Raw genomic sequence first — 287,133 nt, 5'->3', positions numbered from 1 at the left:
GGAGTTTATTCAGGGGACTGATGTACATACTCCAGCATGTGGTCATGAGCAGTGGTAGCAGCCCTCAAAAACTGATTCTGGTACTTCTTTTGTGCTTGTTATTTTTTCACAGCAGGAGCTGAGTGCCAGCTCATGGCTCTAAATTAAAAAGAGAGAGAGAAAGCAAAAAAGAGCTCTTTAAATGCTCCACTTTCCCCAAGAGCCCATTTGTAAAGGAATATTTCCACCATCAGTGCAACCTGATGGCTTTCCCAGCACAGGGAGTTGTTTGCTACAATTTCATGAAACGCTGAATTTTTCACTTGGAAACCATTTCAGCACTACTGTGGAGCCCAGAAGCCAGAGAAATCATGGAATGGTAAATAGTTTGGGTTGGAAGGGACCTTCCAAGCTCACCCAGTCCAACCCCTACCATGAGCAGGGACATCTTCACCCAGCCCAGGTTGCTCAGAGCCTCATCCAGCCTGGCCTGGGATGTCTCTTCTTCGAAAAGCACAAGTCTCACAGGGCACCCTAGGAGGAACTCAGCCAGAAAGCTCTTGGGAACTACTTATGTCTGTTTCCACATTGGCAGCTGTTGTAAGGCCTAAGATGAACTCCAAAGTGCTGGTCTGGATTCTAGTACTATATGTTTTTCAGGATAAAACCAGGGAATTTGGGGATCTGGACCAATAAATATGTGTGAAAACTTATGGTGGCTGTTAAATGTTACGGTGGAGGCTCCGACCAAGCCATAAATTCCCCTCGTGTTGATTTGTTTTGGTGTGTTTATGCAAAAAAATGGTCAGCAGGAAGGATTGCATGAGCTGCTGATGGGGTCAGCCCATTATGCGAAAAGGACATCTTCAGATCTACCATTCCAGACACCCAACTGGGTATTCAGTCACTTTGGCTTCAAAGCCCAAGAGAGTGAGGACAGAGTCAAACCTGCTGTCACCTGGCTGGTTTGTCTACAGCCACATGTGGTGACCCTCAAGCTACCTGAAGGTAGCTGGGCTGAATGCAGGACATTGTACTCTGGAGGTATCAGTGAGTTTGATGTAGAGTTGTAGGTGCAGCTCTTTGGGCAGCAGCCTGACCAGTGCACCTGAAGAGCTTTGGCCTTGCTGCCTACACACTTGCTAGGGTCCTGGAAAGCCAGGCACACTACTACCATCCAAACATTTCCATCATCACCAACTATTTTCTCAACAGCCTTTGCTGCTGAGAGAAGAACAGGAGGCTACAGCTCCTCTGCAGACCTCTGGGAGATAAGGAGACAGCAGCATTACTCATGTCCTCTGGCTCATAAGTCTAGGTTTCTCTCACCACTATCCCCCAAGCTCTTTGTCTTTTCCCTTCTTTCTCCAATGGCAGGAGCAGCAGTGATGTTCATATCTGCTAAAAGGTCTGGAGTCAACCAAATTGTGCCCTTTCCACAAGAAAACCTTTGCCAAGTGCCTGAAGCTCAACACAATTCAGATCAGGTGAGGATCTCCTAGGGCAACGTGCTGGGGACCTCAAGGGATCACCAGCTGTTCAAGTATATCCTTCTCCCATCATGCCAACATCAAAGGATATTTTAAAGTGAGGTATTTAATATCAGTGAAGCAGAAAGACAATGAATTAAAAAGATTGAACGAAAGGTGTTCTCACTGGGACAAAGCCATCTCTGCTCAACAAAGATAACTTCACAGGTGCAATCTACCCTCTTCCTCCCCACTTCTCATATGCAAGACAAATATTTCCTTATGGAATAAAACAGGAAATGGAGAAATTACCCACTTGTACAAAATTCAGACCAATTGCTTCCTGCTCTGTGTTCGACCAAGAGGTCCAAACACAGCAGCTCTTCAGCACTTATGGCTGCAGCTTCTTACAGACCATTCTGCAAAGCCCAAGTGATGTTCTAACTGATGGAAAAGCCATTTCCAGACCATTAATTGCTTCCATTTGCTGTCCAACTGTAGCTGTGAGCCACAGATCTTCCTACTGTTTTCCCAGAAGAAAAACCTCACTGGCAAATTAGAGTCACAGAATTGCCCCAGTGGAAAGGTTAAACCAAGTGATAGGTCCAAGACAGAAAAACCACAGAGCCTCTCTACAAGTCTGCCTTTTCTCCCAAGACCTGAGATCAGAGATGCTCATGAGCTAACTGCCAGAACAAGGCACTTTCTGACCCTTAGGATGGGTACTGAAATCAGAAATCTGAACACAGACAAAAAAATTGCAGAGTAAAAAAAAAATAAATAAAATAAAATTAAAAAAAATAAAAGAAACCCTAAACCAAACATCTTGGACTGAGACTGTTGGATGAAGCAGCCCTTTGATTTCATGGTGGGAGGAATCAAAATCTACCAGTAGTGGGTTTTTTTGGTTAGAACTGAAGATGAACATATGAGTGAAGTAGCTGGAGAGGTCAAACCAAAAAGCAGCTGGTACATGGCTTGCCAAGGATGACACAAGGAGTCAACAATGGAGCTTGGAGAGCCCAGACTCCTGGCTGCCATGTATGTTATATGTGATATATGTTCCTATAGCAGTGACCTTGGACAACCAGGCTATATCACAAACAAAGAAGCCTTTCACCAGTACAGTTGGCATTCATGAAATTCCTTAAATGTTTTGAAATGCCTTGGATACTTGCACATTGCTCCCTGGCCTTGTTTAAACGCCCGGTAAACAGGAAGATGGGCTCCTGTTGATATCTGGACTTGATCTGGAAGGATATTGCAACTATTTTGGGCACTGGCCCAAAAGATTATGCTGAGCCAAGCAAATTGGGACTTTTCCCATTCTGCGGCCATTCAGGCTGAATCAGCCCAACATTTCCCTGACTGTAGTGTTTTACCACATGCTGTGTGGGGATAGTTGTGCCAACATTGCTGATCTGGAGGAACTCTTCCCTGCATCCCCGCTTTCCCCTTCCCCAGGCTGGATATAAAAGCAATCCAAGTCAAAGAGCTCTGGCCCTTTGGAATAAATAGGAAATGTTTTCTAAATATGGGAGATAGATCTGTCAAAAGGAGATTGGCTGGGTTAAATGTTGTGCATGGTGTGACAGTACAAGTGAGGCTGAGGAAAGGGAAGGGAAATAAGAGCCATTCATATGGAAGGAAAGTGCTCGCTGCCAGCAAGCATATGTCAAAGGAACTTTCTGTTTAAAGGCACAAAGAGGCTGTGCTATTATAAGACCTCTGTTCCTAAAGAAGAGAATTTGTTTTAACCAACACTGATAAAATGGGGAGGGATTTTAGTGTGAATGTCTCCTTCTCTGGAGACATTCAAACCCACCTGGACACATTCCTGTGTGATCTGCTCTGGTGACCCTGCTTTAACAGGTGGGTTGGACTGGATGATCTCCGGAGGTCCCTTCCAACCCCAACCATTCTGTGATTCTGTTATTTTCTCCTGCTTTTCCAACACCTCTCTGGAGCTGGGCCATGCTTTGTTGTGCTCAAGTTCCTCTCTGCAGGAATATGGAACTTCCTGATCTCCCGCTGTTCCCACAGTGTTCTCACAGTCACGTTCTTCTTTCCATGTTTTTAGTACAGGATTATGAAATCACTCGCTCAGAGGCTAGCAATGAATGACAGGGAGGGTCACATATTTGTAGGCTTGAGTCCAAGTTTCCAGCTAATGACCTGAACAGAGGTAGAGAAGTTCAGGAACGTCCCTTGGAGACCCATGGTGGAAGCTCAACAGCATTTTGCTGAGAAACCAAAGGCGTGAGACTCACAGAATCACACAGAATCACAGAATGTTAGGGATTGGAAGGGACCTCAAAAGATTGCCTGGTCCAATCCCCCCGCCGGAGCAGGAACACCCAGATGAGGTTACACAGGAAGGTGTCCAGGCGAGTTTGAATGTCTGCAGAGAAGGAGACTCCACAACCTCCCTGGGCAGCCTGGTCCATTGTTCTGTCACTCTCACTGTGAAGAAGTCTCTTCTCAAATTTAAGTGGAACCTCCTGTGTTCCAGTGTGTACTCACTGACTCAAGTTGAAATCCACCCTGGTCAACCCCAGTGAGCAGGCACTTAGTGATGAAACAAAAGAGACGAAGGTGTTATATTGCCTATCCAGCACCTCCATCTGCTCTTGGCTACTTTTTTACCTTAAGGACATATCCTTGGAAATGGTATTTGGAAAGAACACTTGATTGCACGTAAAAGGTCTGCTGATCTAATAGGAAAGGGTTCACTGACCTGAAGGTAGAGACAGAAATAAGAGAGAGGTGATTAATTGTTGGAACATAAGACCTTTTTCTTTTGGAAGTTAAAAGTTTATACTTTCTCTGTAAATCTGCTTCGGCTAATTACAATTTTCTGGGTTCGGTTCAGAAGGAAATGCAGGCTAAACCATTGCCTAATGACTCCCTCTGAGATGAACATGCAGAAAATCAGGGCCTGATTCCCCTTCTTATTTAGCTAATGTTTCATGTTAAAGAACCAGAGAAGTGTCCAATAATGCTCTTTCAAAGGATGGGAATTACCAGAGGATGAGGATGAATCTAGATGGTGATGAGTGAAGGACAAGAGGAAACAGCCTCAAGTTGCGCCAGGGGAGGTTGAGGTTGGATCTTGGGAAAAATTTCTTCCCAGAAAGGGCTGTCGGTCATTGGAACAGGTTGCCCAGGGCAGTGGTGGAGTCACCATCCCTGGAGGGGTCGAAGAGATGTGGAGCTGAGGTTTTTGCGGACATCGTTTAGTGACAGTGTTTGGTTAATGGTTGGATTCGATAATCCTGAGGGTCTTTTGCAAGGAAAATTATTCTATGATTCTATGAAGATGGTCATGAATGAAGATGGTCATGAGGAGAAAAGGAGCACCACCATCAGTTCCTTCTCACAGGTAGCACAGGACACAGATTGACTTTTTTTTGGAGAGAAAAGGGCAGGTCAAAGTAAGTTCTGAGTCCTTTAACATAAATTTTATCTGACCATCCCCCATAGTCATCATGGGTTAAAAAGCAACACGGCTCCAAGTTCTTCCCACCGCATCTGCAACAAGTGGAACTCTCACATCCCAGGGACATGGCTCCCCTGGGCCTGCACAATTAGCAGTCAGCGAGGGTTTGATTTTGCATATCCTCCTCTAACCAGAGCTTTCTCACACAATGAATCCTTTGACCTCACTGAGCTAGATGACGTGCGTCTCGGCAATTTTTGAGGCCTCAGCCCCTGACCTGCCAAAATCATGGGAAAGCAAATGCTCCCCTCAAGGGCATTTCTACGTAGGAAGAGCAACAGACCTTGAATGCTACAAGAAGGCCACAATTTTAATGCCGTGAATAAAGTCTCTGTCAACAGTCAGCAAAGAGCACTCTGACACCTCAGGGCTTTGCTGTCGTCAGTGTAAAATTAACCACTTAGTCAGGACAGATAGTATACATCTGTCGCTTTTTATTTCTTTTTTTTCCCCACCAAGTCCCCACTGGGGAGATTTCATTAAAGCAATGTTAGACCATGGGTGTTAACTGCATTTGCAGCATATAATTAGCTGGCAAGGCTGAAATAAGGTATCTGCTGTAACCTTGGCTGCTGGGCTGCAAGACACTGTGAGCAAATTCTAAAGGAGATGCTGCATGGGCTGCAGAAATAATGATTTTTCCCCTGAGAGCCTATGGAAGATGTCCTTTGCTTGCACGAGGGCTTCTGGAAATTACAGGTCTTTAATGAGCAGATCCCAGGTAATAAACCAGATTGAGATCTCCCCATTTCTTTGCACCATGGGCAGCCTTTCTGTTGTATGACTGATGCTTGGGTAAAGGGAAAACAAGGGGCTGCCCCTGGGGACATTCTCACTGACCCCATGGGGAGGACAGGATCTCTACCTGGAAGCTGAGAAGATTTAAGGCCTAAGGGCATGAGTGCCTCTGGATCGTATTCAGGGCACACAATTTGGAAGATTCATGTTCTTGACAGCCAGGGGTGATTCAGACCAGAATCTCTCAGTCTGCCAGCTGGCATGAAGCTAATTCCAGCCATGAATGCTTCAAAGGGTGTTTAAACTGTATATCCACAGCCTTGTATCCATCCCTGTTTGAAGTAGCAGGTTGGATTGGTACCTCCTGAGGTCCCTTCCATTCCAAGTTATCCTATGATGCTATGAAAGGTGGGCTCTTCAAGCTGAATTTCTCCTCTTTGTGCAGACGGTTGGTGGGACCTGGGCATGTCCCAAAGACACAAGGAATGGAGGTGGATTGGTGTCACCCAGTGTCAGCCCTTGAAGGGAGTTTGGGTCCTCTCCTGCACATCTGTGTTGTACAGCCCAGACAGCAAATCCCTCTTGTGCTCCTCAGCCTGCTGACTCTCCAGATGTGGGCTCCTGTGGGATTGGGTCTTGTGTGGACATCTTCTGATATTTCATTTGGATCCCATTTTAGGTGCATCTTCACAGAATTATTGAATCATAGAATCATACAATGGTTTGGGCTGGAAGGGACTTTTAAAGGTCTTCTAGTCCTTGAATATTGTATTCAGTTCTGGTCCTTCATGACACGAAAGCCCTTGAAGTGCTGGAGTGAGTTGAGAGAAGGGAACGGAGCTGGGGAAGGGGCTGGAGCACAAGTGTGATGGGAGCGGCTGAGGGACCTGGGGGTTCAGCTGGAGAACAGGAGCTGAGGGGAGACCTTCTGATCTCTGACCTGCCTGAAAGGAGCTTGGAGCTGGGGGGGTCGGGCTCTGCTCCCCAGGAACAAGCGCCAGGACCAGAGAAAACGGTCTCAAGTTGCACCAGGGGAGGTTGAGGTTGGATCTGGGGAACAATTTCTTCCTGGAAAGGGCTGTGGGGCACTGGAACAGGCTGCCCAGGGCAGTGGTGGAGTCACCATCCCTGGAGGGGTTTAAAAGATGTGGAGATCAGGTCCCTAGGGACATGGGTTAGTGCCAGGGTTAGGTAATGTTTGGACTCAATGATCTTGAGGGTCCCTTTCAACTGAAATGATTCTATGATTCTATGTTTCCAACTAAAATGATTTTTTTATTCTAGTCCAACCTCCCTGCAATAGGCAGTGTTTAAAGACCTTTGTTTAAAGTTCTTCAAAATAGAACACATTTACTTTGCAAAACGTTCCCTCTAATGTGCCTTATTTTCCCTTCTCCAAACAGCAGCATTTTACACCAAAAAACTCTTTGTAGGTTCAAAAGTTCGTTGCTGGTGGTTAAAGAGCTCTTGGTGTATTGGCATCACTAATTGCAAATGCACTATTCATCTTCAAATTGAAGCTTGGTCTCAATTTTCCCTTTGGTTTCCAAAGGAGAGGAAGACAATTTGAGTTCTGGTGATACGCTTTCGGTGTACTCTCCTGACACAGCAGCTGATGGTTAAACAAACAGGGCTTCCCAGAATGAACTTTGCAAAGGAAAAACTCCCTGTCCCATCATTTAATCAGCAGAGCTATCTAGCACAAAACACCCAGCATGCTCAGACCACATGGAGTTCTGCAGCCTTGAGCAAAATGCTGTATTTATTACTGATATCTTGTCACCCTAGCCTTTGCAATATGATCATTTGATACTCAGATATGTGTGACTGGCCTGACAATTCATTAGCTTGTAGTCAGTAGAAAGTGATGGGTGCTTCTCAGCAAAGGCAAACAATTGCTGTTTGTGCCAAGCAGCCAATAAAATTGACTTTTGCTCTTAGATTGGATATGGCTCCTTTTGTTATCAAACAAGCTCTTCTTCTGTACCTCTTCTCAGGTAAGGAGGGAGGTGTTGCTCAGTGTGACTAATACGAAATAACCTTTAGCGTGCTCAGATGCCATCAAGACAAAATGTGCTCAGAGGTCACACAAACTCTCGATCAGGATGGTGCTTTTCAAGTAAAGCTTTGATATGATTAGTTTCATGAACAAATTGAATGGGCATGTTCGCTGAGAGCGTGTGTGCCCCAAGCCAGGTTGTCTGAACACAGTTTAGGGAAATAAAGGTCATGAAACACCAGATTAACCAAGACAAAATATGTTTGCAATAGAATCATAGAATAGTTTGGGTTGGAAGGGACCTTCAAAGCTCATCCAGTCCAAGCCCTGCCATGAGCAGGGACATCTTAACCCAGCTCAGGTTGCTCAGAGCCCCGTCCAGCCTGGCCTGGGATGTCTCCAGGGATGGGGCATCCACCACCTCTCTGGCCAACCTGGAACAGTATTTTATACCAGCCTCATTGTAAAAAATTTCTTCCTCATGCCTATCCCAAGTCTCCCCTCTTTTAGTTTAAAATCATCACCCATAGAAGCAATGTCTTATTACCTACCTGATATAACTAGAGAAAGTAAGGAGTATGTTTGGTGCACCATCTTCTCTACGGCTAAAGTGAGAGCAGCAGACTTTGAGAACAAGCATCTTGTATTTAATTAGACTCGTCAGAGTTGGACCACCTTGTACCTGTAGGGTAGAGGTGATGCTAATGAAGGGGAAAATTGTTTATTTCCAAGAGACAGGGAGAGAAAATGAAATGTGGAGAGGAAGGTTGAGATCATGTTTATATCCCAGTTTAAAAATGCCTATTGGACTGGTAGAGTAGCTGCTGTTGTGTGAAGTAGCGTGACTGAACAAGATATATTTTTATTGGAAATCTCAAGACTAAAACTTTCTTACTCATTACTTTATTTCCTTCATAAAAAACTTGTTCATCCAAGATCCAAGGGTGTGACATCAGCTTTTTCTTATCATATGGCTTCCTAAACTAGTCAAAATGTTCTGTACATATCCACACCTACTTTTTCTTCCCTCTCTCATGACTATTCAGGTACTTACATGACCTTTATTCTTCTATTACATAAGTATTTTGCAAGCATTTACAAACTTTAAGTAAACTTTTACCTTGGCAAAGGGAGCGCAGCAGTGATTCTGCATTCTGCTTTTATCAGCTGACTTCAGCCTAGAAACTTCGCAGCCTGGAGTTAATCTTGCATCTCGTGAACTTTGTAATCTACAGGCAATGGGTCAGGAAAGTCCACAATCATTTTTATGCATGTGGGTAGTAACGCACCGTTCACCACCAGAAGAAAACAGCACTTGAATAGAGTGAATAAAAAAAAAGGACTCCTGAAAAGGGCTTACTTGGAATTGGCTGCATAGGGGATGCATTGGAAAGGATAGGCAGCATTTTCACACCAGCAATTCTGATTTTACATCATGTCTGATGAGCCTAGAGGATTCACTGCCACAGGAATCACCCAGGAATAACTACTACATAGGGAAGAGAACATGAGGAAGAAATTTGTTACAATGAGTGTAGTGAAACACTGGCTCGGGTTGCCCAGAGAGGTGGTGGATGCCCCATCCCTGGAGACATCCCAGGCCAGGCTGGACGGGGCTCTGAGCAACCTGAGCTGGTGCAGATGTCCCTGCTCATGGCAGGGGGGGCACTGGATGAGCTTTGAAGGTCCCTTCAACCCAAAGTATTCTAGGATTCTGTGATTCTAAGACTAACAAGGTTCAAAGCAGGATTAGGAATTTCTAAGGGGAATGAGAACTGACAGAACAACAGGTCCATGATATCGATGATAAGGACAAGTGATCTTCATGACTGCAGCAGACCAGCCGTCCTCTTTAGGAGATGGGGCCTCTACCACAAGCAGCATCTCACCCAGGGGCATCTCATTTGCAACAGGAGCCTCCAGACATTTTCCATGCTACAAATAATAGCACGGCTTCCTCCCTGCAGATCAAATGCTGTCTAACTAGACCAAGTGATCTGTGTATTCCCAGTGCATCTGCAAAGATGTGTAATTACCCTTGAGTAATTTTTCCTGAGGGCATTTGGGGAGGTAAAGCATGGTCCCACCTAAAGCATCCCTCCTTTGGGCAAATTCCCACATATTTCAAAGGGAGGAAAAAGAAACCAAAAAAAGAGAGATTATTATTTGTTTAATGAACCTGCAGAAGTGCGTTTCTTTCTGGGAATCTTATTAAAAGTCCTTTCCTCATGGAAATGTGGCTGGTGAGTAGGTACTTTGTCAAGTCAAAGAGAAAAAAAAAAAACAGATCGGAAGTCTAATCACATTGAAACCATATGTGCAGCATATGTCAGCAGTTACAGAGAGCTTTAGAAAAAACAACTACAAAACCTCGGCCTCTGACTTCGAAGGGGTTTTAAAAGGGCCGAAATTTTCATCTCTAAATTTCTGCCCTTTAGGGAAAAGTCATGGAGATTATTTTCGTGTTTGTGTCTGTCTGTTTTTGTTAATAGTTTTGCTACAGAAAACTAACCAGAGGTCTCTACCATATGAAAAAAACCCCACCTATCAGAGCTGGCTTCCTCCCTGGGACCGTGCAGATCCCAGCACACATTGAGTCAGTCTTTTCACAAGCCATGGCTCTGTTTTAAAGCCCAGTCCTGCCTTTGAAGAATGGCTTTATTCAAGAACAGCATGATGGGGCTCTGTGTTTCCTGCCTCACCTGGTTTCAATATGACATGTGTGTTGTTTGCTCTTGTAAAGGAAAATGGTCTTTAAATCAGCAGTCGAGATCAAAAATTCATTGTGGGTTGGAGGTGTTAACGTGGGCACTATCCCTTTTCATGTACAACAATCTCTTACAACGCTTCAGCATACGGATTGGTCGTAACAGACTTTTTCATGGGCTTGACCCTCTTCTTTATTGATATGGAGTATCTTTATCGCAGGAAAGCAAGAGTTATCAGCACAAACTGAAGTTCTTGTATTACGTCCTGCACAAACATGGGTCAAATCCCCCAGCCAAATGGTTTGAGACCTAAAGGCGATCTGTAAAGCAAGGTGGAGGAAAACTCTCCTTAGCTCCTGGCTTGGTGGTCAGCGCATGCCAGCTGTGTCTGCACGCAGTCCTTGGTGATAAGTGTTAAGTGCTCTGTGAAAGCCTTTGAATTGCTAAAGCAAACATATGACCTGCGATGGCTCAAGACATGGACCTGTTGGAGAGGGGCCAGAGGAGGCCAAAGAATGACCAGAGTGACGGAACACCTCTGCTATGAAGACAGGCTGAGAGAGTTGGGGTGTTCAGCCTGGAGAAGACTCCAAGGAGACCTTATTTTGGCCTTTCAGTGCTTAGGAGGGGCCTGTAAGAAAGATGGGGAGAGACTTTTGAGCAGGGCCTGTTGTGACAGGACAAGGGGTGATGGTTTTAAACTAAAAGAGGAGAGATTCAAGCTAGACATGAGGAAGAAATTGTTGCCGCTGAGGGTGGTGAGAGCCTGTCCCAGGTTGGCCAGAGAGGTGGTGGATGAACCATCCCTGGAGACATCGCAGGCCAGGCTGGACGGGGCTCTGAGCAACCTGAGCTGGTGCAGATGTCCCTGCTCATGGCAGGGGGGGCACTGGGGGAGCTGGGAAGGTCCCTCTCAACCCAAACTATTCTATGATGCTTTGATAAGCAGGAGGAGATGCATGGGGAGATCCCAGTTCTCCCATCAGTGACAAGCTTTCTCAGGGGTAAGACAAACCCCCTTCCCAGCAGGGTTTGGGGACACCACAGACATGAGAGACATGGCAATGTGCCAACATGGAGGTGTTACAAGCCCAGCAGGATGTGACTCATTGGGGAAACTGGTTCTGCCAGGGTGGTGCAATCGTCTGAGCTCAAACACAACCCATTTTCCTCCCACTCGTTCCCACCATGAGGTTCTTCTGGGCCGCTTGCTCCCACCATTAGGCTTTCCTGGGCCAGTCACATGTGTCTGTGAGCTGGGAAAGAGTAATTAGAAACCTCTTGGAAAGGAGCTGGTGGAGAAACCAATGTGGTGAAGGTAAGGCAGCTATGCGGAGTTTTTAGGAAGCAGGCTGCCTGCATACAAATATATGTGTGCATATGTCCATGTGCAGGTATGTGAACTCTGCATCATGGAGCAAAGGACACATTTGGGAGCACACATTGGAGTAGACAGGATGGGCCAGCAACAGAAACTGGCTTCTCAGCCAGCCCCAAGCCCACTGAGACTCTTGGCTGAGCCCATATCCTGACCTTGCTCTGTTGAGTAGATGGACACACAACTCAAGACAGGCTTCCTAAAGATGAGTAGTGTTGTAGGACATGACAGGTTGAGAAGCAAAGTTGAAGCGCAGAACTGGGGAGCAACCTGAACGTGTGGTCCCTGTACAGACACGGTGTACCCAGGACCTGGTCATGGCCAAGGTTTACAGTGCAAAGGCTGAAGGGGCCTGACTGAGGGCAGGTTTCTTTCAGACATTGTGAAAAACAGTTGCATTTCTTGCAGTCCTCCTTAGTGACAGAGGGGTGCGGGGAAAAGTCTCTCTCTCAGGGGACAGGGGCTGTGAGCAAAGCTTTTGCCCTTTCTCCTGGGGCAGTTTTCCAGCAAGCCCCATGCACCTTCTTGCTTCATTTGATGACTGTCAAATATGAATTCATTCTGATATCCCAGATAACTTCCCCCAGCACAAACTTACCTATCGAATTCCTACACAGCACACACCATAGGGGAACCCCATCTGATCCTTGCTTCACTTAGCCCTCAGCTTTGCTCCTCTCTAGTACCAAGCTCCAGCAGATACACCTAAAAGTCCTGACCTTCTACAGCCCAAAATACAGACTTAGTATTTTTTTATTTCCTCTGCTGCTGTTTTAAAGGCTTGTGGCTTGTGACAACCTATATGGAAATGTCCCTGACATCTACTGACTCTTTGAGGCAAGATAGCCCACCAAAATTATTTGTAAATTCAAGCTGATGGGAGGTCAGAAGGGGACAAGGACTACCCTTTTGATTTGTATTATGACTTGTCACTACTGTTCCGTGCTTCAGCTTGCTCTGTTCCAGCAGTGCCAACTCATACAGTAAAATACACGACATTTTATTCAAAGATCCAGCTTCTTGATCATCTGCAAACATTTACCTTCCATTTAGAAAAGGCAGGACATATCAATCATTAAAAGCCACTGAAAAAAATTGAAGAGAAAACTCTCAAGGTTCAAGATCTAGGTGAAGTTTTAAAATACTCTCTCTTCTTTTTACATTCCAGTTTTTTTTAAAGAAAAGTTGTTTTGTGGTAGCCTGATTCATGAGTTCATTGCACCTGGGAGCTGATCACACTTGAGTTTTGGACATGGTCTGCAAGAAAAAAGTTCAAACAAGCCCAAAGAAAATGAGTCAAGGATGATGGTTGTGACTCACAGGAGTACTAGAAAGTCATTTTGCATGTTTTACCTATAAGAGCAGGTAAGGCCATATAATCACTTCACATATAGAACTGTAAGCAGAGGGAGAAGGGCTGTGCAGGTTTGCCACAGCAGATAGAACAAGGAAGGGGAGATTAAATTTAGCTGGCTATTAGGAACAATTTCCTGAGAGTGAAGACAATTAGGCAGTGGAACTGTTTTGCCTAGTGAGGTAATTACTGCACAAACACTAGATGGACGCAAGCCAAGATTAGATAAGTATAGTGGAAAATGTAGTACAAGGTCTCTTCTGATGAGCCCAGAGGGGCTGGCTTTGCTGGCACCATGCCCAGCCGAGCAGTTGGAGCAAACTTTCCCTGAAAAGTTCTAGGGACAACAAGACTGCAGGACCGGAGCTGGCTGTCTCGCCAGGGTGGAGAGCAATGCATCAAACCCCCCCTGCCACAAAAGCCCGCAAAAGATCTGAGGCAGCCAGGAAATGAAAGTAGATGCAAAAAAAACCCAAAGAAATAGTTGAGTTTTTGGGGGAACAACTCTTATTTAGGTTCCTTAAAAGCCCTTTTTGTTCCGTATGGGGCTCAGGGCTGCAGTTGTTGATTCTTGCTTTTTTTTTTTTTTTTTTTGTCTCTGCTCACCGACACACATGGAGTGTTTGCAGAGTCTGGAGCCAGGAAAGCTCCCAGAGCAAGGGGACAGATTTTTTGGAAGAGGTCGCATCTGACAGCTGAGCATTTGAAAATCAGGACTGCCGCAATATCTCACAGAAGGAAGAACTACGGCTAATCCACATTACGGCTATTGCAGTTCTTTTCCCCACAGCGATGCAAGCACTAACATGTAAGGGACAGAGACCTTAAAATAATATTCACACCCACCAGGAATTCTGCCTACCTATACAACACCAGATCACTCCATCCTCCCAACCGATATACTGAAGCAAAACTTACAGATGTCCACATTTGGCCATGCAATGGACATACTCTCTCTGTTTTCTATGTGAAAATGAAAATATCCAGAGGAACATGCTATTAGAGGGGTTTCCTGGCAAGGCAGAGTTGCCCTTAATATCTTCATGCCCATGTTTTCCAGAAACTCATGGGATGGGGCAACTCCATTGTGTGAGGAACTTTATCTGCTGGAGGAGTATCACTGACATTGATTCCTACCCTGAATCATTAGGTTTAAAGTCCTCTCCAAAATATGTTTTTCTCAGCTATGACAATACACAGTCATAGAATCATAGAATCATAGAATCATAGAATCATTTTGGTTGGAAAAGACCCTCAAGATCATCAAGTCCAACCGTTAACCCAACACTGTCACTAAATCATGACCATAAGAACTGGATCTACACATCTTTTAAACACCTTCAGGGATGGTGACACCACCACTGCCCTGGGCAGCTTGTTCCAATGCCCAATGACCCTTTCTGGGAAGAAATTGTTCCCAAGATCCAATCTAAACCACCCAGGCACAACTTGAGGCCTACTCCTGTAAGTAGGATAAGGGGGTGAGAGAAGGACCTGGTCCCACTGACAGACAAGGCTCCGTCTCAGCAGAAAATCCCAACCATGACCCTGTACCATGATTGAAGTCTGGAAGAAAAAGGCAGCCTGGAGAAAGGAGTAAGTGAACCATTTTGGGCTGGAAGTGGAACATCATGGAGGCACAGAGCAATTCTTTTGGGGTACCCAGGGAACCCATCTGGGTACCACACAGAGTCACCTATCCTTGGGCCCGAGCTCACTCTCAGGTGTCCCCAGGAAGTTCTAGAAAGGCAGCAGTGACTCCTCTTGTTCAGCAGCTATTCTGTTACTGGGGCATCCTTGACCCAGAGGCTGGAGGTTGTCCCAGCCCTAAAAAATGTGGCTGTAAGAGGGTATGAAAGACAGAGGAGACTGTGCAAGTGTAGGAACCCTGCCAGTCTTTGTACAGCAAGGATGGGAGTAGAACAATGCCTTGTCTCAACACTGGGTTTAATCTGCCAGGCACTATGGTTAATGCAATATGGGTGTTAGGTGCTTTACGCTGGAAATTAGGCTACTTAATCAAACTGCTGTGTTGTTCAATGGTTTTATAGCAGTGTATTTACCTACTGTATGGGTAGGAAAACCCCTGTATTTATTTACCTGCCTTTTTAATAGGTACAGCCTTATCAGAGACGGGACAGAAGGCAACGATTCCCCACCACCACAACCACCATTTTTAGGGAAACTCCTCCGAAGTGGAAAAAGCCACAGCTGAGCAAACACAGCAAAGGATGCTGAGCACCCCAGGAGGTGGGCAGCCTAGCACTACCCTGCCTTTATCCCTCCACGTTTGGTGTGAAGGCAGGAAGCGGAGTAGCTAGAGCCCAGAAGATGTGGCTGCAGTTATAATTATGTGTGGGAGGCTGCAGCACAGTTGCCCCATTGGGTTTTCCCCCAGAAGAACAAGGTGAGGACCATACCTGCCCAAGGAGCAACTTCTCTTCTCCCCACTGCAGCACCACACTGTGCTGGGGCTCTTCCTCCTGCTCCCCAGTTCCCCCAGTCTGCTTTGCACTGCAGATGGGTCATAGAGGATAAAGGAAGCAGCAGCACACAGACTCTCAATGCTGCCATACAGGTCGGGCTTTGCAGGCAGACTAAGAAGTAATGGAGGTGGCATTGTCCATGCCAGTCTCTGGTGGTCATCAGGAACCTCACTTGTACCAGCTGGTCCTGCTTTCCACCAGTTTCTAGCAGGAACCAAGGAAGATAGGGTAAAAATCCTCCAGGAAGCACCAACATATGTCCTGAAGCCACATGAGTGACAAGAGTGGTTTGGCTCCTTGTCTCGGTGGGGCGTCCACATCTGCAGGACCTTCCTTGGCTTCTAGCTCTACCAGAAGGACAGAGACCATACTTGCCCCATTCTGCTATGGTGTAAACCAGAAAGATCCTCTACTTGTTTCATTGTCATGTTTTGACACATTTTTGCATTAATTTATTTGAAGAAGTGCCAACTGCAGAACCAGTCTCAGACTGAGACAATACACTGCTATATTTTTGTGTGGTAGCATCCAAAGTTTTGCAAAATGGTACTATCCAGCAATCATACCAATCATTCCTGGGATGTCAAATGGCTCCTCCAAGCAGGATCTAATCAGCATTCTCTAGAGCAGCTTGCACCAAGTATTTAATGTACACTGTGTTGCCCTGGGAATGCAATCCAATCTCATCTCCGCCGTCTCTTCTGCTCCTAATGAAGGTCTGCCCAGACATTTCAGGGATATTTTTACCATGATCCCAAATTCCTTTCCTGGCTAGTAGCCTGCTTTTGACATTTTTCCTATAAAGCACAAGTTTCCATCTCAAGTGCATTAGTCCCAGCTCTTTCAGGGGATGGATTCATTCAGTTTGTCTGCACTGGCTTTCTGCTAGTGTGCTTCCCTTGAAACCAGGGATGTTGCTCCTCTGTAACCTGTTCAAACAAGTAAGGATTATGTGACTCGTGCGGAGTTAAACCAGGTTGAACACCCCAGTATAAGGTGCCAGAAAAATGGGAGCTCAGCTTACAGACCCTCAAAATCCACACTGAACATCAGCCATGGGGTACTGGTTTCAACCTAAAGGAGGGGAGATTCAAGCCAGACATGAGGAACAAATTTTTTACACTGAGGGTGGTGAAACACTGGCTCGGGTTGCCCAGAGAGGTGGTGGATGCCCCATCCCTGGAGACATCCCAGGCCAGGCTGGACGGGGCTCTGAGCAACCTGATCTGGGTGAAGATGTCCCTGCTCATGGCAGGGGGGGCACTGGATGAGCTTTGAAGGTCCCTTCCAACCCAAACTATTTTATGATTCTATGATTCTATGTTCTGAGCAGCCCTGGTGTGTCCCTCCTGCCCATGACCCTGCCATCCCCTGCCTCGGGTCCCCAGGAGGGGTTGCATGAAAGGTCCAAAGAGCCTTCCCAGTTACACCCTTTTTATGGCTCCTCCATTTCTCCTGTGCCTCAGCTCACCAAGCAACCCATCATCCTACATCAAGAAAGGGACCTGCAAGACCTGAGGTGGTTCTTTAAAAATTACTCCATAAACTCCTGTTTGATTGAGCTTCTATGATACCCATAACATAAGTCTAACACTAATGTACTCCTCTGGGATGCGGTGATGCCTTGGCCAGGCACCGTTGAAGGAAAAACAAGAAGCAAAGATCATGTGTGTTTTGAAACAATGCAAAGTCATCCTGAAACTGCTTACAGAAGGAATCAAGAAATGCCTGCTCATCGTGGCCACCGTTCAACGGCCTTGCCTCGACCCTTGCTAATTTACAACCCAGGAAGGCTGGATCAGGCAGGTTAGGGGAGTTCATGTTGTGAACTCCTACCTGAGCAAATATAGGCTGTGATGAATAATTAACAGGAGCTGTAATATCGAATCGTCCTATGAAGGGTGGGAAGGAGCAGGAAGAATAAAGAGAGAATATCAGGCTTATAAAACCGTATTATTTTCTGACCTTGGCTCTAAGCCTGGTCTCTACCTGTTCTGCTCACCTCTGATCCAAGCAGAAGCCAAAACTCTCCTCCCAAGGATATCATATGAGGAGACAGGCAGAGTGTTCTTTTGCTACATGCTTTGCAGGGCATCCAGTGTGGTCTGCATGTAGGCAGGTTTGCTTGTGCAGATAGACACAAAAAGGGTATGGAAGGATCCTCAAACTTGAATTAGGAACCCAAGTTCCCATTTATCAACTGCTGGTGGGGTTGAATGTCCCCTTCATTCCTCTAGAGACCTTTTTCCCAGAGCTGTTCCTGTCAGGAACAGTTGTATTGTGAGGACAGGCTGAGAGAGTTGGGGTGTTTGTCTGGAGAAGAGAAGGTCCGGGGAGACCTGACTGTGGCCTTTCTGGACTTAAAAGGGGCCCATAAGAAAGAGGGGGACAGACTTTTGAGCAGGGCCTGTTGCCATAGGACAAGGGGTGCTGGTTTTAAACTAAAAGAGGGGAGATTCAAGCCAGACGTGAGGAAGAAATTTTTTACACTGAATGTGGTGAGATACTGGCCTAGGTTGGCCAGAGACGTGGTGGATGCCCCATCCCTGGAGACATCCCAGGCCAGGCTGGACGGGGCTCTGAGCAACCTGAGCTGGTGCAGATGTCCCTGCTCATGGCAGGGGGGGCACTGGATGAGCTTTGAAGGTCCCTTGCAACCCAAACTATTCTGTGATTCCATGATTCCAAGATACAGGCAGTTGGTGCTTGCTAAAGTCAGCTCTAAAAGGCTATTGGCATGAGAGAAATGCTCTCTGCTCCAGCCAAAACCACTGAGTTGAACATTTTCCCATTGCGTGCATTGTGCCCGTACTCTGTTGGCTCAAAGCCATGTTTCCAACCCCAGCAGCAGGAGCAGTGTCCATCTACCATTTCAGAGCAGCCTCTGCACCCCTAATGAGGTGCCTGCTGCAGTTCGGAGAGCCCCAACGCTTCCTGAGGTGCTCACATCAAGAGATCCATGTGGCTGAAGGAAGCACCTACCCACCCAGCAGACCAGCCTAGCACTCTCGGTGCTGAACAGGAGCTCACACACTTACCCACCCTCACCCAATCTGCCCAAGGGTGAGTGTGCTTCCTACTGGTGGCTTCAAATGGTGTGTCCTGGGGGACTGAAGAACAGACAGGCTTTGCAACTCTAGTCACCAGGGACCCCAGCCTGCAGCTTGCTTTGCCTTTTTCATACAATCTGCTTCTCCTCCAGCTTATTGCAGGCACCTTCTGCAGGTGGTCAAGGCCATTTTTAACTCTTGATGCTCCTTCTTTTGCCCAGAGTAATGTGTTAAAAGTGAATCCAAAGGCTCCAGCAGCAGCATCATGAGCAGCAGCTCATTTTCCGTGCCTAGAAATTGCTGCTGATGTTACGTGGCTTAACCCTTCTCAGTTCCATGGTAGCCACACACACAGCCAGAGCCCCTGTGGGATGAAAGGTGGTTTCCATGTTCCTTTGATGCTTTAAAATCTGTGTATCAGCAAAGCTGAGCAGCATGGTTCTTAGCTCACGCCTACCCTAACACACCAGGTAGGCGTTTTCCTACCATCTGTGCCAGATTCAGTCTGTTCCAGGGCATGTTCTCCAGGGCTGGTCTGCATGAGGTATACCCCGAGATGGGTTTTAGGGGGACCATGCTCACGGTAACTCTGTAGTTTATTGGTTTTGGCTAATCATTGCTGCATCAATTAGTATTTGCTAGTGAAAATTACAAAGCCTCCGAAACACAGGAGGCAAGGGAGAACTCTAAACTCTCTTTGCAATGTTTTACCAAATATTTTACCAAATATTTAACCTATTTATCTCCTTATTTCATTCGTATGTTATTTCATTACTTCAGGCTAAAAATCCTACAGCTGCTGCAGCATTTGGTGGTGCATATTTTCAGCTTATGTACTTGAGTCTCTTCCACTGCCTAAACAAGACAGCTTTCCTTTTGGGCTGGAAGGACCAGCCATGGCTTTTCTTGGATTTAAGAATTTAATATTTTCCTTTGTTTCCTAGAAAGAAAAACAAGACCCTAGTGTAAGAACTTTCCAGTCTTTCTCATAACACTTCTACACCTGTGGAGTTGTATTACATTTGATCTTATATTACTCAGTTTCTGGTTTATGCAATCTAATACAAATTAAATCATGATTGCTTATGCTCTCTCTCACCTCCTCCTGTCCTCCTTTCCTCCATCCATCCACCCATCCATCCATCTATCTCTGTATCTGCCTATCATCTGTGCCATCTTCACAATAACTGAATACCTTCCCCATAAATTCAGTGGCAATTGAGAGGTTCCCAATGAGCTTCTTAGAGCCTGTGGAAGGGCTGATAGGGTTAAAATGCTTTCTGTGGTCAGGTTCAGGGCTTGGATTTGGATGTTTAATTTTCTTCACTTCCTGATAGGTTTTTATTGGGTAAAATCAACCTGCAGAATATGGGAGAACTTTACAGAGAGTATGTGTCGGTCCTCAGCATCATATAGATGCCTGGGGGGATTTTATCTGAGATCCTAGACGAAAATCAGTGGTGTTGGTTGGATGAAGCTGTGTCTGGTGGGAAGTCCTCCAGTCCTGTGCTTGAGGACTTCCCACACCTCTCTGCGATCCTGTACCCTGGGGAATTTCCACTGCTGTTCCTATTTCTTTCTGGTTTGAATTTCTCAAATTTCAGTTTGGCAAACTAAACTCCTTAAGCAAGAGAGACAGCTTGCTGGGATTAGTATCAGTTTACATCGAGGTGCCGGGGTAAAAGACACACGTTGTTTGGAGTATTGGAAACAACAAGGACTGGTGCATGAGAGGGGTCAAGGCAGGGTCCAGGGAGGAAAGATGAGCGTTGGCTTATTTTTCTTTCTCTCCCTGAGCAATAGCACTTGAAGGAATCAGTGATGGAAGATGTGACCTGATATGTGTTTGCAGAAAGCTGCACCAAACTTGGGAACAGAGCTGAGGAGGCTCTGAGGTGCCTGATCTCAGGGGCCTGGGCTCTGGCTGGGCTTTGTCTGTAATCGTGGCTTGGTTCTGGAGCCCAGTTTTGGAGTGGGATCCAGTTGCCACTGAGCCACCACTTAGTGATGTATGGAGGGACAGGAACCACCAGAAAGACCTTCTAGCAACTATTAGGGCAGATTGAGAGAGTTGGGGTGTTCAGCCTGGAGAAGAGAAGCTCCGGGGAGACCTGACTGTGGCCTTTCCACACTTAAAAAGGGCCCATAAGAAAGATGGGGACAGATCTTTGAGCAGGACTTTTTGCCATAGGATGAGGGGTGCTGGTTTTAAACTAAAGAAGGGGAGATTCAGGCCAGACATGAGGAAGAATTTTTTTCCAATGAGGGTGGTGAGAGCCTGTCCCAGGTTGGCCAGAGAGGTGGTGGATGAACCATCCCTGGAGACATCCCAGGCCAGGCTGGACGGGGCTCTGAGCAACCTGATCTGGGTGGAGATGTCCCTGCTCATGGCAGGGGTGGCACTGGATGAGCTGTGAAGGTCCCTTCCAACCCAAACTACTCTATGATTCTATGGACTACCCTCCCACCGCAGGTAATCTTCCTCTCCTCTCTTCTGCTGTCCGGTTGGCATTACGGCTCTTCCCATCTCAGATCTTCCCATCTCTTCCTAAATCCAGAGCAAAGGATGGAGAAGGCAGAGGAGGACAATGGTGGGAATGGTGTCAGTACGGGGATGCAGCTGAGAGGGAGGGGAGTTGAAGAGCTGAAGCTCTTTTTGCCTTTTCTAGAGAACAGTGCTTTAAGAGATGCTTTACACTGCTGATAGTTCTAGACCCAAGAGAGGAGGGGTCCAGATTTGAATAACATATAACGCTTGTCCATCTGGGCTTTTGTCCACGAATGTCCCCAAAAAGCCAATGTACACATTTAGCTTGCCAAAAGATGCTGGGGCTTTGTTTGGGACATGTTTTGCTCTTGCATTTTGTCTCTAGGGCACAATGAGGGAAGGTCAGTAGGACAGAGTGCAGCACACAATGAGCTGGGAGGGGGTAAGAAGAGAAGAGGACAGGGAGTGTTAGGGGACGTGCAAGGAATTCTTTGTAAACCGCAGAATTTTGTGGTTTCAAAAGCAAAACATCTTTGTTTGCATTTGTCTTGCAAACAAAACACGTGTGACTGTTCCTTCTTTACTCCTGATTCGGTGCCTAAAGTGGCAGCTCTGGCTCTGTGAAAAGCCGGGAGCAGCGTTACTGCTCCTGGTATGTGAAGATGAACATCTTGTGGTCAAGGACCAGGCCAAGGAATGTGGCTTCTCTGCCAAGCCCTGCAGCGGGCTGGCTGCCTCGGACACTCAGCACAGCAGCGAGCATCCCTGCAGCTCGAAACCGTTAACTATCCTGCAGTCTCCGAGGGCATCTGGCTCCAAGGAGAGTGGGAAGAGGGAAGGGACAACTTGTCCCTGCCAGTTTGGAAAATGTTGAGGACAGGCTCTATAAAAAAAGGCATTTTCCTGGTGAGTTGGACACCTTTACATGATGAGGATTCACAGCAGCTTTGGATCAAAAATATTAACCAGAATATCTGCTGAGACTTTGGGCATCATTAAATTTAACGAAGAACCTCTCTCTGCTCTCTTTGTAAAAGTCAGAGAATAACTGCAGTCAGATACATCAGATACCTAATTCCCTCAGGCTCACCCATCCTTTCCTAAACCCCAGCCAGGGTCTCCTGGCTGCATCCTGGTGCTCAAGAGCTGAATAACATCTCCTGAGACCCCACCTAGAGTGCTGTTTCCAGCTCTGGGTCCTCAGCACAGACACACATGGACCTGCTGGAGAGGGGCCAGAGGAGCCCCAGAAATGATGCGAGGCTGGAACAGCTCTGCTGGGAGGACAGGCTGAGAGAGTTGGGGTGTTCAGCTGGAGAAGAGAAGCTCTGGGGAGACCTTAGTGTGGCCTTTCAGTGCTTAAAAGAGGCCGATAAGAAAGATGGGGACAGACTTTTTAGCAGGGCCTGTTGCGACAGGACAAGAGGTGATGGTTTTAAACTAAAGGAGGGGAGATTCAGGCCAGACATGAGGAAGAAATTTTTGACCTTGAGGGTGGTGAGACATTGGCCCAGGTTGGCCAGAGAGGTGGTGGATGCCCCATCCCTGGAGACATCCCAGGCCAGGCTGGACGTGGCTCTGAGCAACCTGAGCTGGTGCAGATGTCCCTGCTCATGGCAGGGGGGGCACTGGATGAGATTTAAAGGTTCCTTCCAACCCAGACTATTCTGTGATTCTATGATTCTTCCATGTGGTTCATGAGCTCTCACCGTCATCATCTTTGGAGACAACAGCACACCACAGGATCACAGGCCATTAGTGTATTTTAGCTGATGGGTTCTGTATTGTACTTTATGTATATGTTGACCTGTCATGTTTTTTCACATTAATGCTTGCAAAGCCCTTAGGACCCTTAGGAGTAAAAAGGATTCAAGGATCAAGAGATTGCACACAGTGCATATATTGATTTGCTGAGCAGGGAATGCACTTAAGCCTATGCTTAAGAGAATTTTAGGCTTAAACACATCCTTAAGTCATCCCAGTTTGTTGTTTTTATGCAGCTCTGCTATTACAGCATCTTCTTTAGTATTATTCACTGCATTATTCACTCTCAAACTTAGGAGATCCCCATATCTGCAGAGTAATAGAGGATGGTATTTTCTTTCTGGTTTCTGTTTCAGTTCCTCCCTCCTTACACAAGCTGTTAGATGTGGGCTGTGAGCTGCAGGCTGCATACTTTCACCTCTCGCTGAAGGTATCACTGCTATTTCAGGTAGAGTTTTCCTTCCACGCTCTCTCTTTTTATTCCACATGAGCAGCTGGGTTAATTTTGAAGGGTTTGATCTGCAGGAGGGTGAAAGCGAGCAGCCACACAGACAGGGAGATTTCTGAGCCTGGCAAGCCAAAGCTATCTCTTCTTTCTCTACGCCTTCCCATGGTTTTATTGTCTGCATCAGCCAGGCTCTTGGTTCCAGCTGCAAGTTTTTATTATTCCAAGAATAATCGTTTGGCTAGCAGAGACCTCTCCCTGCAGACACAGGGAAGGAACAACCCAAATTGATATTGCAGATGTAGGTTTGCTTGGATCTGCTCACAATACCAAAGTAAAACAAAGAAAGCAAAGGGATTTTAACAGAAGCATCTACCTTTTTATTTTTTTCCCCTGGTTGGCTTTTCTTTCTCTCTCAAAAAAAAAAAAGATAACTGGAAGAAAAGAAACATGACTGGATAACTGCAGAACTGGAAGAGAAGAAGCAGAGAGGCAGACCTTCAGGTCCCCAAAAAGGGCAAATCCAAATCCAGTGGTTTATAGCATATTTGGGTGAGGTCCTTTGGAAGAAATGGAAAAGATGTCCAAGTGAGGCACCTATAGTATCCAGTTACCATGGGTTGTTGTGAGCCCTGAAATGGCTGAACGACTCATCTCTCCTTGAAAAGAGGCATCAGAGAAGGGGGTCTGAAAATGGCCCTTTTGCCCCAATTCCTCACCCATCAGATGGAAGCCACCACCAACACAGCAATGAGCACAGGAGATAGGAAGGACACCAGTTACCCTGGTAGGCAGGCGATATGGGTGCCCAGGGCTGACAATGAGAGCTGTCCTGGATACAGAAACAGTATTTGGTCTTATTTCTCTCCAGTTAAATGCTTGCTTTTGCTGACCATGTTCATTCCCTTGTCTGTACAAGGTTAGCATTAATCCAGAGCAATAGTTCTTCCCTCCACGGTGCACGGACAGACTCCTGCCATTGTACCGAGGAGCACAATACATGCCCCAAGTGCAACATCTGTCCATCCCAAACGGCTACTCTGCCTGCAAAAACACCCAAGACTTCACTTTTCCCAGAGCACTCTACAGTGCTGAGGTCCCCAGTGCTCGACCTTGAGTTATTATTGCAAATATGAACTCTGCACTTAACCCACAGACCCCAGTTGCTCTCCACAAGGGATCCAGATGTATTCCCGGGCTCCACAGACTTCACTTTTCCATAGTCGCAGCTGCATGACTCAGTGCTGCGCAGTAGTTTTCATTTCCAAAGCGTTTTGCAAACATGAGCTGACTAAGCCTTGCCAGATCTCCATCCTTTGCCAATTGGACTGAAGGGGCCTCTGAGGAGCACGGCTGCAGCTCAGCCTAGAGCTGCAATTTCAATTTTCAATTGTATAAGCATTTGGGGAGAGGTTGAGAGACAAAGGAAGTTGTTGTTCAGTTCCTGCTGAGATTTTATGCCTGTTTCTAAAATGCATTCATCGTGTCAAAGAATTGTTTGGGTTGGAAAAGACCTTCAAGATCATCGATTCCAACCATTAACCTCACACTGCCAAGTCCAGCTTTAAACCATGTCCCTAAGAACCTCATCTACACTTTTTTTAAACACCTCTAGGGATGATCTACTTGTTCAGAAAGGCAGCAGCATCCTAGGTGCTGGTAACCAGCTCCCCTCAAAGCATGGGAACTTCTGGGCCCCAGGGGAAGACAAGAAAGGTGATATTTAATGCTTCTCCAGTTTTAAAACCTGTGACAACCTGAAGGGTGATATTCTGTTTCTAAATCTGCAATCTATCTCCCTCATTCTACCTCTACCCCTAAGGCTGGAGGGAATTAGGGCAGGGGTTGCAGATTGCGTAGATTAACAATTCTGGCTGCAATAGATCAAATGGAAAAGCAAGTCCTAGTCTCCTAAATTTCTCATGCCATAGCCTCCTCCTCCTCTCAACTTATACCACCTGGAGACCCTCCTCATGTTGCACTGGTGGTGGCATGGCATAGACAGATGGGTGATATCCTAGGAAGAGCATAGCATGCTGAGAGCACCTCCATTATGTGCCTTCAGAATTATTTAATAATTTCAGTCTTCTAACAACTAGCAGGATCCCAAGTTGGAATAGGCTGAATTTGCTGCTGGGACAAGCCTTGGCCCCATAGTTTAATGCATAAAAGTGTGGGCCAGTTTTAGGGGCTGGAAGAGTTAGGAGAGTTAAGTGCTCAAATCCCAGATAAAGAAATTCTCTATATGACTTCAGACCACTCACTTGGCATCTCAAAAGAGCTGTGATTTTCCAAATGGTTTTTGTATTTAGAGGTCTGCTTTAATATGAAACATGCATCCATATGCCCACAGGCAGCTTGGAAAACCTCTCCCGCGAGTGCTAAGCTCTATCACTTTTAATGTTTTGATGGAAAAAGGAAGCAAAATCACTGAAGTCACTTCCCATGGAAACCATGAACCTTCCTTTATTCACTGTCACAGACATCACAGCATGGCATGAAGTAACAGTGAGCAATGCTTCAGCTCTCAATAACACTTGCTGTGATTTAACTAGGCATCCTCTGGGTACTGAAGTCTGTGAGCCAGTGCTTTGAATATGGAAGGCCCAATGGTCTAGATGCCATCATTAGTTTCAGGTCTCTCCTGCATCTGCCGAAATGGTTCAATTTTAGGGTCTTCTGAAAGAAAAGTCTCTGCTCAAAACACTATCACAAGATGAGAATCTATCTGGAAGAAAAACTCAGTTTCATCAGAGAAGACTTGGCCTGGGGAATAGTGAGTCTACGCAAACCATGGTCTGGTCTGTACCATCTTGCAGTCTAAGCATCTATACCTCGGTTTTGTGAGGTGTCATTCAGAAGCTCAGGCCAACCCTGAAGTCATAAGCAGAAAACAACAATCAAGAAAATCACCAGGAGAGGAAACCATGTGTTGGCAGCTCTCTGGTCTGACCATGGTTTTACTGATCATTTTGTCCTGTAGAGTAGCTTTGGCAATTTGATATATTTCATTGATTTGCCTAAATGCAGACTATGAGTTATGTATTTTTGAGATCTGTCTATCGCTTTCTCTCGTAACTACGTGTATATTTCTATTTAAGTATTGACTTTTCCTGTAAGAGGTTGTGAGTCAGGAATGGAGGTCTCCTGAGAAGATGTGCTCTGGCATACTCAATCCCATATCAGTGGACTTCATAATGAGTGAATTTTAGTTGCTTTAATGATGCATCAGGTCAACTTAGATGATCATACTGGTTCCTTCCAGACAGGGGATTTCTGAATCATTGTTGGGACTTTCACTATGGCTTGTTAAGAAAAAATATCAGTTACAGATGGTTTTGTCCTCCATTGTCCTGTTCCAGCCTTGGTTAGGCCCAACTGTGCTGTATATTTTAGGTGTTAAGGAGGGAAGGTGATATGCAATCATTATACACATTGGCATTAACTTTTCACAGGAGAGAATGAACTCTGTGATCACAGAAAGATCACAGCTGATCTACATTTGCGCTGCTCACCTTAGATGTATTTCTCTGGAGAAATACCAGTTGGATGTTGCTTTTTCTCCACTGAACATGATGAAACCAAGCTGCTCTGCTTATCACATTCCGGTCCTTCCCTCCAAGCCCATACAGTGTTTTCAGGTATGCTCTAGTTGTTCAGAAATGCCACTAATGATCATTCCTCCATCTATTTTCTTGTGCATTTTGAGCCCTAGAGTCTGCGATCCACAGAGTGTCTGTCTGCAGGGTATTAGTAGTGGCCAGTACAAAATTCCCAGTGAGAATCTGGGAATCTCCCTGGACTTATTCATTGGCACTCCACAAAATGAGCATCAAGGATCACCATTCTGACTTCATCTCATACTATTTTGCAATGGGTTAAGTGACAAAACTGGGAGCAATGTTGGTTCAGGCTTGGCTGTTTCTTGGAGGATTCTACCATGAACTACTAAAGAATTGCATTGAATGTCCACTCTTAATGCAAACTCTGGATGTGTTGAGGTAGTCAGTTTTAAGCTGATCGCATCATTCCTTGAGGTAGCTGACTTGCCTGATGCCCTTTGGTGAGACACATAAGTGTAAGTGTCTCCGTTGACATCTGAGACGGCACCACAATCAAGCAGAGATTTGGTTGATGGGGTTGCAAAGGGATTCAGTTGTCTCTTAAACCCAAGACCTGTGTTTACTTAGCTGACTCTGGACTACATTGATTGTGTTGACCAGAGGCTCAGCTAGCGCAAACAAAAACACCGACTGCCTTTTGAGATGGCATCGGGTGTCTGACACGTCCACATGGGGCTGGATGATGTGACACAAGACCTGTTGTCTCCTGTGCCCTAAGGGAATGACAGCTGTAGGCCAGCAGGAAAGCCCAGCCAGCATCTCACGTAGCACTGGATGGTTGTATTTAGGCAGCAACTGCATTTCCATCCACTGCTGTGGGAGCTTAGATACATATCTCACATGCAGACATCCAATGCTGAGACGTAAATGTAGGTATAATACCTTAAATTCAAACCAAATCCCATTCTTTTATGTCCTCTCTGTTCACTGTGTTTTCTACTTTAGAATATTTTAATAAACTTTTTACCACGTATCGTAAAAATTAAAGGAAGTCAGATTGCTCCCGTGGTGGGAAACCGACTTTTTGCAGCTTCGTACTCAGGTGATGGATGGGAATGTCCCAGAACTGTCACAATAAATATTATTGAATAAAATGTCATAGAATGGTAGAATAGTTTGGGTTGAAAGGGACCTTCACAGCTCACCCAGTGCCCCCCCTGCCATGAGCAGGGACATCTGCACCAGCTCAGGTTGCTCAGAGCCCCGTCCAGCCTGGCCTGGGATGTCTCCAGGGATGGGGCATCCACCACCTCTCTGGACAACCTGGGACAGAGTCTCACCAATGTTAATTTAAAAAATTTCTTCCTCATGTCTGTCCTGAATCTCCGCTCCTTTACTTTAAAGCCATGGGCTCCTGGACCTGCCTCTCACCCCAGGCCACTGAGCAGCACAGCTGAGCTCTGCATCCACAGCTGCCAAACTAGAGACATCCCAGAGGCACAGGTAATCAGCAGAGCTGATATTTGGATATTCTTCTTTTTCTTTTTTTTTTTTTCCCCAGATGAACGATGTTGCCTCCATGTGCAAAAAGAATAAGAACTTCTGTGAGCAACAGGAAACTAATGCCTGAGATCATCATGGCAATATTTACTGCAGCCTGCAGTAATCTCTGCCTAGCTGTGATTTGCTTTTACGCACCAGAACAAGAGGCAGGAAAAGGAAAATATAAATTTTATCAATGCAGTGTCTGAAACGAGGCCTCAGCTTATGAGGCAGTTGTAAAGGTGAAAGCTGGGAACATAAAGGATGAAAGCAGAAATAACAAGTGAAAGAATATACTGGCCCATATGGGACTGGGAGGAGTTGAACTGGTGAGAAGTTGAGAAGTTGCTGTGAGATGCATAGTCTGAACACTGGTGGCATTTGGCTCCCTCATGGATTTACAAGGGGTCACCAGATGGTCACACGCAAAAAACAGATGGACCACATGATTATCTGCAAAAAAGGCACAACAGAGTCACTGCTGGATGTGAAAGTCTATAGCGATGCTGAAGGGCAGCAGCAATCATGAATTACTTATTGAAAAGATGACGAATGCATTAAAGCCCAAGGGAAGGATGGGTGACACTGGAGCTAAATTTGATCCTGCAAAGTTAAAAGGCAAGTCTTTGAGAGAGACAGAGAAGGTAATGCTTGGAGAGCGCTTCAGGCCATTAATCTGGAATGATAAAGAAATCTCAGTAGAGGCCAGATGGGAAATATTTAAGGAAGCAATAGAGAACACAGTAGGGAACTTATTGGGAGGCCTAAGCAAACAAGGAGGAGCTGGACAAACATCAAAACAAGAGCATTAGAGGGAAAATGCAAACAGAGCCAAGGATTATGGGAGCGTGGAAATAAAAGCACAAAACAAAGCAGAGGAAAATTTCCAAAGGCAAATAAACCTTTCAGGGCATAAAGAAGCACCAAGAAAACAAAGTGTGAAATTGAGATGGAAGAAGATTGTGTTTGATGGGAACACCAGTGTGCCAGCGACAAGAGCACCAAGAGGAGTCCCGGTGGCCTGAGAGCAAACGTGAATGAGAAGGTGGAGCCATGGAAAGAGTATTTTGCCGACCACTCTCATCTATCTGGATACAACCACACCAGACCAAGATCAAGACCATCGCTTGCAAGACAAAAAAGCCATTGAGCCAATTTCTGATGATTAAATAGAAAGGACTATATAGCAGCAGCGTTCCCTTCCGTCCTTTTAGCAATATATGTCCCAGGACTGTTAGAGTTCACCCCATGCCTGAGGAAAAAGATGAGATATCAAATGATTAGTCACAAATAATGCAAATGTTTCTGCCACCAGTGAAACTATAAAGACATACATTACAGAGCAGCAGGAAAAAATCACAATGGAAGTAATTGTCGACTGATTAAACCACATAGGAAGCAATGGGTGAAAAATGTCGAAGCGTGGGAGAAGGTTACATCAAATGTCCGTGTTCTGATTATGAGTAGAAAAAGAGTGAGGGTGGCAATTAAAGGTGTTTTTGAGGATTTGGGGTTTTTTTTGTAGAGAAGCACCATAGAAAGTAAGAAAATCAGATAAGTTCCAGCTAAAAGTATTGTAACTACAGTTGCTCTGTGGAGCAGTAAGAGCAGCAGAAAGTTAAGTAACAGCTTCAAGTCAGAAGCTGCACAAACTTACTGTTAAAGTTTCATCATCTTCCCATACAATGTAGTAACAACCTAAGCTGAAACGGATCTCATGACAACGGGTGTTATAGCATTAAGATCCTATCTTATGCATGTTTGAACCAGGAAATTGATAGACACATCAGGTTTGGTGATGATGGTCTTCACACGTAGTAAAAATACTTTTGTTAACACAAAATTCCACTAAACACTGAAGTGGATCATGCAGGAGAAGGGATGGTAACTGGTGAGGAAAAAAAGCAGGAAAACAACAAAAGGATTCATTTGTATTTCTCAGGCTGGCTAAGCATACCTAAGGACTTCCTTCTAAAGGAGTTTTTAAAGACATATTCCTTCAGTAATGCTGTTGCATACAAAGTCACAGCCTCAGAGACTAAGGGTGTCTTCATGGAGCTGTATCAGTTTGAGATACCTACAGCATTGCCCTGGGCAACAGGTTCACCTGCCTTTGGTGGAGTAGGTACCCAACAGAAGGAACCATGGATGTCTTTTGGCCAAAGCAGATGCAAAGCAGAGCAATTTTAAGATTTAAGAAGCAAAGAGAAAGGACTCAGGTCAAGAGGAGAATCAAGGAGCAAACTGGAACAGCTGAAAAATGGGGGAGGTAAGACAGAAAGCAAAGAGATGGAAGAAGACCAAAGAAATACATTCAAGCTTGATCAGCGTGGCTTAGTAAAGAGGTCATCAACCACTAGAAATTGTGTTCTCCAGCTCCTATGAGTGACCTGGGTTATTGGGTGGGACTGGACAGAGAAAAGGGACTAAATCCCAGGGTGTGTAAAGACACAGAGAAGTCTCTGTCTGCTCCACCCATCCTTTGGCACTTTCTTACCTGTGTTGTCTACAAGGGCAACATTAATACTTTTCCTGACATTCAAGGAAATCCACCTGTCTGAGTTTAAAAAATAATTATTCATGCATCATTCTGATCAGACACTATCTGTGTGAATCCTGAGGACATAACCAATATTCACATCAGTTTACAATTCAGGAATGACCAGAAAATGGGCCTCCAGGAAGCTGCAGTCCATCTGAGGCTTTTGAACTTCATCGCAATGTTCAACAAACAAAAAGAGCAGAGAAACCAAGAAACTTCTAGGGATACCTCTCCTACTGAGGTGGTCTCACCACATAATTCAGAGCTTTTCTTTGTTCCTAAGAAATCTGTGTGTTTAGCCTCTTTTTCTATGAAATTAGGTTTTTGCATCAGTTCTGCTCTCTGCCTTCTCCCTTCCATGTACTGTTGGCCAACAATACATCACTGTTGGCCAAAACAGAGAGGCTCGAGGGTAATTATATTTCCTTGGGCTTGGAAAAAGCAAGCTGCCCCTGGGAAGCCCAGGTCTCAGCTCTTCACTCATTCACCCGCAATAGTGTGTAAAACTGTAAACAATTTGGAGAATAGAGTCCATCAGCCTCACCAAAACACTCATGGGAGGAAGTTACAGGCAGAGATAGAAGAAAATCTGTGTATTATTCAAGGGAAAAGATAATCTGCGGAAAGAGTCATTTCTGTTGGAAATACAACGTCATTACAGCTGGTACACACAAATATGTTTTTACCTTAGCAGGAATAATATACACAAGCCCCACCAGCCCAGCAAAGATATACTTCAGGTGTTTATACGTGGGAGCACAATGCTGATTCCCACAAACGTACCTCCCAATAAAACAGTCCTGCCTTATCTTCCTCACTTTTTTATCTCAGGATAACTTGGGCACCCTCATTATTCCATAAGAAAAATGCAGTTTATGTCTCCCATGGAGCCCACTCTTTGCTGCATAGCTCCATCAATGTGCTTCAGAGGAAACCATGGGGTCATGGTTTGGGATTTGGGTGGGAAGTGAGCCCTGGGGAGCTTTGCTGCAGGCTGGAGGGCAGAGTAAGAGTAAAAGGGAGCAAAGGAGGGAGATGAAAACCATCAAATAGATATGGTTTTGCCCACAGATATGAAATATGATACCACTAAAAGAATTAGCAAAAACTTCTGGGCCATTATATCTATGCCTTGCTAGCTCTGTCTCACAACTTGAGGCACAAAACATCACATTTCCAGCTATAATACATTTCTGCACCATCACATCCACTTATCCATGCTCCAGAGGCAGCTTTCAGCTTAACTCGCTCTTTTCCATCTCCAGTGCTTACATTCCCATGCATTTAGGTAGACCAACTGTATAACAAACATGGGGACAGACTTTTGAGCAGGCCCTGTTGCAATAGGACAAGGGGTAATGGTTTTAAATTCAAAAAAGAGATTCAAGCCAGACAGGAGGAAAAAAATTTTTACACTGAGGGTGGTGAGACCCTGTTCCAGGTTGGCCAGAGAGGTGGTAGATGCCCCATCCCTGGAGACATCCCAGGCCAGGCTGGACGGGGCTCTGCGCAACCTGATCTGGGTGAAGATGTCCCTGCTCATGGCAGGGGGGTTGGACTAGATGAGCTTTGAAGGTCCCTTCCCACACGAACTATTCTGTGATTCTATGATCCTATGATTCTGTGACTCTATCTTCATTCAGCTTATGTTTGGCAAGGCAAGGCCAAGCAAGGCTTGCTCCTCCAACCTTCATGCTCACTTCTTGAGGGGCAGAGGATGAACAAAAGGAAGCCAACACACCAAGCTTGATGCTCGGGAAAGGAAACGAGAGGACCTTTATTTGCTACACAACATTATGGAACAAGGATCTTATTGCTGGACTTCTTCAGGTCATCCTGGCCAAGGCTGGTGTAAAGTCAGGTTGACGCCATAGAGTTCAGCAAGTCCCTTTCCCTCCTCCCATCTAAAGCTGTGTGTGCCTGTCCCTGGTGAGATGTCAGCTCTTTGCAGAAGGAACTGTCTCTTACTAATCCAGATATTGTCCCAGGGAGGGCTCCTGGTGGTCTTCTCTCTTGCAGTAGAAACAAAGTTGACTTGCTGCTGAGGGACTCCAAGGGTGGACGCGGGCTGTGTTAGCAGCTGGTACCACCCCACACACCCTTCTGGGATGGAGAAGATTGGCTTCTGGCTTTACCATTAAATCCTGAGCTTTCTCTGCAGCTAACTCTTCGTAAGATTATATATATCTTCTAAGCATTGCTGATAACTGTCTGCTTATTTCATTATGGCCCTCATCCTTGGATTCACAAGGCTTCTGTGTATTGATGGGTATGTATTTGGGAACATGAACAAACAGCCAATGGATCAATGTTTGCTGGTGCACACTTGCTGAGATAAAATATTGGCTTCATTCGTTAAACTTTAATGACTGACCTGCCTGACAAGGATGCAATAACTCTCATTTCTCTAGGTATGTTTAACTATTGGGTAATTACACTTTAAGCTCAATGAACACTACTTCTTTCAAAATATTTTCTCAGCACTAAGTCAAAAATATATGTAATTAAACCTCAGAGGAACACATCACAAATTTATGGTCCGTGCAAAGCTGGTTTGAATGACAACCCACCAGGCTTCATGGCGCCAGTGGTTCAGCTGCCCAGAAGGAGATACAAACCCGTGAAGTCAGTGTCTGTCTGTCCTTCGGGGAACTTTACAATGAGGGAAGACTGCAGCCTAAAGAGAGGAGGTATTAAAGCAGGAAAAGATGCATATATCATCTTCTCTGGGATACGTACCATGCTCGGTTACCATAGCAATGGACATTATAGGTAGCTTCAGAGGAGGGAGAGAGTGATTAGCAGACAGATAAGGGAGAAGACTGTGCCGTACCTTCTTCAGAGTGTTTTCATTAAGATTACAAGAAACAGAATCCAGATATTAGACAGTAGGTGTTTCCATTTTTGTCCTAACTTAATTTTAAAAGTATCAGCAACAAGGGCATCCCTTGCTTCCCTCAGCAGGCAATTCCGCCAGATGAAAGATTTTCCCAGGATTTGGCCTCCTGTTGTCTTTATTTTCCACTATATGGTGCTTAATATTCTCAAGTGACAAGCAAAAGCTCCCGAAGTCAATATTTTCCTTTGAAACTTGGCCGCTCAAAGGCTAACTCCATCGAGTAATGATTTTGTGCTTTGGGCTAAAATCTTGCTTCCAAAGCTTCAGTGCACAGGTGAATTTTATCTTTTAAATTAAAAGAAGGAGAAAGCTTTCAGAACCATTTTATCTTAGACTGATAAAAGCAGAAGAATGGGAAAAAATGATGCCTTTTATTTAGCCTGGAGTTATTTTGCTCTCCTAGTCTGGATCCTGAACAAAATGATGCCCGTGTGATCATTTTGCCCAGCCAGTAAGCATCAACACTTAAGACTGTTGGCTGGTACCACCTCACTTTCAGAAAAGGGTCTTGGCCATTCTGTAGGGGTATGAAGTTCCTACAAGTTTCTTTAATATCACCAACCAGGGAGAGGAGAAATAAAGGCAAAAAAAGGGAGAATTAAATACAAATTAATCTATGTTAATGGGGCTGGTAATGGAAAGGCAATTCTTTATTCATCCTGCAAGGCAGCATCCAACTCATCAGTCAGCAAATGCCTCCTGGTCCATCAGATGGCACCTCCAGGACCCATCAGCAATACCACAGGTTGCCCTTTTCTGACCACAATGGTAGGGGACACTGGGAGGAACTGGGAGTACCACAGGACGCAAACATGCAGGAGACTAGGAAACCAGGTTTCATTGCTGAGGGAGCAAGAAAAGTGTGTCAACAGCTTTCTCCAACAATAGCATTTAAAAAATAGCTAAATATCATCTATTGTTTCCTTTTTTTCCACAACACATGTCGCTGCAGGGCTTGTTTCAGCAATGTACTTGTACCCACACATTTAACAAGGGCCACGGGTGTTTCATGAAGCTCAGAGTCCTCTGCAGAAGTGAAGCCAATGGAGCTTTAGCAAATGCAAATGTTAAGTGAGTGTTGAAGAGTTTTCCGGGATGAAAGTTGGATGTAACTTTGGAGTTTTGGACCAAAGAAGTCCAGAGGTCCCGTCCAACATAAGTTATTCTTTGAGTTTGCATCTTGAAAGCTGTCTCTGTAGCCCATACGCATGGTACACAGCTCTTACCTCACTCTTCCTTAGTTCTCACGTTGGCAATGTAAATGAGCCTTATTTTCCAGACTGTCCTCCAAGAGGATTTTCAGGTCTCTGATTGTCTGGATAAAGAGCTTCATCTCATGCTTCAATATCCTTTTTGGGGATGAGATGAGCAAAGTAGCTTGCAGCATCCAAGTAGGGTGCTGGGTCCCTGAATACACCACACAGACTCTTTCAGTATGGATCAAGGGGGTAAATATGGGCCACACAGTCTGGCTTTGATTTTCAAAGATTTCCACCTTCTCAAAGGGATTCTGATTCAATCCAAGTTATATGGGAAATAGAGATGAAGAAACCTCTAAGGATTTGAGGATCTAAAGGCATGGAACTGGGTGGAAAACCCAGCGTGGCATTAGAAAGATGCCAGTACCCCTTCAATCTACAGATTGATCTGCTGGTGCCAAAGCAAAGCTGTTCAAACAAAAGTGAGAAAAAAAAAATAAAATCCCTATGCTTCACTCCCTTCCTTCTGTGACCTTATGAACGATCATGACTCCAGGTAGCATTCAACACAGCTGAGGGTGTGACCTTTCATGAAGTGAATGAACTCAAACAACATTGCAGAAACAGGTCTTGAAAGCATGACAGGGTTTTCCCACCCATTGGCCCTAGGGAAATCAGTATCTGCAATGAGAGACTCAATCTGTAGAGAAAGGTATCGAAGTCCAGTGAGCACCTTGCTGGGAAACAACCAGCTACTTCCCAGGAGCAGCAAATACAGCCAGGTGGACAAAAGCCCACACTTCCCTTGGTTCCATAATACCTGAAAAGTAGATGTTTGGCCCCAACATACTGATAAAACTGTCATAAGTCCCCTGGCTTCCTCTTCTGTCCATGGAGAGAAGGAATTTAGGGGTGATTCAGTGAATCTGAATGAGACCCTTCTTTTCATGATTGTATCACAGAATAGTTTGGGTTGGAAGGGACTTTCATAGTTCATTCAGTGCCCCCCCTGCCATGAGCAGGGACATCTGCACCAGCTCAGGTTGCTCAGAGCCCCGTCCAGCCTGGCCTGGGATGTCTCCAGGGATGGGGCATCCACCACCTCTCTGGCCAACCTGGGACACGGTCTCACCACCCTCAATGTAAAGAATGTCTTCCCCATGTCTGTCACTCCATGGATAGGACCTAGGTGATCCCATAAGAAACCCAATGCTCCTGCATGATATTCAGAGAGTCAGGCTACTGAATAGCAAGGGAGGAAGCTGCCTTCCCTTACTGATGCTGAATTTCGGTCAAAATGCAGGAAAAAAGGGCCTCTTCAGCCCAAGGGAGCCATAATCTATAGATCCCACTAGCCAAAACAGCGCCAAATCCACCACGCTACAGGGCATCTGGGGTGAGGGAACATCAGGGACAGGGATAAACAGTGAGGAAGGGGGTCTCTTCTGTCCCTCTTGCTCAAGCTGGGTCACCAGGCACTAAGGAGATCAAAATTAATGCGGCAAGGCAGGAAGAATGAGCAAGAGCAACCTTGACCCTTGCCAATAGCCATGGGGCTTCCACCAGGAGGAGCTGGATTCTGCGTCCTTTCCCAAGTATTCTTTGTTTATTTTTCCTACTGGCCCTCAATCAAGAAAGATATAATCAACATGGGGAGCAAAGAGTTGACCACGTTCTCCATACAAGTCCATTGGCCAACACAGACCAAGTGAGATGACTGCAGTCAGTCACTGATGAGAAAACTTCCATCCATAAGACATGGTTCAGTGACAAAGGGTGAGGATGGACCTACAGAACAACCTGTATTTTTGACCAAGGCTCTATACAGTAGAGTGCAACATGTTTCCAAGATCACCAAGGTCCCCTGAATGCCATGGACATAGCTGCAGGTGGGGTTTTTTTAAGTCTTGTTTGTTATAGGAGATTAAAAAAATCTCTACTTCTAGTTCGGACTTACTACAGGACTCCCACAAGGATGGAAAACATGCCCAGAGCAGACAGGCAGACGTACCTCTTTCACAATTTTCCCAGTGTGAACCAGTGGCGGTGGTTTGTTATTATTGTGGGCATCTTTTTTGCGAACTTCTTGTAATAATTAAACTCTTCCACAGTGCTGCCTGCTGCTGTGGGTGCTTCCTTCTGAAACATCCCATCAAACGCAATCGAGCTTGGACAACTTCCTAAGACATCTGCTCTATCTCAACCACAGAGGGGAGAGTTCATGAGCAATCCCTTGCACAGCAGAAAGGGGAATACCCAGGCACGGGGACACATCGAGGAGAAGAACAGAGTTGGGGATTACAAGGCACCCATCTGGCTTTGTGGCTTTTTCTATGCATGAGAAATGTCCTTTCCTGGGATTGCATAAGAAAAGGAAGGGAAGTAAGGGAAATGAGATCTCAGGGAGGGACTCGAATATCATGGGGCAAAACGCCGATGCTAGCTCTTCTTACTAATCCAGCTTATGTCATTCTCATTCACTCTTTAAATCCTGTTGCCTGATATGTGTTTATTAGAATTTATTCAGGAGAAACTCAGAGTGACTCAGCTATCTTTCCTTTGGCTTAAGAGTTGCCTGTATTTTAACAAGCCAAACCAGGCATAATGTTATCAGATGTTGAGAAATAAGGAACTGAGCTGGTGTCTTCTGGGAACAGAAGGTCAGAGGAAGGCTCAGGATGGAAGAACTGAGCTGGGAGAAGATGTCTTATGGTCCTCAGACCTGTCAAGGTCTCTGTAGCGGCAGGATATGAGGGTTATTTGGAGTGATGCTGTTCAGGGCCACAGGGCCAGAAAGAAACCCGAAGATCTACCTGTGCTGGTTCAGAGCTGAGCTGCAGAAATGGGCCATAAATTCAGACCAAACCCTCACACCTGGAGAGAGCAAGAGAGGAAAGAATCTGGGCTAAGGAATAACACAGAGATCGGGCTTTCAGCTTTCTGCTGTTTCAACATGGTAGTGGCAAAATTATGTAGTATCTAGACCTCAAAATGGAGTAATTTTAGCAGAGCTGCCCTCATTTACTTTTCCAAGGTGAGAAAGAAGGGTAACCCATGTCTACAGTAGTGCCAAAAACCCCAGGTGATGCCTTAGCATCATTTGGTGCTGCGTGACCTCAAGCAAATCCCTTTCTATTTCCATCTTTCATCCTACCTTGTGTTATTTAAGCAGTGAACCATCTGAAACAGGTGGGGAAATCTGGCTGAACACAGCTTGGCTGGCTTTGCATGTGAGGGTTTGGCTCATGGGACCACATAGCTCTGGGAAAACCTTGTTTTGTCTTTAAGAAAACGTGCTCCCATGTGGCAAAGAAATAGAAATAGTAAAGGTGGAAAACATGACCTTAAGACTAAATGTCCTCTAAAAATGACCCTGGTGTTATCATGATAATAAACTGGGTTTGATCTGCTGGAAGGAGGATCCATCTATGGACTGTCCAGCCAAGGCTCTTCGCAATGAAAGGTTTCATGGTAGAGATGTGGCCCATGGGCAGCGTGAGGCATCACTTTGTCATCCACCTCTGCAGGGCATGGACTGAGGACCAGGAGGACACCCCACTTTCAGGAGAAATGCAGATCTCAGTGGGAGATGGTTGAAGGAGCTAAATAGCAGAGACGGACACACACCAGCAATATTTTTGTGTTAGCATCACACCAGGGCTAATCCCCACTCCCAGATCACTCAGAATTAAATTGTCAGCCCTTTCCCTGGCATGATTTGGGCCAACTCCATCAAACTGGTGAAATGTTATTGAAATGTCTCTTAGTGTTAGAAGTTCAAGCCAGAACACCTCTCTGTTGATCATCTTTTAATCTAAGCAACAAAATATCTGAGTACACAATTCTCCTACATCCCTCTACAAGCGACTATTGCAAAGCATGCTCTTTTTAGGCTTCAAATACAGAAAACAAAATTTAAAGATCTTTGTTTACCAAAATTCAGAGGTTTCAAGCCGGTTCTTCCTTTCAAATCTCCAGACCTGGCAGTGTTGACTGTTGGACTTTATCTCAGCTACAAAGTTTAATTCCCAATTCCTCCAGCTTCAAACTGGTGTTTTGCTTTTCTGAGGCAAACTTTGACATGGCAAAGGCCTAGCATGAGTGATGGAAAAATGAACAAAATGGAAAATTAAACAAAAGCTTCCAATTTAGCAACTTCCCCTACCCAGAACTATAAAAACAGACCTAGGGTGAATGGATCCTTACAGCAGGCTGTTCATGTCCGAAGATATCACTGCCACCTTTACATGGAAAATCACAACCCAGATTAAGGGGTTTTCCTCTGGGTTTTCCCCAAAAAAGCACTCAGCTCAGCTGAGTCCTGCAAATCTTCAGGCAGGTCATGGAGTGACATGCTCAGAGGAAGCAGCTGACTGGGGCAAAAATCTCCTTTTTCATCACCTTTTCACCACAAAGACATATTAAATGCAAATCTCAGCAACATTCTTGTGTGAGGGTCATGGTCTGAGCAAACTTTGACCACTGGTTTTGGGGATGTGGCGTATTTCAAAGCACCAGCGATAACAAAAATATACACGAGGAGACTGGTTGTGCCATCTTAACCTAAACTTTTTAAGAAACAGGCAAACGTACAGCTTGGGACCTGTCATGGCCAGCACATGGTGCAGGAAGCTGCATCCAGCTGCAGGATGGGTCACCTGTGACCCATGGACCCTTGAGGTCCCTTTTCCCTTGTCCAAACAGTGTCAAAGCACCATGACACTAGATTAGGCTTCTGATTCTTTTTCCAGTATCAGCATCGCGACTTGAGCCACTGTTGGGTCATTACTCCTAATAGTCAAGAAATTCTCCTCTTTGTCCTCTTTGGAGGAGCCCCAGAGACTGCTCATCCTTCAGTGATAGGGCCCAGACTCTCTGTTCCCCAAATTGTGGATTGCTACCTGCCTTTTTTTGTTTGTTTTACTCTATTTCAAAGGGTTGCGCCACACAATTGATCAGCGCCAGTCTCCTGCAGCAGCTGGTGGGGAGTCTGGATGCCAAACCAGGGGCAGCACAATCCAAGCCAACATCCTCAGTCCAAATCCCCCCCAAACTTGGAACCTGAGGCTCCAGCATTGCTCAGACCTCGGTGCTGCCTTGTCCTTACTCAGCACCCCGGGGTGCCAGAGCTGACCACGACCCCATCGGCTTGGAAAACTGGGTGCAGGCAGTTTTCAGGAACAGGACCCTCTCCCGCAAATACAGCCCAGGGCTGTGCTGTGAGGGTAACCCTGGAGTGATCACAGAATGCCAGGCTGGTTGGGGTTGGAAGGGACCTCTGGAGATCATCCAGTCCAACCCACCTGCTAAAGCAGGTTCACCAGAGCAGGTCACACAGGAATGTGTCCAGGTGGGTTTGAATGTCTCCAGAGAAGGAGACTCCACAACCTCTCTGGGCAGCCTGGTCCAGGCTCTGGCACCTCAAAGAAAAGAAGTTTCTCCTCATGTTCAGATGGAACCTCTGGCGTTTCAGTCTCTGCCTATTGCCCATCATCATTTGGTACCACTGAACAAAGTCTGGTCCATCCTCTTGACACCCGCCCTGGAGATATTTATAAACATTGATGAGATCCCCCCTCAGCTTCTCTTCTCCAGGCTGAACAGCCCCAGTTCTCTCAGTCTCTCCTCATAAGATGCTCCAGACCCCTCAGCATCTTCGTAGCCGCTGGACTCCCTCCAGTAATTCCTTGTCCTGAAACTGGGGAGCCCAGAACTGATCCCCAAGAAAGCAAAGGGACGACAAGGAATTTTACCCAGGGGGGAGATGCAAAGCAGCAGGGAGGGCGAGTGTGTGTGTGTGTGTGTATGTGTGTGCAAAGGCGGCTTGACACCCACTCCCCTTTTTTCCCCCGTGAGGGGGGAGTCTGCCAGCTCGGGAGCGGCACAGCCGAGCGCAAGTCCTGCCTCCTTCTTCCTCCTCCTCCCAGATGTTCCCTTGTGTGCAGCCATCTGTTGAGCTCCCTCCTCCCTCCTCCTGCGGGGAAGGGGGCAGCCCGCTTGCCCGGCCAGCTGCACGCCTTGAACGAGGAGAAGGACGAGGAGGAGGAGGAGGAGGAGGAGAGAGAAGGAGGAGGGAAGAAGGGGACACCCGGCCCCCAAGTCTCGCTGCTGCCGGCTCCCGCTCCGCGCCGTGAGAACCAACCCCAGTCCCGGTGAGTTCCCCCCCATCCCCTCCCCAGGGCTGGGTGTGCAGAGCCGCGGGGTGTTGGAACCCCAACTTCACCCCCAATTTTGGGGGAGGGGGGAAAGCTCGCTATATAGGGGTGGGCTGTGCCCTCCCTGTCGCCTCCGCGGGGAGCTGGGGATGCTCAGGGCCAGCTCTGGGGGTGTGTGTTGGGGAGCACACCCCCCAAGCCTCCGAGTGCGGAAACTTTTTCGGTGTGATGAGTTTGCCCGGCGTGCGGACTCAGCGGTGCGGGGGCAAAACATCTGGGGTGCGGAGTGAGGGGAGGACAGGGGTCTCGGGTGGGGGTAAACTACTTTTTCCCCACCTCTGGCTTTCTCAAAGGGGGGCAATTTTGGGGTGCAGCGGGGGTGAGTTCGAACCCCCAGCCCGGCTCCCTCTCCCCGTTGGGCTGCAGCCGTGGGAGGTGTTGGAGGGGAATGAGGCGTCTCCAACCGGGATCTCTCCCCTTCTTCGCCCCCCCAGCCGGTGCAATGGTGGTTTAGCAGAGCGCTCGGGATTGCCACGGCTGCAAAGTAATCCGAGCAGCAGCTGGAGGCTCCGCACCGCCTCCCCTGCCCGGTTTCAGGGCTTTGATTTCACACAGGGCTCCCTGTCTCCCCTCCTCTCTCCCCCCCCCCCCCCCGCCCCCTTTTCCCCGGCCCTCCCCTCCCAGCACTGAGGTCGGGGCTAGAAAAGAGATTTTTTTGCTCGGGTTCTGGTGCCGGGAGGCTCGTAGGGGTTTGCAGCTCATCCAAGGTAAGGGGAGAAAGGAGAAGGGGTGGGGGGGCAAAGCTTGGGGGGGGTGTCCTGGACGGGGTGAAGAGGCTGGAAGGTGCAGAGGGGGCTCGTCACCCCCTGGGTTGCAGAGATAAGGGCAGGACAAAGCTCCCTGCCTGGGAATTTCCCATGCCTCTAAGTGGATTAAGCTGGAGGGGAAGGTGTGTTTGGGGTTGGGGGGAAGGAGGGAAAGGAAGCAGACCAGGATTTATTTGTTCTCTTATTGCAAAAAAAAAAAGAAAAAAAAAATAATAGAAAAAAGCTGCTGGTTGTGACTTTTGAATCAGAAGGTCAGAAAGCACGGGGTTCCCCTGATAACGCACACACCCTGTAAACTTTTAAGCAGCTCCATGGAAACTTGTTATTAATGCTGCAGTCATTAAAAGGCGCAGACCACGGGCAGATTTATTAGCCCAGTAAACCACAACACGTGCCAGCTCGCTCTCTCTGGAAACAAAAGGGTCCTCCGTCAACTTTACGCCTCTGCTTGGGGTTTGGGAAGGCTGGGGAGGACGAGAGCGGCGAGGATGGAGCTGGTGGCTCGTGTCGTGGGGAAGCAGCATCGCCTCCGTTAACCGACGCTCTCCATCGCGGTCAGCTCACGTAATTCGGCGGCAGCGACGGAATTCGAGCGCGGGGGTAACGAGAGCACCGAGCCGAGCTCACGGCGTTTCATCGCAGGAGCCTCCGCTCTCCCGAGCCAAAAAGATTTTTATTTTTTTTTTTCACCCGAGTGTCTGCCATGATAAATCAGCTGCCGTTAGCCTGAATAACTGCATTCACTGAAGTTACAGTAGGAAACTTGTCTGGGGTGGACACTGTGCCATTGCTCTGCAGACAGCAGCCAGTGCCGGTCGCTGGCGTTGCACTGAAATATTGCATTGACCGCTGCTCCGAAGCTCGTCTGGCAGCGCACAGAGCTTTATCGCAGCGGGAGAGAGCGAAGAGAATACGGGGAGAAGAGGCACTGTGGAAAGGCAAGGCTTAGACTGATCTCTCCAGGAATAATGAGCACGCTGGATGTGTTAGATGCTGAAAGAACTGGAGGGAAGCTGGGAGAATTTGCAGCCTAAACTTGGCTGGCTGCTCGCTGCAAAGTGGGTTAGCGTCTGCCACCATCCTGGCATGGGGCACAGCTCATGTCCCTTCACGACCCACAGGCGCCAGTCCCCGTCTCGGAGAGGTGTTTGCTCGCATGTGGGTTAGAAATGACCCGGCGAGGCCCTGACCTTAGTCCATCTCTGCTCCAATGTGGGGTCCCGGAGGTGGTGGGTACGTGGGGTGAGCGATGCTGGGGGCCGGCGTAGGCAGGAGGGCGGGTGGCAGCACCCAGACATGGTTTTTTCCCCCTGTGGCATCCTGCTGCAGGGAGAGGCTGCTGGTTTGTGAATGAATTGGAGCAGCTGTTGGCAGAGGCAGCGGGGAGCAATCGCAAAAATGCCCGGAGGGAACCAGGACGTGACGGACATCCCAGGGGACATTAATTACTAACAGTGAGGTGGGCTGGTAGGGAAAGCTGCAGGGTCAGTGTGAGGGGTCTCCCGCACCCCTGTTCTTTAAGATTGAGTGCAAGGCATAAAACAGCATGAATGAGTGGGAGGAAATTGGGAGAAAAGAACTGTAAAACAAACAAAAAAAAAGCAAAAATATATATATATTCTTTCTTAAATATATAGGAAAAAGCATCCTGTGCTCCCCCAGCCCAGCAGTGAACAACAGCGTGTGCCACCCCGGTGAGAGACAGAGCTGGGGAAAAAAAAAGGTGAGCCACTGTCTTCTGAAGGTTTAGAGTTTTCCCTCCATCCCTAACTGCTTTTCTTTTTTTATTTTTTTCCTCCTCTTTCAGTCTCTTCTCCCTCCTCCTCCCTGCTTGTCAGCTGGTTGGTGGGGAGAAGCAGAGGCTGGAGGGTGGGATAAGACAAGGCATCCTTGTCCGGAGCCCTCCTGACCCCCCGGCACCCCCAAGCCGTGCAGTAGCCACAGCACTGACCTGCTGGCAGGTTATCAAAAGAAACTTCCGAATGCCGAGATATTGAGGGGAGAGATAAAGGCTGGCTTGAGCAAGCCATTTCTTGTCTTAAAACTTGGCACCTGGACCTATCAAGGGGAATGTATGAATGGTTCAGCCATTCAGTACAAAGAATCCTTGAGATTTTCATTTGTATTGCAATTTTTATATATATATTTATTTTTAATTTCCTGGGAGTCTCCAACATTTTCTCCTGGAGTGTTTAAGATGTGCAGGAGGGAGGAAGGAAATACTTGCTCGGAGAATCACCCCGGCCTCCCCCCCTGCAAGAGATTAAACCAACCTGGCTGCCTTAGCACGGGACATTCCTGAGTTGCATTAACCAGGCTGGAAATCTGCCTGTTGGAGCAGCAGCAAACTGGGGGAAAAAAAAAAAAAAAAAAAAAAAGCCCTTTATCTTTGCTGTAGCTGAGCAGAGGGCCATGTGCTATGTGTAATATCAGAGGGCCATGTGCTGTGTGTAATATCCGAGTGCCAGTATCTGCGGGTTTTCTTTTCCTTCCCTTTTTCTCCCCTTCTGCTTCTGTTTTGCTGTCCATGTGTCTGTGATGTTGATTCCTCTCTTTTCCTCTGGTCCGCGCTCAAACCCAGGGGTGAGGAGAGAAATAAGGGCTTTTTTTTTTTTTTTTCTTGAGTTTGAATAAGATACCTCTTGTCGGGAAAAACTGAGACTTACAGGCAAAGCCCTGCTGTGGCAAATGGGTCAAACCAGATTGGATTCCTCATCCCCATCATAACTGAAGTGAAAAACTTGCACAGAGCTCTCCAAGTGGGGCAGGACAACAACCCTGACTCCAAAATCACCTATTTTCCTCCTATCCTTGAGAATTCTGCTGCGGGGTGCACAGTAAGGGCAAGTTTCACACAGCAGGACAGAGGAGACTCTTTCTCCAAAGCCCTTTAATCCCAGCGCAAAGGCTCAGTTCCCATCCAAGGAACAGGCTGCCCAGGGCAGTGGTGGAGTCACCATCCTTGGAGGGGTTTAAAAGACACGTAGATGAGGTTCTCAGGGACATGGGGTAGTGACAGTGTTGGGTTAATGGTTGGACTCGATCTTGAGGGTCTCTTCCAACCAAAATGACTCTATGATTCTATAACATGCACCTCCTGTATCTACCAAGGACTAGAGCATTGCAACCTCTTGTAAGAGATCTCCAGCTCAAAGGATTACAGGATCAGAGGGTAACACTGAACCTGGCCAGTCTCACACACGGGAGGGAGCATTGCTCTTCTGGAATGTCCCCAAATGTCGCATGGTGATGCCCTTATCTCCTGGGTTCACAACACGGTGCATGGTGGCCCCCCCTGGCTTTGAGAAGGAACAGGGTGCAAGGGGCCAGCACCATGTAGGGGACAGGTATGAGGATGCTGTAATTTGGGAAGTCTTAGCCAGCCAGTGATTTCAGGTCAAACTGTGTTAGGAGGTCATTTAATACAGGGTTCAATGGTAAAGGCAGATGCTTGTGAGCATCCCGGGTGACGTGTGGCATCTCCACGTCATGGCAGAAGTGCCACAGAGCTGCGTCAACAACAAGGGGACAGGGATGGGGACAGGATGGAGTTGAGCAGCATGGGTGGGTAGAGGTCCCTGGAGAGGCAGGTCTGATGTTGGCAGCCACCGAGACTGCAGCCACCCTTCAGAGCCTGTGAGCACTGATTCGAGAGGTGCTTAGATACCCCTTCACGACAACCACCTCCACAGATGTCCCCTTCCCTGTCCCCCAGCCTGGCTGCCCATTTTGCAGAGGGAAAAGCAGAGCTGGTATCCCCAGTGTTTCCTGGCAAGGCAAGAGCTGGACGTGGTACATGAGGACAGTGGTGGCATTTGGCTGGACCAGTTGTGGTGGAGTTGGCAGGGGGCTTCTCCATGGGGTGAGACCAGGGCATCTTGGCTTGTGCTCCATTCCCAGTTAAACTGGTGGGATTTGAACCTGAGGATGGTTGCCCCATCCGCACACAGGAATGAACACCTCTTGACGCTGGGGTTAGTCAACCTTATGGTGTCAGGAGGGAAACTGAGGCACGCAAATACAGACTCACGGCAAACTCAGTGGTGAGAAATGAGTCCTGCTGGGGACTACTTTTGACGATCCTTCTCTCCAAGACCCTGCACCAGCCAAGAGGGACTGGAGGAACCTGATCTGGGTGAAGATGTACCTGTTCATTGCAGGGGGGTTGAACTAGATGAGCTTTGAAGGTCCCTTCCAACCCAATGTCTTCTATGATCCTGGGCCAGGGAGAGGAGGTAAAGAGCTAAGGAGAAACCACAACACTGGAGCAATGAAGCATCGTCTGGGCTGGGGATGATGCCCAGTGGCTAAACCCTTTGTCAGCTTTACCCAGACCCCTTTCCCCTCTCCAAATCCCCGCTTCCCGAATCTTCTAGGAGATCCGCTGGGCGTAGCGAATGTCTCATGCGCTTCGCCAGGGTGGGGGCAGCTCCTGAAGCCCCAGCTGATGCTCTCCCAAGCGGTTTCATTGGCGTTCATTGTTCGCAGTGTCACATTGCAAGAATTATTGGTGACGGGGGGAAGAAGGGCCGTGAGGGGAATGAGACAGGAGCCTCCAGCTGTGCTGTTTGCAACAATAGCGGCCAGGATTGTATTTATTATCTGCTCGGCGGAGGGTCTGCAGCTGCACGCTGAGAGCCACAGGCGGCAAAGAGGCCAGGAGATTATTGTGCATGAAAAAAACAATACAAAAACCAACCACAAAAATAAATAAAAAGCCCACAAAGCCGCCCTGGGCCAGTGGGGGCAGCACCAAGGGGCACCCAGCTTGGTGTTGCTTCCTTGCTTTGCCCTCCTGTTGAAGCCTGCAGGGCTGTGAGGAGAAGGGAGGTTGGGAGCTGCTGCCTTTCAGAGGGATAAAGCTGCACAGGGTCCTCTTAAAATCCTCCTGCCAGGGCTGGAGGTGTGGCCCAGTTGGAGTGAATTTCTTTTCCCTTTGCTTTTCGTGTGATTTCGGTCTGTGTTGTCTGCCTCTGCTTGCTGGAGTTGGGCAGAGCACCGTGACCAAGGCACATGGTCAGAGGTAGCGTTTGGACACCTGATTTGCAGCCACCTCTGTTTCAAGGAGAGAGAGCTGGAAAGCCCTTAAAGATCATAGAATCACAGAATAGTTTGGGTTGGAAGGGACCTTTAAATCTCATCCAGTGCCCCCCCTGCCATGAGCAGGGACATCTGCACCAGCTCAGGTTGCTCAGAGCCCCGTCCAGCCTGGCCTGGGATGTCTCCAGGGATGGTTCATCCACCACCTCTCTGGGCAGCCTGGGACAGGCTCTCACCACCCTCAAGGTCAAAAATTCTTTCCTCATGTTTAACCTGAATCTCCCATCCTTTATTTTAAAACCATCACCCCTCGTCCTGTTGCAACAGCCCCTGCTCAAAAGTCTGTCCCCATCTTTCCTCTCGGCCCCTTTTAAGTCCAGAAAGGCCACACTAAGGTGTCCCCAGAGCTTCTGTTCTCCAGCTGAACACCCCAGCTCTCTCAGCCTGTCCTCCCAGCAGAGCTGTTCCAGCCTCGCATCATTTCTGGGGCTCCTCTGGCCCCTCTCCAGCAGGTCCGTGTCTTTCTCACAATGAGGTTATGGCCGAGCAGCTATCTTAAAACCAAGAAGTGTCCAGCGTGGATAGGAGGTTTCCTCTCCCTGTGCTGCACCTCTTAATATTTCTCGCTGTCCTGGCAGATGGTGTTCGTCCCAGCATGCATTCCTCTTGAATTATATCACGTCTCTGGGAGCTGGAGTGCTATGAAAAAATATCGTCATTGCAGGAGCCGGCACAAGAACTGGCTGGGGTTGGGGGTCAGATGTGGGAGAGCATTATCAAAGGCTGAGCCTACAGGAAAAGCTTGCTAGGATCACTTTTAGCTGTCAATAATTGACGAACTAAGAAATAAGGCCCTATCTTAGGTGTTTTATGCTTTAATAATTTATATCAACTTGCTGGATTTCTTAGTCTGACACCAGGAATGGTCAGAGAGGAGGGGGTAGCATGTACAACCCTGATGTTGCAGAACAAGCTGTGATCCCTCATTGTTAAATTGATCTTTTGCAAAGGGGGATGCAGTCCTGAAGAACGAGGGTTAATTCTCCCTGTGATTTGGGTAGAGCCTGAGTACTCCAAGCCTTCCTCCGTGCATCACAATGAGTTCCTGGGCATCAGAGATGATGGATGGGGCAGGAAGGTCTGCTGGGAGCTCTACCGAGTCCCTCTACAGCAAAACGTATTAGAGTTGGTGTAAAACTAGGTGTAAACCTCTCTCTTTGCTATGCTGAAGGGCTGTTTTGTAAACCTATTTGTGCCAAAATAACCCCTCTGCAACGGAGACTTCCCATTCTGAGTTGCGTCGCTGAGTTTACGATAAAGATCCCGTTCAGGCTGAGTTGGAGGCAGTTAAGAAAATATTTGTGTTCCTGGCTGAGATGATGTCTGTGTTAACGCGCAGCAAGTGCCAGGACAGCAAGACCTCCTGTTCCTGGAAACGCTCACTATTAAAAAGCAGAGGGGGAGGATGGGAAGCAGGGAGGTCAAAGGATTCGGAGTGGTCACCCCTGGGGTGACGCTGGAGGAGGAGAAAGCCCCGAGTTTCTGCATCCCTCACGGGCATCTTGTTTGATCCCAGCATCCCAGGCTGCTGGGAACTGGTGTGTGGCTGATGATGCTCCCAGTTTGAGTGGTCCTGCAGCTGGCATAGCCAGGAGGCAATGGTGGGGACAGGATGCTCATAAAATCATAGAATAGTTTGGGTTGGAAGGGACCTTCAAAGCTCATCCAGTGCCCCCCTGCCATGAGCAGGGACATCTGCACCAGCTCAGGTTGCTCAGAGCCCCGTCCAGCCTGGCCTGGGATGTCTCCAGGGATGGTTCATCCACCACCTCTCTGGCCAACCTGGGACAGGCTCTCACCACCCTCATCGTAAAAAATTTCTTCCTCACGTTTACCCTGAATCTCCCCTCTTTTAATTTAAAACCATCACCCCTTGTCCTATCATAACAGGCCCTGCTAAAAAGTCTGTCCCCATCTTTCTTATCGGCCCCTTTTAAGTACAGAAAGGCCGCAATAAGGTCTCCCCAGAGTTTTCTCTTCTCCAGGCTGAACAACCCCAAAAAGCAGCCGTTAGTTTCCCACATCCCTGTACAGCTTTAGGGTTAAGCTGTGGCAGAAACATAGAATCACGTCCCCTCTGCTCCCAGGGAGCCCCGTGAACCCCGCTCAGAGCTGCCGGGAGGTGACACGCTGCACCGACACCTCCAGAGCTCCAGAGACTGCGCAAATTTAATTTCCTTTCAGGAACGCCTCCTCTGGGCACAAGCACGTCTCGGTGTGAGATTGGTGAGCAAAATTGCTTTCAAAAGCCATGGGAGACTATTTCCCCCACCCTAAATATAACCACTGTTAACCTGGCAGCATCCTGGGCTGAGTAGAGAAGGGGGATTTTTGTGCAAAACCCTGGTGCTGCTGTGATTTAATTCCTAATTTGTCTGTGCTAGACGTGGCACTGACTTTTTCCCACTCCAGGTGAAATCCCTGGGAGCTGGGCTGCTGTTTGCTCCCAAGATGTGGCTTTTCGAGGCATGCAGCTCTTGGGGCAGCAGCAATCATCCATATTTCACCCACAGATGTAAATCAGCTGGAACTCACCCTATGGGCTGGCAGACCTGCCCACACAGGTTTCCTTTTGTCAGAGCCCAAAATACACTGCACCGCACCTTGACTTCCTCCTTGGGAGGGATGAGGGATGCTGAGGGAGACATTGCACAAGTGGAACAAACAATTCACTGTTTAAACACTAGGATGATAAATTACCCATGGCCTCTTGCAAGGCAGATGGGATTTGTAACATTAACAGCTGGAGCAAAGATTATTTTAATAGATCTCTCCATTTATTTTATAAAGAAAGGATAATTTATTTTTTTTTTTACTTTAAAGGAAAAATACAGCAGAGGTTATTTCAGCTGAGTAAGGGATGTCACATGTTTGAAAACTAACCCACAGTGCAAAGCTGTAGGGTTTGGAGGTGCTGGGTTCTCTTTTGATCTATCCCATATGTCCTCTCTGCAGCCCATATGGTAGATTGGGAGACTGCTTGGGTTTTGGCTTTGGGGTTATGAAATGTGCCTGATGCTTTACAATTTGGCTTTGCTCTTGCTCATCTTATCTATCCCATCCCCTGTAACGTTTATGAAAATTTCCCTGAAGGATGGAGAGCATCGGTGGGATGCTGGCTAATCATTGTGGTTTTGGTTCAGTAGTTTCTCTATGTCTGGAGCTGAGAAAAGCAAATGGAGATAACTGAGATATGGGGAAAATGAAGAATGGTGTCTTGGTTTTTTTCTGCCTTGGCCCTTCTGGCTCTCCACACCCCAAATTGCATGGGGTTTTTTTGTGAAATTCAAGTCTCGCAAAGACAGACTTGATGCAGAGCAATGGGGTTCTTGTGCAGATCTGGGAGCAGCAGCTCGTCTCTGTTTATGGCAGTTTTGTCCCCTCTTGAAATCACCTGAACAGGGACAAAATTCCCAGCAGAGCAAACAAACCATTGGCTTGAGATCTGCTGATCTTGGCCACCTCTTGTGAGCCCTGGGGACCCACAGGTCAGAGAGGAGAAATTCCATCCTGAGCCCACCCGTCCCGTCACGCCGTCCACCCTGGTCTGCCAAAAATACAACCACATCGCTGCATTGAGGGAGGAGAAAAGACTTTTTCTTTCCATCCCCCATTTGATGCCTATTGTATATTATTCTTCCATAGCCTAGTAAGGTATATTCTTGACACCGCTGGGTTAATTACTTGCTAACGACAATTCCTTTGGTGGGGGGGGGCTCTTGACAGAATGCAGAGGAGGTGCTTTTACATCCATTATTAGACAGCTTTAAAGGAGAAAGGAATTCACAGAGGTTTGGGTTGGGTTTTTTTCCCTCATTCCCTGCATTTAAGTCTGATTTCCCTCAGGGAGCAGGGAGATGGAGCAAAAAGTGTTCAGGCACCTGCAGGGTGATTTTAGCTCCTGTTCAGGCCCTTTGGTGTCCCTTTACATTGAGCCATAAGGGCTAGCACCACCATTCCAGTGGCTGCATTTCCCCCCATCCCAGTGCTTGTATACACTGGTGGGGAAAATAAAGCAAGGAGAAGGAGAAGATTGGGTTGCACATCCTCTTCTTTATATCCTGATGGGTAACTGGGGATGGCTCTGCTGTCTAAGCAGCTTTGCATTTCACACTGATAAAGGGGCCGATAAGAAAGATGAGGACAGACTTTTTAGCAGGACCTGTTGTGATGGGACAAGGGCTGATGCTTTTAAACTAAAGGAGGGGAGATTCAGGCCAGACATGAGGAAGAAATATTTGAATCTGAGGGTGGCAAGAGCCTGGCCCAGGTTGGCCAGAGAGGTGGTGGATGCCCCATCCCTGGAGACATCCCAGGCCAGGCTGGACGGGGCTCTGAGCAACCTGAGCTGGTGCAGATGTCCCTGCTCATGGCAGGGGGGGCACTGGATGAGCTTTGAATGTCCCTTCCAACCCAAGGTATTTTCATGATCACCTAAAAGTGGCTTGTTCAATGTCTCCTGGTGGAAGGCTACATGAAATCAAGGTGAATTTAGAAGAGCCAAGAGACAGATTCTCCTCCTGCTATCACTGACACCTGGAGTAATTCCACTCAAATCCTCCAAAGCCACCTAAGCAAATGCAGGACCAAACCTATGTAGCCAATACTTGGATTTTCATTAGCCCTCCTCTCCCTAAATCCAAGAAGTCACAACCACCGAGTATAAAACCAGGATCAGTATTTGCAAAGCATACCCCAAAACAGCTGACAACAACAAAAAAAGCAAATTGATCAGAAAGCCCTGTTCCCATTTGCACCAAAACTCCTTTGTGAGGAAGCACTAATTGGTTTAATAAGCTTTACAGAGGGAGTAAACACGGCTCTTTGCTGCATGTGTGTCGGGATCTCTTCCGCAGGGAAAAACTGGTCTGAAGCCGGCAGAGCAAAAGCCTCGATAAATGTTACTTTTGATGGATTCACATAAAAAATCCCCAGTAACTTTGTCAGTAGCAGTTTCTTTATCATGTGAGGGGTGTGTGCCTACAAATTAAGGGATTCATAGTCTCTGGCCGGGGGCTGGTTTGAGCCAGTTTTGCTTTCTGCACACATTGGCATGTGGGATCTGGAGACCAGGCTGCAGTTGCATCTGTGGCGTCATTTGGGCTCAGCCTGGGAGAGTCCACACTGGAAAAGTGTAGCTGTTGTTAGTGCTGCACTTCAGTTGATAATGATTCTTATTTTGCAGGTTAATTAATGGGAGGAGGAAACCAATCTAAAAAAAAAAAATCTCTGAAGCACTTTCGTTGTTGGAGAAGCAACTAAGGAGAATCCTGGTGCTCCAGAGCCTCTCAAGTATTTAAAGAGAAAAAGAGACAATTTTTTTTTTTTCAGTCTGGAGGATATATGGTATCTATCATATCCTATGCAGCTTGCTCTGCTTTCCAGTAATGTTCCCTTTCCCCTGCCCCCAGTTAGTGATTGCAGCCAAGTGGGCCATGTGGGCCTTGCTATAAAGATTTTGCTTTTGTCCAGTTGGCTGATGCAAGATCCAGAAGACGATCCCCAATTTTTCCTCCTGTTGAAATATAGTTGCTAATCCAACTCCTCCATCCTTTGTTAGAACAGCAACTTTCATTCGGGATAGGTGGACTCCAGCCCTTCTTTTTTTGCTTCTTTCCTTTAAAGGTTTCTCTATTTGCTGTTAATCCAGAATTAATCCAGCAGCACATTGCTGAAAAAAAAATGGAAATTACCAGGATCTGTTTACCATGCCTTAGACATTCAGGGATTCATGTCATACTTGATCTGCTCAAATTGTGAGCTGCTATTGAAAAGATCGGTCCTGTTTTCCCCATTCCTGTGTCAGAGCTGCTAACCCTGCAGCTGGGCAGCCCGATTTGCTGGAAAACTGACCCACCAAAAGGGAAAAAGGAAGATTAGGGGGTTTTTTTGTTGTTGAATGAGTAATCTGAATTGATTGATCCTGGGTGCACCTGTTTGCTGGGTGGGACTCGAGTTTGGAGGATGCAGCCAGGGATGGGGTGGGAAGCAGCAGCCCAAGGAGAGTGGACAACTGGCTAAACCATGGTCAAGGGAGAGATGGAGCATCTCCAAGATTTGGTCTGGTCTTAGGTGGGTTTCATCCCCTTTTGGTACAATTTCTTTCTCTTCACACCACCCTAGAGACAACCTGGGGTTTCTGCACTTCTTATTTACGTACCTTAAGCTTCATCGGGTGACTTCGGGTCTCCAGCCCTGACCCAAGCTGCATTTCAGCTGATGCTTTGCCAAATGACACGTCTGGGGAGGCCGAGGGGAGCAGCATAAACAAGGGGGCTATTTCCTGACTCCATCAAACAACGAACTTTCAAACATCTCCCCCTTTTATTATTTTGTAATTAGTCCTTGAGTTTTGACTATAGGGATTTCCAGCTTGGTGGTTGCCAGGGCAACCAGAGGTGGCCTAAGTAGCATCCTCTTCATCTCTGCCTTCCCAAGAGGGGGACCAGTCCCTAAGCAATGGGCTTCCATCCAGGGCGGGATGTGTTAGCTCATCTTCCTTGGGTTGGAACGAGGTCGAAAAGTCTCAGCTGTAGATCGGGCAGGACTAGTAGGAAAAGTCTTTCAGGAAGAGGAGAAGGGGGAAATCAAGTGCAGTGAGAAGCGTGAATTTGCAACAGCATCGTAACAGAGCTTTCTTCTCTCCCACCCCACTCCCCGACCATCAGCTGAGACCTGGGTTTCCTCTGCAGTCTGGTTTTAAAATAAGATTTTAATGGGGTTTTTTGGCAGGGAAATCTCAGTACGAGGTTTCTGTCCGGGTCCTGTCACATGACGGTGCAGGAGATGAGCAGAGCAGGGAGGAGACATCGGGGCATCTGCGGGCTCAGGGAGAGGTGTGGGATTTGGGGAGCTTGGTCCAACTTTGGCTCTGTTGCCCATCACTGGGTCTCCTTGGGATTGTCTCAGGATATCTGTCATGCAGAAAGGATGAGGAACATATAAAGACCAGAGCCCTGCAGCCACTCTGGACACCTAAAACATGGGGGATGATGCTAGGCATGAGGAAGAAATTTTTGACACTGAGGGTGGTGAGAGCCTGTCCCAGGTTGGCCAGAGAGGTGGTGGATGAACCATCCCTGGAGACATCCCAGGCCAGGCTGGACGGGGCTCTGAGCAACCTGAGCTGGTGCAGATGTCCCTGCTCATGGCAGGGGGGCACTGGATGAGATTTAAAGGTCCTTTCCAACCCAAACTGTTCTACGACTCTACAATGCTGCAGCCCCAACAGCTCCTGTTGAAATCAGTGGGTACAACAAGCCCCCCAGAGCTGTCAGATGGCCAAAATCTATCCCCGTGATCTCTCTACACCACAACAGCCATAGAAATTAGAAGGCCATGGCTGAACCAGCCTGAGAACAGACTGTTTTCTCACAGTGGCTTTCCCCCCGCTATCCCAGGTGATGGGTCTCGCGGTTTCTGGCCTCTGGTGTTTCCTCCAGATGACTCTCCCCAGTGCTGCAGGAGGATAACTCATCTTCCTTTTACGAGGGGATACCTTGGCTTCCTGCCTTTGTCAACAGAGCAGCTCGTAGGCAGCAATCCAAAGGCAATTTGATGCGGTTTCAAACGCACGCTGTAGACAGATGAACTGTAAATGCCTGCGGCATGTTCCTTTCCCCATTTCAAAGAGTGCTATCGATTGCTCGGTGCAATGATGGAGCATGCCTGTACCTGACTAAGCTTTTCGTCGATTATCTGGCAGTGCAGGAGTCTCTTTCTTGGACTGGAATCTGACCTGTACCTTTATTTCTCCTACCTTTTATCAGAGCTATTGGCCAAGTGGCTTGTTAGCCTATGAATGCTTCATGCTGCTCCATAAAGGAGTTTTTAACTGGCAGTAACGGATTGCATCTCATCTGCAAAGCAATTGCAAATCAAGTAAGGGTGAATTTGGGGCAGCACTGCAAGGAGGGAAGAGGCAAGAGATGCTGTACAAATACTTAAACTAAGCTTTGTGTAATGCCATTTCAGCTGCATAATTTTTCAGGCTTGCTGCTGGCTGGAGCCATGGACATTGCAGCGGGACCTGCTGTATCTGCCCATTTCTGACGATCATTTTTGAGGCTGATCTGGAAGGGAATTCCCACGTCAAAAGGAGTTTGAGCAGCCTCATAATCAAAGCCTGGTGTTGGCTTTGATTGTTCTCTCAGTTAAACTAGGACTTGGGAGGTTGCCCTCTTGCCTGTCTTCAGCAGGAGCCCACCAAGGTCTCAGCGCTCAGAAAGCCAGGTCTCATACCGATGGGTCTTTGGACCTGCTGGGGTCTGGTCCAGCTCTCACCAGAGCCAACAGGATGCCATGAGGAACTGAGCTGGGCTTTCAAAGGGGAAGTTAGGAGGTGTTTCCCCTGTTGAGACATCAAGTGGGAATAACCATTGGGTGGGATTTGGGAGAAGAAATACCAGTTGACTGAGTTGACACTAACTCAGGTACTTCCCTATACATGAGGCATTTAACATCTGGGTTTTTGCTTTTTGAGTTTCCAAAGTGGTCCCCACTGCTGTAATTTCCACTGGCGATAAAACATTTCAGTGTGTTCCAAATGCAGCTTCATGAAAAAAAAATAGTATTTAGTTTAGGAGGGACTGCAGAAAGCTATGGTCTGTTTGCACAGAACCAGAGGGGATCAGCCTTGAGGCCATTAAGAAAGCGATACCTGGAAATGTGTCTGCAGAAAGGAGCTCTACCCCTGCATCCCCTCTGCACGTGTATGTGTTTTCTCAAGAAACAGTCAAGATAGGCTGGGACTACGGCTCATCTTACTGATTTTCTGTTGTTTCTATAGAGTAATGGACTCCAGAGGACTGCGTGTTGGCCTTTAGCAGTGCCTTGGTTGCAGGCTTTTTGGCCAGAGTCCCAATTTCTGCTATTTGCAGGAGGTTTGGGAGTTACTGCCAGACAAGTATCAGCGATCAGGACGATATTTTTGCAACGCTTTCCTCCCCTTTGCACTTCTTTTGCACATTGACAAGTAGTCCCTGGTGGGTCTCCTGGGAAGGAGAGCAGGGCCAAGAAGACCATGCTGGAAAGGGAGAGAAAGTGATGCCAAGGGGTGGGTGAGGGAAGACAAAGTGTGAACTTCTAGGAAATGGTCTTGGGAAGGTGCAAGGGCTGTGGGGAAGGCGCCTCAGCCAGATCAAAGGGTGTGTGAGAAAGACGATCCTGCAAGGAAGTTAATAAAGTGCTTTTAAACAGCAGTGGGAAAGGTGAGAACAGAGACCAGGGGGGCTGAGATGGGGATGGGAACTTGCATTTAAAGGGGATTTTGTTGTTGTTGTTGTCGGGTTTTTTTGGCTAAATGAGTGCTTGGCACGTGAGTCTTGTTTATCACCAGCAGCTAATGGATCTGCTTGCCTGGTTTGGTGGGGGCTTTTGTTGCCGACCTCCTGGAGACCTTGTTTGTAAGGCAGGAGTGACCCATGACTGTAATTGGAACCAACAAGGACAGCCCTTGCTGCCTCTGCTGACCTGCAGGATGCTGTGACGCTCCAGTTCAGGCTCTCCAGAGATGCGGAGCTAAAGATTTTTTGGCTGGTTGCTGAAATCACGCAGCTGCTGTTGCCCACAGTTGTGCAGAGGAGCTGTTAGGATGTGATCTGAAGAGGTCCAGCACAGCTGCTGAGGTGCAGATCCACTCTCTTCCTCTCTCAGCTGTGATGATGGAGGGACAGAAACATCTTTGATGGAGAAGGGTCAAACCCAGAGGGCTGAAGAGAGCTCCTTGCTTGCTGCCATTATTAATCAGAGAGAATACTTAACGTAATTAGCAAAGACTCCGCAGAGGCTCTATATGAAATAAATTGGCTCTCGCCACTCAATGCCTGTGCAGGCCCATCACAGCAGAGTCTGGGTTAGACAGAGCAGCCCTTGGTTCTTCTTCACTGACAAGTGAGGAGCCAACTGGCTGTTGTTCGTCTTGCCAGCCACAAGTCCGAGGAGGGTTGGTTTTAGCCACCTGATATAAAGCAACAATCCTACCTACCTAAATGCGTCTAAATTTGCATCTGAAGTCTAAGCAAAGGAGACATGTTGTCTATTTGGGCAGCAGGCATCTGGCCTTTCATTGAATCATAGAATTGGGTTGGAAGGGACCTTCAAAGCTCCTCCAGTGCCCCCCCTGCCATGAGCAGGGACATCTGCACCAGCTCAGGTTGCTCAGAGCCCCGTCCAGCCTGGCCTGGGATGTCTCCAGGGATGGTTCATCCACCACCTCTCTGGCCAACCTGGGACAGGCTCTCACCACCCTAAGTATAAAAATTTCTTCCTCGTGTCAGGCCTGAATCTCCCTCCTTTAGTTTAAAACCATCACCCCTTGTCCTATCACAACAGGCCCTGCTGTTCTAGCTGTTCATCCTGGATGATGTTCTGATGACGCTGTTACCTCTGTCATCTATAAGAAATTTGAACAGATCTCTGGTTTTTCCTTCCCTGGTAAGGGTTTTGGACACCTAAGGCTCCCACTAACAGCCTACATTATTGCCCCAACCTGTCAATGCAGGGTCTTGAACTCAGCGCTCTCAAAGGTCACAGGGATGCCTTGACATGAAGACCTCTGTGTGCTGAAGTTTGCCAGGCTGTAAAATGACCCAGGGTTTGAGCTGTCATTTAGCTTTTTCCAGGGCCCAGTCAAAAGTTGGTTAGTTAGATCGTGCTTTAAGGCGGCCTACTGTTCTTACAGCTAATTTCCAGTTATGTCTTAATGTGGTGATATCTGCAAAGACACTTAACCCAATATTTTTTCTCCACTAAGTTCCCAGTGGAGGTCATAATATGAGAGACAAAGTGTTTGGGACATCCATGCTATTTAAGGGTATATTTAATCTATCCTTTTGGAAAGACAGAGGAGAAGACTGCATGACTCAAACTGTTACACATCTCCAGTAAAGTAATTTCTATGGCAATTAAATCTATTTTCTTATCGCCTTGTTTTCCAGGTCAACAACAATGCAGCTCCTAGCCTGGTTCAATTTGATGCTTCTCCTCCCTTGTTTTGGTACCACCAAAACCTGCTTCCCTGGCTGCCACTGTGAAGTGGAAAGCTTCGGTCTCTTCGACAGCTTTAGCTTGACCAAGGTGGACTGCAGTGGAATAGGCTCACACATTGTTCCCGTCCCAATCCCTCTGGATACCTCCTACTTGGATCTGTCATCAAACAAACTGGAAACAATCAATGAATCAATGCTCACTGGCCCTGGATACACCACCTTGGTGAGCCTCGACCTGAGCTACAACAAAATTGCCAAGATTTCCTCCACAACCTTCTCCAGGCTTCGGTACCTGGAGTCCTTGGATCTGAGTCATAACTCTCTGGAAGTCCTTCCAGAGGACTGTTTCTCCAGTTCTCCTCTGGGTGACATAGATTTGAGCAATAACAAGCTTTTGGATATATCTATAGATGTTTTTGCTTCAAAAGGTCAAGGAAAACCCCTCAATGTGGATCTATCTTACAATATGCTCAGCACCATCACGAGGCACCGTGAAAAGAGCATCCCTAACATCCAGAACTTAAACCTTTCTGGAAACAGGCTAACATCTGTGCCAAACCTCCAAGGCATTCCTCTCCGATACTTAAATCTTGATGGGAACCCTCTACTCAGAACTGAGAAAGGAGACTTCATGGGGCTGAAAGATTTGATTCATTTATCCCTCAGTGGCTTGCATGGATTTGGAGAATTATCTCCTTATTGCTTCAAGGAACTACAAGCCCTCCAAGTTCTGGATTTATCCAGCAATCCCGACCTGAAGTCACTGACTGCTGAAGTTATCTTTGGTCTGAATTCCCTACAAGAGCTCAACCTCTCTGGGACAGGTGTGTCATCCTTGCCAAAGACTGTGCTGAAATACCTGCCTTCCATCAAAAGCATCACCCTGGGGAAAAACATACAGTGTCTTAAGACCATCAAAGAAGGACAGTACCACCGACAAATTGGACTGACCAAAAAAGAGGTCCTCAGTTGCCACAACAGCCATGGGTCCGTAGCAGCAGCATCTTATGTTTCATGATGAAACCTGGGGAGAAGGGGCAGGAAAGGGAGGGCAGGGGGGGCGTGGGATTTGTACAGGTGTCGGACTGAGATGGTTTGCAGTGTGCCTTTTGTAAAACTGTCAATAATTTATATATTTGTATACGCCAACATTGATTGTGGATTTTTATAAACTCTCAAATCCTGGCCCACATCATCTGCAGGCTCCAGATTTTGCCCAGTGCGTTGAGGTCCCACAGTAGCTCAGGAGCATTGATGCTGGACAACGGAGACCAAGCTGCTCTGCAGGTCCCAGGGCAGAACAGCTGGTCTGGAGCAAACCTTCATTCCCCAGACACGTTTGCAGGAGTAAAGCTATGTCTGTCCAGAGCACACACCAAAACGTACTGACTCTGTAGCTGCTTGCTTACAAGACCGTGCATCATCCTTTTTTTTTAATTATTACTCCCCAAGAAGTGCCTTCTGGATGTTGCCTTCATTAGCAGCACCCTGTTCCCTGTCATGCACTTTTCAGTCTAGAAGAAACATTTCCAGGCAAACCTGAACACAGGGTGCTCCTAATGTGCTGCTTTTTACATGTTATTTGCATAGGTGTGCAATGAATATTGAGTAAGTCGAGAACTTTTCCCACAGTTTTTTTCCTATTTTCCCATCTTGATCCTTTTTTTGCATCAAATTACTTCAGGTCCAACCTTGTCAACCTCCCATCTCTCTAACCTTGGTGAGATATTGCTCAGAGACGATGTGCAGCAGAGCAAGGCAAGCAGAGGGCTCTGCCAACAGCCGCATCTCACCCAGGAACCAGCCTCTGATGAAGTAAACTAACTGAGCTGCCAAGTGAAGAGATCACGTAGCCCAGCTTAAATGAAAAAAAAAAAAAAAAATCCTTCCTCCCTTTCTGGAGAAGCTTGGAGGAAAACCTTGGCAGGGATTGTCATCTTGATGACCTTATCAAACTAAGACGCAGACCCAAAGGACATGAGATTAAGCTGTTTCCATGCTGATGTTCCCCATCTGAACATAACATCTGCAACTCAGCTGGGCTCCTGGAGCAATTTCCAGCATCAAAACGCTCTCCAGAACATGCCAGGAGAAGAATTAACACTGACGCCTGCAAACCTGGAGTGCTTTGCCTATCGGGGGAAAGATCTTGTTTGGTTTTTTTCTTTTTTTTTTTTTTTTCCAGAGTTGTGGCTTTTCTTTCTCTTACACAGCTCCTTGGCTGCCAACCCAAATCTGATAAAAAACCTGGTCCTCAGAGATTTATTCATTTTTTCCTCCATTGCTGAAATGCTGCCATAGCAAAGGGGAGCATCTCTCATCCGTCTTCTTCTCCAAGCCAGGAGGCAGTGGAGGAAGGCAGCACAGCACGACCCAATGCTGTGTGTGAAGCCCTCATCTTGCTTATAGGAGCTCCTGCAATGGAGGTATCTGCTGAGGTCTGGTCTGCATCTGGCATAAAATGTCCTGGGCATGGGAAGAGGTTGTAGATGGGGGTCCTGCTCGGGTTGGTCTGCAGCTTGTTCTCTAAACACAGCCTTGCATCAGGGCAACCTTCAACGTGTAAGCTGGTTTAGAGAGGTCCAGGCAAAGGTGATGCAGGTATGAACCCATCCTACAACCCTCCTTGGGAGTGTTGGGAGGAGCTCAAGCTTCATCCTCACATTCCCAAAGGTCTTTGCAAACAGAAACCCTGTTGCCCCAAGGAGCTGTCTCCAGGGATAACTGAAACCCACTGAGCCCATAAAAGCCAGAGTCAACACCTCACTTTGGATACTGAAATCGCTCTCACATTTTCATCTATCACCTTTTCAATCATGGATTTTAAGGTGGGATTTTAAGCCTTTCTTTCAGTTCTGGGGGTTTCCCCCCCTCTACTGAACATTTGCAACGCTCAACCAGCCTTCATAATCATAAGAAACATTGTTTTTCTTAAAAAGGCAACGGAACTGCCTACAGGCAGGGATCTGGAAGGGAACAGCAACCAACTGCAGTGCAAGATGGGGGCAATTTGGGAGGGAGGAGATGTTTTTTAGTGGATCTTGCCTTTTTAAGAGAATTGTTTTCTGCTGGCAGGAAATGTAATTTTTAAATAGTTGTTTAATTTTATATGTCTGTATGAAGATGAAATGTTTCCAGGATCGCATACTGTCAAAGTTACTGTCTTTGCTCCACTGTGGTAAGTTTAAAAAACAATGTGACAATCCAACTGAAGACTGCAAGATTTCCTTCTGTAATCTCATGCTAGCTGCTAGCTGAACAAGTGCTAGAAAAAGCTGGCAAATACTGTTGCCGTGTTAGTTTGGTTTGTTTTTTTTTTTTAAGAACCTCTGCAGCATTGTAAGGCTTTGTGATTATTCACAATATAATAAAGTGATTTGGAGGAGAATAAACCCAGATGCACCGGATTTATTGGCTTAGTGCTGGGAGGGCGGCAGCTGTTGCTGGGTCCAAAGTGCAACACGGCTTCTCTCCTCGCTCTGCTCAGACCCGTCACCCTCATGGGTGTTACATCTCCAAACTGGGGACAGGATTTGTCCTGCTGTGTCTGTCCTGCTGGGCTCCTCTACGGGCAGAAAGTCTTGAGAGCTTCACTGGCTGACTCAAACCAAATTCATAGAATCATAGAATGGTTTGGGTGGGAAGGGATCTTCAAAGCTCCCCCAGTGCCCCCCCTGCCATGAGCAGGGACATCTGCACCAGCTCAGGTTGCTCAGAGCCCCGTCCAGCCTGGCCTGGGATGTCTCCAGGGATGGGACATCCACCACCTCTCTGGCCAACCGGGGACAGGCTCTCACCACCCTCAGTGGAAAACATTTCTTCCTTATATGTAATCTAAATGTCCCCTCTTTTAATTTAAAACCACCACCCCTTGTCCTATCACAACAGAGCCTACTGAAAAGTCTGTCCCCATCTTTCTTCTCCACCGCTCTTAAGTCTGAAAAGGCCGCACTAAGGTCTCCCCGGAGCTTCTCTTCTCCAGCTGAACACCCCAACTCTCTCAGCCTGTCCTCCCAGCAGAGCTGTTCCAGCCTCACATCATTTCTGGGGCTCCTCTGGCCCCTCTCCAGCAGGTCCATGTGTGTCCTGTGCTGAGGACCCAGAGCTGGCCCAGCACTGCAGGGGGGTCTCCCCAGAGCGGAGCAGAGGGGCAGAATCCCCTTATTATTATGGGGATTATAAATTATGGCAGTGAAGCAGCACAAGAGTATCTCAAGCAAATCCCCTGCTCCAGGATCTGCTCCAAAGCTTGTCAGAGATGGTGGGGAATCTCTTCATGGATTCAGGATGCAGTCTGTCAGGGTTGAAAGGCTGAGCTTTGCAGAGCGGGTGATGCAGTGAGAGCCCATGAGCTGTTTCACCAGTCTCTGGGAGTGGGAGGAAGCGAACGGGTGGAGGAGCGATGCCACGGCACGGAAAGCCACAGGTTGCCAGACCACAGAGCTTTCGGTGGTGAGATACACGTTGTCCAACCTCAGCACCACCCCCTGAGGAGCGGGGGCTGCTGCGGGGAGGGTTAAGAGCACGCAGAGCCATTGCAAGTGAAGAATAGATAGAAATGTCTCAGGAGGGCTTTGCCCGCTCTTAAATAGCAAATTTAATTTTAAGCACTTCTTGGTGCTGTGTATAAAGTGATGCAAGCAGAGCCCCAGTGAGGAAACCGCCCCCGAGAAGCTGCAGCATTCCCGGTCCTCCCAAGCCTGAAGGAACAACTGCATCTTCCACGCAGGCAGGCAGAGCTGCAGGATGCCTGCAAGAGGCTGTTGGTTCTCCAACCGCCTCTCCAAGCTGCCCTGTCCTCCAGGAGAGCACGCAAGTTACAAGCAGACTGTAACCTGTGGGCTGACGTCTCCAGGAGAGGCCAGATCTTGCTCCCAGCACTGTTATGGACTGTAGGGGCAAAGATATCACCAACCTTTAGAGATGACAAACGGTACAAACCGGAACACAGGAGGTTCCACTTAAATATGAGAAGAAACTTCTTCTCAGTGAGGGTGCCGGAGCCTGGCCCAGGCTGCCCAGGGAGGTTGTGGAGTCTCCTTCTCTGCAGACATTCCAACCCGCCTGGACACCTTCCTGTGTAACCTCATCTGGGTGTTCCTGCTCCGGCGGGGGGATTGGACTGGATGAGCTTTCGAGGTCCCTTCCAACCCCTGACATTCTGTGATTCTGTGATGACTGCTCCTCTGGTGTCCACCATTGTGGACAATTAGGCCATGTCACCATGCTCCTTCTGGACGGGATCTCTCCAGCCCTGGGATGCGGGTTCACTTGGAACGATGGAGAGTGTCCTGCTGTCCTGGGGAAGGGCAGTATTCCAGGAGTGATGGGTCTGAAGCTGGATTATTGCACTTTATGAATGCCTCACTTACATGACGCTCCAGCTCTATGCTGGACCTTGTCCCTCTCAGTACTCCTTTGCTCCCTTGCCTTAACATCTTCTTATTTTGCTAGTGAGTTTTATTATTTAAATTGAATTTCCGAAGCCTTCTAGAAGAAGCATGCAAGCCTACATCAGCAGCATGAGCCACTACATTGCCCGTGCATGAGGTCCCTCTCCACCACAGGACATGGGCACCTGAAACACAGCACTAATGTCCCCATGAAGGAGGAAAAGGCACATGGTGGCTTCGGGCTTGGAAAAGTGAGACCTCATCACAGTCTACAGCTTCCTCACAAGGAAAGGGGGAGAGGCAGGCACTGAGCTCTTCTCTCTGGTGACCAGTGACAGAACCCGAGGGAATGGCAGGAAGATGTGCCAGGGGAGGGTCAGGTTGAACATTAGGAAAAGGTTCTTCACCCAGGGAGGTGTCCCGGCCCCAGGCCTGACAGTGTTCAAGAAAAGACTGGACAACGTCCTCAGACACACGGTGTGACCTGTGGGGTTGTCCTGTGCAGGGACAGGAGTTGGACTCGATGGTCCTTGTGGGTCCCTTCCAACTCAGGACATTCTATGATTCTGTAAAGTTGAGGAGACCCTCCTGCCAATTTCCTGAAGCTGTTGTCAGCTTGATAACACGGCATGATGGACTAAACCCTGGTGTCAGACATCACCCCAGCCACCCTTCCATGCCAGGAGAGCTGGCCAAGCTGGTTAGCTGCAAGCTCTGGCTGTCTCCAGGACCAGCTCAGCTCTGTGGCTGGATACATTTGCCCTGGCAAGTGCGATGGGCGTTTTAATTAGAGGCTGAATATTTTTAGAAGGAGGAAAACCTCAGTGGAGGCTGGGCAATACGGATAGGCTGGGTTAGGGAGGGGGAAGAAGTGGCTGAGCTGGCATTTGCTTGCAGCACTCTGTCTCCTGGAGGGTTATCAGTATCTCACCCCCCTTTTCCAGCGTGTTGGGAAAAACGCCGAGGATTGCTTCCTCCCATCCAGCTCATGCCCATAGGTCAATCTTATTCTCTTTGTTTGAAAAGATGCATCTCCTGGTGCCCAAAAGCTCCCATTTCCTTCTCGCCAGCCTGCTGGAGCTGTTTCTCCTGGCTGTCAGCTGTCAGCCTACAGAAGTCCCTCGTTGACTGATTATGTGACTGACTTCATAGCAGCAGCAGGTGCCGACCCTTTTAAAAATAGCTGCTCCTCTGTACATTTTCCATTTTGCAGGAGGTTTGGTTTTTTTTTATTTCCAGCACTTTTGTTCCACACACCCTGGCTTGGTCAGGCTGGAAAATGCAGATGCACTCTTGCCATTTCAGAAGATAATGCTGCATGGCTGGGCATAATCCTTCTGGCTGCCCTAGGATCTGCCTCCTGGAAAACCTTTGGGGCAGTGAAACCCTTTGCCCCATGCACATTTCTATAGGCAGCACCATAGCATTATTCCTGCCTCACCACCCCGAGACATCCATCCCCTTCCTTCCCTTCCTGAGTGGATAAGTGGACCGGGGAACCTGATTAAAAGATGGAAAATTGGAGCTGAAACTAGGCCATCCAATAAATCCTTTCCTGTAATAAGCAGGGAGTCGCAGCACCGGCCCTTAATCACAGTCTTTGTCTCCCAGCATTTGTATGCCTGTGTGCACGCGTCCCTCCGTGCCAGAACAAAACCAACCCCCCTCCTGCCCCATCCCCACCCCTGTGCTGCCTTTCACTAATGGCGTTAAAATAAAAGTAGTTCATTTTATCACGGAGGAGCGCCCCGGAGAAAGCAGCAGCCCACGGTGCCAGGCGCTGAGCATCCTTTGAAAACCCCTGCCAGCTTCAAGGGGGTTTGGGCAGGGGGATGTGCTGTTGCCCTGCCCAGCTCCATCCCCTCCAGTGGTCCAGCCTTCACTCCAGCTGCATCCCAGGGGGATGAATCAGCCTGAAAAAGAAAAATAAAGAAGCAAAACAAAACCATAACCACAAAGTTTCCCCCCTGGAAACTTTCCCACCACCTTGGTGATGTCCTTTAATTCCCAGCACTGCCTGCCTGGAATTCTGTGCCATGTGTCCCCCATCTCTTCCTCGTTAGTGGTGGATGTGTGTCACGGTGCTTGCTGGTAATTGACTGGGGCTGTGCTGGGAATTTGAACCTACATTTCAAAGAGATCGCTCACCTCCTGTTCCTTCGCTTTGATCTGTCTCACTTTATTGTAAGTTAAAGGCAACAGGCGGCTTTTTCCTGCCGGAACTCCTTTTGACAGGAGCCCAGCACATTAGAGACGGTGGTTTCATACCAGCGGTGTTGGTGGTGGTGGCACGCTGCTAAGTGGCGTGTGTTTATGCATTTTGGTGGGATTGAGCTGCCTCTTGATTTTGGAGGAGACTGCAGGTAAAGGAATAGAATCATAGAATCATAGAATATTTTGGGTTGGAAGGGACCTTCAAACCTCATCCATGAGCAAGGACATCTTCACCCAGATCAGGTTGCTCAGAGCCCCGTCCAGCCTGGCCTGGGATGTCTCCAGGGATGGGGCATCCACCACCTCTCTGGCCAACCTGGGCTGGAATAGTCTAGAGATGCCCAAGGCACTGGCAGGGGCACATAACGTCACTGTCCTGGCAGCATGTGGTGGGGTCTCAGCCCACAGAGGACCAAGGAAAGGCCGCAGGTTATGGGTTCCTCACCCAGAAACTAGGTTCAAGCCCCTCTTCCATGCTGGACCTTTTGGGTGGGCTTAGGCACATGAATGACAACTTTCCCAAAGTGTGTTTTCATGGGTGTTTTAAGTCACCTCTGTGACTGCAGGGCAGCAGAGAGGTTGTCTTGATCTTCCTTTCCGTTACATCAAAGCCAGCATCTATACAGCCCTTTACTGTATCAAAAAAAAGGAAAAAAAGGCCAGTGTTCAGACAGATCTGTGAGCTGAAGCAACCCATCAGGTGGCCATGCAGCCGCTAGCAGAAATGTACGGTGAGAACACAGTGCCCTGCACAATGAGCGCTCCGAGTCCCTCTTTCCAATAATATCTGGACTCTTAAAAGCGATGTCTGCACCCATTTCAGGTTCAAAACAAGTGGTTTGAAGGCTCCCAAGTACCTCTGATCATCTTGCCTGCTTATAACCTATAACTTGGCCCTGCTTGGGCTGCTATGAAGATAAACGTATGTAGCACTGTGAGGTGTTGGATTATTAGATTAGAAAATGTCCTGAAAGACAAGCTCTGCATCACCAGAGCTGATATCTGCATTGGTAGGTCTCCATTGACAACTGGGGTCCTCCTTGGACCTATGGTCCTAAAGTCATTGTATTGTTAATGATGCTTTCTTGGCTCAAATTAGCCATCCTCTTTGTCCCCATGGTAGATGCTCAAGCATCTCCAACGGGCTGGAGTATGTTCAATACCCGTTTTGCTCAGTAAGTCTTTGAGAGGAACTATCTCAACACCTTCTTCTCACCACCTGGGACAGGACCAGGTGTGTTGGGAAGGAACAGGGTCAAGGATGGAGCAGAGCTCTGGCATGACCCCAAAACTGAATTTGGGGTCCTTCATGGGCACAAACCTCTATGGCTCTGATGAAAACTATAAAGCCTGAAACTCTTTTCAATCAGTGCTGGCTTTCAGCTCATTTTGACTTCATTTCAACTGCCCTTCAATCTGGAGAGCAAGTCTTCCATGTTCTCATGGCTCTACTGCTGTCCCTAATTCAACCACACCAGGCTGTTAAGTCCTTTTCTGCCAATGACTGTCCTTACCTTGTTGTAGAACTCCATATGATAATTTTCACAGCTCAGAAAATCCCCAGAGCCCTGGCCACTGACCAGATCTAAGCTCTTAGCTTCAGCTATTGTGATGGTATAAACCTCAGCCAAGCATTTATACTAATATGTCCTACCTCATGGTTGCAATGAACCAAGTGCATATAGTTACCACAGGTCAGATAAAACTCATAAAACCTCACTGCATTGATCAAACATCTGAGAACTCATATTAAAGCATAAATCAATCTATACTGCTTCACAACCTTTAGGATATTTCTGAAAAACAATAATCTACAATCTTTTTTTTTGCTTTACCCGTGTACTCACTGCCATCATTTATTTTATTGCTTCAGTGATTACAAAACCTGTAATAATGGATAGATTTACTTGCTGGAAGAACAGGGCATCTCTGGAAGTAATTCTCAGACCTGCTAAGCTGCTGTCTCTGTCGAAGGTAAGAAATCTGTGAAGAGGGAGTAGCTTTCCCTGTAGATATGATGAGGGAAAAAGGATTCCTGTTCGGTCCTTACCTGCAGTCTTTTTTGCAGAAACACAAGGGCAAACATTTTTCCCTATTTTGCTACTAATGCTAATCGTAAGCATCAAAATTCTCCATTTCCCCCAGAAGTATTAGTCCATAGAATTTTTCTCATTTAATTTATTTTTATAAAGGGATTTCTTGGCTTCAAAAAAAAAAACCCACTACCCAACAGCTGTCTGTTTGTCATAGTGTCATCTGGGACCTGCATCCTAGAGACCGCAGAGGTGAAAATACCCTTGAATAAACAGGAAAGGAGAAGGGCACAGAACATAACCCTGCATTATCCCATGAGAAATACCCGGGTAATCCATTGTGGCAGTTGTGCCACAATGTTATTTTTACCACTGTTTCTTAAATGTCCTGTGGCAGCACCATCAATGTCCCAAGACCAACGCTTCTCAAATTCGGAAGGATCCTGCCCCAGAGATTTTTTAACCAGAGAAGATCTCCAAAGAGGAAATTATCACAGAAATATGGGAAGATTAGGGCTGTGTTTTTTCCTTGGTCACTTTAGGATCCCACACTGGCTCCATCTTACCTATATTTTCTTGCTGTAAGATTGTGTGTCAAACCTTTTGGCAAGTCCCGTGGGTTTCTCCCTTTGGAAGCTATTTCACAGCTGGGTTTGAATTCACCAGTGAGGCATTTTTTTACCCAAAAATACTCCCCGTAAGCATAATCTTGTCTGCCTCTGCTTGACAGCTATATCCATGTTCACACACAAGCAGCCCAGCCTCTGCTTCACAGGAGGAGGGTAGACACTTGGTGATGCCAGGGGAAGAGTTATTGTTCTGGAAAAGAGCACTGCGAGATTCACAGTGGGGTTTAATTTCATTGTTTTGGGGGGAAAATAGCGCTTTTCTGCAGTGGCTCTGCAAACACCATTTGCTGGGTTTCAGTATCCCCAGAAAAGTAGTGGTAGGTCCTCTACGCTTGGAGAACATCCCGCAGTCACAGACTGCAGTCCATAGGCAACCGATTTATGCAGGCAAAAGCTCTATCTGGAATTTCTACAGCTTTCCCCCTTCCCAAAGCTAAAATCAGAGCTATAGCGCATTGTGCTGGTGTCCCAACACAGAGCAGAAGCCCCACAGCAGGGACCCCATCCTAGAGTCACCAAGGGGATATCAAAGTTACAGTAACATCCCCAGCAGCCTGATGGAAATGAGGTGATAATTCCTTCATTTTCACTCTTCAAGCAGCAGAAGAGAAAGGCCCCAGGACAACCCTTGTGCCAGGACAGGTCCTCATGTCAGCGCCACGGATCCCTGCTGCAGAAGAGAAGATGCTTGCCCTGTCTGAAGCAGCAGTTTCACACAGCAGAGCAGAGCTGTGCGGTTTCCAGCAGAGCTCTGGAGCCAGCCAAGCACCATTAGTCTAGTTTTTCATCCAAGCAAGGAAGTCTTGGCTCCTGGCAGGCTTATTAGCTTTGGCATCGAGCTCAGTTGACACCTGGCCAAGGCATTCTGGCTGCAGCTGGACCTGCCTGGCTTGCGTCCCATCAGTCTGGGTCTCTCCCCATCACACTTCCCTACCCTTTTAGTTTAGCATGAACGGAGCAAGTGTGGGCCTGCCCAGCTGAGCAATGGAGATAGCTTCAAACTTAGGAGCTAGAGGGGATGTTCAGACTCCAAACTCCTTCTTCGTATATCCAAAGACCCCTGAGATTCCAGCACTTGCTTGCAAAGTACTTGATTGTCCAAGAACAGAGATTGTCCAAAAATAGAGAACAGAGAAGGCTGTGCTGCCATCCAGCGAGACCTATACAGGCTGGAGAGTTGGGTGGGGAAAAATTTAATGAAATATAACAAGGACAAGTGTAGAGTCTTGCATCTGGGCAGGAACAACCCCAGGTTCCAGTATAGGTTGGGGAATGACCTGTTGGAGAGCAGTGTAGGGGAAAGGGACCTGGGGGTCCTGGGGACAGCAGGATGACCATGAGCCAGCACTGGGCCCTTGTGGCCAAGAAGGCAAATGGGACCTGGGGGGGATTAGAAGGCAGATGGTCAGTAGGTCAGAGAGGTTCTCCTGCCCCTCTACTCTGCCCTGGTGAGACCTCATCTGGAATATTGTGTCCAGTTCTGGGCCCCTCAGTTCCAGAAGGACAGGGAACTGCTGGAGAGAGTCCAGCGCAGGGCAACAAAGATGATGAAGGGAGTGGAGCATCTCCCATGTGAGGAAAGGCTGAGGAGCTGGGGCTCTGGAGCTTGGAGAAGAGGAGACTGAGGGGTGACCTCATTCGTGGTGATCAATATGGAAAGGGTGGGTGTCACGAGGATGGAGCCAGGCTCTTCTCGGTGACAACCAATGATAAGACACAGAGCACTGGATACAAACTGGAACACAGGAGGTTCCACTTAAATATGAGAAGAAACTTCTTCTCAGTGAGGGTGCCAGAGCCTGGACCAGGCTGCCCAGGGAGGTTGTGGAGTCTCCTTCTCTGCAGACATTCCAACCCGCCTGGACACCTTCCTGTGTAACCTCATCTGGGTGTTCCTGCTCCGGCGGGGGGATTGCACTGGATGAGCTTTTGAGGTCCCTTCCAATCCCTGACATTCTGTGATTCTGTGATTTCTCCATTGTCTGCCAAAGGTGGTACTGGGTGGCTGAGCGCAAGCAGGGATGAGCAATTTGTTGTATTTGCTTTAATTGTTTGTCTTACCCCCTTCAAACTCAAGATATGTTTGAAAGCCTGGAAGAAAGCTGTATGGCTCTTCCCAGGGACTGAACTAATCTCATACTTAGTTGGAAGAGAGGGCAAATTTTGCAGCCCAGAAGACAAATTGCATCTTCGGCTGCATCCTCAGCAGCATGAGCATCAGGTGGAGGGAGGGGATTCTGCCCCTCTGCTCCGCTCTGGGGAGACCCCCCTGCAGTGCTGGGCCAGCTCTGGGTCCTCAGCACAGGACACACATGGACCTGCTGGAGAGGGGCCAGAGGAGCCCCAGAAATGATGCGAGGCTGGAACAGCTCTGCTGGGAGGACAGGCTGAGAGAGCTGGGGTGTTCAGCTGGAGAAGAGAAGGTCTGGGGAGACCTTAGTGCGGCCTTTCAGTGCTTAAAAGGGGCCATAAGAAAGATGGGGACAGACTTTTGAGCAGGGCCTGTTGTGATAGGACAAGGGGTGATGGTTTTAAACTAAAAGAGGGGAGATTCAGGCCAGACATGAGGAAGAAATTGTTGCCCCTGAGGGTGGCGAGAGCCTGTCCCGGGTTGCCCAGAGAGGTGGTGGATGAACCATAGTGGTGGCACTAGATGAGCTTTGAAGGTCCCTTCCCACCCAAACTATTCTATGATTCCATGAAATTCCCAGAGGCTGACAGGCTCTGGAGATACAGTACATGGTAGATCTTCCTTAACGGTTGCAAAAATCTACGCTCTATTTCTCAACCCCCATTGGGATTGCTAGGCAGAGAGGATGGCAGCCTGTGCCCATGGCAGTCCTGCTGCGTGGCCACATATCTCCTGGGCTCTTCCACCAGAGCAGTCCTGGACAGAAGTACCCTCGGGGTGGCCGAAGGGATTGTCTCTGCTCTAGGAGCCCAAAACAAAGTATTACATTGCTGTCCCTATCACAGTGCCTGCCCCATTGCTGCCCCCATCAGAGTCAGCAGCTCACCGGGCAGAGAATCTTTGCAGGGCTGGTTCTCCCCCATACAGCAAAGACACTGAGAATATCGCCTGTCCCTCACACCCTCAACTCTGTTCACACACATACAATTTGTGAAGGCCATAGAAACATTCCCATACATGAGAATGTTTGCTTTCAGCAGGGGAGCTCTGGGCAGCAGGGATGTTGGGGACTAATGGCATACCTGGAGCTGTTTTCTGCATCTGCTCCATTATAGATAAAGTCCAGCATCTTGACTTGTATCCTAGAAGGGCCTCAAAAGCCAACTCACCCATGGCATCAACTTAGCATCAGACAGATCTGCCCTTTCCGACAGGAATTTGCCTCAGTTGGTCTTGCAGACCTGCAGTAATGGAGACACCATATCCTCTCTAAAGAAGCAAATTTCAGCCTTTGTTTTGCCCTTCCCATCACAGAATCATAAAGGGACCTTTAAAGATCATCTAGTCCAACTCCCCTGCCATGGACAGTGACATCTTAGACTAGAGCAGGTTGCTCAAAGCCTCAACCTGACCTTGAGCACTCCCGATCCACAACTTCTCTGGGCAACCTGTTCCAGTGTCTCAGCATTCATCATAAAAAGTCACTTCTTTATGTCTAATCTAAATCTACTCCCCAGTCTCTAACCTGAACCTTCCCTAGCTGAAATCTGAGAAGATGACTCCTTGCCCTTACTTCTGCAGATGCGGTGACAAGGTCATGAAATTAATGAGTATCAGGCAACAATGCTGCATATCAGCTATGTCTGAACTGCTGAGCCCCTGCTGAAGGCTGGTTCCCTCATTAACCACCAGGCACAGCCTGGGACACAGCAGATATAGCATTTTTATCAGCTTTGCAAGACATTAACTGTGAGACCTGCTCTTCTCCCAGGCACCTGCTACGTGCCGCAGGTTGAACAGGGAGCAGACAGCAAGCACAGAAAGCCAAGGGGATGCTCTGTTGGGAGGAGATAAGTACAGAAATTGCCCTGTGACAGTTAAGTACAGATATGTGCAAATAGTGAACTTTTCAGATGTATTTGGCTTTTTTTTGCATATTACCATTGTGTTCCTCTTGAACTATATTGCCTTTCCTGACAGGGCTATAAAACTTTAGTGCCAGTTTAGGTGAACAGTTGGGCTCGATGATCTTGAGGGTCTCTTCCAACCAAAATGGTTCTATGATTCTATGATGCTGACCTTGGGCACAAATTGCCCCACGGCTAGAGAAATAGTGCTGGCAAGAAGAAGAGCTTCTCCCAGTCCCAGTGAGGATCTCTTTGGACTAGGACAGGCAGAAGTGAGGCTCAGAGGGGATGCAGATGGATCCCCTTCACACTGCAGCGAGGTGGTACTGCCAAAGGGGACGTCAGGGCAGCATGGGTTATTGCTATCTGATCAGAAGTTGCATGCATTCACAGGGAAAAAGAGGTGATTAGATACCACTAATTTCTGTAAATATTGATACTTCTTCTGGCCTTGAGATAACTTAGTCAGGAAGAAGTGCCACTGCATGTCTTCATGGTGATGGGTACCGACTCTGTTGCTAGGAGGAGGGTTCAGTGTTAGCATCATCAGGGATGCAAGTCATTGCAAAATACAAAATAAAGCAAGTCTCTGGGTGTTCCCGAAGCAAAAATCCAGATATCTAGAGTGTGTGTCTGCAGATCGCTTTGTCAGGCCCTGCCTGTGATACTTAAATTGACAGGAGTCAGCTGGCTCTCCAGAGAAGCATCATAGCCATCAAATTCATCCATGCAAAGAAATGGGACTTTACCAGAGAAGAAGAGAGCATCCATCATGGCTAAAGGCAATGGCACTGGGAAATTAAGGGGACCACACAATGCTCTTTCTGCCCTGATGTCAAGCAAAAGCCCTTTCCTCCTGGTGTATCTTGTCCAGGAGGACTGATTTTGCTGGGAAGAGAGAATCAGCTGCAATTAATATTCAAACCCTGGCTCAGGTTAGCCCCTTTCTGGCAGAAAAATGTAGGTAAGCACAGGAGTGAATTCCTCTAAAACCATGTTAGATGCTCAGTTCACTCAATAGATCTTTGATGGGACATGACTGTCTGGCTCGGGCTCTGAAGGATCCAAGCCCAAGGTTCAGAGGCATCTTTTAAAAAAATTTATACATACTAAAAGAGCACAAGGCCAGGACTAGGCTGGTCACTGGATGCGTTCAGCAGGATCATGGCCAGAGACTTGGAAATTCCTGATAGACCTCTCTAGTCCCTGTTTGGAAGAAGACACTATGACAAGGTGGATGGGGCAGAAAGCCACCCATTTGTAGCAAGGCAGAATTATCGGCTGCAATGACATCTTTCAAATCAGTAGGCCTGGATAACTCACCACCAGGAGCCATAGAGAAATGACCCAAAGAGTCATTAACATTAAATCTAACAAGTCTTGGGCAACCTCAGGGAAGAGGAATGGGCTGGCACAGGTCCTGAGTCTTGGCAACATTGGCAGGGGAGAAGGGGACAACCAGAAGGGTGAGCAAAACAACAGAGCATTTAATATGAGATTTCAGCAGTGAGTTCGTAATCTGGACAAATGCACATATATCTACAAACACAGTCCGCTGGCAGAGCAGAAATCCTTCATCAGCATTCATCACGTTTCAGCCTCTGAGCCTGTGCTGATAAAGGTAGCTACAGAGGCTTAATACATCGCAGTTGCTTCAAGACATTCAGCTTTTTTTCCTTCTAAACAGTGTTAGATGAGATTAACAAAACTTGCATTAAACGGTGTCAGAACTGGCCCCCTGAGAGACCTTGACAGATGGCTGTAAAGGGATGGGGGTATAACCCTTTCCTTACCAGAGGCAGTTTAACACAAACAGCAGCGGAGAAGCAGAGGAAAGCAGGTCCAGGCATGGAGGATTAATGGTCTCAAAGCCCACAGGCAGGTTCAGGGGGATGGGCTGGGGAGGAGGCACTGGAAGGAGGTGCAGAAGGACATTAAGGAGACTGAGAAATGGGCAGGGTTTGTGGGAGCAGTTCAAAGGTCTGTGGAATGGAAAACATAGTGGGCTGATACATAGGTGCATCTACAGAAGGACAAAGAGTCAAAGGGTTGTCAACCTGGAGGGCAAATACCCCACCAGAGTCCACCTACATGGTGAAAGACTGCCTTGATCTCCACTGAGTTGGTGATGGGTGGGAGCCAGCCAAGCTGATGTGCCAAAAGAGGCCCACAAAGGTCTCGAGTATCCAAAATGAAGAAGAGTCCTGAGGAATAAATTGTTTACCCTGAGGGTGGTGAGAGCCTGTCCCAGGTTGGCCAGAGAGGTGGTGGATGCCCCATCCCTGGAGACATCCCAGGCCAGGCTGGACGGGGCTCTGAGCAACCTGATCTGGGTGAAGATGTCCCTGCTCATGGCAGGAGTTGGGCTGGATGCGCTTGGAAGGTCCCTTCCAACTCAAACTGTTCTATGGTTCTATAAGGGACACCTTCTTGTCATAGTAGACAGTAGGGTAGGGCTGCTGAGAGGTGACAGAACAGTTCTGCTGGACGTGTACCAGAGACTGGGAACAAGTAGAGAGACAGAGATCAGATGCACAACCTGTCAACACAAAGATTTAGGAAAGCGACCTTATTCATCAAAGAGAAGACTGAGACAGATCATTTACATCTGGGTATTTACATAGGGGAAGGCTGGCTGATAGCGAGGAAGAGAAGGGGAGGTTCTTCATTCATGCTGATAAGGGGAATAAGAAAGTACGATAAGTGGAAGATAGCACTCAATTAATTCAGCCTTTGAAGTGGACACCAGTTCACTGCTATGAAGGCAATTAAATATTGGAACAGCTTATCAGGGAGGCTGCCAAGTCACCAGTGCTTCTTATGTTGAAATAAAGATTAGGTATCTATGAAAGGAGGTGCTCTAATCCAATTTCTGGGAAAAATCTATTTTCTGTATACAGAGGTCAGATAAGATGATCCTCATGGTGCCTTTTGACTGCGCAGTCTGTGAATTTAGGAAGCGTGAATTCCCCTGTGTAAGGACCCATCTTCATCTGGTACATGACATGTCAGGCAAATGAAGGGAAAACACATAAAATAGGCTCAGATCCCATCTCAAGAGCATGTGGCCAATGCTGGGAAAGGATCTCAGAAATTCCTGGCTCTTATCCCATTAACCTACTGGAAGACAGACAGATGAGCCTCCACATTTCTTCAAACCTCAGATGAATCACAGAACTACTTAGAGGTTTTTGGTTTTGCCTGGTATTTAAATTGCCACAGCAATCAAGACACATGGTCTGACTGTGCTAAATTGATAGGGGATAGAAAGGTGTCCTGTGCCCCAATAGGGTTTAAAATCTTGCTGAGGACACAAGACAAGCAAAAAAGGACTCATGTGCCACACAGACCTCCAAGAAATCAATGAGATCATGCAACCCATCCCTCTGTGCCAGAAACAGGAGGAAGAAAAGCAGGCAAGCCTTAGAAGAGCAGATAAATAGAGTGGTTGTGAAGGAGAAAGGGGTGCAAGCCCCAATGGGACATGGTCAAAGACAAGATCTAACCAAACAAGGCAAATTTCTGTTTCTGCCAAGTGTCATCTCCAGGGAAGAGAATGGCGAAGAACCACCAAGAATAAGGGCTGGGAGTAATTTGACCACATGGAGAAGTGGCAAAATATGACAGATGAAGCAACTCTTGGAAGCGCCTGTTTCTCCCCACTGACTTTAAAAGGAGCCGTGGTGATTGGCCCAGATGGAAACATTAACACTTGAGACATCAAAAGTCAGGTGAGATGAACTCCAAAGAGCTAGAGGAGTCCCGGATGGAAACGGTCACAGCAGCAAGATATTTCTCTAAGGTAAAGGGCTCTCTCTGACTCAGTTTCTCAGTTGTGAAAAACGACTTTCAATATAATCTGGCCAGAATAATCTACAGCTCATCTAATGAGAAAAGGGAATTTCAGAGGGCCAGAAACTGCTTGTGAAACCAGGTTGCTGTGTGGCCTCCTATGCTGGCTGGCTCCAGAAGATGCTCAAAAATCCCATTGCAGTGGTGTCAGAAATGAAGTGTGGTAGACAAAAGTCCAGACTGGTGTCTTCCCTTTTTTTTTTTTTTTATTTTCCTTAATGATATATCTCTAAGAGGGTAAAAAAAAATAGAGAGAGAAAAGAAGAAAGGTAAAGCTAAGACATGCTAAATAATCCAGAATAAAAATAAAATGTTTCAATAAGGATGGAAAGGGAACACCAAACATTAAGCCACAACGAAGCCACTTTAGGTGACTTTTATTATTTTCTGGGGTTTTTTAATCATTTTTCTGAAACCCCCCTGGAATACCCCTTTTGCTTCGAATAGACCTGATTTTTTTTTGTCTTCCTGATTTCAGTCACGGAACCGCAAAATCCAATTTCAGCTCAGGTCTCTCGAAGAGCCCAGGGTATTGGTGATATGGAGGCCCCTGTTCTCTATACATCCATGTGCAGGCAGGAGCAGAGAGAAGATGGAGCTGTCCTAGTATTTTACCAGTCATCCAGTATTTTACCACCCAATACCATTAGTATTGGGTGGTAAAATACTGTCCCAGGTTGGCCAGAGAGGTGGTGGATGCCCCATCCCTGGAGACATCCCAGGCCAGGCTGGATCAGGCTCTGAGCAACCTGAGCTGGGTGGAGACCCCTGCTCATGGCAGGGGTTGGACTGGATGAGCTTTGAACATTCCTTCCAACCCAAACTGTTCTATGTTTCTAGTGAACACACATGGGAATATGTGTGCAAGGATCAGGGCATGTGGGGTTTCCATATCTCCTTCTTCCAATGAGAACAGGATCTTTTTAACCCTTTGCAGTGGGATGCTGCATGGATCCCGCCTCCCATGGGCTGAACCCATTGCAAGGTGACCCTACTGCTGCCTATGGGGCCTGACCCAGCTCTGCAGTAACGGGGCAAAAGGGATCCTGAAAATTGGGTGACCATGCCACAACATTGTTTCCCACAGCAATTTCCTCAATTCCAGCCACATCCCAGGATCCTTAAGAAGCTCCTCAGCTGGGGATGGTTTCTAGCAGGCCTCAGTGGATTTCTTTTCATGAACCTGGCCAGTGTCACTTCAAACCCATGTGACTTTCTCACATGGCCATGGTTCTGCAGTAAGGAATCACTCCTTGCATGAAGAATCACAAAATCGCATTTCTATTAGAGAGAGAGAAAGAAAGAGAATGGAAGGAGAAGGAGAGGAGAAGGAGAAGGAGAGGAGAAGGAGAGGAGAAGGAGAAGGAGAGGAGAGGAGAGGAGAGGAGAGGAGAGGAGAGGAGAGGAGAGGAGAGGAGAGGAGAAAAGAAAAGAAAAGAAAAGAAAAGAAAAGAAAAGAAAAGAAAAGAAAAGAAAAGAAAAGAAAAGAAAAGAAAAGAAAAGAAAAGAAAAGAAAAGAAAGAAGAAAAGGAAAAGGAAAGGGAAAGGGAAAGGGAAGGAAAGGAAAGGAAAGGAAAGGAAAGGAAAGGAAAGGAAAGGAAAGGAAAGGAAAGAAAAGAAAAGAAAAGAAAAGAAAAGAAAAGAAAAGAAAAGAAAAGAAAAGAAAAGAAAAGAAAAGAAAAGAAAAGAAAAGAAAAGAAAAGAAAATACTACCTTAAAGCACTGCTTTTGTAACTGTCTCTCTGTCCAGGGCTTTCTGCCACAGCAGAGATGGAATTACAGCGCTAGAGGAAACTCAATGAAATAATGATTACCCTTTGGATTTAATTAGCACAGACCTGAGGCAGTGTTGAACAAGCACATCTGTGCATCCAACATTCCTCGTGGCGCCAGGGAGCTCAGACCCAAACCACACCAGTCTGCCAGGCACAAACCAGGCATGGTGGGCAGAGACTGGGTCACTGCCCATGGGGCAAGTCAGGCTGGGGCAGACACGTGCCCTGGCAAAGATATGAGGTTGGGGACGGTCATTCAACCCTCAGGTAGGTCTGTGGCTGGAGGACCATGGTTGATCCTCCAGGAGAACTTTGTTGTGCTGTGTGCTGCACAAACCCACCCCATCCCAAATGACCAGGTGGTGGTGGAGGGAAGATCACCCCATCATGGGGCTTCACATCCTCTGCCTTACATGGCACAGCTCTCTCTCCCCAGGGAGAGAGAAATTTCCTCCCCGAGCCAAAAAGCCACCCGTTATTGATACTTCACAGTCAACTGGTATGAACATGTTGCCCAGAGAGGTGGCAGATGCCCCATCCCTGGAAACATTCAAGGTTCAGGTTGGATGGAGCTCTGAGCAACCTGATCTGGTTGAAGATGTCCCTGCTTATGGCAGGGGGGTTGGACTAGATGACCTTTAAAGATCCCTTCCAACCCAAACCATTCTATGATTCTATGAAGCAGGGAGCTATTTCCACACTTGAGACATGGGAAAAACAGTCATGAGACATCCAAACTTCTCCAGGCAGCATGTGGGAAAAGGGCAAAAGGACTGGGAGAAGGTCCCAGACATGGAGCACGGTTGTGATGGAGGCTCAGGAGGCAATTACAAACTCCACTTTGTGTCCAAGGGTCCCTCTGAGTTTGAAGAAAAACACTACTAGGAAAGCTGATTTCCTCCTTCTTTTGGCAACAAGCACTTTGTTTCTGGTGCAGGACAAGACCTCAAGTGAAGAGTGCTCAAGGAGATGTTGAAGCCCAGCATGCCCAAGGACTCCACATAAGTGGTTATCCCTAGGTGCTTGTCTCCCAATGTTCTCCAAAGCCAGTGTCATAATCTTCCTTTTACTGAGGGGGAAACCGAGGCAGAAAGCACAGAACTAGGATCCTAATGTGCCCATAACACCTTCTACCACACAAGGTAGCAGCAGGAATAAGTTCCTTCCTACTCATTCCCAATGGACACCATGCAAGATCAATCCTGTAATTATAAGGGTCAGTAATGGAAAGTATGTTGGAGGTGAGTAAATTAAGGCAGGTTTAATTTACAGACAGAAAAAAGACACTCAGAGGAAATGGAAGGTCTTGGGTTTCTAAGCCAGGCTGCCAAGACCAAGAAGAGAGACACAACTCTTTTAATTTTAATTAACTCTTTTAATTTTAAAATATTTCATGCTAATGGCTATACGTACACCAAGAGCTTCTGCTTAGCTGCAGTCAGGGAGCTTTCAGAAATTGCTCCCTTCACACCCATGGAACAGGAGCTCAAAATTGATATGAGACCAGAATTTGAACACTTCCATCCTGATTTTCTGTCCAATCCCTTTATGCTCCTTTTCTTGATCACAGTTATGTTTTTGCTGCATGTGTTCAACATTTATCCTGCATGTGTTTGCAATGACCTGGGGGATGGCAGCGGTGTGCAGGCACCATCCCCTAAATTATGAAGCTCCCCTCTCATCCTTCCATCATCTGGACACATTTGTTAACAGCTTGGTAGGGAAATTGCTGTAAAAATTACGGTGCTTATCTGTGTGTGCAGCTCTTAAGATCCTCATACCATGATCACAACATCAGACAAAATCCACAGGACCCAGAAGCTGCTGCTTCATCCCTCTCTCTGCAAAGATTTTCCTGGGATTACCCCCAAAAGGAACAAGTTGGTTCCTACAGCTGGTTAACAGAGGGCTTGCAGTAACAAGATGCACAATATATTAGGTTTAAATGAGTAACATTGTTGGCTACAGGGTCTGCTGAGTGCTGGCAGATCTCAGATGCCGTATAGCTGTGGTCTTAGGAAAGAGCATTAAAACTGTTTGAAAAAATTACAGCTAATTGCATTGTCATGGCATTGGCACCGTAGTTTCTAAACATTTGCAACAAAAGGCTATTGTCACTTCTGGCAGCTCCCGGCATCATCACACAGGGCTGAAATTTTCAAATTCTCTCATTTAATGGGGAGCTAAGGAGTGTTTTTCATAGCCTGGCCAAGCATGACTGTTCTGCTGGCTCGGAATAGCCAGTGTCCAAGTGTGATTCGCTGTTTTGTGTTGCTAGGAAGGCATGCAAGTGGGAAGTCAGCCACACAGCTCCAACCACCTTAAATGTGCCAAAATTACTGCTTTTTTGGTGGGTGGGAAATTAGGAGATTAAGGAATTCACTCCACTGTCCTCTCGTCTGGATGGCCAAGAGTTGAACCGTTATCTGTTGAACCCTTCTCTATACAGCTGATTTTTGCTCTGTCTCACAGTCTACGAGCAGAGAACTTGAGGTTGGAGCTGTTTCTCCAATATCAGCCATGAGACGGATTTTATTCTTTGAAACAAATAAATGCTGCTTTATTTTCCAGCTTGCCATGCTGCCCACTTTGCAATAAATAGGATTCCACCCCAGAGAATGGGGGATCTCGATGTGCCACTCCTAATTAGAAGGGTGTTCAGGAGAAAAGAGGAGGGAATAAATAACCTCCTCATAAATCATTTGCAACGAAAGGGGCGGGAGGGCTAATGATTTTAAATGGATACTTTGGCAATTCCTTTAATGAGAAGGAGCAGGTAATTACATTGACCTTGGAGATCACATTATTCTCCTCGGGCCAGAGGAGAGAAATGATGAAGGATTGCCTGGCGCTAGCTAAGCAAGGGGTGATGTTATAGAAGACTGACACAGTCAATAGCTAACCAGGGAACAGGCATTTGTTATGTTGTCTCACTCCTTTCCTACCTCCTTCCTCTTGTGCCTGGTTTTCCTTGTCTTTTATTCTCTGGATAGGTTAGGGCCCTTGGGTTTGATTATTTGCTCCTTCTTGTGGAGGCAAATGCAATGGAGTGGAGGTTGGGTTCTGAGTTGTCTCTGCATCCAGAATTATAGCCAGAAGCCAATGGGCTTCAGCGAGACCTGGACAACCCAGAGCAACAGAACATACACCACCAAACCAAGCTGCTCCTAGAAAGCAGACTTCCACCACCCCAAAAAAGGGAGGAAAACTGCATTTTCCCAAAGGACCAGAGTAGAGAAGTCTTCAAGGTTCACCTCTGAGGCTGTTTAAATGCCATCATGTAATCTCAGAGCTGTGTTACACTGAGCAGGGGTCTTCTGAGCAAAGCCACCAAAGGACGAGTCCTTTACTATGCAACTCTGACTTATTTGAGAAGACACCCCACAATGATTACTGAGGGTCTCTATACCATGAGAGAGATGAGCACATTGGGTCAAAATTAGAGACAGTCCAGGAGCCAGGACAAGATGCAAGGGCAGGAGGTGTGGATTTGTTTCATCCCAAGTAGACATCTCCATTCAGGTTGGCAGCCCAGACTCAACAGAGGGGAGTGGGTACTGCTCTGTATTAATTAGCTTGTCCAGGGGTGAAGATCTGAAGCAGGCCAGACAAATCACACTAAGTGGCTGGAAAGCTGCCTGGCAGAAAAGGGCCTGGAGGTGTTGGTTGACAGCGGCTGAACATGAGCCAGAGTGTGCCCAGGTGGCCAAGAGGCCACCAGCATCCTGGCTGGGACCAGCACTGGTGTGGCCAGCAGGCCCAGGGCAGTGACCGTCCTGTGCTGGGCACTGGGGAGGCCAAACCGCGAATCCTGGGGGCAGTTTTGGGCCCCTCACACCAAGAAAGTCCTTAAAGTGCTAGAGTGAGTTGAGAGAAGGGAACGGAGCTGGGGAAGGGGCTGGAGCACAAGTGTGATGGGAGCGGCTGAGGGAGCTGGGGGTTCAGCTGGAGAACAGGAGCTGAGGGGAGACCTTCTGATCTCTGAACTGCCTGAAAGGAGCTTGGAGCCAGGGGGGGTCGGGCTCTGCTCCCCAGGAACAAGCGCCAGGACCAGAGGAAACGGCCTCAAGTTGCACCAGGGGAGGTTGAGGTTGAATCTTGGGAACAATTTCTTCCCCAAAGGGCTGTGGGGCATTGGAACAGGCTGCCCAGGGCAGTGGTGGAGTCACCATCCCTGGAGGGGTTGGACAGACACAGAGATGAGGTTCTTAGGGACATGGGGTAGTTCCAGGGTTGGGTTAATCATTGGACTTGATGATCTTGAGGGTCTCCTCCAACCAAAATGATTCTATGATAGAAGCACTTATTTCCCTCTGTTGACTATTAAGGAAGCCCATGGTGATCAACTCCATGATGATACAGAGAGGTGAAACAAATCCTGCTGTGGGGTTTTTCAGAGAAACAATTTCGTCTGTCTCTGCCTGCAGCACTCAAAATTTCAGAGCAAGCGCAAGAAGAAATTACTCTCATTTTCCCTTCTGATTCCACTTAATTTCTGGACCTTTCACAGTTGTACTTGGTTTTCCTCAGTGGAAAAAAGGTGCAGACAAAGACAGGAATGGAAATAAAGCTATCGACCAATAGCCACCAGAGGTGTGAGGCCAAAGAAAGAATAATTTAGGAGCTGAAGTGAAGCTGTGCAGAGTCTCACTCTATGATTGCCTCTTCCAATGATGCTTTGGGCAGATGCCATCAGCCACGTGTTTTAATGGTTAGGATTGAAATTCTCCTCCAGAAGAGCCATTCGACAGCTTGTCACACTGAAGTCTTGCTCTTTCACATATCACCTGGCAAAGGAGACAGACTTCAGCATCATCTGTCCCCCTTGTTCTTTTAAATATCATCCAGACAAACGAGTTGTAATAGTTGGGCAGCAGTAAGGTGTCACAGTAATAGGCTTAGGCTCTGATGGAAGCAACACGTGCTGCAAGAAAATAGGGCAGGGTAACATATGAGATTGAATGCCAGATACACTTGAGATATAAGAAAGTCTGCTGTTAAATGTATGTGAGAACAGGTAGATCCTTGTGCTTCTGCCATTTATTTTTCTCCAGGTTGCCCCATTTGTGTCACAGAGACTTTCTAAAGAAAAATTCAGTCCAAGCCATCAGAGTGAGATGCTATGACCATTCAGTCCAACATTCGAGCTTTGTCTAAATTTGCCATGCTGACCCCCCTTATCTCCTTCAAACAATGTAATTCCTTCCCTGGCAAACATCCCAGTGGGAACTGTTGTTGGCTCTAAATAAATCCCAAAGTAAATTTGTTAATAACTGGAAAGGTTAAACAGAACTAAGCCATTGGGGTTAACAGGATGAGGAGCTGCTGTTCTGCAGCATGAGTGGAGGAGAGGACTTGGCCTGGTGGGAACATGAGCGTGCCAGCTTTCTCCTTCCATTCACACCATTTCTCCTTTTGTTCACACCAACCAAAGCTCAGAGGTCTTGCTCAAAGATTCCTGTTGACAGATGAGAAAGTACTGAACTGATCGGTGAAGACCCAGGAAGACCATGCCTAAAGCTTTATTCAACATATGATCTCTGCCAGGTCTGGGGAAGAAAGTGGGGGGCAGAAGAAGTGTGATTAGCTGAAGTCTAGGAGCCTGGAGGGGAAAGAGCTGTAAACCTACGACCAGTTCATTCATATTGTACGGTTTCCTTCCTGCTTTGGGTTGGACCTACTCTAAAGAATGGCCTTGCTGAACCTGGGCCACAGTCCAAAGTAACTTAGTTTACTGTTAACACAATCGCAACTGATAGCAGAATGTGCTTCTTGGTCTCCACTGAAGATCTCTGCACGCATCTTCTCCATCTACCTACTGCTGTACCAGGGTGGTCCCACCAGCCTCCCTCTCCATCGGTCTCCTGCAGCAGAGTGTTGCGTGACGGGAATTTTCACCATAAACCCACTCGTCTGTGAGCATTTCTGCCACCAGGCTTCATCTTGAGAGAGACAAAAAGAGCTCAAATGTGATGGAGATGAAATTTGGGGGGGCGGGGGTGCTGTGAGCAAGAGAATGGAGAAAGATGGAAGAGAATATGGTGATGAGAGACCAGCAGAAACAGGGCATGCAAAGTGCAATTGCACATCTGTGGGAGGAAAAAGTGAGAGCAAATACACAATTGTGGGATAAAACAGCACAAAAGCATGTGTTTGAAGGAAATCAACCCCAAAATCCCATCCCGATTCAATTCACACAAATTTCTCCCCACTTCTGTGAGCAGAAAGCACTCAGGAGCTGCCCCCAGCACACAGCGACAACCAGCCACTTACATTGCTTGTGTTGAGCAAGTCACCAAACATCTCTCCCAGGGCAGGCAATCATTGCAGATCTAATTAAAGTTTGTCACGCAACTCTGCTCGACTGACCAGCCTCCGAGTGCATGAGATGATCTCCATTAATTTTATCTGACAACGATCGTTACATCAGGACCAAATCTCTACATGGGACACGACACCCGCCAAGAGATGGACACAGCGGCAGGAGCTCTGAAGGTGCGGGAGACAAGGAGGACCTGGAAACCCCGGTTGTGCACACGGATGGGTCTGGTTGTCTTTGGTCCCAACAGGCTGAGGATGCTGCTCGCTGCCATGTGTGTCAATTGGTGATACCACTGGCTGGCGGAGCAGAGCAGACAGAAATGGCTGGAAAACTGGGTCTCCTCTATGCAAAAGCATCATCAACCCTCTTCTACAAGCATGGGACCACCTCGCACTGTCATTCGACTCCACCAGTGCAGCCTTTCAGAGAGCAGGTGGTTATTTTTAAATGATAAATCTACTTAGATGTGGAATAAAATATAAAGTTATGAGCTACGCTTTGTTAATAATCACTATGCATATGTCTCGGTCTCTCGGAAAAGATCTTGAGGCAGATGTCTCCTCTCCATCCATGCTCCAGGGCTGCAAGCAGTGTGGCCGTGTTCCTGTACCTGTCACTGCACAGAGTTGTGTCAGGGCTCAGCACTGTGCTAAACATGTCCTGGTGGCCCCAGACTTGGAGGACCAGGGGAAAGAGCAAAAGACTGGTCTAAGAGAAGCTGTCCAGCATGGTAGAGATACATAATAAATGTCTGCAACGTGGTGATACAGCCCCTGCATCTCTGCCTGTCATCCCTGATGGTCAGCAGATGGGGGGATGAAGATTCACTGACCTCAGCTACCTGTTGGGAATGGTTTCTGCCCCACGTTATCCCTTGAAACCTGCTCAGAAATTCAGCAGAGGTGTGAGCCAAACCACAAACCAGCCTGGCAACATCGTAAGAGATAATCGAATGGACACTCCAGGGCCCAGAGCATGCCCTGGCACTAATGAATTGATTAATCCTGAAAAACAGGAGCAGATTTTTGATCAAATTGTCCTTCACAAGATCCCTGAGGGAATAAGGCTTGCAGGAACGGCAGAGGAATCTTGTTAACCAATGTCGCTTATTAGTAGCATTTAAATAATCTCTTTGAAGGCATTTGTACCCCTTAGGAACAACAAAGGACCAGGAAACCGCTGTGCATCTGGTGGCAAACACAGGCCCCGATGACCTCTGGGAATTTGACAGATCTGAGGTTGAATCAGTGTGACAGACTTAAAACTGCTGTAAATTCCCAGGTAAATAACAGGGAACACAAAAAAAGTATTACTCTCTGTGGCAGCAAGAGCAGAACTGAAAACCTCAGAGAGCACCTGACAACATGAGTTCTCAGCTTGTTATTCTCTTGTTAGAATGTAATTGCCTTTTTTAATATAAAAGCTTTTAAAATAATTTTATTGGATTATGTTGTCTCATCCTCCACACAAGCATCCACAATTCTCTCTGATCAAAAAAGTAACCGCATTGCCAAAATCCAATGTTCTCATTAGAATGATCAGTTAATTAGGGCTCCTCTCCCTGTGATTAATTTAACAGGTGTCTGTTGCATGGCAAACACTTCAGCTGCTCTATTTCCTCTCTGCTTGTAACTGAAGGTTACAACTGAGTGAAGGGGCTCAGCATCTGGACCACAAGCTGCTCTCCTGGCTCACATGTTGTGTGCGAGAAGGAGATGTATCTCCAAGTCATCCTACCAGGTGGGCACTTGGATGGTTTGTGTGACACCCATGGTTTGGCGTTTTATGGCGCAGCCTTGAGTATGGGAAACTGCAGCTGAAATTTGATTTAATCTGGTACTTTCCTGTGTCCACCTCTGTTCTCATTGATGTTATTGCATAGGAGGTCACTACAGACGATCCAGTCTTGGAATCCAAAATCCATGGAGACCATTTTGGAGGCTTCTCCTTTTGTTTGGAGTAGACACCCAGAGCAATCTGGTCTTGGAATCCAGGTTGCATCTGGTGAGCAACAACTGATCTCCTCAAGACACAGCCATCAAACTGTGGGGTCTTCTCCATCTAGGTTGATTCCTTGAGCTTATTTAAGCTGGTACAGGAAGATGAGACCTTTGGGAATCCCTCAGGAATGCAAGAAGACCAGAACTAGATGAATGACATGAAGACCTTGGAAAAACATGAAGACTGTGAGGTGTGGAGCAATGTTCAGTTGCTTAGCTCAGTCAAAGTCACTTGATTATGGCAACATTTTTCTGGCTCCTGACTTTCTACCTGAGTAAAATAATTAAATATTTTAAAGTCAACCAGTCTGAGAGGATCCTGTGCATCCACGCAGATTCAGGTATTTGCGAGGCAGATTACAGCAATTAGTGGGCACTTTGATGCTTCTGAAAGGGATTTTAAGAAGACATGTAAAACCTGTTACTGAAGAAGGTTTCCTGACAAGTCAGCTTCCAAGAAGGTTGATTTGAAGCTCATTCCTTGGTGATGATGGCAGCCAAGATGGAAGACACCCAAGCTGAGTCTTTGATATGAAAATAGGTAAACAAACAATCAAAGGAAAGAATTTGGGAGGGAGGCAGGGGGTGGCTTTGTCTCCTTCAGGCTGCTCACTAGGAATTGGTCTCAGCCAGGAGGTTCGAGGTCTCTACATTTTCAGTGCAAAGACTCTCTCTGTTCAACACCACCTTTTCTAGTAAGCACAGTGACTTTCTGTTTGTCCCCCTGAACCTCTGCACCTGAGGAATCTGCTTCATTTTCCTTGGGTTGCTCTTTCTTTCCAGCACCTTTGCACTGTTTATTGCACTAATTGTCTCGCCGTGTCCTGCATCCCCAGCGCTGGGCAACTTGATCCTAACACTGATACTCTGCAGCATCACCTCAAGGTAACTTTACCTGAAACAATGGGCTAAATTCTTTGTTTAATCAGAGCAATAGACTTACACCAATAGTTAAATCAATATCTTTAGCTTTTACCTTTACTGGCAAACCAACCAGGTGACACCATCGGAAGATCTGGCTCTATGATGCAACTCGGGCACAATACTACAATGGAAAAAAAATCAAGGCCACTTAACACTATTAGGTTTTATTACAGCAAAAATGTTCCTTTGAGTTGGAATTACAACAAAGACATTCATGTTCTGATTTGACTCCTTGAGCTCACTGTATTATCTCTGGAAGATAAAATGATATTAATTCTATGTGTAAAGAATGCCTGGTAAACTGCCATGTTTTGGGTTTTTTTTTTCTTTTAATTACTGAACAGGAAGATGGGGAACTGGCTTCCTACCTAAGATCTGGAGCTAAAAGCATTTCACAATGAGAAATAACTTGAGCAAACATCTATCCTCTTATCTCTCACAGTTCCTTTAGGCTCATTTCGATTTATTTTTTCTTAAGAGCAAATCCTGTGTAGTTAATAAGCAGAGTGATAAAAGAAATCAATGCTTCATATCCAAACTGATGTACTGCTGCTCTAAGCACAATTTTGCCAGCATGCTTCTTAATGTCTCGATCGTCTTTCTCTCTTTTGTCTTTTCTTCGGTGGCTACATATCAAATAAAAAGGGGAAAAAGAAAAATCAGGCTGAAAAGTGGCAGGTAAGATGCAGAGATGTAGAGAAGGAAAGGTACAGGGCATGGTCTCCACAGACAGGCTGAGGGAGAGGCAGTAATGGTCTGTAATAGGCATTGGTTTGCAAGTGTGAGAACTTCACAGTCACTGTACTTACCATTTATCCCAGCCCTGTCCTGGTGTTGAATGTCTCAACCGGCCACAATGCTGCCCTTGGGGTGAACAGGTGTTTTATATCATGATTGATGCCATTGATTAAGCTCTATGCATTTCAGCTTTGAGTTCCTCTGTCTTTTCAGTGCTTGCATGAATTATATTGCCCCCAGGAAGAGAAGGAGACTCCAGGTTATATAGGGATGAACTCCTACATGGTGTGGAGGGCTCACCCCCAGTTTACTGCTGGCTTTGGGCTTGCATCTGTCTTCCTTGAAAGCACCCCACAAAGTGGGTTTTGGTCTCGGAGCACATGGGCAAGGAGCCTCTACATGAGGCCTTAAATTTCTACTTTGCTTTTGTTTTCGACTCCCAAATAAACAAGTAGCCACTGATGTTGCAACAGGACAAGGGGTGACGGTTTTAAACTAAAGGAGGGGAGATTCAGGCCAGACATGAGGAAGAAATTTTTTACAATTAGGATGGTAAAATACTGTCCCAGGTTGGCCAGAGAGGTGGTGGATGCCCCATCCCTGGAGGCATGACCATGAGCCAGCACCGGGCCCTTGTGGCCAAGAAGGCCAATGGCATCCTGGGGTGTATTAGAAGGGGGATGGTTGGTAGGTCGAGAGAGGTTCTCCTTCCCCTCTACTCTGCCCTGGTGAGACCTCATCTGGAATATTGTGTCCAGTTCTGGGCCCCTCAGTTCCAGAAGGACAGGGAACTGCTGGAGAGAGTCCAGCGCAGGGCAACAAAGATGCTGAAGGGAGTGGAGCATCTCCCGTGTGAGGAAAGGCTGAGGAGCTGGGGCTCTTGAGCTTGGAGAAGAGGAGACTGAGGGGTGACCTCATCAATGTTTATAAATATGTAAAGGGTGAGTGTCAGGAGGATGGAGCCAGGCTCTTCTCAGTGACAATCAATGACAAGGGGTAATGGGTTCAAGCTGGAACACAAGAGGTTCCACTTAAATTTGAGAAGAAAATTCTTCTCAGTGAGGGTGCCAGAGCCTGGCCCAGGCTGCCCAGGGAGGTTGTGGAGTCTCCTTCTCTGCAGACATTCCAACCCGCCTGGACACCTTCCTGTGTAACCTCATCTGGGTGCTCATGCTCCGGCGGGGGGATTGGACTGGATGAGCTTTTGAGGTCCCTTCCATTCCCTAACATTCTGTGATCCCAGGCCAGGCTGGACGGGGCTCTGAGCAACCTGAGCTGGTGCAGATGTCCCTGCTCATGGCAGGGGTGGCACTGGATGAGCTTTGAAGGTCCCCTCCAACCCAAACTATTCTATGACTCTATGATTCTGTGTCATGTTCCTACTGCCTGAAGACATGAGCACAAGGTCACGTTTCTTTGTCTTGAGAAACTGCTCATCAGCTGCCTGCTTGCACCTTTCATCCCACAGATAATAAAAGGTAATCTAGTTTAGGCTGATCCTCTCTGCTCAGGAGCTGAACTCAGACCAACAACAGTGCTTTTGCCCAGTGATGACTTTACACCCAAGAAATTGCTGTGGCTCAGCTCATTTGTTGTAATCTGCTCATGCAACAAGCACCAACCACTTCCAAAGCCGCTGTAACAGCTTGCTCCAAGGACAGCAGTTACAGTCTGACAGTGAGACCATTGAGCTTTAAAGCACAGGCTCCTCCAGGCTCCTCGAAGAGCTTGGCTGACTTTAAGGCTGGTAGTAATAGGCTCTTGACCTCTATTTGGTTCAACAGCTATCACTGAGAAGCAGGACTCCAGTGCGGTGCAATGGCTCAGAGATGCCGCATTCAGACGGTCCCTTTGCAGCAGGGATGTTTACAAAGTAGAGGGCAATACATGGAAACTTCACCCCTTGTTTAATTCAGATCGTAAAAAGAGAGCAGTTTCCTGCCTGCATTTTCATGAGCAGGCGTTCTTGACTCGAGCGAATTAATGAGTTTCATCTTGTTCTCCCGCACATTTGATATCACATTGTCCTAGGGCATTTAAAGGAATTAGGTTGGGTGGTTGTTTTCTTTTTCTCTGAGAGAAAGAGATGTGTTGCCTCTTTCTTTATCTTTGATTTCACCAAAGGTTTCCATTTGTTCAGCCTATTAAAATCCAGCAAAGGGAGGCGTTTGAAAACTCTGTTGTGCCTTGCAGAGCTCGGCTGCAATGGATTTCACAGGACTCACTGTCCCTATAAAAGAGGAACAGGGTTTAGTCCCGCAAGACCTTGCTGAAATCCGTCAGTTTAATTGGAGACTGTTTTGCAAGGGTGGAAAATAATTATTGTGCATACAGAGTGGAAATGACCAAAAATTGCCTCATTAACGTTGATTCATTGTAGCCGGCACATAATGAGTAGAGACCGGAGCCCCTTGATGAATGGTGCGCCCTCCACGCCAACACGCTTTGCATCTGTAATAGCTGAACGGCTCATTTTATGGGAGTAACGGTGCAGAGAGGAGGCAGGGCCATGGGCAGGCACCCTGCACATGGACCAACACGGTGGTACCATCTGGCTCCTACATAGAAGCCCAGAGGTTGGAGCTTGGGGCATCTCTGAGGGGATGGTTCTTCCTGCTCACAGACCCCTCCCCCAGTCTAGGGTCTGAAGGGAAAAATTGGGGATTAAAATTGGGAATTGCCTCCAGTGAGGTCTTGGCTGCCCGTTTATTACCACTGTTCTCAGACACACATTACCCCTGGGCCAGGACTCACGCTGTGAGTCTTGGCCCGTGGGTCAGGGATGGCACATGGTCCACAGCGCCTTTCAGCATCAGGTCACACAGGGGAAGACACAACACAGAATCATAGACTCATAGAACCATAGAACCACAGAATCATTTTGGTTGGAAGAGACCCTCAGGATCATCAAGTCCAACCATAACCTAACTCCAGCACTAAACCATGTCCCTAAGGACCTCATCTAAACACCTTTTAAACCCCTCCAGAGATGGTGACTCCACCACTGCCCTGGGCAGCCTGTTCCAATGCCTGACAGCCCTTTCCAGGAAGAATTCTTTCCAAATATCCAATCTAAATCTTCTCTGGCGCAACCTGAGGCCATTTCCTCTTGTCCTAAACCTCTTGTCCTAACACCATCCCATGCGTTCTTCTCCCAGACGGACAGATCAACATGCAGCTGCAACGGCAGCAAGAAGTGACACCCGGAGTCTGAGTCAGGATGGAGGGCAGGGTTTTGCCGTCATCGGCTGACTTTAACACAGACGTCAGGATGACCCAGAAGAGGACATGTCCTCTGCCAGTGGCTTTCAAGCTGGACTGCACAAATTGCCCCCTGGAGCTATAGGTTCCTGTACAACATCTGGCATGGCTAACCCTGTCGTTTCTTCTTTCTACTGGCCCTTTGCGGGGGGGTCTCATGGACTCAGAAGCATCTGCAGACCAGAGGATTAAACCACTGTGCTGGTACAGTGCATGGGAGCATGACCTTCAGAGAAAACCAAAGCACTGCCCAATGTATCTGGGGTTAATAGTTGTGTTAAACTAATCCTTATCTACATGCTTAAATGCTTGAGGAAAAGTCCTTTTGCTGATTAAGCACACGAGGCTCGATTAAGTTTTAGTGGGGCTGTATCTCAATCCTTTACAACTGACACAGGCAACACAAGCGAGTGAGGATTTGTCTCATTTTATTTTAGAGGCACGATACATCACCTAACTTATCCTAAGGCAGGCACCCAAAATGGGTCAGGGAATTGCTTTAGCAGTGGCTGTTTCTCTTCTGTGACTTAAAAAGGGAGCTGAGGGTGACTCAATCAACTTGAGATATTTGCATTTAGATGTGTGAACGAAAATGAGGTTAATCCCACCCTGAGGTGGACATGGCTTGTGTTTAGCAACATAAGGGTGCTGGGTAGGGTCAGGAAAAGACCAACTGCATGAAACACAGTGCTCAAACTGCAGAGCTGCTGGTCTGTCCAAGGGCTCAGAAACACTCCCCAAAAAAGTACAAAATCACACTCAGACCTCTCCTCCCTGCTCGCTAGACCACAGCTGACTCCTAAGGCTGAGGCTGCAAAACCTGATCAGATATCTGTGCTTGGGTCTGCTGGCACTCGCTGGCTGGATTTTTCCCTGCTGATTAACGCCTGGTGTTTTAACGACTCCTGCAAACAGGAATAATAATAAAGATTTTTGTATTGCCTGTATGGATCACAGAAGAGGATGAATCAAGGAAGCAGAATGCAAAGCAAGAAAAGTGATGGGAGCAAGGCAGCCTACAGATGATGCTCATGGTGACCCAATGAGCGAGCTGATTGCATTTGGAGCCCTTTGCCATTCAAATCACTGCAATTTGGTCTTAATAACAACCAGCACATCTTTATGGCCCTTAATAGGTGGTTGCCCATTTATTCTATGAAATAATGTCACATTCTGCTGCAGCACAGCAAGGGAAATGTCTCTATTGCAAGGGGTTTGCTGGGTACCAGTTTTTCTCCCTTCTTTCTCCTGAAGTTAATTCAGCAAAAGAGACATCCTGGATGAAGACCAGCACAAGCCTTGAGAATAGCTGAAATAAGCAGTGAGCTGCACTCTCCTCCCAGGACCCAAGTTCATCCATAAGCAGAAAAAGCAGAACGGGAGGGGCATTTTTCCCAGGGACTGAGTGTGATCTGAAGTTCCAGAACCCTCAAAATCACAAAGGTTAGAAAACACCACTCCAGCCTAATAAAAGATTTAATTTAGTGGAGAAAAAAACAAATCCTCCTGTCCTTCCCTGAGCAAAATGTTTCCTTACCCAAAGAGAAAATCACTGATTTTCAAGCTAGTGATACTTTTTTATTTTGGGTTGTGAGTAAGGAATAATAAAAATAAGGAGTCGGCAGTTTCTGATCAGCATTCTGTCTGATCTCCTTCTGCCCCATTGGGAACAGGGTGGTGCTGCCAGGACAGCAAGACCCCTTTCATCTCAAACATCTCCGTTTCCATCTCTTTGCACATGTAATTTTGCACCTCATTGCTCCTAATTGAGTGGTTTTGAAAACCCATCCTGTAGAGCTATCCATTACTCTGGCATGGCCACAGTGGCAAAGAAAATAAGTACTCAGACACTTCTGTCTATAAATAATTCTGCTGTCATGAGGTTATCTGCAGGGAGTGTTGACAGCTATCTTATTACTGGTGTATTTCTCCATTTTCTACCAAACTGTTTGCTTCTTCCCCCAGCATTTCCCCAAAAGCAAAGGTGCAGGAGGATCACAGTGCTTCCTAAGCAGCATTTCCAGCACCCTCCTCCTGCCATGACAGATGCCACAGCCACCGCAGGACCTGCCATCTCCAGGATGGGAGTGAGGAATGGGAGTTAGAATGCTTGTGTTTGCAGCAATTTTCTGGAGTGAAACAATGGTTGCTCTAGCCGAACTCCAGCTTGGGTAATTATATACTGCTATCCCAAATTCCCCCTTGCAGTTTCAGCAGGACATGCAAGTCTTCTTGCTAAGCGGTTGCACAGTGTTAAACCCCTGCTGTGGTTTATCTCAGAGACAGCTGCATTTTGGTGGCGGAAAAATTATTTCCGTAGATTTGGCCATGAACCATAGAATCACAGAATCATAGAATAGTTTGGGTTGGAGGGGACCTTCCAAGCTCCCCCAGTGCCCCCCCTGCCATGAGCAGGGACATCTGCACCAGCTCAGGTTGCTCAGAGCCCCGTCCAGCCTGGCCTGGGATGTCTCCAGGGATGGTTCATCCACCACCTCTCTGGGCAACCTGGGACAGGCTCTCACCACCCTCAGTGGAAAAAATTTCTTCCTTATCTGAATCTCCCCTCATTCCTGAATCTCCCCTCCTTTAGTTTAAAACCATCACCCCTTGTCCTATCGCAACAGGGCCTGCTCAGAAGTCTGTCCCCATCTTTCTTATCGGCCCCTTTTAAATACAGAAAGGCCACAATAAGGTCTCCCCGGAGCTTCTCTTCTCCAGGCTGAACACCCCAACTCTCTCAGCCTTAAAAGAAATGCAGTTATGAGTTTTGGAGCTAATATCATAGCATTGACTTTTCTTGGATGAGCAACAGCAGCTTGGTTTCCAGCAAGGAAGACTTGTTACTGAAATGGGAGCTTGAAAGATCCCCCACAAAATAATAAATTTATTCATAGCAGCAATTGAACAGAAAGATCCAGAAGCTGCAAGGGCACAAAACGCACTGTCTGACCTCCCAGCACAAATACACAAGCAAGCCTGTCCCAGGTGATGCAGGCAAACCTTCACATCTTGCTATTGCTTTCCCACAAATCACCACCTTCAAGCAAACAGTAATGCAGCACAAATTTAAAGTTTCTACACTGCTTTTGTGCCAAGGCATCAAGTACTTGCACCCTCTCGTCTCTACCACAGTTATATTTAGTCCACAATTAAACAAGCAAGCAATATAAATAGCTGACAGCTTAAAAGCCCTTTCTTATACTCTTCTTCTTGCTTTGTAAACACAGACCTTACTTCTCACATAAACTACAGAGCAGAGCTATAACTCACTCTCACCAGCACTGCCTGCCTTTGCCTTTTTTTGCTTGAGTCCAGGGTATATTGTCATCAGCTGAACTTATTTTTTTGCCTTGAAATTTGTCATTTTATCAGAAAATGGCTTTGTCCATCCCCAAGCATCGCTGGGAATATCTCTGAGCTGGGCAGCCTCATCCAAGTGCTCTCCTTAAGTCTATGCAGTATGAGGATATCCTGATAAGATGTGGGACGCAGTTCTTTTACGAGAGAGTTAGAGGAAAGAATTAGTTGAGCTTCTCCAGCATAGATCAACTCTGATTAAAGAAGTTAGTATCATTAGTACCATCCCCTTTGCCAGAGAAAAATGCTACTAGCACAAAAGGCTTTGGGAGGTAGATGGAGCTGGAAGATGTTATAACGTACATAACTTGGACACATTGTCTTGAGCATTTGACCCTACAGAAACTTCTAAGTGTTGTTTCCAGGGTGGGAAAGAACTGAGCAGAGGGGGTGCTGTGGGGTGCTTGTGCCAAAGTGTCCAGGGATGTGGGGCAGAAGAGCTAAATTTGGGGTCTTACAGCACCATCTGCTGGCACCTTCCCCCACCAGGAGCCAGGGTGGGCTCAGAGCCAGCGATCACTGTAGAATCCCAGAATCATTTTGGTTGGAAAAGACCTTTAAGAACACTGAGTCCAACCGTTAACCCAACACTGTCACTAAACCATGTCCCTAAGAACCTCATCTACGCATGGCCAGGACTGCAGAGGAGGCATAGCTGAAAGCCTCCATGGAGGAATGGAACAAAGGAAAACAGACAAAACGCACTCTTTTTAACGTAATCAGAACAAGCACTGAGGTGGGGATGGTGTCAGCTATCTGGCAGAGAAGGTTAGGGCTGGAGACCCCATCTGGAGTACTGTGTCCAGTTCTGGAGCCCCAGCACAAGAAAGACATGGACCTATTGGAGAGGGGCTGGAGGAGCCCCAGAAATGATGCGAGGCTGGACCAGCTCTGCTGGGAGGACAGGCTGAGAGAGCTGGGGTGTTCAGCTGGAGAAGAGAAGCTCCGGGGAGACCTTAGTGCGGCCCTTCTGTGCTTAAAAGGGACCAATAGGAAAGATGGGGACAGACTTTTGAGCAGGCCCTGTTGCGATAGGACAAGGGGTGATGGTTTTAAACTAAAGGATTCCAAACTAAAGGGAGATTCAGGAATGAGGGGAGATTCAGATAAGGAAGAAATTGTTGCCGCTGAGGGTGGTGAGAGCCTGTCCCAGGTTGGCCAGAGAGGTGGTGGATGAACCATCCCTGGAGACATCCCAGGCCAGGTTGGACGGGGCTCTGAGCAACCTGAGCTGGTGCAGATGTCCCTGCTCATGGCAGGGGGGGCACTGGATGAGCTTTGAAGGTCCCTTCCAACCCAAACTACTCTATGATTCTATGACAAGGTGATGGCAGCTCCTGCGACATGGCAGGGAGGGCCAGACCAGGCTTGTTTGGGTGAGCCCACCACCCCAGCAAGGATTTTGGATCGTTTTAATACAGTGTCTTTGCTGTTGACTTGTTGGGCATCACTGGGAGGAGGGTAGTCTGCTTCCACCCCATCCTGGGAACCAGCAGGCTGTTGGTAGGCAGATCTCCCATGTCTGGGTAGAAATCCTTGCTGGAAGGGGAAGGATTTGAACCTCTGGCTTTCCAAGGTGTTTCTAACTGATGGGGCAGCACATAAAGGGTGGGAAGAAAGCAACCACCTCCCTGCCTGCTCCACCTTGGAAGAGGACCCAGGCTCCACTTGCCATGTGAGGGAGACCTCAGTGTGGCACATCTATCCCAGACATCAGAGGATTTGGCCCTGTGCAATGTGCTGCCTGGCTTGGCATTTCCCATTTTCTACTGCCTGCCTGCCCTCCCACTGCATGGGCACTTGGGTTTCCCCACTCTGCCAAGGAGATCTAACACTCCAGCCCTCTTATTTGTCTCTTAGCATCTGTGTTGGCTTTCCTCTTCAAGATTTTCCCGTTCCAAGATGTAGATGCCTAAATTAGGTGTCTACAACTGCTGTTTCGGCCATAAGGTGATTCAAAGCAGCTCATTCTCCACAGGGCATTCTCAATCATTTCCTCAACCATCTTCACAGAATCACAGGCTGGTTGGGGTTGGAAGGGACCTCTGGAGATCATCCAGTCCAACCCACCTGCTAAAGCAGGGTCACCAGAGCAGGTCACACAGGAATGTGTCCAGGCGGGTTTGAATGTGTCCAGAGAAGGAGACTCCACAACCTCTCTGGGCAGCCTGGTCCAGGCTCTGGCACCTCAAAGAAAAGAAGTTTCTCCTCATGTTCAGATGGAACCTCCTGTGCTTCAGTCTGTGCCCACTGCCCCTCATCCTGTCATTGGCCAACCTCTTTTCTCTCCTTTGCTCCCTTTGCACGCACCTCTACCCTCTATCCTATTTTTAAGATCACAATCCCACAGGCCATAGTGGCTTTCAACAACAGCTTGCCTCTTCAGTCCAAACTAGTCTTCTGTGGGGCAGATCAGATAGGACAGGTCTAGATAAGGGTTTCTTGGCTGCTGGATCTTACCTTGTCTTCACCTGTTCCACCACACCTCCAAGACAAAGGTCTACAAATACCTTACATTTGAGGTGTACAGTCAAAATCTGGTTCTCAGTAAAAGCTCAGGGCTGTGGAAATAAAAAGGATATCCTTGTTCATGGGGAACAGTACTCTGTTTTCAGAAGCCATCCGTCCTGTAATATCTTTCATAAATCCTTTTCTTGCACCTATAATTTAGACAGGGCCATAATGCTGGAGCATTTTGCACATTCATGCAGAAAATAGACCGCGTTCTGCTCGAAGGAGGTAAACTTTCTGCATGTAATAGCAGAGAAGTGTCTGGGATGACAGTCAGAGAGGATATGTAAGTGGCATATTGATTTTTTACGTGCTGAAAATCGCAAAAGGCTGTTGTCTCTTGATACACTTGAATTAACAAAGCACAACATTTGGCACTAGAAACGTTGCTGCCACAAAGCAGAAGAAGGGACCGTAGTCTCTCTGCCTTAGACACAAAGGAAGCTGGAGCAGTTAAACTACAGCAGCCCCATGCAAAGCTGGTTGTGAGGTATTCATCACATATGAGTCACCAAATCTTCATTTATTGAGCCTTTCACTGTTTTCATCTTTCTCTGTGCTACTGTGCATCCTACATTGCGGGAAGGCGAGGAGGCAGGGCTGGAAGCGGGGTGAGGCCCAGCTCTTGGGATTATGTGAATACAGGGCATTCTCAGTCTGATTTTTTTAAGTACATTTCTCACTCTCTTGGCTGAAAACAAAAGCAAACGGAAAATGAGAACCTGCTGCACCTCTTATGGGGAAAAAAATGAAAGGAAGAAAAGTCCTACAGAACTTACCGGTGTTTTAATCTCATAACTGGTGAGGCGGAGCATGGTTTATGTTGAGGACCACTGAGGTGCTTCAACCACCTCTGTTGAGCTATGGTGAGAAGCAAAACCCCAGTTCATCCAGCTCTTCTGCAACGTGGGACACTGGTGCCAAATCCTCTAATATTAAGGTGGCGAGCGAGAAGAACTGTCCCAGGACAGGGGGCCCATATGGTGGCCACCAACAGACCATTCTGAAAGTACATCTGAAGCAACAGAATAGGAAACGTGGAGAAGAACGTGTGCCATCGGTTGGATGAGACCGGCCATCAGAAACAAAAGCTCTGGTCTTTTGGTAACTTGACTTGCCATGTAGCGTAGGGGTGGATAACCCTATCTCCACGGTTGTCCTGTCCCCCTCACCTCTGTCTTTTCTGTGAAACCATACACTTTTGGCAGGAGGTACATTGACCAGCTCAGTGAGACTCTGAGCTTAGCTGCAAATGTTGGGCATCAGTGCAAACAAAAAACAGTTCTAAGAAACGTTTATGCAATTGTAGATGAATAAGTGTCTGTGCAGGAATCCTCGCCAGCCTTTAGAATTCAAAGAGTGATGTCCAATAATCGGTAAACACTGCAGCAACATCACATCATTAATGTGACCACCTTCACAAGTGATCCTGTCCCAATACAAGGTATTCATTGCTGAAAAATTCTTAGTGGCAGCACTTGTACTTACTGCTAACTAATTTTAAACTTGATGCAGGCAAAAATACATTCACAGTTAGCACAAAGGAACTTTTGTTTGAAGCAAATATGGACTAAATAAACATCCCTGAATCAGTAGGGTAGAGATAAATTAATCCTTAGTGGATCTAAACCACAAACCAACCTGATTCAGTGTGGTTTATCTTCACTATCCTATGGGAGAGCTTTTAGGTAACTATCTTCTATCTACCTGCACACAGAATATTTCAAACAGTTGCAGGGTTAAAGCATTTTCACAATATCTCTTTTTATCGGTGCAGCAACCACAGTTCACAATTCAGCCCCCAAGGGAAGGTACTATGTAAAGTTACCATCTCGAAGACTTATATATTGTGTAGGTGAGGGATATGTAAAGACTCAAGACCGCAAACATGCCCAAGGTCAAACAGAAGGTTTTTGAGCTGAATTGGCAACAAAATTGAGAGCTCCTGAATGCCAGTGTTTACTACAATCATATGCAATCCAAATTTCCCTGTGCTTCTGTCCCTGCCCTAATTCACTCCATTTGCCTGTTTAATTAAAAATGGTATGTGGGACAATTGATTAGCACAGGCTGCACTGTGAAACGGCTGCTCTTCACTGCAGATTTCCATTTCAAATTAAAAAGAAAAGGAAAAGTTATAGGTTTTCCTGTTTCAGTGAACGGTTGCCTTCTCATGCAAATAAACTCTTGGCAGGGAGGCCTTTTGGTCCCCCCTGACCTGATTGCATTGCTAAAAGATGTTCAGCAGGGTTATTTTCAGTCGCTAGCCTTGCTATCAGCTGCAGTGCGCTGGGACCCATCCTCCATCCACAGGGTAATGCATATGGAAGATGTAAACCATCCCAAGAGCTCCTGCTTGATGCTAGCCCTAAACCAGGGAGGGATGATGAACGGCAGGAGGAATGCAGGATAGAAACTGCAACCTCAGGGAGCAATGAAGGCTCCAGGGACATGGAAGATGTCTTGGGATGTGGAAAATGTCTTGGGATGTGAACATGCCCTGAGATGCAGAGGACACCAGGATTCAAAGCCTGATCTCTGAGCCGAACTATCTCTACTCCACCTGCTGCAGGGGCACCCTGCAAGACGGTGCTTTCTTCTGACAAGGCACTGCAAGTCCCAGCATGAAAGATGAGCCCTTTATAATAGCAACCCATTTTCCTAGGTAACAAGTTATAGGATGAGAGGAAACGGCCTCAAGTTGCACTAGGGAAGATTTAGATTGGATATTAGATATTAGATTGGATATTGGACATCCATAAATCCATGGGTCCAGATAGGATGCACCCGCGGGTGCTGAGGGAGCTGGCTGAAGTCATTGCTGGACCGCTCTCCATCATCTTTGCCAAGTCTTGGGAAACGGGAGAGGTGCCTGAGGACTGGAGGAAAGCAAATGTCACTCCGGTCTTCAAAAAGGGCAAGAAGGAGGACCCGGGCAACTCTAGACCGGTCAGCCTCACCTCCATCCCTGGGAAAGTGATGGAACACCTTATCCTTGGTGCCATCTTAAGACATATCAAGGATAAGAGGGTCATCAGGGACAGTCAACATGGCTTCACCAAGGGGAAGTCGTGTTTGACCAACCTCATAGCCTTTTATGAAGACGTAACAAGGTGGATTGACGATGGCAGAGCAGTGGATGTGGTCTACCTTGACTTCAGCAAAGCATTTGACACCGTCTCCCACAGCATCCTCACGGCAAAACTGAGGAAGTGTGGACTGGATGATCGGGTAGTGAGGTGGACTGCAAACTGGCTGAAGGAGAGAAGCCAGAGAGTCGTGATCAATGGGGCAGAGTCTGGTTGGAGGCCTGTATCTAGTGGAGTGCCTCAAGGGTCAGTTCTGGGACCAATACTGTTCAATATATTCATCAATGACTTGGATGAGGGAATTGAGTGCACTATCAGCAAGTTTGCTGATGACACGCCAGAGGGCTGTGCTGCCATCCAGCGAGATCTGGACAGGCTGGAGAGTTGGGCGGGGAAAAATTCAATGAAATATAACAAGGGAAAATGTAGAGTCTTGCATCTGGGCAGGAACAACCCCAGGTTCCAGTACAGGTTGGGGAATGACCTATTAGAGAGCAGTGTAGGGGAAAGGGACCTGGGGGTCCTGGTGGACAGCAGGATGACCATGAGCCAGTACTGGGCCCTTGTGGCCAAGAAGGCCAATGGCATCCTGGGGTGTATTAGAAGGGGGGTGGTTAGTAGGTCGAGAGAGGTTCTCCTGCCCCTCTACTCTGCCCTGGTGAGACCTCATCTGGAATATTGTGTCCAGTTCTGGGCCCCTCAGTTCAAGAAGGACAGGGAACTGCTGGAGAGAGTCCAGCGCAGGGCCACAAAGATGATGAAGGGAGTGGAGCATCTCCCTTATGAGGAAAGGCTGAGGGAGCTGGGTCTCTTTAGCTTGGAGAAGAGGAGACTGAGAGGTGACCTCATCAATGTTTATAAATATATAAAGGGTGGGTGTCACGAGGATGGAGCCAGGCTCTTCTCAGTGACAACCAACAGTAAGACAAGGGGTAATGGGTTCAAACTGGAACACAAGAGGTTCCACTTAAATTTGAGAAGAAAATTCTTCTCAGTGAGGGTGACGGAACACTGGAACAGGCTGCCCAGGGGGGTTGTGGATTCTCCTTCTCTGGAGACATTCAAAACCCGCCTGGACGCCTTCCTGTGTAACCTCACCTAGGTGTTCCTGCTCCGGCAGGGGGATTGGACTAGATGATCTTTCGAGGTCCCTTCCAATCCCTAACATTCTGTGATTCTGTGATTCTGTGATTAGGAAAAATTCTTTCACCGAAAGGGTTATCAAGCATTGGAACAGGCTTCCCAGGAAAGCGGTGGAATCACCATCCCTGGTGGTGTTTAAAAGACGTGTAGATGAGGTTCTTAGGGACATGGTTTAGTGGTGGACTTGGCAGTGTCAGGTTAACAGTTGGACTCAATGATCTTGAGGTCTTTTCCAACCTAAATGATTAGATGGTTGTATGATACATCAGGGCCCACCAGGGGCCCTGGAGAAGGGCCAGGGCAGGAGGCCTTACCAGCCAGCAAGGGGAGCCCTCTGGTAAATACACCCGATAAATGAATAGCGAGGGACTGATATGTTCAGTGAGAGATGCTTCAGCCTGGTAGGAAATGATTTGCAAAGCCTGAGCTCCAGCCTAGACACACTCATATGCATGTTCATCCCTGGAATTATTAATACATCCATTAGCACAGACAAGCTGGTTTGTTGACATGGCAGCTCTCTGTAATATCAGTATCTCAACGGTCTTGAAAAGGAATAGTGATTTTTGAGCATCAGATAACTGTAATAGCTGAAAAGTCATGCTAACAAATTCAGCCTGATATTAGGAAACGGAGTGCAAGCGTAGTTGTCACTGTCATTCACCAGCACAGCTATGCCGATGTTGCTCGGGTGTCAGCTGCAGCCTGCATTCGCATCCAAATTCATTTATTTAAATACAAGACCATGCTCTGGTGTTGGCTTGAGGAAACCTTGAAGAAAGACTCGTTTCCCAAATGGGACCTGAGCCCACTTGTCAGCTGCCTGGCCAGCTGCTTCTGTGTACCCCTTCCACCCTTGCAGCAACACTACGTGATCAATGGATCCTTCTCAGGAAGGTTTCTAGGATCACCTGTCTGAAGGACATCTTGGGTCTGCAGACAAAATTGTGTGAAGTCAGAAGAGCATGCATATCTGGGGTGGTTTCACGTCATTTCAAGACATCTGAAGTCAAACCATCTAAGCTGGTCAGCCTGGGTCCTGTGTAGAATTAACAAAAAAAAAATAAAAAGGAGATAGTCTTACAGCATGATTAATCAGACCCCTTTTTAGAATTCTACTTTAAGATTAAATTATAGCCTTCACTGACAATAATGGGCATCTGTGGTAACCAGCTTGGATGGAAACACCTACTCTGTAGATACTTGCATTTCAATCTCTTAAGTGTTATAATCCAAATGTTGTGCAGGGGCAAAGAGGAAGCACACCATATACATACATAAAGCAAAGAAATTATTGTTAGCATAACTGAAAACTTAACTCTTTAATTCAAGAATCATTATTAGTCTCAATCTAATTATTAGATATGAAGAATAATTCTATATGCATTAATTCTATACATAAAAGTTTTCAATAACAGTAATAATACAATTCTAATCACATTAGTTTAGTTTCTATCCCTTTTTCTGGTGTTATGCTCACTCTTCTGTTGCTCCTTTGGGTCTTAAAATCATTAACTTTGGATTGCTGGAGAGGGTAATACCGTAAGTCATCAGCCTCTGCTGTATTTCATTGGGAACAATTTGCTGTTTGTGTTACTGGTTTATCCTTCCTCGCTCTAAAATCCACTTTGGGTCACTTTTCCATGATTTTGAAAATGCTTTTACACCTTTCTGTTTCTTCATGAGTCTACAGATCCAGGTTACATCTGAATTTACTATATGGATGTTATGTATCTTAGATACTCTTTCTTTGTTTCCTTTCTTACCCCCAAAACTAGTCCTGTCCAGCTCCAGATTTGCATTTCTTTAACTACTCATGGGTCAGTTTTTTATAGACATGAGGTCTCCAGTGACAGCCCATGCCCCATCTTCTCTCGTACTGTGCCTGCACTCCTTAGTGTCTCTGCTTCTCAAGGTCTCTACCCCGTATTTCATAGAATCATAGAACAATCCGGGTTGGAAGGGACCTTCAAAGCTCATCCAGTGCCACCCCTGCCATGAGCAGGGACATCTGCACCAGCTCAGGTTGCTCAGAGCCCCGTCCAGCCTGGCCTGGGATGTCTCCAGGGATGGTTCATCCACCACCTCTCTGGGCAACCTGGGACAGGCTCTCACCACCCTCATTGTAATAAATTGCTTCCTCATGTCTAACCTGAATCACAGAATCACAGGCTGGTTGGGGTTGGAAGGGACCTCTGGAGATCATCCAGTCCAACCCACCTGCTAAAGCAGGGTCACCAGAGCAGGTCACACAGGAATGTGTGCAGGTGGGTTTGAATGTCTCCACAGAAGGAGACTCCACAACCTCTCTGGGCAGCCTGGTCCAGGGCTCTGGCACCTCAAAGAAAAGAAGTTTCTCCTCATATTCAGATGGAACCTCCTGTGCTTCAGTTTGTGCCTGTCGCCCCTCATTATTGGGCACTACTGAAAAGAGACTCTCCCCACCTTTACATTAAAACTGTTACCCCTTGTCCTATCCTATATTTCTCTATAATACATTACCATGTTAGAACTGTGTCCTGTTCTTCATAGAATAACTGCTTTTTACTGCTGCTCATTTAAACTATGGTTATACAAAAGTATAGCAAATTAGTTGTTGACACCTGGTCAATCGGAGAAATCACTGTCACAGCTGAGCCAAGTAAAACAAAGCTTGGGCAGCCAAAAAAACGTTCAGAGAGAAAAGCTGGCAAGGTTCAGTCCTGAGGCCTTGGAAACTCAGTGCAAAGCTGATGGTCTGTTGCTGCCAACAGCAATCCTGGATCACAGTGCATCTTGACAGAAGACAAGAAACCCGAGTGGTGCTGCGATGCCCAGAGTCCAGGACCCATGGAATAAGGACTGCTGGTCCTGGGACTGGCTTTGCTCTAGGACCATCGCCAAACAAGGCTGAGAGTCTACACTACTCTAGGACTGAATTGTCTGCATCGCTTCTGCTACCCAAACCATGTGCCCTGGTCACAAATAGGTATGACTGACATAGGTTAGGAGACTGCTGATACTCAATGGAAAGGGGAGTAAAATTCAGTAAGAGTCCAGTGCAGATTGGCTGCTCTGTCGTGCCAGTCTTCCCTTTAAAGAAAGCTGTGAAGCAGTCAGGAGTCGGTGCTGCACATCAACCTATTTGATCGAAGGCTAAGCAGTGTTCGTGGGTTAATTAATCTTTTTTAAATGTCATCAGAGCAAAGATGCTATGTACTACTCAGTGCTCCTGATGTACCAGAGCCAACCAGAAAGATTAATCATAGAATCACAGAATAGTTTGGGTTGGAGGGGACCTTCAAAGCTCATCCAGTGCCACCCCTGCCATGAGCAGGGACATCTGCACCAGCTCAGGTTGCTCAGAGCCCCATCCAGTCTGGACTGGGATGTCTCCAGGGATGGTTCATCCACCACCTCTCTGAGCAACCTGGGACAGGCTCTCACCACCCTCAGTGGAAAAAAATTCTTCCTCAAGTCTGGCCTGAGTCTCCCCTCCTTTAGTTTAAAACCATCACCCCTTGTCCTGTCACAACAGGCCCTGCTCAAAAGTCTGTCCCTATCTTTCTTATCGGCCCCTTTTAGGTATAGAAAGGCCGCACTAAGGTCTCCCCAGAGCTTCTCTTCTCCAGCTGAATACCCCAACTCTCTCAGCCTGTCCTCCCAGCAGAGCTGTTCCAGCCTCGCATCATTTCTGGGGCTCCTCTGGCCCCTCTCCAGCAGCTCCATGTGTGTCCTGTGCTGAGGACCCAGAGCTGGCCCAGCACTGCAGGGGGGTCTCACAGAGCGGAGCAGAGGGGCAGAATCCCCTCCCTCCACCTGCTGCTCACGCTGCTGGGGATGCAGCCCAGGACACGGGTGGATTTCTGGGCTGCAAGCGCACGTTGCCTTCTTTCTTACATTCCCCTTTTAAAAGCAGCATTTCTACCCACTTCTTCCATTACCAGAGACTCTGCACTGTTCACATGACCATCTCCATTTTTTAAGCCAACGCTCTCTGAAGACTTTGGAGGCCAGACTGCTAATCCCTTGACAAGCGAGTGTATGTCTTGACAGGGTGATTGGTGTTGGCCCATCGCCCTTAATGGCTTGGCCCTCTGACAGCTGGCAGTGATTTTCTGACGGCTGGAGCCCCAGTCACATGCCCCCTGACAGCAGCAGAATAATATTCTCATGCCTGCGATAATGGCAAATGCATTTGGAAAGCTCATGAATAAGATTCCCTTCTCTGTCTCTTTTTATAACTCTGACATGCTTTTCTGTTGCCCAGTTTCTCCTCCTTTTTTTTTTTTTTTTTTTACCCACCCTCCACAGTTATTTCTCCCACTCTATTATTATTCCTCATGTTATCGGAGTGGCTGAGACAGACACTTCTAATTTCTTCCCTGCTCGAGGCTCAATGCTCTTTCTTTCAGTCTTTGAGCAATATTCCCTGGTATTGTCAGCAGGAGGCTGCGTCCTGTGTGAAACTGCCATGCAGAGCCCCTCGTATTTTCCTCCTACCAGCTTCTAACAATGCCAGTTCCGTCTTCCATCGCCCTTGCTTGCCAGCCTTGGTATTTATTTTCAAAACGTGCCTTTGACTCTTGTGTTTTCTCAGGAAAGTTTGGGCTTGGTTCCACAAGCCTGACATACCTCCTAATTCAAAGCACAGGGAGGAACGTTGGGTACAGGGAGGCAGGCGAAAGGAGGAGCCATGGTTTAAAAAGTGATTTGGGTTTTTTTTACCTTAGTTCATAGAAAGTATGGTTTGCTCTTTGTTGAGCAGCAGAAGGTGGCTGGGACTTATAGCTCAGCTATGTGTTGGGGCAGGACTCAAGAAAGAGAGTCTGGGGATTTTCTCAGTGGGACTTATTTATTATCCCAGAGAAACTGGTCATAGGATGGGACTGCTGCCAGCATGAGGGAAACCTGTTTCAGCAATCTGGGCTGAAAGATTGATGTCTAATTCTCTAGGCGTTCCAGTAAGATAGGAAAATAGGTTATCTTGCTGTCTGCAATACCCTCCTCAAAATGAACATGCGTCACTAAACAAGCAGCCCTACTTATTTCTCACCGGTTGACGGTTTGACACCGCCACACAAACTGAACAGGTACAATTGTGTATAACAACACCCCACCCCATTCCATGATATGTGTTTTATGACGGCATTAATTTAACAGTGGCCAGTGATGCTCAATGGGTCAGGTTCCAAGGCTGGAGCAGTTCCTGAGCAGAGGACTCAAACTCCTCAGTCTTGCAGTGTGGGCACTTTGCTGGCTCTGAGCCTGCCTGCAGCAGGAGGTCAAAACCGCTACGCCATGTTTAGGAATAGTTAAGCCGAGAAAACTGATCCCCTGCCAGTTCCAGTGTCCTCCTCTGGGAAATGTGAATAAGAATCATAGAATCATAGAATAATTTTGGTTGGAAGAGAACCTCAAGATCATTGAGTCCAACCATTGCCCCAACCCTGGCACTAACCCATGTCCCTAAAAACCTCATCTCCGTGTCTGTTCAACCCCTCCAGGGATGGTGACTCCACCACTGCCCTGGGCAGCCTGTTCCAATGCCCGACAGCCCTTTCAGCAAAGAAATTGTTCCCAAGATCCAATTTAAACCTCCCCTGGTGCAACTTGAGGCCGTTCCCTCTGGTCCTGGCGCTTGTTCCTGGGGAGCAGAGCCCGACCCCCCCTGGCTCCAAGCTCCTTTCAGGCAGGTCAGAGATCAGAAGGTCTCCCCTCAGCTCCTGTTCTCCAGCTGAAACCCCAGCTCCCTCAGCCGCTCCCACCACACTTGTGCTCCAGCCCCTTCCCCAGCTCCATTCCCTTCTCTCAACTCGCTCCAGCACCTCAAGGCCTTTCTTGGTGTGAGAGGCTCAAAACTGCCCCCAGGATTCGCGGTTCGGCCTCCCCAGTGCCCAGCACAGGACGGTCACTGCCCTGGGCCTGCTGGCCACACCAGTGCTGGTCCCAGCCAGGATGCTGGTGGCCTCTTGGCCACCTGGGCACACACTGGCTCATGCTCAGCCCCTGTCACCAACACTCCCAGGTCCTTTTCCACAGGGCACTTTCCAGCCACTCTTCCCCCAGTCCGTTTCTTGTTTCTTGACTAAATTTTGCCTTCAAAATTTACCTTCAGTCACCCTTACACCATTGGGACTTCCATTCCTGGAGTAGGTGGTCACTGATCAGTCTTTGCTCAGTCTCCATCTGATGATACCCCTAAAATACTGTGAGTGGGAAAGATGTACATGCACCAAGACTTGGCACTGGAAATCTGTGGTGCCAGAAACCTTAGCGGCATGAACGTAGATGAGAGGAGGCCACAGCTTGAGGAGCCTTAGCTGGGCAGGTTAGAAAACTGATGCCAACACCCAAAACCTTGCTGGTTATAGCCACAAGTAGCTGCTATAACTGGGAGAGTCCTGCCTAATTCACCCTATGTCTTCAGACATTGTCAAGTCACGGAAAACAGAGAGACTTCACAAAACTTCCTGTAAGTTTGAAAATATGAGTTTGTTGTACAACTGCCTTTCCTCTGTGCCACAGCAATATAGTGATACCATGTACAGATTCTTGTTTTAACTGCAAGCCCTCCCTTCTCTTCCCCAAAAGGAGGTGGTTGCAGGAGAGAACCAGTGATGTGCTCTCCTCCAAACTCTTTCTCATTTCTATTAATGGGGATAGAGCCAGGATAGAAACAAAAAGAGAGGAGCACTGCTCCTGTTCTCACTGTGTGAAACGGGCTACTGCCATATTTGAGTCCCAAATGGACCCAGTGCTGCCTGTTCAAGCATTGGAGAGAACCAATATTTTGTGGTTCTCATCTTCCAGTGTATCTCTCCTACCACGTTTCATATAGGGAGCTTATAATTTGTCCTAAGGACAAGTAACTCCAGTGAGTGGTATAATATCCAGAAGTAGGGCTGCTTCCCATAAATGCCCCAATTCTGGTCAACTAAGATCATAGCAAGTCCAAAAGCTGATTAGGTACGTACCTTCCATGGACCTTGGGAATACACAAAGAAGCTTCATTGACCTCAAACCAGAGTGGAGTGCATTGCAGAATAAAGAGTTGGGATTCATGACCTCACCCAGCTTCATTCAGCCAAAAAGAACAAGACACCTAAGGTCAATTAAGTTACCAAAATATAGACATTTAGTGCTCTGGGACACAAAGCAGCTGAAAGCCACATGGGGTATGACACCAGATCTAGGGAAGACCCAGTGACCCCAGCGCATCCTGCCTGGCCTTCAGCTGATGCTCCGAAAGAACCTCAAATGATACAAGATGTCAGAATTCAAGGACATGAACTGAGCCTTTAAGGCAGGATCCAAACTGAGATTAACACATTTGAATATTGTGACGAAGTACATGCAAGTCTCTGCACACTAAGCTCTGTGTATGTAAATTAGCAGGCAGAAAAAGACAGCTTGCTACATTTTTCCTAAGGAGAAAGCTGTTTGCAAGTGTAAACAACGAGTCCTTACAGCATTTGCTTTTGCTTTTTTAAGCATGAGAAGGATTCGAAAGCACAAAGGCAGACCTATTCCCAGATTCCTTTGGAAGTCAAGGAGACTGAGGCACATGCCGTTTGTGCTTTTGGAAAGCCTCCCTCTCTTGATAGAATTTCATCTGATATTCCAGCTTAAGCTGGTGCACATTTACCATAGACATTTTGCACCTAATAAGGGCTCTGATTCACATATAATCAAGCTCGGATGACTGAAAAAGTTACTAAGATGAGCTTTACTTCATACTTTTCCCAATGTTAACTGCTTCTCCCTCGGGAATGGCTGAACAGCAGGTTTATCTCCTCCCGTACCAATCTCAGCCCTGCAAATTACTGCAAACTGACATCAATTTTATGTCATGTTAATGCAATGGGTTGGAAGCTGCAGGTGCTTGGAGACACCTCCACGTGCTGTCTGTTTTAGGGTAGTAACGATTGCGTGCAGATAAGCTTCAGCTAAACCCACTGCTACAAGAAAGCAAACATCCTGATTTTGGCAAAATGGGACCTGCTGTGGATGGTATAACCTGCCTCAACTTCTGATCTGAAAGGTTTTGGGAATACATCTGTGATAGATGTGATCAGATACGCTTGTGCTAGGAAAAGGATGGAGAAGAAAAATCAGAATCATAGAACGGTTTGAGTTGGAAGGGACCTTAAAGATCATCTAGTTCCAACCCCTCTTCCACTAGACTGGGTTGCTCAGAGCCCCGTCCAGCCTGGACTGGGATGTCTCCAAGGATGGGGCATCCACCACCTCTCTGGTCAACCTGGGACAGGCTCTCACCACCCTCAGTGGAAAAAAATTCTTCCTCATGTCTGACCTGAATCTCTCTCCTTTAGTTTAAAACCATCAGCCCTTGTCCTATCACAACAGGGCCTGCTCAAAAGTCTGTCCCTATCTTTCTTATCGGCCCCTTTTAGGTATAGAAAGGCCGCACTAAGGTCTCCCCGGAGCTTCTCTTCTCCAGCTGAACAGCCCAACTCTCTCAGCCTGTCCTCCCAGCAGAGCTGTTCCAGCCTCGCATCATTTCTGGGGCTCCTCTGGCCCCTCTCCAGCAGCTCCATGTGTGTCCTGTGCTGAGGACCCAGAGCTGGCCCAGCACTGCAGGGGGGTCTCCCCAGAGCGGAGCAGAGGGGCAGAATCCCCTCCCTCCACCTGCTGCTCACGCTGCTGGGGATGCAGCCCAGGACGTGGGTGGATTTCTGGGCTGCAAGCGCACGTTGCCAGCTTCTCATCAACCAACACCCCCAAGTCCTTCTCCTCAGGGCTGCTCTCAATCCATTCTCCCATTCTCCACCCAGCCTGTATTTGTGCTTTGGGATTGCCCTGACCCATGTTCAGGACCTTGCACTTGGTGTCGTTCAACAACATGAAGTTCATACGGGCCCACCTCTCCAGCCTGTCAAGGATCCTTTCCCTCCAGCGTGTCGACCGTACTACACAGCTTGGTGCCATCAGCAAACCTGCTGAGAGTGCACTTGATCCCACTGTCTATGTCTCCAACAAAGATGTTCAACAGCGCCAGTCCCAATATCGATCCCCAAAATGTGCTTTGAGGACTGGATACAGGACCATCCTCTGAATGAGGGAATGTCCTCTCCTCGGCAGACGGCACCTCCCCCCCGACATACCTGTGCTCAGTAGCCCCTGTTTTCACCAACCCTTTATAACACCGTTCAGGTGTCGTGTTCATATCTATGCTGGATGTTCACTGCATCCACAGAGCTGAAATCCTTCACTGACACAGCCATCTGCCAAATTGCATACAATAGCCTTGAAAATACGACTAAGAACAGTCATATTACACTGACAAGTTTATGAATATTTATATGGCTCTAGGCCTTGAGTCCCTTTCACGATGCTTTACAATCGCATTACTCCACTTAACTTCAGCATGGACATTTCTGCTTTACAGAGCTACGAACGGGGAATCTGTTCTGCTAAATTCTGCTGAAGTTTTTGGGTTAGATCCTTCTTCATGTTAGGAAACAACTTATTTTTTTCACTGATTCAGGTGCCAATACATTTTTGTGATATTACTTCAGGCATAACTATCATCATCCCCACAACAGTGCTCATAAAGAGTTCTTAAACCTCAAGGCACTTTACGAAGAGTCTGATTCAGCCTCTTAAAATCCTACTTTTAGCATCTTACTCACGCTATCTGCATATAAATCAATGAGATAAATTACATGTTACACAGGATCAGGCTTGCAGGATCTAGAAGTGTTAATGAGCTTTTTCTGTAACCGGTACGGACCAGCCAATTCAGAAAGTTGCCAATAATGACATTTTAAGCTGCAGTATTTGGAAGTCAACATTATCACGGGATGTGAGAGTTTAGAGCCAAGAGCCCTGAGTCAGGATTCCACGCCTAAGATATAAAATAAGATCCCAGAAGAGGGACGGGTTCATAATTAACATAAAATTTGAACAGGCAATTTGTAGAACAAAATTCAGCTTTAGGTGACTGATTTCTTTATTTTAACATTATTAGAAGTGAGCAGTGAAAACATCTTCAAGATTCTGTGTCAATTTTATCTTCCTTTTTGCATGTATATACTGATGAGCGGGAATATGTACAATCTTCTCCAGCATACATAGCCATAATGAGTTCTAATCAATCTGTTTGTTAGGTCTCTTTTTATGCAGAAATTAAACAACCAGCAGCACAAGCCGTGATAAAGTGTTTGCATAGAGTAGGGATAGAGAAAAATGCTCTTCTTCAGGTATCATTCCTCGAATTTCATACAGAGAAACAGCTGAACACATGCGATTTTTGAACAGCAGCCCTTTCCAATTCCCAAGTAAAAAACTACTGGATCCACAGACTAAATTTACAGGACTCTAGTGTGTAAACTGACATGATTCAATTAACGTAACTGACCAATTGAGCTGTGAGGTTTCAGGGCAAAATAACACTATGGAAAAAGGATCCTTTGCCACAGGCAACCAGAGGCCACAGGAAATTACTCACATTGGCACGTCACACACATTTTTAGTAGTACTGAAAATAAGCATTTCAGGAGCTGTATGTTTGTTTCTCTACTTGTTATTTCAGAAACAAGACATTCCTTCCATAGGTCTTACAGGACAGACAGAGAAAATCCAACACCTGGACAACACCTTTGACCATCTAGTCAGATAGACCATGGTTAGATGCAAATAACTTCAGGATGTCACATTAAATCCAGTGCAGTTATGTCCACCACAAAGCGTAGCTCAAGGTTACAGAGGAAAAGTATTGCTTTTAATATATATTATTGTAACAGCTGAAATGGTCAAAGTTGTTTTTATGGAAGATGAATTTACATTTACAAAACAGTTGTAGGAAAAAAAACCAAAACCAAACCATGTATTATATACTTATACATGTATATATACTTATACCCAGCAGGGTATAAGTACTCCGTACAGTCCTCATGGCGTGCACAAAGTTTCCCATCAAATCTTCGGACCTTATTCTGAAACATAGAACACACATGATATTATTAGGCTTTTACTTGTGCGGTTTATTATTTTGCCATCTGTTTCGATCCTTTCCCTTTTTCGACTCTACTTTGCATATGAACTCCTCTTGAGAACCACTTGCATATTCTGGGTGTAAGTATAGTATGCGTAGTAAGCACTGAGGGAACTAAATAAGGCATCAGAGGAGAGAAAACCCCCGTGTAGTAGGCAGTGCTATAAAAAACCTCCTTCCTCCTGCCAGCCCACGAGTACGAGGAACACACTTGCCTCTTCATTTAAAAACCTGAAGCCAGTGCGCCGCCTCAGTCGAGTTACAAACCATCCCCGCAGTCTGTAAGGAAAATCATAGAATCACTTTGGTTGGAAGAGACCCTCATGATCATCGAGTCCAACCATAACCTAACCTCACTCCAGGACTAAGCCATGTCCCTAAGAACCTCGTTTAAACGCCTTTTAAACCCCTCCAGGGATGGTGACTCCACCACTGCCCTGGGCAGCCTGTTCCAATGCCCGACAACCCTTTCCATGAAGAATTTTCCCCTAATATCCAACCTCAACCTCCCCTGGCGCAACTTGAGGCCATTTCCTCTCGTCCTGTCGCTTGTTCCTTGGGAGAACAGGCCAACCCCCTCCATGCTCCAACCTCCTTTCATGTGGTTGCAGAGGGGAAACCACCTCAGCGCCACCAAAGCGACTTTGGGGAGTGTGTTTTTTGCCCGAAAAGGCCGTGAGGTGAAGGCAGACACCGGCACCCGTAGTCTCCACACGGGTGTCATACGTGCCCTTTAAGCGAAACGTTCCCCCAGCCACCTTTCCCCCCACGGGGATTTATCCCTAAATCTGCCTTTTCCACCTCAGCATTTTCCTCCTCTCTGAGTTTTTCCCCTCAGACGGACCGCGACGCCGCCCGGCCCAGCCCGGCCTGCGCAGGCCGCAGCCCGTCGCCATGGCAACCCGCGGGCCCCGCTCTGCCGCGGCGGCGGCGGCGGCGGCTCCTCCCCCGGCCGGGCGGGCCCAGCGCTTGGCCCCCGCCCGCTGCGCTCCGGGCCCGGCGTCCTTCTCCCGCCTCCCCTCCTCCTTCCCCTTCTCTCCGCTCTGGTCTGAAGCGGGTGCCGGGATGGCTCCGGCCGCCGACCGGGAGGGTTACTGGGGCCCGCCGACCTCCACCTTGGAGTGGTGCGAGGAGAACTACGCCGTCTCCTACCACATCGCCGAGTTCTGTGAGTGGCCGCCCCGTCCCGGCTCAGTCACCCCCTCGCTCCCCCACCCCACGGACCAGGCCCCGCAGCAGGGGGATCCCCCCTCTCCCGTGGCCGCTCTTTGCTGAGGGGGATGGGGGGAAATGGCGGGTTAACGGGGCCGCTGCCCCTCAGCCACCCCCGGCGGCTGGAAATGGATGTTTTCCCGTCGCCTTTCCCCTCAAATCCGCGTCTTAAGGAGGGGTTGGGACTGTTCTGTCTCTTCCCGTGCCCCAGCGTGTTGTTTGGGCCTCCCCCTTGTCCCAGGTCTGGCCCTTTGGCCTGTGTCCCAGGCCGTGGTGGGTCAGGGGGGTGTCTGGAGGCACCAGGGGGGTCGCTGAGGTGGGCTGGTCGGGTGAGGTGGGTCTCTGGAGCAGAAGTGATTGTGTGGCACTATGTGGATGGCCAAAAAGGGCTTTTTTTTTTTTTTTTTTTCCCTGAAATCATGTTCAGGGTATCATGCTGTAAAGGCACACGGGTCTGCAGCTCTGCTCCCCTTGAGTTGGCAGCATCTGCCCAGCCGCGGCCGGTCAAACCAAGCAAAACTGTTCAGGGAGAGAGAAGGGATCTTTATATGGAAGGGACATCTTCATCCAGGACAGACACCTTCACTTGACTGGTCTTTGGTGATGATCTCCAGAGGTCCCTTCTAACCCTAAACATTCTGTGATGGGGCTTGGCCATCATCAGGTTGATCTGTTGCAGGTGGTGGGAGCTGGAATATCTCAAAGAGTTGCCTTGTTGCAGGTGCTGGTCTTTTAGGATAGCTCGGAGTAGTGGCAAGAGAGCAGGCTTTTTGACTTCAAAACTCCGTTATTCAGAGGCAGTCAGGAATTTAGATATATTCAAGCATGTTTTAAGGAAAGAAGAAAGTGCTTTGGCTACATGGTCATCCAGGAGGTGCTTGAGAAGGGATAATGTTCATAGAATCATAGAATCCTTTCAGTTGGAAGAGATCCTCAGGATCATTGAGTCCAACCATAACCTAACCTAACTCTAGCACTAAACCATGTCCCTAAGAACCTCGTCTAAACGCCTTTTAAACCCCTACAGAGATGGTGACTCCACCACTGCCCAGGGCAGCCTGTTCCAATGCCTGACAACCCTTTCTGGGAAGAATTTTTCCCAATATCCAATCTAAACCTCCCTGGCACAACTGGAGGCCGTTTCCTCTTGTTCTATCACTTGCTACTTGGGAGAAGAGACCAACCCCCTCCATGCTGCAACCTCCTTTCAGGTAGTTGTAGACAGCGACAGGATCTCCCCTCAGCCTCCTGTTCTCCAGGCCGAACAGCCCCAGTTCCCTCAACCGGTCCTGTTGTGGTAGCAGGTAAAGGATCAAGCCCTCTGTCACCAATGTTTTGCTTAAAAATTAAATATTTTTGTGTCCTGGGTGGTGACTTTCAAGTGTATAATATAGTTACGTGTCGTCACCTGACACATGCCCTGTCCTACAAAAAGCTTTCACACGTATGAGACAGGCGGCTGCTTTTGAAGTGTTAAGACTCTAGGAAGATAGCACTGAAGGCAACAGGCTCCCCTTCCCTGAATTTCTTGGAGCGGGCGATCTGAGGAGTCCTTTCGCATAGCTGGGATGCTTCGGCAGCGCTTTGGAAGAGCTTGGCACGCAGGAGACGGAAGGTTCTGGGCGTCCACGCCGGGCTGTGACTCCCGGTTACAAACAAATGGGCGAAGGACCAAAATGAATAGTTGTGAAAGAGGCTTCAGAGTGTGGGAATGGGAAGGGCTGCAGGATCCGAGTAACAGTAGCAGAGAAACTCGGAAGAAAAAGGAAGTTGGTGTGTAGATTTATGGCTGAGAAGAGGCAGGCTGGGTGAAGAGGGAACAAAATTAAATACTCTTAAAGCGGGACAAACTTAAAAGTTTTTAAATAGAATGAGACTTTTGCAGGGTGGGTATTTTTGTGTTTTCCTCGTGGTAAGAAGTAATTTGAGAGAGAATCCTCACAGGGAAGAGGAAGCTCTGTTGCTTCACCCATATGAAAATAAATTTGACTAGCATGTAAATTTTTGAAATAATCCCCACATTGTTGGCTTGTGAACTGATACTTTTCATCTGCTTCTAGATTATGCAGAAGAAAGATGAGGTTGAGATTAACGGTGGGAGGTGGAAAGGTGTGTGTTCTGAAGAAAAATGCACTAAATATAGACGGTCTGGTCCCTTCTTACAGTTTTAGTGTTTGGGACCACAGTTTGGTGTTCTGTCAGTTGCGCTGAAAAAAATGTGTATAAGGACTTTGCTGTAAATTAGAGCATTTAAATGGTCCCAGTAAGCTCACTTTATTTTAGAGTTAGGTTAACAACAGATAATTTCAGTAGAGATGTCAAGATTTTCTTTAGCAATGATTCTGTAAATGCACTTTCAGGGTAAGAGGATTTTTTTTTTCTTTTTTGATATTATGAACCTGCATTTAAATTTTAGCCAGCAAAACTTGTTTGACAGCATGTTGTTCATAAAACAACTAAGGGGTCTTTCTCAGCTTTCTCTAAAATACTTAATGTGAAGCTAAATACTTTGGAAGATCAGCTGTTACGCTGAAATCTAGTTGCTTTAACAGAAGATCTGGGAGTGTATTCAGGGTCTGTGTGGCTCAGCAGTCAGTTGCTGTGCCTTTATGGCCTTCTTAGTTTATCAAAGATTCAAATTCAGAGAGCAAACAAGCCAGAAAGTACAAACCCACTTTCCTCATCTCTCTCCGAGTTCTCATTGTGGCAATTTTTGACGTTGCTGATACTGTTTTCAAAACTTGCGTACAGCCTGTAGTATTTTAAGTGTTACCTTATAGAAGAGTGAAAATCGGTTTCTGACTTGTCTCTGAGTTGGTACCACTCAGTTCTGCTGATGGTATTTAAAAATTGTGCATTAAATGTTTGTTGTAAATAATTTATAAGAAACTATTGGAGGCCCAAAGCTTGAAGGATCCTGGCATGTCCAAATCAAATATTATGTTTTCCTTAGGTTGCAGTCTGAAAAGCCAAATGGAAAGCTTGTTGTGCAAATTACGTCTTTGTGCCATTTAGCAATTTGTTTTTAATATGCTAATTTTAGTACAAATTGCTACATTGTGTTCCAGAAGCCTACATGCAGTTCTTTGCCATTCACTCTTTAAAGAACCAGTGGAAATGATGACAGCTAATCAGTTGTAGTTATTCAGAGATGTGAAGGTGAGGTAAGGTGTTTTTGTAGCACTTTGTATTTCCATTCTCTTGATGTACCCCAGACACAATGACCTGTATTCAGAGATTTTTTTTTTTAAATAATGAAAAATTATTTTTCTTGCCATTCTCAGTCTGCACCTAGCCAGTTTTCCTCCCTTGTGGAGGTGGATGACTAACTGCTCTGTGTCCTTTGTAGAATAATAAACCAACTGAAATGGAAAACCAGTTGCAAAGAATTATTTTGCAAGCTTAACTATGCTAAGCCTTTAAAGGACTCTTACATCCCTCGCTGATCAAATCTATTGTATGGTTTAGTAATTCCTTCTTCAGGGTTTCTCAGGAGCTTCAGATTGACTCCTGTGTGCTAGAAGGCAAGCAGTAGAGATGTCTTTTTTTTTTTTTTTTTTTTCTTTTAACTAATCTTTTCCAGCTCCCAGAGGGAGCTCGTATGCTGAATTGCCCAAGCTTTTGTACACCAAGTCAAGCAAAATAGTAATAATAACGGAAAAACCCAGCATCCTCCCACCCAAGCAAAAAAGAACAAGGTCATATGTAAGTGCTATTGTTTAACACTAAGTGCTTAAATGTTACAGTTTACTCATTATTTTAGCAGGGTTGATGTTTCAGGCCAGTTTAGCCCGTATAGTGTTCAGTTTTGAGGTCTGGTTTAATGTGAATGTCTATATGATTAGTGCTTTACCCTTCTTGTATTCACTGTTATCCCTGTAAGAAGGGTTTGTCTTTTAGAATGTAAGGAGTGGATATAAGTCACCATCATAGATTTCCTTTGTTGAAAACATGGAGAGTAGTAATAATTTAAACAAATACTTTAAATTCAAAGGAGCCCTTCGTGGTGCCTGAGGGTTTATATTAATACTTCTCAGTCAGCAGAATCTTTGGGGTGAATTTGTTGTCGCTACCAACTCGGTGCTGTGTTTCAGTTTGGATCAAACTTGGGTGATGTTTCCAGGTATGTGAAATATTGCCTTGAGCTGTCATTGTCCATGAGTAATATGTATTATCTACCACATGACTGCTTTTGAGATAGTATATCCTTATGTTGGCATGTAGAGCAACAAGCATATGAAATACAGCTTCAGGCTGCTCAAGGAACTGGTGAAATAGTTTCTTTCTTGGCTTCTGGTCCTGTCTCACTACATTCTGCTACCTTCATATAAGAAATTTTTTTTGTTATTGTTAACAGAATTAACTCTATTGCTTTTTGTTTTCATTAGAGATCTGGTAAATAAATATTTGTAACTGTGCTTTCCTTATGGGACCCTTATTTAGAGATTAAAAATATATATATATGTAATCCACCCATGTTTCTAACCACTTTTGAGCCTTCCTATTTTTGCTTCAGACAGAAGATAAGAGATTGAGATGACTGTTACCTGTGTTGTTAGATGTGAGATATCTTATTTATGCATAGACTGCCTTCCAAGAATTCTCTACATCGTGAACAGTGACACGGAACTACTGTTTGTTTGTGGGGTTTTTTTAACCTTTGCACAAAAAAGACAACTGTCAAAGATGCACAGATTTGTCTTGCATGGGAATCATTACTTTGGAACTTAACTTGTAAAATTTACTTATAATAGTGTTATTAATATTGAATTTTGACTGTCACATCTGTACTGTCACCTGTTCTCTTGGGTGTCCTGCTGGATTTTTGCGTCATTTGCCAGAGGCTTTGGAAAGCAGCCAGAGACTGTTGAGCTTGGTACTCTCCATGTGAGTTAAAAAAAAAAAAATAAAGCCAACTCTGTCTGGCTTCTAGAGTTCTGTACTTTCAATAACCAAGTGGGATTAATTGGATGTGATCACCCCAACTGCCTGGCCGTGGCTGAATTATTTAAAGACATCGGGACACAGATGAGTTGTAAAGTGTGATTTAAGAGAAGCCAATGTCACAGCCTCATGGACTTTAAGACTGAAAGGGATGTGAGTGTTTAATGACCTAATCGTAGGAAGCCACATCACAGGTTTCCTTTTTAAATTTACCAGGATCCTTGAGGGAGCAGTTGATGCTTTTTAAGATGAACACTTTTAGCTTGCTTTTTGTGCTGTGGACAAATAGAAGTTGAAAGAGGGGTTATTTCCTTCAAAGAATAAATAGCAGAAGTTAACTCAAACAGACAGATGTTCTCTGCTGTCATGCTTTCTTATTTCTTTAGTAATTTTAAGTGATTTTGAGCCAGTGGCAAATACTGTTGCATTAATTTATTTCCATTCCCAGACTGTAAATCTATATACTTGACTTAAGCCTGAAGATAATCTTGTGGCACTACTCTGATTCATTTTGTCACAATTAATGATTTTTTTTTTCTTGTTTCCCTGCCACTTTCTAATCCATGATGCAACTCTGCCTTTCATCTCGTGACAGCTTAATTTTCTGTTTTCCCAAGAGCTTTCATTGAAAGACGGGGTCAAAGGCTTTTGGAAAGTCTACATGTGTCCAATCAACAGTTCTCATTTATCCATCACATTATGGATATGCTTAAAACTTGACAAAGGCCATGGTAATGGACGACATGTGTGTTCATCTACTAATACTTGTGTGACTAAGTGACAATAAAATTCTTAAATATGGTTTAACAAAGCGTTTGATTACTGTATAATTAGTACTGCATATTCAGTACTTGTACAGCTGGCAATTGGACATCTGCCACTCCAAATGGTAACAGAGCAGTGACATTTGTACAATTTAATTTTGCTTATATGCAAACTAAAGCAGAGAGGCTTATGAACTGCATGGTATGAATTTGCAGAATATATATTTGTAGCTAGGAATATGAAGATTAATGTAAAATAAGTTATAGTAAAGGAATGCTGCTGACTTTTAAATTCCTTTAAATGAGATTTTAGTCACAGATGAAAACAACTTGTCATAGTTGAAAGACAAAAATATTTTTAGTCTAGGGTTTGTTGTGTCTCTTTTTGTGTGTGTGAAACTGCTATTTAGGTAAAGCATTTTCCGTATTTGCTGGAGCCTTTCACAGATCAGTGGGGAAGATGTTTTCTAAACAAAAGAAAAATTTAATAATCACTGCAAAAATGTTCAAAGGAACTTTGGGAATTGTCTCCAGTCCCAACAGTGTTCTGTGGCCGTTTCATCTTGCAGTGCATGCAAGTGCAGACACACTCGGCTGTTCTCTGACTTTCTCAAAAGCCTAGAGGAGGTTTGTGGATCATGAAAGGTTAAGAAAATGGCGAGAGTTCTATTAATTCAAAATATGTATCAAAAATGAAATTTATCATTCTAGAAGGGAACTCACAAGTGGTCATTAGGGAAAAGCTATTTAGCTTTGATTGCTTTGAGTTTTCTAGGTGTGTGGCTCTTTACACCTACCTCATCAATTACAGACATTTTTCAGTCCATCAGCAGGGAAACTGAGCTGCTGTGTGAATTAAAGGTGCTTGGTTATTCTGTGGTTGTGGAAGTGCTACAAGGAAGGAAGGTGTCAGGAAGAGAGAAGATTCTAGAGTATGTTACAACTCAAAACAACACAGAGCAGCACTGCTTTAGTAAGTAATTAATCTCAACATCCCCATATAGGCAAGTTCTGGGTAGAGTCCCAGTGATTTTGCTGGTCACTATTTGGATTTAAGATTTTGGGCACAGACTCTTTTGTGCAATTAAAAATGCAACTGTAAACTACTTGGGGGTTTTGTGCTAGCTCAAAAACCAGGATATATTTTTTCTATCTGTTTTAAAAAATTAATTTTCTTGAAGAAATATGCTGCATATGCACAGTGATCAGTGACTGAAAAACTGAGATTTTTGAAGTGATCGGTGCAGTCAGCATCTGCAGGATCATTATCTCCTCTACAGTAAGGTCCATCTGACAGGGTACGTACTCCAGTGTGTCTGGAGCCTGGGAGCCAGAAGTTATTCTCTCTGTCAGTCCTGGCGGGGAGACGTATCCTTTGTGCTCCCCCCCGCAGCCTTACAAGGTTCCTTTCAAGTTCTTTGCCTTTCCAGCAACTGGTGACTCAATGTGCCCTCCACATTGCAGAGGTTTCCTGAGGGAAATTCCAAACTTTATTTCAAAATTGAGATTAGTGCCCAGCAGCGTATCTGTTTCCCAGCTGTTTCCTGGGGATTTATTTTATTTGGTTTTGCTGGGGAGACGTTATTTCTTGGTTCCTTTGGACTTGTTTTCAGAATCTGGTGTCCTTGGAGTGACCCAGGAGTGATGTGTGCAGGCTGGTGTCTCTTAAAGGATCTCCAGATGGCTTTGTGAACAAGAGGCTATTTTTCCTTGCAGCCTAGTCTGTGTGACAATTCCCTGATTCTCCTCCTTAACCAGAGGAGCCAGAGAAGGTAACAGAAGTGTGAGCTGGTTCAGCTGGACAAGGTTGAGGATGTTAGTTTGAGATGTGACTCTTAGGTTTGAGGAGAAGGCAAGGCTCAGTCTTCTTTAGGCAGGAAAGCAGACAACCAGAATGTTGTGATTTAACCTGAGCCAGCAATACAACCACGATAGCTGCTCGCTCATCCCCCTCCTCACCCTCCCCCAAATAGGGGAGAGAATCAAAAGGGAAGGGAGAAACTTGGATTGAGCTAAACACAGTTTAATAAAATAACAAAATACTAATATGCTACTGGTAAATATCTATATAAAATAGAAATAAAAGATACTCAAGGCAATTCCTCATGAACTCTGTCCATACCGAGAAGCCAGTCCCAGGAGGCAGCACCTGGTCCCGAGCAGCCGATCCCAGAGAGACAAAAGAGGAGATAAGACAGAAAGGTGCAGAGGTCTCTGCAAAACGCCAAAAGACCGAACTAAACGTCCCGAACCAAACTCCCCCGGCTCCGACAAAAAGAACGAAGAAGAATGTACGCAAGAGAGAGAGCAAGTGCCCAAGAGCGAGATCAAGAAAGACCGGAAGATCCCAACTCCCCTTAAATATGAAGCATGATGTTAATGGGATGGAATACTCTTATTGATCAGTCTGGGTGTCAGTCAAGCTCTGCCCCAGCACTGCCCCCCTTCCTCACTGCCTCACACCTGTGGGCAGAGGGCTCAGAGTGTCCTTGGCTCTCAGACCAGAGCAATTGAAAACATTAACTCTGTGCTGGCGTGTAGTCTCTAGTTCTCAAACTAAGTCCAAATAATGACCATGCTAGCCATGAAAATAAAAGGTTTTTAACTGCATGGAGAAAATTAACTCATTTTCAGTCAAACCAGCACACAGAATTAGAAGATGATGTGGTGTCGGTGGTGAGCTGAGCATCTGCCTCTACCTAACAGCACCAGGCGAGTGAAGCCAGGACAGTGAACATAACTCGTACCAGCTGTGCCTGTCCCTCCGTTTCTTCCTTCATATCTGCTTTTCTGCGAGTCTTGGGTGTACAGCACAGAACACTAAAATGTGTTTTTTTATTAATTCCAACTAGTAGGATTTCAAGGTATTGACTTCATGGTCATAAAACATGACCCTGGAAGCATTCTGATTTATACAGTGCTTTAATGAGCTCATTATTTACAGCGGAAGCTCAAGATGCTACTACCCATAGGCTGAATTTTCAGTTATTGCTAATTCCAGTTGGATAAGGATTTTCATTTGGACATCATCCAGCATCTAGGAATCCAAGGCAGTATCAGATGAAAGTTCTGTACAACTGTGTAGCATAGTTGAGCATTAAAAGTAGTCTGCACACTGACAATCTTGGGACAGAGTATTTCTGTCTGCTGTGTTAGATCTGCTATTTGTTTATCAGGGGTTTTTTTTTGGTTTTCCTGGTCATCACCCTTTGTTTTTGCAGGCAGGGCCCTGCTTCCCAACCGGAAAGCATGCTACTGTGATATCTTCTAATGGGTGTTTTGAGCTTACAATGAGCAAACTCAGGCATACCTGAAAAACTATTTACGCATCTTTGAGAAACAGGACCTCCAGATCTGGCTTTCTCTGAAATCGAATGCATCACCTACAGCAGGGAACTAAAATGACCCAAAGAACTGATATTTTTTTTTTTTTTAATTGTCGCAAGGTGGAATTCACATTTCTTCTGCATTTTTTTTCTTCTACAGCTACTTAACAAGGTTTGCTGTGTAAGAAAGGGGATGCTTGTGTGATTCTCATTACAGACTTGATTGCTCTTGGAAGGATTTTCCATTTTCTCCTCCTGCAGGATGCTGCCAGGGCCCTGCTGGCCCTGGACTGTGCCAGGGAAGCTGCAGGGCCTGCTCAGTGGGTTATTACATACAGGAGGAGAGCTGCAGGATGGATTTCTACAGATATTCGTTGCTTTCTTCCCACAGGATACAGATTTTTTTCAGATTTTAAATATTGCAGACCTAAGGAAAAAAAAAATATGTATATATAAACTCAGAGTTGCTTCAGGTGATATTTTGCTCATGAGTGAAAACTGATGCCTTTATCTTCTGTTCTCCCCCTTTGGATTTGTTTTTCTTGTGCGTTGTGTTTGGTTTTTGTTTGTTTGTTTTGTTGTTATTTTTTCCCCAAATCCTTTTCACAGTTTTGGAAATGACCCATATAAGCAGAGAGAACCAACTGTATACTACACGCTGACCAGTACATGAGTAAACAGCCTGGAAAACTGGAGAAGCAAAATGTTTTTATTTTTTCAATGTAGCGATAGATATTTAGAAAGAAAGTTGGCAGTGCACTTTTGTTGATAGCACCCTGTACCCCCAGATCTGGATTCTGCAAATGGGTAACAGTTTAATGCCACCTCCACAAAGCTGCAGTGTGGAAATTCATGGCTTTCTTTAGAAGCAACAAAGTGAAAACCAGATGGGTGTTGCCTGTTCATGTCGCTTGTCCCCCTTTTGAGCTGGTAAGTGGAGTTTCTAATGAGAATCGGCTCGATTGATTCATGTAGATGCCTTGGAAAGCAGTGGAGAAGTGTACCGTGGTAGTGAAATCATACAGCAGATGTTGTTTTCGTTCACTTAAACAAACTGCTATGGCTTTGTGATCTGCAATACCACAGTTGCTTTTCACTCAGAGATTTGGGGTTTGACGGCTGTTAAATCTTTCAGGGTCCAAGTTTTATCTTCCTGTGACACCCCTCAGAATATGGTCTTCAGCACAGCGTATAACATCAGCACAATACCCAGAAATCTTGAGTCGATCCCAATTTAACTTTTCTTGCCTTTTTCTTCTTTCTCTCTTCTATCAGCTGCAGAGAAATATTGTAAAGGTGTTTCCTTTTCTTACATGTATTCCCTTCCCAGCCCCTTGATTTTTTTTTCCCCCCCGCCTTTAAACTCTACTGTGTTCATTTCCACATGTTTTTGTATTAACTTTTTTTTTTTTTACGCTTTATGCTATTTTTTCTGCATTTATCTCAAATCTGTCCTGTGAAGGTTTCCTCTGTCAGTCTTTGAGCCACCATTTGTGCTCGGAACTTGGTTGATTTTGTGTTCAGTTTTTGACTGTTTCATACAGTTATTCAGCAAAATTGACTTCTGCCCAAATGCTTGACACCAACATTTTGAACTGTTATTGTGTAGGTACTGCATTAAGTTATATTTATAACAAAAAGCCAGTGTTTAAAGTTCAGACCTTCAATGTGTTGTATACCTCTTCCTGCATTTGGTTTATTTTGTGAGATACTTAAGATTTGTACTTCGATCTTACTGTCTTTATGGAGAAGCAGCTTCGTTTTCCCTCTAGATAAATAGCTTTGCCAAGGTTTTTAGGCTGATAGACAAAGCCAATTTCTTTCTTTTCATTTTTCAAGCAAGATCAAGAAAGCATCTCGAAATGACAACTGGATAGTAGCTAAAGAATAGAGTTGGAGTTAGAAGCTGCAGACAAGGAGCGACAACCTTCGAGTCTTGGATTAGTCAATTAATTGGGTACTGTTGAAAGTTCTTGCCTGAGGTTGTCATATTAACTGGAAAAGTACATGAAGACTTCAGAGAAAAGAGATAAAGTTGAGTGTTTAGGAGTGAAGAAGAATCCAAATAATTTCAGAGATCAGGTGCCTTACTTCTGTCGTATTCCAGGTAGCCTTAGGGTTTTTCACTTAATGCAGTCCTGCAAAAGTTACAGATGGGATTTTCTATTAGTACTACTGGTAAGAGAGGGACTGTCACCAATCAGCATTTGAGTGGTTGCTGTATATCTCAATCAGGCTGTGTTTGCTGACTAGTTTCATTATCCCTACCTGCTCTGTTTTGCATTTGTCGCACAGCATCTCTTACCTTTAATTTCCTGCCATCCAATTAGGGCAAAATACAAAAGAATGGCACGAGTAATTAGTAGGAGAGACTTCAATCATTCTGGACACCCATGGGAAATCCACACCGATAGCAAGAAAGGGAGGAAAAGATGGAGGTTTCGGATTTTGAAGAAAGGCTACTCTAAAGCTACAAATACCTGGAAAAGAGGATTAACACATATTATTCTGTGCCATCCCCCTTCCAGTGAGCAGATTGGGCTCCTTGAACGCTCAGCTCTCCTATGTCACTGCACAGCGGCTGGAAGAGTCATAAAATCATAGAATGTCCTGGGTTGGAAGGGACCCACAAGGATCATTGAGTCCAACTCCTGTCCCTGCACAGGACAACCCCACAGGTCACACCGTGTGTCTGAGGACGTTGTCCAGTCTCTTCTTGAACACTGTCATGTTGGGGCTGTGACACCTCCCTGGGGAGCCTGTTCCAGTGTCCAGCACCCTCTGGATGAAGAACCTTTTCCTAATGTCCAGCCTAAACCTCCCCTGGCACCTCTTCCTGCCATTCCCGTGAGTCCTACCAGAGCCTCTGAGATAATACTCACAGCTCACTGTGCCTCAAGTAGATATCTCTGTTTGTGGTGAGGACTAACAAAAGCGGTGCTTTCTGCTCCAGGCGTGGAGTCGTTGGTGCAGACACTGGATGTGAAGCCAAGATGCTGACGCTGGCACAGAAGAAGAAAGGTGAACTGGAAGGAGTTAATATAATGGAAATTAAACGGATGATCACTGTAACATCATATTGGTTACTGTTTAGTTTTAGCAGTGGCTGAAGAGCCCCGTCTTGGTTGTTTCCTTCCAATCTGACATTATTATTAACCTGTCTTAAAATAACATGTAAGATATGTTTTATTTTGTTTTCCAGTAAAGGCTATAATAGCAGCAAATCTGCCCTTCACCAACAAGCTTGTTGCATGTAATATGCTAACTTTACATCATCTCAGCCTAATCTTTTTAGACTTTGATTGCATTTTCCAGCCGTAAGCACTTGCTTTCAGTGAGCTTTCCAGATTGATATTTCAAACGATCTGCCTGTGTCAACTGTTTTTACTTTAAATTTGCTTGCAAAATCTTTCCAGGTGTACTCCAAAGTAATTCATCCGCTTGCTATCATCTTAGGTGCACGCTTACCAGGGGAATTTTGCTTTCTTTTCCATAAGGCTTCCCATACTCCAGGAAAACAACATTAAAATGTGACAGGACAGCCTATCAGCTAATTGTGATGCAACTTTATTCCTTGTAGGCTGATTAATTTTGAATATCTTGGACTGGGAATAAAATGTCCTATAAAGGAGCTGTGTGTGATTATATTTGTCCAGGCTTCAATCTCATAAAATGGCCAAGGATAGATTGTAGCACTTTTATTACATCCTTAAATACTGTTATTTTTCATGTAATGGTGCCTTCAAAACCCCAAAACCCATTAATTACTGCTTCAGAGTGCCCTGCACTTGTGACTGGGATAGGTGTGATAGACGTAACTAGAGCCACAGTAAGATAATTAGCAAAACTGGCTTTAGGCATGAGGAACGTGGCTTTTTGGTGTAGCTGTTGCTGCTGTCTTTATTCTGGCCTGTCACCTCAGAATATTTTTCTTGCAATTGCTTTCATAATTATCTGATAAACTTCACAGCTGGTCTTCCACATTTTATAATCTCCCTTATTAACCCTCTTCTGAGGAACAGCATCTCTTGCAGATCTTGGACTTCACTCATGAAAGGCTTCAAGACATCCCTCTGAAAAATGATCAGTCATCCTTCCTCAAAAAAAACCCCCATAAATCCAAGTTCTGGGTCTTTAGATGATTTTTCTGTCTTTGTGATAGCCTTTTAGAATTCCAATGGGAGGAAGAGGGCTCCGTTATGCTAAACGTAAGAACTGGTAACAAAAATGTTGTTTCTTGAAGGTATCCTCTTCTTATTCTGAAGTACTTTCTGCTTCAAGGCTTTATTTATGAGAGGTGCTGTGGTGAATTAATTCATTGTAATTGTGGCAGGTAAGGATGGTGTAATAGCTGGAGAAACACTTCGGTGTTTGGAGGTCCTGGCTTGAGTTTTATGCAAGTTTCTTTGTGACTCAGGCACCTTTTTCTAGCCTGTCCTCTTCTTGCAAGGATCCTGATAAGTACACAAAAGACTGGGGTTGCTCAGACACTGCAGTAGTGAAAACTAAATAGGTAACCAATATGTTTTAGATTTGAGGGGGAAAAGCAAAATCTTTGTAGCCCAGCAGTGAATGTTTCACCATCCAATTTTAAATCTGCATGATGTTGTATTTTTGGATCGCAAGGGTATCAGTTTCTTCTGAAGAAACATCTGGAGCTTTAAAATTTGGATTTGTGTGGTATTAGCTTTCACTCATTTATTTTTAGTATAATGTACATAAGAAGCAAGGTCAGTGTTAGTACAGTCTCCTGTTAGGTTCTAATTTTCTAGTGTCTTTACTACACAAAAAGCAAAAGCACCATACAGAGAGGTGAGAGTGAAGAAAAGGAAAGCTTAATTGTAACCTAGGGCAATTCAGAAGCAGTTTAATAATCAGTGCTTTTGTAAGACGTGCATAGCAAAGAGAGGCTTGTGCATTAGAAAATACACCCACACTTTACAGGTTCGAACTGAGCTTTCTTGTGTGTGCTTTGTTAGTTGTGTCGAGAGCTTTTCCTTCTAATTACCTTTTGGATTGTTTTGAAGAACACAAATGTAAGAGGAGATACTGTAATCAGAGTAAAAAAATCTACAAAAATATTAACCGAACTAGTATGATGAATGCCAAGGGAATGAATTCCACAGCTGGAATATAAAGTGTGCAAAGCCATAAATCAGAACACATCACTTGACACAGCATGTTGGAACCGCTCATAAATGAGCACTGGCTATAAAAACCAATTGTATTGTTAATAATTAATCTTCTTTTTCCTCCTAAAATTACCTCATTACCCCTCCCCAACCCAGTAAATCACTGAAACGGTTTACCTGGGCAATTTTTGTTCGAAAGGATGTCATTGTACATTTACACATCCCAGAGAAACGGAGGCCCAGGAAGGGACAAGCACCCTCGAAGATCTAGAACCGCTGCCCTACACGTTGACTTTCGACACAAAAACCTCCCAACTGGCCACCAGCTCCGGAGCAGCAATTCTGCCTTGAGATTTTTTTGGCTTTATCCCAGCACTTAGACTTACTGGAAGCCGAGCTCCGTTGCGGCTGGAACGCGGTGTGCTCACACCAGTGGTATGTCTCTGTGTTGGTGCTGGCATTGAGGAGGAGGAGGCTGGTGTTCCTGCCTCCTGTGCTTCCTCGCTTTGCTCACGGTGGATTATTTTCTTCATCTGTCTTAAGCCATGTTGTCCAGTCTTGTTTGAAGCTGTTCCAGGGTTCGTGGCTTCTTTTGGGACATGTTGCTGCTGCAACTCGATTTCTAGATGTTCTGTCTAAACTTCCTGTTTCCTTGTTTCGGTCTGTTAGTGCCGATCAGAGTGATCATCTTTAGCAATAAAAATGATTTTTTTCAATCCTTCCCCTGTCTAAATCTGGCTTCCACATTGTTTTATTGTAGCTGCTAACTGGCTGACGTTTAGATAGCTTTTTTATTTTATTTTATTTTTTTTTTTAAAGATTTTTCCTTTTCCTTTGTAGTACTCCTGGTTGCTTCATCTGATCCCCCCATTTGTCCCTTACAGTTTTACTCATAATAGTATGCCAGCATCTATACAAAGCTAGATTAATGAAACATTTGTTTGCAATGTACTCACTTTGTAATATTTTTCTGCCTACTCCTCCAGTTCAAATCTGATTTCCAAACACCTTTTTTGGCTTTCATGTTTTACCTTCTCTGGTATTGCTGGGTCACAGGACAACCCTTTTTACGCTTCCTTTCATTGTTATTCTCTGTGCATCTTCCATTTCATATCCCTAGAGATCTTCCAAGAGAAACCCTCACTTTTAAATAAGGATTTATCCCCATTTTTACTTTTTATTTTATGATCCCTATGGTCTATATCAACTTGCTCTTTAGTTTTCTGATTTTATTTTAAATACCTAGGGGAGATCTAATAGTCCCTCTAGTAACCCATTAGCTTGAATTGTTATTTATTTGTGTCCGTTTTTATAGTTCTTCAGAAAGTTTTCGTACATAGCTTATACAGTTCAATAATGGTTTCACTATTTGTTTCCTTGAGTGTTTTCCCCATTTTGTTATTAGAAACGTGGTGGCTAATCCCAGTCGCAGCTGAATTGATGAAGTAGCAACTTCAGTTAATGGCCAGGTAAACAAAATCAAGGCTTGCTTAGTATTTGGAAAGGAAAATTACAGGAGGTAAGAAACAGATCTTCAAACTTAAAAATAAACACTCTAAACACCACCCACCCCCATTTTTAATTTTTTTTTCTGTAAGTCATGGTTTGTCTTGTGCTCCAGCCTGGTCAGCTGTTGTGTTTCTCTGACTAACAGGAAGTTTATATTGATCCTTCGTGCACATTAGCAAGTAGGGAGTTTAGTAATTACATATTGGCAAAATTCCCGTCGGGATGACTTGGTTTTCTCCCCTTGAGGTCCTTCTGAAATATCAAATGGAGACAGGAATTTTCATTTCCTGATGCTCTCAAGTGCGGTTATTGTAGACTTTGAAGTGGAAGATATTAAAAATGGTTGGAGGAGGTGAAAATCTAATTGCTATACTGCTCTCCTGGTGATAAGCTGTAAGCGAAAACAGCTCAAGATTGAAGCTCGTGGCCAAAGCGGCTGATTCTGTGTAGTTGGGTCTTCTGAACAATTGTGAAATGTCTGTATTTTGAAAGGTCAGCGATACAAACCTCCTCTGGGCTCTGGTTTAGTTATTATCAACTGATAATACATAGCATATACGGTATAGGAACTTGTTGGATTTTATTGAGATTAATTCCTCTGTGGATACTTAAAATGCTGTCACAGGTGAGCTACAAGTTTCTTGTATCTTAGCAAGAACCCCCATGTTAGATTTGAATGCATTTCTTATTCTTATAAGGGAATATTCTGTATTCCTCCTCACTCTTTAAGCTGTTGGCTACCTACTCCTCCAGTTCCAATCTAATTTTCCAAACACCTTTTTGTCTTTCATTTTTTACCTTCTCTGGTGTTGCTGGGTCACAGGACAACCTTTTTTACAGCTTCTTTTCGCTGTTATTCTCTGTGTGTCTTCATCTTTGATTTCATATCTCTAGAGATTCTTCCAAGAGAAACCCTCTCTTTTAAAGAAAGATTTATCCCCCTGTTAGCCGGTTATGCTCAGAAACACACCTGAATCCATGCGTTGCTTTGTGTTTTCTTTAAATTGGTTAAACACTCTAATACCGAGCTGTATTTTGCACCACAGCTGCTTGAGATTATTCCAGAAACAAAAGCTGTGAGAGAGAATTCCTTGTATCTGAAAGCAGCTAGAAGAATGATTCAAGTTCTGCCTGTGTCATGATGTCACCTGACAGGGTTTGTTTTCTGTAATTATTTTTATTTTCTTCGTGCGATGATGGAAGAAGGAAAAGCTACATGAGCAAAGAAGAGCACTGGAATGGACTGTGCAGTGCGCCACGGTATCCAGACAATGGAATGGATGTTTTCAGCCTCAAAATCTTGCTTGTTTGTTTGTTTTATTTGAAGGGACACTCCCCTTATTGCATCTTAGGTATCTACTTTAGAAAATAGCAGCAACTTGCCTTTCTCATGTTTCACAGTGAGGTGCAATTATCCTTAAGGGGAGCTTGAAATGAATGTAATGTTTGTTAGTCCTGATTTTATATTGGCTTTTTATGTAAAATCAACTTTTTTAGTCGCAAAACTTTTCTTCTTTGCTCTCTGAGGGTTATATTTATTTCTCTTGGTTTTGAGTCTTGTAGTCACTGTAGCAGAGTGAAAAGTCTTCATTCATCTGACAGAGGGAAAGAGCATTTTAACACTGAAAAAATCCTTGCAGTTGGTAAATCTTGCAGTCATCTGGGTACAAACATAGGATCTCTTAACACTGTGTAAATTGCATTGGTCACCTTGTTAAAAGCCAAATATGATAATTTTTCCTTTTTTCTTTAATAATAACACTCTTCCTCCTGCACTGAAAACATTTCTTATATTCTTCCAGTGTTGTATTCCTGATGTTTTTAAACTCTCCACAGTATTTCTTTATGACCGTGTTCTGTTACAACTTGATTGTTTAAAGCTTTCTTTTATCCTTTTCATGTCTCATCCAAATTTATTGTAGAAATGACTTTCTAATGTAGAATTACCTACATATTTGGGGAAATGGGAACTTTATGGAAGCAGGATCCTTCGAATTTGTGTACTCTATAACTGTACCATGCTGTCTATAGAACAGGAAACAGTTGCATTGTGCCAATGTTTGCCTGTAAATATTATTTCCTCTTGAAGTTTTTATTTTTCGTCTTTGAGGTGGTTTCAGTCTTTGTACAGATCTTTGTGCCTTTATGATAATATGCATTTTTTTAGCACCTGAAGCTCTGAATGTACCTGCATCGTAAAAAAGCCTCGTCAGGTTTTGCTGTTGTGTTTGTAGAACAGGGTGCAGATGTGGTTTAACACTCGTACAACGGTCCTTCCCATAGACAGAGGCCCATTGAAATGATGCTTTGCATAAATTTGATTTTGTTCTGCTGCAGTGTGGCGTTCTCCCAATGAATAAACCAGTAGTTTGAAACTGGTTTGTGTTAAAACAGTCTTGAAAAACTTCTGTGATATTTCTAAGGTGAGTCGCGCAGTCTGCGTTTGCCATGCTTAGACATTAAATAGGCGCTTTACCTAGTGCTGTGTTTAATCTTTGTGGGTATAGTCTGATTTACTACTGCAATAGGCCACCACATCATATAATCTGGCTTTTGAGTTTACTAATCTTCACCCTGAAAGCAGGTTTGGGCATCGTGCTGCCCTTTTCTGTTGGAAAACACTTGTAAATGTCTCCTCTTCAGCGGGGAACTTTCTTCTAACTGCTAGCCTGCATTTATTCAGAGTTAGTTTATACCTGTTTATTCTTTTGTCAGTATTATCCTTTAGTTCAAATAGCTCCCTCTTGTCCTTGGACTTGACTCGTGTTGGATTTACAGGGCGCGGTTTTATTCCACCCAGCCGTTGTTTTGTTCGATCAGGTGAGCCAGGCAACTTTTGTCCCTTCTGATGTTGTGAGCTCCTATTCATCACTCCCATCTGAGTGATGCTTCTCTGCACCTGATGTGCTTTCTTTTTTTCTTTTATCGACAACTAGAGAACAGTGGATTCTATTATATTATACCGTTGGCTTGCATGAAGGTATTACTGTTTCCCTGCCTCTACTGGAAATAAATTTGGGGGGTTTGGTGCCTGCCTTCCAGTGATGGCTTATGGTCAGTCACCATGCGATCTTAATTCACTTTTCTGCCTCCTCATATAGATTAATCCTGCATCTGGAATAAGGGTTCATATTCACATTGAACAGCATGTTCTTGGTGGTCATGTTTAAAATCCCGCTCCTGTCATTTCAGTCTATGAGTTCATTCATTTCATCCTCTGATAATCCAGTCCTCCTTTCGGTTTGCAGACATGCTGAAGATATAATAAAATCCTGAGAAACGGTTTTTGGTCACTGAAGAATAATTCGGTCACCCCCTGGACCAGTATTCAAGGAAACCAGTACTGAAATACAGGAATGCTGTACAGACTCAAGACCAGGTTCATCCACATGCATTCATCTAATTTCAGATAAATAAAATTTCTTACAGGCATAATCAAAAATCTCTTCTTTAATTATTTCACATACCTTCTGCTTTGTTCCTTAGTTGCATATTCTCCAATCTCTCGTTTTCCCAAGGAGGTCTGCTGCATTATTTTCTTCTTTCAATTATTTTTTAAAGAAAATCAGATAAAAAAAGATTGTTTCTTGACAGTTAAACTTCTTTCCCATTTTCAGTGTCCATATCTGTTTCCTTCAAAACTTGTTTCACTTCCTTGTTTGTTAATTTACGTTAGAGTTATGGGTATGTAGCTGTGTCACCTTTTTTGTCTTTCTTGGTGTTGTTTGCTAATCTACATATATATCCCACTGCTTTTTTTTTTAAATGGAATTAGTAAAAATCCCTTTTAATGAATTTATAACCTATTCTATGTGAGGATAATCACGTAAAGACTAGTTAGACTTTTATGAAATACGTACTCTGAGGGACCTTGGGTTTGAAAGAGGCCTTGTAGTTTTTATTGTTGAAATAAGTCATTTTGCTAGCAGCATGCCAGAGGACTTGATTGTTCCCCTGCCTCCATTTCCTTTTTTTTAAAAAACATGCACAATTTTCAATAAGCATGTTTTGCAAATAAGCTTCCCTAATCTGTGCTATAAATGTTCTGAATAATATGGGCCAAAAAGTGCAGAGGAGTGGCAGGAATTTACAGCTAGATTAAGTCTGCAGTATTTGCTCTCTCTGCAAGCTGGTCCTAGATTAAACGTTCATAAATTTTCAGTAATTTAACATAATTATTGCTCTACGGGAAGTGTTGAAACCTTCGCTTTCCTGCACAAGAATCCCTTTTTTGCATTGTTACATCCACCTGAAATGTGTTGTCCTACTGCACATCTCTTCTAAACTCACTTGCCTTCCCAGTTGCGGATAAACATGGTATTTCCTTTGTTTGGCATCTTCATATTTGATTTTTTTGCCGGGTTTTTGGCAACCAAGTTTGGTAACCAAGTGACCTTAAACAGTGATATTTATGTAACGTCTGATTAACTTCTCTTGAAAATGGGCATAGTTGAGAACTCCTTTAGAGAGCAGAAGGTTCGCCCTCCAGCCCATGTAGCCTTTGCTCTGCTTTGCGAGGGTGGATGATGTCTTTGCATGATTTGTGGGAGGTTTTGGTCTCCACTGAAAGTGAATCACTCACCCTTGTAGCACTGTGGGAATGAGGTAAAAGGTTAATGATTCCCCAAAGAATTTAAGCATGAAAAAGCCTTTTTTATTGGTGTAAATTTGTAGAGCTGTTTTGATTTCAGGGCTTATTTTACATGGAGGAACTTACTACGGAGCTGACTAGAAGACTAAGATCTCTGGCACCTCTCGATTTTGCTTGTTATAACTTGGTGAAGTTCATGGTTGTCCAGGAGATTATGTTAAATCAATAGGAAGTGACTTAAAGAAGATCTGATAAAAATCAGACGCTATTTTTATCTGGTCAAGAAGACTCTCGAATGGAGATTTGAATCTACTTTGTGAGAGTTTAAAATAACTTACTGAAGTTACTTAGGTACACTTCTGCTTCATGTGCTCTGAAATAACCTTTTTTCCATTTGGATTTGAATTTTTATAAACCTGTGAAATATGCATTTTTGTTCCCAGAGGTGCTGTAGTACCTTGGGGTTGAATGATCATAGTTTGGTCGTTTTCACTTTTCTTCGGGATGGGTCTTGGGAAGCAGAGCTGAAAAACAGGTGCTTGAATGAGAACAGTGGTTCAGACATGACCTGCTCATTCTTGTTTTATTGTTTCAGAAAGTGAGACTCTTCTGAGATTTTCTGCTGAATAAAAAAGCTAGAAATATGGGTTTGGTGGGTTTTTTATCCTCTCCGTAGCGTCATGTATTGTACTTTTCATGGAGGTATTTTGAAAATAGATTTTCAATTTTAAATGTATTTATGTATATATATATATTTAACTGACGGTGCATGAAAGTGTGCAGTTTAATCTCTGTAAGCAATGTTCTGCTTTTTTAAACAGATTTGCACTTTCCCCCAAATCGCATGTTGTTTTATTCCCATTTCATAACCTTTATTCTCAAAATTATGATTTGTGGTTAGGCTAAAAAGCTGAATCTGCATCCCTTCTGCTGAGAAATGTACCATTTCCTTATGTGTCACTTAAACTTCTCACTCTTTCGTTGTCCCTTTGCATAGGTCAGGACAGTTTGGTAAAAAAAAGCTCTTGATCAGACTGGGAGAGTAGTATTAAAAAAAAAAAAAGGTTATTTCATCTTCTCCAGGGCTGGAAAAGTCATCTTGGTCTTGTCCCCTGGTATGAGAACTGGGCGCTTGTCTTGTTCTTGTTTTCTCTGATCTCTGCAACAAAATCAGACTGGTTGGAGATGGAAGGGACCTCTGGAGATCATCCAGTCCAACCCACCTGCTAAAGCAGGGTCACCAGAGCAGGTCACACAGGAATGTGTCCAGGCGGGTTTGAATGTCTCCAGAGAAGGAGACTCCACAACCTCTCTGGGCAGCCTGGTCCAGGGCTCTGGCACCTCACAGTAAAGAAGTTTCTCCTCATGTTCAGATGGAACCTCCTGTGCTTCAGTCTGTGCCCGTTGCCCCTCATCCTGTCATTGGGCACCACTGAACAGAATCTGGTCCATCCTCTCGACACCCACCCTGGAGATATTGATCAGCATAAATAAGGTCCCCTCTCAGCTTCTTTTCTCCAGGCTGAACAGCCCCAGCTTTCTCAGTCTCTCCTCATAAGAAAGATGCTCCAGACCCCTCAGCATTTTCGTAGCCGCTGGACTCCCTCCAGTAATTCCGTGTCCTTCTTAAACTGGGGAGTCCAGAACTGGACACAGATACTCCAGATGCAGCTTCACCAGGGCAGAGCAGAGGGGCAGGACAACCTACAGTTTCCCTAACCTTCCTTTTGCTGCTGCCATACTTGAAGAAGCCCTTCTCGTTGTCTTTGACACCCCTGGCCAGATGTAGTTCCAAGTGGCACTTGGCCTTCCTCACCACATCTCTGCACACTCTAAACAGCCACCTTATATTCCTCCCAGGTGTTCTGTCCCTTTCTTCACGTTGCATCCCAGCTTCAGCAGGAGGGATGGAGAGCAGCAATGTCCTCCTGAAGCTCAGGCTCTTGATAAGCTTTGGCAGTTGCCAATCATGTTGATCAGTAGCAGCTTCTGACTTTTTTGCTATTCCTTATTTTACCGTCTTACAGTCATCGTGATCTGCAACATCATATCTGGCTTGTTCTGTGTGAGCGCAGTGACCGACACACTAATAGTAAAGATTGAACTGGTTTCGTGTGGGAACAAGTCACTCGATGACCTTAAAGTATCTGAAGGGAGTGTGGAGGAGAGAGTTCCAAGAATAGCTTTGAGAAAAGGAAAAAACAAACAGCTCCTTTAAAATACCGGGCTTGACCTCTTTGGGTCCTCTGTCTCCTTAAGGAATTGGGTTTTAATTCATGAGCTGTGCAATCAAGGTAACCCTGTTTTTCTACCTCCTGCCAAGAAAGCAAGCAAAGTCTAAGCCAGTCTTTTCCATTAAATTAGTATTTTATTACTACCCATATATGTGGAAAAAAAAGTGTCTTGAAGTATTATTAGCCTTTAAGTAGTTAACTGTGTTGTACCAAAATTTAACTTTGTATGATGTATGAAAAGAGAAGACAACTTCCAAAAAGGTGTAGCTTTCTGGATGAAACTATTGAAACTGTCATTAATGTGTGAATGCCGCTTTGTTTGTTTAAAGTGCGTAGTACCCAATTCTAAATCTCTGCTTTTGGTTTCTGTCCTACAGGGAACACAGTGAGTAACCTGATTTTCATTCTACCTCCAATCTATGGTGCGATTCAGACCTATAAAGATGGCCTTGAAAAACGGTATTTAGCTGCATATTTGTGTCTTACAGGTATGTGGAAAACTTAATTTGCTCTTTCATTATAAAAGGGAGCTCAGATGTGCAATGAACAATATCCGAATATTAATAATCCAAGTAGTAAAATTAAAATACTATGTGTGTGAAACATAAACGTCAGTTTGTTGTACTTGTTAATGTTTACAGCTATTTGTTGGAAGGGCATGAAATTAGAATTCGTTAAATAACTTCGAGGTTTTGAAGTGATCCTTCTCTGGCTCTAAGTCCTGCTCAGTGCATCTTAGCTCGCTGTGTCCTTTTATGATGATTTACAGAAGATTTCTCGTGTGTCCTACTTCCAAACAGCTTCACGCTATATTAGTATTTTTGTGACATTGGTATGGAACAGAAATACAAAAAAGGGCCAAGATCCTGAAGGAACTGGAAAAGCATTCTTTCATGAGTTTGAATTTGGTGTATATCACCCAACAACCTAACTGCCATCGTATTTGGGAAGTTTTGCAGGGATGGAGGAACAATGTGACACAAGTGCATCAGTGAATTTAAGGGCAGTCTGTCTTTTCTAAAATAGCAAAATCCAGAAAAGAACCAACTTCCTTTAAAACTTCAGTTATGCGACCAGAAGTCATGTTCATTGTGAGAAAAGATGGTGTTTGAAGATGACTCAGATTTGGCAGTCGGGTCTCTAGGAGTAGATTTCACAGAATTTTTGTGTTTCGCAGGATTTCTGTGTTTGCTATAGCTCCTGTCTCTGGGGGGGCTGTCTTTCCCAGTCTTCTCAGTGATAAGAGGCTGGTTTATTGTAAATGTTACTTTTAAGATTGGTATACTTAGGTATTTAGACAACATTGCTAAAAACCGCATATCCATATGCTAAATGTATTCTTGGTGCCAATTAAACTGTAACATGTACTAGGTACAACTTCATGGTTTTTCAGTTACTTCAGCTTTGCTGATACGAGTGAAAGATAAGCCGCAATATACAGTGTTGGATGTTGTCTGAACACTGTCCAAATAGCCATTTATAGGCTTTTAATGGGTTTGAGTAATTATTTATGTCTCAGTATAAAACAGTTTGATAGGAGGAATTACTGAAGTTCAGGGTTTCCTTTTAAAATGATGGGGAAAGAAACTCTGTGTTTGCTGAAGGTGACTCTTTGCATGCTCTTGAATCAAAGTATCCTATACTGCCATTCTTTCTAAACTAAATTTAAAAAAAAGAAGGTAAAACTGTTTGAGAGTGTCTTCACTGTAAGTTGTGGCTACCTCTGTCTGTGACACTTCATGATGGACAAAATGTGCTACTATCTGACCAGAATGTCACGCTGTCACACCAAGACTGCTCGGAGTAGGTATTTCTCATATACTGTTTAATGTGAATATTAAAAAAAAAAAAAAAATCTAACTTTGATCATGATAAATACCATGGTCATCACCTTTATCGTGTTCTTGGCGTTGATGGGGGGGAGCTCAGGCTGCGTATTTGCCAGCAGTGCCGGAGGGCAGCCCCGAGTTCCAGCTGGGCTCTGCTCGATGCCTTTGACTCCTGTCTGAAGAGATAAATGCTTGCGTGGCTTGATTTTAATCTCATCTGTTGGAACCTAACGTTAAAGGTCACTCCCAAAAACGTTTCTCTTCTGCTTTGTCTCTGTTTCAGTATTCGTAACGCTGGGCTGTTTTACAGCAGTTGAGAAATGTGAAGGAAAATAAAAGGCTTTATAGTTTCACAATGCAATCGGGAACAGAATGGTTTGGAATCACAAACCTCTTAAGATTTTTTTTCTACTGCAGAATAAAAGCGGCGAATGAGAAGATAAACGGAATTTTAAATATGGTTGCAATGTGCCAGGAATGTTGGCGTTTTTTCTGTGCATGTGACTGAATGAGAAGCATGCTGAAGTGGAGACAGAACAAGTGTACAGAATTTCTTCTTGTTAGATAGCACCAGAGAGAATTCTTTCCCTTACAGTAATTTTATTTATTAACAGATTTCACTCTACTCACTTAATTTGTAACAAACAAGTATAGCCTAAATCTCTAAAGAGATAGTGAATTGAACACAAACTGCTGATTTCACTTTAGGCACCCTGCTTCATTACAGACCATATAGCAGAGCTTCTAATGAACCAACAGTGTCTAAGGGTTGTTTTGTTGAAGTAGAAATTCTTTAACAAATCTGCTGTGAAGGTGGGAGTGGAAAGGAGGTCACTTTAGTTAGGTTGTAACAACTTTAAATCATTACTGAGATTTTACAAGATGTTAAAAACCAGCTGTCAAAGTGGGCATTAAAATCTGCTAGCATTTAAGAACATAAGATGTGTTCTTTCTAGATGTTGTTTTGATCCAAATCAGCTGTTTCTTTTGGTCGCTTCCAGACATTTAGCTGATTGTCAGTTCTTTTGTGTTTTACCACGCTGTGTTCAGTGCTTCACTTTACACCCCACAATTTCTGTTGTTGACATTGATTTCCTCTGTGAACAAAATGCATTTTGAATTAGGGAAGCACTGTTCATTTCACATATGTGCTAAGATCCAAAGTTGGCAGGACAAGAAGGGGGATTTCTAAATAGCTGTTTAAATAAATTCCTTGTTCGTACTGGAGCCAAGACTGAGTTGCACTTTTCCTCAAATTCTTTGAGGTACAGCACACTGTTCTCAGCCCTTATATCTGCTCCCTTTCAGCTCAAAGGGTGTGGTGTTGATGAACTCAGTAGGAACTGGATACAATTACTAAGCTTAAGAGAACTATTGAATCAACCTGCAAATTATGAAGAATCATCTTAAGCCAATTACTTTAGCACGTTGCATCTCACCGAGTAGGTGGAACAAATCATCAGGCTGTCATTAGCTCGAAGAATAAGCAGTTGGATGGTTCCTTTTGATGCTGTGGTGTTGTGTCAGGTTCTACCATATGTCATTTCCTCATGAGTCCTGGGGAACTATGATTCCCAAATCGTTCCTATTCTAGAATTTAAAAAAAAAAATATATATATATATATATTAAAAAAAAAAGAGAGTGTAACTGTTTTGGATCCAAGAAGTTAAGAAAAAGCGGAGTCAATGGAGTTATGTACTTTATTAGATGCTTTACATTTGGACGAATTGTTCTGTTTTGTATTACTTTGTCCTGTTTAATAGGGCTCAGTCATTCAAGCTGTCCAAAGTGGAGGAAAAAAGGATGGAAAAAGTTTTCTGTGTTAGACATAGCCATAGGAGCTCATAAACAACTTACTAAACTTCATTTCCAGTGAAACGCTATCTGTAAAAATAGTTTTTAGAAGCCCTTCAGTCAAAGTTAATTCCCTTATTCTTACCTAACAGCCATAGAGAAGGTACTTAGACCATGTCAATGTGTGTAAATCAAATGTGCTCAGGAACATTCCTAAGTGCTGAAGCCAAGTACGTTGAACAGCCTGTGTCTGTTTGTCTTACCCTCCAAAATGAGGTGAGGACACACAAATTCCCTGCTGGGCACAGGTCCTGGACTCTGCTGGGCTGTGCCCGGGAGATGCTCGGAGAAAGTGCTGTTTGGAACAGGCCAGATTCACACACAGGCTGTTCTAATAGCCGCACAGATAGTTTCATTACAGCATCTGGGAATAGTCCCGGCAATGCTGGAGTTCATTTGTAGAGATTGTACCCTTGTGGTAAGCAAGGTCTCTCCTGTCTCTTACACTGTGGAGGGAAACCATTAGAAGACAAAATAATTCAATAAAAAATGTTCATTTAATTCCGCTCTTTCATCTCGTTTCATTCTTTGACTGTTTATAATTGTTTGCTGGAGCGAGTTGAGAGAAGGGAATGGAGCTGGGGAAGGGGCTGGAGCACAAGTGTGATGGGAGCGGCTGAGGGAGCTGGGGGTTCAGCTGGAGAACAGGAGCTGAGGGGAGACCTTCTGATCTCTGACCTGCCTGAAAGGAGCTTGGAGCCAGGGGGGGTCGGGCTCTGCTCCCCAGGAACAAGCGCCAGGACCAGAGGAAACGGCCTCAAGTTGCACCAGGGGAGGTTGAGGTTGAATCTTGGGAACAATTTCTTCCTCAAAGGGCTGTGGGGCATTGGAACAGGCTGCCCAGGGCAGTGGTGGAGTCACCGTCCCTGGAGGAGTTGAACAGATGAGGTTCTTAGGGACATGTTTTAGTGCCAGGCTGGTTTAATGGTTGGACTTGATGATCTTGAGGGTCTTTTCCAACCAAAATGATTCTACAATGCAGTATGTTGTTTATCTTTTAGTTCCATTCTGTGATTGTAAGAAACCATAGGTGTAATTCAGCTCCAGATTCAAACACCTAAACAGAGGGGTCTGTCTTCCATTGCAGTCAGTAAAGCCTAGAGAATCATTTGGCTTATCCTAAAATATCCCTGAATTTCTCCTTATAATGCCAGTCTCTTTAGTGGAAGCTTTGACACCTAGTTCATGTGCACAAACCTCAATAAAGGTGTTTGCACCTGGAGCATCCTTCCTCCAGAATGTTTTCAAAAGTGCCTACATAGTTTAAATTCAAACCACATCTATAAAATCATGATAAACTGTTTTTCTATAAAGGCTTTAGGTTTATGATAAGAATTTTGAATGCTGATGGTTAATCTTTTCTATCAAAATGACTTATCACTGATTATGTGATACTTCTGCTTCTTCCTAAAACTACTGAAAAATTCGTAGGGGATGTTCATGTTCCCCTGAGTTCAAATCCTGAGAGTTTATATGGTTCATATATGGAGCTAGATCTCGTGTATAATGCCAGATTATTTCTAGCATGGATATTACCTTGAAGTCTTTGATGGTGTTGAAGGACAGTGTATGAGGTAGAGTTTGCAGATACGTTGCTTTTACATCACTAACACAACTATTGGGTCAACTGACAGGAACCACATATTCACTGCAGGACAAAAAAGACCATGTTAGCCTACATTTAGCAGCTAACCTGACTTTACACTTAGTCTTTTTAAGTGCTGTTCTGATCTCATAATATTGTGACTTAATGCGTATTCATTTTCTATGTATATCCCCTGTAACAAGAAAGGTCCATTGATGTAAAAATGCTGACTGACTTGTAGTATCTCTGAAAAAGTGAGTTACGTAGTTAGAGGGGAAACAGTATCGCTTTTGATGATGTTAAAATGTCACAACCGATATGCAGCTTTTAGCGAGTTAAGCTTCTTTGCAAAAGGAAACACCTAAAATGAAAACCGTAACCCCTGCTTACAAGATAAGGAGCAAATCTATTGCTTGGTTGGTGAATTGCTGTATGGGAACGTTGCTTTCATTGAAAATGGATGTAATTGCAGTGGTTGTGTTCGCTCATATTTTGAAAAGTACAGAGCTGGTAGAACGTCTCATTGCAGCAATGGTTTTTGTGAAGTAAATCATTCCCTAGAAATGTCTTCATCTTGAAGTTACATGATGAGAAGTATATCTAAAGATAGCCGCGTTCCAGTAGATCTGCAGGCGGAGCCTACATATGAAAACACTTGAGCTTAAGTATTAAACCGCGATTTATTGGGGACAAATACATGTCAAGCCGCATGTAAATGTATGTGTTATGCATTAACATGACTAAAAGGCGGCAAGCTCTGGGCCTAGCAGAGGAAATAAAGTTTCCTTGCTATCCTTGACATGTAATATGTGTTTTCTCCTTACTTTGCAATGTTTTCAGCACCAAGCACTAACACTAACCCTGCATTGAGCCACAAAACAACAACTCTGACTTGCACAGCTCTTGGCTCAGTGAGTGTAGCATTAGATATTAGTTCCCCGCTGAAGTTTACCAGTTATATAGTGATTTTAGTGGAGCAGAGTATGACTGTGCTTCAGTTCGGTCTGTCGTCTCTTCATGCACTTCCCTTCTTCTTCCCTTTTGAACAGATTCATGAAGCTTTTTGCACAGATCTGTGTTACACCATAACATATGCCAAAGGTGGCAAATCAGAAACTTGATTCTTAGTTCATTCTGTGTCTAGGTGTAAAACATTTTTGTTACCCCCCTGCAACGTAAAACATACCTTTTTAAGTTATGCCTCTGCAATAAGTAGGTATAAAGGGGATACGTAAAGAATCACAGTTTTATTCTTTAGTCTGCATTTAAACTATCTCTTTAAAAAGGTGCTATTGTGCACAGTTACCACAGGAGTGTTTGAGGAAATGTTGTCTGTGCAGTCTTGAGAGGGACACTGTCATTTGCTGAGTAATCTAGTTGTATAATTTCTATAGTCCTGTAGTATCCTGGGTTTTCCGTTGAATGCTCTTGGAACACCAAACAAACTCGAAAGAAGATGGTAACTCCCTTTTTACAAGGAGTCACATGGAAAAGATGAGGGGTAATAGGTGCAAATTACTCCTGGGGAGAGGGAAATTTTTAATTATGAGAACAATCAGCCACTGGAATAATCTCCCCAGGGAAGTGGTGGATTCCCCAACATTGGACACTTTTAAGATTCAGGTGGACATGGTGCTGGGCCTTCTTGTCTAGATGGTGTTTTTTCCAAGAAAGGTTGGACCAGATGATCCTTGAGGTCCCTTCCAACCTGAGATTTGATGATTCTATGTTCATGAGCTCCATCAAGATTACAGCAAGCTGTGTTGCAGCCATTTCCAGTAGAAGTTTTGATTTGAAGAAGGACCATATGATGGTTCCCTGTAAATTCTCCTTGTTTCCAATAACCATTTTATTGCTCCACCATATAGCTACAGCATTGTTCTCCAAAGCATACTAAACTTTCATAATCAAAGAAACTCCAAGTATGATCATTACACAGAAGCAAAAGATTTAAAAAATATTTTTAGAAATTAACTGTAGTCATGGTATTAATGACCTGAAACACTAATATCTGCAGCGTTCTTGATTTTTTGCAAAGACCGAAAGGAAAAATAATATAGAAATAACTGCTGCTTGTCTGAAGGGGAGGAGTTTAGTAGCTGTTTGTTGAGATTTACAAACCAAATAACATCAGAAAAACCCAACCAACAAAACCCCAAAAACAAGCAAACAAAAAAACCCCATAATAACAAAAAACCCCACCAAAAGTCTCTGACAACATATTTTGTTAATTTAAAATCAGTCTAAATGTCTCATGCAATGATTTTACCCATATTTGAAAATTACACTTGTTATAAACTGTCAGGGATTGCATCATGAAATACTGAAATTGCAGTGACAGCCAAGATAATGGATGGTACTGTTTTAATGATGATCTCAATGTTGTTGGGTTTTTTGTGGTTAGTTGGTTTGTTTTGTGTTTTGGTTTAGTTTGGTTGTGTGGTTTTTTTTTTCCTTCAGAATGAACAGTAGTTATAATATATTCTGTATACGTAGAAAAATGACTATGAGAATTTCTCATCAAAATCTCAATGAAGATGAAAAGCAGTTGTTGCTTGTTGTTCAGAAAAAATTTTCAGAAGCAAACAAATCTAATCAGAATTTACAGAAGTGCATATGGTGGTTTATGTTCTGGTAGAGCCATGCTTCGTTTTCCCAGAGAATTAATGACATTGAAGTATTTGGCAATACGTTTTTAATTGTCGGTTTATTACAGTTCTATGTTTCAGTAGAGTTACGTGCGAAGTTATTTGAGTTTGCGTAATAATCCCTGTTCTAGTCTAATGGCATCTGAAGAAACATCTCCAGACATGTCTATCAACTGGGAATCCTTTACAAAATGCACAATTTGTTGGGTTGAGGTCTGTTGGTGCATCAGTGTGTGGAAAAGGTTTATGCTCTTGCAGCAAAACACAGCAGCACTACCCAGTGATCAAGGCTGGAGTGCAAATTACTTGGCTTTCTCTGAAACTGGAGTCTGAGGTAAAACATAATTTCTTGAAGGGAGATAAGACGTCGCTTCTTGCAAAATAAAAATGAGCTGGTGCTTAATGCGAGTGTTTAACTGGTAACGTTTCAAAGTCATGAATGATACATTAAATACTCTACCAGCTTTGCTCTGAACGGTGAAATCGAACTTCCAAGAAATATTGTCCTTGTCTATCTGAAAAAGCTGTGTATAGGCAAAGTGTAGATCTCATAAATTAATTTCGGAACTAAATTCAGTTTAAAGATAAAATATTTCAAATAAAAATCATTAAATAGAAGGATGAGCTTCCGAGGAGAAGGCTTGGAAATGGTAATCTCATTTCACAAAATGAATCCATAATGCATGGGGTTTGTTTGTTTACCCTGAATTTTTAGTTCTGAGTTCTGGTAGCAATTCATTTCTACTTCTAGAGCTGACGAAAAGCTCCTTGTAAAATTTACCATTTAAAACTGGACAATAAACAGAAATATCACAGGCTTTCAGGAATACTAGCAGTTCAATGATGCTTTGTGTTATAGAAGGATTAAGACAGATAAATCTTAATGTACTTAAAATTAAAAATGCAAAAGAGAGGAGAAATAGAATGATAATGTTCCATTCATTCTGGGTTCCCTCTGCTCCTATCCCCATGGAGATTACACCAATTCATAAGAGACAGTATTGAGAGGAGGGAAAGAGGACACCCACTCCTCCAAAAAAAACAAATTCAAGGACATCACTGGTGACTGAAGTGTAAAGTAGGAGGCTGTGGAAAATTGAAGTTTTGTTCCTGGAATGTGATGCTGATGTTCTAATTTTTTTTCCCCGGTAAAGTTCATGCATTTAAGTTAATACACCTGAAAGCTTTATGTGTGGACTTCTGTGCTAACCATAGATTTGATTTGTTTTCAGCTGTGGGATTGGGATCTTGGTGCTTCCACATGACCCTGAAGTATGAAATGCAGGTGAGAATTGATAAGTAGCTGTAATTCTTTTTATATGCATATATCCCTATATATTCATGTTGCTGTTTCTTGATTAAATGAAATATATAACATATGTTATATAATACATAACATAACTTCATCTACCTCAAGTATCGTTGTACGTGTCTCCTGCTCTCAACAAAAGAGTAGCACAGGTCTTGTTTCATTAGGTATTTTCCACCAATAGATAATACGGGAATATATAGTTGCGCCTAAAATAAGAGCTATAATCAATTGCTTGTGTTGGTAGAAGATACTTTATCCTTTGGGAAATTATACTATCTTTTTATGTGAGGTGTTATTTTAAAATTCCTACAGCTTTGGCTTAATAGAAAGCAGTATAGACTAGAGTTATTGTTACTTATTTTATCCTTTTTTCATCTTAAAGTTTTCTATTATGTTTTCTATTTATCTAGATGTACCTGTAGCATTAATACTGAATGCAGTATCTTCCGAGTAGCAATACCTGAGTCTGTCTTTCTCTCTTATTCTCAAATAGAAGGTATTCAGTAGTAAGTTCAAGTCTTAACTTGGATAATACTCATTTGTATGAGTATAGGTGTTTAGTGTCATTTTAGACCCTGTGAGTGTTCTCTCCGGCCTCCAGCTGCTGTCCCACAAAGGTGGCCTCCGTCACATCTGCCAGTCTTGAGTTGGGTGTATTGGAGATGACAAAGCATCTCAGGTGGCTTTAGGCACCTACCTCTTGGCAACTGAATTGAGTCCTGGCTTTCTACTGATTGTAAAGGGACCCGAGACACTAAGTATGTGGACACCAGAAGTTCGATGTCTTAAACTTGAACTGAGTTATAAACTGTGTAGATGTTTGCCTCCATAATGCTCTGGTTTCTGTCTCTCGCATGTGCTGGAGACCGTCAGCCTCCGTGGAGAATGCTCTTGCCACCATGTAAGACTATTTGGTGCTTTTCCTGGCATGAAAAAGATGTTTTCTAGATCTATCTCACCATTCCTTCCTCAACTGAGATGTAATTTACCTACCATTTCTTGAAACTGCCTTGAATTTCCACCTTTTCATCTCTCTTCCCTCAGCAGCTTCTTCCCAATTCTGCCAGAGTTTCAAATCCTCTTTCTTACACGGATACAGAGGTGAGCAAGGCCACCCTGAAACCCAGATCATTAAAATGATCCAGGCTTAAAACAGTCTTATGTGGGTGTTGGGTTTGTGTGTGTGTGTGTACGTAGAGGTTATTTTAATCCAAATCACTTCGATGATACTTACCATGTAGTTCTGGTGTCACATCAGAACAAGGGGCCTACAAATGGTAGTAAGTAAAGGGTGGGCAGAAGCAGAGGAGAGTGAAACAAAGAAATAAATTTAACAGCAGAGTTAATGATACTGTTAAGCAGGCATTCTTTATTTTATCAGCATTGGGGAACACTGGAGATCATCCTCCATAAGTGTTCCAACGACTGGATTCTCTCGCGTTGCTTATATTCACGCAGTTATCACATATTCATGACAATTTTGGAAATTTTTAACATGCAGTACATCTATACTAAGAAATAATGGATAAAGTTAGTTATAATTGATTAGTTTCTTACATCTATTAACTATTAGTCAAATATAAGCTAAGCACTCTGCTTCTAAACCATATATTACTCAATCTTCTGTCTCCCTCTTGTCATGCAGAAGGATCTAAAACTTGAAAAATATCCCCTCATTTTGCAGGTGGTTACAAAGCATTTATCATGTCAATTGGTTAACGATGGGTATGTCTTTTGTAACTTAATCATAGTATACATTAATTTAGCAGCTTCTCTTCAAGAGGGGAGCAGGAATGTCTTGCATCATCTTTCCCATGAGAGTTAAAAGACTTTGTGTGAAGCTGAGAAAATGCACTTACTAATTTGGCAGCCAAGCAAAATCCGCGAGCGGCTCATAATTACTCTGATAGCAAGCTCATCGGAATCATCGGAGAGGAAACATTTCAAACAGTAAATAATCTTTTCTCATTCCCTTTATCTCGTGTTTAGATTAAAAGTCAATGTTGACAGCTGTTTGAAGAGATTTATTTTTTTACTTTGGCTGGTCAATTCAGATTGCTTAATTAGGAGAAATGTGAAAGATTCTGTTAGTGCAAGCAGTTTTTTTAGAATACTTCTGAAGCGATCACCTCTCTTTTTCTCTTATTTTTCTGAGAATCTGCTCTATTGTGCATTTCTCAAGAATCCAAAATGCTTATTTAACCAGTGAAATCAGCTCACTGAGGTTCCTTCTCTCCATGTTTCTTCATCGTTCAGATATGTCCAGACATGCTGTTGACAGGATTTCTGGAAGCATTAATTCCTTTTGTTACAGAAGCCATTGTCTTCTGCAAGCAAATTCCAACTAGGGTCTTTTGGGAGGCTCTTTGAGGTTACAGTTACATCCCCGAGAAGCTGCCAGCAAATGAACTTAAGAGTGGAATCAACTGTCCAAATTTGAAAAAAAAATCCTATATTGTATTTCTTAGTCTTTTTTTTTCTCTCTCTTTCTTTTATGAGGCCTTAAGTGACTCATGCTCTTAAAGTGCTGCATGAATGAATCCTGCAGCTAATTCCTATCAGACTTGGTAAGGAATATCACTGAACTTAGAAATAGTAACTATTAGTACGTGTCCCATCCCAACAGACGGGATGAGGGATGAGTTAACTCTGAACGCGACACGCGCCCTCACTCAACAGATGACATCAGGTGTGAGTTAACTCTGGGTATTAACTCTGGGTATTCCTGTGCGATTATGCAAAGTGAATAACAGAAAATCACTCCAGGGGTCCAATTCAGTTATGAATTTACTAAAAGCATGTGGTGCAATACATATTACAGCGATCAGTGACTTGGCAAAAGTATGTTATAATATCACAAAACTTTATCAATACATTGACAGCAAAAGTCCTTCTAAAAATGGTGGATTGGCAACAATTAGTAACTATAATGCAAAATTTAACAAGATTTCAGTAGCAGAACTTAAAATGATATTACTTTTATATGTTCGAGTAAAAGGAAAAATAGAAGAGAGAGAAGGAAAACTAAGATGTAAGAGAGAGAGAAAGAGGAAGATATCACCACTCCACAGGTTATCACACACAATCACACAGAATCACAGAATGTCAGGGGTTGGAAGGGACCTCACAAGCTCATCCAGTGCAATCCCCCCGCCGGAGCAGGAACACCCAGATGAGGTTACACAGGAAGGTGTCCAGGCGGGTTGGAATGTCTGCAGAGAAGGAGACTCCACAACCTCCCTGTGCAGCCTGGGCCAGGCTCTGGCACCCTCACTGAGAAGAAGTTTCTTCTCATATTTAAGTGGAACCGCCGGTGTTCCAGTTTGCATCCCTTACCCCTTGTCCTATCATTGGTTGTCACTGAGAAGAGCCTGGCTCCATCCTCCTGACACTCACCCTTTATATATTTATAAACGTTAATGAGGTCACTCCTCAGTCTTCTCCAAGCTCAAGAGCCCCAGCTCCTCAGCCTTTCCTCACACGGGAGATGCTCCGCTCCCTTCAGCATCTTCGTTTCCCTGCGCTGGACTCTCTCCAGCAGTTCCCTGTCCTTCTGGAACTGAGGGGCCCAGAACTGGACACAATATTCCAGATGCGATGCAGCGATGTCCGGTGGAGGGAGGGTGGTCGCGCTGAAGACTTCGGTCGCGCTGCGCGGCATATACGTGCCACACCTCATGCCACACGTGAGGTCCTTTTATACCCCAGTTCATTTACATGTGGGCACTTCATCTCCTCCCTCTGTTCACTCTTCAAGCTAATTAGGACAATTCTTCTGGAAATGGGTCTGGGCTCTTCAAACTAGGGGAAAGTTCACGATACTGAGCAGAAGTGAGTTGTTTCGCCCATCAGGGGTAGCTGTTGGTTCGTGGTTTCTCCTGATAACTGGTTGTCTGACAGAAGGTTCATCTCATTCCAATTAGGCCATGAGGCCTTCACAGTGATTGACAAGGTGCCTGGCACCATAACCATCTATCTCTTCCGCCAAACACATCACCTTGGGAAAGATAAGGGGGATGCCTGCCTACACAGCCTTCTATCTTATCCTCCCAAAGTAACAAAAAACAGACGTTTAAGACATAACATAGCACTTTGTTCTGCTAAGGATGAAGGGAGCGCTTCAAGGTTGTCACAGGATGAAGCTGAATTCAGCTGTCGCTTCTGTTTTTCCCTCTCCAAGGCATCACAGCAAAGGTAAACTAATGTGATGGCAAAGTGCTACCTAATACTCCTGTTAACTTCAGCTGCCATCTCTGTTCCTGATACTTACTTTGTGCTACCTGTTGTGGTCCCCGACCCTATAATTTATGGATTCGGGGATTTAAACCTTTTTCTGCAAAGTTACTTGTGTACTGGATCAGCTGTTGGGCCTGGCTCACCATGGGAGTGTGGGCAAAGAAGCAAGAGATGCGTTTAGCAGTATCCTGAAACATTTCCTCAAGTTTCTGTGGCCAAAACCACAACAAGCTAATAGTTCACACTCGAGATAACACATTTCTCTCCTTCTGTAAAGAACTAAATTGCCTCTTTTTCCCCGCCCCAATATGAAATTTCAAAACTGAAAGTTTTTACCTATGCAATTCAAGTTCTCCCGAAGCAAGCAGAATCAGGTTGGCTTTATAAAAGAGTTTGCATAAGCTGGTGTTGCTCTTAATGAGTCTCATTATTCAGAAAAACATAATCGTGAACTTGTTGAATACCCTGTGCCAGTAGTAGGAAGGTAATTTGTGTACAGGCACAGCCATCAACAACTTTCAGTGTGATAAGGGGAAAAGGTCAAAATCTCATTTGCATCCAGTTCTTATTTTTCTTAGAAAAGAGTCAAACCTGGTGTTACAATTCTAAGTTGCCTCACTAGTAAGGTTTGCTTAATGTACTGGAAATCAAGAGGCTGTGGGTCTTCACTGATCCACTTGTGTGCTTTTGCATTTTCATAATTTTCAGTCCTTCATAAGGAGGTAAGATTAACTATATATTCTATGATGTATTTATAAGCAGAAATTTTTTAATGTTCTTTGAGAAAAATTTAGAAGAAAATGATGCTATGATTTTTTTTTTCTTTGTAATGATAAATAAATGGCAATTTTGAGCATACCAGTTCTTGAGAAATCACCTCTCTTGTGATCACTATTTTAATTCCATCTCCATTTAGGTGGCGAGTTCCTGGAGAAGTAACTGAGCTGTAACCCACCAATCTTCTCCCAAAGTGTAAAAAGTATTTAAGCCAAGAAAACATTAAATGGCAGGAAAACAAACAAACTCACAAACCAAAAATGCCATTAAAACAATGTAAGAAATTTCCAAAATTAGGAAGTAACCATGCAAGTACATCACAAGGTACTTCCTAATGGGCTAAAGTTCTATTTTGTGTTACGGAAAAAAATTTATTTCAGTTTTGTTGCGAGGCTTGTAAGAAACTGCTACTGGCTGTATTGAGCCAGCTCTAAATGGTGTGGTCTTATTCAGTCAGACTTCACAAAACTAATTCTTATAAATGTTTCAAGAAGTATAAACAGCAAGAAAGACATGATCCTTTGAAGGTGTTGGCTTTTTATGAAACGTCATATTCAAAAGGTATTCAGAATATTAATGCAGCGAACTTTCAGTAGTTGAATAGCATTTGACACTGCTAAATACTGAAGTACAGTCAAGAAGCTGGATATCCAAACGACTTAAAAACTCATGTTTTCTTAAGACTTGCTTCTCCTTAATTAACTTAGACAAGCGTATGAGATAAAAGTAGTTTTCATGTTTTGATGTCTCTGCTTTTTGTAGCTGTTGGATGAACTGCCAATGATATACAGTTGTTGTGTGTTTGTCTACTGCCTGTAAGTATTTGTTAAATGGGGGTTTTTTTCTGAATATTTATGAAATGTTGACTTTTGAAATGTAGAATCTGTGAAGCCAAATCCAGTGTATAATGAGGTCAACACTGAAACTTCCACTAATTTCAGTGAGATCTCAATTTTGGTAGCACTGCAGCATTATAACTTGGCCATTAGAGCACCAGGCTGGCTTTAATCCTAATTTTTGCTAATTTAGAAATATTTTACCAGTGTTTGTTTAGCAGGAAAAGAAAACAACTCTTGTTGAAGACTGTTGTATAAAACCAGAGCTGAGTGTTGCTTGATATGTAAACAGCAGACATAATAAAATCAATTTCAGTAACGCCTACAAAATTATCAACATTGTAATTTATTTGAGCTGTATTTCTCTGATATAGTCTGACTCCAAATGCAAATTTCTGATTTCTGGTTAAACCTGCTTTCCACTCATCTGGAAAATTAAAGAAAAAAGATTTTATGAAGAGTTAATCGCCTATTTTGCGGACTGTTTTGGAACATGCATAACAGCTTAATGCTGTGCCAGGATGTTTTCTCCCATTTAATTTTGGGAGGAATGTAGCATTTGGTGACTGTAAAGATATTGTAAGTTGGATTTTTCTTGCCGGTTGCTGCAAGGTCTGGATTTAACATGATTTGTCCTATCACTTGGAAAATCCAAATTATAAATCAACTTGTTGCAGACAAAAAGATTTAAAAAATCATCTTTTTGCTTTCGAATATATCAAATATTCAGCTCTTGAAAACTGGAATATCTTTGGTGAAGATTACGGGTAGCTTGCAATGGAGCTGGGATGCTGTAGGACTAAACCCACGTGTGTGGAAATTACCATCAATTTGTGATTCATACATTAGTATGATTTGTGCAAACTCAGGACCAGAATCATAATGCCCCTGTTAGTGGAAATATTTAAATTGTAGCTCCCCATCTCCTTGAAATTGCCTTTGCATTTATTTTATCTGATTTTAGTGTGATTGGGGAAGAGGATGAGAAATGGCTATAAAAATCTGTTCGAAAAAATAATCATGCTTATTTTGTGCAATGGTTACTCTATTATTTTTCGAAAACACTGATGTCTCTTGCTGCGTTTATAGCTCTAATAAAATTCCGTGTATGTATGTTTGGTAGTAATTAAAATATTCTGAAGAACGAAATAATGTTTCGTTTAGGAGGCCTTTAATAATAGTTTGTTTTATTTGAAGGTAGCTGGTGGGCTGGTTCTGCACAAGACATTCCTTTGTACATCATTTAGTCCTCCTGACTCTCAAGCTGTATAATTACTTTTGCTATGCTTGTACATTTTTATTTTTCCAGATATTCCTACGTGGTTTTTTTACTTTGTTCCCTTTTATTCATCCATGATGGTGTCTAGTTCCCAAAGTTAATAAACAAACTAGGCAGCTGTAACGTTGAGTTATATAGACAACTTTCTCCAGCCCTCATGACTTTTGTTTCTCCAAGTTCATTTTTTGTCAGGTTTTTTGGACCTTTTTTTTTTTTTTGTGATGGAGACATGATCTGAGATGTGGGTCTATAATTCTGTCACAACTGTGACTGAAGCGTAGCGTAGAGATTATGAAGCTCATTTTAATTAGTTAGTTTGCATACTGGGAGCAATTAGCTGGTTTTTTTGACCTACCCAATCTAGCAAATTTACTGCACTGTGACTGTAGTAAAGTCATAAACAATCTGCATTTTAGCAGATCTCTGGAGTTCACTGTTTGGTGAGTTAGTCCCTTTCCCACGCTGCCCTCAGCTCACAGATATAATGTTTTTTGGCAGCCGTATTGCATTTTAAACTCATTTCTAATTTGCCATCCATTATCACCCCTTAAGCACCTTCTGAAAACGCTGCTGCTTCCCAAACTCTTTCCACTGACTGGGTTATTTTTTTGTATATGTGTAACCTTATTATGGGGTTTTTTTACACTATATTTAAAAAAAAAAAAAAAAAAAAACCACCAAACTTAGTAAAATTGTGAATTTTTATATTAAACCAACACATTTTTATTGGAGGAGCTACGATTTCTTGGAGGGTGTAAGACTCATTTGGATCAATTTTCTCACAAGTTTTGCGATCATATACCTTGAAAAAATGCTTCCTGTGTATGGTAAGTGATGGATGATATCACTCTCCTTTATTTTCTGTTCCAGGTATGAATGTTTCAAGTACAAGAACACAGTCAATTATCCGCTGCTTTTCTTGTTAATAACATACAGCTTCATAGTCAGCATTGTAAGTAACTTTTTCTAATACGGCATTTTCACCTTTAGATTGAGTTTTCCTGCCAGTAAAGGAACTTACACAGGCACTAGTGGATTTGTCTCGCTTCTAGTCAAGAAGGAAAAATTACTCTTTTGTTGGGAAAATTATGGGCTGGCCAGAGAAACCCGAAATCTTTCTATCTAAACCACTGTGTGGAATAAATGAAAAAGAAAAGCAGTAACCCAGTTGTTACAATGGGAGTGTGAGAAAAACAGTCACTGTTGACTTGTTTCGAGACCTTGGACAAGCTCATTCCCCATCTTCTCTCACTTTAATTCACCTACAGAAATGAGAAAAACCCTCTTCAGCAGGCTGCAAGAAGTGAACTGTGCTGTGCAGTCCAGTGTATTAACTCGTGTTTTAAAACAAAAGCCAGAATGAGAAAGGAACTTAACTGTTAAAAAAAATAGAATTTTAATTGCGTCGTGGCGAACTCGATTCCATTTCTCAGCGCAGTTTGCTCCCTTTATGAATAAAATAAATTTTAAGCTGGCTGTCAACCATAGATGGAATCTTCTTCATTATTTTTATTGATAACACTTTTTTTTTAAGAAATGGTTATAAGTCACTTTCTGCCTTCAAAGTACTTGCCTGTTCTCTTCGGTGCCTCCTAAAATTTTTTACACTTGTGCCCTTCTCTCTTCAAAAGCAGAAATTGAATGAACCGAATTAACAATAGGAAGAACTCCTAGATTTTTTGTGAAATTAACTGAAATGTTAAAGCATTGTCAAAAGCATTAATGACAGCAAATCAAAGTAGAGTGCATTTTCTTCTTGTTACACATATCAATAAAGTGCCTGATAATTTCTGCGTCATAACTGGTTTTGCATGTGTTGCAACTTCGTTAAATGAGGAGATTTTTAGATGTTAATGTCTCTATTTGTGCTTCTTAATTTAAATTAATTCCACAGTTAAAACTTCAAGTTTTACCAGAAGAAATTCAAATGTTTAATCAACTTTAATGGTGCATGGATAGGCTCTCATGTCTTGATTCTAAAAGAACAAGTCTTGCCAATATTTACATGAATAATGTTACGATTGTTCTCTGTTGCAAATTATTTTTTTTTTTAATCTTTCCAGGTTTACTTAAATTTGAAAGAGCCTGTATTCCATCAGGTAAATCTTGCTCTGTTGGAGAAGCTAATCTTGTTTTAAATTATGCTTCTTTAGTGGGATGTTTTACAGGATTTTATAGCTGGAAGGAAAACAGAAGGCAAGCGTGATTTGCCTCTTGCTTCTTCTTTCAGCAGTATCGCTGCCCGTCGTGTTGCCATCCTCGGTGACCTGAAAAAAGCAGAATAGTTTAATGTGTGTTGTGTTTTAGCATTTGTTCCTAATATTTCAGGTGGTTTTCATGAGTGGCAGGTGTAACGAGGTGACCCCCGCTATGGGCTGAGGTGTGTGTGAGGGGAGGGTTCATGAGTCCTTGTCCCCTTCTTGCCATTGGCAGCTGCTGTGAAACGGTGACTTGACACCGGAACCTGGCTGGGGCGGCTTAGCACCATGGTTTGCTCTCCGCTTTCACTTATTAGTTTGATTTTCTGTTTTTCTGGGTTTGTTTTTGTGTTGTGTGGGGTTTTTTTTTTATATTCTTTTTTTCTCTCTCTTTTCTTTTTTTCTCTTTTATTTTCCTCCTTTTATTTCTTTTTTCCTCCCTTTTTCTCCTTCTCTCCTTCTCCTTTTCTTCTCCTCTTCTTCTCCTCTTCTTTTTCCTTTTTCTTTTCTCCTTCCCCCCCCTTTCCTTCCCCCCCCTTTCCTTCCCCCCCCTTTCCTTCCCCCCCCTTTCCTTCCCCCCCCCTTTCCTTCCCCCCCCCTTTCCTTCCCCCCCCCTTTCCTTCCCCCCCCCTTTCCTTCCCCCCCCCTTTCCTTCCCCCCCCCTTTCCTTCCCCCCCCCTTTCCTTCCCCCCCCCTTCCTTCCCCCCCTCTTTCCTTCCCCCCCTCTTTCCTTCCCCCCCCCTTTTTCCTACCCCCCCCCCCCTTTTCCCTCCACCCCCCTCTTCTTTCCCCCCCTCTTTCCCTTCTTTTTGCTTTTTTCCCTTTTTTCCCTTTTTTCCCTTTTTCTTATTTTTCTTTTTTTCTTTACTCAATTTTACTTTCTGTAAATTCAAGCTGAATTTAAGCACAGAATTTCTAGGGTTGTGTCACAGACCAGCTGCTTCGGTCTTAGACATTTTAAGGCACATTTGCTGCAGGTTCCTTTTGTAGCAGCCCAAGACTACTAATAAGCATCCACTGCCCATGGGGATAGGACTCGTATCACTTGCCTCTTCACGGGAGCTTAGAAACCACGCTCGTCTCTGTGTGCCGTGAGCAGTTTTCCCTCATTTATGATTTTTTGATGAGGGATAACAGCTGAAAAATTGCCAAGCAAGAGCACAGAGCTCTTTGCAGGCCAGAGCTTTAAAGCCTTAATTTCCGAAATCGGCTGTGCCATCACTGGTCCAAATGTACCTGCTGCATCAGCAGCTGTAAAAATGATGTGTGATTCCTGTTGGTGGATTAGCGAAGCACTGATGAATAAAATAAATTCCCAGCTGCTCCAAATAATCTCTGCTAGAAACATGAATTGTTACTCACAGATAAAAAGAGAAACTTGCAGGGGTTTTTTTGATAATGTTAATAAAATCCTTTCTGATTTTTTTTTCCCTTACTTATATTTCTGGCAGGAAGATGCTGGCTGGGGTGAAAGTGGCGATTTCTGATGCTTTTACTAAGCTGGCTATAACTAGTTTTGAATTAAAATAATTTTGTTAACAGTGGTAGAATTGATATTGATAGTGGATTTTTATTTCTTTCATCCATTATCTATTCAACCTACATTTATTGCAATAAATATATCACAGCTTCACCATATTTCACTTTGATGCATTGGCACAAGTATTGTCCCATGTCACAAATATTAAGACGATAAATATTATGACTTGTCGGGAAATAGGGAAACTTCAAACTGGTATCCCAGACCTTTAGTTTTTTGCATCTGGTTTCTCTTAGGTTCGGAATATGAATTCCCTGGTATAATTTATACATGAGGAATCAATGTAGAAAAGATTAAGGCCCATAAAAGTGCTGGACTTTTTACAGCAACTCTTTCCAAACATTGATTTTTATGGAGAACATACAGTTGTGGCCAAATTCCAGATGTTCAAGTACTGAACTAATTTTTTTTCACAGTCTTTGCCAAATATGTTGTAAATCCAGAGGAAACATTTCTCTGACTGCCCAGCTAAGCAAGGTTATTTTCTTAATATTTGTCCTTTATTAAGAAAAAATAGATATACGATTTCAGTAAGTATTTTGCAAGTGGGGCACATAGACTTGAAGTAAAATTAAATATGCTCATGTAATTGTAGTTTAAGTCTCAGTCCCTGGCTCTGTTGGAAAGCAGCGTCAGGACATAGAGCAGCATTTGATTCCTCTGCGTATTTGTGATCGTCATCATTTGTCAGCTTTGCAAAAGGGGGAATAACTACACGGACAACTTTATATTGTTCGTTGTTTCAGTGTGGTTTTTTTCCCTGAAAGGAGAGCAATAAGAATGGAAAGGTTTCCTGTTATATTCAGTAGCCGGGGTACAAGCTTCATTTTTCAGTGAATTACTTTCTACTTTCCCAGCTTAGGTTCATAAATTGCTTGCTGCCAGCAGGGCATGAAGGGGATTTCAGTTTATTATTCATGGCACAATGGCAACAGAGACCAGCTTCTTTTTCTCCATCCAGATCTTTAAGGGTCTCAGTGCTTTAAACATAGGGGGAGGATGAGATGCAGGGTTTGGTCAGCTCGAAGCTACGCATCATTAGGGGAAAAAACCCACTTCTCTGCCTGACAACTGATCTGGTATTTTTTACAGCCTCATCAATTAAATGAAAGATAGCAGTGGCCTTTACCAGCATGTATTATCTTGTTTTTGTCAAAAATCTCTCCAATTAGAGCACTGTTATTACCTAATTTCTGTGGTGCTAAACATTCCTACATCGCAGTTCCCTGGTTGTTTTCAAGCCAGCATCGTTGTGGAAGAAAACAGCTTTGCCTCTTCCCCATCCAGCACATAAATCTCTAATGGGAATTTGATTGGGGACCTTGACAGGTTAAAACTCTCCTCAGAATTAGTTTTAAATCAGATTAGTTGCTTATCTCTGTTTACCACATGTATATTTGTGCTTATACAAGGAAGGGGTGGGGGGAGACTGGCTGCTGGTGTGGAGCGACACATAGATGCACAAATATAAGGCAGCCCTAGAATTAGAAGAAATGACCCTGGCAGTTAAATTTTTAGACTCAAGTCTTACAAGTGGCCTTTTTTCTAATATGAGATGGCCTAGAAAGCTGTCACCTACCAAGCATATTGTATTCCAGCCTAATGTATTTACTCACGACATACCATATGCTGCCTATAGACATGTAGTGATCAAAAACCTCATTCAGCTAGTGGGCCAAGTTATGTGAATAATGAAAGAGATCTAAAAACCTGTTTTATTTGCATAGCCGTCCCCTGCAAGAGTTCGAAGCAAACATAATTATTAATAAAAGGTAAATAGGAAATTAGATTAAACATTCAGGCTAAGCCGATAGCTTCTTTTTGGTAGCTGTTTCTTCAACGTTAGGAAATGTGATTAAAAAAATGGGTTTTGTGTAGACATTCCAGAAGTGGTGTTGTGGTGTCTCATAAGAAACTGCATAAGCTGAAGAAGTAGATCAGCGTGAGAAGTGCAAATAAGGGAAGGGAGCAACTAGCGGAAAATGGCTAAAGGAGATAACAAAAGGCAGGATCAGTCTGGGCTTTCTTCAGATCAGTAGTGGAACTGTTTTTGTTTAATGACCTATAGCAGGAAAAACGGAGTGATGTACTGATGAAATTTGTGATGATACAAAGTTCTGAGGTATTGCTGAGTACAGGGGAGGAGATGAAGAGAGAACCTTGAGGACTAGGATGGCAAATGATTCAGAATGGAAGAGCATGCCCTGGTGGGCAAATACCAGCCATTCTTTTTCTAAACTAAACAGCATAATAATATGACCGGTGAATTTTCTGCCACAGTAAAATACAAGTATTAGGTTTACAAATTAAGGTGACTTCGGGTAAGAGGAAGAGAGTAAGCATGGGGAAAAAAAGGTTATTTCATTTGCCAAAATGAAAAAATTAATAAAAATGTTCTCCAGAGGTGTTTTAAATACACAAATGCAAAGGAAGCGAAATCACTATGAAATACAAATGTAGAAGTACATATGGGAGCCTGAAACTGCATGAGGAATATGTTATGTCAGGGCACAATCTGTTCAAAACTTACAGGACTCCCCATTTTGGCGAATCTCCGTGGACCCGCTTGATGTCCTACAGCTCTTCACAGTCTCTCCCACTGCTCAGGCAACACTTAGTTGTAGATTTGTGGAACATGTTGTCTTAACGTTCTACATGGTCAAATTTCCAAGCAGTCCGTTAAAAATCACCTTTTCAGGGCATGTCTTCGCCAAAGAGTTTTTTTCTCCTTGGACACTATCCTGCTGAAGGCCACGTATAAAACTAATTCGAGTGACATTTCACTCTTTCACACAGCTTGTGTGGGGATATCTTCCAGAAAGTGCGTGCAGTTTTCGTTCTAGTACCCATACCTGCACAATATCTTAAGGAATGTGGAAGGATGTTCAGACTCCCCAAAGGATCAGCTCTATATATCGTTGAAGGGGATCCAAGACAAGCTCAGTTTGCTGCAGTGTCCCCGAAGCTCAGGAGATCCACTCGGTGCCACGCAGAAACAGCGACCTGTATGTCACTTTGCCATCACATATGGGCATCCAAACAAGACCAAACCAAGTGAATCAGAATTAATTCGTTTAGGAGCTGTCAGGGCAGCATGTGGTACTAAACAGCCATAACTACGCTGAGTTACTCGGTGTTTCATTGTCATCGTGGGGATTGTCTTTCCTTTTCCTCTCTGCTCTGATTTAATTTCCAGAAATCCAAGAACATGTAGAAGTCTGTTTTCCTCGTTATAAATTGCAAACACAGTTTTCAACTTTAAGTACTTAGGCTATTTTTTTGATAGCTGGTTGGTATATTAATAGATAAGCAGTGATTGCCAAGAACCCAAAATCTCTCAGTGCAGTTCCCAATGCGTACGCTAATATTTGAGGCTGATAAATTGACTTTATTAACCAAGGATGGGCAAACGGCCAGAAGCAGGGGAAACAAAGTAGAAATAACAGGCTCTTTCTGTACTAAAAGGGTAGATGAAGAACCAGTCTTGTATATTCCCCCTAGTGTTGGAGTACCAACCAACTTCCATAAGAAATGAATCTATATGACTTGCTTAACTGCCTGCACACCGAAAATCCTGCCAAACACCGAGCCCTGAAACACTTAGTTCCCATTTGGGAATTAGAAAGATGTTCTTCATATTTGGCCTCCTTATCGGCTAATCCACTGTGTATTAATAAGACTTTGAGTGTTTCCCCATTGCAAAGCTGAAATACCTGCAGCTTTATTTGTATCTTAAGCAGTAAAGAGGGAACTGTCTGATGATAACAAAAAATGATGGGATTCTGCTGTTTCCTTTTGTTTCATTTGTAGTGCAAGGGTGTTGTTTGACTTACAATTTAAAGGCACAGTGAGACAAAATAGCACAAAACTTGCTTGGGTTTTCATCTGTCACTTATGTGATGTGTTACTTAAAGGAAAAAAAACAAAAGAGAGCTAAAGGAGTTGAGAAATTTGAGTCAACTTGAATAAGGTAGTTTTTTTTATTTTGTATTTTATCCTTTGTGTGGAAGGATAATACCCAACAATTTTTTGCCATAATGAAAACAGTAAATCCATGGGTGGTAAAGGAGTAAGAGTATAAGTATAAAGTATAAACTAGAGTATATACTAAAGTATAAACTATATAAAGTAAGTTGTGTAGTTTGGTTTGTAAACCTCTAGTAAGAAGCAGCTGTAGCAAGACGCGCGGCTCCGGTCTCCGCGTGTCACAACAACATCTCGACGTTGCCTTAGCGTGAAGGGGAGGGTTGGAGCGTGTGGAGCACAACGCTTTGTTGTCCCCGTCTTTCACAGGCTTTTAAACACAAATGTGTTTTAGCGCTAACAACTTGTTTGTGTGGGGGAGCGGAAAAAGCAAGAAATTGAAGTGTCAACTGTGGGCATGTTTTTCTTCAGTCGCTGCAAGGTTCTTTTTATTTTTTTTTTTTTCCTCCATTTAAGACTGTCCTCTTCTGCAAGCCATTAAGCAACTCACCAGGAGATACCAAGCCAGAGGCTCTACAAAGAAAGCTTTTCTCTTAGCGTTTGCTCTTTCCTGCTTTTAGCAGCTGCTGCAAAAAAAAATAGCATTTTTAGCCTTTTACCAGGACTTTGGGCTGCCTATAAGCCGTGTTTCTCTAGGCATAGTCTGATGCTGTCTAACTTCTTGTACAAAGAACCTCAGAGCAGATTGGATAAAAGCAGGAAGGTGGTTGCACACCTAATGTGCATGATATAAATTTCTTTTCATGGGTAGATTTTTTTCATCTCTTCTGCTGCAGAAGAGCGTTTTATCAATGGAAATTGTAGGAAGGAGGAGGTCAGCAAGGAAAAGTCATCGAACTGTGATTTGGGTTCCAGGGGAGCTTTTCTGTGAGTCCTTTCTGTGCTATCCCTCTTGGAAAAAATTAGTGGATTTGATTAGGAAAACGAAACAGGCTGTTTTAAATGAGACTGATGAAGTAAAATGTCGTTTAACTTTTAAATTCAGCCTGTATTTGTTATATGGTGAGGTCTTTATAGGCAAAATGTTAGAGATGAATTGTACCAGCGTGCAGCACCTCACATACCTGAGCAGTCCCCTTTCTACCTTTTGCTTAGGACTGATAAGCATCTGATATTGATCACTATGTTTAGCAGGTTTGGGGTGTTTTCTCCTGATTTATGTGCTGTACCCCAGCAAGGGAACTGGAATTAGCTAGCAGTTTTGTGTAAAGTACAAGCCAGAACCAATTAGCCTTTCAAATAATGTGGCTCTACAGAGCGGGACACCCAGTAGTAGTAGTTGAGTTACTGAAGTTATTTGATCTTGCTCTGAATGCAAATAAAGAGCTGCTGTGCTGAATGACTTTACATAGTCAATATTGGAGCTTATTTCTATCTGTTGTCAAACATAAGGGGCTCTTTTGTCTTACTGTTTATATATGCACCGATAATATGGTGTGTGCCGCTAACCTCGTCCTTAAAGCTAAAAGGAGTTTGAAAATTTGCCTTTATGGACTTCCAAAAGGTTGGTTTCACTTGGCGTTACCACAGCAATCTATTTTGTCAGATGACTAGACACGTGCATATTTTTGCAGGATAGTAATAGCTGAATTCCCTGGTTAGAGCAGAGTGAGAGTTAGTCCTTGCCTTGAAGAAAATAGAATCTAAAAGAAGGAAAGGGCTGAGGAGATCAATAAAACATGGTAAGGACACTGGTTTGTAAATACACCTGTGTGAGGTTTAGCGACTTCTGGAAATAGGTAGCAAAGGTTTCTCTTTTTTTCCTGTTTCATGTAAAAGAAAGCAGCATTAAATAGGAGTTAACTAAAAGCAAAAATGACGAGGTCAAATCAAAGAACAAGTGAAAAATAGCAAGGGGTTTGCGGGCCACTGGAGAGAGGCAAAGACCAAGGATCGACTGCTTGGAACCAACTCCTTTTTGGCAGGAGGAGAACAGTGCTCAAAATAAAAAGCATTGGAGAGTAATCTGCTGTCACCAGTGTCTGAAAATCCTCTCTGCCACAGTGGCTTCTGCATCGCTTTTCAGGCTTGGCTGACCACGTTTCTTCTCTTCTTTAGCCTGTAAGACTTGGAGGTGGTTTTATGTGGATCCTAATCTTGTGAATAAAAAAAGCAGGAGAATGATTTAAAGATCATGAGGCAGAAAAAATAAATTATTCTTTCGACTTCTTATATAAGTCAGGTGATTACATACAAATTCATCAAGTCTACAGTGAGCCAGATTTTGCTCGTGGATTCTTTTCAGAGCACGCAGCCTTCCCGCTGTGTAATTAGACTGAATCCCAACAATCTGTAATAGTTGGGTTTAAAAGCTTCCTGGAAACTTTCTTCTGTACTGGTGCTCAGTGCATAGTCTATTCAAGTGTTTGCTTTCAGGAAAAAATATTAATCAAATATCAGTGAGGGAAGTATGGCTTTCAAACACGGGTTTTAGCTGAAGCTTATGCAATCCTGGTCTAAAATGCACAGATACAGAAGAGAGAGAATTTCTCTACCGTTTTTATTTCAGCGTGCTTGCTGAGTGCCATCTAGTGTTTACTTTCTAATTCAAAATAGTGAAATAGGGGTTTTAACACCACTGACTTTTCCTGTAATTGCACAAAAGGCATGGTTTCTAGTCATATGTTTATTTGAAACTTATGGAAGACTTTCTGCAGAGAAAGTTAGAGGGGATACTGTTTTCCTGGGGCTCAGAAACAAAAATCAACAGAGGCTTCAAAAATGTTTTACTTCTGTAGTGTGTTATAAATTCTCTTGAATCCAACTGCTGAATTTTCTCTCTTTTCATTTCCAGATCATGTATGGAACGTTAGTTTCCATTATAGTGCTACGATCTGTTTATATAGTATTATGGTAAGTAACAACTTACTTCAGCATCATAAGATATAATTTCAGGTTTGCATCTTTTTTTGGTGGGCTTAACATGAGAAATTGGCAATGGCAAAATATCTTTAATTAGGTACATAATTCTAACTCACGTGCTCGGTTTGGTTGAAAGGGAATGGCTCGTCGTCTTGCGTTTTCTTGAAGCCACTGGGATGACATTAAACAAAACTGGGATCTTTACGCTTACGATCAGTGTTCACTGCTGGTGACTTCAGCTGTTAGCCTGGGATTTCAAGTGGAACGGAGTTTCTGCCTTCATATTGCTGGGTAACACGGGAAATCTGTTACCAGTGTAAAAAAAATCTACTGATGATACTTGGAGAAAGGCGAGAGTAAGACTGTAGACCTGAACCATCAGTTAATATTTTCCTTTTCCCTACACAGGTATCTAAAATTCAAATGTAAAAGATAACACAGAAGGTTAAATGATAGTTTTCATTGCAGTTTGGACTGGGTAAAGTTAGGTATATGTTATGGAAATTGGAATACAAACTGTTTATGACAAACAAAAGGGTATTTAAAGTGTTAGGAAACATTGGGACGCGTGAGAATCATCAGAGCACAGAGTTGGTGGGTCAAAGTGAAGAAAAATTGAGTCAGTATTGTAATAAACAGATACCTTTAGCTCTCAGGGGCTCAGTTGGTTGCCCCCCTCCCATCTCTCCTCTGAATAGCTGGTGTTCTCATGTGTTTGGGGATTGACCCTGAAAATTTCTGATTTTTCTCTACTGTCTTCTTTATAAATGGTCTTTTTGTTAAACTTCGTTTCGAGTTACACACATATCTGTTCAGGAATACAAGGAAGAATTTAACAAAAGGTGTGAATTTAAAGTGGATTCATTGAATCACCTTCTAACTGCAATTTGAGTTAATTTGGTTTGATTTTCCCTTAAGAAATCCCCACAGACCAAGTGTAAATGTTGACAGACTTTTCTTCAGCAAGAAGAACTTAAAACTGATAGCGTATTGCTTGCTGCCTTAGAAACAATCATCAGTTTAAAGGTATTTTTCAAACCCATGAACATGGAAATTTTAATCCTTGCCTAGAGATCTTAAGTGATATTGCCTTAATTTACTTCCAAGGGAAATTAAGTTGAATCGAGTTCAGGTCATTTTAATTTTGTTCTTATGCAAGGATTTAGTGCACGTCTAGTCACTTAGATTAAGTCTATTTCTTGCTGTGTGGACAAACCCATGGTCCTACAGTCATTCCAGTTCTTCGAATTCCACACACTTGTGCACTCTCATTATTTTTGAAACATTTCGTTGTCTTCTGTGAATAGCTATCAATAACACCACCATCCTCCCTCCCAGGGTATCATTCATTACTTTATTCTGACAAAGCCTCTGAAGTTTCACCTACATTTTCTTTTTGATTTTAAGGATTTGGAGTGTATTTTCTTATTTAGCTGAATAACTTCATTGCAACGTGGCCCTACAAAGACTTGCTTCCCCCTTTGATTGTATTATGCAAACTGATTAGAAAGTTGGGACGGGGAGAGAACTATGTTTAAACTACTTCTAAATTTTAACTAAACTACTAATTTTAAATTAGTTCTGCTAGAGAAGCTGTGCCAACCAGGAGGTACCCTGTCTTTTCTTTGATTTATTTCCTCTGTGTCACTAAAACATATTCCCGTCTTTCCATTGATAGTATTAGCACTTGTCCAAGCCTCTTCCAGCTGATATATAGACCTAGATTTCTGCTTAATTTGTTTCTTACTTCTTTAATCATAGAATCATAGTATCATTTTGGTTGGAAGAGACCTTTTAGGTCGTTGAGTCCAACCATAACCCATCCCTGGCACTACCCCATGTCCCTAAGAACCTCATCTCTGCATCTGTTCAACCCCTCCAGGGATGGTGACTCCAGCACTGCCCTGGGCAGCCTGTTCCAATGCCCCACAGCCCCTTCCAAGAAGAAATTGTTCCCAAGATCCAACCTCGACCTCCCCTGGCGCAACTTGAGGCCGTTTCCTCTGGTCCTGGCGCTTGTTCCTGGGGAGCAGAGCCCGACCCCCCTGGCTCCAAGCTCCTTTCAGGCAGGTCAGAGATCAGAAGGTCTCCCCTCAGCTCCTGTTCTCCAGCTGAACCCCCAGCTCCCTCAGCCGCTCCCATCACACTTGTGCTCCAGCCCCTTCCCCAGCTCCGTTCCCTTCTCTCCACTCGCTCCAGCACCTCAAGGCCTTTCTTGGCGTGAGGGACCAAAACTACCCCCAGGATTCGAGGTTTGGCCTCCCCAGTGCCCTGGGCCTGCTGGCCACCCTTCCTATCACTCATATTTCTTAGTGTGGGGCTTGAAGTTGCTCTGAGCTTAGAGTAAAAATCTCAAAGAGCAGCATGTTAGTCCTTCCAGGCTGCTATCTCTTCCTGTCATCATTTTATGTTCCCGCCTGTTTCTCCCCACACTTTTCGTCTATTTCTTGGGTCTGCTTTCCTCCCTGAGATTACAACTTGGCAAATGTTGTTCTCTGTTCACAAAGCGTGTTCCCTATTCAGAAGAGATGCCAACCTCTCTCTCATTACTTCACAAAACAACACTATTTATTCTCTGAACAATTCTGGTTATAATTACCTAATTACCAGCATGTATAACATACCATTTAGTGCTCTTTCATGTCCTGGGCTTGCTTATATCTCTAGAGCACTGAGTTGGGAATATTACAGTGTAGCCTGTGTCATGTACTGCATGATGCTCCATGCATTTATTAGACTAAACAAATAACAATTCTGCTAGTTTATGTTGGCAGTACATGTTGTGGACATATGCAGCTTGTGTCTTATTAGTTTGCCCTGTGGAAGAAGCTCTACCTGTCGTGTTTTGCACATTTTGGTTGCCAACACTCACAGCTCTGAAACACGCACTGTGTATATAACACAATGGAGAAAAAGCAGCTCAGGAACGTGTTTTAACCCAGAATCTAAACTGTGCATTCATAGTACTTAAAAATAACTTGAAATATTTCATGGGGGCTTCTTAGAGTTGGAATTGGATTTGCTTTTGGATTTGTCTTCTTAGTGGGAAAGGAGCAAATGTTACCAGCTTCCATGTAGGTAGTTTACAATTCCATGCTCCCACTTGATTGCAGATAGTGAGGGTAAATTTATTAATGATGCATTTTCTTGCATCTCATTTCTTCAGTGTGTTGCCCATATTCTAAAGAGGAAAATGAAAGTGACATTTTTCCATCCCGCTCAATGATAAAATGCAACAAGAAATGACTGCTTCCTAAAACCAGTCATTTGGTTAGTTGTTCGTCACGGTGGTCTGCATTCACAAAACACTACAGTCATTTTGAAAGACCTTATTTAAACAATTCCCCTAGTATAGGCATATCATGTGTAATATTTGAAGAGAGCTGCCTCTTTTGGCAGAATCCTAATTTGTAACGTGGCTATTTTTTAACTGAAAAATTATACACAGGACAGAAGAGTAAGTACCTTTTTAGTCAACTTCATTTTTCCCACTTTTTGTGTTAGAAGAGAGCAGTATTTAGGGGAACAATTAGAAATATAGAGTGAAACATTAAAAAGACCAGTCTCAGAGAGTGTGAATTCAGGAGAGAGGGAAGGAGGTAAAACACAATACTTAAATAAATGAGAATTCAAGTCGATGTTTTTCCTTTTGTGAAAAAAAAAAATAAATCAGTTGATTTGTATGTAATAGTATTTACGTATGATACATAAAAGCCACCTTTGAAGAATCTTGGACTAAACTTCACGTTATTTCTCTCCTTGTCTTTCTAGGGTATACCCATGGCTTAGAGGTCTAGGCTATACGTCATTAACTGTATTTTTAATGGGATTTTTTCTCTGGAATGTGGACAACATTTTCTGTGATAAATTGAGGTGAGTTCTTTCACTTAGTCCAGAGAGCTCTTAATCGCCTTTTGGCATAAAGCTTTGTTTTTTCTGTGGTGTATATTCAAGCCTGTCTCATGGTATGTATGGTACGCTGCCTACAAAACATTTACAAGTGTTTTATCTCATTTGCTCATGACTAGGTTCAGCACTCAGCAGTCTTTTAACATTTTTTTTATCCATGAATAGTTATATTTTTTTAAATAATTGATATTTCTCTTTATCTTCAATTTAAATTGAGAGAAAGTAATGTCACTGAAGTAATTTGGAGGATCTGTGGCTTAGTAAAGCATGCTATTCACAGTTGACTTCATCTGAATGAGTTTCTTATGCTGCTTTTTTCATTTCTGCTCTTGCCATTTCCCAGGAAAATATCAAAAGCAGTAGCTCTGCGGGTTAAAGAAATATCTCTTGCAATATATCTGTCACCAATAAAAAACAGCTGTTTGAGTGTCTCAGGAAGAACAATAACCCTGTGAGCCAACACACCACAGTGGCTGCTGTTATTAACCTGGAGTCTTCTGGCTTAGCACTTGTAGGGGAGCCCAGAAAAGACTTTGTCTCTGTTAGTGTCTTGCCAAATGGGGTAAAAAAAAAAAGGCCTCCAGATGAAGCTTGTAGGAACACACCATCTCATCGTATGGGTAGATATCCTGTCCATGCAAGAAAGAACACCAGTCCAAGAGGTTGTTGTCATAGAATCATAGAACAGTTTGGATTGGAAGGGACCTTCCAAGCTCATCCAGTGCCCCCCCTGCCATGGGCAGGGACATCTGCACCAGCTCAGGTTACTCAGAGCCCCGTCCAGCCTGGCCTGGGATGTCTCCAGGGATGGTTCATCCACCACCTCTCTGGCCAACCTGGGACAGGCTCTCACCACCCTCAGTGGAAAACATTTCTTCCTCATGTCTGGCCTGAATCTCCCCTCTTTTAGTTTAAAACCGTCACCCCTTGTCCTATCACAACAGGCCCTGCTCAAAAGTCTGTCCCCATCTTTCTTATTGGCCCCTTTTAAGTACAGAAAGGCCACACTAAGGTCTCCCCGGAGCTTCTCTTCTCCAGCTGAACACCCCAGCTCTCTCAGCCTGTCCTCCCAGCAGAGCTGTTCCAGCCTCGCATCATTTCTGGGGCTCCTCTGGCCCCTCTCCAATAGGTCCACGTTCTCTTAATGCATGTTCCCCTGGAACTGGACAACTGCACCTTTCTTTTGTTAATTGTGCTCCTCGTGTTCCACCACAAGCTGGAGGAGATGGAAAGGGTGATGGCAGCATCCATAAAATCTGTTCTTGACTGTCTAATACACTGTTACACTGTTGTGGTGCACAGAATTGTCCTAGCAGGCTGCTTTGTCAGAGCCAGGTCATAGCGTGCTGTAACAAATCTAGTGTTTTCCATCTCTCCCTTTTGGCTCTGTCATCCCTGCAGTAGGTTAGGCCAATTAAAACTTAACTCCAACAGAGTTTTCTTGAAACTGTTTTTAAAAATACAGGTGTACTCAATATAATACCTGGTGCCTGATCCATGGAAACACTCAGTACAGATGGCATAGAAAAGTTATTTGCCAACACAAGTGGGTGGGTGTACGGTGACTTTGCAAATATTGGCACCAGGATTGATTTTGCAGCTGCATCACATCACTGGTGAGATCATAACCCCCAATTCACTGAGCCTGCTGAGCTCCTGCCGGTCCGTGGGGCTTTTGAACTTTTTCCTGAACTCAAAAATTATACCAGCTGCTGAAGCACTTTTTTCCATCCTCATTTCACAGAGGGAAAAATAAGTTAGTGTATTTCCTGTAATATTTGTTTGGTTATGGTGCTGGAGAAAAATAAATACACTTGTTTACTAGCTTTAATCAGATGTCTGCAGAGACTTGAATTTTTCCAGACAGTATGTAAATCGAATGTTTGGAGAAAATATATTCCAGTTCCTTGTAATTTTTTATTCTCTAAAGATGAAACTTGTGAATCATCCACTTAACTTCTCTTTTTGGTATTACTGTTCAAAACTGTATTTTAGTTCAGGATTTGTTGTTTCATATTTCATTAAATCTGAAGCTTATTTAAAAAAAAAAGACAGCAAAAAAAGAAAAACAACTCTATAGCACTCAGCTTCCTTGGTTGGATCCATGCACTTTGGAATTTGAGCTTTGAGATTTCCTGTCATCCAAAAGCTCAGAGGCTGTGCCGGGGTGACAGTCTGTGTGTTCCACCGTGTCATTCCCAGGCTGACTGAATTGAAGCTCTTTGTTCGTATTTGTGACTGAGCAGCTCTGGAAATGAAGCGGTAGCTCAGGGATTAGCGTTTAGTCAGGGACACTGAACGCTACAACATCAAGCAGTAAATAAATATTACAGAAGCTGCAGATTTTTCTTCCTTGACACCTGCGATCGTTGTTTTACCCTTTTTCGTTTTGACTGAATGTGAAATGAAAGTCAGAAGACAGGCAGATGCAAATATTTGTTGCACCACCAACCAAAGTCAGTGTTACCTGCAGAAGCCCATTGAGCAGGAGAAATTGGGGAAATGTAGTTCCTTCCATTTCAGTCCCTATCTCCAGCCCTTACCCTCACACCCCATACCTGTGTGAAATATAAAGCATGTTGGAGTATTTCAGACCCTCCACTTTCATCAGTTCCTCACTAAACACCCGTTTTGTCCCTGCTTTAGAGTACAACAGCGAAAGGCAAGCTAAGCTTCCGTGGAGCTGGAGAATAGGTCGTGCGATTGCCGAATGTGAAGTGGATGGATCCCGTTTCCTCTTTTAGACCTTAAACTCAGCATTTCATCTTGTGGACAGTAGTTCACAAGGCTTTGGGGAGCTGAATAGAATCATGGAGTTGTTTTGGTTGGAAAAGACCTTTAAGATCATCGAGTCCAACCATTAACCTAACACTGCCAAGTCCACCTCTAAACCATGACCCTAAGAACCTCATCTACGCGTCTTTTAAACCCCTCTATGGATGGTGACTCCACCACTGCCCTGGGCAGCCTGTTCAAATGCCTGACGGCCCTTTCAGCAAAGAAATTGTTCCCAAGATCCAATCTAAACCTCCCCTGGTGCAACCTGAGGCCATTTCTTCTCATCCTATCACATGTTACTTGGAGAAGTGACCAACCCCTTCCATGCTCCAAGCTCCTTTCAGGCAGTTCAGAGATCAGAAGGTCTCCCCTCAGCTCCTATTCTCCAGGCTGAACCCCCCAGCTCCCTCAGCTGCTCCCATCACACTTGTGCTCCAGCCCCTTCCCCAGCTCTATTGCCCTTCTTTGGACTGTGAGATGCTGTAAATATATTTCCTGAACTTGGAGTCCAGAAGTAACTGATCATTCATTGTATGAAGAAGTGTGTGCTTGCTTTATATATGTAAGAAAGCCAGTTTTCTGTTACGATAACTTTCTATAGTGCGTAAGGTCTAACTGCTGTTCCTTCCCTGCTGAAAGCCTGACGACGTGAAGTCTCACTCGTGAAGCACACGCCTGAGATACGGAAGCAATAACATGTGATCTGACAATCAAGCAATGAGATTTGAGATTGCTTAGCTTGAAAAAAAAAACCAAAAAAAATTACATTAAGTCTCTTTCTTCCAGAGCACTACGAGAGAAGATGCCTCCAGTTGTGGGAGCTGTGACACAATTTCATGCCTGGTGGCATATTCTCACAGGCCTGGGCTCTTACCTTCACATCCTGCTAAGGTAGGAAATGTTTTATAAACTGGATGTTCAGTTTTAAGAGTTCTCCCAGGTTCATTCACATTTACTTCAAAATGTTGTATTGGCCAGAAGGGTAGGAAAATGACTTCTTATTAAACTGGTGAGAGTTTTTCCTTCCTTTTTGCAGCTGGTCTAAAAACTCTCTAAAAGTAATTTATATTCTTCAAAATGTACTAATTAATCTTTAGATAGTCATGTTTTTTCAGGAAAATATTTATTTGTTTCAAAATATAAGCTATGAATACCTTTCTGTTCTTGAGCAGCAATCTTGAAGTACTTAAGGATGTTTAATTTTAGAAGCATAACTAACCTTTTTTTGCTGGACATTAGTTTTAGAAGGAAACTTAAACCAGAGCCTGTGTTATAAAGTCTGCAGCCAGTGGGTTTTTCTCTCTTGTTTTTGCTCTATACCACCATCTAGTGGAACCAGGAACAAAAAGAGAATTTACACTGGAATCTGAAGAATTTCTGTAGATTTGTTCATTCTACAATGAAATAATATTTTACCACTTAACTGTAACTAAGTAAATGTCTGTTTAACAGATACATTCTGTGTAGTTGAGGACACTTGATTACTTATGTTTTTCTACATCTAACATAGTATCCTCCTTTTTTTTTGGTCAGATGTTAAACTAGCTAGTAAAAGGAAGATGCAAGAAAAATATGTGTATTTCCAGTAGCTGATCTGATAGCTTTTTTACATGTATATATATCTATATGTACCTGTGTATATATAAAATATGTCATAGTATGTGGAAAACAGCTGCTCCACTTTGGCTGGCAGGTTGTCTGCAGCCCTAAACAGTTTGAGATAATATTTTAAAGAAAATTCCGTACAGAAAGCAAGCTGATGCAGGCGGTTTGGACAGCATAGGCAAGGTTTTTCCAGCATGCTGCACAAAGGAAATAATTTGAATTTGCATCCTCTAGCCCTTAGGGAATGTACAGATGCCCAATCTGTCTGACCCCAGTGAGCTACATACTTTACTTGGCATTTTCTCGACCACGCAAGGGGCATCACCTATGACACCTTGGGCAGATGTCTGCTTAAAAAAGTGAGGTCATACACACGAAAAGATCTACTGAGGGGAAAGGGTGTATAAGGCCAAAAATGAGATACAGGATCAAGCTATGCTGTTCCACACCTCCCCCCCGCCACCTTCTTTAACATCTGTTATATTTTGTGGTACACTGATTTAATTTCATCCTTCCAAAATGTCAAGCTCTAGTCTCTATTTAGTCTTTTCCTTACTGGAGAGAAAATTTGCTTCTCTGAGTTTCTCTTTTTCTCCCCACATAGGCAATGGGGTAGATGAGTTTGCTAATCGTAGTCTAGCACAGAAGGAATTACTATAGGCTAATGTCTCCTATTTTGTGTAAATCTAGGCAGAATGGGTAGCTCTGCAATCACAGAAGCAATTATTTCCTGGTTAGAAAATAAAACTGGGGTTAGTAAAACATTATTATTTTATATGTTGTCTTAGACATGAAATTTTAAGCACACTTTTCTCCTTTTCTTCAGTTTATACACAAGGACACTTTTCCTGAAACACAGGCCAAAAGTGAAGGTAAGCAAGCAATATTTTATGTCCTTTAATGCATTGCAGCATTCCGATACCTTGCTCATTGCACTTGACATCGGGGCTCACTGATTACGCCCAATATCTATCTCTATCTCAAGAAATGCAGTTGAAATGATTGTTAACAATGTTTGGTTTCTGTTCCAAGAGACACAATATTCCAAGAAATCTTTCCCCTCTTCCCATTTTTCTCTTCAACAGTTTGTTTTTGGAATATGGCCCATTCTCCTTGTGGAGCCGCCCAAGAAGCTTTGACCGAGACCTGGGCACTCAATGTGCGATCACCCAGCCTGGCTGAATAAAGCGATTCAACAATTTATTATGGCTGAAGTGTCAAAATTATGGATCAATTCAAGTACCGTTGCTATCAAAGGACTTCTCTGTCATACTGGGCCAGCCAGCCAGAACAGAGCAAAGAGTTGGCACACTAGGGAAATAATGTTTAGTACAGCTTTATTCTAAGTTGTTAAAACAAAGATTAAGACACAATATTTTTATGTATATATTGTATAGCTGATGATACTGAGCTAGTATTTCGTGCTGGTCACAGAAGACTAACCATTTTTGAAGTGGATTGCATACGTTTTTCATTCAGTTGTCGTTCTCTCTGTGGTTTAAACTAATATTAGTAACTGAATGACAAAAACGGGCCATTGATGGCCAAGCTAAGCATTTGTGTGGCCTATAGTGAACTGAATGCTTAACCTGAACTACTTTAATCTTGCACTTTTATACAATTAATGAAGTATGTAATGATTGATTTGGGGCTTTATTCTACCTTGCTTTTCCACAGCCTCCTTTGCAATTTATATTTTAAGCAAAACGGTTGGGATCCCTGTGCCATTGAGTTCATTTTGTATTGAGCTTCCATTTTCTCTGTAGTCCAGAAGACACTTAAGATGGTGAAGCATTACAGGGATTCTAGTTCATTTGTGGAAACCGAATTCCTAGTTTGACCAGTGATCCATCGAGAGACTGCAGAGTGACCGTATAAAAACAAGAAACACAATTTTTTATTTTTTATAATTATTATTTACATACCTCCCTACTGTCTGCTCCCCACGTCCCATTCATGCTACAGATTGACAAACACCTTAGATGTGTGCCGGTTCAGCTTTGATTTCATCTCTTTCCCGTATTTTACAAGTCTTAAATATTGATCTGACTTTCAGAAGCATCTTCTTATGCAGAAATATTGAAGAAAGAGCGAGGAACAAGATTGATGTTGAGGATACCCCAAAATATAATTGGCAGCACCTCGCTTGCTCTTAATCTATCTACCATGTGGTTACTCTGGAAAGTTGACCACCTGTTTAAAATCAAATTTTGGGGAATAATGGGGGACACAAACCCTCTGGTTTCTGCAATTTTTATCTACCCAGCTGCTGAAAGTTAATGAGTAAGCATAAAGAAAACATTGACTTAACACAGTTTTTCAAAATATACCTCATATTGGAGGCTGTGGTTTTGACCCTTCAGATCTTGGGGCAACTAATGGAACCTGTCTCTGGGCTTCCTAGCTGCCAGGCTATGCAATTCTTATCTGCTTCTGACGCTCTGAGGGATTTATCCTTCTTGCCATGAAGGAAAAAAGGGAAATAAACGCTCAGACTGATTAGAAATCCCATTCTGTATTGATTTAAAACATGCCCACAGCAGCAAGGCACGGTAGCTATAAAGCTGCCTCGCAGATCACAAAATCCTGGCTTAGTGTTAAGTTTCCTTGCTTCAGCTGCTAAAAAGTCGGGCTGAAATCAACACTGACTAAAATTGTCTCCTCCTTTTAATGTCTTTTTCTGTTTCTGCACCTTCCGTGTCCATCAGTAGCGCTCCTGCTGATGTGAATCTCCAAATAAAATTGTGGCTTTTGTTATGTGACTGGCCCTGGGCTCTTGGGATCAAATAGACCCAAACTCAGAGCTAGAAAAAGATGCTTAACTTTGGGTGACGTCGGTGAGATTTAAGCACGTGCCGATAGCGGCGCATTTCAGTCTGTAATCAACCAACCACTGTAAAGATTCTTGAATGAGAATTTTAAACGAGATTTGTTGTCAGTAGGCTCCAGTTCCATAGACAAGGTCAGCGCCTCTGTGTTGGGAAATTTGAGTGATCTTCAGGTTGAAAGACATCGGAATAACTAGCATAGAGGTAGGAAAATGCTGTCTTGGATCAGGTATCTTTAATTTTCCAGCAGGTATATTTTTTTGTAAAGAGATTTGAGAACCGTTTTAAAAATATATCTTAAAAAGAAGTGCCTGCCTATTCACCTCCAGGCTCTCCCAAGCATGCTGCTGTACACTGTATCCGATTTTCTTATTATTAGTATGTTTACATGTCTTTTTTAAGTTAGGGCAGGGGTCCCACAATAGGAGCAGTGCAGCAACAAGACCTATCAACAGTCACTTCTGACATCTGCTAGGTATGATATTATTTTTAAGAAAATGAACAAAACCTTTATTTTAGTGGCCTTAGTTTTGTTACTGGAGGATGTGGGGGCTCTGTTTGGTTTGCCTGTAATTGCAGGAACCAGAGTGTGCTGCAAACCCACTTTCTTATCGATAAGGCATCTCTGCAGTGGTAAATTTTAAAGAAATTTCTTGATTCTCCTACGCATTTGCAACTAGCAAGTGTATGTTTATTTTCAGATCTTGTTGAACTAAATTATTAGGATTAAAAAAAAGAAAACAGTTGGAAAAGCTCATTTTATTTCTATGCTGCTGTAGCTTTTCGTTCACATATCATATGTGACTGATGTTTTTATCTTTAAAATTACACAAATTGGCTTCTTCCTTCATTTCAAATAACCAATAACACGCACACTTCTAGCACCCTTCCAGCCGCCTTTCTTTCAGGTCATGTTAGACCCTGAAGAATGTAATTTAGAAATGTGATTCCTAAGCATAAATAGTGTAAAATGATGGGTGCTTTGGTTACACTGCCTTACTGATCTTGTGAGTGATATTGAAAATAGCAAGCCAGTTTTAACTGCATGTCGCTGAAATTCAGGCTGCCTTTTCTAGTGCCTGGAAAGACATACGTCCTTACTCCTGTAATGTGTTAAATGTTTGTTAAAGTGCTTTTTATTTATATCACTTGTATGACACGCTGATGGTTTTTTTTTTCCTACAAACCTTAGAGCAGCATATCCTGAACTTTTCTTGCACTACATCTTATAAGGTAGGTCATCTTTGATCCTGTTTTTTGAGTAGGATTCAGACAGCAGGTACTTTAAAGGGAATTATGGAAACAGCGGATGTCTTTTAATGACTCCTACAGGATGTATCGGACAGATTTAACAGCAATGAACTCATTTATTCTTTAACATCTATGAAGAACCAGGAAATCTGCCACCTTACGACTATCAGCTTGGCACAGATCAGCAGCCAGTAGTTCTGCAGACCATGAGCTGAAAAATTCTTCCTTGGAAATAAGAGGAAAAACATTCAAAGTTATTCTCCCAGTACAGATCAACACCACACCTTGTTCTGGGAATCGAGATTTTCTGGATACAGCTCAAGACGTACATCATCCAGAACTGAAGATAAGACGTGATAAACAGAATTCTGCCATCAAGGAGGAATCTCGTCGGTGTTTTGAAGGCAGTGTTGTTGGTTAGCAGTATTACTTATCTCTGGACTTCATTTTAATGCTTTTCTTTCTTTCAGCACAGGGAAGATGTGCCTCCCCATCAGTATTTAGAAGACTATCCCATAGTCAGAAATGGAATATGCAGTTTATCGCTTGCCGATCTACCTCTGTCACGTATCATACAATACCCTTGTCCTTAATTAACGTTTGCCTGAAGGTGCAGACGTTAGAGCAGCCTGACGTGTAATGTCCAGCCCCTGAGGATGGCACCAGTGTTGTATCTGCTGGATGGCCCTTCGCTCTCCGTGAACATCCCAGTTTGTTCGGTGACGCTTCCAGTTTGTGCCCAGTCTGCTGTTCACCTGCGTGCAGAAGTCTGGCTGCTTTAGAAAGAGATACAAGTAGGACTTTAATTCAGACAGATCAAGTGAAACCTTTTTGGCAGTTAAGTTACATTTGAAGCTAAGATGCCAACAGTACAATTTGTTTTACATGTTCTTGCGAGGGATGTGACAGAAAACACTGGTTTGTAATTAATTTTAATTCTCTTTAATGTTACGCTGTGTTCATTCCCAGGCCTATCTTTTTTTGCTGAAGGGAAATTGTATTATTTGAAATGCAGTTGATTCTTTTGGCCGCAATGCATTTGCTCCTAAAACCTGGTTTCAAACAGCTGAATTCATTTTTCAGCAAACTCCTCCATGTGAAACTCTTAGCAACAGAAAATCCTCCCAGTATCACAAGTGTTTCTCACAGTTGCTACAACCTTGTTTAGTCTGCAGTCAAGAATTTTAGTAATACTGGTTTTTCTAAACCTGTTTCCCTCTGTAGATATATTTTTGGCATTTGATAGCAGGTGGTGAGACAGTTCAATATAGCGCTTCTAAGTTGAAGACAAGCTGTAACGAAGCAGCGCTGCTGTTTTCTTCATTAGACCTCAAAATCCAGGAAAACGCCTTCATTTTGGCGGAATGTGTGCCCCATAATTTTAATTAATGTATTCAGGTAAAACATTTGGTTTAAAGAAAGCCCATCTCCCCGTCTGCACTTTATAAGTAGACGGTGGAAGGCTTTAACTGCAATATACTGTTTTAACTGTGAGACTTCAGTATGAAGAGGGATGAATGACAGAGTCTTAAAGACCCCGGAAAAGCAAAAAGCCAGAAGGAGATTTAGAAATCTTACATGGAAAGAGAATAAAAAAGATTAAGCATGGAATCCCATAATATTACATCAACCGCTCTCCCGATAACTGCACTTTAGATACTTACGTTACAGGCGTGAATGTTTTGCTGTTTATACATTTGACTTTCCGTGCTGACTCTGCGCTCTTTACCATAGAAGCGATGTCGACTCTGTCACATTCGGTTCATTGTGGATGATTCAGCTGTTGTTTTATGAGGACAGAACATGACACGGATTGTTTCGTACATGAATGAATTCTTTCCTTATCCATCTGGAACGTCCAGCTGTGTTTGAGAGTCCGTCACGTAACTGCAGAGAATATACTGTATAGCTATTGAGATTGGGTTTGGGTTTCTGTGTTCAGTTTCTCGCTCACGACTGCCTACATCTGCCAAGTGCCTGATCTCTCTGTCGCAAGTCTTTTCTCACAGCTGAGGCCGTGTTTTCTCTTGGGGTCCATAAGGTCTTTGGTAGGTAGAGGATTAGTTTGGGTTTTTTTTGTTAAAAATGCTACTGCGGGACTCACGGAACTCATTTCAGTCGTTCTCCAGAAACATCCATTAATGTGGCTGCCTCTGCTTGGCTCAGATTTGTGCCTGCAAATCCCACACCCCTGATGCTATTGCATCTTTTCAGATGTTTAAAGCCGATTGAGGGATGCGTTTGTTTTGGGGTGTGTAGTTCGAGGACAGGCAGTGTGAGGGCGCAGCAGTCAAGCCAGCACTTTGCGCAGAGCCCGGTTAGTGGAGCTCCCAGCCTGATGCTGCAAACAGGACTGGGGATATTTGGATCCATATGTACAATTTTGGGGGCAAGGTTGATGCCTGAACTTCTTTCTTTGCTTTGGAACTCTCCTTTTTCATTTGTTGAAAGTCTATCGATTTGAGTAAGCATGTGATAGCAGATTTAAGAAGAACCAAGTTCAGAATCCAGCTAGTGCAAGACCCTAAAACAGTGCCTGCAAAATTTTTTTGCACATATTCCACACAAGTTGAATCTTCCTGATGTTTAGAGCAGATTGTTGAGCTTTTAAAAATGCAGAGATAAGAGATCTTTTGATTATTTGTCCTTTGTCACCAAAACACAAGAATAGCTGTAAGCACAATCTCAGAGTCTTCTTTCCCCAAAACCGTGGGACAGATATATGTTCCTCCAAAACCGATGTTGAATAAACATGGGTTTTCATACATGCTCAAATGAAATGATACACTAAAGTGTTTTCTAAATTAAAGCCTTGGTCAGTCGCTGCAGAAGAATTTTGGTTATGTGTACTATTGCTCCCTGGATTTTGGAAGCGGGGGTTTCAAGCAGCATAAACAGAAGTTATTCCTTAGACCAAACAGGAACTGATTTTTCTCTTGGTCTTCCAAACTGATGTTGACTATTTGATGTTGACTATTGAACGCAGCTTAACACACTGATGATGTTTACTGTCTTATCAAATTACCTTTGTCCACCTGTAATGGACATGAAATACCCCATGTGTTACGTGACCAAACTTTCTAACATTGACACTATTACTTCTAACGTGCGGGTTTTTTCCTGAAATTCAGTCTATTGTTGCAGATTGATAATGACACTGTGACAGATGAATAGTAGTTGGTTTGTAAAACACAGCTGCATTGAGCGATGTTTATTGACAATTTTGATACAGTGAACTGATTCTTCATACCGAACCAGCTGGTAACTAAAATTAGGCCTATATGTATCAGCATATCTTGTTTTGCAAACCACTATAGCTTTGAAATATTTAATGTATTTCATTTGTTATTCATGCTGCAGTCAAGCACTAATTTGTGTCTTTATAGTTCAAATTATTAAAGAATTTTGTTTTAAATACAACTTTTCCCAGGTGTTTCTTGGCTTTGGGGCTGGCTGGTTTGTCTTGATGCTCTTCAGTAGCTGTGTGATGGTTCGTCTTGGCTGGTGGGTGCACAAGTAGAACAGGATTTGTGTGACCTGCAGTGGTGGGAAGCTGCCTGCCAAGCAGCACAAAGCTTGGTCATCTTGGCTTCTTGCCTGCAGCCATCCACCAAACACAGGAACATTTTAAAATGAAGTCATTAAAAGTTCTGTAATGAAGTAACTAAGTTCTTTAAAATGCAGTTCTTAGGGACACAGTTTAGTGGTGGACTTGGCAGGGTTAGCTGTTGGACTTGATGAACTTAAAGGTCTTCTCCAACCAAAACGATTCTACGATTCTATGATGCTGAGATTCTATGAGATAAGTGGTATAGCACTGGCTGCGAATAGCACAGCATCTTCTCACCTTCAAAGGCCTTCCCCAGTGCATTTTTTTCCCCCATTTAAAAGGGAATTCAGGTGCCTGATGGGTGGGAGAGAAAAAGGCAAGAGCTGGGTGGACATTCTTTCTGCTTGGAGTGTGTGGTTTGCACATCCTTTGCCTTATCCTTGTCCTGTTTATTTCAGTGAGAGAGGAGCATCATCTCTGAAGGGCAGAACCTCTCCAGGCAGAAATCACGGACCAGTAGGCACTTACCCAGCAAGTCTCATCACATCCCATCAGGCAGGGTCAGGTAGGGTATTTCCCCTGTTTCTGCCACCTCTTGCAGGTCCTACTCAGAGACCCCTTTACCATAGAATCATACAATAGTTTGGGTTGGAAGGGACCTTCCAAGCTCATCCAGTGCCCCCCCTGCCATGAGCAGGGACATCTGCACCAGCTCAGGTTGCTCAGAGCCCCGTCCAGCCTGGCCTGGGATGTCTCCAGGGATGGGGGTCTCCAGGATCACTTCTCTGGCCAACCTGGCCCAGTGCTTCATTGTAAAAACTTTATTTTCTCCTGCTCATGTCTGCTGCAGGTGTGTCTTTGCAGGGACAACCTTGATCTAAATATTTGGGGGCCAAACCACAGAGCAGAAAACCCTACAGACAGTGGTGTAAATGTGTGGGGGAACCAGTGCTGCCTCCACTTGGTGCTTGCTCAGGGGTGCTGCACAACAGAGGTACATCCAGACTCTGCAGACAAGCATTGCCTGAACGCTGGGCTGGGTGAAATCCAGCTTTGCATTTTGAGCTTGCAGCTAGCCTAGAACTGAGTAATACTTTAAAATTTCCCTGAGGATAAAAACATTGTGGTTCTATCAAAGGTCTCCTCCCAACCAGAAAATTCAATTTTGAGCTTGACAATTGCCTTTCAAGACTGCAAATTTACTTGCAGCTTTATTAATTTCCCATTCCCTCTCCCCCACCGCGCTCACCCCTTGTTTTTTTCTTTATTGAGCCTGTTCAAAGGCTGAAACTGGTGCTATGTATTTGCAACACTTTAATCCCAGTGGCTCTAACCAGAAACCTATCTGTGCTTGGTGCTGTACCCACCATGGAGACAGCTGCTGCCAGTTTGGCAGTGGAGCTGGCAATCCAGCCTGGACCTTTGGTGATCTTGGTTTGGCTCTTCCCAGAGGGACCAAGCAGGGACCAACCCACAGTATAAAAAAGCTAACCACAGTATAAGCAAGATATTAAGCTACTAAGGAGCGTCCAGAAGAGGCTATGAAGTTGGTGAAGGGTTTGGAGGGGAAGCCATATGAGGAGCGGCTGAAGTCACTGGGTTTGTTCAGCCTGGAGAAGAGGAGACTGAGGGGAGAGCTCATGGGGCTGTAGCTTCCTCACAAGGGGAGCAGGAGGGACAGGCACTGAACTTTTCTCTTTAGCGACCAACAACAGAACTTGAGGGAATGGCAGGAAGATGTGCCGGGGAGGTTCAGGCTGGACATGAGGAAAAGGTTCTTCACCCAGAGGGTGCTGGACACTGGAACAGGCTCCCCAGGGAGGTGTCACGGCCCCAACCTGACAGTGTTCAAGAAGAGACTGGACAACGGCCTCAGACACCTCGTGTGAACTGTGGGGTTGTCCTGTGCAGGGACAGGAGTTGGACTCGATGATCCTTGTGGGTCCCTTCCAACTCAGGACATTCTATGGGTCTCCAACAGCTAAGACAGGGATAAGTTGGGTTAGCTGAAGGGGGTAGGTCTAATACCAGATTGGGGGTCAGCAGAGCTCCTTGGATGGGTCCCCATGGGGACAGGGCAGACAGCAGGTGGAGGGAGGGGATTCTGCCCCTCTGCTCAGCTCTGGGGAGACCCCCCTGCAGTGCTGGGCCAGCTCTGGGTCCTCAGCACAGGACACACATGGACCTGCTGGAGAGGGGCCAGAGGAGCCCCAGAAATGATGCGAGGCTGGAACAGCTCTGCTGGGAGGACAGGCTGAGAGAGTTGGGCTGTTCAGCTGGAGGAGAGAAGCTCCGGGGAGACCTTAGTGCGGCCTTTCTGTACTTAAAAAGGACTGATAAGAAAGATGGGGACAGATTTTGAGCAGGGCCTGTTGTGATAGGACAAGGGGTTTTAAAATAAAAGAGGGGAGATTCAGGCCAGACATGAGGAAGAAATTTTTTACATTGAGGGTGGTGAGAGCCTGTCCCAGGTTGGCCAGAGAGGTGGTGGATGAACCATCCCTGGAGACATCCCAGGCCAGGCTGGACGGGGCTCTGAGCAACCTGAGCTGGTGCAGATGTCCCTGCTCATGGCAGGGGTTGGTCTAGATGAGCTTTGAAGGTCCTTTCCAACCCAAACTATTCTATGATTCTATGACAACTCCACCGTGGTTGTGCTGGCATGGGAGGGGGATCAACAGAGGCAGGACAAGGACAAATGTCTGAATTCAGCTTCAGTTGCCTGAGTGATAATGTGATAAGACCTGGAGCTCAGGATGGTGTCCCCAACCCTGCACCCTGAGCAAGAACAGAACTGGCATGTCCTTGTTCACCTTGTGCATGTGCAGGACCTTGTGTTTGCCAACATGGAACTAATGTTGTGTGGAGCACCTCGTGTAATGGATAAAACATCCCAATCTGCAAGCAGAAACTGCACAGACTTATTTTAGACCTATTTTATAATCAATATCACAGAATCACAGGATGGTTGCGGTTGGAAGGGACCTCTGGAGATCATCCAGTCCAACCCACCAGAGCAGGTCACACAGGAATGTGTCCAGGCGGGTTGGAATGTCTCCAGAGAAGGAGACTCCACAACCTCTCTGGGCAGCCTGGTCCAGGGCTCTGGCACCTCAAAGGAAAGAAGTTTCTCCTCATATTCAGATGGAACCTCCTGTGTTTCAGTCTGTGCCCGTTGCCCCTCATCCTGTCATTGGGCACCACTGAACAGACTCTGGTCCATCCTCTTGACACCCACCCTGGAGATATTTATAAACATTGATGAGATCCCTCTCAGCTTCTCTTCTCCAGGCTGAACAGCCCCAGTTCTCTCAGTCTCTCCTCATAAGATGCTCCAGACCCCTCAGCATCTTTGTAGCCCTCCGCTGGACTCCCTCCAGTAATTCCTTGTCCTAAAATAATAACTAAATATAGTTAATAACTAAATATAGTTAATTCAGCATCCTGGCTGCTAAATTCCTTACCAAGCTGAGGTTCTCTCACCTTGCTCCCATACAACACCCAAGGGCCTTGGTGCACGACATTTTCCAGCTGCTACGTCAATCCAAATAGCCACTGAAAAACATCCATCCTCCTTAATCTCCTTCACTGAGACTGACTTTGTAATTTGCATGCAAGAGGCGCACGCCGACTTAATTAAATTAGCAGTAATTAATGGCACTGACATGCACGTGGAGCCAGCACGGGGACGACCTCCTGTGGACTGTGCACCCACAGCACAGCACCCAGCGACACCCTGAGACATCGAGGGCTCTGACTCAGTGGTTTCTCATCGCTGGGATCAGGTAGGTGAATGCTAATGAATAACAGCTCGCATAATCCCACAGAAATTGAATTAATTGAGTTACTCTGCTGATGTAAACTGATGTCAAACCCTTAATATTTATAGGCTGGCCAAGCACCAGAGCTGCAGTGATTTATGTGGATGCCGAACCCCGGCGCTGCTTCTTCCTCATAGCTGGCGTGTTGACTCATTGCTGAACAGCGGAACAGAGTAAGTTTGTTAAAATATTGCAGTATTGTACAAGCCTGGGGACAAGTCCAACTCCTCAGGTAAGAGAAGTGATAAATAGGGCACCCAAATCCACTCTGCACCCTGGCAAACCTGTCCAGGTATTGTGAGTTATTGCTTAACAGGATTTTGTTCTGTTTGGAGTCCTTCAAGGTTTTTTTTTTCCTTTTTTTTTGCCCCCTTTATTTGTCTGGGCTTTTCTTTACTCTTCTCATTTTTAACATCCCACTTTGGCTGGAATGAAAACAAGATTAAGCGCTAGTTACAAGATAAAAACCAGCAACAAACCTGCGAGCGATGGCGTCAAAGCGGAGCTGTTACAGAAGGGGTATTTTTGCACAGGTAATCTGAAAAGCAAACAAACTCCAGCTGTGTTTTCTTGCTGCTGGCGTTAATTGAAGCAGGAGGGCCGATTACCGTCGCGGAGTTGTTTCTGCTGAAGACCGCTGGGCCACGTCCACCTGAATTTGACAGTTTTCTGTCAATTTGCTTTGCAGCCGATGCGCTCACGTACGCACCTCCGGAGCAGTTGCGGCTCTTCAGTAACGCCCAGGACATCTGATATTCGGTGAGTTTCTCCACACTCTCCCATCTCGTGGTGGTCATGTTCAGGATGGAGTAAAAGCCCTTTTTCCCATACCATGGTGTGTGCAACATCTCAGCAAACTCTTTCCTTACTAATAAGCATCACAGGGCGCATCAGCAACCCCGTGTCAGGTTTGTACAACCACCACAGCACCAACGCCAGCCCAACCCACCAGGAGATCTTGGCATGGATCAGGCTTTAGGGGAAATCAGCATTTAAATGCATATCTTTTTTTAGACAGAACCCCAAATCAACATTAAAAAAAGATGACCATTCATGCCTTAAGCAGATTTAACAGTGCTAGACAGAGTAGTGGAGGTCATTATCTCCAGCAAGGGTGAAGATGAATATCTGGAGCAGAAACATCGTCAGATGGGAAGGCTGGAGAGGGAGAAGAGCATCCCGTTACAGCCTCCGATTCCAAATGGAACCCTGGGGTTTTTCTGCCTGAATCCATGCCCAGCTTGGCCAAGTCTGCTTTAAAATTTTGGATCACGGAGAAAGAGCAAAATGGGAGAAATACTCACTGACAACTAAGCTATATTTTAATACACAGTCTGATAATATCAGAGATGGTTCCTGCAGCTTGAATTCAGGAGTCAGCAAATCAGGGAGAGCAGGAGGAGTCTCCGCTGTTATTCATTAAGGTGTGACAGTGGTTGTAAGTCTCATATGCTGGTCCCAGAAAGAAACATATATCTATATAAGCTGTGAAAGTATGGTCCATGTCAATGTGAAGCATAAAATGCTACTGCACTTGCATTAAAGGCCTCATTTATTTTCTTTTTCTTGGCTTGCATGATGAGAAGTAGCCCGCCCGGTTCTGCACAATTTGCCAACATGATTTCTGCAATCGCCTGCACTGGCCCAGATATCAGGCTGTGGGATTTCCCCCAGCAGAGCCCGGTTTGACAACATCAATCTGCAGGTAGCAACACGTTGTAGGTTCAGGTGCCTGGAGGGAGGGACGATGCCCCGTGTCCCTGGCTGAGCTATTTCACCGATTAACTGACCTCCCGAGATAAAAACTGGTCTGTAGTGATGCTGTACCCAAAAACACAGGGCTGCACATGTCACGCTGTGTCCTCCTGCTAATGGGGGGACAGGGTGAGCCTGTTAGGGCCAGGACGGTGCTCCATCCCCCTCCCGCACCCCCCAATGCAGCTTTTCCAAGATGGTGTTTGGAGCCTCCAGGGACAGGGATGCTACAGCCTCCAAACTTAGACTTGGAAAGTTTTCCCTAATGTCTAAATCAGATACAAGCCTTGTACCTCCTTTGGGCTTTTCTTGCTGTAAGAAGCTGAATGTGAAGGAGATTTCCATCCTTTTTTTTTTTTTTCTCTCTAAACTACTGATGCCGCTGAACTGGATTATACTTTTTTTCCCGTCTTCGGAATTGAAATATAAACTTCTCAATTCTGAAACCCTTTTTCCCCCTCTATGTCTTTTTGGCATCAATGCCCTGTTTTTGGCAAAGAGATATAGCAACGGAAAGTCATTTCATTGGCTGTGTATATCATTAGACTTATTAAAATACCACGTACAAAGAGGAAACAATCTGGATGCTTTGGGATGGATTGATATCCTTGACAATATGATTTCCCAGCCTTGTGCATGGTGATGAGTCTTTCTGTGCTATATGACCGCTCCTGTGTCTATTTTTTCTTACTTTTTCCCCTTTAAAACACAGGCAGAGGAATCAAAGAACGGTTTGGGTTGAAGGGACCTTCACAGCTCATGCAGTCCAACCCCTGCCATGAGCAGGGACATCTTCACCAGCTCAGGTTGCTCAGCCCATATGAGATGTTGCTGTCCCCCTGGGAACCCTTCGAGCAAGACCAAAGCCTCTCTCCTCCCACAGCCCAGACCAGCTGAGCTCCACTGAAATCACCACCGCAAGTCCAGGGACTGGGTTTAGGCTGCGAACACCCGCCCAGATGAAACAAGAGGCCGCACCGAGAATTTAAGGCAAAGCTAATCATTTTGTCTTTGTTTTCTCTTCACCAAACACTTCACACAATGCACTTGTTTGCTAATTAATACAGCCCTTTCCTCACGACTGTCAACTAAGTGAGATTACTTGGGTTATTAAAAAATAAGCAGGACCTCAGGTTGTAAGGAGGACCGTATAATTATCTAGCTGGCTGCTGTCCCCTATTGCTAGCCTGGGATATTAATTATTTTCCTGCTGATTCAGAGGGAAGACAGCCAAGAAGTGAATCAGTCCTGCCACTTCTTCCAACACCTGTCTTTTCCCTAGATCGCCTCTCCAAATCCCAGCCAGGTCTGGCAGCGCTTCGTTAATGAGATCAGGCATAATTACAGCACGAGCCAGTAGGGCCGCAGAGTCAGGAGAGAATTGGAATAACTGCTCTTCCTTCCACATTGCAAAACAGAAAATGCTAACTGTGAGCTGGATGTATTTTTCTGTGAAAGACGGATTAACGTTTGGGTTTTTTTTTTGCAGGATCGGAGGATTCCTGGTTCCTTCTCCGTTGCTCTGCCCATGGACTGCGCAATGCCATCTCCTTCAAAAAAACCACCAAGAATCTGAAACACAAAAAAATCCCAAATTCTCGACTCTTGTACAATGCCCAGCAGCCAAGACATGCATCTTTGTGTGAGTGAAAGTACATATGACACAGATTTAATGAGGCAACAGCTTCTTGGCAGCACCACAGGTCTGCTCAAAAACTGTATTGTTATTCATTTACTTGACTAATGCAGTTGTGTTGTACAAAAGAGGGGGGGAAGCTGTCTGGAGGGCCAAGTAAATGTGATTTAAAAAAAAACCCCAAAACATAGCTAACTCAGCAGGGTTTGCTGAAGCTTAGGTGGGCCTTGGGCATGTCATAGTTTTGGGGTTGGTGGAGAAGCCTTCCTGGGAACCCTCTGAAGATTTAGGGTTCCTCATCACCATGAGTGCAATGCCTGAGCCTGCACTGGCTACACAGAGCATTTAAAATTAGTGTCACGTTCTCCTCGAGGTTTCTGATTGAGACATCCCTGTTCTCTAAAACCTGGAAGAAAAAGGGGAATCAAGGCATTGGCATCATCGTCATCTGCATCACTGCTGTGTGAGGAGAGTATCTGCACAACGCAGGTGGTAACCAGCAGTCTCATCAGCAGTGCTGGATAATTGCTGCTTTTCCCAGTGTATGATAAAAAGCTGCATCCAGAGCTCTTGAAAGGATGGTTGAGTCCATTTCACAAACGACCAGCAATGAGAAAACACTGCGTCAAAGATTTCTTTGGAAAAAGTACACTTGGGGACATCTACATGCGCATTTTGGCTACAGGACAGGATTTTCCCCTGAAATATAAAACTTGCAGAGGACGAAGAGGCCAATCGCTAGACACTGGAAGAAGAAGAGGATGATTTCTGAGGGGCTGTACCCAAGTCAAGGCTCTTGTGGACTCCGAAACGCAGCTGCTGAATTACGGTTCGGGGCTTAGACGAGGATGCTGAGCTGTGCCTTGCTGGTGGGATTTACACCAACAATTACATCGCTGTTGTTTTTTCCCCGCCGCCCTCAGCTCCACCTTTCCAGCCAGCCTGTACCACAGCAAATAAATCTTGATGTCGCTAATGGTTTTATGCTTGCCTAGTGTTGGAAGCTAAGCCCGGATGAAGCTGAGAGGCAGAGGTGACCTCTCTGATTAATACTGAGGCAACTTCCCCCAGCTCTGTAATCGGAGACGGTCCCAGAGCAGAGGCTGGAGTTGGCTTCCTCACCAAGTGCAGGCGTCAGCGCAAGGGCTGGAGTTGCTGCAGGCTGACGTTGGGGTCAAGGTGAGGCTGATAAGTAATTCATAGAAGGAAATACCTGAGGAGCCTCCAGGACATGTCCTAGAGATGACAGAATCATAGAATTGTTTTGGTTGAAAGAGACACTCAAGATCATCGAGTCCAACCATTAACGCAACACTGTCACTAACCCATGTCCCTAAGAACCTCATCTACGCGTCTTTTAGACACCTCCAGGGATGGTGACTCCACCACTGCCCTGGGCAGCCTGTTCTAATGCCTGACAGCCCTTTCTGGGAAGAAATTTTTCCTCATATCCAATCTAAACCTCCCCTGGTGGAACTTGAGGCTGTTTCCTCTCATCCTGTCACTTGTTACTTGGGAAAAGAGACCATCACCCACCTGGCTTCAACCTCCTTTCAGGTAGTTGTAGAGAGCGCGAGAAGGTCTCCCCTCAGTTCCTTGCTGAAGAAGAGTAGGTCATAGAAAATATCTGCCTCAGAAACAGTGGGGAAATTCCCAGATGACAAGTTCTCATGGGGTGAGAGTGACGGAAACGTGGATGCATGATTCCTGGTGCAGGGGTGTGAAGGGACTGTTGGGCCATATGGCCATCATGGCAAATTATCCTCAGCCCCTCTAAAACCTCAATTTTTTTGAAATGCAAGAGCGGTGAGTGGCCAAGCCACAGGCCCTGGTGGGTGTTGAAGGTAGCTCAGTCAGAAACGTTTTGCACAAAGTGAGTAAATCCCTGGGGAAATTTGTCCTTTTACTGGCTTACTCATCTTGCTTTCTTGTCTTGTAGGGAATCATCTGAGTCATCTTTGTTTTCTTCTTCTGGAAGCTTTGCTCTACATATGTGGTAGCAAGGACTTGGTCAAGGGTGTTTCATGAGATCCAACGTTTGTCTGCTCCTCCTCCCCAGAGCTGGCCGCTCCAAAAGCCGAGGAGGGCAGTCCAAAAGTGACATCCGAGGATCACTGCTAGGAAGGACAAAGTCTCTTCTGAGACAGGAACCAGGCAATGCTCTGATGTATCTACACACTGTAAATGGGCAGTATTGTTAGGCAACTGGGAAACGAGGAGAAACTCACCACACAGCAAAGTTTTCCAAGATTTGCTTAGGAAAAGCAAGTCCTGCCTTTCTGCGAGTCCTTCAGAATCAAGCCACCAGTTTGCACAGCGAGCGTGACTGGAAGGAGAGGAAAGCTGTTATGGAGCAAAACTCGGTCTCAGTTACACCGGTGTAAATCCAAGGTCATTCCACCGATCCCAGGGTTGACTTGGGCTTGTGAAGCCAAGATTAGAACTGGTCATTATATCACAACAAGCCGCTTATCGGCCAAAAGAGTTGTGTGGAAAAGCCTTGATGTGCGGCTCTGCCTTGCCCAGCTCTTTGTGTGCTCTTGGGAGCTCCAGATGTCTGTCTGCAGGGAGCTGAAGGCAGAGACAGTGACAGAAGGGGAAAAAAAAATCTTTTTTTTTTTTTTTCCTCTGGAGCGAAGAGGAGAATCAGCAGGAAAATTGCCTAAAAAGCTCTTGGCAGGACAGTTTGGAGTCGGCATTTGTTAGGGTGGCTTCTGACCCATCATAAATGAAGAGCAGCTGAGAGAACAGCAGTGCCAGTTGCTCCTTTTCTTCCTCTCTGCTCCAGGGAATGTGGGATTGCTGGCAACATGCTTGTTTTCCAAACCGTCTTTGTTTCTCACTTTGGGAAACCCCATGGGAAAATCAAGGTCATCGACTGAACTCATGTAATGCTGTCTGCTCCCAAGCAGAGGTGCATCCCTGCCGAAGCAGCTGAGCCCTGGTCCCCTCCAGCTGTGTGGTCGTGGCTGAACGATACCCAGTGTCCTGGAGGGTTTGACTTCCAAGCTCTCCAGTGCTGCTTGTGCCATGAGAAACCCTGGTAAGGTGGGAGCTCTTGGCCAGCACCTTAATCTGCTGATGTCTCAGGGTTTTAACAAGACAGCAACACCCATAGGTCATTACTGACTGACCCCCACCTGGTCCTGGCATCCCGCTGGGGCTTCAGGAAAGATTTTGTTCTTTTCAGTTGAGGAGGAACATAAGGAACATGGTGCTGGGTGTTGTTATCTCCTTGTTTTCTATATTAGTCCAGGAGAAGGATGGATCGCAGGTAAGATTCAGGTTTACTAATGGTTGTTACTCAGTCCTCTGCTATTCCTAGGTCCATCAGCTTATGTCTGGAAGCCTTGAAAATTAGACTTTTTCCTTTGTTCTCTTGGGAAGATGGGTTCTTTGAAATCCCAGGAATAGAGGAGTCATGGGAAGCCGTATGAGGAGCAGTTAAAGTCACTTGGTTTGTTCAGCCTGGAGAAGAGGAGACTGAGGGGAGAGCTCATGGAGGCCACAGCTTCCTCGCAAGGGGAGCAGGAGGGGCAGGTGCCGAACTCTTCTCTTTAGTGACCAGTGACAGAACCTGAGGGAATGGCAGAAAGATGTGCCAGGGAGGTTTAGGTTGGACATGAGGAAAAGGTTCTTCACCCAGAGGGTGCTGGACACTGGAACAGGCTCCCCAGGGAGGTGTCACAGCCCCAGCCTGACAGTGTTCAAGAAGAGACTGGACAACGTCCTCAGACACACGGTGTGAACTGTGGGGTTGTCCTGTGCAGGGACAGGAGTTGGACTTAATCATCCTTGTGGGTCCCTTACAACTCATGACATTCTATGATTCTATGTCACACTGGGGTCCTGGAGCCCAGAAGGAATTAGAGTGGGTTAAGAAGGTGGGAAATGCTCACATCTGCATCCTCCAAAGCTGCCCTTTAAGTGGTATCTCCCCATTCCGCACAGTTTAGCCACAAACCCAGCTGGGAATGAGCCAGGACATTTGCCCCAACCTCATCTCCTTAAGTGCAGATTACCCCGAAGTGCTGCAGGGCTGGGCTGCCACGTTTGACTTTAATATTGCAGCACACCCATAGGCCACGCTTTGCAACATCATCTTTTTTTTTTCAGCACTTGGGCATTTTCCTCTGAAGTCACTTAGTCACAAGCAGGCAAGTACTTGCGTAGGAGATCAGATCAATGCTGAGTAGGAAAGCTGATAGAATAAGCCCAGCTCTCGTCTAATTACAAACTGCTGAGCAAAAGGTGGCTCAGCCAGCCAAGGGACTGGGGACCTGAGCCCCGTTTCCCACCCTAGTGTCACTCCCAAGGAGGAGGATTAAAGGATGATTCAGGATAGAGGAGAACAGTAAATGCTCAAGCAATCCCATGCTGGCAGAGCTTGATTTGTGATACCTGAGTTACCTTTTGTAGATAGAATCATAGATAATCTTTGCTGATTTACCTGCTGGCTTTTCAGGGGAAGATAAATCTCTCAGCATCTCTCTGGGCCACAGCTCCCACCCTGATCTCACCTGCAAGATCCACTCTCTCCTCCAGTATCTTAGAATCACAGAACAGTTTGGGTTGGAAGGGACCTTCAAGGCTCATCCAGTGCCCCCCCTGCCATGAGCAGGGACATCTGCACCAGCTCAGGTTGCTCAGAGCCCCGTCCAGCCTGGCCTGGGATGTCTCCAGGGATGGTTCATCCACCACCTCTCTGGCCAACCTGGGACAGGCTCTCACCACCCTCATCGTAAAAAATTTCTTCCTCATGTCTGGCCTGAATCTCCCCTCCTTTAGTTTAAAACCATCATCCCTTGTCCTGTCGCAACAGGCCCTGCTAAAAAGTCTCTCCCCATCTTTCTTATCGGCCCCTTTTAAGTCCAGAATGACCACAATAACGTCTCCCCAGAGCCTTCTCTTCTCCAGGTTGAACACCCTCAACTCTCTCGGCCTGTCCTCACAGAAGAAATAACTGTGCAAAGGGGCAAATTAGGCCTTTAATTAAACACAATCTGAATGAGGCACCACTCTGGGTGGACTCCATAGGATGGACTGGGGCAACAGGTAGCTGCATCTCCCACGAGGAGACCATTGGCACTGGATGGCCAACAACCCACCTCCCTTCTTGTCTCTCTGCTCTGATGTCCCCGACGTGGAGGAAGAACATTGTAAGAATTTAGCAATGATCTTCCAGGATTGTGGATCTGAGATTTTATAGTTTAGAACATCTTAGCTTGCAGGCCAAAGACAGGGAGAGCAGCTCTGCCTTCAGCGCTGCATGACCTGCTCTGTTTGGAAACCAGCGCTGGGACCTTGCCTGCGTGGGGTCAGTTACAGAAGTATTGACCCACACTGGAGCCTTTGAAGGCGGCTGAGCAATGCACTGACATGCTGTGGTATAAAGGGCTTATAGCGATGCTCACACGATTTTCTCCTTGGCGTCAGGACCACTTCTCAGATGCTCCTAAGAGACCCAAGTGCATCACCTTCCCCCAGAAAAGCATTAAAAATAAATGGACCTATATCAAAATGGGAATAATACACCAGATTTCTTCCTTGTAGAAAAGCAGAGAGCATCACTGAGCAGTCAGGGAACACATGCAGCAGTCAAAATGTAAATCCATGCTGCTAAGAGGGTCAGGAAATGAGCTAGACCCCAGATCTCCAGCAGAGGAAGGGGGTGAAGAACAGGGGAGATGTCCCCAGGGAGGTGGTGGGGACATCGCGGCAGTGAATGAGCTCCTTTTGAGGAACAATCAGGCAAGACTTCTGCGGTGACAACAGTCACTGCTACAGAGAGACACAGGCAAAGCAGCAGCTCTGGGAAAGGATGGTTGGCAGCTGCTTTCTGCACAAATAAATAGGCTGAGGGAGAAGGACGCTGCTGATATCCGAGGTGAATCGCTTGGACTGGTGCATGAACTGGGCTGACAGATGGGAAAGGACATTTCCACGGGATTTTGTGCAGAAAGAACCAGCAAGATTTAAGAAGAGAGCCTGGAGAGGAGAGGAGGGAGGTCTGGTGCCTTTCTAAAAGCCACGCTCGAGTTAAGGCAGGAGCTATCGGTTTGATGCAGGAGATGCTGGACGCTGCTCCGCAGCCTGTCCCGTGGCCAAGGGCTGGCACTGTTTGAGACAGGAGCACTATCAGTGCAGCACGGCAGCAGAAGTTTTACCATGTGCATTGGTGAGCTGGTCTGAGCTTTTGGGAGCTGGGTAAACGGGGAAAGGCGGTACTGAGAAGAAGTGAAGGGGATGGATGAGATGCAGGCTGGGAGGCAGAAATACAGGGAGATCTGGGGCACCCACCTGTGTCTGTTGATCCCCTGGGGAAAAAAACAGTGATGGCCTGGGGTGGAAGAGGCTCATCCACCCAGTGGGAAAACAGTTCATCTCTTCTAATCATCACTGTCCCAAACTCTCTTCTTGGGTATAGGCCACTTCCAGTGATGCCATGGGGTTGGTACAGGGTTAAATTAGGGTCATTAGTACCCCTGGGCCTTAACAAGGGCTTTCTTTCTCTCTGCAGCAAGGAGGGTCCCGTGGTTTGGGTTCTGTCCACCAAGCGATGACCTGCTGCTGAGACTGGTCACCAGCCAGGACACATCTGGGTATCATTATGGTCCTGAGGGAAGCATATAGAGTCATAGAATAGTTTGTGTTGGAAGGGACCTTCCAAGCTCATCCAGTGCCCCCCCTGCCATGAGCAGGGACATCTGCACCAGCTCAGGTTGCTCAGAGCCCCGTCCAGCCTGGCCTGGGATGTCTCCAGGGATGGGGCATCCACCACCTCTCTGGCCAACTTGGGCCAATGTCTCACCACCCTCAGTGTAAAAAATTTCTTCCTCATGTCTGGCCTGAATCTCTCCTCCTTTAGTTTAAAACCCCTTGTCCTATCACAACAGGCCCTGCTCAAAAGTCTGTCCCCATCTTTCCCTTTTAAGCACTGAAAGGCCACACTAAGGTCTCTCTGGAGCTTCTCTTCTCCAGCTGAACAGCCCAACTCTCTCAGCCTGTCCTTCCAGCAGAGCTGTTCCAGCCTCGCATCATTTCTGGGGCTCCTCTGGCCCCTCTCCAGCAGGTACCCTCATCAGGCTATAAATCCGATGTCATGTTTTCATTCCTCATCAAGCTTCTTGATGTTCGACTTTTGTCTTGCTTAATAGCTGCCGGCCCGTTAAAAAGCTGCCTGATTTGTGACTGTGCAGAAATTAAGCGCTGATACAGACAATTAAGTGGAGAATTTAACGGTATGGATTTCCCAGCAGAGTTATTAATTTGCACGAGCTGTTTGCCAGCCAGCTGCTGTGCGGATCACGGCACGGGCACGTCCCAAACCATGGCTGATGCCTTCACCAGGACAGGGAGGCAGTGGGTGGGTTTCAGCAGGGTTGATGGTTTCCACCTTGCATTTTATGCAGAAATAGGAAAAAAACTGGGCCTTCTCAGGATGAAAGGTTATGATATGGCTCTTCGGATGGAAATGTCTCTTCTGGCCAGGCATATTTAAGTCGAGTCATCTTCCCTAGAGATGTTTATGAGCTTCTTAGGGACATGGTTTAGAGGTGGACTTGGCAGTGTGAGGTTAACGGTTGGACTTGGTGATCCTAAAGGTCTTTTCCAACCAAAATGGTTCTATGATTCTGAAGACCTGGCTGCCACGATCATGCTTATGGACTTGTTGCAATAGGACAAGGGGTGGTGGTTTTCAACTAAAAGAAGGGAGATCCAAGCCAGACATGAGGAAGAGATTTTTGACACTCAATGTGGTGAAACACTGTCCCAGGTTGGCCAGAGAAGTGGTGGATGCCCCATCCCTGGAGACATCCCAGGCCAGGCTGGACGGGGCTCTGAGCAACCTGAGCTGGTGCAGATGTCCCTGCTCATGGCAGGGGGGGCACTGGATGAGCTTTGAAGGTCCCTTCCAACCCAAACTATTCTGGGATTTTGTGCTGTTTTTCTGTGGAAGGTCAAGCAATAAGCCCCAAGGTGTGGACTGGTCGCCTCCCAGTGACTCCAGGTCATCCCTGCCCAGTTTACTGATTTTCCTACCTGAGCTGGTCCATGGTGGCGGAGAATGGAAAGGGAGGAGATGCCTGATCTTAGGGAGCTTTTAAATTAGGAGGAAAAGGCTATTACACAGTCCAATAGCTGCAAGGAGATGCTGGTGAAGTTCAGATGGGAAGTGAAATACAAGTATGAACAGAAGGGATATGCAGCTACTGGACTGTCTGCCAAGAGAGGTGGCAAAATCTCAGGCAAGGACCTGTCTGCATGAGCGACCAAAGTATCTCAGATGCCCTCTGAGACCTCCACCCATGCGAAGAACCTCTCCAGCCGCTGCCCAAGCATCTTTGTGGAAGGACCATGGCCAAGTTCAGTCCTGGGCTGGACTTTGCAAGGGGCAGCTCCCTGGCCCATGCCTGGTGGGGCTCCACAGGGTCTCTGTGAGCATCATGACGCTGCCTTTCAATAGCCTCAACTTCTCCGTCATGGTCAAGGACAGCAATCTGGCTTCTCATCCAAGAGCTGCTTCTGCCAAAAAAACAAGAGTAGTTGATATAGTTTCCCTTTTCGTTACCAACTCCTGGTCCTTTGGTCATGATGACCCCCATAAATAAAACAGCTAATTAATGCCCTTCTCCTCCCACTAGTGATTGACTATGACCTTGAACGTCCTTGCTTAATTTAACTTTTCTCAACCAGCTATTTTTGACAGCGAATAATTTAACATCCTTGTGACCCCAGCCTTGTCTCTCTCCTGCCAACTGGCGCTGCAGTTTAAATGAACAGCAATAAATAAATACATATCTGCAGAGGGACCTAAATGACTCCCATTACTGGAGCATCTGAAGGCCTGCTTAAATAAATCAAGTGAGGAGGAGATTATGCTGCAATCATGTGGAGAGGGAAAGGAGAGAATACATTACTGGTATTCCAGAGGCTGCAACCGGAGCAAACAACTTTGCAGAATTCAGAAAAATTAGGTTTAATTCAAGTGTGGAGGGACCAATGGAGGAATCGTTGTAGGCTCATTTCTTGGTGTCTTCAAAGAGGAGCAGAAGACGGCAGCCTGGCGGGGTTGAGAGAGCTCATCTTGGGGCCATCAGAGGTTGCTCCCAACATCTCTGCAACATAAAAATGAGGATACGGCCGCCCACCTGCAGTCATTTTGTCACTTTTCTCCCCCAAAATGTGCCCTGGGAGGGGGAGAACTGGTCTCGCGAGAGCAGGGGTGGCAGGACCGGGCAGTTCTTCACCACCCACCACCCTGGGCAGGCAGATGCTCATCTTGAACCACCCCTGGGACCAAACCTCACCTTGGGGGTCCCCCACATGAGAATTAATCCTGGGAGGGAGGAAAACCTCACTAAATCATCTGCTTTGAAGTCCCAGAAGGAATAACGATATCTCATTTTTTGGAGGGATCACCAGCTGCAATTTTCCTCCTCCACTTTGCCTTTTACCTTATTCCTACTTATTTTTGGGGTCCGGTTTTAAAGCGTTGCTATTTCTTCCTTCCCCCCTGTCCAGCCCTCGTGTCACCCACATCACCACGGCCTCATTCGCATCACACTGAGGAGCAACGAAGCTTCGTTATAAACCATATTTACGTAATTTTCCTTCCCCCGCCGAGGCTGAAAGCGAAAATGCAACTAAGTTAATCGGCGAGATCTGAGCCTGCGACAAGAGCGAGCTCGGGCTCCACGTCGCTGAGGGGAGATGGGGGTGTCTGGGGACCCCCTCGCTGCCCTAATTCAGCGGAGGAGCTTTTCCCTAAAGCTTTCCAGCCCGTCAGCAAAATAAAAACTGAGCTCTTGCTGCTGATGCGTCTCAAGGGTGAGCCCGTTTTGTTTTCTGTCATTTTCTCTTGGTTTTTCATTTTGCCTTCCTCCTCTTTTTCATTCCTTTGTCCAGCACTGCACAGCATCACTCAGCACTCCGTGGATGACAAATTCCCCCACGTCCCCAGCAGTGAGATGATCCCCCTTAGCAGCTTTGGGGTCAAATAAGTGAAATGGTGCAATAGGAATTTATCTATTTACCTCCATCGCCGTTAAAGCAAGCCCGCGGCAGCTAACCGGGCAGAAGGTGTCTGTACCGGTGGGAGGAATGATGAATGATAATCTTAATTAATTAGCGCTGATGGAGCGTCTCCCCATTGAAGCACATCACAAATCAAAACAGGCTCTACGCTCCCCCTGCCCTCACAGGGAGCAGCAGCATCCATCCCTGCCCGAGTCTGCCTGGCAGCTGGTTTTAGGGCTATTACTGATGATTTTGGGGTTCGAGACCTGTTTAGGGTCCACTTTTCCCCCTTACAAACCTTCAGAGATTGGAGGTTTGTCTTTTTTTTTTTTTTTTTTTTTAATCTTTGCCAGACTCCGGACCTAATTTAGGGTCCTAAACATGGGATCCTAAAACCCACAGTGATTTAGGTTGTTTTTCCTAGGTGATTTTTGATAAGGGGAGAAAAAAGGGGTGCGTGAATTGGGACCCTTGCCCTGGCCTGGTTTTGAGCACAAGCAGGTCACGTCAGCCCTGAGATCTGTGGGGCAGAGGGGAAAAGAAGCGAAGAGGAGGAAAATATTAGAAAATGGGTTTTGCTGCCAAAGAAAGCGTTCATGGAACTACAGATTTTTGGCTTCCCTACTCCTCTAACTAATAAAGGAATTAAAATCATTTTAACACAAATATTGCATGAATCGAATAAGTAATGAAATTATCGTAAAATTAACAGGAAAATACCAAGAACCTTAATATGAAAAGTCCAGAAGGGTTTCGGATAATAAGAAACCTGGCAAAGTGGCCGACCCCAGAGGAGGTGGCCCACCCACAGGACTCGTGGTGACCACGTACGGCTGCAGGTGACACCTCGGTGGGACTGGGAGCTCATGCCAGGCCAGTGCTGCTCCAGGTATGGTTCCCTTTCTAATTTTATCACCAAAATTTCACTGCATTGCCGCAAACGTGGCGAGATGTCTTTAGGCTTTCACTCCGTCGCTGGCAGGCAGCAGCCGACCCTTAGCTTTTTGTTGTTCAGAAGAGTCCAATCGCCTGTAATTTTGGACGTGAAATGTTTATTCCCATCATTTACAAACATTTCCTTTAATTGTTCTTCCCTCGCCATCTCTTTTTGGCCTCATTTACGATAAACCTTGAATAGTGCCAATAAAGCTTGTGTGTCAAGTCAGAGCATCAGATCGGAGCTGCCCGTGACACGGGGTCTGTAAAAGCCCCCTGGATCCTTCCCACTGTGGGGGGTGTATTTTTGGGTGGGTCATGTTTATTTTTCCCCTCTTGGATGTATATTTGTGGGCTGGGAATGTACATTTTCCACCATGGGGGTCCAGCCAGTCCAGCTTCTGTATCCCCATCACCAGCCCATTGCATGTCCACCCCCATGGATGTGCAGGGGGGGGCCAAGCACCCACCCAGCCTTTGAACACCCTCCCCAGTGCCTCAGTTTCCGTCTTGCAAAACAAAAAAGGGGAATAATTTTGGTCTTGCCTTGGAAAACGTGTCTCCAACCCCATTGATCCTGACTGGGGGATGTCCCCTTTGCACTCAAATCCTGATGACTCTCCCTTGCACCCTCCCATGGGTGATGTGCCAACACTGCCTGGTGCCTCGGTAGCCCTGGTGTGCAGCGCCCAGTTGGTGCTGGTGCTCCAGTTCGCCCAGTTCTCGGTCCTGGTGCTGGGTTCCACTGGACCTTTGTCCCAGTATCCAGTGCTGGTCCAGTGCTGGTCCAAGTGCCAGTGCCTGGGAGGTCCCAATGCCCAGGTGATGCAGGCACTGGTCCCAGTTCCAGACCCAGCTGGTGGTGCTGGTGCCTGGGCAGTTCCCCGTCCCAGTTCCCCAGCTCCCTAAAGAGCCCATTTCCCAAGATCCCAAGTCCTGGTGCCTGAGCAATGCCAGTCCCAAATCCCATTTCCCAGTGGGGTTTCCAGTTTACCACACTGGTTCCCAGACCCGGGTGAAGGTCCTGGCCCAGCGCCAGCCGCTGCTGCTCCCACTTCCCAGTGCCGGGCGGTGCCAGTCCCTGTTCCCAGTGACGATCCCAATACCCAACGGTGGGAAGCGCCACTTCCCGGTGCCGGTTATCGGCCCTGGTGCCAGTTCCTGTTCCCGGGTCCCAGTGCCGGTTCCAATTCCCATTTCGGGTTCTGGGTCTCAGGTCCCAGTGCCGGTTCCAATTCCCATTCCCGGTTCTCGGTCCCGGTGCCAGCTCTGATTCCCGGTGCCAGTTACTGGGTCTGGTCCCAGTCTGGTGGCGGTTCCCATTCCCGGTGCTGGTTCCCATCCCCGATCCGGGTCCCTGTTCCCGGGTCCCGGTTCCTATTCCTGGCGCCGGTTCTCGGTCCCGGTTCCCGTTCCCTGGCGCCAGTTTCCGTCCCCAGTTCCTACTCCCAGTGCCGGTTCCCATTCCCATTCCCATTCCGGGTCCCGGTGGCCATTCCCATTCCCGGTGCCGGTTCCCATCCCCGGTTCGGGTCCCTGTTTTCGAGTCCAAGTTCCCATTCCCGGTCCCGGTTCCCGTCCCCATCTCCTGGCGCCAGTTCCCGTCCCCGGTTCCGGGTCCCGGTGGCCATTCCCATTCCCGGTGCCGGTTCCCGCCCCTGGTTCGGGTCCCTGTTCCCGGGTCCCGGTTCCTATTCCCGGTTCCCGTTCCCGTCCCCGGTTCTTATTCCCGGTGCCGGCTCCCATCCCCATCTCCCGGCGCCAGTTCCCGTCGCCGGTTCCGGGTCCCGGTCCCCGGTGCGGGTCCCCGGCGCGGTCCCAGCGCAGGCGCGGCCGCTGCCCGCCCCGTCGGGGCGGTGCTTGCGGGGAGGCGAAGCGCTGCGGGCAGCGGGCGGCGGCATCGGGCAACAGCAGCGGCATCGGGCAACAGCACCGGCAGCGGGCAGGTAAGGCGAGCCCCGGCCTCGGGGAACGGGAGGGCGGCTTGTCCCTGCACCCCCCTCCCTCCCGGTCCTGCTCCCTCCGTGGGGCGGCAGCTCCGCGCCCTGCCCCGGGGTCCAGCTCCCCGCTCGGGGGATGCTCAGGGCACCTGTGGCTTTGGGGAGAGGGGGGAGCCGCGTTGTGGTGGGAGTGCGTGCATGCAAGATGATTTTGGGGAAAAAAAAAAGCCAAAAGCGGGCATCCCCCTCCTCCCCTGCGCTGCCTTGCGTGGAGCACGTTGCTGGCTTTGCCTTTAGCGAGCACTGGTCTAGTTTTTGGGGATGCTGGAAGTTGGGGCTGGTACATCTGAAAGTTGCACCCCGGATGGTTAAAACCCGGCAGCTGCTCCCGTACTGGACTTGTTCTGCTGGGAGAGCCAAGCTGGACAGAAACTTTGAGCAACGAGGCCTCACAGAAACCAGCACTGGCTGGAGAGCAGGATTTCAACGCTGGGAAAAAATCCTGAGGTTTCACTACTGTTCTTTGTTCCATATATTTGGGATAAACCCAAGGGCTTTCAGTAAGTTGCACGGAAAGTTAAGGCGAGATAGCGCTCCTACCCCCGGGGCAGGCCAGGCTGCTGCTGGGGCACAGGGAACTGATGTCTCTTCAGGTTTCCAGACAGGGATATGAACCTGGATTTCCCATATCCCTGGAGTGGGAGGCACCATCCCTTTCTCTCTTTCTTCCTGCCCTAAAAATGTTATTTTAAACCCGAGAAACCAGCCCTAGTGGAGGGTGTCCCATCACGAGTGGCTCTGGTCCTCCAACCCTCGCCTCCCACTCCAGCAGCTGCGTGGCCCTGTGGATCCACCCATGTGTGATGCTTGGATTTGTTAGCAATTATTTATTACTGATTACCGTTATGTTTCTGCCAGGATGCTGCGTTAGCTCTGAGCTTGGTGGGGAATGTGGGCAGACGTGGCGAATGGAGATGAAAGCGGGGCAGCGAGGGATGCTGTTAAATCCTCAGCTGCTTTTCATGCTGCATCCAGCAAGGACCATGCTGCAGACTTTCCCCGGGGCGCCTTTCATCTCCATCCACTCTCACATCTTGGGATGCTCGAGTCCATCAGGGCAGGGTGCCGGCTTCCCATCCCAGTCTCACACTGGTGTGCTGAACCGCTGTTATACTGGGGTGAAGGCAACACAGGGTCCCTGCAGCTGTGTCTCCCACCCCACATGCTGCACGTGGGTGGTTGGTCACCCAAGGCAGATGCAGTGAAGTGAGGAGGGACAAGCTCACAGATGCAGGCGAGAGAAGGTATCACCTGTTGGGAGCATCCTTGGGGCTGCAAGAAATGGAAAGGGGCAAAAGCAGCAGAGCCAGGCGTGGATGGTGGAGCTGGGGGCTGATCCAGGTGTTCACCACGTAGTTCCTGCTTGGTGCAACATCTTGCTACAGGCATATCTGTTGTGGCGCCTTCCATTTCCCTTCCACCCTTCCCAAGAACACAGGCTGCCTCCTACTTATTTAAGCAATTCTTTAATGCGAATCGCCTGGGGCTCAGCCCCAGCCCGTGAGCCAGGCAGCAGGGTCTTAAAACCCAAGAGGGACTGATGGATGTTCTTTGAGAGACCTTCCACCCTTGGGAGCTGGATGGGGGTCTAAATCCCCCCTGCAAGGGGTGCGTGTGTACAAATGCCGCTGCATGCATGGAGTCTGACTTGTTCAGTGTCTGGCGCTTGCCAGGAGCCATGTGCCAGAATTATTTGGGGAAAAACTTTCTCGTTGGCAGCAGAGTTGAAGATCAAGGCAGTAGCGAAAGGCAAAGCAGGTTTTGAGGAAGGCAGTGGGGTTTGCTGTAGCAGAAATCAAGCCCCTTCGTCATGTCCCAGGGACACCCCGTGTGACACGCAGAAGCAATAATCCTGTCTGCAAAGTGGTGACACAGAAAAAGGAGGGCAAAGTGACATGACCAAGGCACTCGAGGGGTTTGTGACAGAGTCAAGTCCGACCCTCTCTGCCAGCAGCGCCCCATCCTTGCCTGTTCTGGTAATAGATGACTTAGACGGGGCTTTGGCATGGCCTTGAGCCCAGCAAAATCCCTCCTTGGCAGCTGTTTTCCCCTCTGTGTTGTCTGTTCAAGGGAGCTCTTTTAGCCAGAGGTGGATGGGCACCATCAAGCCCCTGGGGTGGAGAGAGGTGGAAGTCCAGGGCTGTGACCAAAGGGGGCTGTGCTGGACGGACCTGTAGCTTTGATTTCATTTTTATGCAAAGGAAGATGCTACAGATCTCCGTTATCTGGACTTGATGGGGCTTTGCACACTTAGCGCATGTGGGACTATGTCAGTGGAGAAGATTTCTGCTGGGGACTAGAGGAGGTGGCAAAGTGCACTGCCGACCAGATTAACCCCATACAGGAGGGCTTAAATCGGCTGAAAGCCTTTAAGGAAAGATCTGAGCTCATTCTCATCTTTCATGCCAAGATTTGCTTGCAAAACCAAGCTGAGGCATCGTCCGTATGGGGCGGATGAAATGCTTGGCTGGAGGGAACCATCTGACCTCAAGGATGTTGCAGGGTGTGGGGAAGTCCCCTAGGACAGATATCAGGCCGTACAGTGGGGCTTCGTGCTATGTTTGGGGGTTGAATCACGTTGGGACAGCCGAGACTTGGAGCTGGTTTGGTCCTGGGTGCCTCTGGGAAGGCTGCAAAAAAGGCGAGGGGAACCAGGCAAAGCGTGTTGGTGGGACAAGGGTTTGGAAGGGTTAACATGGAAGGACCAAGCTCTGAGATCTGGTGCTTGAGAAGGGATTAACTCAGCAGGAGCAGGTGCAGGGAAACAGGCTGGGAGGCTGATCAGAGGGATGGAGAGCTGTTACACGAGGCTATAAAAGCCCAGCGAAACAAAGGCGGAGAGGGGATGATGTGCTTGCTGCCTATAAATACATCCAAGGAGTGAACACCGGGCAGGCAGAAGAGCTGTTTAAACTGGAGGGCAGCATTGGTAGGGAGGACAAATGGGTGTGAATTCATTCCGTTTAACTTGGGAGGTTTATCTAGAGGCTCTGCAACTGCACTCCATCCAAGGAGGGTAGCAGAGTGTGAATTAGGGCACATCACCTCTTTTCTAAGATGCTTGGCTGTGATATAAAGAGGATTTGGGGCTTGTCGATGCAGGAGGCCAGGGCTCTCTGGTCCAGACACCCTGTCTTGGTATCTCCTTTGGGAAGGGCTGTGTCAGCCGCTGCAGGACCAGACCAGGCATGAAGCAGATGAAGCCCAGCCATGTGACTGAGGTAATTTTTTGTCTTGGATTATGCCTCAAAAAAAAAACAGAAAAAAAGAAAAAAAATCCAGCTCTCCCTTCCCTGCTTGCTGCACAGATTAATAACAAAGCTTTGATGCCTTAAGAAGGCTTTGGATCTGATCCCAAGAGGAGATTTAGGCAGCGTTTGTGCTGGGATATGATGATACTAAGAATGGGTGCATCCTTTAAATCTGCTCATGCTTGTGCATTCATTACTGGATAATTTTGACTGCTCCAGAGGTGCCAAGACCCCTTTCCTAATGCTTGCTCCAAGCAGGGGCAGCAGCAAGTTAATATGTGGCAAATGAGAAGGATGCAGCTGTGCCTTGAAGGCTGGGATCAGGCAGTCTCCTTCCTCCTTCTCACTCATCTCTAGAGGTGTCAACTCCTTTCTCTGCAGATGTCCAAAGCTGAAGCCTCTTCCATACCTTCAGGAGGGTTTCAGCCTGTACAGAGGCATCTGTTGCCCTTCTTATGCCGTGGTGTTGTGCGTCACCCTCCGGTATGGTTTATTTGCTGATATCTTCATGCCTGAGCCTTCACCTGCTCTTCTGAGCTGCTTGTGGAGCACAAAGGCTCAGCGATGGGCTTGTGTTGACCTGCTTTGCGCCAGGAGGTGCTCCTCCATCTCCTTGGACCCACAGGCAGCACCGTGGATGGGGAATGATAGAGTTATAGAACAGTTTGGGTTGGAAGAGACCTTACCTTCCAAGCTCATCCAGTGCCCCCCCTGCCATGAGCAGGGACATCTGCACCAGCTCAGGTTGCTCAGAGCCCCGTCCAGCCTGGCCTGGGATGTCTCCAGGGATGGTTCAGCCACCACCTCTCTGGCCAACCTGGGCCAGGCTCTCACCACCCTCAGGGGCAACAGTTTCTTCCTCATGTCTGGCCTGGATCTCGTCTGTTTTGGTTTAAAATCATCACCGCTTGTTTTATTGTAACAGGCCCCGCTCAAAAGCCTGTCCATCAATGAAAGGGGGGTGGCAATTACTCCGGCTCTGCTCACTTCCATTTGATTACCCAGGGAGAAAGAGTCAGGCTCTGGGCACTGCAGAAAATGGACACGGACCCACTGGCTTCACGGGGGACGTTTTTTCACCAGTCGAGCATCTGTCTGGCTGCAACATTAACCCTTCCCCTGCTCTTAGCTCTTCCCTTTGCACCGTGAAGCCTTTTCATCCATGGGTTATTCCTGCTAAATTGACTCATATTGTAGGAGAGACCCCATTCTGGTGCCACCATATAGGGGTGACTTTTTGAGGTCACAGTGGAAATACGAATGGTCGCCACTGAGTTTTTCATTCCCTCTGGGAAAAAAATCCTTTCTCCTCTGCAGTCTGGGTCAGGGGAGGCTTCAACAGCTTTCGCCTTTCTGCATGATGTGTTCGTTTTCAGCCAATATTGCAGTTCTTTATATTTAGGGATCCTCCCGCGCTGGGGATGTGATAGATGATACCCCTGCAAAGCCGTGCTGGGAGCCCGTGGGGTTTCGCAGCATGTAGGTCAGAGAACCGTCTCCTTTGGGCCTGATCCAGCCCTTCCAAGGGGGCTGGACTGAGCTCCGCATCCCTCCTGCTCCTGCATCCCGCAGGCAGCTTTCATCTGCCCTAGGAGGTATGTCCCAATTCAATAACGCTTGGATGCATTTTACCTTAAAATACTCTTCCAGCACAGAAAACCCTGTCCCTTGGTTTGCCCTTGTGCAAAAAATGACCAGTTTTAGTCCTCCCACTGTCCATCGGAGCATCATCTCTGCTCTCCTATGTTCTGTGATTTCAGTCGATCGTGAATGTATGTTAAAGGGAGAGGGGACGGTGAAGCATCCCGACCACCTTAATGCTGGGAGACTGGAAAATGTTAATGGGGAGCTCTGAAATGATACACGGGAGAGAGTTTCTTCTCCCCACCATGCAGGGACCTCCTCAGTTTATCGGGGAAATTGTCGCCCTGGCTAGCTGGAGCTCGTCCTCAGATGGGGGAAGCAGCAGCCCTGGTTTATTCCTTCAAGGTTTATCCTGTAATCTGGCCATAACTAATCAAACAGGACTGCAGCAGCCCAGGGCAGGGCTCCGCTTTTATCACCAGGGAAAGGGACACGTAATATTGCTTTCTCCAGTCACAGCATGACAGGCAGCAGGTCTCTCTGATCGCCGGGTGAAAAGGGCAAAGCTCCAGCTCTGCTCCTGCCGGCCCATCCCTTAAACTAAGATGCTTTTCACCCACTGTGTTTTTGTTGTTGTTGCTGGTTTTGTGTATTATTATGTCGCCAGATAATTCATACAGTGAATTCCCTGGGTGAGAAAACACATCCCTCCCTTGCTGTGAGCACGTCTTCATCCCAGTTTACATTGCATTTCTGCTTTTTTGAGGTTTTGCAGCTCACTGGTGCAGGATGCAGGTGTCTCTGGTTGACTCCATCCCTTCCCAGCCCATCCTGATTCTTTCAACCGTTGCCCCCAGCCCCCGTATAGAGAAGAAGGATTCACGCCTGTTTGATGCTCAGAGTTTGGGGTTGTTTTGTTTTATTTTTTGCAAGCCACACCCTGGTAAGCAAGAGCTTCCGACAAAGTATTTGCAGGCTCGCTGCTCCCAAAGCCTTGCAGAGCTGGTCCTACGAGTTGTCTGAGCATGTGTAAATACTATAAGGATTGCTCCAGGGTGATTAAGGGAGGTGATTTCTCTGCTGAGCAAAGGGAAATCTTGCGTTGGTAAAAGCTGCAGCTGCAAACTCTGCTTTTGCAAGGAGCCCGGAGCGTGGGCGTTGGATGGGGATGGTGTCTGTCAGCTGCTTGCCCGGCAAGTCTCACCTTTGGCTGCCTGGCAGGTCCTTCATGCAGGAGCAGGAGAGTGGTGATTTGTCTAATGTGGGGCTGTCACTGGGGCTACAGCAGGGTTTTGTCCCATGTGGGGAGGTGAAACTCTTCCCCGTGTTGCAGGGGACATTTCATACATAACCTGGGATTTGCTGCTCCAGCTCAGGGCTGCTGCAGCACGAGAGTATCTGAAGAGGTCATAGAATCACCAATAGTTTGGGTTGGAAGGGACCTTCCCAGCTCCCCCAGTGCCACCCCTGCCATGAGCAGGGACATCTGCACCAGCTCAGGTTGCTCAGACCCCCGTCCAGCCTGGCCTGGGATGTCTTCAGGGATGGGGCATCCACCACCTCTCTGGGCAACCTGGGACAGTGTTTCACCACCTTCAGAGATGAGGAGCAGGATTCATGCTGGGAGAGGAGGCAGGGGCTTAATCCCCATCTTGGAGCTGCTGCCCTCCGGCCCTGCCAGTGTTCTCCCACTCAACCGTGCGGTGGTAACATGCCCTGAGCCACCTCCTGCAGACAAACCGGTGCCCACTCCAACTTAGGAAAGAGTTTCCAGACATGGGAGCAGTGACAGATATTTGGGGCAGACTTTTGAGCAGGGCCTGTTGTGACAGGACAAGGGGTGATGGTCTTAAAATAAAAGAGGGAAGATTCAGGGCAGACATGAGGAAGAAATTTTTGACACTGAGGGTGGTGAGAGCCTGTCCCAGGTCGGCCAGAGAGGTGGTGGGTGCCCCATCCCTGGAGACATCCCAGGCCAGGCTGGACGGGGCTCTGAGCAACCTGAGCTGGTGCAGATGTCCCTGCTCATGGCAGGGGGGGCACTGGGGGAGCTGGGAAGGTCTTTTCCAACCCAAACTGTTCTGTGAATTTGTTCTATGATGTTTCTGCTGAGGTGAGAGCCGGGCTGATGGATCCTGCCTCTGGGTATGGTGGCAGGAGCAAGCACCTCTGTAGCAGAGCAGGAGGTCTTCAAAAGAGGAGAAATCCTCGTCTGGAAGAAGTCTTGTGGCCTGGCTGGTCAGAGGCTTTTTGTCCTGTGTAGGGTCTCTCCTGATGACGATGTCTGTAATTCCAGGCATGTCCTCTACGGGCAGCCCCAGGGGGGTGAGTGCCACAGGGCAGTGGATGCTCTCAGAGGAACAGGGATTTTGGATTTTACCCCCAAACATGTGTTGGAATTGCAGCACGAGGAGCAGGGTTGTGGTCTCGCCATTCACGTTTGTGGCTTGGTGATGGGTTAGTTTTGCCTGGGGAGTCTGTCCAAGGGCACAGCTCGGAATGCTAAAGAAGGGCTAGAAAAGGGCAGGTTCTTCTGGGTTAGCACAAGAAGGGCTTCAGGGGACGTGATCTGGGCTGAAGCTGCAGGAGGGACGGTTGGGATGAGCCGGAGGGACGAACAGCACGGCTAGTCTGGGAGGGACGATCACAGAGTAGCTGCAGCCCCGTTATCTCTTCTACTCCTCAGGCACAGCATCTCTGCATCTTTTGAAGCTCAATTGCTTTAATTATCCCAGAGGCTGCAGAAGCTGATGAGTTTTCTGAATGAATTTTCCAGTTACCCAAGCCTCTTAACAAAGCATCCCTGTGACCCATAAGTGCCCAAGAAAAGGGTTCTCTAGGCTACCTCCAGCAATGCCCTGTGTGACGCTCCTGTCCTCCCCTTTAGCCACATCACAGAGGTTCAGTTGAGACTTTAGACCATCACGTTTTTGCCCAGCTGGCAGGAAAACCAGCGCGAGTGTATTGATGTGGTGTGAGGCTTCCAGCGGAGTCAGTGTGACTGGATTTAAAAGCAGTTGGTCCAGGCGTTCAATTAGAAGCCCTGAATAAGTAGTAGAAATACAAGTTCAGTCCACTCCTATGAAGATAGCATCATTTAATTTTTAAAAAAATTTTAATAATAATAGTGTTCAGAATGGGTGCTGAGAAGGGCACAGTGCTCCTGTTACCTCGTGGGGTGGGTGGTCTGTGTTCAATGTGATGCACATGTGAGGTGACAGCCCTCCTGGGTTAAGGAAGGTCCATATGTCTGGACCCACAGATGGAGGTGGCTCAATTCTGCATGCACGAGTCGTCTTCTCCTAGGCCGTATTTCTCCAATGCCTGAAAACCTGCCCTGTGTGAGCCGTGTGGTATTTGAACAGAGACCTTGCCAGGTGATACCAGCCCCACATCCCTGTGCTATTCCATCCATTCAAGAGAAGAGCAATGGAGCTGGGGAAGGGTTTGAAGCACAAGTGTGATGGGAGTGACTGAGGGACCCGGGGGGTTCAGCTGGAGAACAGGAGCTGAGGGGAGACCTTCTGATCTCTGACTTGCCTGAAAGGAGCTTGGAGCCAGGGGGGGTCGGGCTCTGCTCCCCAGGAACAAGCGCCAGGACCAGAGGAAACGGCCTCAAGTTGCGCCAGGGGAGGTTGAGGTTGGATCTGGGGAACAATTTCTTCCCCAAAGGGCTGTGGGGCATCGGAACAGGCTGCCCAGGGCAGTGCTGGAGTCACCATCCCTGGAGGGGTTGAACAGACGCATAGATGAGGTTCTTAGGCCAGACATGAGGAAGCAATTTTTTACAATGAAGGTGGTAAAACACTGTCCCAGGTTGGCCAGAGAGATGGTGGATGCCCCATCCCTGGAGACATCCCAGGCCAGGCTGGATGGGGCTCTGAGCAACCTGAGCTGGTGCAGATGTCCCTGCTCATGGCAGGGGGGGCACTGGATGAGCTTGGAAGGTCCCTTCCAACCCACACCATTTAATGATTCTATGGTTTAGTGACAGTATTGGGTTAACAGTTGGACTTGATGATCTTAAAGGTCTTTTCCAACCAAAATGATTCTGTGATTCTATGATGCCGGTTCTGGCTGCTGTACATAAACCCAGGGGAGCCCTGGAGAAGGTTCCTGCTGTCAGGAAAGTTTTGTGGGGAAGCCCCAGGGCTCCTGGGTGAACGTTGGAGTGTTTCTGTTCAGTGGTGCCCAACGACAGGGTGAGGGGCAACGGGTACAGACTGAAACACAAGAGGTTCCATCTGAACATGAGGAGAAACTTCTTTCCTTTGAGGTGCCAGAGCCTGGACCAGGCTGCCCAGAGAGGTTGTGGAGTCTCCTTCTCTGCAGACATTCAAACCCACCTGCACACATTCCTGGGTGACCTGCGCTGGTGACCCTGCCTTAGCAGGTGGGTTGGACTGGATGATCTCCAGAGGTCCCTTCCAACCCCAACCATTCTGTGATTCTGTTTCCTTGTTCCTGGTGCTCTGTGCTGCTCCTTGCAATCATTAACCAGGGTCACGATTGGGGTTCTTGGGTGTGCAGGGTTAGCAGAGCGATGGCTATCTCCAAGGACTGGGCATTGGCAAAGCCCATTAATTCACCTTTCAGTGCTCGTGGTGCAACCTCTGCTGAGCTGCAAGGGTTTTTAACCCTGCTATGGCCTGGAGAACAAGCCTGATGTAACACATGTCTGCCATGGTAAGGCTGGCTCAGGGCCTGAAGAGCACCTACGCGTATGTCGGGGGTACCCAAAACCAAGCTCCTCTGTTCTCCCCAAGCCATCAGTGGGTTGGGATGAGCCGAACCTAAAGTGGTGAATATCTTCAGCTCCTCTCTGCTTCCCTCAGCCAAGGCTGGCTGCCTGGTGGCATTTTAATCACGGGCCAATTTATTGCAGAAGCTTAAGTAGCTGTTGGAGCAGTATTTGATTTAAAGCAGGCTTGCAAATTCAGTGTGTATCAGAAAAAAATGAGATGTTTAGAGATCTACACCTGGCTTTCTGGAGGAGACAACTTGATTATCTTAAAGGTCTTTTCCAACCACGACGACTCTATGATTCATGATTTATGTTATATATAGCCTTCCTCAACCCACTGCTTTTGGGTCTGTCCTTTTGCCACCTCCTCCTTCTGTTCTTTCACTCCTGGCCCTGCTAGTCCTGCATCTCTCCAGCCTCCCGCATTTGCTGGTCTGATGTGGGATGTTACCACCAGCTGTGATTCGAGCTTATTCCTCCTGCCTGCACCACGATGCCTTCAGACATTTGTCCAGGTCCCATCTGTCCTTTGCGTCTGTGTTGAGCAGAAAGGCCAGCCTGGCTGGTGCCACAAACACATTTTTTGTGTGCGATGCTCTCGCCGAGGCAGAGCTTGCTGCCAACGCAGGGTTCTGAGGGTGTTTACGGTGCGGGGCTGCCCTTTTCTTCCTGCAGCTCCAGCATTGAGTCTTGTTTGCAAACGGGTGACTCATATCTGCAAGGAGTGAGGAACTCCCGAGGCTAAAGGCATCCCCGGTGTGAGTTATCCAAGCGAAAAGGGAGCTCCTGGCCATCACACCCGGCCGGTTCCTGCAGGAGATGGGTGTCCAAGGGTGCCCAGACCCTCACATTGACCCCAGCCTTCCCAGGAAAAAAACATATCGAACGCTGCACCCCTTGCAAACCCGCTGGCTGACTCTGGCTCTGATGTCTTTTTGCTGTTAAGCAATAAAGGAGAGATGTTTGGGAGGAAAAAAAAGCAGAGGAAATAAGCATGCATGATAAAAATCACCATGCATTGCTGGAAATAGCCTCCAAATGCGACAGCTGACTTTCGGTTGATTTTGTTGCAGATATTTCCAGCCAGGCTCACTTTGGTGATACAGTAGTTTTGTAGTTTTCTGCTAAGACGAGTGACCCTGGCCCCTTCCCTGCCTGTGCTGTGAATGCACTTTTTAATGAAAGATTACTTTTTTTCCTGCATTTTTTTGCAGTAAGAGCCATCTGTGAGACAAGCGCCTTCCTCTGTAGGTCTCCGAGTGCTTTGCAGAAGGGACCAGGATCCCTGCAGATGGACGGTGATGCTTTTTCCCACCCCATGGAGGAGGAATCATCAGGGAACATTTACTATACTGACATGCTTGCAAAAAATCTGTTTACTTACTCAGAACAAACAGCCCTCAGCCCATCAGGATTTTTTTTTATATACTAAATCCACTCCGTCTACACCAATTTTTTGAGGGGGGATGACTTGTCCTCTTGTGCACACACGCAAAATTAACCCTTTGGCTGAAAGGTGCTGTGTTCAGGTGTCCGGACTGAGACCCCAGCTGTGCTGCAGCACATCATTGACAAAAATCAGAGCTTGATATAAAGGTAATTAAGAGTAAAAATGGTTGTTTCACCTTTAGCCTAGTGTTTTTGCTAAGAGTTTTTAGCTCTTAGAAGAGAACAGAGATATCACCGGATGAAGGGAAGAGATAAAGGGACATTTAGTCTTCTGTTTGTCGACTGTTTTGTTTCAGCAAGTAAGTGCTGTAAATGCTCAGTCATTTGCATTTTGGCTAAAGCAGCTGCTCTGGAAAGACATCCAGCCCTGCTCAAAAACATCTGGAGATGAACTACCTATGACTTCCCACAGGAATTAGCTCCCCTGGTTAACCGCAATCAATTTGAGAAGAAATAATGTCTTGTTTTCTAATTTTTGGCAGCGTGGCTTCCCCTTCCAGTCCTTGCGGACGTTGCTAATGCAGGATGCTACGCAGTGCTGCTGGCTCTGGGCCACATTGCTTCAAATCCAAAGCAAAGCTAAGGTAGATGCATGGCTGGGAGCAGGAAAGGGCTTTGGGAACACAGCTCAGACCTGCTGGGGACCCTGTGTTGGTCCTGATGGACTTTCCATGGGACTGTCACTTTGTAGCCAGCGACTTGAGGCTTTTTTGTTCATAGAGATGTTGGCTGAGAGGTGTGGAGAGCTTATCTCGCGTTTGGTGTAGGGAGTGATTCACGGTTCAACCGCATCTTCCCTGGATCCTGGAGAAAACGTGTGTAAAGTTTTCCTCGTGTTGGCATTTCTTTTGCTGTGCTGGACTTTAGTAGATTGTGGTAGGTGGAAGGTTGGTAGGTTGGTAGGGTGGTAGGTAGAAGAGCAATCCCAGTGTTGTCCCGTATCTGTGAATAGAAACACCCAAGGAAGCTGGGGAAAAAATTATTTAAATAACATTCTTAGAAATTGGCTGCTCTGAACACCCTGCTGTTGGGCTGCAGTGTTGTAGGTTGTGCCCATGAGACTGCACTTGTCTGGGGCTTGAGCAACCACATGCCCGGTCCCTGCTTCGTCTTCTCCTTGGCCTTCATCTTCTCCTTATGCCTTTGCAATGTGATATCGAAGATATCTCCTGTTTAGTGAGAACAGGGCTGGAGAACACAGGCCAGAAGGTCCTGTTTTCTATGGACAGAGTGTTTTGTCTGACCTAGAGACAGAATTTCTTCATGGAAAGAGTTGTCGGGCTGCCCAGGGCAGTGATGGAGTCAGTGATGGAGTCACCATCCCTGGAGGGGTTGAACAGACATGTAGATGAGGTTCTTAGGGACATGGTCTAGTGACAGTGTTGGGTTGATGGTTGTACTCGATGATCTTGAGGGTCTTTTCCAACCAAAATGACTTTATGATTCTGTGGTCTACAATCAAGAAGCCCTTTGCTCCTGTCCAGGGTGCAGCCGTGCAACAACCCAAGTGTGGTGAGCCCACTAGATGTAGAACAGGACCTCTGAGCTGGAAGCAAAAAAGAGGAAGCGGTTTATGGGGGAGGAAAGAAGAGCCTTTCAGCAAGTGTTTGGTCCAGGCCAATGCAAACACTTTCAATCCTTCTCCCCGTCGCAGCAGTCGGAGCTGTGATCGATACCAGCTGGCAGGAGCTGGAACCGATGCTGGAGGAGAAAAGGGGGGAGTCCACAACACCTCTGAGTCATAGGTCTGGCTCAGTCCTCCAGCAAAATATTTTCCTGTTTAACTGCTTCATGGCTGGACTAAGGTTGGGCTCAGACCACTGTTTCCAGAAATTCAGCTCTGCTAAGAGTTGTGAGTGCAGATTTCCCTTCCTGCTCGCACACAAACACGTGCAAGTGTAGGGTTTTTAATCTGAACCAGCCATGAAAATGCCCAGGTCTTGTGCTCCTGGAGCATCCTGGTGCAAGAAGTCAAAGAGTTATTAGGCAGCCCTTGAGCATTTTAATGTGGCAGATCTGAAGTTCAACCTGGCAGCAAAGTAGAGGGAGTCATGAATTTTAACACCGCCCTGAGAACATTCCCCCTGCCCCTTCCTTTTAATTATTTTGCAAGTTTTTTGTTTTGTTTTTTGTTTGGTTTGTTTGGGGTTTTTGTGGGTTTGGTTGATTGGTTTTGGATTTTGTTTGATTTTTGGGGTTTTTTTGTGGTTTTGTTTGGTTGGTTGGGTTGGTTTTGTTTTTTTTTTTTTAATGATCCTGAACAGTATCCCTTCTCATTCTGCTTGGCATCTCCTTTGCAACTCAAATCCGTCTACCTCTATCATGTGAGAGCATCTCTGTGGTGAGGACAGATGAGTGTCGAGGTGACAGTCACCATGGGGTGGGATTGCAGGGTAAGGAGTTGGCCCCTTTCCTCCAGGAAAATTTGGGTGGCAGAAAGGCTGGAGCTCCTTGGCCAAGAAGACCACGGTCCTGTTCTCATGGGGATGGACATTGCCCAGGGCTTCTCGTGGAAGTCGGCGTCACAAGAGTGGTTGGAAAACGCAGCTCCAGGCTGTGGTTGCAGAGCTGCCCAGGGAGGAGCAGTAATTTTATGAATGAGCAGCCAAGTGCCAGCCCTTGGCCACGGGACAGGCTGCGGAGCAGCGTCCAGCATCTCCTGCATCAAACCGATAGCTCCTGCCTTAACTCGAGCGTGGCTTTTAGAAAGGCACCAGACCTCCCTCCTCTCCTCTCCAGGCTCTCTTCTTAAATCTTGCTGGTTCTTTCTGCACTAAATCCCGTGGAAATGTCCTTTCCCATCTGTCAGCCCAGTTCATGCACCAGTCCAAGCGATTCACCTCAGATATCAGCAGCGTCCTTCTCCCTCAGCCTATTTATTTGTGCAGAAAGCAGCTGCCAACCATCCTTTCCCAGAGCTGCTGCTTTGCCTGTGTCTCTCTGTAGCAGTGACTGTTGTCACCGCAGAAGTCTTGCCTGATTGTTCCTCAAAAGGAGCTCATTCACTGCCGCGATGTCCCCACCACCTCCCTGGGGACATCTCCCCTGTTCTTCACCCCCTTCCTCTGCTGGAGATCTGGGGTCTAGCTCATTTCCTGACCCTCTTAGCAGCATGGATTTACATTTTGACTGCCGCATGTGTTCCCTGACTGCTCAGTGATGCTCTCTGCTTTTCTACAAGGAAGAAATCTGGTGTATTATTCCCATTTTGATATAGGTCCATTTATTTTTAATGCTTTTCTGGGGGAAGGTGATGCACTTGGGTCTCTTAGGAGCATCTGAGAAGGGGTCCTGACGCCAAGGAGAAAATCGCGTGAGCATCGCTATAAGCCCTTTATACCACAGCATGTCAGTGCATTGCTCAGCCGCCTTCAAAGGCTCCAGTGTGGGTCAATACTTCTGTAACTGACCCCACGCAGGCAAGGTCCCAGCGCTGGTTTCCAAATAGAGCAGGTCATGCAGCGCTGAAGGCAGAGCTGCTCTCCCTGTCTTTGGCCTGCAAGCTAAGATGTTCTAAACTATAAAATCTCAGATCCACAATCCTGGAAGATCATTGCTAAATTCTTACAATGTTCTTCCTCCACGTCGGGGACATCAGAGCAGAGAGACAAGAAGGGAGGTGGGTTGTTGGCCATCCAGTGCCAATGGTCTCCTCGTGGGAGATGCAGCTACCTGTTGCCCCAGTCCATCCTATGGAGTCCACCCAGAGTGGTGCCTCATTCAGATTGTGTTTAATTAAAGGCCTAATTTGCCCCTTTGCACAGTTATTTCTTCTGTGAGGACAGGCTGAGAGAGTTGAGGGTGTTCAACCTGGAGAAGAGAAGGCGCTGGGGAGACATTATTGTGGTCATTCTGGACTTAAAAGGGGCCGATAAGAAAGATGGGGAGAGACTTTTTAGCAGGGCCTGTTGCGACAGGACAAGGGACGATGGTTTTAAACTAAAGGAGGGGAGATTCAGGCCAGACATGAGGAAGAAATTTTTTACGATGAGGGTGGTGAGAGCCTGTCCCAGGTTGGCCAGAGAGGTGGTGGCTGAACCATCCCTGGAGACATCCCAGGCCAGGCTGGACGGGGCTCTGAGCAACCTGAGCTGGTGCAGATGTCCCTGCTCATGGCAGGGGGGGCACTGGATGAGCTTTGAAGGTCCCTTCCAACCCCAAATATTCTATGATTCTGTGGTTCAGTGTGTCTGAGGGTGTGAGGCTGGAACACCTGAGGTGGTTTGCAGACAGGTGGGTGACTGGCACCAAGCACCCCACGAGCTGCTTTAGCAACCGATCCTCAGCAGCAGAGACCTGTGGAGCAGCCAACAAGAGGGTTATTTTGGGTTCACTTAACCTCTGAGTGATGAGCACTTGTGTGGCTAATCAGGCTGATAAATGCCATCAATTAAAACCTATACTTTGCTCTTCTGCTTTGCAGAAGTGAAGTGTTTTTGTCTCTCCAAATGAGAGGCTGTCTGGGTGGGTGATGCTCTTGGAGGATTGTTTCAATCACCATGGGCATTGATTTAGCTCTCAAACACCTACTTTCCTCCAGCTAATCCTAGTGATTCATTAACAAGTGATGTGACACTGTTCCAGAATTGATGCTCAGCTGTAAGTGATCATATAATCCCTGGGATTTTGGGTGTTTACAGATTAGCTGGTTCCAATTAGCCATTATTGCAATTTCCTTTTCTCATGTCATGATTTAAAGTGTCCATGGATGTTGACCACAAGAAGCATATACTTTCTATACATTTCACTGGGAGTGATGGTTTAGGCCAGTTGGTTGGATGCATCTGGATGGGGCACCCTTTGTTTTACCATGGGTGGTGTTGGAGACCATGGCTGGAATTTTGTGGCACACAAACCCCAATTTCTTTAGGAAACCAGACTAGATGTTTCCAGACTAGGGTCACTAATGATCAACAGTTTAAACAAGACATCCCATTTGGGGGGAAAAGAAGGATTGTACGCAGCTGTTATAAATAAATACAGAATAAATTTAGGGAGATATCTTTGGAAGAAGGTCTGTGATTTAGTACAGGAGATCAACGTAGAGAACTCCCTTCCCTTTTGCATGCTGTAGGGACAATGCGACGCAAGCTGTAGGGTGGAAGGATGAGGACTGGAGCAAAGGGGTTGGTACCCAGTGACCATAGGTGATGGAGCAGTGATGGAGAGGTGCTGCTCTCTCTCGGGGGGCACTTGGGCAACAGTTTTCTGCTGGTTTATGGATTGCTAAATTCATTTCTCTGCCCTAGAAGCTAGATGCTTGTCAGGACAGAATAATTAATCCAGAAATACGTGGCGCTCTGCCAGGACACCTTCTTTAATTAAAACCAGATCTGATAAAGTCTACTGAGAAATTGGTGTCTCTGATGAAATCATGAATTGTATATCTGTAATTTGGGGCTGCATGGTGGGAGTGCTCTGGGTAGGGCTCAGCCTTCCAAAAAACCTGCGCACACCCTCCTCGCAGGGGATGTCTTCTCCTTTGCCTCCAAGGGCTGTGTTTTACCCAAATGAGTTATAATTTCACTAAAAGGCAGGACACCAGTTATCATCTCCTCCTGTTCCTGTTTTGGTTGGGGAAATGGGAGTCCCATGCCCAGGGGATGTCCAAGGTATGCTTGAGCTTTGAGGAGTCATCCATCTCTCCTCGTTTGGAGGCAGGATTTTCCCTGCCTGTTTAAACTGGTGATGGACCACACTGATACCTCCTGGAGTGAGCCAGAGGTGCTTCATGGGACTATAAATGTGGGGTTGTAGGGCAGCCAGATCTGAGGGGAGGCAGGGACAGATGCTGGATGGTTGTGTCCAGCCATGACGTCTTGGTCCTTCTACCCAGATGCTGTGGAGGAGGATTGGGTGTCCATGGCCAGACCCTGCCCCATCTCACTCCCATTCTGCCTGTCCTTCCAGGGCCAGTGGGGAAGGATGTTTTCCTCGGTGAAGCCATACGAGAACCAGCGCTACGCCTCCCTGAAGAAGGAGTGTCAGAGGCGGAAGCAGCTCTTTGAGGACCCGCTTTTCCCCGCCAACGACGACTCACTCTTCTACAAGTCAAGGATCCAGGGTATCCAGTGGAAGCGACCAAAAGTAAGTGCACGTGTCCCCTTTCACCTTGATGCTTCTTTACGCCATCTCTGCTCTCAGGCATCCCCAAAAATGCTCAGCGCATCCTTCACCAAGGGTACCAAGCCTCCTCTCCCCAGCAGGGTTTATTTGCCCAGGCTTGGTATTGTGAGCATCTGGGATGTCAGGAAGACCAGCTACGCCCAGGTCAAGACTGTTCTCCCCCAGTGAGGTCTGGGAACAAAGCAGGCTTCTCCGTCCCTCAGTTTCCCCATGCATAAAACAGACAGAAGGTTTATGGTCAGGTTGGTTTTGGGCACTCTTGCTAAGCCTAGTGGGTCCAGCAGAGCAAAAGGTTGTCCTGAATACTATCGGTGATCCATTTGGGAAAGGAAAAGAAGATAAGCTTTAGGTAGGTTAGTGGATCTTGGGGGTCTTTGGCAGGTGGGTGGTCTAACCCATCCTTCCTCTCATGTGAAAAACTGGTGTCCTCTGCAAAAACCACTCTGTGTGTCCTCCACGCTGCTGTGTCTGTCGGGGAGGCAGGTTGTGGGGGGCTGGGGGCTGGGGACATTGCCTGTCCCCTGTGCTGCCTGTTCCCCTTCTGTAGTCCTCAGTGCCTGGCCAAAAGGTGCACCTCAGGGCACTGTGTCTTGGGTAGTTTCTATGCCTGGGTATGGCCATCTGCTTGGGGTTGACCACAAGGCGACTTCTTTCCCACTGTACTGGGCACTGCTGAGGCTGCATCTCAAATCCTGGGGTCAGGATTTGCCAAGAAAGCCCTTGAGGTGCTGGAGCGAGTTGAGAGAAGGGAACGGAGCTGGGGAAGGGGCTGGAGCACAAGTGTGATGGGAGCGGCTGAGGGAGCTGGGGGTTCAGCTGGAGAACAGGAGCTGAGGGGAGACCTTCTGATCTCTGACCTGCCTGAAAGGATGGACTCGATGATCTTGAGGGTCTTTTCCACCCAAAATGATTCTATGGTTCTCTGACTGCCATGAAATGCAGGACATCCCAGGCAGCAATGATAACTGCGACTGGGGAGAGGCAATGTCAGAATCATTTAAAACACTCCTTCCTAGCCTGTGGGGAGGAGCAGCCCTCACTGCCCAGCCCGTGCTGTTTTGCAGGCAGCTTGGTGACATTTCAGCGTGGCGGGGTCACCTGAGCTGCCACTGTCCTCCTCACCCCCACTGGCAGACCAGAAAATCAGCTGCCCTTTCGCAAGACAGTGCTGTGTCTGTCAGGGAGAGGGCAGTCCCTGGCGGGGTGGACAAAAAGGCTTTGTGTGAAGGGAGGAATGGAGCTGAACCGCCTCTTTCAGTGTGGCAGGAGAGGCTGAGCTGCCCAGCATCCCACCAGGCTCCTCGTGGGAGGAGGTCTCGTTTCCCTCTGCCCTGCCTTGGTCTCTTCCATGCCAGCTCTGCCTGGAGATGGGGTTTGTACAAGGCTCAGCTCGTGTTTTAGCTTATTCCCTTCTCCGCTGGACTGGAAAGATGCTCTGTGCACAGCTGCCTTCTGAAGAGAGGGCCCAACATGGTTTGGTCTCGTTGTGGAGGACAACATGGCATCATAGAATTATAGAATCATACGATGGTTTGGGTTGGAAGGGACCTTCACAGCTCATCCAGTGCCACCCCTGCCATGAGCAGGGACATCTTCACCAGCTCAGGTTGCTCAGAGCCCCGTCCAGCCTGGCCTGGGATGTCTCCAGGGATGGGGCATCCACCACCTCTATGGACAACCTGGGACAGGCTCTCACCACCCTACCACATGAACACACCTTGCATGTCACACATATAGGTGATGCCCAAGACTTTCTAAACACCGTTCTCCGGGACTGAAGGGTTAGAGATGTGTTTGACACCCCCTTGCTGGTTTGCATTCAGAGACACAATGTTAATTCAGCCCCACATCTAATGACAGAGGGTTGGATCCAGCTGTGGAAGGGCAAAGTTTTCTCATCTTCTACTGAACATGTGTGTCTCAAAGCTTGCTGCATGGCTCATGAACAACTCTGGCTATTCAGTCTTTGTCAGGCATAGACTTGTTGATGGGAGTCACCACCCCTGGAGGTGTTTAAAAGGTGTCTAGACGAGGTCCTTAGGGACATGGTTTACTGCCAGAGTTAGGTTATGGTTGGACTCGATGATCCTGAGGGTCTCTTCCAACCAAAATGATTCTATGATTCTTTTCAGGGAGAAGGGGCACCTCTGAACAGGTGATCTATCTCTTCTCCATCTGCTTTTCTGGCTTCCAGCTCACTTGCAGCCCTCGTGTTCAGGCATGTAGCATCCACTCTTGCTTAGGAAGACACGAGGTCAACCAGCAAAGCATCGTCCTGTTACTGCCGTGCTCCCAAGAGCATTGGGTCTTTCTAAGAAAGGTTTCTTCACCTCTTGGTCTTCACCTGCAAGCTGGCATGCTCAGCCAGGTCCAAGACCATATCTGTTCAAGCATGGAGTGAATTCGAGCTCTATCCAACCAGCCAGCTCTGCAGTTTGAACAGAGGCTCCGTCTGGCATGGGCTGGCAGTGGGAATGGTGCTGGAAGCGTGTCCCACATGCAAGCAAGGTCCTGTGCATTAAACTGGGGATGGAGATGGTCCCTCTTTTGCTGCTTCTGCACCAGATGAAGGGAACTATGCCAGCAGTTTTGGCACCAGGAGTCCATGCTGAGCAATAGCTGTCTCCTTGATGCTGCTGTCTGGTAGGATCATCTGAACAGACCTGTCTAGCTGCCCTGACCATAAAACTGCCATTAAAAAAAAAAAAGAATTTGTGCTCACATGAGCCCTTGTTAATGCTGAAGTTTCCAGAGGGCCCTTTCTCTAAAGGACTTCTCCAGTTTCTTTCCTTTCAGTTGTCCATTTTGGCAAGGTGGCTGAATTTCATGAGGAGAAGAACTCCTTTGCGCCAGCCAGCCAATGCAAAGTGACATTTTTAGTTGCTGGACCCAATTTTGCTTGAATTCACAGCGGGTCTCTAAGGGACAGAGCCCAGCAAGGAAGTCCCAGCATCTTCTGCAAGGAAGCAAACACAAGTGCACCTGGGTGTTAGGGATCTTGATATATATCTCATCACTTTTCTATCTGCAAGAGAGATGGGAAACACCATCAGCTTCTCTAATTAAATGCGGCATTCAGGAGGGTCCAAAATGTCCATGAAGTTCAAATCAGCTGCTCTGCTTGTGTGATAATTGCACAGTGTGGTTATTAAGCCATACTAAGTCCCTATAGCATCCTCTTTCTGTTATAACCAGTAAATATTTCCTTAGGCAATCACATTTTATTCTTGTTTAGAAAAAAAAAAAAAAAACAAAACAACAAAACCAAACCAGAGTGATACTCCCAGCTTTTGGCAAGTGCTGTTCTGAGGTTTTCCTGACCCAGAAATGGAGTCTGCCAGTCCCAGGGACGCTGTCTGCAGGAGGGGATGGTGTGTACGCACCTCTGCTATCTCTCAGGGCCGTGGCCATGGTTTGTTTTGGGGAGTTCCAGCTGAAACTACGTGATAAAGCACAAGAGCTCGTTGTGCCTTGGGCTTTGCTGTGAGAGCGGAGTGGGTGGAGAGTGGAAATAAAAGGCATCAGCTGTTAAAAACAACAGTTTGCTTTCTTAGAAATGCTGTTGCTTGCGACCTATGCAGAGAAGTGATATGCAGGAGGTAACTTTTTCAGGGAAAGCACTCGTATGTGGAAAGTAACTGCAGTGAACTCACTGGGGTGGTGGGAATGAGCTTCGGCAGAGGCAAGATCTCATTACTATATATTTAAATGACACTAGTAGCGATGCAAACAACGCGTCCTTCATGTGTACATCCCTTCCTTCCCAACCAGGACCTTTCCCCATCCTTTCTGCTCCTCCGCATGCTCCCTTTTGCTTTGGGAAAAAAAGAAAAAAAGGCAATCTCTGCACAGCTCTCCCTCCTTCTTGAGGTTTTTTTCTGGCCAGAGGGATAAAGAGAAGGCTGAAGAGCTTTGCTGGAACAGCTCATGAATAACCCTTCCCTGTTTTGCTTAAACTTCCTCCTGCATCTGGTGCTGCAGCGTTTCCTGGAACGGGCTCAGCCTTATTCTTTCCAACAGGGTGTCCTCCCTCCCTGCTCTCCCCTGGCCTCCAGCCCTGCTCTGGATGCCAGATCTTTGCAGAGGGAGCAGCTGTTTGAACCCTCTGATCGGGCTTTGGCTTCGGTGGTTGTTTGCCGGACACCTTTTGTGATGCAGCATGGGGAAGCCAAAGCCAATTAATTGCTGGAGTTTATGGGAAGGAGGGAAGTTGTAGCGTCAGCCTGAGCTGGGAAGGGGGTCCCAAAGATCTTTGTTTTAGTGCATCCACTTAAAAATGAGGCTGGCTGCTCATTGCTGAGCCAAAGTAGATTTTGGAGCTGGCTGGGGCAGCATCAGCGGCTCTTGCTGGCAGCAACACTTGGCTGTTTGCATTAGAAATTAAACCCAGCATTTTGGGCTAAGCCCAAATGCTAGTTCCTTGCTTGAAACTCCTCCCTTGCGCTTTGCCTGCTATCATTCGCACCTCGAATCCTGGGGGCAGTTTTGGGCCCTTCACCACAAGAAAGCCCTTGAGGTGCTGGAGCGAGTTGAGAGAAGGGAACGGAGCTGGGGAAGGGGCTGGAGCACAAGTGTGATGGGAGCGGCTGAGGGAGCTGGGGGTTCAGCTGGAGAACAGGAGCTGAGGGGAGACCTTCTGATCTCTGACCTGCCTGAAAGGAGCTTGGAGCCAGGGGGGGTCGGGCTCTGCTCCCCAGGAACAAGCGCCAGGACCAGAGGAAACGGCCTCAAGTGATGGAGTCACCATCCCCAGAGGGGTTTAAAAGACACGTAGATGAGGTTCTCAGGAGTATGGGTTAGTGACAGGGTTGGGTTAATGGTTGGACTCGACGATCTTAAGGGTCTTTCCCAACCAAAATGATTCTATGATTCTACAGGAAGGTGAGGGAGATCTCTGTATTCAGACAAGTAGTACCACCCGTAGGGAAAGCCTTAGCCTCATCCTCAAGCTCTGGGTTTTGCTCTCCCTGTTTGAGACAGGAGCACTATCAGTGCAGCACGGCAGCAGAAGTTTTACCATGTGCATTGGTGAGCTGGTCTGAGCTTTTGGGAGCTGGGTAAACGGGGAAAGGCGGTACTGAGAAGAAGTGAAGGGGATGGATGAGATGCAGGCTGGGAGGCAGAAATACAGGGAGATCTGGGGCACCCACCTGTGTCTGTTGATCCCCTGGGGAAAAAAACAGTGATGGCCTGGGGTGGAAGAGGCTCATCCACCCAGTGGGAAAACAGTTCATCTCTTCTAATCATCACTGTCCCAAACGCTCTTCTTGGGTATAGGCCACTTCCAGTGATGCCATGGGGTTGGTACAGGGTTAAATTAGGGTCATTAGTACCCCTGGGCCTTAACAAGGGCTTTCTTTCTCTCTGCAGCAAGGAGGGTCCCGTGGTTTGGGTTCTGTCCACCAAGCGATGACCTGCTGCTGAGACTGGTCACCAGCCAGGACACATCTGGGTATCATTATGGTCCTGAGGGAAGCATATAGAGTCATAGAATAGTTTGTGTTGGAAGGGACCTTCCAAGTTCATCCAGTGCCCCCCCTGCCATGAGCAGGGACATCTGCACCAGCTCAGGTTGCTCAGAGCCCCGTCCAGCCTGGCCTGGGATGTCTCCAGGGATGGTTCATCCACCACCTCTCTGGCCAACCTGGGACAGGCTCTCACCACCCTCATCGTAAAAAATTTCTTCCTCATGTCTGGCCTGAATCTCCCTCCTTTAGTTTGAAACAACTACCCCTTATACTATCACAGCAGGCCCTGCTCAAAAGTCTGTCCCCATCTTTCTTATCAGCCCCTTTTAAGTACGGAAAGGCTGCAATAAGGTCTCCCTGGAGCCTTCTCTTCTCCAGGCTGAACACCCCCAACTCCTTCGGCTCTTCCCAGGAAGCAATGTTGATCCTGGAGAAGGTTTTTTCCTCCCTGCCTTGGAAGGCAGACCGTGTTCCTGTGTTTCCCTGCCCCACAGCAGCGTGTCACAGGGCCTTGCAGAAGCACCCAACGGTCTTCTCCGAGATGCAGAATGGTTGGGACCAGAGGTCCCAAAGGTGCTTGGAGGGGACCAGGGTGTGATGAACACGAGGGTTTCCAGGCAGGTTGTTGTCACGGTGACGGGGTGGCTCAAGGTGATATGTGGTGGTGGCTGAACCTGAGCTGCACCTCTACACTGTGAGTTCAAGCCTGGCTGGTTGCAACCACCACAGAAGCTCTCTTGGGTGAAGTCTATGCCCTCCCATCTCCAGGGAAAGAGTTTTGCCCTCCAACCCTGTTTCTCGGTATTTTTATGTCTTTGCTTGCAAGCACCGAGTTACCTCTGCAGGAATTGTCAAGGGAGGTTGTCACTGATTAAACAGCACAAAGGTAGATTCTTGCTAAATGGCAATATTATTTTATCTGTGTTCAGAAGCAATGTCATTTGGAGGGGAAAGTCTGAGAGCAAGAGCAGTTTTGGGTGAGACACAGAGTCCAGGTGTTTTGGGAAGGGTTGTGGGAAGCAGAAGGTCTCAAGGCAGTAGGACCATGGCATTTTCAGCCCTACCGTGGCACTGGGGAAAGATGCTCTCATCCACAGCCCTGTTTCATTTTGTTTTGTTTTTTCCCATCCAGACAAAAGAAATCTTGTTTTAGAAACTGAGAAAATACCATTTTTCAGTAACCGCTTCTGTGTTGGCCTGACTTATATCCAGCCTGACTTGTGTGTAAGGGTTTCATCCGTTATATCCATTGTCTCCTGAATTCAATGCTGTTGTGTTTGGAGGATGAGGAGATGTTGCAGGATGGGAGACCATCTTTCAGATCCCCTTCTCCTTGTGTTATTAAGCACTTAGCTCCTTGCACTTGCTGAGTGAGGGTTATACAATCAATCCCTGCGGGGTTTTTCCTGGAAGGAGAAAGGAGTCAATGAACTAATTCACTAAAAGCAGAACCGGCACTTGCCTGCCCACAAGTTTCTGCATTAAAAGGTCTTTTCCCCAGTGTACAGCGTGGGCTGGGAAGCTGCCAAAAACACAAAGGTGAAGATAATGGGGAAGGCAGAGGTTAGTTCTTGCAATTCTTTGCTCTGAGAGCTCATCTCGAGTCTTGCATCTGGGTAGGAACAACCCCAGGTTCCAGTATAAGTTGGGGAATGACCTGTTGGAGAGCAGTGTAGCGAAAGGGACCTGGGGGTCCAGGGGACAGCAGGGTGACCATGAGCCAGCACTGGGCCCTTGTGGCCAGGAAGGCCAATGGGACCTGGGGGGGATTAGAAGGGGGGTGGTCAGTAGGTCAGAGAGGTTCTCCTGCCCCTCTACTCTGCCCTGGTGAGACCTCATCTGGAATATCGTGTCCAGTTCTGGGCCCCTCAGTTCCAGCAGAACAGGGAACTGCTGGAGAGGGTCCAGCGCAGCCACGAAGATGCTGAAGGGAGTGGAGCATCTCCCGTGTGAGGAAAGGCTGAGGAGCTGGGGCTCTTGAGCTTGGAGGAGACTGAGAGGTGACCTCATTAATGTTTATAAATATGTAAAGGGTGAGTGTCAGGAGGATGGAGCCAGGCTCTTCTCGGTGACAACCAATGGTAAGACAAGGGGTAGTGGGTTCAAACTGGAACACAAGAGGTTCCACTTAAATTTGAGAAGAAACTTCTTCTCAGTGAGGGTGCCAGAGCCTGGCCCAGGCTGCCCAGGGAGGTTGTGGAGTCTCCTTCTCCGCAGACATTCCAACCCGCCTGGACACCTTCCTGTGTAACCTCATCTGGGTGTTCCTGCTCTGGCGGGGGGATTGCACTGGATGAGCTTTTGAGGTTCCTTCTAATCCCTGACATTCTGTGATTCTGTGATCTGAAACAAGCAATTAAAATGATAATGGTCATTGGGAGCAACAACCTTCTGGTGCCCCACCTGGACCTTCTTCTGCCAGAAATACGAACTCTGTCACCTGCACTCCAGAGATGTCTTTACTCAGCTCTTTGTAGCTTTTTGACCTCTTTACTCAGCTTTTCGTAGCTTTTTGAGCTGTCTCGCTCAGTTTTGGTCGTGCCCAAAGGAGCATTGATGCTGTGGCTCCTCTGTGCTGCCGGGTGGATGGAGGGACTTGTCTTCTCTGAGCACAGTCTGTCATCTCTGCGATCCATCTCGGAGACGGAGTCCTTCCAGACCTTTTGTGTGTCTCAGCTTAGGAATTTATGAGCCTCTCGCCTGTTAATTTATCTGCCGTTTTCTGTAAAGCCTGCAGCTGATTGCCAGTCTGGTCCCTCCTTGCCAGGAAAGGATTTGGTCACCATTTAATGCAATCTCTGAATTGACCTTTTTTTTTTTTTTTTTCCCCCACATTTTAAGCCATTCACAGGCTCCCCCCACCCCCCTTCCCCTCAAGGATGGAGAAGACAACTTTTGTTATTGTTTATGCTTGTTTTAAAAGGTCTCTCTTCTCATTAAATGTGATGCCGACCCTGAGTGTGTTCCAGCAGATCTCGCTGGATCCTCCCACAGCCCCAAGCTGCCGGACAAACACACTCTCCTCATTTACCCCAATTAGGATCCGGGGTGATAAACTGCTTGGCGTGAGTACCGCTCGCTGCAGGCTGTGATAAGAAATTAGCCAGCCCGTCTGCTCTGTCTTCAGCTTCAGAAGGACACGGCCTTAAATGCAAAACCAGCAGTAAAATCAGAGGATTAGATTAATCGCCTGCTTCTTAATGTCACTGCGCGTCGGTGTCTAGAAATTATTGTATGGATAATAGGAAAGATCATAATAGCAGAGGGTGTTGCAGAAAGGAGCCCTGGGCATCTGCTGTCATCTCTGGGCTCCATGGGAGGGAATGGTGTAAATTCTCCCAGATTTGGCTCTGGGGTGCCAGAGGGGCACATTCAGCCTGCAGAGCAGGTACAGAGCTGGTTATGCCCTGGACCAGCCATGACTTTTAATTTTGGTGCTGAATGGGAGATGCTGCACTGCCCGTGAGCTCTAATTTTTGCAGGGATGGGGTTTGGGAGTGGTTTGTCTGTGCTTGGTCCTGCTGAAAGAAGTGGTTTTGCCAAAATCCTTGCAAAGTCCCCTTGCAAAGACTCGATCAGGCACGGTGCTGCCTCTTGCAGCAAGAAAATAAAACATGGGGTGCGGCAAAACCGAGGGCAGAGTCCAGCTGCTGCAAGAAGTGGTTAGAGAAAGAAACAAATAGGAGGAAGCAACAGTGGGAGGATGAAAACCTGTGGCTGGAGCAGAAAAGGAGCTGTTTCCTTGATCTGGCGAATTTGAAGCCGGAGGGAACTGTTGTCAATGCATCATCAGCTGATTTCTGCATAACAAGAGGTCACGGCACTTCCTTGAATTAATTCCCTGTTGAACTAAACTTGACTCGCTTCCTCTAAGCACCATCCAGTTTTGTTTTTCCGGGAGAGGAAAATCCACCGCAGCTCTGGATCGCTTGCTCTAAAGACCATTCTCTGCCTCAGGATTTGCCTTTCTTGTGTGTGTGTGAATTGGCTTAGCTTCAGCGTACATCCCTTGGATCTTGTGTGCACGCTCACTCTCTTCTGCATTTCTGCTCCCTTTAAATATAAGATAACCCTGTAATGCATATGTAGTCGGGGCAGAGGGGTACCTGTGCCTGTAAAGAAATAGCTACGAACCCTCTCTCCATCATTTTTCCTTCTTGCTTTGCTCAGCAGAGCCTGGAGTACTGTCCAGTCCAGGAGCATCAATGGAATGATCTGAGATAAATAAATGCAGCTAATGTCTGTCTTTGTAAACACCCCAGGGCAAGGGCTTGTCCTTTCCTTGCTGCCAAACGACTGACACCGTCTGAATTACTTGTACTGAGCATTAAATTCTGTAAGTTGGCCCTTTTTAAAATAAAACCCCAACACAATTTGACAGTAAGCGGAATGGCACTGTTTCTCCTCTGATTTGTATATAATTTAACACAGAGATAGAGCAAATACTGCCGCAAAGCCCTGCAAAGATTAAAAACCTGTTTATGAGGCAGACTGAAATGTGCAGTGCAGGGAAGGGCAGTAGGGTGGGATTTTTGCCCTAAGTGGAGACACTTAGCCCAGTGCAATCATTTAGACCTGGGTCTGCTGAAACACCGTGCCATGGAAGGGGGTGAATTCCTTGGGATGGTGCTGCCCTGCTTGACCGTCCTACCCATGCTCGTGGCCATCTGTCCCCAACCTGCATGCTGTCTCGCTGCCATCTGCGGTTGTAGGGAACCGGTGCTCAGCTCCTTGCAGTGCCCCAGGCACCTCTATGGACAAGGCAGCCTTGAACTGGGGCTCTTGGAGGAGCAGAAGAGAATGAAAAGCATCCTGGAGAAAGGACAAAGCCTTCAGGTGTTGGCAGTGCCCTGCAGCTCAGAACAAGCGCTTGGGACTTGAGCTCACCAGGACCAATCCTGCACAGCGAGGTGCCAACCTGTGTGATCTGTTGGCCACCTCGCATCCTCATCTGGATGCTCATCTCTATGAAAACCCACCAACAGGTCCCTTTTAGGCTCTCCTTTGGCATGGGAAGCACAAGCAAAAGCAGCACCCCAGGGTGATGCTCTCATGGGAGTCTGACAAATGCTCTGGATTCACCTCCTTTTTGGCCCTGGCTTCTCAGGTGCCCTAAAGGAGATCAGAGCTTCAGCAGCTTCTCCCAGTCCCTGTGGGGCAGGGGCAAGCTGGCACCACTTCTCCACCCCTTGAGACTGGTGGTGTCTCCCTCAGACCTCACAAGAAGAGATGAGGTCATCAAGGGTGAGCTGAAGCATCTGTCCCCTTTGGGTGACAGCTGGGGCCAGCAGGAACTGTGTTGACCAACAAGGCAAGAGGCTGCAGCTTGGGAGGAGTGATGTCTGTGTTCACACAGAAATGAAACAAAAGCATCCCACATGTCTGATATTTCATAGCATCATAGAATCATTTTGGTTGGAAGAGACCCTCAAGATCATCAAGTCCAACTGTTAACCGAACCCTGGCACTGACCCATGTCCCTAAGAACCTCATCTATGTGTCTGTCCAACCCCTCCAGGGATGGTGACTCCAGCACTGCCCTGGGCAGCCTGTTCCAATGCCTCACAGCCCTTTGGGGAAGAAATTGTTCCCAACATCCAACCTCAACCTCCCCTGGCGCAACTTGAGGCCGTTTCCTCTGGTCCTGGCGCTTGTTCCTGGGGAGCAGAGCCCGACCCCCCCTGGCTCCAAGCTCCTTTCAGGCAGGTCAGAGATCAGAAGGTCTCCCCTCAGCTCCTGTTCTCCAGCTGAACCCCCAGCTCCCTCAGCCGCTCCCATCACACTTGTGCTCCAGCCCCTTCCCCAGCTCCGTTCCCTTCTCTCAACTCGCTCCAGCACCTCAAGGCCTTTCTTGGCATGAGGGGCCCAAAACTGCCCCCAGGATTCGCGGTTTGGCCTCCCCAGTGCCCAGCACAGGACGGTCACTGCCCTGGGCCTGCTGGCCACACCAGTGCTGGTCCCAGCCAGGATGCTGGTGGCCTCTTGGCCACCTGGGCACACGCTGGCTCATGTTCAGCCACTGTCAACCAACACTCCCAGGTCCTTTTCTGCTAGGCAGCTTTCTGGATCTTTGGGAAGAAACCACCACCCAGTGATGCGGTCCTCCCAGTTCCCCTCCAAGAAAGAAAAGGGTGGACAAACCATCTTAATGGAAAGTGGTCATGGGTGGTTAAAGCTTGACTGTGGTCTGATGCCAATACCACCGATAGAGTTATGTAAGAATTTATGTTGGAAAATGTAAACAGAGTGCTTATTTCCTGGAGAAACTGGCTAAAAGTCTAACCATAGACATTTTTACAACCCTTGTAAACCATGTAGTGAGTTCGTTTGGAGACCCTGTGCTACCCATTGTTGGGAGAGCTTGTGCATATGTATTTCTGTCTTGGAGCTGCCGCTGCTGTACCTGCATCATTGCAAACTGACAGCAAAGTGAGGATGAGCTGAAGGCTTTGAAGTCTCATCTGGAAATGCTGCATATTGCCTGTGTTACTGGAAAAGTCGAGCAGATCAGGAGGAAATCACCATAGGGGATGTTACCAAGGAGAGATGAAGCTTGCTTGTGTTTGACATCTCTGTGAACTCCTGCAGTTTCATGACTCAAGCCTATGGCCTCATGGGGAGATCCTTGCTGGTGTTAAATACAGGATTGATACTTTTTGGTTGGGCATCCACCCTTGGAGGTGCCAGACAGAACCAGTTAACCCTGGATGCCTACAGCCAACTCTGCTGCCAAGTTCCTCTCCACTCCCTTCTCTCAACAGTGGCAGGAACTGAACTTTTTCCTGGTGGCTGAATATTGAATCATTTTCTCTAAATAATGCTCCTTTTTGTCCCTTCTCCCAGCTAACAGAAGCTCATGAGTCCACATTTCTAGATGGTGGTTTTCTCATAAAGCGGGTTTCTCTGTTTGTAAAGCTACACCCAGGGTATGAATAACTAGAATAGGTGTGGGCCGGAAGTCATTTCTTTAAACAACTTAAACTCGTGATAACCTCTTCATCATCAGTGCATAGTCAGGGATTAATTTGGACTGTGGTGGGGTCAAGTCCTGGTCTTGGATTGTGGTGCCGCTGTGCTATAAATATGACACAATCACAAGCCAAAGGACGGTTCCTCACCCTGGGACAGTGCAGCTCAAGGGGGTGTGGGAGGTATCCCCGTGGAAAAGTAGTCAGGAGGTTTTGATCTGAGATAGGCACAGTGGAGGGCGGAGGTAATTTTCCTTTGCAGCTTCGTATTCTTTCTTTTCCCATCAATAACTTGGCTCTTAGGGTAATTAAAAAATGAAAAAAACAAAACAAAACAAAAAACCACAACCAAAAAAACAAACAAAGAACCCCACATGATTTAGATTCCTAAATCCTGTTTTAGAAAATTGGCTTTCAGTGAGACACAGGAACTGAGATTCAGGCAGGGTTCTGCAGGCACCAGTGCCAAACCTGGATTATGTCACTTGGAGGCAGAACCAACACAGCCGAGGTCATGGCCACACTAGCTCGCTCCAGGATTTCACAATAGCTCTGTGATGGGTGGGTGGTTTTGGACCATTTCTCCCAAAATACTGTGTTTTTTCACAGCAGGACTTAACTTGGGTAGGTTCCTCCCTTCCCACCAACACGTCCCCACCACTATGTCCTCCAGGGTGGGGACTGATGGCTCAAAAGTGGTGCAAGCTGTGGAACATCCTCATGGCTCATGCCTGTGGTTCATGGTCCCTCACTTGTACCCACATGACAGTGAACCTCCCCAAGAACAAGTTTGGGGCCTGATGCAGATGGTTTCGAGCCAAAGCAGTTCCTCTGTTTGAGGTTAGACCCCACAACTGGAAGTGCTGGTGCAACTGAGGTACCACAGTGAGAGGACAGGAATTGGAGGGTATGGTGTATTTTAAGCCCATGATGCTGCCAAACCAGAGTTGTTCCTCACCCTGCAAGTCCTTAGCACCATCCAAAGAGAGTTTGGTCCAAGGAGATCCATAGGAGAGCTCAAGACTGGGTTATGATGGAGGATGGGGGCATTTGCGAGAAGGTGGCCGGCAGCACTGTGGTGAATCAGAGGGTCGTACCTCTCATAGACTGTTAAAGTTAAAACACCCATGAGACCTTATTTTTTGTTTCTTCTCCTCCACCTCTCTGGTGGAGCTCCCTAGAGCCCATGCCTACATGTACTAAGATTTTAGGGAAGGAGATCCAGGTGGAACCATCTCTGAGAGCTGCTGTGTTTGTTCAGTGTCCTCTCCTTCAGGTCTCAAGAATGTAGTTGTGTGCACTCGTGAGGGTCAGGCTGGCTCGGGTGATGCAGCATGAAAAGGAACCTGGTGACATGGTTTCCACCAAGGAATGATGGCTCATGTGGTGGTCGGGCTGTGCTGGGACTTGAAATCGAGAGGGACCACCTCTGCCTCTGGATGGGGCAACCTGGGGCAGATCATCTCACTGGTCCAAGCATCCCACCCCCCCAGTTTGTCAGCGAGGCATGTGAAGACTTTCCTGCTGATCTGCAGATCTCAGGGCTGTCAGGATACAGGGAATAATTTTTCTTAGCAGCTCTGCAACCAGATGCATCAAAACAACTCGCTGTGGGAGAGGCAGTCCGGGGAGGGCTGCTTCTGATTGCGTGGAGATGCTAAAAGCTGGGCTGTGGTGGCCACTTGGCTTGGAAATCCTGGGCTGAGTAGTGGTGAGGCTCTCCAAGACCACATCCCTGGAGACCATGTGTGGGAGGAACGGGAATGGGAGGTCTGAGGTCTCTGCACTTGTTCCCGTCTCCTTCCCATCCTTATAATAGAATCACAGAACAGTTTGGGTTGGAAGGGACCTTCTAAGCTCATCCAGTGCCCCCCCTGCCACGAGCAGGGACATCTGCACCAGCTCAGGTTGCTCAGAGCCCCGTCCAGCCTGGCCTGGGATGTCTCCAGGGATGGTTCATCGACCACCTCTCTGGCCAACCTGGGACAGGCTCTCACCACCCTCAGTGTTAAAAAATTCTTCCTCATGTCTGGCCTTCTCCCTCTCCATCTGCTCCCAGGGAGGTGCAGAGCTCTCACGTCTCTCCACATCTCATTGCTTCAACAGAGATGTCTTTGGTGCCTTTGTACTTTGGATACCCGGAAGATAAAACCACAGAGGGACCTGTAAAGGCCACTAAGCCTGCAAATTGACCTTTAGATCTTGTTTTCCACTGCCCCTGCTCTTTCTAGTGGCAAAACAAATGGCACGGTGCAGTGCTGAGAGACACAAGCAGAGTCGTGGGGTTGGTGGGGAGTGTATTTTTGTCCTGCCTCCCTTTAAAAGCAAGTCCTGTTTGCTGTGGGTGGAGTGTCCAACGCCCTTTGCACGGTGTGGGAGCTGATAACTGATAAAAATGTGTACACATTGAGACACTCCGGGTGGATTAGCATTAGGGATGCCTGACTGAGGCAATAAAAACCACCACAGTTTCATAGGATGTAGATGTTACCAACCAAACCTCCCCTTCCATGTGTCTGAAGCCAGGCCACTGAGGATATGATTTTTAGCATGGCCTGTTGCATGGGACAAGGGGTGATGGTTTTAAATTAAAAGAGGTGAGATTCAGGCAATACACAAGGAAGAAATATTTTACACTGAGGGTGGTGAGAGCCTGTCCCAGGTTGGCCAGAGAGGTGGTGGATGAACCATCCCTGGAGACATCCCAGGCCAGGCTGGACGGGGCTCTGAGCAACCTGAGCTGGTGCAGATGTCCCTGCTCATGGCAGGGGGGACACTGGATGAGCTTTGAAGGTCCCTTCCAACCCAAGCTATTCTGCGATTCTATGATTCTATAATAATCCATCTGAAAACATGGACCCCTGGTTTTCTAAACTCACCCTATTTCCCTTCCTTTCTCTATGTCACCCTAGTGCAAATTTTTTAATTGCACTTTTTTGCAAAATCACATCCTGATGCAGGTACCTGCAGCAAGATGACAAAGGGACCTTTGTGCCAGCTGTGCCGCTGTTGCTCACTGTGCTTGGACGCCTCTTACTCCCTTGGCTGTGCGAGTGACATTTAAGACACAGAATCCTTTTGGTTCCCCATTGCCTGGGAAGGGGGAAGCGCAGCCGCGCTAATAGATTATCCTGCTGATTTTGCAAGTCTGAGTGAAAGCATTGTTCCTGAAAACAGCCAGGCTCTGCAATACAATTAAGACTAGTCTGCTCCTTGCAAAATCTTGTTAGCAAAAGTGGTCCTGGCATGCAGCAGATGTTGGATCTCACACGGTTATTTTCCTCCTCTTAGCTTTTGCCTTCCCGCAGCTGGCTTGACACGATCCAGATCCCCAGTGAATCTAAAGCTCAGAAATATGCTCTGGAAAACATTTATGGTAGGACAGTCACCAATTATAAAGCCAATTACAGGGTGATTTGCTCGTTCCTACCCTATGTGGAGTTGGACTAACTGGAGAAGACGAGGGTGATATTTCCTGGTTTAAATGCATTTGGAAGGAAATCGTGTGTGTTGAGGGAAAGAGGGTCAAAGGGGAGAGCAGAGGAAAAGCCCACGTACCTTTTGGTGGGAAGCAAAATTACACCATCAAGTGCAAGATAATTGCATTGATTTGGTCTCTTTTTCCTTAATGAACTTAAATAACCAGAGGGAGCAAACTGGCCCATTCTGGGCTCCTGTAAGCCAGACCTGGCACCTCTGCAATCAGCCTCTCATCGACAGGAGCCTCAAAGTCCTCTCCCAGCCCCAGCTCTGATTTCCACCTCTGTCCCACATTGCTTGCAGAAGGAAGGATGTGGGAAGGAACGTATGAATCACCAGAACTTTGAATCACTAGTTTGGCCCTGCCTTTGTTAGCAGGTTGTATCTTATCACAGGACTACCTGCACAGTCTTCCTCTAAGTGGTATTTTATTGCCTGGAGCTCAGTGGCCATTTCAGCAGGCAATTTTAAGGGATGGGGAGGGAGGGGCAAATAATCTCTGATGATGCTTAGTGTCCTTGGGATCATTCAACACAGGTTCTTCTTAGGGTTAAAGACGCATGGATGGCTCTCTTGGCCAAGGTGGAGTTAAGAGCAACACATGGAAGCCATAGCTTCCCTGCAGCCATAGCTTTTGGCTTTCCCCCTGCTCTTTCTTGCTGTTCATTAGACTAGGAGCAACCACAACCCAGGATCTGGCTGTGATGAGCTGAAGGACAGGATGGACTCACTGTTTGCTGAAGCCATGGGCTGGTTTGACCTGACTCTGGGGTGGCTGATGCCTGAACCCAGAAAGCCCTCAGGCTGTATGTGGGTTTGCAAGGTTGTGGGCTGCTGTCTTCTCTCTGGGTCATGGTACTGGGAGGGTGACATGACGTTTGCTTTTTGGAGAAGAGCCTGCCTGGGGAAATGTTATTGCTGATCCGGTTTCTGTCTGCTGCATGGGAAAGAGGGGAGGAAACCAAGGTGATGACCTTCTGTGATCAGAGCATCTCAGCTTTTCTCCTCCCCTTGCAGATACAAACCCCAGGCCCCGTAATTCAGTCTGACTGCAGAACAAGCTCGTTATCTCTTTCAGCTCTGTCTGCAGAAAAAGGAAGACTAAGTTCGAGGCTTTTCTTGGCTCTTTTTGACCTAGAGACCACTGGTTTTTAGTTCATCATCCATCTCTGCATGTGGGCCTGATTCTTCATGGCTTTGAGTGTGCTTTGCACCCTGAAGGTGCTGAATCACACGCCGGGGCCTCACTGTGCTTCATGCAATCATGGGGACATTGCAGCCTTGCTCCTACCTCGGTAGAAGCAGAGCACCCAGGGAATGGCATCCCTGCGGACTGAAGGCCACCCAGTCTAGACCAGGGCCAACAGGTGTGAGTGGGAGCTCAGCAGCTTTAGTGGGGACTGGAGAATCCGAGTAATTTAATATTGGGAAGCTCCAGTCTGAGGGATTTGGGAAACCTTCTCAGGAGGTTCTGCTGGGGAGACTGACCCACAAATTAGTCTGGTTCTTGATGGGATCAGCTCTGCAGCATCAGAGCAAGGAGGCAATTCTCTCTTCCCCTGTGTGAGTGCAGCAGAGGGCCATGAAGATCATTAAGGAACTGGAGCAACTGACACGAAGAGAGTCTGAGAGAGCTAGGACTTTTCAGTCTGGAGAAGAGAAGGCTCAGGAGGATCTTAATGATGTGCATAAATACCTGATGGTAGGGAATGAATAAGACAGAGCCAGACTTCTCAGTGGTGCCCAATGACAGGACAAGAGACAGTGAGCACAAATTTAAAAACAACAGGAAATTCCATTTATACGTTAGAAAAGTCTTTTTTACCATGGAGATGGACCAAACATTGGCAGAGGCTGCCCAGAGAGCTTGTGGAGTCTCCATCCCTGGAGATATTCAAAACCTGACCGAGCATGGTCCTGGGCAACCTGCTGTAGCTGACCCTGCTTTGAGTGGGTGGGATGGACTGGATGACCTCCAGAAGTTTCTTCTAACTACACTGATTTGATAATTCTGTGCTTAGGATCACTGGGAGTCCTCTGGGATTCATCTCAGTCATAGGGCTTGAGGGTGCTTGTGGTCCTTCTGCAGGGACCTCTCTGCTGTTCAGGGTTGACTCTTGGGAAGACTCACTGAGCATTTTGGGATATGCACAAGTTTTGTGCAGAGCTCACGTAGTGTTTCATTTCAGCCAGACCTGTATATCATGCTGGGCTGATCTTTGTGCAAACCATCTCTCCATCTCCAAGACCTGAAGCATCTCCAGGCATGCAAGATCCTGGGTCAAGGGGAAGGCTGTCACCTCTTGCCACAGCAGAGGATTGTGGCATTTAGCAACTTCCATGCTCCTAGGAAACTTCCAGTTCAGCTGCAAACTGCTGTGGGGTTTTGCACATTATAAGAGAAGGAGGTTAGAAAGTCCATGGGCTGCAAAGTTTTAGAGCAAGTGTTTGTGTTCAGCCATAGCCACACTGGACCAAGAGCACCTTGAAATGCCACATCCAAGTGTGAACCTGGATGGGAAACACCTACTGCAGCATCTGAGGAGCTGCCTGAAATAATCCTTCAGGCCCTGAGGGATTCATCTGCATTAGTGGAAAGAGAGGCTGAGTCAAAAAAGAAGTGTGTTTTGCAGAGGGATTGTGCCCTGGCATGTGCATTTCCAGATGTGGCACCATCGTTGCTGCCATGGGTCCAAGGCAGTAGGGTCTAATGAACTGCACCCCTCCTCTGTGCCAGGGCAGGCTGCTCTTTTGATGAGTACACAGGACTTCCCTCTATTAAAACAACAAACCACAGGGTCCGAATTTACAAACTCTTTCCTGGTGATGGGGAAATCACAGCTCACTGGCAGCTCTGCTCTCAAGAAAGGTCCCTGAGCATCTGACACCTTCTATCCTATGCTAGTTTCTGCCAAGCAGGCGATGATTTTCATTCTTTCATTTCTACGTAATACCAAGTGACTCCTTTTTTTTATACACTGCAGATTCACCCAAGTGTAGAAAGGGCAGCTGTGGTCCTCAAATGGGGCAAACACGCTGCCTCTGCCCCCCAGAGCAGGATCACTAAGAGCTGATTTTGCAGATGTCCCTGTCACCAACAGGCAGGATAGATGCATCCTTGCTGCTGGACACTTCCTCGGTGGTATGAAACAGGAGTGAAACCCTATTCGCTGCTCCTCTCCCACCCCTGCCTGCACTCAGTGATGCTGAGAAGCCTTTGGTGTCTGTTAACTTGCCTCCCTCTAGTGCTTATCCCAACCTCCTGCAACGCCTGCGGCTCGGAGGTGATTAGTCCTCTCCCTTGGGTTTGATCTCTGCCCAGTTTGTGTCTGAATGGAGCTCAGGTTATTTTTCAGGTGTATGGTTTTGGCTGGTTTTGGTGAGAATAGCAGGAGGTGCTTATGAAGCAGAGATTCCTTTTTCTCCCCGTGACGGGTGGTAAAACACTGGCCCAGGTTGGCCAGAGAGGTGGTGGATGCCCCATCCCTGGAGACATCCCAGGCCAGGCTGGACAGGGCTCTGAGCAACCTGAGCTGGTGCAGATGTCCCTGCTCATGGCAGGGGGGGCACTGGATGAGCTTGGAAGGTCCCTTCCAACCCAAACCATTCTGTGAATCTATAATTCTATGGGCAGGGGCAATGCAAGTCCTCCTGTGCAAAGTTTAGGGGGAACATGTTATTCTGGGTACAGCCAGCATGAAAAACTGAGAAGTGTGGGAGAAGAAGGAAAACCTGCTTTTTCTTTCCCCTCTTCGAATTAAACATGATAACAAAGGGGAAAAAATTATTTCAGACCCTTGTCAGTCTCATCCACTCCCAGCCTCCAGCTGGACATGACACTCCAAACTGGATGCATCAGGAGAAAAGATGAAAAAAAAAAAAAGCAATGTTTCACGTGATGCTTGCTTGACACCCTGCTACGTAAATGCTTTCTTATTCAGACTGTAAGTGGGAGTGGGAAGAAGACAGGGCAGCCTGGCAGGAGCCAGGCAGAGGAAAAGCAATGTTGTCTTAGATTCATAGAATCTGTTTTTCTCCTGTCCCACAGGAAATCTGTGATGATCCACATCTCTTCGTGGACGGGATCAGCTCCCATGACTTACACCAGGGCCAGGTTGGGAACTGCTGGTTCGTGGCTGCCTGCTCCTCCCTGGCGTCCCGAGAGTCTCTGTGGCAGAAGGTAAGTGGTTCCCCGCACCAGGGGAACACCTGTTCTCAACACCTTGGCTATGCGTTGTGTTTGTCCAGCTCAAAACCTGCTTATTTGGGGATAACTCATGTCCTGGAAAACTGTTCATGTGCAAAAACCTCCATTAAAGAACTATCTTTCAAGGGGAATTAGTCATCATGACTGCGGTCACATCAAACTCAAGCCAAACCCTTGGCCAGTCTCTCCTTAAACAAGTGGATCAAGTCCTTGTCCTGCCCTGTCCTCCAGATCTCAAATCTGATCCTCTCCAGTCCAAAAGAACCCAAAAAAACCAACAAGAAGAACAAAATTCAGGTTGGTCAGCTATAATGTTTGGCCTTGTTTCCCTAGTTCCCAGGGTATTTCCTCTCTTTGGATGCTCATAGAACCATAGAATGGTTTGTATTAGAAGGGACCTTCAAAGCTCATCCAGTGCCCCCCCTGCCATGAGCAGGGACATCTGCACCAGCTCAGGTTGCTCAGAGCCCCGTCCAGCCTGGCCTGGGATGTCTCCAGGGATGGGGCATCCACCACCTCTCTGGCCAACCTGGGCCAGTGTTTTACCACCCTCATTGTAAAAAAATTCTTCCTCATGTCTGGCCTGAATCTCCCCTCCGTTAGTTTAAAACCATCACCCCTTGTCCTATCGCAACAGGCCCTGCTCAAAAGTCTATCCCCATCTTTCTTATGGGCTCCTTTAAGTACAGAAAGGCTGCAATAAGGTCTCCCCAGAGCCTTCTCTTCTCCAGGCTGAACAGTGTGTGCCCACCTTGGCAATGAGACACCTTGCACTGGGGTAGGTGGGGTGATTTGGGGGTATTGGTATCTTTCCCAAGCCACTGCTTCCCCAAAGCATCCATCTCTGGCATGTTTCATGGCTGGATTACACCGTGTAGCAGTGCTCCTTTGAGTATGGGGTCCAAAGGGACTGTGTTGTGAGCCAGAAAGCCACCAAGGAGCTGCACCAGAGCAAGCTGTGTGAAAGATGCGTAGATGAGTTTCTTAGGGACATGGTTTAGTGGCACTGTTGGGTTAGCGGTTGGTCTCAATGATCTTGAGTGTCTTTTCCAACCAAAATTATTCTATCATTCTAAGGGGCTGCAGACCCAGCAAGCAACCACAGAGGTACAGGGGGCAAGAAGGTGTTCAGTGCCACATCTTTCAACAGTCTGTGCCCATCTCCACCACGTTCTTGGCTACAGAAGAAGTCAGTCCTGTCAAAGCCAAGGCAGGGGAGTTTCAGAGGCTGGTACAGGCATGCCTCATTGTAGGACAAGAGACCAGCAAGTTGCAAGCTCTTTTTCCTACTTTTTACTGGAAAAGGCAGCCACGAAAGTCCTACAGCGTTTGCAGACAGCATAATCTGCTTCACCCACAGCCTCCTATTGCAATGGAACCAAAAGGGGTCCCTCCAACCTTTGCATCTACTCTGTGTGCTGTTGTACTTCCACTCTCTGCTGCCTTTGGGTTTTGTGATCATAGAATCATAGAATCATTTTGGTTGGAAGAGACCCTCAAGATCATTGAGTCCAACCATTAACCTAACACCGGCACTAAGCCGTGTCCCTAAGAACCTCATCTATGATCATGAACACTAAGCTCATGAATTTGTGTTTGTTGCAGCATCCCCATTTTCTGTTAAAATCATGGTTTTTCATTCTGTTGGAACTGGATAGCTGTTGTTGGCTTCTGGATAAGCAGTAAGGTTTCCTCCCATCATGTCTGTGGTGACTGCTGTGTGTCTACAGGTGTGGTGCGAGGGGTTGTTTAGCTTGTTCCTCTGCATCGATGTCTCCCAAGGGCAAGTGAGCGAGTTATCTTCTCTCCTCACCATTCACTTCCAGCCCTGCCCTGGGAAATGCCATCTGAGCAGAAGCTGGGTCCCTTCGGATACCTCATTATTTCAGTTTGCCAATGGCATTGCTTTTCCTCCCTTGGCAGTTTGCCTGTGGGTGTTTGTGACTTCTCATTTTCCATGCCCTTGACTCTCAGAGGCTCTCCTTTACCTGCCTCCTCTTTCTTTCAGAAAGGTTTGTTTTGTGGCCAAAGCAAAAGCTGCAGCCCTCTCCCCAAGCCTTCTCTCCCAGTTTGTTGTGGTGTTCACTACAGGGCTCTGATCAGGCATGCTTCAGCACACCCCTGATTTTGGAGACTGACTTGGATGTGACCTTTGCTCTCCCTTGGCAAGGTGTTTTGAGGGCTTATGATGAATTGCAAGGAGTGAGTGTGGCTATAAACTGCAGCAGCAACTTTTAAAGCAAAATGGGAGATGTCATGTGCACAGATTAAACCCTTGGTCCAAAGAGACACCAGCTCTGCTGGATGTGGTGGGATTAGAGCATGGTCATAGAATCATAGAATGTCCTGAGCTGGAAGAGACCCACAAGAATCATTGAATCCAATTCCTGTCTCATCTAGAGAATCCCCACCCTCCACCTGCTGTCTGCCCTGTCCCCATGGGGACCCATCCAAGGAGCTCTGCTGACCCCCAATCTGGTATTAGACCTACCCTCTTCAGCTAACCCAGCTTATCCCTGTCTTAGCTGTTGGAAACCCATAGAATGTCCTGAGTTGGAAGGGACCCCCAAGGATCATCAAGTCCAACTCCTGTCCCTGCACAGGACAACCCCACAGGTCACACCGTGTGTCTGAGGACGTTGTCCAGTCTCTTCTTGAACACTGTCAGGCTTGAGGCTGTGACACCTCCTTGGGGAGCCTGTTCCAGTGTCCAGCACCCTCTGGGTGAAGAACCTTTTCCTGTGGTCCTTGCTGAAGATCCCAGAGTTTTTCATTGGCCCAGAAATAATGGGCCTCTTGGTCCTTGGTACAGTCGCACGTGCAATTGTAATAACATTCCTGGAGATACCTGTTGCTCCTTGGCCTTCAGGAATCTCCACACATAGGACTCAATGCCTGCAGGGCAAATCTCTACTCCTGACTGGTCAATAGCTGATGTAAGCAACAGCTAAATGGACAGACAAGGCAGCAAAACACTAGATTTTTAAAACTAGTTTAAAGACCCAGTTTTAGTGTCACTAGACACCAAAATGTCTCTGAGTCAGGGTCCAGGAGGAGCTGAAAGATGCTGATATGGGTTTTAGTATCACCGAAATATCAGTACAGGCATCTTGGCCCTAGTCTCCCACTGCTCCTAGCAAATGTAATCCTGATTTACACCAGGATGTAACGCAGGCTGTCTATGTCCCTTGATCCACTGCAAACAGTGAAACTGTCTCTCTCAAGTGTGAGGAGGGGGAATACCTTCAAGGGAAAAGGACAGGCCAGCCACATCCCTGTGTATCCCAAGAGATTATTTTATTCACACGCTTTCTTGTGCCTTGTCCTAAGGCTCCTTCCATGTCCCTTCTTCCCATTAAGCCTGTGGTGTTTGACTCACTGAGTGGGAATGGGCAGGCTGAAAGTTGCCTTAGAGGTGTTTTCTAATTTCACACATTTTTGGATGACCCTACATGGCTTTAGTTGTGCTCTGGCTCTATAACACCCTTTCTATGGCCCTTCAGAGGTGTCCAGCTCTTGTGAAAATAAATAAAGGCCTTGAAATGGGGGAGGAGGTTAAATAATTTCCAGCAGTGGTTGGAATGTGGTGGGTTGTGTGGATTTGTACCTGTGCTCCCACAGATTACATTGGTATTGCCCAACCAAGGGGTACAAAGGTGATGAGGGGTCTGGAGCATTTTTTTATGAGGAAAGACTAAGAGACCTGGGTCTGTTCAGCCTGGAGAAGAGAAGCTGAGATGGGACCTTATTTATGCTGATAAATATCTCCAGGGTGGGTGTCAAGAGGATGGACCAGACTCTGTTCAGTGGTGCCCAATGACAGGATGAGGTGCAAAGGGCACAGACCGAAACACAAGAGGTTCTGTCTGAATATGAGGAGAAACTTCTTTCCTTTGAGGTGCCAGAGCCCTGGACCAGGCTGCCCAGAGAGGTTGTGCAGTCTCCTTCTCTGGAGACATTCAAACCCAACTGCACACATTCCTGTGTGATCTGCTCTGGTGACCCTGCTTTAGCAGGTGGGTTGGACTGGATGATCTCCAGAGGTCCTTTCCAATTCAAACCATTCTGTGATTCTGTGAAATGAGGGACATGGACCATACTCTGAAGCCAAGTGGTTCACACAACCCTGCATCTCCACGACTTAGCCTTGTCTCCTTCCCCCTCAGTTGCTTCCAGAGCATAGGGCAGTCTTGGGTGGCATGCCATGAGCAGATGGCTCTGAGGGCACTGACCTCCCAAAGTCCATTTTGCATAGGTCTTCTACAACCTGGAGTTAGTTATTGCTCCCTGAGGAGACCCTGAAGGCTGATCTTGTATCTCAGCAGGGCAAGGAAGGAACACCACATGGTGCCTGAGGGCTGGACCTCACTGCTGTCCATTCATCGTCAGGTGCACAGTCATTGCTCCTTCTACTGCAATCACCTATAGGGGTAGAAGAAACAAGGTCCATGTGACATTGTCACATGTAGCTCAGCTCAAAAAGGTGCCCAGGGTTATCTGAAGGTATTTTTAACTCTTAAAACCCAAGGGTTGGATCAACAGTTGTTGCTAAAGGTGTTTTAAAGCTAGTAAACAAGTGAGGCAAGAGCTCAGAGAACAGCCAGAAGGGTCAGGTTTCCTCAGACCTCTCTTTTGTCCCTTCAAATGTGTCTGTGTAGTTCTTAGTTTTCTTGACTCTGTCCTCAGGGTCTTTAGGAGTAACATCAGGCTGGTTTACATGACTCCCCACAATGTCTAAAGCTTTGTGCTGAAACCCCTGCACTCTCAAAGTGTCCAAACCAGTGACTGCATCCCAAAGATACCATAGCACACTTGCAGGAGTTTGACCATTTCCATGGTGCACCTAAAACTGTGGCTATGGCTTAGCCGTTGTGTCGTTGGGCCACTTGGCAGAAGAGGTCATGGCTTGGCATGGCACCTCTCCTCAGGATCTGCAGCCTCATGGAGCCATCCAGCACCTTGCAAAGAGAAACATATTCACCACCGTCCCCCGTTATCCCATCCACTGTCTGGACAACCCACCAGCACAGCACCTCTGGATTCAATCATGCACAGCAATTGCTGAGGAATGAGGGGTCCCAGGTTGGGCGTGATGCTCTTGTTGGTGTTCATGTGGGCTCAGAGCATCCCTACAGTGCCCGGAAAGAGGTGGTTTGGATTACTTCTTCAGAAAAGGACACAGGTTCCTGAGGGACGAGTTGACTATGAGTCAAACATGTACTATTGCAGAGATGGAGGCCAAACTAATGCGAGTGCAACCAGCAGAGCGAGGGAAAATATTCTTTCCCTCTGTCTGGCATTTGTTCATCCCGATCTGGTCACTGTTTTGGGGTCCCCAGAAGAAGACAGTGGCAGACTGAAGCGAGCCTGATGGCAGCCACCAAGGTGGTCTGGAGCACAGGAGGTGCAAGGAGAGGCTGAGGGAGCTGGGTTTGTGTGGCCAGGAGGAATGAAGGTGAAGGGGGAGCTTGTTGCTATCTGTAGGTACCTAATGAGAGGTTGTGGACAAAATGGATCCAGAATTCTGCTGGGGATACACAGTCGCAGGACAAAAGACAAAAGAACACGCTCCAGCTTGTCTTCAGCATGAGCATGATCAGATACTGGAACAGGGGCTCAGAGAGGCTGTGGGATCTCCATCCATGGAGATACTCAAAGATGGACCAGACAAAGCCCCGAGCAACCTGATTTAACCTTGAAGTAACTTCTGCTTTGAGCAGCGGGCTGGATCAGACCCCTCCAGAGTCTCCTTCCAACCTGAATTATCCTGATCCTACACTCTGAGAAAGCCACTGCCACCCAGACCCACCAGGTGACATCCCCAGCTGCACGCCTTCGTTTTGGGATAACGAGCCGCAGTTGTCAGGGAGGTTGCCAGGGAAGCTGACATCAGACATCCCTTCCCTATAGATTATCGTGCACAGCAGCACCATCAGTTTCTCATCTGCAAACGAGACGAGAGGGCAACCAGAGGAAGCTCCGGAGGGTCTTTTGTGTCACTGGCCCGGGTTGCCTAGCACCTCTGGGACTGTGGAGAGGGGGCACCAGCTGGGGGCTTGGTAGCTTTTTGCCTCTGCGTGTCCTATTTGAGAGCCCAAACGTTGCTGAGGACGTAGCAGAGAAGCAACTGAGGCAATGGCAGCCGAGGCAGAGATGCTGGAGCTGCCCTTCATCTATGATGACCAGCTCACCCGCTGCATGCAGCTGCGATTCCAGAGCCTGCAGCAGAAAAACGTGAGGCCTCAGGACGGCGAGAAGCTGCTGCAGCCCAACGAGCACATCTACCGAGTGGATTTCATCCGGCAGCACAACCTGCGCTTCCTCCACTGGGACATCCAGCTAGAGAGACCTGGGAAGGTCACGGTGACCGGCACCTCCCAGCACTGGACTCCCGATCTCACCCACCTTATGAACCGGCAGCTGCTGGAGCCAGTGGGCATCTTCTGGAAGAAGCCAGGGGCCAAGGAGGTGGAGTGCAACGAGGCAGATGCCCAGGAATTTGGGGAGCGGATGGCTGAGTTAGCCCGGATCCGCAAGGTGATGTATTTCCTCCTCGCTTTCACCGATGGCCTCGAACCAGCTCAGCTAAAGGGCTCTGTTGTTTTTAAAGCCTGATCCCCTCTTCCTCAGCCCTTCTTGCTCCAGCTGTGCTTTTGTCTTCATTTTTCCTTCTCTCAGTTCAGTTCTTGGTTCATTTTTTTATGTGGTTTTGGTTTTTTTATGAGGGACAGCATCGTGAAAATGTGGAGGACAGCCCAGTGCTTCTGGAGCCCCCCAGCCCTGTGAAATATTCCCCATACGTGTTGTCCTCTGTCCGAATGATGGGAAGGAGTGGGCCATGAGCTTGCTGCTGTATTTGCCTAGAATATAATACTGCATGCTTGCAAATTCAGCAGGGATTCACCAGGTCTGACCTGTGCAGCATCTTGCTGGCTTAGAAATAAGAGGCTGACCTAAGCCCTCCAACTGTGCTAACTGCGTACCAAAGGCCTGATGGAAAAATAAGAAGTTGCCATGCTAGAAACAGGAGGGACAACCTGGAGAGAGCCCTGGCTTCCAGTTTCCATCCTAGCTATTAAAAAGGGAGGGCTTGTTTGCAATGGGGTGCTTCTCCTTGAAAGGATACTGAGCGCTTGCAGGCTGCAGTGACTCCCGCTGCAACGGTGGCTGCTTGGTGTCCCTGAAGACCGGCCCCATGGAGGATCACCTTGCCATGAAGCTGAAGCACGTTTGGACATGCCGTCTTCTGCAAACCCACTGGACAAACTGGTGCAGGGAGGTTGGACCGCTCTTTTCCTGACAGCTGTCACTGTTTCTTGCTGGGGTCACTGTGGGGAGGTGTACTCCAGCAAGATGCTCACCTTGTGCTGCTTGGAGGTTGTTGGTCCTGAGGTGGGTTGGAGCAGGCGTGCATGTGTGTGCAGAGCTGGGCGAGTGAGCCGGCAGCTCGGAGCAGGCTGTAGGTCTGAGCCAGCATTGCGTCCCCTGCAGCAAAAACGATTTGTGCATTGTTGCGACCTTAAAGCACCCACTGATATATTTACTCTGAAGCATCTGTAGACAGTCACGAGGCTGCAGAGCACTTTGCAAACCACAGAGCAGGAACCTGCTGCTCTCCCCAAAAAGCAGTGTCTCCTATCCTCTACAAATGCTGAGGCAGGGAGCACTGTCTGGGTGACCACGGGAGCAGAGAGGAGAGATGGTACCTTTGCAAGTTTAGGAGCAGGAGGATGTTTCGTGCCTGGCTTGCCCCGTGACTGTGAATAAACTACTAACTTTGGACATTCTCTTTTCCTGCACCAAAAAGTGGAGAGGACTTTGGTGAAGCTACTTGAGGTCCACAGATGGAAATGTCCTTTGAAAGAGTCCAGTATTATTACAATTGGTCCTTTGCTAAGATTGCACCTAAATGTGGGTGAGCACTCCTCAAGGTACAACGTGAGATCTGCCTGAGATGTGTAAGGAGAGGGCAGTGATGGGAAAGCTAGGACAAGGTGACTTTTTACCCATGCCCTGCTAACTTGCGTGGACCACCCCCACAAGATGTCCAACCTTGTTGGACTCCCCACAAGAGTCCAACCTCTTCTTCAAAGCCTCCAGAGATGCAGAATCCATGTGCCACCCAGCACAACAATTGTGTATAAAATGAAATGCACATGCTCTACCAGGCAGAGAGGAGAAGGAAAGCAAGAAGATCAGCTACTGGCTGGAGAGATAATAGGGGCTTTGAGTCTTGCCCACAACCAAAGCTCAACAGCCACCAAATCATACAGACGTGTCATGAGCATTGTTGGAGAAGTTGATGTTTTTGTTTAAACCCTAAGAAATACCGGGCTCGGTGAGGAGACATAAAAGTGGATGCATCCTAGCTTGGCCATAGCATGGACCCACTGTGGGCCAAACCCACTTCTAGGGTTCTAGAAGACTTTCCCATAGGAGACCTCTCCTTGTAGAAACATAGAATCGCAGAATAGTTTGGGTTGGAAGGGACCTTCAAAGCTCATCCAGTCCCATCCCTGCCATGAGCAGGGACATCTGCACCAGCTCAGGTTGCTCAGAGCCCCATCCAGCCTAGCCTGGGATGTCTCCAGGGATGGGGCATCCACCACCTCTCTGGGCATATTTGTATCATACATCCCACATTAGACCTGATAACGGGAGCCGCTGCCAACATCCAAAGGGGTTTTTGCATGCCAGGTCTCACAATATGCCATTGCTACATTGCTGGTTGCTGGGGTAGAGTTCTTGCTGCAGATACCTCACTGGGAATTGATGTACCAGAGTAAATAAAAGCCTAGTCAACAGGGTTTCCCTTAAGGACTGAGGCTGTGCGTGTTTTCTTCATGCTCTTTTTGGAAGCTGCCCCAATCCTGCACAGTGTAAATCAGCACCCACCAATTTTCAGGTCCCTGTTGGTGTTTTTGAGCACCTTTTTCTCCTGTAAAAAGTAAAATGAACATTTGCCTTCTTTTCTCTTGGCGTGAAAGGCTTAATGAAGCATTTAGCAGTTTGTGTCATTTGGGGAGGGGTTTGAAGCTGGGCAGAGGAGGGGAAATGATCTTTGGGCAGATCCTCAAGTGGATCCTTCTTTCCATCAGAGCTGGGGGTGGGAGGTGAATGGGGCAGCGTGATCTTTCTCTGCTGCAGGGCAGATGAGCCTCTTTATACTAGTCACTGAAAATCTCCCTATGCAGTTTCAGCGTCCCATAAAAGCTTTGAGATACAACACTCCATCCCATCTTTCAGGGGAATTTCATCCTGGTTTGGTTCGGCATATTGACACAGCTGGGTCCCTCTCTCCCCTTTCTGTTCTCAACTGAAGAGCCCCTGCTTGGCAGAATCAGCATCTACCAATTCCCACTTCTAATTGGGAACATTTCTTCAGGGTCATGTGTGCTTTTTATCTTAATTAACCACTCCTAAGAAAAAAGAGAAAAACCCTAAACCAGCTTAGGGAAATATTACAAATTAGATCTGGAACCTGGTATTTCTGGGCTTCCAATTTACGTGTCTCTGAACCCTCTCACTGTAAATTTGTCCCACTAAAGGGTGTTACAGTTCCAGGTTTAGGAGCTCCTAAGCAAAAGCAGCACAGTTGGGTGAATGGAGAGATCTGGTCTCCACAGTTGGGTGAATGGAGAGATCTGGTCTCCACTGCCTCAGCATCACACAGCCAAGTTGAGTTCAGGACTCAGTGGGATGGGTGGTCCATGACGTGCTCTCCAGCATCCACTGAGGAGGGATGAAGATGTCTGAGGAGGTTTCCTGGGAGTGAGTGGGAGCTGTAGACCTCAGTCTCATGCTGGTCTCCTGGAGGTATCTGGGCTCCAGCTACAGCTGGGGTTTGTAGGTGTGCCCCAGGTTAATCCTTTAGGTAATACACAACGTCAGGTCAAAAGCAAGGGTTGTGCTGTATGCCTTGAAGTGTGATATCCTGATAGGCACTGTATCCAGAGCTGTCACCTCTCCCCTACAACCAGGAGAGTCACAGATACCTTGACCAGGGGGTGAAGCAACTGGAGAGATCCTTGGCCTGGGTGGGATGCTGTGATGTGGGAGGACCTGGTTGGGGGGGAAGCTGATGTTTGAGCTCACACCTTGCTCTTCGACAGGTTGAGGGTAGTTTGGGCTCTGGAGATGGGGTTCCTCTCATTTCCCCTTGAGTCATTGTAGAAACACGACCAGTCCTTGCTCCTGGATCCTGCTCTGCATTAAGGCTGACCACTTCTGCTATCTTCATAGAATGACAGAAATGTCCTGGGTTGGAAGGGACCCACAAGGATCATCGAGTCCAACTCCTGTCCCTGCACAGGACAACCCCACAGGTCACACCATGTGTCTGAGGACGTTGTCCAGTCTCTTCTTGAACCCTGTCAGGTTGGGGCCGTGACACCTCTCTGGGGAGCATGTTCTAGTGTCCAGCACTCTCTGGGTGAATAACCTTTTCCTCATGTCCAACCTAAACCTCCTCTGGCACATCTTCCTGCTATTCCCTTGGGTCCTTCGATGGTGTTTTCAGAGCTGTCCCCAAATGAAGGGTCAGAGGAGGATGGTGGGGGACCAATATCTTCTGCCACCACTGACAGCAATGGCAAGTCTCTGAACCAGCCAGCTGGAAGCTGTCGCTACCAACTCTGTCTGACAAGCTGCCTCTAATCAATGCTATAATCATTTCTAAGCCCACATTAATAGTGAGTTGATTAGCACACTAGTCCTCTATGACAATTCATTAGGATGAGCTCCAGTTGGGAGGGAATCGATGGGGACTGATGGAGGGCTGTCTGACCTTCCTTGGCGCCGTCCCAAAGGAAGTCTGGGGCATCGTTGTTAGCACTCCTGGAAAATGCCAAACCCTCCAAGAGCGGCTCTTTTTCACAGCTCTGTCTGCTCTATTCCTATTGATCCAGACAACTCAAGAGACCAAGTGAGCTTGCGGGGCTGATGGCATCATTAATATTTCAGTGCAGGCACAATAAAAGCCCTGAGCTAGATCATTGTGGGTAGCTAAGGGAGTTGGAGGGATCTCCAGAGAGAGGGGGTTCTCTGCAGGGTTATTGTTTAATGACAGCAGCTGAAAAAAAGGCACAAGACTCCAGGGCACAGTGCAGGGGGTCTCACCATAGCCTGAGGCTTCCTAAAGAGCCTGTTCCAATGTGATGTAGCTGAGTTCTGTCCTATCCCACCCCAACTCTCACAGCTGTCTCCACAGGACAGTGATTATTTCATGTATTGGAACATGGGCCTACTGGGGTTTTTCCTTGCTTAGGTCATGATGCTTTGCGAGCAGGTAAGTAAAGAAGAAAAGGCGTGGACAGTTGGTCATGTTACTGCAGCTGAATCAGTCAATACTTGTCAACTATCAACAACATTAAATATAGAATCATAGAATCATGGAATGATTTGGGTTGGAAGGGACCTTCAAAGCTCATCCAGTGCCACCCCTGCCATGAGCAGGGACATCTGCACCAGCTCAGGTTGCTCAGAGCCCCGTCCAGCCTGGCCTGGGATGTCTCCAGGGATGGTTCATCCACCACCTCTCTGGGCAACCTGGGCCAGTGTCTCACCACCCTCAGTGTCAAAAATTTCTTCCTCATGTCTGTCCTGAATCTCCCCTCTTTCAGTTTAAAACCATCACCCCTTGTCTTATCATAACAGGCCCTGCTCAAAAGTCTGTCCCCATTTTTCTTACAGGCCCCTTTTAAGAACTGAAAGGCTGCAATAAGGTCTCCCTGGAGCCTTCTCCGGCCTCACAGCCCACCATGGCCATGAAGTAAAACCATGCTGCCTTCACTCTCAACAAAAACTAAGCTGTGGTGGGACAGTTTCTTGCTGTGTGCCTCTATGACCTTGCTCTAAATAAAATGCAGATCCTCCTAGTTGTAGCATCTGTGCATGGCTGTGCCCATTTCTGTCCCAACAGTTGGGTAGATTTTCCATCCAGAGCAAAGCTAGTGGTGCCCACAGCCATGAAGGCCTATAGACTTTGGTAGTTACCCTTTGCTTGTGCCTTGTCCTACTGGCAGTGCAGATGGCAGTGACACCAAACCCGCACTCCCTCAGTCCCTCAACTGCTCCAGAGTTTCTTCTACCCCAGGCCCTCTTTTCCTTCTCCTAGCAGGTTGCCTCCCTGTGCTTGCTTGAATGGGTATGGTAGCTCTTGACAGGGAAGAACAGAGAACTTATGAGTTTGGGGATCTCACTTTTCACACTTTTATTTAGCAGAGTAGATGTACATGGAGTGTCCAGTCCCTGTTTATTACCCCCAGGTAGATGAAGACAACATTTGCTTTTGAGCCAGTCAAGTCACACCAGAGTCAAATAAGAGGATCAAAGAAGGTGCGCTTTCTTAGTGGTACCCTACTGACACTAAAAGAAACAAGACGTGATCATAAAAATAACCACCCCTGGTCACACTAAGGAATCTTCTGCTCCAATGGCCTGTCTATAGCAGTAGATGGCAGCAGATGCCCAGGGTAGAATTATAAAAAAGAGGACAAGGATCTTTGACTCCATCTTCCAAGGCACAATGAAGTATAAACTATTCTAGTACACGTTAATCTGTCTGCTTTGGAGGAACCAGGTCCAAAATCTGTCTCCAACAGGCTGTAACAAGTCTATCCCCATCATATTCTTCCTTGTCTTTGATATTGTCTGCATTAGTTCCAGGATGAGAGTCAAACCCAGCAAAAAAGGGACCAACCTGGGTGCATGTGTCTTCTGTCTCACAGGTCATCCCGGACTGGAAGGAGCAGGAGTGGAACCCTGAGAAACCTGAGAGCTACGTGGGGATCTTCCACTTCCAGTTCTGGCGTTTCGGTCAGTGGCTGGATGTGGTGATAGATGACCGCCTGCCCACGCTCCACAACCAGCTCATTTACTGCCACTCCAACTCCAGGAATGAGTTCTGGTGTGCCTTGGTGGAGAAGGCTTATGCCAAGTAGGTACCAATGCAGTTGTAGAACAAACTGGGGCGTGGGCACCCTGTTTTTCCTCTCCGTTCATTCAACAGTTGGTTTGTACCAGTGGAAACAAGAGCTTTTGTGGAGTGTAGTAGAACTTTTCTCAACAGACAGAAACTATAAGAAAAAAACCCCTTCTCTAGCCTTAATTTACCCTCAGAGCAAAATATCCTCCAACTCTATGTTTAAGTAACATCTATCTTAGGGATTTCAAGTTCCCTTTACTTTGTCCTATTACAACAAGAGTGCTCCAGGCAGCATGGGTCTTATTTTTTCACCACAGTTTGCTGTCCTCACCCACTGAAAGTTTTATTACAAATCTGTTTTCCAGGCTGCCCTAAGAACTGTCCCAGACCTCTTAATATGTCAAGCCGGTGTTGTTGTGCCATCCCTGTCACCCTCTTTCAGGTTGTCAGGCTGTTATGAGGCCCTGGATGGAGGTAACACAGCTGATGCCCTGGTAGATTTTACTGGTGGAGTCTCTGAACCTATCGACCTGACCGAAGGGGACTACATCACTGATGAAGCCAAACGAAACGTCCTCTTCGAGCGCGTGTTGAAGGTGCACAACCGGGGAGGCCTCATCAGCTGCTCCATCAAAGTAAGTGACGTTGCCTGTATGGTCACGGTGTCATGAGAATAGGCATTTTAGGATGCAGTCATCTTACACTGTTGGAGATTTCTAAATTAGATCAGACGAATTATGGCCAAGTGCTCCTACTTCTTCCCGTGAACAACAAAGAAAGTCAAGCCTGGATGCCAAATCTCCTTATTCCTCATTGCTCTGTCCAAGAGCCCAGGTTCATCCCACCACCCCTTAAATCTCAGGAGAGGATTCACTTCCAGAGAAAGGTGTTTTGGTGTCTGCATGTGAATGTCTCTACAAACACTGGGTGCCAGACATCCCAGGTAGGATGAGCTTCTTTGGTTCACAGTATGAGAGCTCAGAGACCTCATGCAGCAGATGAAAACCAGGAACGAACTAGCACCTAAAATGGCATCTGATATATCTCCTAAGGCAACTGGGTCTCTCCCTGAGCATTGGTGCTCTCCTTTTCAGCTCAGAGAAACCTGAAGGGAAACCTGAGCTCTCTTTTTTCCCAGTCCCTGCAAAGACGGTCACATCACCCTGGTACAAGCACTGTTTGTGTCCCCTTGCCCAGGCCACATCGGCAGCTGACATGGAGGCCCGCCTGGCCTGTGGGCTGGTGAAGGGCCACGCATATGCGGTGACGGACGTGCGGAAGGTCCGCCTGGGCCACGGCCTGCTGTCCTTCTTCAAGTCGGAGAAGCTGGACATGATCCGCATGCGCAACCCATGGGGCGAGCGGGAGTGGAACGGCCCTTGGAGCGACACGTGAGTTAGGATGGGCAGCAGCAGCATCACTTTTGGTGGGAAAAGATGGGTTGGAGTAAGCCTTGAGTATGAGGCAATTTGGCTAGAACCACACCTATAAGATAATATTGCATGGGCAGTTGTGAGATGCTGCTTCAACCCATGTCCTAAACCTACTGTTTCACTAGGGTAGATTCATTCTTTTCCTTGGAGTCCCTGGAGGATAGCAGGAGGTTGGCTGAGCCTGGCAGACCTTCTCATTAAGTCTCTGGTGGGTGTTATGGAGAAATAACCAGCATGTTCACACTAGTGAAGGATGGTTATAGCTCACCTTCCCACTCCCACTCTTGTTCCAGGAAAAATAGCACCCAACAGAATCAACGTCTGCCACCCCTGACTGTTGTGGTGTCTGTGGATGGGATGAAGAACCAAGGGCTGGTGTAACCAGATTCTTTTGCCAGAGTCCATCCTGTTATTTTCACTGATAGGGTTGTGATTGTACTGGCCAAACAAAATCTTGCCAAGCTAGATTCAGCTCCCCTGGTAAAGAAGGAAGTTGAAGCTCCAAGCCATGCTCCATTCTCCCCATGTTTGGAAGACGACCTAACCACTAGGGCAGTGAGGGCACTGGTTGCATGGCTGGAGCTTTATACAGGCCTTGTGCCCTGGACAGATCTTGTCGAGGCCAAGTAGCCTCTTGATTTCTTGTGTGTCCCCTTGCCTTCACAGTAATGATCCTGTACTCTTCCCACAGCTCTGAGGAGTGGCAGAAAGTGAGTAAAAGTGAGAGAGAGAAGATGGGGATGACGGTGGAAGACGACGGAGAGTTCTGGTGAGTCCCTCCTGAGATCGTCACCACAGGCCGTGCCCACAGAGTCCTCCCACCCCATGAAGTATGTGAATCATTTCCACGCATACAGCTATCCAGAGCAAACAGCCTTCTAAGCCCTAGGATATTTAGCAAAGCCTCCTCTTTGAGCCCATGGCTATTAGCTTTGGGTGGCCATGACCCTAGGATTACAAGGGTCCAAACCATTTCACCAGGGTGCTGGGAACCTGTTATGAATGTGCTGAACTTAACAGCCCTAGCAGGTGTGTTTCAATACAGCATAGAATCAAATAATCGTAGAATAGTTTGGGTTGAAAGGACCTTCAAAGCTCACCTAGTCCAGCCCCCTGCCATGAGCAGGGACATCTTCACCCAGATCAGGTTGCTCAGACCCCCATCCCTGTGTGTGGAGGAAGGGCCACGACTCTGCCTCTCTCACTCCAAAACACAGAGCTCTGTTGTTTAAATTGAAGAAAAAATATTTACTGCATGCATGGAAAAAGGTATCTCCATGTCTTTTGTTATTCATCAGCCACCAGAGGCTACCCACAGGTGATCAAGAAAACTCCTGCAGTGTACCGTTCAGGAGAATCGTAGAATTATAGAATGTCCCGAGTTGGAAGGGACCCACAAGGATCATTGAGTCCAACTCCTGTCCCTGCACAGGACAACCCCACAGTTCACACCATGTGTCTGAGGAGGTTGTCCAGTCTCTTCTTGAACACTGTCAGGTTTGGGGCTGTGACACCTCCCTGGGGAGCCTGTTCCAGTGTCCAGCACCCTCTGGGTGAAGAACCTTTTCCTAATGTCCAACCTAAACCTCCCCTGGCACATCTTCCTGCCATTCCATGAATTAAGCAGCATAACTCAGCTCTGTCCTTTACTGACTTAGGATGACCTTTGAAGATTTCTGCAAATACTTCACGGACATCATCAAGTGTCGTCTCATCAATACATCCTACCTGAGCATCCACAAGACCTGGGAGGAGGCAGTGCTACGTGGGGCATGGACCAGAAACAGTGACCCCTTGAAGAACCGCTGTGGAGGCTGCATCAACCACAAGGACACCTTTTTGCAGAACCCCCAAGTGAGTCATGGAGCAGAGAATCTTCTGGAGCCTTTACATGTGCTTCCAAGTGTTTAAATTTCAGACAGGGACCTAGAAGGACAAAACGGTTGTGTCAACCATATCCCTCTTATCAGGGAAACTGTATCTAAGTGTAGATCACCTTGGCACAAGCAAACTGCCAGCCATGCCGCAGGGTAGCAGGGTTAGCTGGTGCCAAACAGGGCTAGGAATCATTTCCAACAATTTAGATGTCTGATCAAATTCCAATTCCTTTGCCCAAACCTTGGCACTGCTAAATTTACCAGGACAGATGTAGTCTGTAGGGCCATTTCCTTCTATAACAGCTTGGCCATCAGAAAAGGCTCTGCTCTGAAGTTCATCTCCTGGAACAAGCTCTTCTGCCCTGTTCTGCTCTGAGCTGGGATTCTCAGTAGCACTGAGACAAGTTCTTGTGAGTCTTTCATCTAACAAGCAGGTGAAGGATGGTCAGTTCCATTGCAGGAGTTGTCATTAATGATGTGGGAGAGTTGAGCTCTGTATTAGCCTTCACTTTAGATCTCTGTGAACATCAGTTCCTCCTTCTATGCCTCGTAGGAGGACTTGTGGCAGACTGCAAGGGGTGAAAGTCTCTGGAATGAGACTACGTCTAGACTCCTTGGATTCTGCTGAGCAATTCAAAGACTGAATTTGCCAGTCTTTTTCTAAGATGAGCCAAAAAGGTCTCTGACTTGGCAAGATGATGCCAGTTCCCAAATGGAGTGGGTATGGGCTCTCAGTACTGGTACTGAAGCCAGGTCATCCCTGCAGTAAGGCAGATGAGGAGAAGCTGAGGTTAACTCTACTGTGTGTCCACCCCCACCCATACCCAGTGACCCTGTCTTAGTAGTTGTCCCTTACATTCCTCCTTTTGCTTCTAGTACGTGTTTGATGTGACGAAGGCAGAAGATGAAGTGCTGATCTCCATACAGCAGAAGCCAAAAAGGACCAGTCGCAAAGAAGGCAAAGGAGAGAACTTGGCCATAGGCTTTGATATCCATAAGGTAGACCATGGACCCTGCATGTTGGCCTGAGTCCCCCTGTGAATTTGTTAGTGGTGGAGGGGTACATCAGTCCTGCATGAGCATTGGTGTTGTTCATTTAATCATAGAATCACAGAATGTCCTGAGTTGAACAGCACCCACAAGGATCATCAAGTCCAACTCCTGTCCCTGCACAGTTCACACCATGTGTCTGAGGACGTTGTCCAGTCTCTTCTTGAACACTGTCAGGCTTGGGGCCGTGACACCTCCCTGGGGAGCCTGTTCCAGTGTCCAGCCCCCTCTGGGTGAAGAACCTTTTCCTAATGTCCAACCTGACCCTCCCCTGGCACATCTTCCTGACATTCCCTTGGGTTCTGTTGTCGGTTGCGTTCAGCACAATCTAACCCCATCTAGACATGATGAGAGATTTCAGAGATGAACAGTGACAGCATGGACCTTGCTGAAAGCCATGGTTGGTGTGTTGTCTCTGAATGCTGAAATCCAGTAGACTGATTCCTGTGTGTTCCTTGCTGGGCTCTCCATGTCAAGCTGGGATACAGCAGATAATGAGTCCCTGAGCCAACAGAGTTGAGAGAGCCATGTCCATACTTGTTTTCCAGTTGGGATAATTTTGCTGGTTCTCTTAACACCAGCTCTCCCAGCACTGTGGGATCAGTCCTTGCCTCCCAAGGTGGATACCAACACGTTGTCCCTCAGTGTTGTCCTGCTGACCATCCTGCTGTGGTCCTTGCCCAGGTGGAGCTGAACAGGAACTACCGGATGCACACCCTGCAGCAGAAGGTGGCCAGCTCCATCTACATCAACTCCCGCAGTGTCTTCCTGAGGACAGACCTGAAGGAAGGCCGCTACGTCATCATCCCCACCACTTTTGACCCCGGTCATGTAGGAGAGTTCCTTCTCAGGATTTTCACGGATGTGCCTTCAGATTGCCGGTAAGGAGAAAGAGCAGTGATGAGGAGGAGCTGGTTGTTTGGAGAGGGCCCTGTGCTTTAGATATGTGGTTTTCCTGACCGAATTGGTCATAGCCTTGTCTGGAGCTGGTATTTCGCTATTTTTCAGGGGTGGCCAAGAGACAGGGCATCTTTACAGATCTTACCACAGTGTCACGGAGGCACTTTAGAAGTCAATTCAGGCAGGCAACAAGCTCCAAACAGACTTTATTCTAACCAGAATTGCTGAACAGAAACCACCTACAAACAGGATTTATCCAAAATTATTCAGCACTTCGATAACATTATACAACACAGGTTCAGATACCAGTTAGGAGTTCCATTACTACACAACCAACTCAAATTTCAAGGGGATCAGAACCCAAAACTCTAGAGTGATGGTTTCAAAACATGTATCTTCCCACTCTGTGTCAAAGTGAGGACTCTCAAGGGTACCCAGGTCACTTACCAGGTCAGTAAGTTGTCTCAGTCCCCGGGGAACATTCCTTAGATGGCCAAACTAAGGAGGAGAGTCTTCAACTGCATACCTGCTGCTCCAAGGAACACCAACTCAATGGGGGTCTCCAGAGGGCTGCTTTTATATCCTAGTTGAATCTGAGCTGTGTTCACTTATGGTGGTTGTCCAGAAACTTCTCTCAACCAAGGTGTCTCATTGGCCAAAGGCCCTGTCTGTTGACCAAGGGGTGTATGCGTGACCATAGTGGCCCATGAGCTCAGAAGTTTCTGTTGCTTTTGGGCAGCGGGTTGGGGGAATGCATCTGCCACACACACACGTGTAGAGAAATTCCCACTCTGCCTCTAGGCATGACATGGAAGAGCATCCCAAACCCAGGTTGAGGATATCAGAGTGGGGAGCAGAGTCTGACAGTGCACAGTCCTTCCATCCTGCTAGAGCAATCTCTCTGGCCTGCCCATGGGGTAAGGCTGGGCACCTCTCAAAGCCCATGTGTGTTTTTCCCTGCAGAGAGCTGACGCTGGATGAGCCACCACACACCTGCTGGAGTGGGATGTGTGGTTACCCACAAGTGGTGTCCCAGATCCATGTCCTTGCCGCGGCTGGGCTCAAGAATCAGGACTCCCAAGCAGGTACTGGGCTTTCCCTGCCTGTCATCTACTCCTGAAGGAGTTGGAAGGTGGATTTTTCAGTGGGAAAAGGGGGAGCTGGTTTCATGAGGTGAGAGGTTGCTGGGATTTGTTATGTCCTCAGATATTTTTTTCAGTGAACATGCCTGATTCAGACACCAGGGGAGGAAAAAGCCCATGGAGAATCAAACTCACTTCTTGCTGCGGACATGGTCTGGGAGATGTTATATTTAGACTGTTGTCTAAGATCCTTGGGACATCCTCCCAAAACTTCCTCAAAGCCCTTAGCAGTGGTCCTGTAACCATCCAGGCTTTCATCCTGAGTATGAGCAGCTGTAAAAGTCAGGAATCGTATTAAAGGCTTTTTAGTAGGAAGGACAGAGAAACACTGGAACAGGCTGATGTGTTAGGGTAGTCTTCCTCACCAGAGGCTGGATGAATGTCTGTCAGTAGAGGGTGGGTCAAACTTAGCTCATTTTGGGGTGATGTGGATTAAGGACCTCTCGCTCTATTTCCTGTAAGCCCTGCTCCGTGCTTGGCTTCTAGGAGCCTTCTGAGACGACCTCAGTCACCATGAGCACAGTGCAATGTGTGTCTCCCTCCTTGGTCCTCTGAAGGTTCATCTTCATGGTCCTACCATGCTCTGATGCAACTTTGGTGCCCAACACTTCTCTTGCATGAAAGACAGCAGCAGCACCACCCCTCACCATGTCCTGCACCCTTGCAGAAGTTTATGGAAAGAGCCCCATGTTCAGTCCTCCTGGGACATCTGGACCAAGAAACCCAGGGGTCATGATGACTTGTAGTGGGAGATTGTTGAAGTAAGAATCAAAGTCTAGAGGTTGCGATTAGAGAAGTGAATGCCTTTCCAGCATGGGAGCAGCCCAGGTCCTAGCCTTTCTCCCCCATTTCCTGAGCCAAAGATGTGTGTTGAAGGTGGCAAGGTTTAGCCAGACACTTACAAGACAAATTTAAAGTATAAAAATAAAAAACTTAAAATTTTAAAATCTAAATTTTAAACTTAAATAAAATATTTGTATTCTTTTTTTCACCTAGGCATTATTTTCAGGGCTGCATATCACTAGAGCCCTGAAAGTAATGAGCAGGATCCTTCTTTAGGAAAAGGACTAGCCCAATTTGCTTATTTATCACGTGCCACAAAGAGGGTTTTCTATCCTGTCTGGCGTTTGGGGAGGAAATTCTACCCTAGGTAGGCTGTTTTTCCTTGGATTACCCACAACAGCTCAGTGTATCTGCAAGGAAATCTGTAGCCAGAAATCTCTGAACTGTTCAGAGAAACAAGGAGATTTATCTTTCCTTCAGACATATATGTGGATTCTGGAGCCATAAAACATTTTTTCAGCAAAAGGCCACTGGAAATGGCTTTTGCCAGCTGTTTTCCTGCTGTTCAGCTCCCACCATCAACAGCCCGTATATCTGGTGCTTTCCAGTGCAATGGCATCCCTTGTATCTCTCACTCCAGGCCTTTCACACTACTTTGGAAATAGTGATTTACAAACAGGAATTTGGCTCTGGCTGATGGAATACGAGGATTTAATAGGACATCCCAAAAGACAAGGCTTTGTTGTTGGAAAAACAGCTGTGAAATCCAGCAGTTGTATCTCGCCAGGGGAGCCAGGTTCTTCCAAACAGAAAGCTAGCAAGGAGGTGGTCTGGCAATCAAAGACGTGGTTCCTAAATCCCTGGCCCTCAAAGGGGGTGGTTTGTTCCTTCTCATTTCCACATTTCCCTTGAACAAGAAAACTCATCCACCTGGTCTGTTGTTTCCATCATTGCCACTAAAGCCAAGAAAATGCATTCTGGCAGTTAAATTTCCGTTGAAATAGCTCATTCTCTACCGAAATTCCCAAAACGAACACTGTTTCATAAGGGGAAAATGTTCGCTGACAAGGGACTCTTTCCCTCTCTTGGAAGCTCAGGTACTGTCCAGCTGTGGGCTGGTAGTCTGTGAATTTAGTGACTTTACTCTCCATCTTTGTGTCCTGCTTGTTCCCCATGACGGTCTTGTTCCAGCTGGGATATTACAATTACTTTCCTTTCCCACTTTCTCCTCCACTTCCCACTCCTTACCCCTGGTTGCCCCTCAGTGCTCAATCTTTCTCGTCTCCACGTCTCTCGCTCCCATCCGTGATCTTTTTTGATATTTTGATCTTCTCCCTGAATTGTTACCCATAGCGAATTCTCTTAAGAACCATCTTCACCTCTTTAAAAGCCTTTTATTTCCATCCCAAGGCTCCCCATTCTGTTACTGGCTCCTCATCAAACCTCCCCAGTGACCAAATGGTCTCATCTTTGGATCTCAACAACTAGCACATCTTGGCACTTAATTTTGGCTTGGCATTATGCCATCTCTTATCACTCTGATCACCCAGCATTTTTCTTACTCCGCCATTAGTCTTTCTACTGACACCCCTGCAGCATTTGATTCTCACTCAATCTAGGAGGAATTTAAGGTGTGACAATGATTTGTGCGTAGGGGTGAAAAGCACAGTCCCTGCTAAGGTAGCTAGTTATCACCTTAGACCAAAACCAAGATTGTCATGGCTGGGAAGTATATGAGCTTTATTTCTCCCTGCTTTCAGTGGAGCAAATCCTGAAAGGGGGAGGTGAGCAGGTCCGTGTCCTCCATGACAGATCTATCTCAAAGGCCAAGAGGTCCAATGAGGGTGGTAAAGTACTGGAACAGATTGACCAGAGAGGTGGTAGATGTTCCATCCTGGAAGTATTCAAGGCCAGGCTGGATGGAGCTCTGAGCAACCTGATCTGGGTGGAGATGTCCCTGCTCATGTCAGGGGTGGCACTGGATGAGCTTTGAAGGTCCCTTCCAACCCAAACTACTCCATGATTCTATGATTTGGAGTGGTGAAGGAGAATCTATATAGAATGTATGGTTGAGGAAGAGGTGGCCATTTTGTGGCAGTCCATCACCACCTGCTGCTCAGGGACAATGTCACCTTAGAAGTAAGCCTGAGCCCACCAGCTAAGCTTCATGGACTTCATCAGGAGTGCAATGAACTCTTTGGCAGATATCCATTTCCTCTGGTGGGGTATGGAGGGAAAGCGCTGCATGACACCCCTGGAAAAGGGCTCTGAGGTCTTATAGGAGCTACAACAAAGCAAAACTTCCCTTTTCTCTCCACAGGAGCTGACCCTTATGTGATCATAAAGTGTGAAGGGCAAAAGGTCCAATCTCCAGTGAAGAAGAACACAGTGTCTCCAGAATTTGACATAAAAGGACTCTTCTACCGCAAGAAGCCAGGAAAACCCATCATTGTTCAGGTACCCAGTAGGCAAGCAGTGAGCTGAGGGATGGAGACCCTCTCTCACTTGGACCCCATCACCTGCTCTCTCCTCACACTGTCCAAAGCAGGTCTGTTCCCCAAGGCTGAGCATCATCAATTCACGTAGCTCAACCACTCACCACTGCAGCTGAGCTGTTAGGACTGGTGAATACATGTCCTTCACCCCTCTCAGTTACAGAGTGAACCCTCCCAACACCTCAACAACATCTGCTCCAGCTCTGGAAGTGTTCAAAGCCAGGCTGGATGGGGCTTTGAGCAACCTGGTCTAGTGGAAGGTGTCCCTGCCCATGGTAGGGAGGTTGGAACTAGATGGTCTTTAAGGTCCCTTCCAGCCCAAACCATTCTATGACAATGACTAAACCCCTTCTCCTCCCCAGTGCATGAAGGTTGGCTGTATCCCTCAAAGAGCTGCTATCGTGTCTGGTTTTTTTTCCCCCAGATCTGGAACCACAACTTAATAAGTGACGAGTTCTTGGGCCAAGTGGTGCTCAAGGGGGATCCCAGCGACCGGCAGTCAGTGCACACCCTGCACCTCCAGGACAAGGGCAACAGGAGATCAAACGATCTCCCTGGAACCATCGCTGTGAGGCTGCTCAGCAGTAACATCCTCACCAACGTCTGAGTACTGAAGGACTCTTCTTCTGGTGCCACATATGTGTATATATACATGCACACATACATACATATACATACACACACAGCGCCTACCTACCATCTGCAAAGCGTATAGGAACCACGCATGCATTCCACTCAAAGGAGCCAATCTCGTGTGTTCAATGTTAAAAAACGGTGCCTTTTTGGGGAACCACAACGATCCTTCCGCTGGCGTCCTCTGCAGCCCCCGTCGCCACCGTGTGCCCCGTGGGATCGCTGCGGCCACGCCGTGTGTCCTGACAGCCAGAGCACGACGCCCTGATGCTGTTTGTTTACATGGGGGCTGGCACGCACGTGCCACCAACACACGCCTGTAGCCACCGCGGTCCCACCAGCCGCTTCAATGCATCTTCAATGTGTCTGCTTGGTTTTTAGAGTAGCGTGCATGGAGTCGTCTCCCGCGAAACTGCCGTTTAACCGCTTCGCTGTGGAGGCACCTCAGCAAAGGAGAAGTGGAAAAATAGATTGAGGCCTTTTGGATGTTTTCTGGGTATGGATTTGCATGCTGCAACTGGAAGGAAAATGCACCAAGGCAGTCTCAAATCCCCAATCCACGGGGGCAACGAGACTAATGGCTCCATCATTTTAGGGACAAGCTGTCTTCTTCTGAGTCTTGTTCAACCTCATGCAACTCTGAAGGATACATAGAAGCCAACAACTGTGGTGGGACAACTGTTCTCTGGGGTCAAGTTCTTGAATCGGTCTGGACTCAGCTCCTGCGTGTGCCTCTCGAACTGCCGTGGTGCCTGCTGTCCCCATGTCTTCATGCAGTCCCCATCCCAAGAGCTCACCCCTGTAGCTGGGGTGGGTTTTCTGCTGGGGCCGTTCAGTGCGTAGATCAGAGGAGATCAGTTCCTCTGAAGGTCAAAGCGTCAGGTCCAAGGGATGGGGAGCTTTACTCAATGGGCTCCATCTTTACTGCTGCATACAGTGCGCCATTTCTCAGTGCCTCGCTTTCCCAAATTCTTAAAAAAAAAAAAAAAAAGTAGGATTTTAGCTCGTGCTAGAGGAGAGAAGAGGAGCACGGCTCTCAGTGCAGCCTGAAAATGCTGGGAATATTTTATTCATACCAGTGTCCATCTCTCAACATTAATTTTCAGTCTCCTGGGCTGGAGGATGAATTGCACAGTGCTGGAGCCAGACTCACAAGCACAACCCAAACACATCCTCAGGGCCATGTCCAGGGCCAGGATCTGCTCCCATTTGCCACCAAGACAGAGTTTATCTCCCTCACTCCACTGGGTGGCAGAATCCAGCTTCTTATAAACCATCCCAGATAAACCAAACAACAAACCCTTGTCTGGACTCTCAGCAGTGTTATCAGGGCATGTTTTAAAACATTTTTTATTCTGCTGTTGTTTAGGTTGGGTTTTTTTGTTTGTTGTTTTGCTGTGGTTTGTTTGTTTGTTTGTTTTTAAATTCACGTGCCTTTAAAAATTGTGCAAGTGAAGGGATTTTTCTGTCAGGTTTTCTAATAAGCAAATCTTTTGCAGTTGCCTGCATGCAAGTGGAAATGAATACATATGGTGTCATCTTGGCAAATTTTGACCTGAGCAGAGTCCTCTGCCTTCAAGGACAGGTGAAGAGGAAAACCTTATTTTGCCATAGCAAGTAGGGTTTCTGCTTGCCCTACTAAATGCTCATGTTTGTGCTGCAAGTCTGTATTCTTTTTTAAAGGCTCTAAAGATCTGCTAAATCTATCCTGTGGTAAGATGTTCCCCAAAGTCACATGAACTGCCAGCTCAATTCCTGGCGCATCCAGAAACTTACGATATAACTTCATCAATTTTTACAGGCTGTTGTTCGTCCTTCATTATTTTCAGAGTTTACCTCCTGTGGTTATGAATTGGGATTTTGATCAAATTGCTTATTTTCTTAGGTCTTGTTTTCCAAGGCTTAGAGTCAAGCAGTATCCCACGGGATGCTCTTTCCTGGTCCCAATTATTCCTGGCTTGCACTGAGCACCCTCCAGCTCCTGGTGCCTTCACTGGGACCTCGCTTAGTTCAGCATCTTGCAGAACTGGCTCAGATTGGCTCCTAGTTTGGTAAAGCGACATTTTGACCCCAAGTTCAAAGCAAATCATTGAATTTGGGCAGACTGATTCAGAGATTATTTTATTCTGGTTTTGCTCATGGGACTCATCACTGAAAATAAGAGGGAGCAGCATTGTGGGGCCAGAAGGCACGATTTATGTCTTAGGAGAAGATCTTATAGGGTTATGTTCAGAGTGGTATGTGAGAGGGAGTGTAAAGCCCAACGATACCTCGCCTGGCAGAGAAAAGAACTCTTTAGTAAGGGAGAAGTTCACAGGAACATCACAGGAGCTTTGAACCATGCTCGTCAGATGGGGGTAGCCAGCCTGCCTGCATTAGCCTTGTTTTGTGGGGAAATCAGGCTACCGAGAGATTCAGCAAACAAGCACCATTTGGCCAGGATTCTTCCTACCTACCTACTTACCTTCCTTCCTACCTGAGAGAATCAAGCCATAATGAGAGGAAAAGCAGCTTTTTAATAGCTTCTTTTTTAAAAAAAAAAAAATCATCATACTGTATCAGGACCAAAATGTCTTAATATTGGTAATACTTGTCTTTAAAAAAATTACTTTCGAAAAATTATAGCAGAAGCATTCTTCCCTCTACATTTCAAATGGAACAACAAAAATTACCTTTGTTCTTTTTTTTGGTTTTGTTTTCTTTGTAGAGCAGGTGGGGGAGGGCAGTTATTGAAATGCCATTCCTAATGTTGATGCCTTTTGTCTTCGAATGAAGTAAACAGAAATATTCAGGGGTTTCTTTGTTTTTTGTTTTTTTTTTTTTTTGTCTGAGGGGAGGGTATGTCTGATAAGCACTTTCCAGTCACCTCCAGGTCGTGTAGGACAGATCTCTGATTTATTTTCCATTTCTTTTGTTAATCATTTCAATGGTTGCAAGTAGCCTGCCGTTGGATTTTGTGAAAATCCTTTTCTTTTTGACGTCTGCATGGCAAAAACAGGCTACGACTTCATCTCCAAAGGCAGTGATATGTCATGCTGCACAAGATCAGAGAGTGGTCTGAACAGAAAGCCAACGTTGTACAGCTGTAAACCTCCTATAAATAAATTGTGTATATTTTATTCAGACTCCCTGCCTTTCCACAGCTGTGTTCTTCCAGAATGCTTTCGATGGGCACAAGGTGGCTCTGCAGAGCCTTTTTAATTTGCTTGATTCACTAAACTCCATTCTAGTCATTTTTTCTGCGGACTTTGAGACCAAGGCAATCTGCATGAAGGCTTTATGCAAGGTTACATCCATGTTCACTGGGAAAAGCCTCAGAGGGAAAGGGTAACCTGTTCTGGCTGTAAAACCTTTGCATCCTGTGCCTCAGAGTCACCACCATGCAGGGAACTTGGGTTTTTGAGCCTCACCTGACTCAGAAAAAGCTCTGCAGATTGCTTAAAAATAAAATTAAAAAAAAAAATCATGAGCAGAGCAACAGGATGATGTGATTTTTGGATGGCTCTCCCTCAAAGAATAAACCTGCAGATTGCGTGTTGCGAGCATTTGAAAAGCGAAAAGCCTGTCCCTGCCCATGGGAGCCTCCAGTCTTGCTGCTGTAACAAACACACCACCCCAAAGTGGGTGACATCTGAAAAAAGCCTTTTTGTTGTGGGATGGGAGTACCTATCCAGATCATCCTGCTCCTCTGATTGTCCCCTGGGACAAAGTGTGTCACCAAACACCCTAGATAGAGAAAAGAGCAATCTACTCCTCTGCGTCCATCACTGAAACGGCTTGCAAGGACCATTCTTTGGGGGGAAGCCTCACAAGCATCTCAACCTCATGAACATCCTGATACTCTCCTGAGCAGTAGACACGGCTGAGCCCCGATGGGGCTGTGGTACCTGTTGTTGGAGATAGCACAGGAGCTCTGAGGTAGACCAGGTGGCTTCACCAAGTCCTGCCTTGTGCACATTCAGAAAAAAAGGTCTATGCAAGCCTGGGATAAGCCAGAAATCATCCTGTAGGCATGGACATCATGCTTCTCCACCAGCACCCACATCTCATTTTTGCTGGTACTGGGGTGGTGGTTTTGAAAGTGGAGGTTGCTTTGCAGCCCTGCCTGTCCGTATGCTGGTGGTTCACATCGACATGTGGGCTGGCAACATGGGCAGGGACGCTGGAATTGGTGTGGGACCCCCAGTGCACCAGTGTGGAGATGTGGGGAGCTTGTGGATGTTCAGAGACCAGCAGCAGGTCATGGAGTGGTGCACAGCTCCAGGCAGGATCCAGTCCAGGCTCTCCAAGGGTCCTGCAGCACCTCATCCCTCCAGCGCTGCCATCTGCCAGGGATTTCTGCAAACTAACTAGCTAAGCTGATACTTCAGAGTCTCCTTTTGACCTGCAAGAGCATCTTCATGGAGGAACAGACATCCTACCATGGTTGCAAAATGACGCTTGAATATTTCTCCTTGGCCTTGAGTCCCCTACAGCCCATGGCTTCCCATCCTGATGCCCATATACATTACCCCCATATGGATATGAGCTTCCTGCTGCTCAAAAGGACCAGGGATTACTAGCAAGAAGGGCTACAGAGGTAGCAGGGCTTTCGGCAAGGAGATGGGTTCATTGCCTGTCCCTCAGAGCTGATCAGGTGCTACCACATCCTTAACCAATGTCCCAGGTATTAAATACCAAGAGATTAACCCGTGACCCACAGCCATGACAGCCGAGCAGGAGTCATCCAAAGGTTCCTTGCACTCTTCGAATCCCACCTCCAAACTCAATGATGCAGGCAGAGGAGCATGTCCAGCCCTGTGGCCCTGGCAGAGCCTCCTTCACTGCCTTCCCACACAACCATGGGACATACTGGGCACAAGAAAAGGTTGTCCAAGGCTGGACCTTTTCCAGGCACATCGGATGCGGTCCAGAGCCAAGCAAACACCGGGCACTGCCAATATCTGCCCTCGCATCCACAGAAACCACATTGGCAGAGTGAACAGGGCTTGAGTGAAACTGGGCATGGCCCCAGGTGGTCATAAATCATCTCTCTTGAGCTTCAAGTCAACAAAATCTATTCATAGCTGGTTCCCATGCGAGGGCTGGGCAGCCGCGGGAAGTTTTGAAGGGCTGGGGAAGGGACAGGGTGGCTGTGCGGTGACTTCTCCCACATTTTGAGCAGACTTCCTGGAGTGGCTTTGGAGGAAGAAGGTTCCATCTTTTGCTTCCTACTTCTGCAGTGTCACCAAAAAAATTCAGCCATCCTGGTCCCCAGGAGGGTCCAAGTCCCCTTTTTCCAAAGTGGGGCTTGGAAATGCGTTGTGTGGTAACATTATGAATAAAAAGGTGTGTTTTACACCATTCACTAGCTAAAACGCCATGCTTTATAGCTGTGCAAGAAACCTCAGTGATGTTTCACAGCACAATCAAAAACCAACCCCACCTATCTCAGCAGGAAGGAGAAAAGACACCGGCCCAGATTTGGGCAGGGAGTCACCAGGTCTGAGTTAAGCTTCTAGGCAAAACCTCAGCTCTGAATTTCCGGGTCCTCAAGTGTTTTTCTCTCCCAGTTTCCACATTTACAAGCGCGGGCTGGTGCATGCCAACCAGAATGACCGTCAGCTCTTGGCCCCATCCCACAGGACCTCATCGTGTTCCCTTGCACACCGTTGAGACCTCTCTGCATGGGGCAGAGGGATCTTCCCAGCCATTCCTTTGCCCAAGAAACCATGAGAACTCTGCACAAAGATGACTTGAAAATGCAGCTTAACTCATAGCAGGGCACTTCATGGGGAGGGGGTCCACAGGAGCCACAGAAATGATCTGAAGCTGGAACAGCTCTGCTGGGAGGACAGGCTGAGAGAGTTGGGGGGAGACCTTATTGTGGCCTTTCTGTACTTAAAAGGGGCTGATAAGAAAGATGGGGACAGACTTTTGAGCAGGGGCTGTTGCGACAGAACAAGGGGTGATGGTTTTCGACTAAAGGAAGGGAAACTCAGGCCAGATGTGAGGAAGAATTTTTTTACACTGAGAGTGGTGAGAGCCTGTCCCAGGTTGGCCAGAGAGGTGGTGGATGCCCCATCCCTGGAGACATCCCAGGCCAGGCTGGACAGGGCTCTGAGCAACCTGAGCTGGTGCAGATGTCCCTGCTCATGGCAGGGGGGGCACTGGATGCGCTTTGAAGGTCCCTTCCAACCCAAATTAGTCTCTGATTCTATAATTCTATAGTCTGGGGCAGACCCCAGGGATGCAGAAGGGTGCATCTTTGGGGTGTGGGGATGCCTGGGGACCGCGGTGTCCCCCGGCTGGAGGTATCACTCTCACACACCCCCACACCCCCCCCCCCACACCAGGGGCTGGCTGTTTCCCGGCTCCTCCCCCGCTAAGAGGCTCAGGGACGGGCAGGGCAGGCGCTGCCCTCGCTCGGTGCCGGAGGCAGCGGCGGCTCCGCGCCGGGCACCTGCGCCCCTTCCCCGGCCCCGGCCCCGGCCATGTCCCGCTGAGGTAAGGCGGAGGGGGGGCGGGAGTCCCGGCTGGGGGCTGGGGATGCTCCCGATGGGCTGCGATGGGGCTGCAGCGGGGCGGGGTGGGGTGGGGGGCGCTGGGGTGGGATGGACCACCCGGCAGCGAGTCTGTTCCAGCGCCCGGATCAAACCTGGGGAAGGGGCTGGGCTCGGTGGGGGGGTGGGATGGGAGAGGCGACATGACCGCAGACCTGCCAGAAATGCCCGACAGCCCCGAGCCAGCTCGGCTCCTGGAGCACGGATTAGTGCCTCGGTAATTTCCAGCTGCTGCTTATTTTAGCTTGGATCACCTGGCAGTGAGCTGGGGTGAGGGGTGGGGGAGTTATTTTCCTCCTGTGCTGCGGTATGCAGCCCCCCACCCCTTTGCTCCACAGCGTTTTCATATTCCAGGATATGTCTGGAAGTGCTTAGGGATGGGGAGAGGCTGTTGGGGATGTCCCTGCTGCACGGACCTGCTGGTGGTGGCAAAACCCTCAACCCCATTGCTTCCAGGACCACCTCACCCTCCCCCTGCTCTGATCCAGCTCCAAATGCACCACCCGGGCGGTTAAAGCACAACCTGCTCTTCGGAGAGCAGCAGGAGTTTCCCCGGATTGTGGCATAACATGGCTTGTCTCCAGGCTGTGTTTTGGTGACGTGTCCCCTGGGTCATATCGGCGTTGGGAAGCAGTGCCCAGGACCTTCCCACGTTCTTTAAATTATTAGGACCATCCCCGGGCAGGGACTAAGACCCAACATGGGACAGGCTTTCCTAGTTAGAGCAGTGATATCCTAACAAAGGTAGAATCAGCATCTCTTGGCATCTCTGGGAAGACTGGGGTGTACAGTGGATGATCTGTCTTGAAGGCAACATGGGCAGACAGTTTGAAAGGCAACAGGCCAACGGGTCTTAGAGTGCCTGGTTGCCCCTGGCTGCTAAACTGCTCTGCAGAAGGAGCTGGCAGGAGCTGGAGGTGGTTTTCCCACAGCCCCAGGCTGTTGTGTTGATGTGAGAGCGCTCTTCTCCATAGCCCAGGCAAAAGGATGTCCAAGAACCAACCCCATGGTGTTAACCTGTGCTTTGCATCGAGACGTCGAGGATGTGGCTTGTGTTGCAAGCGGACTCCTCTCTCCTCCTTCTGCACTATATGATGCTACAGGTCTTTTCTCTCTTCCCATGAGGTGAGGGACCGCAAGGTTCCAACAGTGGTGGTGTGAAGGTATGGGATGGTTTTGCAGCTTTGGGCTGAGCTTTGCTAAAGCTTCAGTCAAAACTCGCATCTCTGTGAGACCCTGTGCAAGTCCCGTCCCTGCCCTGTGTCTAAACTGTCACAGGGACAGCAGAAGAGGGACAAAGAAGGGCAAAACTAGGACAACACTTCCCCGCGTTGATTGACACTCAGATTGTTTTCACACATGGCTTTGCAATCTCTGAGCGCTGCTGATTTTTCAAATATGTTTCTCTAAATGGTGTTTAATGTTTAAGTCGTGGTGATGGGCCAGTGACAAACTGTCTTTCTTTTCTGCCTGACCTTCTCGTTGAGAGATTTGTGCTTCTTCAAAAGCAACACGTAGGGCCAAAGCCTTTTCTTGGGCTTTTTGGAAGGAGACTGGGGTAACTTCATGAAGTTACAGTATCTCCCCACGGACGCCAACATTTATGAGATCTGAATCTGGCCCAGGGATGAACCTCTTTTCCAAGGCAATATTATTTCTAACTCATTTCCCCTCCTCAGAGCACTTGATTCATCTTGCTCACTATTAACTTTCCACAGACCGGGTGCTGCTGTACGGTGTTTCTGTCTTACGCTTGCTAACTTGTGACTTCGCAATCCTTGGGTTGCCATGGAAAGGATTATGCTGTGATTAATGAAGGCATTGTCAGCTCATAGGTTGTTGTGGGTTTTTGGTTTTATCAGCTCTGCTGGTCCCTTTTGAGGAGAAACGGGGACTCTCATTGTTTGCTTGGGGCAGAGCCAGAGTTCTCTTGCTCCCGAAGCTGAGTGGGACGAGTGTCACTGTACCAAGGGGCTGGCAGGATGTGGAGACAGCACGTCAGAGAGCTTTGCACCGTGAAACACTTCTCTCTGCTAGGCAACGTGCAGGGAGAACCTGATATGGGATGAGCCGGTGTGTTTGTGACAATCTGGACCCCCAGCTGAGCTGCGATGTAGAGCCAGAAAGCTTCTCAAGACAGGACAGCCCCAGTAGTGTCCATGCTTAGGCTGTCCATCCATGCCCGGGTAGCACCACCTAAAAAACCCCCATGCCTAGAGCCTATGCACAGAATTCCTGCTCTGAACAGCTGTTGCGATCAGGATACTGGGAGAGATCAAAGTGCGGTTGTTCCCCCATCACAAGGGGAGCGCAGTGTGAGGAACTCTGATGAAAAACAGGTGTTTGAAGTAGATTGAGTGCCAAACAAATATGCAAAAGTTGAAAATCCAAAGACCAAAATCTCTAGGGACACCTTCATTTCTTGGCACCATCGTCTGGATGGATGCTCCCCAGACCTGCCCAGCCTGAGGAGCTGGGTACCAACTCCCACATCAGCCCAGCTGGGATCCACAAACCAAGTGCTCGATCCCACTGGCAGTTCCAGAGCAACTGCAGAAAAGCGTTGAGCTCTTTATGGACCTCAGCCCTAGAAAAATCCTTTCACATCATGTCGGTTCAGCTCCTGCCACCCCCTTTCCTGCATTTAACCTGGTGTAATAACCCAGTGTTTGCCTGGGGTGCAGGTCACCTGAATACACATTCCATATACACGAAAGGAGTTAAAACTTACACTTTAGGTTGATTATAGACTTACAGGCCGCCTTGGGTGGAGGTTTCCACTGCTGTTGTTGCTGTGCAAGCAGCCTGGCGTCCAACCTTAAGATGCGTGGAGAAAAGACTTGCAGGAGGACATGCCCGAGGTTATGCTGAGTGTTGGGAGAACTGAGCCTCTGTGAATCCTGGTCTTGTCCTCTCTGTCCATCTGACACTGGGTTGTATGGTGGGAGCTGTGCTGGGAGGGTCTTCATCCCAGGAGACAAAGCCACTCACTGGAGCGGTTCCCGATTTTGGAAATGGTTAAGTTAACCTGGGATCATGACAGAACTGGAGGGAGGATAGGCACGATGTCAAGGTTGCGCCTCAAATCCTGGGGTCAGATTGGGCCCCTCACCCCAAGAAAGCCCTTGAGGTGCTGGAGGGAGTTGAGAGAAGGGAACGGAGCTGGGGAAGGGGCTGGAGCACAAGGGTGATGGGAGCGGCTGAGGGAGCTGGGGGTTCAGCTGGAGAACAGGAGCTGAGGGGAGACCTTCTGATCTCTGACCTGCCTGAAAGGAGCTTGGAGCCAGGGGGGGTCGGGCTCTGCTCCCCAGGAACAAGCGCCAGGACCAGAGGAAATGGCCTTAAGTTGCACCAGGGGTTGTTTAGATTGGATATTGGGAACAATTTCTTCCTGGAAAGGGCTGTGGGGCATTGGAACAGGCTGCCCAGGGCAGTGGTGGAGTCACCATCCCTGGAGAGGTTGAACAGACACATAGATGAAGTTCTTAGGGACATGGGTTAGTGCCAGGGTTGGGTTAATGGTTGGACTCAATGATCTTGAGGGTCTTTTCCAACCAAAATGACTCTGTGATGCTAAGGTTGGCAAAGGTGGCTAAATATAAAATGACAGGTACCTACAGTGCATGGGGGAAGGTGGCTGTCAACGGCACGGTGTAAATGTACAGACTTTCAGGAATATTATCGTTCAGTCTCATAGTGCTTGCAGGTTGCAGATGTGAAATACCTTCCACCTGAGAGAGGTTTGCAAACCTTGAGCAGGACTCACCTGCCCAAGACACCAAGGCACAGGGAAAAGGTGCTCTGAGCCCTACCTGGACTGTACTAGACTTGGGACCAGGACCCATCTCTTGGGATCAAGCCCTCATCTGTTCCCCAGGGTATCTGTCATTGGCCAGAGAGCACATTCACTTCTCTGTTGACTTATTTCAAGTAATCCAAAAGAAAAAAAAGGCAAAAGAAATGCCAAGAGAGGTGCGAAGAATGGAACAGCATTTCACCTCTGTGAGTCCTGGGTGTGCCTGTAACTGGAAATATTCTGTACCATTCTGGTCCCTCCATCCCCAAAATGATGTAGGTCACCTGGGGAGGATTCTGAGAAAGGAAGGATGACCAGAGGTCTGGAACAGCTTCAACACGAGGAAGGATTGTTTAGAGAAAGACTCCAAGCTGAAAAGAGATGGGAGGAAGATATGTTATAGATCCTGCAAGATCACGCTTGCCTGGTGAAGGCAAAAGGATGATCTTTCCTTAATTTTCCTTTGCAATACAAAAATTAGGGAGCATCAAATAAAGCTAGCAGAGAACAGATTCAAAACTAAAATTAATTCACACAATCTAGCATCTGTGATACTTCGTACTGCAGGACTGTGTAGATCCTAAAGGTATGGATGAGTTAAAAGAAGCACTCAGACAAATTCGCTGATGAAATCCCTCTCAAATGCTAGAATATATATATATATATATATATATATATATATAAAAAAAAGACAAAAGCTACCCTTCTTTGGATCTAGAAGTTCTTGAGCTGCAAATTATTAGTGTCTGGGGGAATTTTACAGAGTAGTGCTGTTAAATCTTCACCCTGCTTTTATACTGCTCCCTAGGCATCCTCTGCTGTCTGCTGTCAGATAAATGCAATATATGTGGAGCCCACAAGCTGGATCCAGCGTGGGTTTTTTATATGCAGCTCATGAGCTCACGCTTCCTCTCACCGAGTCTTGTTCATGCCCTGAAATCTTCCTTGAAAAATTATTCTGAGATATTTGCCTCGCTGCACTTCTTAGTTGTCTGGGAGAAGATAAGGTGTCAGCTTCATCACTTTAGTAGCAGTGCTGTGTATTGGGTGGATGTAGAAAAATAAAGTCTGTTCTCTTCCTTTTTTATTGAAAATATTTTCATGCTGGTAAATGCAGAGAGGATGTAGATGGGATTTTGTTGCACATTCTGTATCAGATCTCAGGTCATCAGGGAATTGCCACGAAGCTGGTGACCAGCTAGATCACTCCTAGGAAGTCCAGGGTTTGCATGTGAATCTCAGAGCTGACCCATGCTGGTTTTAGGCTGAGGTTTGCTTTGCAAGTCAGTAAGTTGGTTTTCCGTGTGCCCGGTGAGGGCTGGTGTGTGAGGAGTTTGAATTCTTGCCAAGAGAGGATGGGGGAAAAAAAAAAATTACTCTGAGGGTGGTGAAATACTGGCCCAGGTTGTCCAGAGAGGTGGTGGCTGAACCATCCCTGGAGACATCCCAGGCCAGGCTGGACGGGGCTCTGAGCAACCTGAGCTGGTGCAGATGTCCCTGCTCATGGCAGGGGGGGCACTGGATGAGCTTGGAAGGTTCCCTCCCACCCAAACTATCCTATGATTCTATAAAATGCTTTGTGTCCTGGTGGCACTGAGTTCCCAGTCTGGGCTAAGGTCCCACTGAGCTCATGTGGGATGAAAGAGCTTCACCACAACAGTGGGGCTGAAAGGGAAGGAGTAGAGCACCCGCAAACCATAACACCTCCCATCAGCAGAGGTAGGATCCTCTTACCTGGCTAAGGCTGTCGGGAGGACGTGCAGACCTCCTTCACGAGGACAGAGGGACACAGTAAATGCATGTTGTAGTGAGGTGCAAGGAGCCCTGCAAGCCTAGATGGAATGCGTCAAACCTCTGCCTCCTACGTCTGAGCCTTTGGGTGTTTTCCAGCATCAGTGGTGGTCACCATCACGTTGTGTTGCCCTCGCTATTTCTGTCCCGCTTCCTCTCATCACTCAGCCTTGCTGGATCAGCGCCATCAAGGCCAGCAGATTTACCCTGGGCTGAGACAAACTCCAGAAAACACACACGCACTGGGTTTGTCTCTGCTACAGCCTGCAGAAGGTTTCTATCTGGAGCAATAATGGGAATGGTTATTTCGTCTGTAACCTCCATGCAAGAGCCTTCCTCAAGCCCATGGAGAAGTTGCATGCAGAGGACTGTCAGAGTGAACAAGACGATCCCCGTTTGCTCTTCAGTTCCTCTGCTCAGCTTCTTGGCTGCCTTTAATCCCGGTGGAACAACAGAGCCAGGATAACCCAGACTTCTGTGGTCTGTTTTAGGAAGTAAAGCCCAGGGAAAGGTCAGGCATAGCTGGCTTTATGCATGTTTTTTGTATGCTGGAGAGCTGCAAGAGCCCAGAGTGGTCTCTGGTACAGACATGAGAAAATGTTATAGTTCTAGAATTAGTGAAAGTCCTCGTGAGCTTTCAGTGTTACCAAAACTCCTTCCAAACATGCCCCTATGCCAGGCTGGTGGTGCCACAGCATCCTTGAGCCAAAAAAAAAAAAAAAAAAAAAAGAGGGACAAAACTCTCCAAGAGTCCTTTAGGGTTTCCTTTCATTTCCACAGGCTTTCAGGGCTACCAACTATCTCAGAGCACCTGGGTTGTCGAGACACCGCCTGCCCAGGGATCAGGATCCACAGCAGGAACTATTAGACCTTTTAAAGCGATTACATGGAGACTTGTTAACAATTAATGAGCAGGCCAGCCCAATCTGCTGTCACGCTGGGGAGGTCTCTCAGAGCAGATATCCTGCAAGGACATCGTCCCTGGCATGTAAGAAATTGCTGCTCTCCAGAGCAACAGGGACGAAGCTGAAGCTCTGCCTGGTGATGCCACCAGTGCTTTTGGGTGGTGGAGCAGGTCTGTGTGCCCCAAGGAGGAGAGCTTCTGGAAGCACAGTTGAATTACTCCAGTAAGGCACTGAGATGTTGCTTTCTCCACTGCTAAATGTCATGCCTGCACCCAAAACATCACGGGGGAGGCCACAAAGCACCTGGTGATCTTGGCCAAGTTGCCGTGAGAGCCATGTCAGCTTGGGATACCATGATGGGGCAAATCAGAGCTGCTGTTCATTCAGGTTAATTGTACCAGCAGATTAAGATGGTGGGTAACAGGGGGCAAAGGCTGTTTGGGCAACGTTATTGCTCTTAGAAATAACCCTCTGGATGTCCCCCAGTGCTTTGTTATATCTGATTTTTTGTGCACAGCAGACTACTGTTCAGAGTAGCAAACCAGGTCATGTCCTCCCGGTGCTGAGCTCAGCAGTCAGGGAAGATATTAAATAGAAAGGGGCTGGAACAAAAGTCAAGCTTTTCAGGTGCAGCTGTGATGTTGAGCTCAGCCCAAGGAGCAACACTTGTCTCCAGCAAACACCGATTCCTTATGTGCACCTGAGAGAAAATCACAAATAGCAACAGCCACCCCTTTCCTTGGAGGGATATCTCAAAATATTGCAAACAAGGGTGAGAGCAGAGCAGCTTGTTAAAACTGGAATAAGATTAAAGTCGACTTGCTCATCTAGTCTGATTTCCATAGAAAACAAGGCTTGTGTGGTCACGCTGTCTCTTTAGGTGTGTCACCTCGTCACAGCAGTTTGCTGACCAAGTTCACTTCAAGTTTGACAGAGGAGCAGCAAGTAAGCAAAGTTCCTAGACACTTGATGGAAATAAGTTGGCAAGCGTGGGAGAAATCTAATGCTTTGCAGTGGAGTGCCAGCTCCTGTTGGACACCAGAGAGCCCAGGTGGGATGAGAAAACTGTTCTGGATGCTCCACCTGCAACAAAAGCTTATTGGGGGGGACTATGCCCTGTTGACCATCAAGCAATCTAATTATTTGGAGTTTCATGGTTGTAGATGAGGCTTTTGTTAACTCTGCTGCTCACAGAGGGACTTCTGTCATTATTTCTGGCTCTGCTCTTCACCAGGTGGAAACCTGGCATGGAGCAAAGTCACTTTGCCTCCTGAAGCCTCCAGTTCTTTTGCTCATCCAAGGTTGCTTGGGTATGGAATGACTTTTACTTTGTGTCTGTGCCACACCTAGCATATTATAGAATCATGGAGTGGTTTGGGTTGGAAGGGACCTTAAAGATCATCTAGTCCATGGGCAGGGACACCTGCTCCACTAGACCAGGTTGCTCAAAGCCCCTTCCAAACTGGCCTTGAACACTTCCAGGGATGGGGCATCCACCACCTCTCCAGGCAACCTGGGCCAGTGTCTCACCTGCCTCACTGTAAAGAATTTCTTCCTAGTATCTAATCTAAGTCTACCCTCTTATATGTGCTTTAGTCTAACTCTGCTTTGGCTAAGACCTATAAGCATGACTTCAGCTCAGCCAGATTTTGCCCCTGGGAACAAGGAGCATCCCATGTGCTGAAGAACACCCAGCCACTCGATATGTCACCAAAACATGAAGAGCGGTAGATGCAGCAGCAAACAGCACTTGTGACTCAGTTTCTCCATCTGCAAAATTAATATAACACTTTGCATGTGCAGCCAATGAGTCAGGGAGCGTCTGACCCCCTCTCATCTGAGCTATGACAGGGTTGATCTGTCCCAGTGCTGCCTCATGCTGCCCCGAGGGATGCGATGGTGGTTGCACCAAAGTCACTGTGGAAGGGCAGAGCAGAGTCTCTACTTAATTCCTACAGTCCTCGTTTGAGCAGAACACTCTCTGGAGTTATCAGGAGTCTCAGCAGGATGAAACAGGGCTGGTATCTTCTGATTTGAACCCACTTTATCCTACTAGTCCCTGCATTGGGAGGCTGACCCCAACCTCTCTGAAGGGCTGTCATGACTTTCTCCAGGACCACAAGAGATAAGAGCATAGCGGTGGGGCAGGCAGAGGGAGGATTTTACAGAAAATCCCAGCAAAGGGGTTCCTGCTGAGAAAAAAACCTCTCGGGATTATAACAGCTTGCAGAAGCCCTGCTCCAGCTAGCACTAATAGCACTGAGACTGCACGGTCGAGGACAGACCATTGGGGACTAGCAAGAGTAGAGGGTGACACAGCTGCTTATTAGGACAGTTCAAGAACAGAGAAGAGCCGGGGACCTGCTTTTATTAAAGGTGTTTCGATCTGGAGTCATAGGCACAGACTTGGGTGTCTGCAAGAGGCACATCGCACCTTCCTGGTTCTCCTGCGTGACCTTGGGGAAAGTCGTGTCCTCCTTCTGTGCCTCAGTTTCCCTCTGTGTGAAATGAGCATAGCATCATCTCCTCCTCCATAAATAGGCTGGGATTCATGAGGGAGTAGCACAATGTAAGAGCTTGCTGGAGTGATTACTAAAACAGTAACTGTAGTAAAGACTCTCTTTAGTGAACCTTTCTGTAGCAAAAAAAAAAAAAAAAAGGAACAGTGGATTAGTAATTAAGTTATTGGACCGAGATTAATCCAGCATCTTACCTCTGCCATACGTTGTCTGGGTGGTGGCAGATCATCTAGAGACGGTTTTAAAATGGACCGCTTAATGGGACTTAGAGCCCAAGTACCTTATTCCCTCTGAAACCACTTTGGGAACAAGCTCCAGTGTGTCATGGGACAAACCACCTGACACCCCATAAATTTAATTTTGGGGCCCTGCTCTGAGCCAGCAATGGGTGCAGTGCTCTTCCTCCTGCCCTCTGTCTTGGAGCAAGGCTTGTGGTCTTGTGTTTTCTTGAAACAGAAAGCTTGGAAGGCCAAGGAGATGATCCAGTCCAATCTCCTTCATAACATGCCCACTTATTCCTGACTGGAACCAGTAATATAGTATTGTCCAGAGTATATATCTAGAGGATATATATATATTTATCACCCTATATAGGATTTATATACATGTATGCACACCTTTCCTTGGATCTTCATGGAGTTCTTCTCTGAATATAGACATGGTCTGAGTAGCTGCCTGACCAACATAAACAAAGGATTAAACCTTCATCTGAGCTAAGGGCTAATGGCTGTGGTTCAGCTGCAGGGTTGGCAGAGCCTGGAGGGCTGAGAAGGTTGCTGCGTCCTGAACCTGGCCCAAAACAGGACATGCCACACACGGATCTCCTCCAAAATGCATGCAATCATTGTAAAACACATCAGCCTGAAGTCAGCCACCACATCTGGAACACAAGTGTGATGGGAGCGGCTGAGGGAGCTGGGGGTTCAGCTGAAGAACAGGAGCTGAGGGGAGACCTTCTGATCTCTGAACTGCCTGAAAGGAGCTTGGAGCCAGGGGGGTCGGGCTCTGCTCCCCAGGAACAAGCGCCAGGACCAGAGGGAACGGCCTCAAGTTGCGCCAGGGGTTGTTTAGATTGGATATCGGGAAAAATTTCTTCCTGGAAAGGGCTGTGAGGCATTGGAACAGGCTGCCCAGGGCAGTGGTGGAGTCACCATCCCTGGAGGGCTTGGACAGATCTATAGATTAGGTTCCTGGGGACATGGGTTAGTGTCAATGTTGGCTTAATGGCTGGACTCTATGATCTCGAGGGTCTTTTCCAACCAAAATAATTCTCTGATTTGATGACCTGTGTGTATACTTTGCTCTGTCAATGGCAGGGATTGAGTAGCCCATGAAGGAGCAGATCCATGGGGACCCCAGCAACACTTGTTGGTCTGCTCAGCCCGCGTTAGTTGGGGTTTCCTGAGCGTGGGTGGGTAGAATCTGAGCTCTGATCTTGGCACCGTGCTGTGTAGACATTCTGGTGTGCTCAGGACCAGCAAGGGGACTTCCAGTACAGCCCAGTACTGTGCTGGACTATGCAGTCTACAGCTTCCTTACAAGGGGAGGAGAAGGGGCAGGTGCTGCTCTCTTCTCTCTGATGACCAGTGACAGAACCCCAGGGAATGGCAGGAAGATGTGCCGGGGAGGTTTAGGTTGGACATGAGGAAAAGGTTCTTCACCCAGAGGGTGCTGGACACTGGAACAGGCTCCCCAGGAAGGTGTCCCGGCCCCAACCTGACAGTGTTCAAGAAGAGACTGGACAATGTCCTCAGACACACGGTGTGACCTGTGGGGTTGTCCTGTGCAGGGACAGGAGTTGGACTCGATGATCCTTGTGGGTCCCTTCCAACCCAGGACATTCTGTGATTCTAGGATTCTACGACAACCATGCTCCAAGGAGGAGAGTCTTGAGAGCGTGTTCATGGGCTAAATCACCCTGAATTTCAAATACAGACCTAATTTCTAATTTGTTCTTGTTGTGTGCCAGGCCCCATGTGTAGACTGGGGTTTCATGTATGGATGAGGAAGAGATGAAAACAGATTGCAAACACTGTTTGGCCAACCTGCAAGTGCAGCATTTTGCCTAGATCAGCTCAGCCTGCTGGGTCTGGATTATGCTGATATTACACCTGGCCGCTTTGCAAAGGGATACTTTATTTGATTAATTATTGTGGCTGTTGAAAAACGCTCAGTCGCCGGTAGAGGCTGGTGCACAAAGGGAAATTGCCCTCCGTGGGAGGCTGCGCCGAGTGCTCTGCGGCCAGCGGGGATCAGATGCCACTGCGGTCCATTGTTTTGCTCTGGCTACCTGAAAGCAGGGGGAGGGAGAAAAGGTCAGGTCCTTTGTTCAGCTTCTCTACCTGCCGGGCTTTCTGGAGGGATTGAATGCAGTGCAAATCTATTGAACTTCCTGCTAGAGGCTTAAAAAATTGATGCCCGTTTCCTGACTGCTCTCAGATGAACAGAGGCTACGTATCGATTCTCTGACTTTCCAGAGGGGGGAGTTTTCTGTGGTTCCTTGCTCTGATGTAGTCTTCTTGGCTGCGATTCATTCAGATGAGGTGTCTCTCTCAGTGGGACTGCTACCAAGACCCTTCAAATGGTGGTTTGAGGGCCAAACTGGTCCCACAGAGTGAGGTAAATGGTCTTTTGACGTATTCCCAGCTGCTCAGGGAGCACAGGGATCGGAGAGAGGATGGGACACCCAAACGAAATCAGTCTTCTCAGGCTTCCTTGGTAGTCAGTGGGGAGAAATAATGCTGACTTCTCCAACAGACTGAGGGAATTGGTCCTTGGAATCATAAAATCACAGAATGGTTTGGGTTGGAAGGGACCTTCAAAGCTCATCCAGTGCCCCCCCTGCCATGAGCAGGGACATCTGCACCAGCTCAGGTTGCTCAGAGCCCCGTCCAGCCTGGCCTGGGATGTCTCCAGGGATGGGGCATCCACCACCTCTCTGGCCAACCTGGGACAGGCTCTCACCACCCTCAGGGGCAACAATTTCTTCCTCATGTCTGGCCTGAATCTCCCTCCTTTAGTTTAAAACCATCACCCCTTGTCCTGTCATAATAGGCCCCATCTTTCTTACAGGCCCCTTTTAAGTATGGAAAGACTGCAATAAGGAGCCTTCTCCAGGCTGAAGACGCCAAGTCTCTCAGCCTGTCCTCATAGGAGAGGAAAGCACCTTTTTGCCCCCATAGTCAAGGAGCTGATCTCAGTTGACTTAATCAAATGCTGTGTCTGCATCGGAACGGCTCACTCGCAGTTTGGGTGTCAGATGGAACTTAGAGAACAAAATAAAGATCGAGAACCATAAGGTCACCTAAATGACAGCGCTATCACTGGTGAGAGGGAAACATGTACTGTTTCAGCAGAGAAAGCCACAGCAGAGTTGTGTGCTAATGGACTCCTATTCTGGAATTTGCATGCTCTGTCTTACTCCCTGGTACCCAGGCTCATGTGGATAAACACTGGTGATACTGATATTAGCCCTCAGCTCTCTTGTGACCTGTGCACGTGGCCAGGAGGAGGCATGGAAATGCTCAGGAGTTGCTTCTCATCATTCCAAGGTAGTAAGTGCATCACAGGACGGGCTCTTGGCTTTGTGGAAGCTTGAACTTGTGTCTTCAGCTTTGTTTAAAATGCCATCCTGATGTTTGCAGTGTTTGGGGGTTAGTTTTGTTTCTTTTAATGCTGTGAGACATAGAATCATAGAATCATTTTCATTGGAAGAGACCCTCAACGTCATTGAGTCCAACCATTAATCTAACACTGGCACTAAACCACGTCCCTAAGAATCTCATCTCGGTGTCTTTTAAACCCCTCCAGGGATGGTGACTCCACCACTGCCCTGGGCAGCCTGTTCCAATGTCTGACAACCCTTTCCAGGAAGAAATTTTTCCTAATATCCGTTCTAAACATCCCCTGGCACAACTTGAGGCTGTTTCCTCTCGTCCTATTGCTTGTTCCTTGGGAGAAGAGTCCAACACCCTCCACACTATAACCCATGTCCTATAAAGACATGGTGTCAGCTCAGAGCTGACTTTTGCACCCTCAGTACAGCTAAACACACACACAGGGTCAAGCTCACTGGGGAATTGTCCATCTTGTCCTTATCTAAAAAATGAAAGAGCTTGGGTAACTCTGTTAGGAGATTGGTACCTGCACGCGGAGGACCAAACAAGCTCTGAGGTCCTGCAGCTGGAGTTGAGTTTCCATGGTCTTTTCACTGCCCGGTGCGACGCTTTGCAAAGGCAAACAGGGAAGCACAGCCTGGACCTGTCATCACGGGCTGTGATTAATGCCTGCGGCTCCTGGCAGAGGAAGGCGCAGAGGATCACATTCCTTTCACTTGCTGTCTTTTAAAAACCTTCACACTCTGTCTCCAGAGAGATCACCACCTCGGCATTTTGTGTTGCCTTGATTCTCAGCTTGTGGAAATCAGCACGGTTGCACTGAAGTCAGTTGTATCTCAACCATTTCATACTGCTGGGGGTCTGGCCAGTGAGCTTTTTTTTAGTTAGGTCAAAAGAAAAAACATCATTTACATTTTTTAGCTGATCCATAGTCAACCCGACCAATAAGGAGAGCTCAGGACCTGGTTTAAGTGCTCAGTTTGCAAGGGCAAGGTGGATTTTTCAGAAGTTTTCAGGTCTATTGAAAATCAGGCCTTGATTTTGGATATTGAAGTCTGTGGCTGGAAATTCTACCTACTGCACAACCCCTGACGCCTCTCTGTCACTCATGTTGAGTAGATTACATGCTATTTATTGGTGGTTTCGGTTACGAGCATCATTTCCCTGGGTTTCAGTTGCACTTGCAGAATGGCAGACTGCAGAGTGCATTAGCACAGCACTTTCTTCCTTGAGCTACTTGCATGAAAAAAAACCCTAATGTACAGAAATGCACAGTATCTGTGTATCTAATACATCAATACTACTTTCACCGTGGGCTGTTTCACTACATTAAACCATATTGGCACCTGCAGTCTTCTCTCCCTTTAGTTACTTGGCTAACTGATTAGCAGGTTGTTGGCTGTGTTCTTCTGTGTGGGAAAGGTGGTTTTTACTTTGAGCAGCTGGAATTCCCTGGTTTTGGAGATCCCAGTTTTGCAGGGTGACTGGAACTTCCCTTTTTAAAAACAAAATAAAACAAAAACCACCCAAACAAATAAATAAAAACAACCACCACCTACCAGGTCTTCCCTGGGAACAGCATCCGCCCACCAGAAGGAGAAGCCCCATGGGAGCACCCTCAAATCTAATCAAATCTAATTAGTACCTAATCCTGTGGCTCTCATTACTGTAAGGCTGAACACTGCAGGAGTAGCTTGAGAAAAATCTGCTTGCTCCCTCAAACAGCCCTTGCAGACTGTTGTTTAGTTGCACGGTGTTGCATCCATAACTGAACACCAAGGAGCCTTTCTGAGGATCCAGGGCTTCAGATGGATCTTTACTGCCCACTATCACCTGTAACTTTACATGTAAGCTTGCAGCTTCTCTTGAATCTCTCTTTTTCCTTCAGCTGTCCAGACAGCTGGACCTGCAGCTGATAGGAGGATAATTCTTTGCACCAAAATGCAACTCTTGTTCAAAGCAGCTATTTCTCTGTCTCCTAATCACAGAATAGTTTGTGTTGGAAGGGACCTTCAAAGCTCATCCAGTGCCCCCCCTGCCATGAGCAGGGACATCTGCACCAGCTCAGGTTGCTCAGAGCCCCGTCCAGCCTGGCCTGGGATGTCTCCTGGGATGGTTCATCCACCACCTCTCTGGTGGCCGCTCAAGGTCCGATCCAAAGGCTCTAGGAAAGGCTTTTCTTGACTTTCAGTGAACTTGGATCAGATATTTTTCCAGGAAAGCACTCTCTGTGCTTTTCACAGAGCTTATTGCTGTTGTGACCTGCCTTGCTGAGGTGACAGCTCCATCGCATTCCTCATGTCACCTGTCAGCCTGACCTCAAGCTGATCCATCTGTGTGGGGGCGGCGATTAAGATGTAAACAAGGGAACTTTCTCAGCACAGTGGCAGGCAGCGTGCTGGCCCAGTGGTGCTCACCGTGTCCCCATCACAAGAGTCTCATACTTGTGAAAACTCAGGGAATGTTGTCCTGTGTGTGGAAAAATCAGCAAATACTCCGGGTGAATTCCTGTCACCATTGCTTTCAGGGCAATATTGTTGCTTTTATTTGGAATGTGTCTCTTCCCCACATTAGAAGAGATGATGTATAATAAAATCAGAAGACTTGATTTTACTCGCTGTGTAATCTGCACTGGAGGAATTAGAAATTATTATTTCTTCTTGTGAGGATGAAGATATTTGTGCCACAGGAAGGCAAGGTGTAAGAGAAGGAACATTACCATGAACATTTCCATCCAAAGCTCAGAGAAGGGAGATGATCATGTTTTAAGCAACACCTCAGTAGCCAAAGCACTCATCTAGTGAGACTCAAAGTCAGGAGTCTCCTCCACCAAGGTGTGAGTTGAACTCAAGTCATCTACCTTGTAGGAGGTCCCGGACAGCCAACCTTCATGTAGCTCCGATGGCAAACCTGAGCGGACAGGAGAACTCATCTTTTGTGCAGAAAAGAAAGCAAAATAGGAGGCTGCAGCCCAAGGACACAGGGATGTCTCGGGCAGCACTGGATGGCAGGAGATCAGACATATCTAAGATTTATCCAAGGTGGGCTCAGAAACCGTGGTACATGGTCTGAAGTTCTTACTGTGAGAGTCTGGGTGTTCAGTTCATTTAAAAGCAGAGTGAGAACTGATGGGAATAGGCTGTAAGTGCCTTCTCAGGGAGCAGATGCTAGATGCTGATGCGCTGACAAACCAAGACACAGGTCATACCATATAGCATCCTGGCCTCCCTCCTCTCCATACTCTGGTCACCACTCCAAGCCAAGCAGTCCATGAGATCCTGGCATGAGGGAAGTGGAGGTACAGCAGTGGGGTGAAACTCTCCCCTGTGGGGCCATATGTGGGGTCATTTGTGGCTGGTAAGATGAGAATGGCCTCAGTTAGGAAGCTGAAGACAAATATAGATGAGGAGAAGATACTTACTTAAACACCAAGGATGATTTGACCTTTGGAGCTAATTACCTAGAGTAGTGGATCGTCTCTGTCAAGAGCTTGCTTGTTGGTCCAGGGGAGGCCACAAAAATCATCAGAGGGGTGGAACACCTTTCCTCTGAGGACGGGCTGAGAGAGTTTGGGTTGTTCAGCCTGGGGAAAAGAAGGCTCTGGGGAGACCTTACTGCAGGGCATGTTGTGATAGGACAAGGGGTGATGGTTTTAAAATAAAAGAAGAGAGATTCAGGCCAGGCTGGATGGGGCTCTGAGCAACCTGATCTGGGTGAAGATGTCCCTGCTCATGGCAGGAGTTGGACTGGATGAGCTTTGAAGGTCCCTTCCAACCCAAATATTCTGTGATTCTATGATCGAGCTAGCAGGGAAGACACTTGTTAGCCAAGAAGAAGGTGGATGGCTGCTGTATTCAGACTAATATCTTCTGACCTCAAAACCCTGGTTCTGATTCAAGGCTCTAGGAAGAATGCAAAAGTACAATCTGTCATAACTTCTCAAGCATGCCAACTTGCAGCAGGACAAAGAGTAGAAGGACTGGTATGTGGTGACATTGCCTTCTTCCTCTGCTCACTGTCATGCACATTCGATGTTTAGAAATACCAAAGACTGGTGGGTTTGTTAGTTTAACTTCATTCAAGAGCTATTGTTTTTCTTGCTGATCTGAATCCTGCTTTTGGTAAGGACCAAGGTGGCTGTCTCCAAGGGTGTAGGTCTGACCTTTTTATTCACCATTTCTCAGACGAACAGTAAAATACATTACAAAATCTTTAATCCTTCTCAGATCCCTTGCTGGAGGGCAGCAGGTGAAAGCAGCAGTGTGCAGAGAGCATCGATGTGTTAAATCTCTTAGCTCAGCTAAGGTGATACATTATGTATCTGCCAATCAAGTGAAGTAGACATAAGGCAGTGAATCAACAGCTACCTGTCTTGTTTTTTCACACTGCTAAGTGCCCAGGGTGTTCTCCAAAAGACAGGCTCTACACCAAGCTGGGTGCAGAGGGGGACAGGCTGTCATAGATGTTAATGCACACACCCCATAAATTCATTATTCTTTTTCTTCTCTGCATTTGCAGACAGGAAAATCATGTGGGATGTGGAACTTCAGGAGAAAGGAACAAAATTTGCACTTAGAATACCTGAATTTCTCCTAACCAATGCTTAATGAGCACGTGCTCTGGAGGATTAGCACTGCAGAGCGATCCCCCAGGCAGTATGGCCAGTCATGTGGTTGGACTCCGGTCCGCAAATGCCAAGAAGGAGCACAGAAATACCAGTTAAACAGATTAGAGTAGCAACCCCCTCCTGTGCAATTGGAGGATAATGGCCTTGTCCAGGTTCTTCGGGCTTTCTCCCTTCAGAGTCGAGCTCTGTCAGGTTCCTCTTGCTATTGCATTTGGGATCTCTTTGGAACCAGCAATAAAGCCATAGTGGAGGTCACCGTGATGAAGACCTTGTCTTGAATCATTGCTTGGCTTCTGTTGACCATTGCTTGCAAGCGATTAGCATATATAGTTCCCTGTGTTGGTCTCTTCTCCCAAGTACCACGCAAAAGGATGAGAGGAAATGGCCTCAAGTTGCACCAGGGAAGGTTTACATTGGATCTTGGGAACAATTTCTTCCCAGAAAGGGTTGTCAGGCACTGGAACAGGCTGCCCAGGGCAGTGGTGGAGTCACGACCCCTGGAGGGGTTTAGAAAATGCATAGATAAGTTTCTCAGGGACATGGCTTAGTACCAGTGTTAGGTTAATGGCTGGACTCAATGATCTTGAGAGTCTCCTCCAACCAAAATGATTCTATGATTCTATGATCACTCTACATCCAGAAATACTTTAAAGACCTGTTAGCGTCACCCCATCCCTCCTTCAGATGCTCACTTCAGCTGATGCTCAACTAGTGATGAGCAGAGAGCTGTAAAAAGAACCAAATTTACAAAAAATATGCTTTCCAGAGGGGTGACTTTGTGCTCTTGTGTTACGTGCGAGTGGTTTTGGAGAGGTGATGGGTAGATTTTGTTTATCCCAGATCATTTCCCATGGCACAAGCATCTGTAGAGCTTCACACAGGAGACAAAGGTGGGAATGAAGCCCCCTACACTCACCTGCCAGCAAGAACTGGAGGGTCCAGATGGCCAGTTTGTTCCACTGATGCTCTTGTGAATTAGCAGCCAGCTGATCTCCCTGGTGCTCAGACAAGCCCAATCCTTCTTACTGATCCCTGTGGGAAGAACAGGGAGGGCAGTCTCCTGCTCCCCCTGCCCTCTTGGGGTTTTCCCTGCTGAGCAAGCCATGGGGAAAACTGGCTGACAGTTGTGTACAACCTCTCTTGCAACAGCATTGCAAGAGGATTTACAAAGCATTGAAGAAGAGCAAGCCTGGGGGCTTGGGCTGAAGCATAGACCTTCATAAAATTAACAACCAAAAAAAAAAAAAAAAAAAAAAGAAGAAACTGACAGCCTCTGGGTACCAAAGTCCTGTTTAAAAGCAGACTGGGTTGGGTACGTAAATACTCTTCCAAACCTGGCACAACATCTGTTCAGCATCACCACAGGCCAGGCTGAGCAGGATGCCCACATGCAGAGTAGTTTTTATGCTATGAGCTGGACCAACCGTGCAGATATCCAGCAGAAGGACAAATGACTGAAGGAGCAGTTCTGAGACCTGAACCTGGTGCTCTAACCCAGTCCGTGGGAAGAGATCCCCTATGCACGGCTTTTGCAACACAGACACCCAATGGGAGAAGCTCATCTGGCCATTTGGCTGATTAGCATGCAAATACTTAGGAGCTCTCCTGTTGGGTGAGATCTCTGGTTTTCCGAGAGGGAAACTGAGGCAAGGAATGATAAAATGACTTGTCCATTGCAGACGACCTTCGGTCGAGGAACTCAGGCTGTTACCCAACGCAGTGTTCATCAGTGACCCTATGATTGTCATGCTACAGACCTAGGAAGGACCTCTGGAGAACCTCACCCAGATCGAACCTCTGGAGAACCTCACCCTCATCGAACCTCTGGAGAACCTCACCCTCATCTTTGGCCAAGCCAAGATTTCACTGACTTCTCCCAGTGGAGGAGACTCATCAGCATCTCTAGGCAGCCTGTCTCAGGGCTCAGTACTTGGCAGGGTTAGAAAGTTATTTTCAAGCCACATGAATTAAGGAGAAGAGGAATAATTTAATGTTCTACGGAGAAGGTTCAAATTGAGAATTAGGAAAATTGCCTCACAGCCTTTCAGATATTAAAGTGGGCACGTGATTTTTCCACCAGCCATCTATCTTCTAGAAAAAGCAAAATTAATTTATTAAACATGGTCTGTGGCCAAAATCTGTTTAGTGAGTATTTCCCAGCAGCAGCCTTGGCTGCTCTTAAGACAACAATTCCTTTTCAAGGCAATGCAGAGGGATCATGGAGATGATTTCAATAGTTGGATGTTTTCGTTAAGGTGGTGAAGACGCTTAGAGGGCAAACTCCTACAACTGTCAGTGGAGTAGTTTTCCACTTTCAAATATGTGACAGTAAAAACGTAGAGGTGGTGCAGGCAGCGTGATGAGGAAAAAGGGAATAATTGGAAATGCTGTTGAACCTTTGAAGTCCTTGCAGGAGCTAATAGAGACAAATCCTGCCTTTCTAGCTAGGATGGGAACATCCGTGCTTCCCACTGCAGCTGAAAAGCTACAGAAAATTCAGTGAGCAGGATCAGCACCAAAAACTAAGTCCTACATTATGGTATGGGATGAATGCAGTTGCTGCTGGTGGGGAAAAGACATTGCTCTCCTTGCCATGAGGAAAGTGTGTTGGGACACTGGCACAGGGCATTATCACTCCTTTTTTTTTTTTTTTTCAAGATTGAGTCTGTCCCGTATTTTCTCTTCGGGACATCTCACCTGGAGATGGTTGAGAGGGGGTGGAAAGATTTTACGATTCCCTCCTGCCCTCCTGCCCCCTCAAGGAATGTTTTCTTTTTAGTGGAGAAGCATAATAATAATAATAATAATAATACACAAAAACAAAAGTAACAATTTTTTTTTAATGAAACAAAATATTTAGGTTTGTATGACGGGTCTAGACCACTTTGTCACTGTGAAGGGAAATGTCTTGTGCTCAGCAACATCATCCTTCATCAGCTTTCACATCCCCAGTGTCTTGTGGGAGTTGTGTCTCTGAGATAGTGCCTTTTTTCCTGCTTTTTAAGGCATGAGCATTTTTACCGTATTGGAACATATTCCACATCATACAGGTATCTAAAAAAGATGGACTCAATTTCAAAGCAGTATAATAAAAAATTGGGTCCATCTTTTTGAAACGCCCTGTATAACAATTATTGATTGCCATGCAGCAAGGATGACTAGTGGATCAAAAGTTGCAGAACTTTAATTATTATAAATTATTTCTCACTTATACACATCAAACCCATTTAATGGTGTGAGCAGTATGAAGTGCCACCACACACCAGCAAGGACAAACCCAGGAACAACATGAGACTTTCCCAAGTAAATCCCACAAAGGTACAATTTGCAGAACAGGCAGAAGCGGAGTGTGGAGGTACTCAGGATTAAGGATTTTGCAATTATTTTACTGTTCATCTAAGAAATGGTGAATAAAAAGGTCACACCTATACCCTTGGAGACAATCCTCTTGGTCCTTACCAAAAACCAGTATTAGTTGCAGGCTATGGTGGAAGGCTTAGTATTTTCTCTTCTCTCCTGAAAGCAGTTTTGATAGAAAGACGATAATCCACCCGGTCTTGTGGGATGTAAGGGCAGGGCTCCCCTTCTCCACGCGCTTTAATTCATACCACGGGATCTGATGACAC

The 287,133-nt window shown here is 46.4% G+C and overlaps 4 protein-coding genes across 6 annotated transcripts; all 4 read left to right on the top strand.

Moving 5' to 3' along the window:
* Window positions 1–41,128: 41,128 nt before the first annotated feature.
* Window positions 41,129–61,549, top strand: TSKU (tsukushi, small leucine rich proteoglycan). Of its 2 annotated transcripts, XM_065646148.1 has the most exons (4): window positions 41,129–41,254; window positions 43,722–43,807; window positions 58,122–59,159; window positions 59,857–61,549. In XM_065646148.1, exons 3-4 carry the CDS (start codon window positions 58,132–58,134, stop codon window positions 59,885–59,887), a joined length of 1,059 nt encoding a protein of 352 aa, XP_065502220.1. In that variant the 5' UTR covers window positions 41,129–41,254; window positions 43,722–43,807; window positions 58,122–58,131; the 3' UTR covers window positions 59,888–61,549. The 2 variants fall into 2 exon arrangements, with proteins under 2 accessions (XP_065502220.1, XP_065502210.1); XM_065646138.1 differs by lacking the exons at window positions 41,129–41,254; window positions 59,857–61,549 and adding an exon at window positions 41,952–42,024 and having other exon boundaries at window positions 58,122–59,205.
* A 51,928-nt stretch (window positions 61,550–113,477) lies between these two features.
* Window positions 113,478–178,840, top strand: ACER3 (alkaline ceramidase 3). Of its 2 annotated transcripts, XR_010607707.1 has the most exons (12): window positions 113,478–113,621; window positions 136,543–136,653; window positions 145,315–145,367; window positions 151,170–151,222; window positions 153,393–153,474; window positions 154,586–154,621; window positions 163,039–163,097; window positions 166,878–166,979; window positions 170,580–170,684; window positions 172,225–172,270; window positions 172,484–175,459; window positions 175,559–178,840. XR_010607707.1 is itself a non-coding variant. In XM_065653458.1 (11 exons), exons 1-11 carry the CDS (start codon window positions 113,519–113,521, stop codon window positions 172,535–172,537), a joined length of 804 nt encoding a protein of 267 aa, XP_065509530.1. In that variant the 5' UTR covers window positions 113,478–113,518; the 3' UTR covers window positions 172,538–178,840. The 2 variants fall into 2 exon arrangements, 1 of the variants encoding a protein (XP_065509530.1); XM_065653458.1 differs by having other exon boundaries at window positions 172,484–178,840.
* Window positions 178,841–199,068: 20,228 nt separating this feature from the next.
* Window positions 199,069–262,799, top strand: CAPN5 (calpain 5). The gene is made up of 13 exons (XM_065632841.1): window positions 199,069–199,141; window positions 216,134–216,310; window positions 236,314–236,445; window positions 249,201–249,409; window positions 249,840–250,032; window positions 250,595–250,788; window positions 251,522–251,599; window positions 252,489–252,684; window positions 253,584–253,706; window positions 254,442–254,638; window positions 255,621–255,742; window positions 258,903–259,039; window positions 259,502–262,799. Exons 2-13 carry the CDS (start codon window positions 216,149–216,151, stop codon window positions 259,682–259,684), a joined length of 1,926 nt encoding a protein of 641 aa, XP_065488913.1. The 5' UTR covers window positions 199,069–199,141; window positions 216,134–216,148; the 3' UTR covers window positions 259,685–262,799.
* On the top strand, window positions 242,608–243,087 carry OMP (olfactory marker protein). The gene has a single exon (XM_065626773.1). The coding sequence runs from the start codon at window positions 242,608–242,610 to the stop codon at window positions 243,085–243,087; it is 480 nt and encodes a 159-aa protein (XP_065482845.1).
* Window positions 262,800–287,133: the final 24,334 nt, after the last annotated feature.

This window comes from Caloenas nicobarica, chromosome 1 (genome assembly GCF_036013445.1).
Source record: "Caloenas nicobarica isolate bCalNic1 chromosome 1, bCalNic1.hap1, whole genome shotgun sequence".
Classification (NCBI taxonomy): Eukaryota; Metazoa; Chordata; class Aves; order Columbiformes; family Columbidae; genus Caloenas; species Caloenas nicobarica.
The sequence above is the reverse complement of the archived record's forward strand: the minus strand, read 5'-3'. Positions and strand labels throughout refer to the sequence as shown.

Bases quoted from the DNA above. Each gene is read 5' to 3' on its own strand.
- OMP (XM_065626773.1), top strand. From the start codon at position 242,608: ATGGCAGCCGAGGCAGAGATGCTGGAGCTGCCCTTCATCTATGATGAC.
- CAPN5 (XM_065632841.1), top strand. From the start codon at position 216,149: ATGTTTTCCTCGGTGAAGCCATACGAGAACCAGCGCTACGCCTCCCTG. The intron at 236,446-249,200 runs GTAAGTGGTTCC...TCTGTCTCACAG, and splicing joins GAGAGTCTCTGTGGCAGAAG to GTCATCCCGGACTGGAAGGA. The intron at 259,040-259,501 runs GTACCCAGTAGG...TTTTTCCCCCAG, and splicing joins GAAAACCCATCATTGTTCAG to ATCTGGAACCACAACTTAAT.
- TSKU (XM_065646148.1), top strand. From the start codon at position 58,132: ATGCAGCTCCTAGCCTGGTTCAATTTGATGCTTCTCCTCCCTTGTTTT. The intron at 59,160-59,856 runs GTCCGTAGCAGC...AAATTACTTCAG, and splicing joins AGTTGCCACAACAGCCATGG to GTCCAACCTTGTCAACCTCC.
- ACER3 (XM_065653458.1), top strand. From the start codon at position 113,519: ATGGCTCCGGCCGCCGACCGGGAGGGTTACTGGGGCCCGCCGACCTCC. The intron at 153,475-154,585 runs GTAAGTAACTTT...TAATCTTTCCAG, and splicing joins ACAGCTTCATAGTCAGCATT to GTTTACTTAAATTTGAAAGA. The intron at 163,098-166,877 runs GTAAGTAACAAC...TTGTCTTTCTAG, and splicing joins TCTGTTTATATAGTATTATG to GGTATACCCATGGCTTAGAG.